The sequence below is a fragment of the Lynx rufus genome, unplaced genomic scaffold (assembly GCF_022079265.1).
Source record: "Lynx rufus isolate CCGP_SWC_20201006 ecotype Redwood Valley unplaced genomic scaffold, mLynRuf1.p SCAF_18, whole genome shotgun sequence".
Taxonomy (NCBI): Eukaryota; Metazoa; Chordata; class Mammalia; order Carnivora; family Felidae; genus Lynx; species Lynx rufus.
Window position 1 is genome coordinate 17,338,967 of NW_025814832.1, and position 288,358 is coordinate 17,627,324.

At 41.7% G+C, this 288,358-nt stretch overlaps 1 protein-coding gene across 1 annotated transcript; it reads right to left on the bottom strand.

Moving 5' to 3' along the window:
* Nucleotides 1-49,372: 49,372 nt before the first annotated feature.
* ANKFN1 (ankyrin repeat and fibronectin type III domain containing 1) lies at nt 49,373-200,018 on the bottom strand. Its single transcript, XM_047080382.1, has 18 exons — nt 199,891-200,018; nt 185,122-185,323; nt 181,861-182,071; nt 168,077-168,271; nt 166,013-166,126; nt 120,394-120,491; nt 117,987-118,077; nt 112,530-112,637; nt 104,353-104,452; nt 103,914-104,046; nt 103,334-103,450; nt 95,417-95,632; nt 86,056-86,222; nt 83,218-83,368; nt 81,516-81,684; nt 70,628-70,794; nt 64,271-64,484; nt 49,373-50,169 (listed from the first exon to the last, which is right to left on the bottom strand). Exons 2-18 carry the CDS (start codon nt 185,305-185,307, stop codon nt 49,373-49,375), a joined length of 3,234 nt encoding a protein of 1,077 aa, XP_046936338.1. The 5' UTR covers nt 185,308-185,323; nt 199,891-200,018.
* Between the last annotated feature and the right edge of the window lie 88,340 nt (nt 200,019-288,358).

The window sequence follows — 288,358 nt, forward strand, 5'->3', positions numbered from 1 at the left end:
TTGCTGCTTTCGAGCACCCTTTTTCAGAACAGGAGCTCAGTTGCAACTCTCTCTTTTGCTTGGCCCCAGGACAACTTTTCCACTGTCACCGCCCTGTAGCCTCAGCTGGCACAGAAATTCCAAAATAAATGAACGTGTTGTAAATTGGGAGAAAATATTGTGTCCTTGTGGTGTTGATGTTGATTGCAGCTCGGCGGCTCAGGCAGCAATGGCTACAGCTCAAGCTGCATATTTCTTTACCCAAACACGCAGAGGGCCTGCCGAGGCCAGGAGCTCTGCAGACGCCTCCATTCAGTATGCACTTCAGCTTCTAGAAGGTGTGCCTGCCGGGACTGACAAAGTGCCGTTGATCCGCAGCCCCCAGCCAGGCCAGGGGCCCAGCAGTCAAAGCCAGGCTGAGACCCGTCTTCCAGCCGCGAAGCATTTGGGAACAGAGGCCTGCCGATCACACTTTGGCAGGAGACAGCCCCGTGGAGCAGTGTGGTGCTGGCCTTCAGAATGGCCCTCGGGCCTGGCACAACACAGCCTGTAGCTAACTGAAGCCCTGTGGTAAGAGGCTTTTTGGGCTGAGGGTGGGACTGGGCTTGCTTGTTGGGGTCTGGCTAGAGGCTCTGAGGGGGGCTTGAAAGCTTGACCACCCAGCGTCATTTTGGTAGGAACTTAAGAGAGAAACAAAATCCCCTTTGAAGAAGGCTATGGGCAGGCGCAGGGAGAAAGTGATTTGTCACAAGGATATTTTCCCCCCTTAGCCCAAAGATTGGGCCTGAATTTTCCAGGAAGCAGTAGGGACTCTTATGCAGGTCAATTTCCAGAGAGTTTTGGAGAAGACGTCTGTTTTTCTGTCTGTCCAGTAACCCCCCCACATACCCACCCCCTTAAGATATTGCTCCCATTTCCCAATTATGTGATTCAGTGGTACTCCTATCACAGTGTCTCCTGCCCTTTGATGCAGGGCCGGGACATAGTCTTTTCTGCCAACCACAGAACTCCATTTCCTTCACAGGAATGGACATTTGACCCAATCTGGGCCAATCAGGATCCTTCCCTAGGGCTTTTTTGTTTTTCTTTCTTTCTCCCTGGAACTTTGGATTTGGTGGAGAAGGTGGCTTGCCTTTAGGTCAGAGGGCTAAAAGGATATGAATTGAGTATGACTGGTAGGCATCTTCTTAACAATTTGGGGAAGACCTATTTATAGAACAAGAGAGAATGAAGGTGACACACAGACAGTGCTAGTACCAAGTGATGGGGAAGAGAGTGGGAGAGAGGGGACTGTGGATCATACCTGAATTCTGGATCTAGGTATGCTTGAATCCAGGTTCATCCTCAGATTCCCTGGTTAAATGAGTCAGGAGTCTCCTCGTCCCTTCTTTTTAAATCTTAAACTGTTTTGGGTTGTTGCTAAAAATCGTGTCTAAAACAAAGGTAGTAGCTTGTGGCTTAGCCTTGGACAAATAAAAGCATATTCTGAGGGGGAGAAGATAGGAGCTAGGAAGGGAATTAAGGATGATCATTTTATGAACATTGCAAATACAGTGGTTTTGGGTCCCACCTCTGTTCATTCTCCTTTGTTTATTTCAACACATATTTATGGAATATCCATCATGTGCCAGGTCTGGGACTATGAAAATGAATGAGATAAAATCTCTTCCCTCAAGCAGCTCACAGTCTAGTTGGAAAAACAAATAAGCAGGCAATGAGGATACAGTGTGAAATAATACAGTACTGGGATTATAATATGGTGCAGGGATTGAAGACTGGAAGTTCCTAGTGCATGCTCTGGGAACATGGAGGAAGTTAACTAGCCCAGTAATGAATGGAGATCAGGCTAGACTTCACTTACCAAATGAGGCAGTGCCCAAGCTACAACAGATACTGCTGGGGTGGAGGTGAGCAGTAGGTTATCCCAGGTTTGGGGCTGGAAGCGACTGGGGATAAGACCAGCACAGAAATCATGGCAACCCATGACTAGGTGGTGAGGCTATGGGAGCCATAGCTGATGGCCAATCAGGAGCTATAGATGTTCATAGGAGGTTCAAATATTCTAATCAAGAGATGATCTTTCTAGGCCCAGCAATATTCATCTGCTCCATCCTGATTCCTCCCTACATTCTCTCCACTCATTTTGGCCACTGACTTTGCTCTGCTCTTTCCAATAGTGACTTTCAAATATTTTTGATTATTCATTCATCATTAAAATAATTTTGTAATTTTATATATCACCATATTTTATATTTATTTATATATTTAAATTACATATATATATATATACACACACACGTATAGCTGCTGTGCAAATGTATCACACTATTATAAAATATATTCAGAAGTAGTAAACTTAAGAATAAAAATAAGATGAATCGTGTTGTAAGTGTCTTGCTAATAGTGCTAGCTAAATATGCATTTGCCAATATGCCTTTGGGATGAAGTTCATTGTTTTTTTTTTAATTTTTAATATTTATTTTTGAGAGAGACAGACAGAGAGCAAGCAGAGGAGGGGCAGAGAGAGAAGGAGACACAGAATCTACAGCAGGTTGCAGGCTCCAAGCTGTCAGCACAGAGCCCAACATGGGGCTTGAACTCACAAACTGAGATCATGACCTGAGCCGAGGTCCAACGCGTAACCGACTGAGCCACCCAGGTTCCCAGAGGTGAAGTTCATTGTTAATGAAGGTGAATTTACAGCCGCTCATTTTACAAATAGTCTTCTTAATAATTTGACTATTGGACAACTTCCTGACATTTGATGATGCAGCTGATGGAGAGCTCCTACAAGAAATAGGCTAAGTGGGATCATTTCCCGTTTTCTGACTGTTCACTTGCACTGACTTGTCCTCCATCCACACCTTTGTGCAAGAGTTCTTTTAAGCCATTTGTCCATTTTGTGGAGATGAGTTTGGCTAGAATTAGATAAATGTCTTAGTCTGTTCAGGCTGCTATAACAAAATTCCACAAAGACTAGGTGGCAACAGGATAGACAACAGGATTTATCCCTCACCATTCTGGAAGCTGGAAGTCCAAGATGAGGGTGCCGGTGTGGTCGCGTTCTAACAACAGTTGTCTTTGGAGTTGCCCACTGCTGACTTCTTCCTGTGCCCTTACATGGTGGAAGGGGTGAGGGAGTTCTCTGGGGTCCTTTATCTGCCCTTATGACCTAATCATCTCTTGAGGTCCCACCTCCAAATACCATCACATTGGGGATTAAGATTTCAACATATGAATTTTGGCAGGGGTGGGTGGGGGTAGCGTGGACACAAACATTCAGCCTAGGCCAGCAATATAAAACATGAGTCTGTTTAATGGGGCACATGTAAACTGTAATACACAGAAATGCTCTGAAATCAATCAAACCAATGAGGTGATCACTGTCAGCATCTTGCTGTGGGAATCCCACACAACCCTCAGTGTGTCCTGTATGCTGTTTGTGCTGTGGTATCTGTGACATATGGACCACGGAATACTGCGAGTGACAATCTAGATATGAAATAGTCAGAGAAATTAATTTATGTTAAGAGAAAATAAACATGCATTGACATGCTGATATTTTCTTTCAATCCTGAGGATGATTGTATACATCTTCTGGAATGTGACAGCCACCTCTGGAGACTACTCACGTCACAGTTAGGTAGATTAAAGGCGGCTACAGACTCTTTGCTTCTTGAAAGCCGGTTCAGAGATAGTTAGAACCAGTCACAGATGAAACACAATAGCCAGTCAAGTTAATGGTAGAAAAGCCATTGTAATTATATACAGGAGCCCCACAAAGATAAGAAACTCCAAAAAGACAGCCAAGAAATTGAGCCTTATATACCATCCTGAGCTAAGGAAAGGGAGAAGGAGGTCTGGGGGCTTCAAACGGTAAGAAGGCAGATCACAGGAAGATGAGACAAGGAAATATTTGGTAAAGAAAATTTTCCCTGCCACACAGAGCTACTCCAGGAACAAATCAAAGCACACCTGGTGGAGGGTCCAAAATGTCACTATGAGTAGGGTAATAAAATAACCAAAGTCACAACAACAGAGAGCAAGTAACAATCTCTGGAAAAACACCTCCTGAAGGGCCAGGCCCTGGACAGTGTATGACCCTCCTTTACTGTAGCAGTGCTTGCAGGTGCAGAGCACACAACAAGCTTTTAAAATGCCTAAGGGACAGAAAACTAACCAAAATGATTAAACGGGAGAATTCTCCTCAAAAGAAATTCCAGGAAGTAGCGATAGCTAACGAATTGATGAAAACTGATTTAAGCAATATAATAGGACAAGAATTTAGAATAATAGTCATAAAATTAATTTTTGGGCTTGAAAAAAGCATAGAGGACAGCAGAGAATCTATTGCTACAGAGATTAAGGGACTAAAAAATAGTCATGATGAATTAAAAAATGCTATAAATAAGGTGCAAAGTAAAATGGAGGTGGCCACAGCACGGATTGAAGATGCAGAGGGGAGAATAGGTGAATTAGAAGATAAAATTATGGAAAAAGAGGAGGCTGAGATAAAGAGAGATACAAAAAATCCAGGAGTACAAGGGGAGAATTAGAGAACTAAGTGATGCAATCAAACGGAACAATATCCTTATCATAGGAATTCCAGAAGAAGGAGCAGAGAGAGAAAGGGGATGAAGGTGTACTTGAACAAATCATAGCTGAGAACTTCCCTGATCTGGGAAGGAAAAAGGCATTGAAATCCAAGAGGCACAGAGAACTCCCTTCAGATGTAACTTGAATCAATCTTCTGCATGACATATCATAGTGAAACTGGCAAAATACAAGGATAATGAGAGAATCCTAAAAGCAGCTAAGGATAAACGTGCCTTAAAATACACAAGTAGACACATAAGGGTAGTAGCAGACCTATCCACTGAAACTTGGCAGGCCAGAAAGGAATGGCAGGAAATCTTCAATGTGATGAACAGGAAAAATATGCAGCCAAGAATCCTTTACCCAGCAAGTCTGTCATTCAGAATAAGAGAGATAAAGGTTTTCCCAAACAAACAAAAACTGAAGGAATTCATCACCACTAAACCAGCCCTACAAGAGATCCTAAGGGGGATTCTGTGAGTGAAATGTTGCAAGGACCACAAAGTACCAGAGATACCACTACAAGCATGAAATCTACAGATATCACAATGACTCTAAATGCATATGTTTACTGAATGTAAATGGACTAAATGCTCCAACCAAAAGACATAGGGCATCAGAATGGATAAAAAAACCAAGACCCATCTATTTTCTGTCTTCAAGGACTCATTTTAGACCTGAGGACACCTTCAGATTGAAAGTGAGGGAGAGAGGGCCTGGTCGGTTAAGCGTCCGACTTCAGCCAGGTCACGATCTCGCGGTCCGTGGGTTCGAGCCCCGCGTCAGGCTCTGGGCTGATGGCTCAGAGCCTGGAGCCTGTTTCCGATTCTGTGTCTCCCTCTCTCTCTGCCCCTCCCCCATTCATGCTCTGTCTCTCTCTGTCCCAAAAATAAATAAACGTGGAAAAAAAAAAAGTGAGGGAGAACTATCTATCATGCTACTGGAAGTCAAAAGAAAGCTGGAGTAGCCATACTTATATCAGAGAAACTAGACTTTAGATTAAAGGTGGTAACAAGAGATGAAGAAGGGCATTATATAATAATTACAGGGTCTATCCATCAGGAAGAGCTAACAATTATAAATGTCTATGCACTGAATTTGGAAGCCCCCAAATATATAAAACAGTAAATCACAAACATAAGCAACTTTATTGATAAGAATGTGGTAATTGCAGGGGGCTTTAATACTCCACTTGCAACAATGGATAGATCATCTAGACAGAGAATCAATAAAGAAACAAGGGCCCTGAATGATACATTGGATCAGATGGACTTGACAGATATATTTAGAACTCTGCATCCCAAAGCAACAGAATATACTTTCTTCTCAAATGCACATGGAACATTCTCAAGATAAATCACATACTGGGTCACAAAACATCTCTTAATAAATATAAAAGAATGGAGATCATACCATGCACACTTTCATATCACAATGCTATGAAACTTGAAATCAACCACAGGAAAAGTCTGGAAAACCTCCAAAAGCATGGAGGTTAAAGAACATCCTACTAAAGAATGAATGGGCCAATCAGGAAATTAGAGAAGAGATTTAAAAATATATGGAAACAAATGAAAATGAAAATACAATAATCCAAATGCTTCAGAATACAGTGAAGGCAGTCCTGAGAGGAAAATACATTGCAATCCAGGCCTATCTCAAGAAACAAGAAAAATCCCAAATACAAAATCTAACAGCACACCTAAAGGAAGTAGCAGCAGAACAGCAAAGACACCCCAAACCCAGCAGAAGAAGAGAAATCATAAAGGTCAGAGCAGAAATAAACAATATAGAATCTAAAAAAACTGGAGCAGATCAATGAAACCAAGAGTTGGTTTTTTGAAAAAATAAACAAAATTGATAAACCTCTAGCCAGGCTTCTCAAAAAGAAAAGACAGAGGACCCAAATAGATAAAATCACGAATGAAAATGGAATTATTACAACCAATCCCTCAGAAATACAAGCAATTATCAGGGAATACTATGAAAAATTATATGCCAACCAACTGGACAGCCTGGAAGAAATGGAAAAATTCCTAAACACCCACACACTTCCAAAACTCAAATGGGAAGAAATAGAAAATTTGATCAGACCCATAACTAGTGAAGAAATTGAATCAGTTATCAAAAATCTCCCAACAAATAAGAGTCCAGGACCAGATGGCTTCCCTGGGGAATTCCAGCAGACATTTAAAGCAGAGATTATACCTATCCTTCTCAAGCTGTTCCAAAAAATAGAAAGGGAAGGAAAATTCTCAGACTCATTCTAAGAAGCCAGCATTACTTTGATTCCCAAACCAGAGACCCAGCAAAAAAAGAGAACTACAGGCCAATACCCTTGATGAATATGGATGCAAAAATTCTCAACAAGATACTAGCAAATTGAAATCAACAGCATATAAAGAGAATTATTCACCATGATCAAGTGGGATTCATTCCTGGGCTACAGGGCTGGTTCAATATTCACAAATCAATCCAATGTGATACATCACATTAATAAAAGAAAAGATAAGAACCATATGATCCTGTCAATCGATGCAGAAAAAGCATTTGACAAATACAGCATCCTTTCTTAATAAAAGCCCTCGAGAAAGTCAGGATAGAAGGAACATACTTAAACATCATAAAAACCATTTATGAAAAGCCCACAGCCAATATCATCCTCAATGGGGAAAAACTGAGAGCTTTCCCCCTGAGATCAGGAACACGACGGGGATGTCCACTCTCACTGCTGTTGTTTAACATAGTGTTGGAAGTGCTAGCATCAGCAATCAGACAACAAAAGGAAACCAAAGGCATCAAAATTGGCAAAGATGAAGTCAAGCTTTCACTTTTTGCAGATGACATGACATTATACATGGAAAATCCAATAGACTCCACCAAAAGTCTGCTAGAACTGATACATGAATTCAGCAAAGTTGCAGGATACAAAATTAATGTACAGAAATCAGTTGCATTTTTATACACCAATAATGAAGCAACAGAAAGACAAATAAAGAAACTGATCCCATTCACAATTGCACCAAGAATCATAAAATACCTAGGAATAAACCTAACCAAAGATGTAAAAGATCTGTATGCTGAAAACTATAGAAAGCTTATGAAGGAAATTGAAGAAGACACAAAGATATGGCAAAACATTCCGTGCTCATGGATTGGAAGAATAAATGTTAAAATGTCAATACTACCCAAAACAATCTACACATTCAATGCAATCCCAATCAAAATTGCACCAGCATTCTTCTCGAAGCTAGAACAAGTAATCCTAACATTTGTATGGAACCACAAAAAACCCTGAATAGCCAAATTAATATTGAAGAAGAAAACCAAAGCGGGAGGCATCACAATCCCAGACTTTAGCATCTACTACAAAGCTATGATCATCAGGACAGTATGGTATTGGCACAAAAACAGACACACAGACCAGTGGAATAGAATAGAGACTCCAGAATTGGACCCACAAATGTATAGCCAACTGATCTTTGACAAGCAGGAAAGAATATCCAATGGAAAAAAGACAGTCTCTTTAACAAATGGTGCTGGGAGAACTGGACAGCAACATGCAGAAAAATGAAACTAGACCACTTTCTTACACCACTCACAAAAATAAACTCAAAATGGATGAAGGGTCTGAATGTGAGATAGGAAACCATCAAAACACTAGAGGAGAAAGCAGGAAAAACCTCTCTGATCTCAGCCGCAGCAATTTCTTACTCGACACATCTCCAAAGGCAAGGGAATTAAGACGAAAAATGAACTATTAGGACCTCATCAAGATAAAAAGTTTCTGCACTGCAAAGGAAACAATCAATAAAACTAAAAGGCAACCGACGGAATGGGAAAAGATATTTGCAAATGACATAGCAGATAAAGGGCTAGTATCCAAAATCTATAAAGAACTGACCAAACTCCACACCTGAAAAACAAATAATCCAGTGAAGAAATGGGCAGAAAACATGAATAGACTCATCTCTAAAGAAGACACCCAGATGGCCAACAGGCACATGAAAAGATGCTCAACGTCACTCCTCATCAGGGAAATACAAGTCAAAACCACATGAGATATCACCTCACACGGGTCAGAGTGGCTAAAATGAACAAATCAGGAGACTATAGATGCTGGAGAGGATGTGGAGAAATGGGTATCCTCTTGCACTGTTGGTGGGAATGCAAACTGGTGCAGCCACTCTGGAAGACAGCGTGGAGGTTCCTCAAAAAATTAAAAATAGATCTACCCTATGACCCAGCAATAGCACTGTTAGGAATTTACCCAAAGGATACAGGAGTGCTGATGCATAGGGGCACTTGTACCCCAATGTTTATAGTAGCACTTTCAACAATAGCCAAATCATGGTAAGAGCCTAAATGTCCACCAACTGACAAATAGATAAAGAAGATGTGGTTTATATACTACTGGAATATAATGGAATACTACTTGGCAATGAGAAAGAATGAAATCTGGCCATTTGTAGCAATGTGGATGGAACTGGAGAGTATTATGCTAAGTGAAATAAGTCAGGCAGAGAAAGACATATATATGTTTTCACTCATATGTGGATCCCCAGAAACTTAACAGAAGTCCATGGGGGAGGGGAAGGGGGGAAAAGGTTACAGAGAGGGAAGGAGGCAAACTATAAGAGACTCTTAAATACTGAGAACAAACTTAGAGTTGATGGGGGTTGGGGGAGAGAGGAAAGTAGGTGATGGGCATTGAGGAGGGCACCTGTTGGGATGAGCACTGGGTGTTGTATGGAAACCAATTTGACAATAAATTGTATATATACAATATACACATATATATGAAAGCTGGTTCATATGAAGCCTTGAGGCTTTGGGCTTGCCCTCTTGGGACACTCTCTCTGGGAGCCCTGAGCTACTAATGCTTGATTACCCTGGTACTGCCATGCTAAATCTAGTCTGTTGGCAAACCTGGTGCAGGTGTTAGATCTGGAGATGAAGCTGTGGTCTGTCAGTCCAGCAGTTGAATACCACTGAGTGCCCATTATTGGCATCACATGAAATAGGATAACCAGCCAGCTGTGACTTGCCCCAAATCTTGACCCACAAAAATGTGAGATATAATAAGATTATATTGTGTTCACACATTGCATTTTGAAGTTGTTTGTTATGAAATCATGGAGAAACTGAGCATGTGACATCACCTTTTCAGTGAGATGAAAGTGTAGTCCCTCTTGGCTTTTTGTGATGAATTCCTTCCTATCCTCATTTTAATCTTTGAATATACTTCCCAGTGGCATTTATAGATTGTGATGACCCTCTCTGGGGGAGAAGGCATCACCAACAAAAGTCCAGATCTTCTCAGACTCAACAAAACTCAGATCTTCCTAGATATGGATCTGAGGCTGGATTGGATCTGTAGCCCCTGTTCTGGGTCCCATTCTGCTTGGTGATTCTCAATCCCAGGGCATTGTCTCCTCCTCAGAGTGCTGACCATGTGAGGAGGTTTTTCTGAGGTCATCAGCTAGTGGTCCCACTCTATTTTTTTCTTACCGATCCCCAGTCCCCTGATCTTGCTCTGGCATTGATGGAATTCTCTAGAATTGATGGAATTCTATCCTCATATCGAATTTGGCCTTTAGTCCATCTATGTTCTATAACCTGAAAGTTGTGCTCTTTTCTCCTTCCTCCAGAGTGATTTTCTTATGCCCCTAACATTTGACTTAGATCTGATTTGGGTTAAGGAAGGTCAGTCAGGACTAGACCCTTGGATTGTTGGTCCTTCCTTGAGGGAACAGCAACTTGTTCCCACCAAGGAGTCCTCCTCCCCCAGGTTCCTTTCCTCCCCAACCCCAAAGCCAGTCTGGCTGGGCACCTTTATTTCTTCCAATGAAAACCATTTAAGACACTGTGTCAGTTACCTATTGCCATAATTGTGCTGTGTAAATGGCCACAAAGCTCAGGGGGCTTAAGTGAATAAATAGTTATTATCTCATGAATCCAAGGTTTACCAGATGGTTCTTGCAGTCTCAGCTGGGCTCACTCATGTTGTGTAGTCAGCCTTGGATCTGGTAGGCGATTCTGCTGATCTTGGTCAAGTATTTTCCTATGTTAGAGCATTGGCTGGCTGAGGGTTGGTGTAAGAAGCCTTGGCTGGGAAGACTGGACTCTCCTTGTAATCCTCCAACAGGCTAAGCCAGTCATGGTGTGAGGCCATCACCATTTAATGATAAAAGTACAGAAGCAAAAAAGGAAGTAGAATCATCTAGTGTTTTTACTTAAGTTCCTGCTTTCCCACTAGCCAAAGCAGACTACGTGATCATGACCAGCATCTGAATAGGAGGCGACTATGAAGTTGCATGGCAAAAGATGGACACAGGGAGGTTCTTAACTGGGCCATTAATGCCATCAACCTAACAAAAATCCAGACTCTTCTATCAAATGATTTCTGAAATCTTAGCTGGAACAACAGAAAGGTAGTCACTTGGTAGGAGCTGTAGTCGTGAGGGATGCAATTATTAGCAGAACTGAAGTGGGGAGGAGCAGTGAAGAAATGTCCTACTCACTCTCTTTCCCTGACCTGCGTTCTCTTCCTGGTGCCTCCTAATGGCTAAACCCACCCTGAAGCCAGCCAGTGAAAGAGCCCAGAAGACAAAGGCCATAGGGGTCAGTCTCCCTGGGCACAGAGTAAGGCAGAGAAGAGTAGAGAGTGGATGTGGGCTTGTGTGTCTAGCAGGTTATCCTATCATAAGCCATACCTCTGGCAACAGAATGAGAAAGCTGCCTCATGATTCTAAGCTCAGGAACCTTGGGTTGGCCAGTTACAAACATAGCCATGCTCAGCATCCTCCCTCCCTCTCTCCTTTCCCGCCCCCCCCCCCCCACTTTGGCTAGGTTCTCTGAGATGTAGATTCTAAGATGATTTAGGTTTATGGGGAGGAAATACCTGTGAGGAAACAAAGAAGAGGAAGCCAGAGAGAAGGGAGACCATCTTAGGAGAGATGCTAGACCATGACGCAGGTCTCACACCTGTGAAGGAGGAGGAAGGAAGGTCAGATAGGTAGAGTCTTAGACTGTAAAGCAGTTCTAAAAATTTTTCAGCCAGGTCAATGGAGAGTCCTTGAACCAAAGTCCCCATCAGAAGAGTCCCACATTTTGCAGGAACTGCGTGCCTTGGTATTCTTGCCAAGCTTACTCTTTGTGAGCAGCCGTGGGATGCATGGTTTCACTGCACACAGTGATGCATTCAGAGCTCAGCAGCTGGAGCTATCAGTCAATTATGCATTTGGTAGCAAGAGATCTGAGAGCCATATTTCATGGCTTCTGCCCTCCTTCCTTTCCTTTTCTCCCTTTCTTCTTTCTTTTCTTTTTTCAGTTAAGATTTTTGGAGTGTTGTTTAGGTACCAGTCTTGGTATCAGGTACTGGTGATATACAGTGAAGAAGACAAACATATTATCGACCTTTATTGAACTTCATTATTTATTTTTCTTTATGATTTTTTTGTAGGAGTCTGCTAATGAACTCAACTGAAGGCAATTTGAGTGGGGGGAGGGGGATTTATCAAGCTCTATGCCTTCCCTCCCCACCTCCTTACCCCACAGAGCCAAGCCAATTGTCGGGTGTAGCATTAAGATGATCATATTTCTTAAATCCCAAACCAAGCCATTCGTACTTGTGAATTTATTTACAGAAAAAAATCATAAGGAAGTGTGAAAGTTAAATCATATTTTGTTATGATTTTAATGAATCTCCTTTCAAGATAGATAGGGGACAGATTTATGAAACTGGACTTATCCCAGGAAATGCAGTGAATATAGCCAGCAGATTGACACCAGGCTTGTTTGGGAGCAAAAACAGATTCATTCAAATTATTCGTAAGTTTGTCATGAGATTACATGTGCACGGGAGGTGAGGAAAAGCTATTCAGTTGATTTGGGGAAGATCTAGAATGTGGGCCACACAGAGACTGAAAATGGAATTGTAAGGTCATCTGGAATCCTGGGTGGTTCCAGGAATGTTGGCCTCAGGAGCTTATGGACCTTGACTCTGGTATTCCACTGTTTTCATGACTCATCTCTTCTCCATGGCTTGTTTTCCTCTTCCTACTGACTGATTTCCTCAACCTCTGTTGTTTATATTTTCTTGGCTTCTTAGTTTCTGACCCTCATAACTTCACCTTGGTCATGATGTAGCATCTCCCTCTGGCTTATTTCTGTCTTAAGGTTTTTTGTCTTCTGCTGCTAAATCCTTCACCCTCTTGGTTTTTCTCCATTCAAATTCTAAAGAGAAAGAAATCTGTTTGGCCCAGGTATTCTTTTATGACACTCTATAGTAATTGGTGCTGGACTGGGGGCTCCTGTTTAGAAGTCCCAACTGTAATCTAATCACTTGGGAAGGTTAGATGGATTTCATAGAATTTCACACATGCTCCTAAGGTTTTCTCTTCTCCTGAGGCAATCGGTGTACCAGTTTCCCTTAGGAGAGAACCATGACTTCATTGTTAAAGGTATAACATTTAAAAAGTCTCATTCTCAGTGTGCACCACAGTCATGGTGAATGAAATATTATCATACACCTGCCATATCCCAGTTTTTTTTTTTTTCATCTAAATGAATCCACTGTTCCTATTTCCCAGACTGAGGGAGGAGGGATGGATGTAAGATTTATCAGGTCCACACCATATGCCAAGAATTCTGCCAGATATTCTGCATTCATTATTTCTTTTGATGAGAACAAAACCCTGTGATGTAGGTACTGTCCAATGTCCACAGATGACAAAGCTGAGACACAGAGAGGTTATGTAACTTGCCAGAGGTCATAGAACTAGCAAGTAGTTGGCTCAGAATTCAAACCTATGTTTTTGGTTTCTTCTTCAGTTGGACCATTTCTTCTTCGATATCCTACTTCCCATGTCCTTCCAGATCTCCATTTATGCCTGGCTCAGACAGCACTCAAAACACTCTCGTCTCTGCCCTCCTTGGCCTGATGCAGAGGTTTCCTCAGGGTCCAGAGAACATGTGAGTGTACCTCTCTTTGTCTTTTACTTAGCTCAGGATCCCAGTGACCATCTAGTTCATGAGGATGGTGACCACATTCTATCTGCTCCCCTCTTCATGTTGTGTTGGCCCTGTCCCACATATCTATCTACGGGATAGCAAAAATAATTTTGGGTTAGGGGCTGTCAGAAGACTTGAGTTTGTCTTGTCTCTGCTACTGAGGTGGGTGAGTTTGGGCCAGTTTTTTTCAAGTGACAAATAAGAAGGGTATATAAGCCTCTTTCAGTCTTGAAAGGCCGTGCCCCAAACAAGGCATGGGTTCTTTCAGCTTCTATCCAATTCTGAAAGCTAATTGGTTTGGGCTCAGAGTCCCAAACCTCTGAAGACTCAGTCCTTCAAGGTAGATTAAGGTTCTTCCACAGTCTCCTAATGGTAGTAGCCACCATATGCAGTGTTTGGGAAACTGGAGGATGCTGGGTTGCAGCTAAAAAGGCTTGAAATTTTAGTAAATGCTACTTTCCATCTGATTTGGGGCCTTTCACGTGGAAGGAATGTGAAATAAAACTGAGTGGGAGAGAATAATTCTCCATAACCTGGATTTATTTTCTCCAGCTGTTTCCCAAGACCATGGTTTTGATTCATCAAAACCCCACAGTTTCACACTCATCATCCTAGCCTGCCTGGAGCCCCAGTCCAGGGATGCAAAAGTTTACCCAATGGGTCATCCATTACCATCATTTGCATTCATTAAATAATGAGTGCACCATATACTTCTAGGCACTAGGTTTACAATAGTGAACAAAAAAGAAATGGCTCCTTCTTGCCTATTGCTGACAATTGGGAAGGAACGATAGTCAAAAAACAAGTGATAAATATTAGATTCTAACTTAGTCAGTTTTTCTTTAGAAATTTCATGGTAAGTCATTAGAAGCTGATGCTCTGATGCAGCTGATAGACTTTGATAACCTCCTAAGAGTTATAGTCAGATTTGCTTGGTTCTATAGTCAGTCAGGCCTGTACTTAGATTCTCATTTCTCTGCTTATTAGCTGTGCTACCATGGGCAAATTACTTAACCTCTTCCAGCATATATGTACTGCTTATCAAATAGGCTTATTGTGTGGCTTTACAGGAGACAACAAGTCAAAATACGTGGCACATGGTAGGTGTTCATTAAAAATCAATTTTCAAGGGTGCCTGGGTGGCCCAGTCAGTTATGTTTCCAACTTCAGCTCAGGTCTTGATCTGATGGTTCATGGGTTTGAGCCCCGCATTGGGCTCTGTGCTGACAGCTTAGAGCCTGGAGCCTGCTTCAAATTCTGTCTCCCTCTTTCTCTGCCATTCCCCCTCTCACACTCTGCCTCTCTTTCTCTCAAAAAATAAACATTAAAAAAATTTTAAAAAAATCAATTTTCAATCCCTTCTCTAAGAGTGAATGAGTGATAAGATGGATCCTGAACTGAATAGTGAAAGAAGGAAACTGTTAGGCAGTTTTGACTAAGCCTGTCATTCCTTTCAATTATTAGAGAATTTTCCCACTTATTCCAATTATTCATTAAATAATCAAGGGGTTACTATGTTCCCGGGCTACTAGCTGTGTTAGGTTATGGGAGTACAACAAGAAGCAGGGCAATTGCCCCTTTGGGGCTGTTTGTAAATTTTTCTTTGCCTTTGTTTTCTTCTTTTCTCCCTCCCTCCCTCCTTCCCTTCCCTTCCCTTGATCCCTGCATTCTCTCCCTCCCTCCTTTCTTCTTACCATCCTTCCATTTTCCATCCTTCCTCTCTTCCTTCCTATTCTCTTTGTGTCTGTCTCTCTTTTTCCACTACTGGACTTTTCAAGTGGGTTCACATTTTATAGTAAGTAAGCATGATTAAGGTGATGTTTGAAATTGCAGAGGAAGTAGTGAACATAGAGACATGGAAAATGATTTCAACATTTGTTTTCTCTACTCTTTTTTTCTTGTGGGATGAAGAGCCATAATTGGGGTCCTACTGCTATAGAGAGTGACTCTTGCATAGAAAAGTATCCAGGGGCACCTGGTTGGCTCAGTTGGTTGAGCAACCGACTTTGGCTCAGGTCATGATCTCACAGTTTGTGAGTTTGAGCCCCACGTCGGGCTCTGTGCTGACAGCTCAGAGCCTGGAGCCTGCTTCTGATTCTGTGTCTCTCTCTCTCTCTCTCTCTCTCTCTGCCCCTCCCCCACTCATGCTGTGTCTCTCTCTGTCTCAGAAATAAATTAACATTAAAAAAAATTAAAAAAAAAAGAAAAGTATCCAGAGAGAGTATTTGGTATATAGAAGCATTCATTACAACCATGTGGGCCAACAGCCTGTTATGGAAACAATCCTGTTGTCTACATAGCTCTTTACAGCAGTGGGATGTGCCATCTTGAAAGCTGACCTGTGTAGTTTTCTGCAGGGATGCAGGCCAGTGACTATTTACATATCTATATATTCTAAGGCTGCTCCAAACAACTGGTAACTGAGGTGATGAAGGGGCAGGGGCTTTGCATAAATAGAAAAGCAAATGTATATTTGTCGGCATTGCTCTCTGCTCCTTTGTTTTATCCTCTTTCCAAAAATAAAGTGCATTGTTCCCGGGGAGTGGCATTTGAAGTGGCAGCTGTCTGCCTGGCTGACTCCTTCCCATAGAGCAGAGCCCAAGGAAGTGACTAGGGTTAACTTGAGTTTGTTCTATCCTCTACCAACACTGGGATTCAAGTTGCCAAAATAGCTGTGTTCACAGGGTGTGTCAGGCTGAGCCCCAAATGCCCATTGCTCACACATTTACAAGTGAAACACAAACTTTGCGGGTACCTATGTCCTTGGGTTCTACACAAGTGTGGCTCATTGGAAAGCTTGCCCCATATTAGTGCATTTATAAGGAATAGCATAGCATGCCTTCTGTCTTCCACTCTCTTAATAGTAAGATGTAGCCTGAAAATCACCTTACTTGGTTTGGGTCAACAATAATATGAATGAGGCTTGATTTTTATTATGCACCTGTTAACCTGAGGGGTCAGCCAAAATGGAAAGTGGATGTGGACATTGTGCTACGTTTGAAGGCTGGCTTTAAGAAAAACTCAAGATACAGTAGAGGAGGTAGTTTGCCCAAGAAAGGTAATATTTTATTTAGGAAAATCTGTGAGCAGAATTCAGATGCATATTCAAGGTTTCTGGAATTGAGTTAAGTTGACGTGACTTAATTCACACATTGACTCAACATTTTGGTGTAGTTAGTACACCAACATATCTGTGTAAAATAATCTATCCTCTCTTCAAATGGCTGTTGTGGTGTTTTATGTTAGCAGGGATATACTGAAGGGATAGTACGAGTGTGATCCCAGGAACATTGGTCTTTGGTGGTGGGAGAAAAGTTCCCAGGAGGTGATATTACAGATTGGGGAAACCATTCTCAGCCACATTTTGCTAGCAAGCACTATCTAAATGTGCTAAGGGTTGTGGGTAGTGGCAGAACCTCCATCCATCTACCCATCCATCCATCTATCCCTCTGTCTATCCATCCATCCATTCATCTATCCATCCATACGTCTATTCTCCATACTTGTATCCATCCATCCAGCCATCCCATTTTAAAAATTGACTAAATGCTAGGTGTTGGGGTAAATGGAAATAAGACATGTCTCTACCATAAGAAAGGTGTTTGCTGGGTTGAATAGACATATCTATCCAAAAGATATAGACATGTCCTGATCACCAGAACCTGTGAATATGACTATGACCTCATTTGGAGAAAGAATCTTTGCATATGTAATTGGGTTGAGGAACTCAAGATGATATCATTCTGGATTATGTGAGTGAGCCCCAAACCCAATGCCAAGTGCCTTATAAGAGACACACAGAGAGAAGAGGAAAAGTTCACATGAAGATGGAAGCAAGGACTAGAGCTATGCGGCCACGGCCATAAACCAAGGAAGCCAGCAGCCACCATAAGCTGGAAGAGATGAGTAAGGATTCTTATTTAGTGCCTTTGGAGGTAGCAGGACTCTGCTGATGCCTTGCATTTAGATGTCAGGCCTCCATGACAGTGAAGAAAAAAAATTTCTGCTGTTTTAAGCCACCAAGTTGGGGTAACTTGTTATGTCAGCCCTAGGAAATGAATACAGGGCATACTCTAGTAATTGTATTCTGGAAATCCACAGCTGGAAACCAGCTTATTCTGAGCTTTCAGAGGCTTTTCATTCATTCATTCATTCATTCATTCCCTCCCTCCACAAACACGCAGCTCAGGGCCACTGTGTGCTGGGCACTGTTCTTGGTGCTGAGTAAACAAAAGCAGGAAAGAGTCAGCTCAGCCCTGCAGGGAGCTCACAGATGCAGGCAAAGCAGGAACTGCCCAATGGAGCAAGGAAGCCCTCAGGGGTGTGCACTGCTGGGAGCACAGAGCAGGGCTGGCTGGCTGCATCTTTGCAGGGGGATGAGTAGTTTACTAAAACAGTGCCATATGCCCTAAGGCATGGATGTGTTCAAGACCAGGGGAAATCTGCTTTCATGGAGTGAGCTACAATTTCTCTACACCAACCTTAGACTCACTTAAAAAAAGAAAGGCTGTGGCTCATAATTTATGGGGGCCCATGAGGAGGAAAACAAAAGGGTCCTTTCTTGAGCAGGCTGGTGTGTGTGTAGTTTATGTGCAGAATTTTCCCAAACTCTGCCTTCTGAATCTTTTGAGCTGGACATGGTAAGTGTTGGTAGTGAGTAGGTGGGGGGAGAGACCGTGGTGGAGCAGAGAGAGGGGCCGTTCTGCCAGAGCAAAGGTATCCCCACCAAGAATCAGGCTATAGCTACATGTGTGGGGAGATTTCCCAAAGATGCTGTTTTGTCCCTTACCTTGTTCAAATACAGTCACTCATTCATTCATTTATGGGATGCTGATTTAACTCTTGTGAGATGAACAAGATGATTCTGTGCTGAGGGTCAAGATGGAATGGTAGTGGAAGGCAAGACAACTCTCTTAGGAGAGTCTCATGGGAGACAATGACATAGACCTCGACTCTGAAGAGCGAGATAAGGCCAGGTGCACTTAGGCCATAGTGTGAACTGCATAGACAGACATGGTAATGCTATAGGTGGTTAGAAAAAGTGGTCATTGAGGGTATGGCCAGGAAAGTCTTTCTGGAGAATGAGCAGCTCAAGGTGGGTATTAAAACATGGGTAGGATTTAGCCAGATGAAAACAAATAGAGGATGGGTAGATCTTCCTCCCTCCCTCATTCCCTTTCTTAAGCCCAGAGTTGGAAGAGAAGAGTGTGAGCAAATGTCTACCATCCAAAAGGATTGTCCTCCGGGAAAAAGGGCAAACTTGTGTTAGATGGGATATTGAATTCTGGTAAACAAACAAAATTTGAAAACAAAAAAAAGTATATAATTTTTTTAAGTGGAAATTTTATTCGTAGCCAGATGGTAGAAGCTTTGACTCTCCGTTAGGGCATTTGTATGTGATCCTAAAGGCAGTATGGAGCTGCTGTTTTTTTCTTTCTTGTTAGGAGATAAAATCCACTTTCTATCTTAAAAGTAGTAATACTCATTACAGGAAGTAGGAAGATTATGGAAAAGAAGAAAAACAAATTACCTGTAATCTCCCTTTAAAGAACTGATTATTGTCAGTATTTTTTTCTGCATGTAATTTTTAAAACAATTTCAGAAATCACATACATACTATTTTATATCCTGCTCTTTAATCTTTCCATTATAGCACAAGCATTACCTGATGTTATTTCAGTCCTTCAAGAACATAATTTTTAATGATCACATCTAGGAGATGTACGTTAATTTACTTAATCTTTCCCCTATGGCTTGATATTTGATTTACTGTCATTTTTCATTATTATAAATCATGCTGGGATGAACTTCTTCATGTAATACTCTTCTTCCATATTTATGATTATTTCCTTTGGCTAGATCCCTAGATGGGGAATCACTGAATCAAAGGGCATGAACATCTTAAAGGTTCTTTGAACATTCTGCCAAATTGCTTCCTTGGGGGTTGTTGAGCTTTGGAAGTACATGATGAAAGATGAGTCTCATAGCCGAGGACAAGCAGGGCCAGGCCAGAGAGAAAGAGCATTCCAAACATTCTAGCAGGAAGAGACATTCCAGAGTCACCGAAGCTGCGGCCCTGGTGATATGCTGTCCTGATATGAAAGCATTGCTGGTGGCCCTGCCATTTTTAGAAAGCCAGTTTTGAATTCTTCCCTATAAGGACAATAGTGCTCCAGACATGCTGGTCTCTTTTTTTTCTGTTCTTAGAGAACATCAAGCTCACTTCTACCACAGGGCCTTTGCATTTGCTGTGTTGCTATTCCTCTACTGGGAATGTCTCCCCTTGGAACTTATTGTGACCGGTGCCTTCATATTTATCTCAGTTCAAATATCAAATGCTCAGAGAGGTCATCTCTGATGACCTTCTCTAAAGAAGTCAGACATCCTCTGCCTTCAGCAGCTTCTTTCAAGTTGATTTTATCCATAGCACTTACTATTCCTGCCCATAGCTGATGTTCAATAGCTATTTGTAGAACGATTGAAGTCATTCACTCATTATTTCATCTACTAATATTTTCTGAAGGCCACATGGCAATATTCCCATTGTTGTTTAGATGAAGAACAAAATGTTTAACATAACCTGTAGAAGGGTTTCCAGAATTGGTACATACCCAATCTCTCCTGTCTTATCTTGATTCACATTCTGCCTTAGTCTCTGCATTTCAGCCATACGCACTTTCTTTAGGTACTTAAATGTGCCATTCTTCTTAAAACTGGCACAGGGTGTTTACACGTACTGTTTCCTCTGCTCTGGGTATTCATCTTGGCTTTACCTCATCAACTTCTACTCATGTAGATCTTACCATCAATGGCACTTCCTTGGGAATCTCTCCTGACCTCTTATACCAGGTCATGTTCTCCTATTACATACTCTTTGTGGGAGCTAGTCTCCAAAGATGGCCCCCCAGTGAGCCACACCTCCTAGTATTTGTGCTGTAAGTTCTCCCTCTTTGAACCTACTCTGCCCCTGTGACTCACTTCTTGATAGATGGAATGTGGCAGTGTTGTACGATTTCTGAAGCTAGGTCATAAGAAACCTTGCATCTTCTAACTTCGCCTCTTAGAATACTTGCTTTGGGAACACTACTCGCTCTAAGAATCCAGCTGCCATGCTGTGAGATGCCCAAGCTACATGGAGAGGCTGTGGGTAGGTGCTCTTCTCAGAAGGCTCTGTTGACAGACAGGGTCAACTGACAGTCATGTGAATGAGTTACCTTGGATGACTTAGTCCAGTTGAACCCTCACACAACTTCACCTAGCTATGACGTGATAGCACTCAAGTCAGGACTGCCTAGCTGCATGCAGTCAGTCCACAGAATCATGAGACACAAAAACAAATGTTTATGTTAAGTCATCAAGTTTCAGGGTTGTTTGTTATATAGCAATGGATAACTGAAGCACACTTCCAGAATTATATTCCTTTTGGCTTGTCATTCCTCTCTTTCACTGTATTCATCACAGCTGTGATTGCATCTTGTGCCTGATGATTTAATTAATGATTCTCTTCCTATAAGCTTTATGAGGGCAAAGACCATGGTGACCATTTTTTTTTTGTACATTTGTTTTATTTTTTTGGCTCGCCATTTGTAGTGGACAATTGGTATTTCATGGCCACCAAAAAATGGGGAAATGGCTATGGTGTGAATTTCAGGGAAGGCAGAGTTTTGCCTCCCAGCAAGAAAGTTAGAAAGTCCAAGTCCCCTGTTTGGTTCCTGACAGGGCACAGAATGTGCCCTCAGTGCAGCCAATTGAATGCTCCTGCCTGGGTCTTTGAATCTGCAGCTAGTAATGCAGAGAAGCAGGGATGGCTTAGAATTCATTCTAGTGGCTCTGTTAGGAGCATTTAGTGTCCAGTGGAGACAGTCTGGACCCCCTAACTGACTCCTCTCAGGTACAATTTAAGCTGTACTTTGGCTGCTCCTCTTCCCTTTTTTCCTGTCCATTCATTTTACCAGTTAGTTCTCCGAACTTGCTGGTGATTCTCTGAGCTACATGATATCCCTCCAGAAATTTTGTTTTTGTCTAAGTTAGCTAGAATTGCTTTTTGTTGTATGCAACCACGGATGACGACCAATTACATACTACCCAGCATGGTAACAAAGGCACAAAGGGTATTTAATAAGTATTGGTAAAGAAATGGATAAGTATGTGCCAGGGACCCAGGTAGACATCCAGGATTCCTGGATAAATAAATCTCTAATTCAGAGGAGCTTGTATTTTGCTGGGTTATACATAAACAAATACAGTGATTACAGGTAAGTGCTGTTAAGAATGGTAGGCACAAAATTATGGGAACTAACTATATCTAGAGGGAAGAGGGGAAGGGATCCCCTTGATTTATGTCAGTGACTGTAATTAGATAAACAGTAAATGTTTATTTATTGATGGAATGGATGAATAAATAAATGTAATGTTGAGGTAATGTACATGAAAAAGCTCATCAATTATAAAGTGTTATGTAAATGGAAAGTATTATTCTCAGATTAACACTTGGTTTCTGTATTAGGTAGGACTATTTATGTTGCATACATCAGAAAACCCAAGTCAAACTGGCTTAAATATAAGAAGATAGTTGAGTGACTTACATAACAGAAAAGGCCAGGGAATATAATAACTTCAGGGGCTCAAGTGTTATGATTAAGACTTTCTTCTCTTCAATCTTGTCTGCATTGGCTTTATTTTTAAGTTCTGTCTACATGGTGGTTCCCAGACATTCAAGGCTTCTCTCTCTCACATTCATGTTCAGAAAAAAACAAACATGAAACTCTTTCTGGTTCTTGGAGCATAACTCCTTGGGTTTGCATTGATTTGACAGGATTGGCTGGCATGGCTGAAATGTCTCTCTCTGAGATCTATATGATGCTTGGATTGTCCAGACCTCATTCATGGTCCTGTCCCTGGAGTTGGGGTAGCGGCCAGCCTTGCTGCAGCTACTTGTGGTTAGGACTACAGCACTGGATGCAGACTGCTTGGTTTTGTAAGTCTTGCCTCTGCCACATAAAAGAAAATATTTATTTCTATCTTCGATGACACATCTCTGAAATGGGGATAACAATAGCACCTACACCATAGAGTTTGTATAAAGATTAAATGAGTTAATGCATGCAAAACACTTACATCAGTGCCTGGCACATGGTGAGAGCTTAATGCACATTTGTTACCATTCTTAGCTATTATTACATGGACCAAGAATAGGGAAGCGATGGCTCCCGAAGGAAATTCACAGAACTGTTACCAGAAGAGGGTATGAATGAATGCCTGAAAGGCAAAAACAACAAACGTCCACTATACTTCATTCCCGAGTTCTAACCAACAAACCACTGGGGGTCAGCAGCCAATAAGCTCTTGGATGAAGCTCGCTGGGATTCACAGCTTCTTGTTGGTGTCAGTCCTGTGCCCCCAGAAGAAGTTCCAAAGCATAATCATGCCCACCTGATTAACACCCCCACAGGGCTGAATGTCTCCCTGGCAATTAGTCCTGATTTTTCCAGGCTTCTCCACCTTTGGGGCAGTCTTAGAAAATCCATGCCTTGGCCAGCCCACGTGCATATTAAACCATTTCAAAATGTTGGAAGAGGAAGTCTGCTTGTTTAATGTGTAATTTAGCTGAAAGACCTGGAACAACTTGCATTTTGGTATGTTCCTCATTTTGCAAATGAATGTTATTTTCATAATGGATGATAATGGCTCCTTCAGAGTTATTCTGATCTGTCATATTAATGTAGATTGTGGTGCTTTAATAAGAGTTGACTTTTGACTCCTTAGGCGTGCATCATGGTCGTTAGGCTGCACATACACTAAATCATCAGCCATTATTCTCCTTGTGAATTGATATTCAGTCCTTATTTCACTACTTCCATGGGATGAGCAAGAACATGAATAATACATCAACAGGCCCAAAGCTACATCAGTAGCTTTAAGTGACAAAAGACTGGGTTTTAAGTCCTTACAAAATTCCGGCTGAGGAAGCAGAGTGTCCATATTGTCTACTCTTGCCTGAGGTCTCTATGTACCCATCATTCTTCATGCCTCTCTGGAAACAGACTGGGGAGGTGGTCCAGACTTCCAATTCTCCCCAGTTCAATTTGTTTCAAGATGGGGGTGTTCACATTATGAAACAACAGGGCAAGAAGAATTCCTGGAGAGCACTTCTGGCAGAGAAGTGGTTTTGGGCTAGGTTCTTGGAAAGAAAATGTAAACTCTTCAAAGATTTTCTTACAGGAGTGTTGGAAAAACTGCAGACCCCTCTGTGTGAAGAAACTAACACCACCATTTGGGGACATATGGGTGGTGACTGTGACAGCCTGTAGCTGTAAAGCTCCTGTCACATGCCCTTGTTTCAGTCCAGAGCACAGCAAGACTCAAGCCTTCCTTTGATCTCTTTGTGTAGCATTCCATTGGTTCTGGGCTCACCTCGGGAAGGTTCCATCAGCTCCTCTGTCTCTCCAGTACCCAGATCTCCCTCCTCTCACTCTCCAATGGTTCATGTTTCCCCAAGTCCCATTCTACCTGACACATATCATCCCCTGCTTGTCCTGTCGCCTCCCACCTCTGCCTTAACCTCCCATAGGGCAACCACTCATTTTGCATATTTTGAGGCAGACCCAATATCAGATGTTACACAGCTTTGCTATAACTCATGTCAAGCTCTATATCAATTCTTGGTTTGTAATGTGGTAGTCACACAATTCTCCCCTCATCAGCCCTGTTACTGAACAGTCCTCAGTTGCTGCCCCATGGGGTGGTAGTAGATAGTAGAACATGGTCAGTGCACTCAAAGACACTTCAGTTCCCATCTCAGCTTGACAATCTCACTAGCTGTGCAACTGAGGCAGGTGACTTTACCTCTCTGAGTCCTCATCTGTAAAATGGGCACCATCATATCTATGCCAGAGGGCTTCTTGGGAAAAATTAAATTGAATCATGTCAGTACGCACTCTGTATACTGGTTGGGATACTGCAGACTCTCAGTAAATGGTTGCTCTTGTTGGCTTAGAAATCATTCTGGCAGACAGGCAGTGGATTTGTCTCATCTGTGGAGGACACTTGGTGCCTATTCTTCTCCCCCTTCTTTAAGCTCCCCTGGACACTCCCCTGTCTCCTCTTTTCCTTCCTTCCTCAGCCCTTTTTCAATCCCACCCACAACTTTGCGAGGATGGAAGAGGATAGAGTTGTTTATTTTGAAACTAAATTCAACATTGACCCTCAGAAAAAACAACCCCTGCAATATACTCTATTACCACATAAGCGCCACATTTAAACAAAGCCTTTCGGCCTGAACTGAAAATTACCGTCCCGCTGGGAGGCATAAACTGGAGGGGCTGCCTGTGTGAACGAGGGACGCTCAGCAGCTGGCAGGGCCATGTCTGTGGGAAGAAGCTTGGTTCCTTGCTTATGCACTGATTTTGCTTGGAAACTTGTGCTCCACTTTTCCTTCCACAGACGGGGAAGACAATAGCAATCTGTTAAAATGTTGGAGAACAGGAAAGCAACAACTAATAGATTGAAATCCATAAGAGCCCCATTCAGTTGCCAGCTAGAGAATTCTGTTGGGGCTTCAGATGATATAGTCTGAAAATGGTAGTATGTGGATAAGACTGCGAAAAACTTTCCAAAGAAAAAATAGAGACACTAATAAGCAAACAACAGTGGAGCTGAGGAATTTCCCTTTGTCTGGGTAATAATATTAATACTGATAAAAGCAAACATTTATTGAGCACTTATTATGTACCAGGCACAGAACCAAGTGGGAGTTCTACATATATGAATTCATCTAATCCTCACAACCAGCCTATGAATCAACTTTTCCCTTCCTTTCCCTCCCCTCCCCTCCCCTCCCCTCCCCTCCCCTTCCCTTCTCTCCCCCCTCTCCCCTTCCTTCCTCCTTTCTTCCTTTCTTCTCTTTCTTCCCTCTTTTCTTCTTTCTTTCTGACTTAAAACAATGAAGAAAATTCTTAATTGAAGTATAATTGACATGTAATATTAGTTTCAGGTGTAATACATAATGGTTTGTCAATTCTAAATTGTATTTTTTAATGTTTTATTTATTTGAGAGAGAAAAAGAGAGAGTGAGTATGAGTGGGGGAGGGGCAGGGGGAGAGGGAGACACAGAATCTGAAGCAGGCTCCAGGCTTTGAACTGTCAGCACAGAGCCTGATGTGGGGTTCGAACCCACAAACCGTAAGATCATGACCTGAGCCATAGTCAGACACTTAACTGACTGAGCTGCCCAGCACTCCAAGTGGTTTTCAATTCTATACATGCTTACCACTACACGTGTAGTCACCATACAACATTATTATAGTATTATTGACTGTATTTGCTATGCTATACTTTTCATCCCTGTGACTTACGTATTTTACAACTCAAAGTTAGTACCTTTTAATTCCTTTCTGCCTTTTTGTCCTTTTTAAAAAGTAGACACCATGCCCAGCATGGAACCCAATGCGGGACTCAAACTCATGACCCTGAGATCAAGACCTGAACTGAGATCAAGGGTTGGATGCTTAACCAACTGAGCCAGCCAGGCGCCCCTCCCCATCCTTTTTAAGAGCAGTTGTATGTTAACAGCAAATTCAAGTTATTACCAGCACCCTTCAGGTAGTATTTTTATCCTCGTTTTCATAGATGAGGAAACTGGGGCACAGAGAAGTTCAGTAACTTAACTAAAGTCACACAGTTTGAACTGTGTGGTTTGAACCCCAGCATTCTGGTTCCCAGATCCCTACTCTTTTTTTTTAATGTTTATTTATTTTTGAGAGAGAGAGAGAGAACACACAAGGGAGGGGCAGAGAGAGAGGGAGACACAGGATCCGAAGCAGGCTCCAGGCTCTGAGCTGTCAGCACAGAGCCCTAAATGCAGGGCTCGAACCATGAACTGTGAGATCATGACCTGAGCTGAAGTTGGAAGCTTAACTGACTGAGCCACCCAGGCGCCCCCAGATCCACACTCTTAATCCCCACCTTGTACTGCCTCATTTTGTACAAGATGCACCTGGCTGATGACACTGAATGAGCCTATGTGGCGCTGAATGGGTCTTGCCAGTGGACCTGCCACTATGTTGCCTTGTTACTTGCACGCTGTCTTGTCACCCCCTGGGAGACTGTAGGATCCTTGAGGATATTTCCACTTCAGTGTCCCTCACAGGCCTTCATGCTGTGCCTGGCACCTAGAAGGGGCTCAGTAAATGTTTGTTGGGCTCAGAACAGGCAGATGTTACACGGGGTGACACTGACTATAAAGGTGAAGTGGACATTCAGAGAAGATGAAGCTCAGCGAGGGACAGAGAGGCTGGAGAAAAGTCTGCGGAAGAGAAAGGAAGTGAGGTCGGCTTTGGAAATTTGAAAAGAGAGAGGGCTGAGGGAAGGACACTCAGGGTGGGAAACCACACAGGCAAAATACAGAGGTAGTGAGGAGAGTAGAGTGGTAGATGCTCATAAGGAGATCTGGTCAACCGGAGTGAGCACTTGAACTTGGTACAGTTGGCCATCAACTGGGCTGGTGGACAGGCTGGAGTTGGAAGAGACCATGAGCAAGGCAGTGCTTTTAGAAGCCCAGGGGGCCAGTTTGGCCCAATGGCTAGGTGCTTGGTGTCTTAGGGTCAAAGCCCGAGTTAGCCATTTTCCCAGGTGTGGGACCTTGTGCCACTCACCAGGCAAAGATACCTGTCAGGTGCTGCAAGGATGAAATGAGACCATGTGTGCATAGTGCCTAATGTTGTCTTACAGTAAACGGTGTCAACGGCCATTATTTGTCCAAAGCCTTGTGGTGGAGGATGACTGGAGTGAAGAGAGACTGAGCAAGGGGTGAGTTTGAGGTCTATGTCACAATAACAACAATAATAAATTCTGATATTTGTGGAGTTTTGCTCTCAGGCTCCTCATCATATAACCACCCAGGGAGGTGAGTGATTGTCCTGAGATTGCACCCTGGCTTCCAGGCCAATGGGCTTTCTCCCACCACATCCTGCTGATGAGGTTCAGGATGTGAAGGAGTTGGGATTTTACTGGTGGAAACATCTCTGGGCTACAAATTGGGGCTGTCAGATAACTCCTTTTAACTCCTGTCTTCTGGAGGCCTCTTTTAACTCCTGTATTTTGAGAAACACACAAGCCTGCCTACCCCCACCCCCAGAAGATACTGCCAAGGCCACCTGCCCTGCCCTTTTCCCTACATAGAGTGACCATCTTTTGTTTATATGCACTGAGAAGCATTGTGTCATACCCAACTTTCTATAGTTTGTTCGATATTTTGTTGTCATTTCCAAACAAATTCTTATTTTTAAATTTCTAGGACTAGAAGGTAAGCTCCATGAGCCCAGGGGATTTGTCTTATTCACCATTCTATCTTCTTCACCCAGAATAGTGCCTGGCACATAGCAGGGGCTCAAGAAACATTTGTTGAGTGAATGAATACACTTCTTCAAACTACACACCCATCCTTGGGAATTCTGATTTTCTGGCATCTATCTAGAAAATGGTAGCTATTATTATTATCACAATAAACTTGCTCATTTCCCTGCAGCCTCAGTTCAACAACTAGACTTGGCATCATTTAAACTCAGTGTCCTGGGGTCTTTAGGATCTTTATTTCTTCTGAGTTTTGTACGCGGCACTTCATGGAGCAAGTGTTCAGTCAATACGGAGAGACTGAGTTGTTGGCGTGGTGTTTATTTCTTTGTGCATGGATGTATGTGTGTGCACGCGCGCGCGTGTGTGTGTGTGTGTGTGTGTGCAGGTGGACACGGGTGTGGTTTCCATGCCAGCCCACCTTCTGTGGAGCTGAAGGATGTTTGCTGAAGTTAGTCAGAGTGGCTGGGACTCAGGACTCTTGGGTTCTCTTCCTATGATTCATGGGCATTCTGGGGAAGTCTATGAAGCCCTTAAAGCTGTGGTGAAAGCTGGTATTTAAAAAAAGAGGATGACTTCGTTCCTCATTCCCTTTTGTACATTTTTCCACTAGCACACAGGCTCCTCCAGGAAATTTTGGATCTTCAACCATCTTTATGACAAGTCATTTTATTATTATTTGTTCTCACTTTTTTTTTTTTTTGCATAAGCCGTCTCCTAACTAGGTATTTGTTCATAATATTTCATTGATTTCATCTGTTGTTTTTACTCTCACATACTCTGCTCCTACTGTGTGCCAGGTGCTGACTGGCACTGCAGACATAAAACACTCTTTTGCCCCTCACTTGCTCCTGGGTTGGGGAGACCAGCGAGGGGCTGGGTGAAAAGACCTGGTAGGGAGGTGTGTGAGGGTCGGGGAGGAGGAAGGTCAGGGGTTCAGGGAAGATTTCCAGAGGCGGGGCCCTCCCTGAATGAGAGCTCACAAGGTGCCAGGAATCATGCTAAGCACGTTGCAGACATTATCTCATTCACTCCTCACTGATTTATGAAGTAAGTGCTATAATCCCTGTTTTTTTGTGACCTTGGATGAATTACTTCACTTCTCTAAGACTCAATTTCCTCATCTGTAAAATGGGATCTGTAAAACCTCAGAGATTTGTGGTGACGATTACATGTTTAAGAACAGGTAGAAGGTACTAACCAACATGCTAAAGTGGAGTTAGTAGGTGGGCTCAGAAATGTTACCTACTGCTATTGTTACAACAAGAAGATGCAGCCTGGAGAGGAGGAATGACTTTCCCAGGTTCCCAGAGAGTACCAGATGTGAGATTTGGATCCTACGCTCATGAGGACAGGCCATACCGCCTTGTATATCTGGTTGGGAATTTGGAATGGGTTTGGAGAGTTTTTCCTGGATGGAAAAGTGTATTACTGAAAGATTTTCAGCAGAGGGTGGCCTACTCTGTAACCCCATTCATGGTAGCTACATTACCCTGGTCAACCTCTAAAATGGACATGGCCACCACCTTCCTTGGTCTCCAAACATGGTAGCTCCTGTTCTAAAGTCTCTCCTTTCTTATGCATTACTGGGCAGTTATCTAGTATGGAAACCATGAGGCCAGCAGAGGACCAAGGATTCTCACGATGAAACGCCTAGGTGACAAATAACAAAAATAAGTCATTCCTATAGGAGGAATGGGGCGGAGGTGGGGGGAGGAGAAAAGAAAAAAAAAATCCATCTCTGGCTCAGGTGCTGCTGACTGAAATAATTTTTATCCACTGTACAGAGTCACCACCCAGCTCTTCTTGGAGCCCCCCCCCCCCAGGGCAGTTGTAAGGACCGTGATAAAGATTTATGTGGTTTGTTTGCTTTCCCCAAGCCTTTGAAGACCCACAGAGGAGGTAATGTTTATGGTAGGTTGGCTGGTTAACCCTATAGCTCTCTGGAGTCTCCTTCTGCGACCCCTGGGCTGATTCTCTAGGTGGGAGGCAGCAGGCCATGGCTGCCCCATCTGGGGAACTGGCTGTCTAAAGGCCAGGGTTGGAGAGGATTTCAGACCCAATAGTTCTGGAGGCTTTGCTTACCGCAAACAGCGTCATCACAGCCGAACGCCCCCACCATCTTCGGAATAGAACCAATTCATCCCACAGGGGAGTGAACACTAGAAAATGAGCGCTAAGAAGAAAAAAAGAGGTTGGGGGTGATGTTTGTAAGGTTGGGCTAAGCAAGACATGAATAGATTTAACTCTGAAATTGTTAATTCTGGTCAGGTGAAGGCAGACTTGTCCAGGGTTCTTTGGTGTGAGGGACGTTATAGGAAGGCATGTATATATTTAAAAAGTAAATGAATCTCTGCTTTATTTTGTTAAACTCTAATATTTTCCTGGCACTGCTGGTTAGAATTACTTGTCTGGGTGTCCTGAACTCCATTTCTGAGCCCCAGCTGAAAACCGTGGACAGCTGGCGGGGAGTAGACACCTTGGAGCTCTGAGATATTTGGTATGCCTTTCCGACCTTATTAAAAACCAAATTCGTTTTTTTTTTTTCACATGTTCCTCCACATCCTAGGATAGCGACTGAAAGAACATTGGAAAAACATGTCTTTTTGGAGTTATGTTGGTCAACAGTTCCAGGGCCGAGAGGGCTTCAGTTCTTTGCCTCCTATAGGAAACTCTGTGGACTTGTAGCCCCCAATCTGCCATTTTTGGTCAGAAACCTGGGGGCTAGCAGTGGGCTTCATTGGGTTCTTTTGAGTAACAGTGGCATTCATTGGAGATGTTGAGTCTAGAAATGTTTATCCATGTTTGAATGCATCAGTTCACTCTTTCAGTCAATAAAGACTGGCGACGAGGTTCTCAATAAATGTGAAAGTCATCTCTAAGACCTCAGCTGACCTTTGACAGTCCTATTAAGGGCGGTCACCTCTCACTTTTTATGGCTGAGGACACTGAGACACAGTGAAATGAAATGGACCACACAACAGTTCTGACTCTTTTCTCCAGATTGCTTTCCCCAGACTCTAGAGCATGAGAATCATAAACTTGGAAGCCAGGAAGGCCTGAGCTCCAATCACGTGTCTTCTACTTATGTCAGGTGAGGCCTGGGGGTAAGTTCAAGCCTCAGTTTGTCACCTGTTGAATGCACAGCAAAGCAACAATCACAGCACCGCCAGGGTCCTGGTGGCAATGACACCAGACAAGGTGTTAAGAGCCCCATACTAATATGTTCTCCTCGTGGGATGAACGTTGGTGTTAGGAGGCCAAAGCTGCAACCCTTTGCTTTGGTCCTGGAGCCTGACAGGAGGGCCTCAACTTGACAGAGGGGTTTAACCGGCCTTTCAAAGGTGTGGCTCCTGCGTGGGGTGCTGTGCTGTCTGTGCTGGGCAGAGGTGGTCCCTGAGAGCAGTCAGCTTCGGTTTCTCCACCAGGAGGTAGAAATATTTAACACAACAAGGTGACCTCATCAGGGGCATACCAGATGCTATCATCCATAAGCAGCCGTTTATTCAAGCCGAGCAGGCCCCACATGCCACAGGTAAGCTGGGGAAAGAGAGATTGAATTGTTCAGCTGTGCAGAGTGGAGGTCGAACAGAGCAGTAACACAACCCTTACTCATAACTTCCAGTTGCTGCAAGTGTTTTTTGTTGTTGTTGTGTTTTTTTTTTGAAGCAGGTTAAACAGGTTTTCCATGGAAAGGTGTGTAACAGACCTAAAGCAGGACAATGACAAAATTTCCTTTTTCAAAGGACCGTCTTCCTCCCACCAGTCCCAAATCTCTACCCATCTCAACCCACCCTGCCCCCCCCACCCCCATTTCAGCACCGCTCCGGCTTCCCATCCCAGAAAAAATGTGCAAGGCACAAATTAGGCCAGCTCAACTGCATAAAGGCACTCTCTTCCCAAATGAGCAAAAATATTCCCACTTAAAAATGTATATAAAATGTTTATGAAATGAGGGAGGAGATTCAGAAGTTATTGTAGGAGCTGGCAAAACGCAGTGCCAAATGTATGTTAGAGCTCCTCTGATGGTTTTCTCTGCAATTGCCATTTAAAATATGTAGACGCGTTCTTGCTCCCTCCCGGGAAGGCCCCCTCCTCCCCACCCCCAGGCCCAGCTGCACGCGCATACAAGAACCCGCCTATACATACACGCACACTCTGACCGCGGACTGCAGCAAAACACGGAGCCGTTCTTTACAGGCCAGGGAGCTTGTTGTTTTAGTCTGTTGTTTTCATTTTGGTGCACCTGCACCCCTTGCCTAAGCCCCCGCCACACTGCCCCTGCCTTGCCCAACAACACCGGGATGTGTGTTTCTGAATAAGCCACACATTATTCAATTTGGTTTCCTCTGGAATTTGGTAGGAAAACTCTGGGTCCCAGTGAATTGGGCTTAATTGGATCCTTCAGGTCCTGAGCATGTTTCACCTGCCTTGTGTTTGTTCTCTGGGACTCCCTAGGCCCCATCCATCCCCTCCTCTCCTCCTTCCCCCCAGAAGCTATATGCATGCTGTGGCTGAGGTCTCTACCCTTAGCGGGGAAACCAGGCAGTGAGCTGGGTATGTGGGCGGTAAGGACAGCTTGGGCTGCCCGACATTCTGGTGGCTAAGGGGTGGGTGGAGAGGCTCCAGGTTGATGAAGAGCTATTCCGTGTATTTGACGTCCAGCCACTATGGAATTCTATTTGCAAATGCTAAGTGACCTAGTCAATATGGTACAAATTATCAGTAGCAGCAGGGGGAATGTTGGCTGCTGCAACTGGGCTTTGAAGAGATTACTGTACTCTTGGTGCAATCCAGGACCGATGATGTCTTAAATCCAATTTCCACTTGGTAGGTCTCTGAATCATGGCAGAGATGGCATCGTAAAAACAAAGCAATGGTTTCTTCCCGATGGAGACAAGCCAGTTGAGACCCAAATAAGACCTGGAGGAAAATCATCCCAGAGGTGCCTTGTACCTAGTATGAAGGTGACCTTGCTTTCTTAGCCAGAGAAGGGAGTAAAGGTCAGGAAATCAAGTGGCTGGCTGGAATATGAAGGGTAAAGATGAAGAAAGAAGAATCTGGGTTCTAAGCTCATCCTCAGGCACCCACTGTAAACATCACCTTTACAGTGTCCCTGAGAGGTGGTGGTCCCTCTGGTTCAACACAGGAAACTCACTGCTTCAACTTAAGGTGGCACATTCAGTCCACTGTTAGACAACTCTGATGATTTGAATCGTTTTCTGTTAAGATTAAATTGATCTCCTCGCCAGACTGATCTTTTGTTATTAGTTATACCAGTTATCTATCACTGCATAACAAATTGCTCCAAAATGTCGCAGCTCAAAGAGAGTCAACATTTATTATCTCCCAGTGTTTTCGAGGGTCAGGGATTTAGGAACAGCTTAGCTGGGTATTTGTGGCTCAGAGTATTTCATGAAGTTGAAGTCAATCCTTCAGGCAGGGCTGCAGTCCTCAGAGTTAACTGGGGGTTGGAAGGTGGGCTTGTAAGATGGCTCCATCACATGGCTGTTGGCAGAAGCTTTCATTGCTGACTCTTGCCAGGTAGACCTCTCCATAGGGTGTCCTCAGGACATGGCAGCTGGCTTCCCCCACAGCAAGTGGTCCGAGAGGGAGAGAGAGCAAGGTGGAATCCACAATGCCGGTCGTGACCTAGTCTTGGAAGTCACATATTGCCATTTCTGCCACATTCTTTTAGAAGTGAGTCACTATGCCCAGGCCACATTCCAGGTGAAAGAGCTTAGGCTCCACCTTTTCAAGGGAAAAGTATAGAAGCATTTGTGGACATATCTAAAAACTACCAGAGTCATAGTTCTCCTAAATGATACTGTAGAAAATCAGCCTATTTAATCATTACTGTCGTTCTCCAGATATTTGACTGACTGTAGCGATATCTTAACACCCCTGGCTAGATATCCTCAATTCCCTTGACTGCTCCATTCACGACTTGGTATATATCTTTCTACTATCCTTGTATAGTATGCTAATGAAGCTGAAACATGGCACCTTGGATTGTGCATAAGATTCAAAATATGAATACAGAAGACTATGTAATCATTAGAGCTCTATAACCCACGTGTATGGTACATAGTGCCTGGTACATAGTAGGTATTCCATTAATGTTTGCCAATGAAAGAATGAACAAGTGAATGACTAGATGGATGGACTTATTTCTATTCAAATACCTAGAGATCGCATTAGTTTACTTTTCTTTGGTCTTTTTGTTTTTAAGCAGCTTTTTATACTTTTGCCTAATTTGAGCTTTTTAAGTAAAATGTCTAAGTCAACTTTTTTACAATCCGTTGCCCACCTAAGATTCTCCCATTCTGTTTTTGGATTTTTTTAACCTAGATGCAAAACTTAAATCCCTATGGAATGACATCTGCTGGTCTAGATTGTTCTGAATCATGAGTCCATCACTTAGTATATTATCTCACCTAGATTTCTCTCTTCTAGTTTGTGGTCCAAAAATGTAATCTAGGGGGCGCCTGGTGGCTCAGTTAGTAAAGCGTCTGACTTCGGCTCAGGTCATGATCTGGCGGTTTGTGAGTTGGAGCCCTGCGTCAGGCTCTGTGCTGACAGCTCAGAGCCTGGAGCCTGCTTGGGATTCTGTGTCTCCTTCTTTCTCTGCCCCTCCCCCACTCGTGCTCTGTCTCTGTCTATCAAAAATAAATAAATCTAAAAAAAATTTTACAAAAATGTAATCTGGGAGTTGTGCTTACATGTAACTGATTAATTACAGCTCCATCAGGTTACCAAGTTATTTCATCTGTGTATATCTGCTCTGCCACAAGGGTTCCTGATTTCCTGTCTCTCCCTCTCCCTAAGCTCTGCATGCAATCAGCACTCCCCAAATGGCAAACCACCCATAACTAACTTGTTCTAACTGCACTTAAATCCAAGCCATCCTCCACAGATGTGGATCTCTCTTGGTAAAGACCTTTAGAAAGGAGATTCCACTGCTCCCACAGTCCCCCATTTCCAGAAGCCACCATCTGGAGGTTAGGGAGAAAAGGGGAGAATGATGTATTGGCAGAATAATTGGGGTGGAAAGCATTTATTCTTGGCCTTTTAAGCAGGGACCAAAGTCTTTTTTGGGTATGAGTGGGTGGAGGGAGATGTGGGGGTGGAGAGGACGTGTCTCAACTAAAGTTGGAACATCCCGCGGAGGTGGCCATTTTGAAAAACCAATGGAGAGAGTAGAGAGTAAAGTTGTTCCAAACAGATGTTGGTGTCTGGGGCCCATTAAGAGAGTGCATTTGGTCGAACTAAAGACGTAAGGGGAAGAATTTGAGTTCTCTTTGCTCAATTCAGACTTGGCAAAATTCTGGCCTTGTCTTATTTTTATCTTGATTACTTTATTATTATTTTTTAATTGCAGAAATAATATGTGCTTTTCTTTTTTTTATCAAGTCAAATAATTTAGAAGTGTGGAAAAATGTTAATAATCTCCCCCTTCTCTCCCGGTCCAGAGTCTGAAATCACAATCTATATTTCTTTCCATATTTATCTCTATGAGTATCTGTATGGTTATATGTGTACATTGATAGAGTTTTACAGAGTCACTTATAGCAGACTGGATCATAAACTACATTTTATCATTTCACACTCTTTCCCCCCTTTTCTTCCTTCCTTCCTTTTCAACTCTTCATGGAACTTTCCGGGTGAGTATAAATGGCTCTTACTCATCCTTTATGATAATAGTACTATAGAAATACTATAGATGCAGCATAATTTGTCCAAGTGTTTCTCTATTTGTGGTCACTCAGGTCATTCCCAGTTAGTTTTGCCATAATCTGCAAAGTTGCAATAAAGCATCTTGTACAAACATCCTTATCTACTGGTGCTTTTGTTTCTATGAGATAGATTTCCCAAAGTGGGATTTTGGTTACTTGGTAGCATGTCTTACATTCTTTTATGCTGGTTAATGGTATAATAAACAATGTCCTGTCTTCTATCCCTTAAACCAACTCTCTAAGCCATTATTCTATTTTGTTTATGCAGTAACTGATTTCCCAAGGTGGCAATGTGGCTGAAGTAAAACCCAGAAAATACATCTATTCACTGTTTGGATGGGGGTGTAGGGTGGGCTAATCTATAGGGACCCAGTTTTGAGGTTGGTCTACGTGTGTTGGTGAGTATGTGTGTAAATGTGTGTGTGTGTGTGTGTGTGTGTGTTAATTGACTTGGCTGAAATGCAAAGAGTAGCCATGTCTAGATACCATTCCATGTTCAATCAAATAAATGGATTGCACTGCTGAGGTGTGACACAGTATAGAGAGCACAGGATTTAAAGTCAGAAGACACGGGTCTGAATTTCCTGGTTCTCTCCCCACTAGCTGTGTTCTTTTAGAGTTGATGTCTTCAGAAGAAAAGTGGGCACCATCACAGTGCCCACCTTGCAGGTTGTGAGAATCAAAAGAGAAATCACATTGCAAACCACACGACTTTCCATTGTGCTTAACATTTATTTCATGCAAGCAAAACACTTTAGAGGAAGATACCGTTCTTTTTAACAAAAAGCAAACAAACAAATACATAGTGTCAGAAAGAGACAACTAGGACCCTATGCTGGAGGGGTCTACAGAAACTCAGGAGGGCAAATCCCAATGGCACCCATTGGAAAGGGGCTGGCTGGGTTGAGTGGAAGATTCCAGAGGCTTACAATCAAGGGTGTATTTTAAAACAGACACACGCAAAAAACTGCTCAAGCATTTTCTGCATTTGAGGACCCAAATATCCCCTGACTGATGAGGATTACTTTCTCTTGGAGAGCTGTCTGGTTTTGGCATTGGGTGTAAAGATTCTTTTTGATAGACTGAAGCTGTTGGCTGCAGTCCTTTGCTGAGGAGTGCTTGGATACTTCTCAGGTGTTTTCTTCTTTCCTCAAGGCAACCAGCTGAGTAGTGTGCCCGGAACTGTCTTAGTTTTAAAAAGGGAAGTCCAGGGTCCTCAGTTTTGGGCACACTAGATGGCGTTGCTCTCAGATCACTTGCAGTGGGGGAAGCCAGCTGCCATGCCCTGAGGACACTCAAGCAGCCCTATGGAGAGATACGGGGTGAGAAACTGAGGCTTCCTATATCATGATGGTTATTCTCAAATGGCTAAAGCTGTTTAAAGATAAGATGTGTCATGACCATGAAAGTTGCCCTCCGTCCTTCACTTTCTGGTGGTTCTCCTTCTCCTTTTTTTTCTCTCCTCCTTCTCCTTCTCCTTCTTCTTTACTTTGAGTATAGTTGACACACAATATTATATCAGCTTTAGGTATACAATAGTGATCTGACAAGTTTTTATATTATATATTGCTATGTTCACCACAAGGGTAGTTACCATCACTCACCATACATCACTATTACAATATCATTGACATATTCCTTATTCTTTGCATTTGATTCCCATGACTTATTCATTCCATAACTGGATCTCTCACTCCTTTCACCCATTTTGCCGATCCCTTTAAGAGATATTGATTCTCTAAGGCAGTTCTTAAACTTTGCTAATAGGGAATATTGCTGTTCTGTGAACTGGAAGGAGGAGCATTTCCATTAAAATTGAATAACAGCTACTTTGCCCAATTAGCAGGAAATAAACAATTAAGATGGTACTAGAATTTTATCAATTTTCAGACCCCTATCCAAATCAGATTTACTTCTTACCTCTTATCACTTGCCTACAACTTTATGATTTTCAGATACATAATAAAATTATGTTTTAAATGGTAATTTTATATATGAGTATTATGATACACTATAGAGGGCCATGACTCCCAATGGGCTTCATGATATAGAGTAAACTTTAGGACCATTTTTTAAAGGGATTATCTTGATGCAATGTTATGTACAGACCCTTCAGAACGTTATACAAAGTGGGGGTCATATGTCTCAGTTTTTCCAGGGATAGTTCCTGGTTGGCCAGCATCCCAGAGCCTGTCCATTCAGTGCCCACTCTCACTATCAAAAGTGTTCTGGTTTGAGTGATAAATTATATTTTCATCCTAGCTATGGGGGACCTGGTAGGCAGGAATTTATTTTGTTTTGTTTTTGATTAACATTTGCTAGATACATGCCAGGCATTGATTTGACCACTTTCTATGCATTTTCTCGTTTAACCCTTATGACTATTAGTAGATGCTGTTAAGAAATAAAGAAACTAAGGCCCAGACAGATTAATCTGCCCATGTTCAATAAGGTACTAAGTGGTAGAGTCAGGATTAAAACCCATGGCTGACACACTCCACAGCCTGTGTGCTTAGCTGATATATACTTGTCTTCCTCCTTCTGTGTTAGTGGCCTGAGATATTGGATTTGACTCCCAGCTGCCTAACGTCTTCAAGAATTCCAAGGGAGTAGATGTAACTCTCAAGTGGCCAGTGGAGCTTCCTTCTGGGGAATCTGCTCCTTGGGTAGGAAAATGAGGTGTCTGTACCCACTTGGGTATTTCGGATAACTCCAAAGGGGCGCCCTGTCCGTCCCTCATTAGTAGAACCTCCTGTTTACAGGCATGCTGAGATTTTTTTTTTCCAATTAAAAGTATAACAAATTTGCTAAGACTTGGTCCTACATAGCCCTGCCAGTTGGGTGTTTGGGGGTGGGGGTGGGGTGGCTACGAAGTATGAGTGCAGTGGCCTGCCCTGGGGTGAGGAGAGAAAAGAGCAGATCTGTATGTGTCCTAGCAGCCGGCTGTTCTCCCTCTGCTGTGGCCTGTTCTGGGACTGCGGGCCAAAGGAGCCTTGGAATTGCTTAGACCTGCCTCTGTGCCTTTAGCTGTCCGGGTAAAAACATCACCTCTCCGGAGGCCTATGCTGGAGCACAAACCCACGTATTGTCTGGCCCCTGGCAGGCTGGTCTGTGGAGGGGACACTCTAAGAGCTCTATTTTAATCTTTTGGAGCTGGGCCAGGGTAGGAATTCAGCTGCCAGCACCAGGCTCCCCACCCCCATGCTCTCGCCCCAGCCCCCATACCGCGACCCCCTCCTCCTGGTTTCATTTGCTCTGACCTCCCATCATGAGAGGTGCTGGTGTTCTTTTTTTCTCCCTTTCTCTTTTTTAAACTACCAGGGCTCTTTCATTGATTTGACCTCCCAAAGTGAGGCAGACCAGGGCTCCTCAGTGGGCTACTTGGGGCTCAGAGTTGGCACGAGGCCAACCCTTGAATCCTGAGATTTACCTCCAGATGTGTGTGCCTCTGTGCTTGTGCGGACTGGTGTGTTTGTGTTGTGTGTGTGAATGTGTGTGTGTGTGTGTGGGGGAATCTGAGCATGTTGGTGTGTCTATATGTGGGTTTTTTCTTTTTTTTTTTTGTATCTCTAGGACTTTTCTCTCCATGTGAAGAAAAATTGAGGGGAAAAGAGGATGGAAGGGAAAGGAAAGGATGGTCCAAGTCCATAAACGTCCTCTTCTCCCTCTACCAACAGTACACCCCTGCCTGGCTCCAAGCCAGATAATTTCAGTTGTCCCTCCAACTGGGTCTTCTTGTCCCTCCCCCGAGTCACTTGGGTCTGATTCTCTGGATAGGAATGAGTCTTATGGAGACAGCACATGGTGTAACAGGCACGGGACTCTTTGAATTCCAATCCCAGTTCTGCCACTTGCCGGCTGTAGGATTTGGGGTATGTGTTCCCCTTCCTTTGAGCCCCAGTTTCCCAATTTGCGGAATGTGGATGATAATGCTACCAACTGCCACAGAAAGTGGAAGATTAAAAGGCACTCAAAAGATAACCCATAATGTTAGCTGCTTTCCTGCCTACCTATCCCTCCTCAGGAATAAGCCCTGAAGGCAGCAGTGGGGCTTGGCCCCTGACCCCAGCAAAGAAGACCCCAGCTGGGAAGGAGGGGCTGTGTTCTTCCTGAAAGGGCGGGAGGGGGCAGAGGGTGTGGACCTCTCTCTCTCCCACCCGGAATCTCCCATTTTCTCTCACCCCCATCCTTTTGGCCTCTGCCAATGATGTGCATTTTCCCCTCTGCACCGGCCTCCCAAACTGACTCATTACCTCGACAGGGTAGCAACTTCCAAAACAAAACTTTTTCAACCAAGGAAAATATAACTATGGGGAGGAAAACATTTCAATATCACGCCTCCTGGGACCCAAGGAAATGTACTGAATGTTTGTCAGAGAATGATGCTGCCCTGGCTTCACGGACTTCTGTGAGAGCAGAGGGAGAACAATGATGGGCACTTGGCTCCAGCCAAACCAACATGGCCCAGTGAGGTCCGGGCTGGTGCCCCAGTTGCCCCAAACTTGAAAGAGTAAAGTGTGTGTCCACAGCAGGCCCCACGGTGGTATGATAAATACCCTACATAAAGGGAGGCCCCATGTCCCATCCTCTGCCTATCTCTCATCTTCCCTTCTCTCCCAAAAGGGATGCCAATTGCAAACTTGCTTTCTGGCAAAGGGTCTGCTTTCTTCATTCCTGGATTCTGCGAAATGGCCAATGGAGTACGCTCCACACTTATCAATGGTGCCCCCTGGAGTTGTGCAGTGTTTTGGCCCCTTCCAGGCCACTCCAAGGAAGGGATCTCAAGGTAGTGGTTGGGCAGAGTCTAAGAGAACGGCTGGTGAGTGGTGCTGTTGCCAAAGATATTCCAGACCCAATCTGCTGTGATTCCACAATGGCCTGGACAGCCAAGGATGCAGGCGCTGAAATGGATGGCACTGTTTTCTGAGAGACTGGGGTCGAGTGAGGCAGAAGGAGGGATTGTTGGGGTGTGGTGGTATTGGGAAGGGTTGCTGAGCACAGACTCCTCGGTTACTGTCCTTCTCCACTTTCCTTTAGCTACACTAGACTCTGTGCCGATGTATCTGCCACCACCTACCCTCCCCAACGAGACCGATGACAACACAAAACCGAAATTCTCTGAGGAGAACCCCTACTCATCCCTGATAGGTTCTCACTGTGACTATGTTAGATTCATGGAATTTCAAAGCTGAAAGAGACCCTACACATTTGAAAGATGTCTTCATTTGTAAGTTCAGAGAGGAAAAGTTTCTTGTTTGCAGTCCAGACTACCTGACTGAGCTAGAACACGGGCCTCACGGGAAAGGATCTGTGTGCTTTATTGTCATTATCTGTGTATGTCCCATGCATGTCTGTCTCTGCAGGGCTCTGTTGCAGAGCAGGAGCTTCCACTGGTCAATTTGGGCATTGTTTTTCCTTTCCCATATTTCCTAAGCCAATGGCATATGGCATACTGGAAAGTCGGGAGTCCTGGGACTTGGAGCTCACTTTGCTGAGCCCCAAGCCTCTTATTTGTAAAACAGAGATAAAACTGCTCTGATCACTTCACAGGGTTGTTTGTCAAGCTCAAATAGGATGGTGCTTGGGAAAGTGTTTTATAAACATATAGGACATTGCAGTTATCAAAAGCCTGATGGGGAAAATAGTGTGTGCAAAAGTTGGCCTTATTGGGCACTGGAATAAGAGTTTTTTGCAGGTTTTCTGGGTCCAGAAAACTCAGAGGGTTCAGCTGGGATAGGTGACCTTCCCAGTCATGGTGCTCAGTTGCCGTGCATGCTATCGCGACACTTAGGTGAGTGCTGGCTGTCTGGAAGTATGTGCTGTATGATAAGAAAAAGTGGATTTCTCCCCAGGCCCTTTGCTTGCTTCCTTCTGGGGTGTGCTGACCTCAATCAAAGCATTCTGGAGACGGTGTGTGGGATGGGGGGCGCAACTTCTCACGAAGTCCTAAAGAAATACTTTTGAGGCACCCTAAAGGAGAAACCGAGCCATTTTATTTTATGTTTTCAAAGGATTTTTAAAAGTTTATTTATTTTTTTTTGAGAGAGAGAGAGAGAGAAAGAGAGAGAGAGAGAGAGAGAGAGAGAGAGAGAGAGCATGAGCAGGGGAGGAGCAGAGAGAGAGAGAGAGGGAGAAAGAGAATCCCAAGCAGGCTCCACGCTTTCAGCACAGAGCCTGATTTGGGTCTTGATTTCACAAACCATGAGATCACAGCCTGAGCCAAAATCAAGACTTGGACACTTAGCCAACTGAGCCACCCAGGTGCCCCATCCGAGCCATTTTAGAGAGCCTCAGGCTGGCAATCATTTGGAAAGTCCTTTGAGTCCATTTATTTATGGAGTAATTAAACAATTTGTGGGGATTAACATGATTTTAAGAGATGTCTTCATCAGTTTATCACCCTTTCTGGGGTATTTGTGCCAGGAGCTGTGAAATGTGTTGAGGAGGTGATGAGCAAACAAAGAGGCAGTTGCCTTTGGCTTAGAGAATCTTACCTAGAGTAGAGTACAACTGGTGCCTAACTTCCTCTAGTCTGTATCTAACACCAGTCCCTTCTGTGGCCTCCACCTGAATTCAGTAATTGACATAACTATGACAAGATAAGGAACATTATCATTATTGCTTTTATTATTATTGACAGAAGAAAGAGCATTATGCAAATGTGAGAATGCCATAGGCTACTTGAAAAGGAAATGCAATCTCACAGTCAAGAAATCATTACAAAGATCTCACTTATTTGACAGATAATATTGGGCAAGAGAATTTCCTTAAGATTTTTTTCCCCGTCACTGTAAATTGATTAGAAACTCCCTTTACATTTGCCTAATTCCCTAACCTAATTTTTAAATTATTATTATAGAGAAGAAAGAGTTGTTTCTTGTTGGCAGATAGAAATACTAGGTGTTGTTGCCTGGCATAGCTCGTCAAAAGGCAAAGCGTTCAGGGAAGGCACACTTCTTACCTAGCAGCTTGAATCTGAAAGGCCTCCCCATTCTGCCCCTCCCCCAATGCCTCCCCAGGAGTGTTCATAGAGGAAAGAGGATATTAAAGAGCAATGTCATCTGTTTGGTTTGAAAAAGAAGGTAAACTTTTATTCAAAGACAGAATTAGGAAAAGAAAGTAATGGTTTGCTTAGAAAGATGACAATTTACATAGGGAAAACAGCACATTTGGCCAGGACAACAAAACAGCCCTCTGAGGCTGTCGGGAAAGCCGACCACAAACATGCCAATAAAGAGTTGAATTTGTGTGTGTGTTTGTGTGTGTGTGTGTGTGTGTGTGTGCGCGCGCGTGCACGTGCGTGCACATGCACGCCTGTGCATATTTAAAAGAATTCTGTAAAATAGCGTAAGACAAAAACATGGTCCAAAGCAGCACATTCCTGGCCTTGGGAATTCAGGAGAACCTTTGTGCAGGTTCCTGCAGTTCTTTGTAGTGTTCTCAGAAACAGAAGAAATCTCAAATCTCAGCCAGAGGGAGTAGGGGTAAGGGAGGAGCCTCGTGAGTTTGGAAATAAAGGGATAGAGAAATAGGAGGGCACATGCAGAAATGCACTGAAGACATTTAAACATGCATGCGGTGGAGGAAGGAGCAAGGTTCAGGTGTCCAAGCTCCTGGATGCAAGTAGGTGAGAGTATTTGCCATTGGCAGCCTGCTGCTGTATTTTCAATACTTGGCAATAACTAGGTATGCAAGAGAAATTGCCCAAAGGCTATTGATCAATCAAGGGCCAACTCGTCAGATTTTTCTGATAATTGTGAAAACGATGCCCCAAATAATAACTCTTCCAAAGTTTCAGCAAGAAGTTTTTAAAAGCTGAGGCTAAAAAATGTGTGTCTTCATTGAGACTTGGAAAAACCAGCAGGTAAGCCAATTGCTGACAATTCTATTAGTTTATTACTTAATTGACATTTCTCCACACTGAAGACAGAGGGCTTGGAACCTGTCCTTGAAACAGCAAACCATCTTATGAAGAATCAAAAATATTTTTGACTTCTCCTATGAACTATATTTCAAGAACATCAGGTTAGATATAAAGTATATTAGTATTATTTAATGCTTATGAAATAAAGTCATTCCCTCTGATAGCTAAGATTTCTTCTGTTGACAATTTTTCTTTCAAACACAATTAGGCATGTAGGAAATTATCAAAAATACTTGCCATTAGAAAAATTATCTTAATTCTTGTTAACCCTTGACCTCTTCTTATAAATTGGTAGGTTGAAGAGGCATGCATTTTACCAGTGTTGATTTTGATCGAGTGTACTGGCCATTTACAATATCCATTTAAAATGTTCAAATAGTTTGCAAAAGTACATACTACAAAATATTATTGTTTCAAGAGTAGAGGTCACGTTTAATACACCTTACATGATTCATCTGTACATTTACAGAGGTTTAAAGCACACAAAATTGTGCAGATAATGTACCGAAGTCTAAACTTTTACATACACTCAGTTGCATACGTAGCAACAAGATACATTAAGTTCTGAACAAATAACCAACGATCAGCCAAATCACTATGTACACATGAGGCAGGAAGCAGTTAAACACTGCCTAATAGAACGTCAAAAAATTACTTTTTCTATGAAACAGCCCTCCCCCACTACACACACACACACACACACACACACACACACACACACTCATATACACATCTTTTTTCTATCACAACCATTAAACTGATGCTTGTGGCCACGTAGATGGGATATCCCCAAACATCTGGTTGGTCACAGGGCAAGAAGTAACACAGCAACTCAGACAGACTTGAGAGAAAAATTTGCCAGATTTGGTTTTTATAAATCAGCTACCAGTTACTGTGAAAGCATATTCAGATTTTCATGTCGTGGACTGAAGGAAGAGGACCAAAGGGCATTAATTAATAGCTTGATAACATTTGCCACTAAGTTAAATATTGGCTTTTGCCAAAATAAAAAAAAAATGTGTATATCTGGAGGGGAAGGACCCTGGGGTGATATTTAAAACAACCACAACAAACCTCCTACATCCTTTATCAAAATAGAATATTTTCACAATAGACTGTGAAACCTATTTGATGGTTAAACAAAACCAACTGTCTTTTTGAATAACTATTTTACAAATTCATTAATAATGGAAATAGAAGAAATAATTGAAAAAACCCACAAATATAACCACTGGGTACAGATGTGGTGGAAAAACCAGAGACCCGAAATATGGCAAAATCAGTGCTTCATAAACAGTCAATGGATTTTTCTAAAAATACTTTTTGCTAATGGCAAAGTTCAACACCTCAGAAAAACTCTGAATTAGGATCTTAGAATAAGTTTCCAAACTGCGCAACATAGTTTCAAATACACTACCCTTGTTGTTTGTAAGGCCTTGTTGAAGTTTAGCTTAACAGTCATAAGCCATGTGTTTGAACATCTTATGAGAGGGGGCCGGCAAAGAAACAAGTTTTTCCCTTGTTCACTCTACTACCTATGAAGAGGTATCATTGCTTTCCAAACAGCTCCCTTAAATTTTTCCTTAAAGGTATGACCAGGAGGAAAAAAAAAGAAGTTTCAGGTTTGCGTCACTGAATCATCTGGGAAAATATTTAGACTTTTTAAAGTGATGATGTAGCCCTTTCAGTTCTCTGAGAGTGTTCTCTTGTTAATTGATAACTACCCTCTCTGATTGGTATGTTACAATTCAATAAACAAACATACCAAGAGATGCACACTCCCGGCTGTAGCTCTGCTACAGACAAACTGGAGAGAACCGTCAGGTAATGGCATCATCTTTCCAACAGTATCACTTTTAAGAAGCCAGTGACTTCTGTGTGCTGTTGACATAACTAGGGAACTTGAGTCCACTGCAGACCCCTTAACAGCTTGAGTTGATAGTTCTCCAAGAGAAAGTGAGTACGGCTTGGGTGGAGTGTGAGGAGCAGGCGGGGGGCAAGGGGTTGGGATTTTCTAGTATGCCTCTTTGTCTAAAGTTGCTGTCTTCAAGGGAAGAGGTGAGCAGTCCCCAGAGTGTACCTTTGTGTGGCAGGATAACAATAAATGAGAGGCCAGTCCTCTTTCCCACTTGTCTGGCACGATCTCCTGGCAAGGATAGGGTGGGTGCTTGCCAGGTGGCTCCCAGACAAGGTCTTTTTAGGGGAGTACAACAAGGCTTCAGTCATTGCTTTTCATAAAGTGCTTTGGGATCCTTCAGGAATGGGGGCTGGAGGAATATTATTACTAACTGGCTTCAACTTTCAAACCAAATGGAACCATTCTATCCAGTGTAATTATTGCTTTGAGCATTAGTGAATGTTCTTAAAATGGAATGGGTCTCATCTTTAAGTACCCACTTCTTAAAATACCCACTCCCTAGAGTAAATGTTTTTAATTACTGTCTCCCAGTTCCCCTCACCAATTAAGAGGATGTGACAGCCTTGTAAATGGTTGCGAAGCATATACATTGGAGACTTGCATTTTCCAGGCTGTCTTCCCTTCTCAATAGCCAGCAAGAGTGAAATCAATGATCTCTAGCCCAACATGCCCTATGTCAGCCTGGCTGAGGAGACAGGCTGTTGCCTTTTCTAAAACATCAAAGGGAAGATGTACAGTGAGGATGGCTACACTCCTATCAGATTGTGAGCTCCTTGTGGCCTGGGAGTATGTTTCATACTTTGTTCTTCTGTTCTCTGTGGGACTTAGAATAGAGACAGGGACATGTGAGAGGGCCCTGGTCAACAACTTTTGAGCGTTTTCACAAATGATGAGAGCTGGATAACACAAGTGAGAGTTAAGCATGGTAGAAAAATTATGGAAAAGAAGACCCGGGACAGGAATATTTCCTCCAGAGGCTCCCAGTCTGGACTTAAAAAAAAAAAAAAAAAGACAAAAAGTTCATCATATCCAAAACATAACAAAGCCATCAAGATAAAATAAAACAAATAAGCAAACAAAAAACTCCTCAGATGTTGTAAAGTGTCTGTAATGAGTGGCCTGGACAAATGAATAAAGGATTGTGAATTAGAGAACATAGTTGTCCCTCCCAGGAATCTAGAACAGGCTCACAAGATGTTGCAAAGTGGAGGTACAAGTGAAGGAAACCTGCTTGAACAAATGGCTAATTACTGAGGATATAACATCCACTTCTGTATAGGAATATTGCTAGGAAGATACATTTTCAAGTGGACTATGCCCATTGAAATGGAATGTGCATTATTCATTTCATGGGAATGCATCTCTTTTCTTTGTAGAAGGTGAAAAAATAAACCATGTTCCCAATATCAGTTAGTGGGTTTGGATTTAATGCAATTTTACTTCATGAGTCATTATTTGGTCCAATGTGCCAGAATCTGAGGGTCCAGAAGGGTGGGTTGGTCTCTGCTTTTGCTGCCTGCTGAATGCCTCCCATCTAATTCAGTCACAAATTTTGTTTCATGCCACCAGACAGGTCATGATCAGAGAATCACTTGGTTTCTTAGTTTTGGCAATTCCAGCATTCAACATATATAATCTTGTCCTATAATTAGAAATAAATAGAAATTGAGTGCAGGTGACTGTCATTCTTGTTATTAAAGGGGAGTCATGTGGTATGTAATTTTAAGTGACATTTCTCTAAATTTGCCTTTTAAGTAACTTAGCTTAGATGCCTGTTATGTGAAATTTGTATTTCCTGGCAACAAGGAGCTCTGTGATAATGGAAATTGTTAGGTAAAGGTTGAGAAAAGGAGTTGAATTTGGAATTAAAAGAGATAACCTACAAATTCAGTAAGTAGTCTACAGTCGATCAAAAGTTGACTAGGTGTGTACCAATTCCCAATGGGCCAACCTACTATAAAGGGAATGGTTCCGGGTTTTGACCCTAACTCTGAGACTAAAGTGGCTCTGTGACCTTGAGCAAGTCACTTAACCTCTCTCGGCTTTAATTGACTCATCTGTAAAGCACTTAGACTAATTTTATGGTACTTTCTAACTCTAATACTCCATATACATAGAGTTCACTCAGAACAGAAGAAAACTGCATTTTAAAATACTTGCAGGCATAGAAAAGAAGCCACAGTGATTCTGCTCAAGATTCTCTGCGGTGAGGGGGTGGGGGGATGGGGGGTGGTGGTTCACTGAGTATAAAATCTCTTAAAAAAATAAAGATTGAGCTCTGGGCCTTAGTTTTCTAATGACCATAGGCCATGGGCCAAATCTGTACCTTTCCACCAGGGTAATTATTTATGTTTAAATCAAATGTTTTAAAAATGGAAGGGATCGGAATAACATTGTGAACAGGGGACTTTGTATGAACTCCCATGAGGAGGAATGGTAGAACTGTGAGGACAGGGGTAGGGCCCATAAAGAGCAATATTTAACCAAAATGCCTGTGAAGCAGAAAAGGACCATTTAGAATATCAGTAAACTGAATGAGTCTTGGCTCCAGGAAATGAGAGAAGGCTCATGCCTTTTTGGAATATGCAGTGTGATTTCTCTTTGATTTGGGTTTCTCATTTGTGAGAAAGGCAGGTGGGAGGCATTGAGACCAAAACACTTTTTTCAGGTGTCTCTAAGCAGTTTTGGAACCATTGACAGGGACTTCTGTCCCTGAGGATTTTCCCTGAGGCCAATGGGCCAGCTGATCTCAGAGCAAAGTGGACTTTGGAAGGGGTGAACTGAAAAGGGGAAGCCAGCAACCCAAGCCCTGGGCAATCTGTCCCATGACCTGTGATGTAGGGGTGAGTAAATGTGCCAGTGTGTCTGTAAGGACTTCATCAGCTGCCTGGCCATATCTGAAGGGCACTTTCTCATTCAATGACAATTCCATCACCTAAGAATCTAAGCAGATCCACCATCATTTTCAGAGACAAAGCCCCATGGACTTACTTAGGATTGTAGAAAAAATGCATTTTTGCCCATCTTTCTCTCCCACTCTCTGTTTTGTCTTTAACTGAGCCTTTCACTTAATTCAGCTATCTCCTTGCACCCTGAATAATACAAGGACCATTTTCATGCTTGAACGAGAGCTGAGTGTGCAGGAAGTCCTTCTTCCTGCCCTGTTTTACCTTTGTAAGACAAAGCTAGAAGCAAAGTATCCTCTACTTTTGCTTCTGGTGATTTCCACACAGCACTAAATGAAGAAAAGATCTGTTTTAGGCCTACCATCAGTGCTGATGGATAAATTCGATTTGCTGACCAACTGAGAACCCTGCACTTTGGAATGACTTGGTTTAGCTGACTGGGAACCCAGGTCAAGTCCACTTGACTTTGTGCCCTGAAGACGCAACCTGGGCTTCTTTCCCTTAAACTCTTCTGAAGGTTTAGAACGGAAGGAAAAACAATGCTAATCTTACTTTCATCTCTAGAACTCCTCCCCATCAATCACAAATTCAAGAAAGAGCCCTAAACCCAAAGGTCAGATTACAGAGCCGGCTGCAGAACTGAGGTGGCTCTTTAGGCTGCCCTACTTCAGCCATGGGTGCCCCTAAATAGTCCAGGACTCCATGTTGACACAAAAGTTCTTGTATGCCCTGAACCGGGAACAACACTGGCAACTCTCACTTCCACCTAACTCTATCCTAAAAAAAAAAAAAAAAAAAAAAAAGAGGGACTTGAACCTGTAACCTTTGTAATTTTAACATTTCAGACCATTTGAAAAGGGTTGGGGACACAGTGGGGGCCGGGCTGGACGGAGAGTGATGGAGAATGCAGGGATTCGCTGTGGATCAGGACAGCCAGTTGCAGGACTCCCTAAAGCATGCTGCTGAGTATTTCCGACACGGGGGAAGTGGTGGGGCCTTCGGGGCTCATCTCCGGGCGGGTGGGGCTGGGTAGGGCCGAGTGGCCCCCGGGGGGCGGGCTCAAGGCAGCCCAGGGCTTTGCGTCCACCAGGGCCGCGCGGTAGGGCTCCACGTAGATGCGACGTACCGCAGACCTCGCATCCTGGAGGCTGCTCTTCCCCTCCTCAGGGAGGCTTGCGGCGTGGGCCAGAACCAGGCCCCGGGACCCAACGGGGGCAGGTCCCAGCCGCTCGGCCTCCGCGGGCTCCTGGGTCAGGGCGCAGGCCCGAGACACGTGCTGCGTGTAAACGCCATCGGAGAGCGAGAGCGATTGCGTCTCGCTGTGCATGCGCAGCCAGCGGTGGTGGCGGCTGAAGCCGCCGTGGTGCTGGTGCTTAGCCGGCTTCCGCTTTCCCAGGAAGCCCAGCGGCGGCCTGGCGCTCGGCGCCATCTTGGCGTGGTTCTTGGGAGTGAAGCCGGTGAGGGTCAGGCTGTGGAGGACTTCGGCGCACGAGTGGTCGGGATCCGGCCCCGGGGGCCGGCCTTGGGGGTCCTGGCCCGATCCCAGAGGACTCTTCATGTCGTGCACCTGCAGAACGTCGGGGGCGCTGCCACTTAGGCCGCTGAGAGCCTGCTGGGCGATATCCTGTGATGACAGGTAGACCAGGTCCAGGTCTCGGGGGCTCAGGGCATCACTGGAGTCGTAGTCGCTGTCAGTGGGGAGGAAGACTTCTGAGCAGCCTTCTTCATCAGAGCAGGGCTGTGAATCTACAGAGCCAGAGACCCAGGTTAGAAAAGAGAGAGAAACTCTTAGCTGGGGCCTGCTTCTTGGGCATAGTATCCATGTGGTTGAGCCCTCCCCACCCCTGTGCCTAGAAGGGTCCTGTGCTTTGTTAACGGTCTACCTCTTGAAGGTAGCAATCATTTTTGAACAAGGGACCCCACGCTTTGGTTTTGCACAGGGCTCTATAAATTATGTAATGAGTCCTGTGCTTAGCTTAAGGGAAAGGGAGAGGAACTCGGGACAGGTCCAACCTGGACAGCGGCAGAGCGGAACCTGCCCTTATTCTCCCTGTACGCTTTTATTATTTGCTGGGCTTGTACAGAGGATGAAACAGTTTAAAAAATTGCATGCTACTCATTTATTCATTTCCTATCATTATTTCAGAGATGAGCTTTGCATTCGATAAAGTAGCAGGAACTTAAAAGGGGGAGGGAAGAAGAGGTGGAACTATGGGGATTGAAGTCTGGGAAACAGTTTCAGATCTTAGCTGTCCTCCACCTACTTGTTCTGTGATCTTGGGAAGGTTACTTAACTTCTTTGAGGTTCAGTTTCTTTATCTGTAAAATGGGAATGATAATAGAACTTCTTACCTAGGATGACTAAGGTATAAATCAATTATGTTTATAAATATTTACCTATCAGGTGTTTAAAAAGGAAAACAAAAAGGCCAAAGAAAAAACAAAAACGGAAGTAAAATGACAGGCAGAAATCAGCCTCAAAGTGCATACTATAGTGACCATAAATGAGCCACAACTTTAATTCTAAAGATATTTATCATTTAATGCACTCAGTATTTATATCTGTTTCTCCCCCTCAATCAGATGGTATGTTACTGTGGAGCAAGGATGTCTTAAAAATGCTTTGAATTCCCACAGAACTCATCCCAACATAAGTAGTTGGTACATACATGCTAATTTAAAAACATGCAAGTTCTCTTAAAAAGAAAAACTGCTAATCTACAAATCAGGCAATCTCAATAAAAAAAAAAAAATCTCTGTAGGATTTTTGAAAGGAATTTAGTAAACTGATGTTTAAAGTCACCTGGAAGAGAAAATTTATGAGAACAGCTAGCTTTTTTTTTTAAGTTTATTTATTTTGAGAGAGAGAGAGAGAGTGAGCGAGCTTGTGAGTGCTCATGGGAATGGTATAGGGGCAGAGAGAGGGAGAGAGAGAATCTTGATCCCATGAATCGTGAGATCATGACCTGAGATGAAATCAAGAGTTGGAGGCCTGACTGAGCCACTCAGGTGCCCCCCACCCTTTTTAAAAGATACAATAGGGAGGAGCCTGATTTCTGATTTACCAGATATCAAAAAATACTACGGAGTTTTGACAACTAAAGCTTTGTAGTATTGGTGTACAAATGGGCAGATGGATTTATAGAACAGAAAAGTAAAGTCCAGAAATAGTTTTAATTCTGTGTGGTAATTTAACATATGGTAAAGATAATATTCCAAAGTAAGGGAGTAGATAGATAGATCTTCAGGATATAGTGTTGGGACAATTGGTTATCCCTTTAGTAAAATAATTAGAGAAAATCCTACCTTATAGCATATATAAAAATAAATTTCATGCAGCTTAAATGTAACAGGCAAACCCTTCAAGTAATAGAAGACAATATGTTTGTAATTTTGCGGTGGCAGGGTCTTTGTAAGCAAGACAAAATCCCAGAAGTCAGAGAATTGGCTGCTAAATTTGACTACATCAGAGTTTAATACTTTGTAAAACAAATGATACTATAAACAAAGTAAAAAGGTAAGGGATAGATTGGAAGAAAACTGTGATAATATGTATAACAAAAGATTAATAACCAGAATATATAAAGAACTTCTCTAAATCCATAAGAAGACCATCCAGATGGGCAGATGAGAACCCGTCCTTCAAAGAATAATTAATACAAATGGTCAATAAACATAATAAAGATGTTCAACCTAGATAGACTATAATTACTAACTAGGTGGTAGTTAGGGAAATGCAGGTTGAAACAACAAGGCATGTTTTTGCCTATCAGATTTGCTAAAAATGAAAAGAGGGATACTCTCATGTGTTGTTGATGTGTGGGAAGTCAGGGATGCTCATATAGTGATGGTGCGATCAACTAGTACCGTTCTGCCGATAGCATTTTTAAGTAGACTATATTAAAAATGTGCATATCCTTTGTCCCAGCAAGTTCTTTTTTAGATATCTATGTTTGAGAAATTGTCACTGTGTATACACGGAGGCATTTACAAGCTGTTTACTGCAGTGGGATTTATAATAGTGAAAATAAGAAATAATCCTGTGGCTGAGACTGCTGTGAGGGAAGACTTAGAGGCACCAAAGTATTAGGAAAAGAAAAATCACTTAAGAAAAATAGCTTACTTGCAAAGTTCTGTGAGGGAGTCCAACTTCAGGACTGGCTTGCTGATTAAAAAATACAACAGGTATTTAAAGTAAAAACCCACAGGAATACAAGGTTATAGTTACTTTGTTCATGGTGGGAAATCGGACATGGTTATCATAAGAATATTGCAGACTCCAGGGAAAAATTTTGTTTTGTAAGGGAATTAGTAATTTACACAAACAGGATTAAAGTTTCTTCTATTTTAGGAAGTAGAACCAGATGTAATCCTTTTCTTTCTTTCCTTCTTTCTTGGCTTGTTTGTTTATTTCAGGGTCAGGTTGTGAAGTGCTTCATTTTCTTTTCTTTCTCTTTTTCCTGACTATGGAAGATGATGTGTGTGCTTACTCATTGGCAGGGCAAGATTTCAGTTTTTCTCTCTAACTGCTGGCTGCTACCCAATATCTATTATCCTTTTTTGGTTACAAATCTTAAATTTCCTTTGAGACAGCAATGCACTCATGTGAAAGACTGAATTTTTCAGCTTCCCTTTCAGCTAGGTATGGCCATATAACTAAGTTATGGCCAATGATGTAGAACTGAAAGTATTGTGTGAAACTTCTGGAAGTCTGCAAAAAGGGAGCTGGCTTAGCTCTGAGGTAGGCCCCTTTTTTTTTCTCTTTCCTTTCAGTTGCCTGTAACAAGATGTGTTGGCTAGGCTCATAAGGCAACCTTGGGAAAAAAAGCCATATGCTAGTGTGGTGGAGGTGAAAAATGGAGCATGGAGTCTGAAGACCATGGAGTCCACATACCAACAATGAATTGTCTACGTGTGGGCTTCTTTCACACGAGAGAAACAAAGTATCTTGTGTGTATGACACTCCTTTTGGATTTTCCGTAACGTGGATCCAAACTTAATTCTAACTGATGCATACTAAATGTCTACTATCAGGAGAATAGGTTAAAACTTTGGGCACATCTTTATAGTGGAATATTATCCAGAAGCTACAAAGAATGAGATCAATCCATATACTGTTCTTAAATAATGTCTACCAAAAAGGACTCCCTTTTCTACTTTTCTGAGTTCTACTCATCTGTTCAAGGTTTCCCTCAAAAATAGCCTTCTTTAAGAAGCATTCCTCAACTGCCCCAGAAAAGATTGCTGCCTTCTCTGCACTTCTCTAACATTTCTTGCTTTTATTGTCCTTTGGCACTTAGCCTGTATAGACTTGTATTATTAGTTGTCTTTTTTAATGCAAATATAACATCCTGGATTCCTGGTTAAATCAGAGCCCTCTTAGGGCAAATATATTTAATTCGTCCATTCATTCAACAATGAAGATTCTGTTTTGCTTGAGCTCCTGCTATAACAGAAACAGTGTGCTTGGTGCCAGAGTGAATATGAAATTAATAAGAAATGATCTGTCTCCAGGGAGTTTACTGTTGTAATGGAAGTATAGGGCATATATGCATCTATGAGACTGGTAGAACATACATTTTATAAGAGAAGTTTAGCAAATATGATGCAGGTTTATAGGAAAGAGATCACATTTCAGTGGGACAGGATTGATAAAATACTCCATCATCTTTTATTTATTTTTTCCTTCATGTAAATAACTGTTTGTTTGTTCATTTATTTATTTAGGGGGACGGAGGGAGGGAGGGAGCAGAGAGAGAGGGAGAGAGAGAATTTCAAGTAGGGTCCATGCTCAGAAAGGAGCCCGACATGGGGCTCGATCTCATGACGGTGAGATAATGACTTGAGCTGATACCAAGAGTCAGATGCTCAACAAATAAGCCACTGAGGCACCCCATAAATTAATTTATTTCTTCATCCTCTTTGAAAAAGTGGTTTAGGCAGCTATTAATAATAAATATGCAAATGATGAGAGGATTAGAAACCAGAGAAGAAGAGGAAACAGTTCAAGTAGTCTTATTTGACTGTGATATGGGAACAGGAGGAATTTTGGAAAAGTGAGGCTACAAAAGTAAGATGCCAGCAGTTGCACTCTTGGGAATTTATCTTAGGAAAATTAAGACTATTTTCATGCAGGACTGTGTATGTGAGTGTTCATAGCAATTTTATTTGTATTATCCCTAAACTGGAAGCTACCCAAATGTCCTTAAGTGAATGAATTGTTAAATAAACTGTGGTACATCCATTATGTAACATTCATGAAATGATTATAGAGCTGAAGAATAGATAGTAGTAGCCAGGGGTAGGGATGGGAGGATGAGTAAGGGGGAACAGAAGGAGTTTTGTGGTGATGGTACAGTTGAATATTTTGGTTATGGTAGTGATTACCCAAGTACACATGTGATACAAGAGCTATACAAGGGAGCCTGAGTGCTTGTGTGCATCTGCATGCACACGGTTACACACATGCATGCACAAGTGTGTATACATAACTAGTGAAATCTGGATAAGCTGTATGGATTGTACCAGCTTCTTGGTTTTGATATTGTACAAGAGCTGTGTAAGTTGTTGATGTTGGAGAAGTTGGGGGAAGGGTACATGGGAATTCCTGTACATTTCTTTGCAACCTACTGTTTCTCTATTTCAAAATAAATGGCCAAAAGAGAGAATTTAATTTTTTAAAAGGTAGGGTGGAGCCAGAAGTGAGTAGTAAATCTTAGATAAGGATTGTACCTAATTTTGTACTCAGTGAGTAAGCTATTGAAGAATTTTGTACTCAATGAGTAGCTATTGAAGAATTTTGAAGAAGTAATTGACAAGAGGTGTGATTTAGGATAATTATGTAGCAGGTTGGATATAAGAGGAATTGGATGGAGAGGAAACAGACAGCAGGGAGGCCAATGAGAAGGCTGTGGTCCAAGCTATGTTTCTTTTAAATATTTATCTTTTTCAGGTTGTGGGGCTGTGTAAGAGTGGTGGTTATGTGGAGGAAAATAGAAATCCAGGAAAATTATTCAAAGATGTTTACCAGGCATGTATTTTGTGCTAGGCAGATATGGTATCTGCTTTTACACAGTGCATAGAGAAAGGATTAAATAAGTAAAAAAAAAAAAAAAACCCCACATAAGATTAATTTCAGGGGCGCCTGGGTGGCGCAGTCGGTTAGGCGTCCGACTTCAGCCAGGTCACGATCTCGCGGTCCGTGAGTTCGAGCCCCGCGTCGGGCTCTGGGCTGATGGCTCAGAGCCTGGAGCCTGTTTCTGATTCTGTGTCTCCCTCTCTCTCTGCCCCTCCCCCGTTCATGCTCTGTCTCTCTCTGTCCCAAAAATAAATAAACGTTGAAAGATTAATTTCAGATAGTGCAAAGTTCTGTGAAGAAAATGAAACTGGGTTTCAGCTAGAGAGTGACTTGGGAGGAAGGTTCTTTTGCTAACGTAGCTAAGGGAGGAATCCCTGTAGAAAAGGGAGTCTAGGTAAGATGTTAATGATTGGAAGGAACCAGCTATGTGAAAGGTTGAGGAAAAAGTGCTCCAGACAACTTGGAGAGGCAAGTGTAAAAGCCCTGCAGTGACTAGCAGGTTTCAAGGCTTAGTGTCTGAATGATAGTATCAGCATTAAACCAGAGGAGTTAAATTGCATCAGGGTTAGGCAGTAGATTTGGGTTGGGTTGGGCAGTAGAAGAGATGGTAAATTTAATTTGGGACAGATTAAGCTTGAGAGGTTGGCCAAGATATCCCTGGAGGAGATGGGATGGGAGCCTGATGCGTTGCAAGGTTGGGGGAAGATGTTTGTGGGTAGAGGAGGAACCACTGGAGAGGGAACTGTTAAAGATAGAAGAACGGTAGGTTAATGGACATAACAAGAAGTGGTCACTTGTGAGCACCAGTGCTGGCATTGGTTTTTGGTGAAAAAGTTGGAAGGACATGAGGTAGGGAAGAAGATAGATATAAAGAGATTTTCAAGTTAAAAGGAGTGAATTGGATAATGGCTTGGGCTGAACGGCTTTAATAATCTTAAAACAAGTTTTAGAGAGCACTTTTTCTCATCCTTTGTGAGAAAAATTGGGTACCGCCAGGAATAGGGTCTCGGAACTATCAGCTGTTTTTGATGATGACAGCAACAGGTGCCATCGTTGTGATGAAGAAGAGAGGTTAACTGAAGATTTGAAACTGGGCTGGAAATAAGATCCAAAGAATTGACTTTAGTTGAACTTCCTTCTCTATCTGGTCAGTATTGTCTACTCAGCTGTCCACATGTATTCATTTGTGTCTACAATAGTAATGACATTTTCTTAGTGCTTACTGTGGGCCAGCCATTATGCTAAGTATTCTAGGTGCTTTATCCTATTTAATGCTTATAACAATTCTAATTTTGCAGATAAGAATACATACTAAAGCTTAGGCTTATTAAATTTTCTAATTCATGTACAGTTGGTAAGTAGCAGGATAGAAACTCACCTGCAGATTTGTCTCCAAAGGCCTGCCATGCTCCTATGCACTTTAGCATTTTTTTTTTTAACGTTTATTTTTGAGACAGAAAGAGCGAGCACCTGGGCAAGGGGCAGACAGAGAAGGGGACAGAGGATCGAAAGTGGGCTCTGTGCTGACACTTAACCACCTGAGCCACTCAGGTGCCCCCACTGTAGCATTTTCATGGCTTTCCATGGAAGCTTCCTGAGGGCCGGGACCTCGTTACCTAATCTACTTTGTGTGGGACGCACACTGAGTTACATTAATTCAACTTTTAGTAAGAGCTTCTTGATATTGCTGCTGTTAGAGAAACATGTTAAGTTTTATATTAGTTTCCTGGGGCTGCTATAGCAAATCACCACACACTGGGTGGCTTAAAACAACAGAAATTTATTCTCTCACAGCCCTGGAAGCCAGAAGTCTGAAATCAAGGTGTCATTTGTGCTGGACTCCCTCCCTCTGGAGGCTCTAGGCAAGAGTGCTTTCTTGCCATTTCCAGCTGTTGGTGTTCTTTGTGGGGCATCACTCCCATATCTACTTCTGTCTTCATATAGACTCTTCTGTCTCTTGTAAGGACACTTGTCATGGGATTTAGGGCCCACCCTGATAATCCAGGATGATCTCAAGATCCTTAATTACATGTGTACCCAGACCCTTTTTCCAAATAAGGTCACATTCACAGGTTATGGGGGTTCGGACACGAACATAATCATTTTAGGGCCACCATTAAATCCACTAGAAGTCTGATAGTAAATATGACTGTAACTATAAGCAATTGCTGAGGAGTTTGTGGCACTTTCTTTCCCTTTCCAGCCCACAGTCAGGTAAAACACTCTGCAAGAGCAGTTTATACTTTGACCTCTCAGCATACAAATAGTGAACATTTATTGTTTGCAGGGGACTAAGGAGTATATGAAGGTGTGCTTCAAAGGTCTGACCTTCTAATTTTCAATGGGGAATCCTATTTTAAGACTCCCAGGAAGAGCCTGTGCTGATTCCTTCAGGTAAAGTTAGTTGCTCCATTCTCTTGGCTCTTATGGCATTTTATTTATATCTCTGTTACTGTATTTATCAAGGTTTATTATAAACTATTCATTTACATGTTTATCTCCATTATTGAACTATGAACTCCAGAAGGCATACACTATGTCTTATTTATTTCTGCTCAGTAAATGTTGAAGAAGTCAGGCAGTGAAGGAATGGACCAAAGAAGGAGTCAAGCAAAGGGGCATGCAGAATCTTCTGTATTTTCTAGATCATCTAATCTGAACATTGACATTTGAGCAGGCCATGAGGATCTCCTAACAAGACTGCAACTTAATTATCATTGTATTATTCGCTTCTTGTGCTATTTCTGTTGCATACAAAGCTTTCAGTAAAATGTTATGTTGAGTTGATTGAAACTAAAATAAATATTGAAATCTGGGAGCATAAAGAATTGTGAGATTTGATTGCCTCTTAAAAACAATACTGAAAGCAGCCTGGAAAGAGCTAATTTACGTAATCTGCCATAGAAATTCCTGAAAACAGTCACCTAAATTATTTTGTTTCATATTTGGTGATGCTTGACTTAAGGGTCAGCCTAGTTGTAGCAGAAGGAACAACTGTCTTAAAATCCGACAAACCTGGGCTGAAGTCCTATCTTGCTCCTTGACTGTGTATCTGATCTTGAGCAAATCACTTAGCCCCTCTGAACCTTTCTTCCTCTACAGCATGTCGGTATTATATTGCGTATCTTCACAGGTGCCAGGATGATTAAGTTAGATTGTTAGAAATACTTTAAGTGCCTTCCTACCCTTAAATACTGAGAAAATAACTAGAAAATGTTATCAAGAGGTGACTCATTAAAATATAGACCAGTAATCAGATAAACTTCAAGACTTTGCTGTGAGAATGCTGTTGATAATAAAGGAGAACAATAATCTCTTGTATGGTGTCTTGTGTTGGTGGTGATCTAGTTCAGTACTGTATTTCCTGACCTAGATTTAGCAGTGAATTTGTAAATGATATAACTAACTTCTTTACCATAGCTCCTAGGAGCAAGAGACATAGGAGATAAATTAAAAGAAGAGCTAGTTGTAACTGTCATAACCCAAGGAGAGGGAAAAAAGGCTTGGGTATGGAGTGGTAAATATTATCTTGTCGTTTCATGGACCCACAGTTGGGAAACACTGTTCTAGTAGGAATCTAAATATTTGACTTCCATGGTGGTTGTATTATTTATTATAAGACTTAGTGGAACCTATTGCTTAGAGTGGGATACCCCTCCCAGAACAAGCTGGGAAAATCTCCAGGATGCCAGCCAGGGCACTGAGGAGAGTTTCCAGGGACTTAGGCCACTGCCACTCCCTCCCTTCCTGGAAAAGAATGCAAAGTGCAGCTTCCATCCCCAGATCCAGGCCATATGCTCCATTAAGCATTGTAGGCACCTTGCCCAGTTGTTATTTTAATAAACCTGGTTGTGCTCCTCAATTTCCCTTACAGGGCCCACTGGGCAGGCTAGCATTGGTAGAACCTTGTGTTTCCCCTCTGACTGACCCAGGAGCTGTTTGATGAAAGTTCTGCCCATAGTATTAGTGCTGGCTTAGGAAGCTTGGCCTTTTTGCCATTGTAATGGGTGTTGCAATTCCTGGTCTCTGTGGCTCAGGCCAACAACAGCAGAGTAGAGTTGATGTGGATTTTGAGGGCGTTATGTAGAGATGACATTTCAGGAAAGAATAATTGATTTAAAGCTATTGCCTTTCTCTTAAAGGCAGGGGGCATGGCAGGACAGAAAGAAAGGAATAATAAGCAATATTTGCCCTAAAATCTATCTTCACATTTTTAATGTATCAGTGTCCAAATTTGTACTTTTTTGTGTGCTTCATTGAATCTGTTACCACTGTGTTTGAGTAGAATTTAAATAATTTATAAATGAAGAATTTAAATAAATGGGGAGAACCTCAGGGATTTGTTCACCTTCTAATTTACCAAGAGAAATAACATCTTCAGATTCCTGCTGATTTTCTGAACTGTTTAGTTTATACTGTAATGATCTTAAAATCATCTGGAAAAAGGTTACCAGATTGGAAGATCAGAATAATCTTCAAATGCATCTGAAGGAAACAACACCCCCCTCCCCTCTGTTGCCTCACCCATGTGTCACTAGGAGAAATAGCAGTATCGGAAAAAAAAATTGCTGCTGCCTGTGACCACTGTACCCACAGAAAAGGAGTGGGAGAGAAAATACACATGTGATGGACCAAATCATTCCACCCCCTGCCATGAGTTGCCTTTCTTAGGAGCCAACTTTCCCCCTTGGGTCCTTGGGAGATGCTTAATTTTAATTGACTCGGAGGAGTTCTACTTTGTGTTTGAAAACCACACAGAAATGGGAAGTTAAAGAGTTCCACTCCCTCCCCCCCCCCCCCACACAGATATACACAAACAAATCCAAGGTGCTCCACAGGCTTAAAACAGAATCTTGGGTTGGCAGGTTTGTGATAGGCTCTGTATTTCCAGCCAGCTCCTCAGAAGTTAGGTGAACCCTACCCACGCAGAACGGAATTGTATTGCAAAGTTTGCTCTCTGAGCAACCCACTGGAGATGTTTCTCTAAATTGGATTTTTTCCTCTTTGTAAATGGTTTCCAAATAAAAGTAGCCACACTAGTGCAGAGGCTAGAGTATGTAGGAGCAGATTTCATTGCTCTGAAATGCTTTTGCTTTTGTGAGGGGATCTGACCACTAAATGCTTCTCCAAGCTCTCAACTGTTTCCTTGTCACTGGGTTCCATTTTTTATTTGCTTCCCTCCACGTCTTTGTGTTTCACAGCCCATGGAATCTTGGCTTCAGAGAAATAAAGGGACCCAAGAGAGAGTTATATTTTAAGCAACAGAATGATGATCACTCACATTTTAGATTAATAATAAAATCCAAATGTAATTGGCCAGATCCTCCCAGTAGAGAGTGCGTGTAACCTGTCATCTGGCCAATATGAGAGTTTGGCACTTCTGTGGCACAGGAGAGGCCACCCTCATACAGCCAAGGGGGACCTTCTTAGGACCCCGTGGCCAAGAGAAGATAAAACTCTGGGAAAGTTGTGTGAGCAGAGGGCAGGTAAGGGCTATGAAGGTGGAAGTAGAATGGAAGAGCTGTTTGCAGATTTATGTAAATTGTCGAACAGCAGAGGGAATATCTATCCTGCCTTTTAAAAATGCGCTTTCAACCCCAGACCTCTCTAGCTACTGCCCTCCCTCACTCTTCTCTTCAACAGCCAAGATTTTGAAGAGTGTATCCTTACTGGTCCCATTCCTTTACCTCCCATTTACTTCCTGATCTACTTCTGTTCAGTTTATATCTCCTTCCCTTCACAAACTGCTGTCTCCAGATTACGGATGACTCCCTTGTTGAAAATAAAATAAACGACCCCAATAGAAGCTTTTCAGTTTTGTTTAAGCTCTCACTATTATTTGACATGCTTTAATTTCTGTGACACTACTCTCTGGGTTGTTGTTGTTGTTGTTGTTGTTGTTGTTGTTGTTTTATCTTCTTCTGATGGGTTCTTCCTGCTTTAAAAAGTCTTGATGTTCTTTCCACGGGGATCCTTTCAGACTCTCCTCTCCATACTCTAACTACTCTGTCTAGGGAATCCCAAGCATTTTTGTAGCTACATCATTCGTATGTCAACAATTCTTAAATCCATGTTATTAGTCCACTTCTCTTTCCTGAGCTCCAGATCCCATAATCCTTTTCTATTGCATGTTTCTTTTTGTGTGGAATGTCCTGAAACTAACTCAGATTCAACATGCCCAACTACCCAAGCTTGTTTCTCCTTTTTTTTTTTTTCGTAAATGGCATCATGATATCCAGAGACATTCAAGCCAGAAAACTTGGTATCCCTCTGTTGCTAGCTTTATAATTGATCTCCTTGATTCCAGTATTGCCCCACTATGGTCTCTTCGTACAAAAGCCAGATTTGATTTTAAAGAGTAATTCAGACCACATCAATCCTTGCTTAAAAGTTTCCAGTGGCTTTCCATCACAAGTGGAATAAAATCCAAACTTCTTATCTTGCCCCTGCCTGGTCTGGCCCCTGCCTTTTTCTCTACCTTCTCTCTCACCAGTAGCCCCTTTATTTGTTCTGCTCCAGTGACTTTGGCTTTCTTTCATCCCTGACCCACTTCAGGGCCTATTGCTGTTTTATTGCCTGGAATATTCCAACTCCAGATCTTTGCATTACTGGCTCCTTTTTCTGTGGTTGCTTCAAATGTAATCTTCACAGATAGGTCTCTGTTGATCATCTTAGTGAATTCAACACTCTCCCTTCTCCCTGCTCATCTCCCCTGCTCATCTTGATTCCTGTTTTGCATTATATATTGGAAGTTTTTCACTTTCTGAAATTATCTTGTTTGTTTACGTTTTCATTACCATTTTTTTCTAGAATGTAAGCTCTATGGAAGTGGAAACTTTACTTTATCACTATATCCCTCCCTATTACTTCAAGAGTACAAGAAGTACCTGAAGTTATTGGTGGATAACCAATAAGTATTTTTTTAATGAGAAAATAAAAAGGCTAAACAATGTTCTTGGATCCTGAGTTCAGCCAGACTGCGTACAGTTCCCTGAACTACAATACAGCTGCATACTCTGCTTCCTTTGCCCATAAGTGCTCTCCTCTTTCCTCTTTTTTGGCTCAACTCCTGCTTATCCTTCAGTATTTTGTCACCCCATCTCCCCTCCAGGAAGGTCTCTTTGATCTTATGGTTTATGGTTAACACATCCGATAGACTTCACAGCACCCTACACATTTCCTCATCATAGCATAAATGCAGTTACCATGAAATTTTGTTAATGTATCTGTCTCCCCCACTAAACTAGCTTATGGCAGGGATGGCATTTTATTTGTATGTCCAGCTAAGTGGGAATCTACAAAAGTCACTTGAGGAAATCTACTAACAGAGTTCTTTAAAAAATTATTGGGTAAATCATAGAATCCTTTGGGAATGTAAATTAGCTGTCTCTCAAGTTCTTCATTTGCCAAGTTTTGATTTTTAGGACACTGACGTTTTTAAAATATAGGAGCATACATAAGCTTACTTATAGAAAAAGTTTACATCCCCACTAAAGTTTTCTATAATAAGAGTAATAACATCAAATGTGATACCTACAATTTATTGTCTGGGATTTGAATCCAGGTCTCTGATTTCTTAGCCCAAGCTGTTTCAGCTACACCATGCTGCCCCCTATGGGACGAGCCCATATTTCAGAACTGTTTGTTAAAAATGTTAATTCTTGTTGTTGTAAAGCTTACAGAATTGGGAGCTTTTATAAGCTATAGAATCAAGAAAGATGCTTTGCCATTATTTTAATTGACTAGAAAATGGCACTAGTCTCAACATATCCTAAGAATTATATTGCCTTTGATTAGTATGCTTTCTATTTATAAGCCAGAGGTATTTTGTAGAACTCTGTGTTAACCCAGCCATGTTTTGTTCTCAGCATTTCCTTGTAAACTCCAAACTCCATTCCCAAGAGTAGAGGTGTTGTGCCAGGTGTCTCCTACAGCCTGCCTGAAAGTTGTCTCCTGCTTGTTTTATCCATGATGGGGCCAACCTACTTATTTGGCTTCAGGGTCAGGATGCTTTATTTTTTATTTATTTTTATTAAAAAAATTTTTTTTGTTTATTTTTGAGAGAGAAAGAGACAGAGCGCAAGCAGGGGATGGGCAGAGAGACACAGAATCTGAAGCAGGCTCCAGGCTCTGAGCTGTCAACACAGAGCCCGACGCAGGGCCTGAACACAGGAACCATGAGGTCATGACCTGAGCTGAAGTTGGACGCTTAACCGACTGAGCCACCCAGGCGCCCCAGGGGTCAGGATTCTATTTATCCAAGATTTCTTTCTTTCCCATCTTCCACCCCAGGACACTGGTGCTATGCTGGGTGAGTTCGCCCTGAACTTTTCTCCAGGCTGGGACCTACGTCCTGCCTCTTTATTGTCCAGTGTCTATTTACTAGAGGCTGGGCCTTATCTCCTTCCTTACTTGGTTTTGGTCAGATTCCCTTGGCTGACTTGGTCCACACTTGGCACCATATCAGTCCCCATTCTGCATTTCTGAGGCCCTATCCCTGCTCTGTGTCCTTTTATATCTGGGAAACTCAGGCTAGAACTGGACTAAAGCGTCTCCACTGCTGGATGGAGTTAATCTCAGGTTATTGCCCTAGTTTCCTATCCCTCCACGTTCTGATTTTGATCCCTCTCTGCTTTTAGACTCTTACCACTATATAGTGTTTCCTCCTGCTTACTGAGACCAATGCCTCACCATAAAAGAGCCTCATTAGTGGAGATAGGACCAAGAGTCTGGTGACTGAAATACGGGTCTTTAGATCTCATTGCTTACCACTCACAGCCTTTCTTCTGTGCATCTCTGGGGATGGGGATGGGGATGCAAGACAGTCGATATGTGAGGATGTAGAGTTGATCTTCTTGAGGTTCTGCCCATCTGAGGGGTCTATCAGCTTCGTGATGGGTAAGCCACAAACTGGCTGTTTGTATCTTGCATACTGTAGAGCATCCATGATCCATCTCATTTCGCGCCAAACTTCATCTATGTGCTTTGGAATGAAATTATAAAAGACTTTAAGTTTGTCAAACAGGTTTGAAAAAAGAGTAAGTTTCCCTGAGAATCCAAGATGATACATTTTCCACAGTACTGGTTTTGAGTAAAATATTTTCAACGTAGGTTTGCTAAGCCAGAAAATCCTGTTCTTTATCATCTCTTGTGCCTTGCATATTTTTACCTGAGAGGCTATATCATCTGGTGCAAGTCGTGGAAGATCTGAATTCCAGCTGGGACCCCCACTTTTAGCTCTGTAATAACCTTTGGCAAGTCACTAGGCCTCTTTCAGCCTCTGTTGCCTTATTTGTGAATGTAGACAAAACCTTTTTACGTATCTTTTTTTATATCTCATAGACTGCTATGATGATTGGGTGAAATGATGAATTTGTAAGTGCTTTGTACTGCAGAGTACATTTCTCACACATATGAAGTGTTATTAATTCTCAGCTTAAGATGAAATATTCCTCATTAGGGTATTGTGAGGAAGGGATATGATAAAGTCTAAATTTCAGAATATTTGAAGAAAGAAATGCAATTTTAGTTCTTCTATACGAAATAGAAAAGCACAGCATTACTGGAGTATTTTGCTAAGCAGAGATTCTTGGATCTATTTTAATAGAAAAGAAATAACTTTATATATTAAACTTATTACTTTCGTACATATAAAATAAGTGCTTCTGAAGTACAAAACAGTTTAAATAGCTTATTCCTAAGTAGTTAAAATATCCTTACATTTTTAGGGTAGTCCATTCTATGTTGTTACCATTTTGGTTTCAGGGTTATCAGAAAATTACCAAAGTAAATTCAACAATATTTTCATTATAGAGTACAATTGTCATTTTTCTGAAGCATATTAGTGTAAATAAAAGTCTGCCTCTGTGGATGACAGTCTCCCAGATCTTAATAGACACTGGCCATAAACTTGCTGGTTATTCTGACTTTCCAAGGAGGGGATGTTAGTTATACATTTTTTTCATGGGACCCTGGAGCTTGTGATAGGCTTTGTGTCTAATTTCACTTGGGTGCCTTTGGCAAGCCATTAACTTCTGGACCATTTACTGAACTGTAAAAAGAGGAGGTTGGACTAGATGATGCCTAAGGTCCCTTTTAGCTCTGACACTTTGTGATTTATTTTTGAAGGGCATTTGGAAAATTGGTGGCACTCAACTTCCAGGTAGAAGATGTTAATTGTATGAATACCGCAAGGTTAAGGGCTGATTATAGAAGTTTTAAAGATTAATCTGTACTTAAAGAATAGTCTTTAAGAATATCCACAACACAGAGTAGAGTCTGAAACTGTGATAGACTGCCATGTTCAGAGTGACAGGCAAGCTAGAGTGAACTAGTGTGGTCAAGAGCCATTGTCCGTTGCTTTCTATTCTGGATTTGGCAGAGTATTCAGGGCTGGTAATGAAAGCATCTGGTTGAGCTTCAGCCTTTGTTAGGCAGTGAGTTGGGCAGGAGAGTCAACAGTGGGCAGGTCGTGAGGACGCATGGAGCATTGTAAAGGGGGCGAACTGAAGTTCAGCAGGTAAAACCAAAGTGGGAATCCTAGAGGAGACTTGGACAGATTTTCTTGTTGGGATTGTTGCTCTCTCAGCTGGCTTCTACTGGTCCTACCTCATGTAGCACTCTTGTCTCAAAGTTATCTTAAAGGCACTACTGACTGTGGACAGCTTTTAGAGTGCCTTCTAAGGACAGGAACTGTGCATTTCTGTCTTTTGTTTTTGGCTGTGCAAAGAGTAGCTACTCAATAGTGATTGCTCAGTGAGTGAATGAATGAATGAATGGTTACCTAATTCTTTACATCTCTACCCCCCAACAGAGTTATTATGAGTATTAAGTAAGATAATGTAGATCGTGCACTGTATAAAGTATACATTGTTGTAAAGTTTTAAGTTGTTAAAATGACAATCATGATTATTGTATGAAGCTGAATGTGGCCTCCCCCAAGATATGCCCATGTCCTAATCCCTGGAATTTGTGAATATTGCCTTCTATGGTAGAAGAGTAAATATTACCTTGTCTACCAAACTGGGTGATTCAGTTAAGGATTTTGAGAAGGAAGTTTATCTTGGATTATTGGGCTGGACTCTATTTCAATGACAAATGTCCTCATAAAGACATTCTTACAAGAGTGAGGCAGAGTGAGATTGGCAGACAGAAGAGAAGGAGGCAGTGTGACCACAGAGCAAGAGATTGAAGTGATGTGGCCACAAGTCAAGGAATGGCAGCAGCCACCAGAAGCTGGCAGAAGCAGAGAACATGTTCTTCCCTAGAGCCTCCAGAGGGACTATGGCCTGACCAACACCTTGATTTCAGACTTCCAGTCTCCAGAACTGTGGAAGAATAAGTTTCTGTTGTTTTAAGTCACCTGGCTTGTGGTAATTTGTCTCAGCAGCCCTAAGAAACTAATACAATTATTAATAATCCACATACTCTCTTTGGATAAGATTATTTCAGCCTTATTGCTGAGGATGGATAGTGAGATTTAGCGTATAGATTTTAAAATTGTCTGTATAAACAATGTTTATTTGTTATTTTTTCTCGGTGATGAAGTGGAGAAGTATTAACTGAATAAAAATGTAAAACATTTGTACAGGGAGGCCCGTGGCCTGAGTTTAGCAGACTTAGCTAAGTAGCTCTAAAAGCAGTACAATTTTCACCCATTTTACCTTATACTGTTGATCTAAAAATAACTGACAACATAATCCCCCTGATTTTAAGGTCCAAATTCAGCTTCTAAAGACTTGCTGACACATTTTTAAAAAGAAAGACCATGAACTCCCTAGGTCTGTTGGTTAAAAGTTCTGCATCCATTTCTCACCCTGCCCTTTAAAATTTTTGGTTTTCATCCCATAAATTACACCCTTTCTCTGTGCTCAGGCAAGATAATATTTTTATTAAAATGTAAAGGTGATTGGTTTTCTCACAGCACAGTTACAAGGTGCTTGAGGGGATGATAGATTGGCTATATTTAATGAGCTGTGTTTCTATTACAGCTTAGGAGCATTTGAAGCATTACAGCGTATAAATTATAGCCTAATTGCCCTTTAGGCTTTAGCAGCTCAAAATATGCCAAGGTCCAAGTCTCTACACTGTGACATTTCTGCTGTGTGTGCTGTCTATAAAACCTGTATGCCTTATCTATGAGTTTCTACACCTCCCCTGGTCCAGGCCCTCCCCTTTTCTGGCTGCACTCTTTGGCTTCTTTTCCTCACCGTATTTACATAGACTCCCTTGCTCTTTACAGTGTTTGGTTTGTGTAGTGACTTCAACACTGTCTTAGATCTGGAATCATACAAATGCTCTCGTGGCTGGCGGTTGCCTCTGCAGGTTATGGTGTGTGGTGGGCTGAGCTGTGAATGCCAGCGGGTGAGTGGCTGCAGCTGGTTTTCATTCTGAGTGGGAGAGCGGATTGAGAAACCCAACGTAGATAAGGGGAGAGATGATACTGCATTATCTCTAGTCAGTGAAGTTATCTATGTTGGATGGAGCAAAGCAGCCCACTGAAGGCCTGGGTACAGGAGATGATCTGGGTTTACCCTGGCGTAGAAGTGATTTTTTGAACCCTTTGGGAATTGGCTTTTATCCAAGTCTACGTGTACCTGGCTGGCTGGAAGGAGAGTATGTAGAGGGGGCTCTCAAGTTACCTGTTTGGGAGACTAGAATGGGCTGCAATTTTGAAGAATTGCTGGCCGGGGCTGCCTTTATCCATCCCACTTAATGGTGTGATGAAAGGGAAAAGAGAAAGAGGCAATGGAGCCCTAAGCTAGGTGAAAAAGAATGGAGCAAGGAATAAGAGTGGGAGTAAGAGTAAGAATGGAGCCAGGAAGTCCTGAGGGGTCTGAGACTGAGAAAGACTGAAAAAAGTCAGCTTTCTTGTTGGATGAACACACTGGATTCAGGGAGGCTTAAGTGGAATAAAAGCAGAAACAGAACCTAAGGCATGGTTATAGAAGTGTTTCTCTAAAAATATTTATGGTTGTTAAAGAAGTCATGAAATATTAGGGCCAACCAGGCCCTTCAAAGTCATTCAGTCCAAATCTTTCATTTTACATACGAGAAAATTGGGGCCCTGGAGAGCAAACAAATTGTCCATTATTACTCCAAGGCCTATAGGTAGAACTCAGGACTAAAAATGTATGCTTATTGATTTCTGGTCATTGTTTTCTTCTGCTCCACGTCCATTATATTGGGTTCAAAAGATAAGCCGGTCTTTCCTATTCTCATGCCTCATTCTTCCCTTTCCCGCCCCTTCCCCATATCGATGTTCCACGTTTACTGGAAATGAAATAAATGCCATAAATGTTTGAATTTTTGAACACCACGTTCTCAGGTTAAGGAAACATGTGATTTATTAAAAGGTTTATTTCTTTAGTCTGAGAGGTCGTCTAAGGTATCTCATTTACAGAGCGGGAGAAGTAGAATAAGATTTGTCTGCTCACCACTTTGCGAGTGTATTATAATATCGTCTTCCTGAGTTCTCAGTAAATTCCAAATCAGAGCATTTTTCCTACTTATTAATGAATAAATGAATACATAGTTTACTGCGTACTTACTATGTGCAGGCAGTGTGCTCAGTGCTTTACATGTGCTATCTTTTAGAATTCTCTCAGTAACACTATGTGCTAGTGGTAGTATTACCTTCCCTATTTTACAGATTAGGAGGTTGGACACAGAGGACACAGCATTTCTCTCCTAAATGATTGTAATAGCTTCATATTTGATTTACCTACTTTTGGTCTTCCCCTTAAATCCAGGAATGATATGCAAATTATCTAGTGAGCATAGCCGATGAGAATGAGTGTTTACAAGAAATAACCAGTATGTCCATACCACTGCAAAGGACTATTCCTCACCTTGAATCTATCCTAAATAGCTATGAGGGCCTATAACTTACTTTCTCCAAGACTTTGGCTAGGGCCCTCTTACCTACAGAATAAAGTACAAATTTCTTACCATAGCCTTTAATAAAGCCCTGTGATCTGATCTCATTGCTCCTTTCATTCCTGCCTACTTTCTCACTACCTTCACTCAATTTATGCCCCAACCAAGTGACTACTCATTATTCCCAAAATACCATTTTTCTATTCTTCCTGCCTTATCTGTTTATACTTTTGCTTTGAATGCCTCTTACTGTAGTCCAACCTGTCCCTCCAGACCCAGCTTGGGTATCAGTTACATCTTCTATGGCAACTTTTCTTATACCCAAAAATATAAGTAAATTTTTACTTCTTTGTGTTGACAAAAAAAGATTTTTTTTGGTACTTTTCTTTTGGCACCTAACTCATTTTAAAAATAGTATTTATACACATTTCTCGTCTATCCTACTGGATTTTAAACTCCTTACAGTCAGGGACCATATCTTATTCAACTCGGTATCTCTCTTGCAGTGCCTGCCATCTGCATGTTCAACAAATATTTACCAAATTGAACTGAACATGTATCATAGTGATATTTATCATGGGATATTACTATTATACTCATTTTGTGACTTGGGTAATATAGGCAGAAAGATCATAAGATTTGTCCAAAGGACTTAGAGGCAATTTCAGGCGAGATTCAAATTGTCTTGATAATTAATTAGTGCCCCTGTCACAAGAACCTGAGGTGTCACTTAGACCATAGACAGGGAGCACATTTTCTGGCCCCTGTAGCCACACATTAAAGCGTCAGCTCTGCCAGAAAGAAGTCTAAACCATGGGGAATCTCAGGTCCAATTGGATTTGAGTTAACATAAACTGGTGGGTCATCTTCTCTGTTTTCTCTGGGTTATTGAGTTAATACAATTTTTCTTTCTGTTAGAATTATCAGTGGGCTCCCAGGTAAGAATACTAATCTGATCACTACTTCCTCTGGCAGTGGTTTTTCTCTCCAATATGGGAATCCACCTCTACCCACCATAGTGACTGATGCAGTCCTTAGTAACACTGTGATTTATATGTAGCTCTTTCTTAAGCCTTTGTTTAAAAACTCACATCTTCCTAAACTCCACATTTTAACCAAATCAACAGGCTCTTGCATACTGTTGTCTTTAAGTAAACCCAGATTGCTGTTCTTTCTCATGCTTGGTTCTCATTCCCTCCACCCTGCCACTTCTTCCTTCCTTCCACCTCAGAAGAAATAAACGATTACCTGAATGAAATCTAACACTTGCTGGTGTCTTTGTTTGGCAGCTGCAACCTCGCTGTCTGAGATGGCTTCCCTCAGGGACTGTTGGGTATTCAGAGAATCCAGCTCCACAACAGCAGAAAGGCGGCAATACAGACTAATAAATTTCTCCCTGTAGCTGCAAAAATGAACTGGAAAATGGACAAGCAAAATAAAACATGTTAAGATCTGGTATCAAAATAGAGAAATTCATACCTCAGAGAAAACAAGTTGAATGAAAACATGATTTATTAATCCTATCAGTGGAAAATATTAAGCCATAAATAAATTATAAATGTGCTCTTTAGGGGCCAGTTGTCTGGCTTTAGTCAGACAGTATTCCCTTTTAAGGTTTACCAAGTCCTGGTAAGGCATGGGGAAGTGGGGTTGGCTCAAGCTGCAGTTTATGTTCAGCTCCTAAAGTTGAGGCTGTGTGTAAGTATCTATATCTATATATATATCTATATCTATATCTATATCTCTATCTATATATATCCCTCTCTATGTATCTGTGTGTGTGAATATATATATATATATATATATATATATATATATATATTCATTTCTGAGAAAATAAATTTGCTTATCACTTTAAAGGGAAAAAAAAGTCAAGTAGCAATTTGCAACCTAGTTTTGGTTTCCATGTCTGATTTCCAGTAAGTATCTTATATGCTTCTTTTCAAGGCCAAAAGTCCCAGAAGATGCAAGGCATACTTCTCTCAGGCTATCTTTTGTCTGGCTGGAAAACTTCCCAGAGGACCTGGTATGATGGGTTTTGATCCTTCTCCTGCCTCTCTGCTTCCCAGCTGCCCTGGAAGGAGATAGACCATTTTTGTCTTTGGCAGACTTGGCCTTCCTCTCTCAAAAGATAATGGGCCAGAGGCCAGGGGAAATAGTCTAACATTTATCTCCATCTTGGAGGAGGGAGAGAGGAGTGTGGGACTCAGCCTCATGCAGGTACCCTGAGGTGATCAGATTTTCCATCCTTCTCTACCTGGCTCTGATCACATACCATAACATTAGATTCCAGTGAGCTGAGGAAAGCATCCTGAATCATAGTGTAGTACCAGTTTCTTCCTGGCCATTGTTGAATTTGCAGACTCACTTTCCAGGAACCTCATTTACTCTGTGTATCTCTGACTTTCCTAGTTTGTTCCATGCTTTGGAAATAGGGCTGTTACAACTCCAAAATTGGTGGAAACATTTCTATTCTGGCTTCTTTAGTGAAGAATTCTAGGAAGAACATCTAATTACTGCCCTTGGGCCTCTTTGCTATTGATTCCAAAGACCTAGACCTGGACATTTAGGGAAGCTAAAACCACACTACCTTAAAACGAGGCATCTTGTCATCTCCACACCTCAGTAGGAAGCCCTACTTCTCTGTAGAGTGAGAGATTTCTGTGCACCTTACAATTTCCATCTTACCGCTGCCTACTTGCTTGCTTGATTTCCTCCTAGGATGAATCTCTGGTGTGTGTAAGGATAATCTGCTCTGTTTGTGTTTCCTCATATGGAAGTAGAAGAGAAGAATGGAGTGAGGGCTTCTGTGGATCATCCTTATTCCAAGTGTGCACCATTTAAAGGAGGTGTTTCTCAGTTCTAGGCTTGGTTTTTCTCTCCGGTATCAGATCCTTCCTTCCCACTTCCTGTGCAGCACTTCTTTGCCTAACTAATTTCATAGAAGAACTAATTTCATGGAACCTCTCTGGAAACGACAAACTATTGAACTTCTCCCAAAACACCTACTTTTCATGCTATTTCCTGCTTAAAGACTTCTACAGAGCTCCTTCTTGACTTCAGGACAAAAATCAAACCTCTTTTTAAAACATTTTTTAATATTTATTTTTGAGAGAGAGAGAGAGAGAGTGCTAGCGAGCATGAGCGGGAGAGGGACAGAGATAGAGAGGGAGACACAGAATCCAGAGCAGGCTCCAGGCTCCAGGTTGTCAGCCCAGAGGCCCAACGCATGGCTCGAACCCACGAACCATGAGATCATGACCTGGGCTGAAGTCAGATGCTTAACTGACTGAGCCACCCATGCTCCCCAAACCTCTTACCACCATAAGGAAAGAACCTTGCAATATAGGATTTGAATATATCTTCAATCATATCTTCCTTCCATCATGCAGCCACCCTTTACCCTCCACTCGAGTTGATCCTAAACTTCGATCAGGCTGAATTTATTACAAGTCTTGTTACACTTCCATACTTTCGCACATGCCTTTTTCTTGTCCTCAAATACCCTTTCCTACCAGTGTCTTCAGGTCACACCAATATCCTCAGGTCAGCTTCTTCTGATACTCTAAGATCCAGTTTAAAACTGTGTCTTCTCTGCAGTGAAATCTTCACTGACACCTCTTCCTCTGCAGGTGGAATTAGTTTCTCTTTTGTGCTCCTGGAGCACTTGTTTCTAAATGTATCGGGACACTTACCCTGCTTTATTATAATTACGTGTTTACTTGAATGCCTTGGTATTAGACTGTGATTTCTGGGAGGGCAACAGTCATGTCTCCTATTTTTATTTCCTCAAAATCTGGAACATTATAACTTCTCAATTGATGTTTATTGATTGAATGAACAACAACAAAAAAATGCATATCCTGGTCGGAAGAGGGCAGACCCTTCCTCCAAAGTGTCCTCTTTCCCTCTGTTCTCTCTTCTCTCTGTGCTCTTGATTTTCCTGTTTTGAAAGGTGTATTTCAGGTCTGTGATATTTGCTGGCAGTTCTACAGGAAAGAGTCACCATTACTTCGTAGCTTACTCTTGACCCTTGTAACTCCCTGAATGTGTCTTTATGCCTTTCAAGGAGGGATTATATCCTGTTAGCACTTGACAGATGTCCTCTCTTGGCTAGAGAGTGAAGAGAGTGAAGTGTCTCACAGTCTGCCTTTCCAAACCAAGTTGGAAAAAAAAGAAAGGAAATAAAGAAAAAGAAAAAAAAATCCGTTTTTTCTCTTCTCTCTAAAATATGAAGATAGGGAGATTAGGGAGAGGCACTAAAGAATTTCTTTAAAAGAAACACTATCAGTCCCATATGAATTCTAAAACGCCAGGGTGTCCATAACTTTCTCTTGTTGTGTCTCCTTGTGGTAGGAGCCTTGGATCAGTGGGTGGTCTCACAGTGCCCACACCAACCCCTCCCACCCCGTGCCACTCACCACAGTGAGCTGTAAGGACCTTTCAACTACAGCGCCTCACTTTCCCGCACTAGTGGTTTTTATCCAGAGCCTTTAATGTTACTTTAACAAATGTTACTTTAACATAGTCTTTTGTGGTTTAGCAATGATACATTTGGTAGCCATCACAGAGGAGGGGAGGATAGACTGGAAGCTTCTAATTTTTTTCTAATGTGAATCACATGCATTTAACAGACAGAATGGTATAAGGGTACAACAATGCATTATCTGGACCACATGATTTGTTAGTAATTTATATACAATGTCTAATTTTCTGCGGTGTTTTTTCTCTCCCTCTTTTTTGCATATAAGATAGTGACAGACTAAAATGCATTCAGCACCAACACTAGAAGTTGGATTAGGAGTATCATAGAGTAGAAAGTACTTGTGTTTAGGTGTCAGACAGAATTGGGTTTGAATCATAGTTCTGTCAGTTCCTACCTGCGTGGCAGTGGGCATGTAATCTCTGGGAGCCTCAATTTTCCCACATCTAAGACTGATAGTAATGCCTGCTTATGATTAACTCATATCGTATACATACAGTGCCCAGCACAGCATGTAGCACATATCATAAGCAAAATAATTTTTTCTTCACACCCTTGCCCCAACCCTTTAGAAAGAATGAGGCATTTCGAGTTAGAATATTAGAACAGGATTGAGAGTAGAATATTCTTCTTAAGATCTTTAACTTAGTGAAATCCTAATAAGTTTGGGTCATGGAGCCTAGTTTAGAAGCTAAAAAATCAATACGGTTACCTCCTGGGGTGAATTTAGTTCCATGACTTCTTTGCCAAGGTGTCGGAAAGAACCCGGGCACAAGATGCCCCTCTAAAGATTCCTGGTAGTGAAGGAGTTGACAGTTGGAATTCAGGAATGGTATCCTAAATCATGAAAAATGGGCCTTAGGAATGAGGGTTGAGACTGTGCCATTTCTTGTAAGCCTGTGGCCTGGATTCCATTAGGCTCAATGCCTGGATATCCCACAGGCACCTCAAAACTCATCATTTGTCAAACTGAACTCATCATCTTTACCCTCCCCCAAACCTGTTCCTCCCCTCATCTTTCCTATTTTGGTAGATGGCAACATTATCCATCTCAGCACCCTATTCAGACTCTGTGGCTCCTTCACCTTGCTCTTCAACCACATTAGATCAATCACAAAGTCCTGTTGATTTTAACTCCTAAGTTCCTCTTGCCTCTGCTTTCTCTTCTACACCCCTCCTGTGGCAGTTTTGGTTCCGGCTCTTATCATTGCCACCTGGACCACTCTCTCAGCTGTCTCGTTGACTCTAGCCCCAGCACCCCCTGCCCTCGCTTTTGCTGTTCTGCAATCCATCTTCCACAGAGCTGCTAAAATCCAGTAAGACCATATTATTCCTTTTTAAAAAATCTTTTCATGACTTCCCATTGCCTACATGATAAAATCTAACTTCTTTAGGATGGCATAGGTAGCCCTTTGTGATTCTGACCTTTTTAATATTTAGTTTCATCTCCTGTCACTCTTCTCAGGTGCCTTAAGCATCTGGCATAATGAGCCACTAAGAGTGTACTTAATTGGACTGCATTTCCTCAGGTTTTTAAGCCTTTGTGCATGTTGTTCCTTCTGTTTAAACTGATTTTCCTTTTTAGCTCTGCCTTTTCTTTCCTTTTCTGAATGTTTCTTTTTTTCTAAATATATATATATTAAATTTTTTTTTTACATTTATTTATTTTTGAGAGGCAGAGGCAGACAGAGCACATGTGGGGGAGGGGCAGAGGGAGAATCAGACACAGAATCCGAAGCAGGTTCCAGGCTCTGAGCTGTCAGCACAGAGCCCGATGTGGGGCTTGAACTCACAAACCGTGAGATCATGACCTGAGCTGAAGTCAGACACTTAACCGACTGAGCCACCCAGGCGCCCTATCTAAGTGTGTGTGTGTGTGTGTGTGTGTGTATATATATATATATATATATATATATGTATATATATGTATATGTGTGTGCATATATATATATATATATATATTTAATGTTTATTATTTTTGAGAGAGACAGAGAGCAAGCAGGGAAGGAGCAGAGAGAGGGGGAGACACAGAATCCGAAGTAGGCTCCAGGCTCCGAGCTGTCCGCCCAGAGCCTGACGTGGGGCTCGAACTCACAGACCACGAGATCATGACCTGAGCTGTAGTCAGCCGCCCAACTGACTGAGCCACCCAGGCGCCCCTCACTATATTTTTTGAAGTTCATTTTTTTTGTTTACTTATTTATTTATTTATTTATTTAGAGGGAATGAGCGGGGGAGGGGCAGAGAGAGGGGGACAGAGGATTCAAAGTGGGCTCCATGCCGATAGTAGAGAGCCTGATGTGGGGCTTGAACTCAACGAATCGTGAGATCATGACCTGAGCCAAAGTTGGACCCTTAACTGACTGAGCCACCAAGGCACCCCCCCCCCTTTTTGGATGTTTCTTTCTAATTCAAGATCTAGCTCAAATATTATTTCTTTAAGGAAGGATCAGGTGTCTTTCCTTTGAAGTTCAATAGCCCGCCTTTTATAGCCAGGCTTTCATTATATTGGGACTTTTGGTATAGATTTCTGTATCCTCTACTGGGTTTTAGGCTTCTGGTGGGCAGACTTTGTCTTATTAACATCTGTATGTTCAGCCCCAGCACTGTACTTGGCAAACAGTGGAAACTAGGAAATGTTTGTTGAATGAAAAATGCAGCCAAGCACTTAAGTATGAAATATATACCAGGCTTCAAACTGTTTTTTAAAAATCCCCCAGTTTTATAATCTTGCTAGTCCAATCAGCTTGAGTCACAGAGCCAAGGAAATAAATAAATTCAACTTTTCTTATCATGGGCCTGCTGTCAACTGTGACTGCCCATAGGGTCAGGACAGGGCCACCTCCTCAGTGCAGGCGAGGCAAATCCTCAAGATGGCACATCATTAGACAGAATTTCTAAGAGCTCATGACACAGCTTTTTCCTTTTGTTTCTGGGAACAGTTTAAATAGTGACCCTTGTCAGTCCCCAGGCACATGCTTTGTTACTGCCGCTGAGTGCTATCCTGCTCCTATCCAAAGGATGGGATGGGCGGAGTGTCAGCTCTCAGGCTAAGCAGAGGGAGTAGACTGGACCTTGTACCACCTTGCCTTAGCTCCACCTTTCTCACAGAGATCTCACGACATCTCCGTGACAGTCTCCTTGTCCCCTACAAGTAATCCTGTGAGAGAATAGCCTATGGGTTTGCCCCAGTCTAGTGTTTACTCGAGGAGACAGAGGGCTAAGCTCCTTTATCATTTTGTCCTTACTAGATCTATTTAGTGCTAGAATAGGCGCGGACAGTTTTCCGTAGCTGGTTAGTAAGTTATCTGTGATCACTCAGGCTGCTGTCAGGAACGTGGTCACTTTGCCAAATCTCATATCCTTTTGTTGGGACAGGGGTGACTTGTACAAGTCAAACGGAAATACAGTGTAAACTTTTTTATAATTTACCTGGGCCAGTAACTTGCACCTTTTCAAGTTTCATTTAAAATTCCTGTGTTCTTACGATTTTCTGAGTTCTGATTGAATTTTCAGTAACGTTCTCTTTCTCAGAAGTGCTTAGTGTGTCTGTTGATCTTTTACTATGGACCTATCAATGGAAGACAGAAGTCCCTACTTGTAAAAAACAAGTAAAAATTGCTTAGCATCTTTCTCGGGGGCTTAGGCCCACTACATAGTAAGCTCTTAGAAGTTCCTATAGAAATTGTTATTAAATGCTTAGTGGGCTAAAGTCTAATGGAAGAAGTATGATAATTTTCTTGTGGAAAGCTTTGATTGCTTTTGGGGATAAGACAGAGTCTGTCATGGTTCTTACTAAGGCTGAGAAGTATTTTAAAAATTGTTGCTAGTGGTGCTGAAGTATAATAGACATTGTACTAGTGTGTGTTAATTTCCTGCTACTGGCAACATTTCCTCCTGATCTCTAGAAAAGACTAATAGAATTATGTATGTCAGTGGAACCAAGCCCAGTCAAGTGATCTTTTCTGGAAACTTACATTGTTCTCATTAATCAGTTGGATCACCAATGGTATGGTAATGAAGGAGGACCAGGAGAATATGAAGGTATATTTTATTCTAGGAAAAAAACATTTTAAAGTCAAGAACTATTGAGACCCAGGCTTTGATCTATGGCTTGGCTTTCATAGATGAAGAATAGTATCTTACAGTCATATTGTTTTTAGTATTAAGAAGAGGTAAGATATGTCAAAGAGATAGGTCCTCTTGGATTCTATGATACTATGATAACTACATCTCTAGTTCTGTAAATTCCTCAAATGTCTTTTTCTCTGTGTTCTAGGCAATACTACTTCAAGTGTGGTCCATGGATTGTATCAGCACAGTATCAGCGGAGAGCTTGTTAGAAAAACAAATTCTCTAGTCCCTGTCCCAGCATCTCTGGGGTGGGACTCCAGGTCTCTTTTCACATGCTCTCCAAGTGATTCTTACGCACATTAAAGTTTGGGAAGCAGTGGTCTAGAGCATCATATCCTAAAGTGTGTTTTCTTAGTTTTTTTGTAAGTGCCACACCAAAAATTGTTCCAATCATGGTCAATTTGGAAACTGCTGGGTTAAACAAAGTTAAGCTTTTTAGTTTCCATTATTATTATTATTATTAATTATTATTATTATTATTTTGTGGGGGGCTACCAGATTTTGCAGAGCTTCTAATATGTTACTCTGCTGTTCAAAATTCTCTTGTGGACTTCTAGCACACTTAAAGTACAATCCAGAGTTATCATGGATAATCCAAAGGTCTTATCATGGCCTGTAGGACCCTGCATGATCTAGCCATTGACTCTCTGATCTCATTTCCTGTCTTTGTTGCTCTTGCTTAGTACACTCCACCACCTACGCTGATCTTTTAGCCAAGCACACTCTTACTTTAAAGCCTTTGCACCTGTCCTTCCCACTGTATGGAAACCTCTGGTCCCTCCTCACATGTTTCTTCTATAGAGAGACCTTCCCAGGTCATCCTGTACAAAACCGTAGCTCCGGTCACTTCACTCAAGCCCCTTACCCTAATTTGTTTTTCATTATAGCCCTCACAACTGTCTGACATGTACAGTATTGATTGTTCAATTGTTTACTGTTTGTCTCCTCCACGAGAATGTCTGCTTCATGGGGAGTTTGTTCATCACAGATTCTTTGGTACCTGGACTAGTGCCTGACACATGGTAAGTTACTTAGTAAATATTTACTGAATTAATGAACAAATGAGTGGAGAGAGGATATTGTAGAGAGTCACAGCAGTAGGACAAAGTGTGGCTGCCCAGGAAAAGTGCTTGAGCCTCCCAGAAGGCAGGATAGAGAGGACACTTTGAGGGTCGATCCTCCAGGGTCTTGGGAGTCCTACACTATTATGAGTGATCTGAAATCATTGATTGTCACTGTGAAGACCAATGAGCGTTTTTGCTTGTAATCATGGAACAATGATGACCATTTCACACAGAATGGACACTCAGCTCTCCATTGAAGTATTTCCTTAGGTCTTTTCTCTGTCAATGATCTGTCCCTGGGAAATCATTAACTTTCATGGCATCAGCTGTTATTAATAGACACTGGCCAAATTTCTGTTTAGTACCCAACTTGCTCTCTTGCATTTTACTGCCAAATGGACATGTCCACTTGGATGAATTCACACTTCGCATTCAAGACAGAGCTAAAAGCATCATTTTCTTCCCTCAGCCATTTCCTCTCTGATTTCCTTACTGTGGATAATGGCAGCAGTATGCTCACAGTCTTTGAGGCTGAAAACCATGAGAGTACTAGAAGTCTGTAGATTTCACCTTTTCTCATTCAAACCTCAGTCTTGTGTATTACTCCTGATGTTTCTTAATCTGTATTTGTTTCCTTTTTGGGGGGTTTTGTTTCTACCCTACTATTGGACTATTATAATAACTCCTGAACTATCCACCAACCCTGCTCTCGATCCATTTTAAACAGATTCCTCAGCCTGATTCTTAAGATACTGCCCTATATGGCCATGACTTGCCCATACCTCTATGTCCACTATTTCCTCACATCATTTCTCTGATCTAGCCAAACCGGACCACTTGTTCCTTTCCTGACTCTTTCTGAGATCTTCTGTTCCATGTCTTTGCTCATTCTGCTCCCCCTGACAAGAAAGCTTTTCCTATTGTCCATGTTTATTAACATCTTGTCCATTCTTTAACACCCACGTCAGATATCCTGTCCTCCAAGGTGGCTTTCTGCTACAGTATTTGAGAAAAATGTGTTTTCTTTTCTTTTTTCAATATCACTTAATACTTACAATTTTGGCATATCCTACCTCATTTAATAGTAATTTGTATCCTTATTTTACTCCCTACCACTGTACTGAAAGCCCCTTGCAGGCAGAGCCTTTGTCCTACTCATCTCTGAATCTCCACAGTAGGTATCTAATATATATTTATTGACTTGAAATGAAATACCATGACCCAGACTATATTTTGTAACAGCAGTGCAGTCATGTCATGGACTAATAATGTTCTTTGGGTGGGGAACTCATTGGATGGGGTCATATTCACATCCAGGCCTCTTGAGAGTGGCATGGCCAATGTTATTAATCATTTGATAGAGAAAAGGTGCAGAAAGGTTAAGTGATTGCCAGTGTCACACAATAGGGGACCCAGGACTCTCAAGTCCCAGTCTGCAAATCAGATTCAGGCTTCTCTTAATAATTCTTCCTCTTCTGGAAAATAATAATTGCTATTTTAGCTTTTTGGCATCTGACCTGCTCAGAGCAAGGGAAACAGAGAGGCTTAATCCATTTATCCTCAAGGGATAAATTCAGATTCAGATGCCCAGGTCTCAGAATGGCAGTTGCCCTGTGTGCTGCTAAATCTGGTGGCTCGGGAGCAATCCAAAGTGTGTGTGCCTCCATTCTACCCATGCAGCCACTCACCCCCCACAAATCCTACAATTCATCTGAACTGACGGAATTCTTGCTAATTGCCTCTTATTGGTCTGTTATAAGATGAAGCATGGGGAAGAGACAAAGCCTCCCTATTCACATTCTCAGTGGGCAGCAGGGGTCTCTGTAAAACTAGAGAAACTGGGGCCCAGGCTATTCATTTCTGAAAGTCAGGATAAGATCTTCCATCATTCAGAATTCCACATTATAATCACAATATTGCATCCTGGGAGACCCTGTCAATTTTTTTTCAAATGGTCTGCTAGAAATTTAGAGCCTATTTAATATTAGAGTCTATTTAATAAATTAGCACTAATTGACTTTTTTTCCCTTCAGAGTGGTACACACTTTATATTTTAATTTCACCATTTTTTTCCCAGTTGGAGATGAGAGAGAGAGGGAGGGAGGGAGGGAAGGAGGGAGGCTCGGCAGTGCTTTTCATGAAAACATCAGTTCTTAATATTTATGTTTTAAGAAAGCAAAGGGAAGGCAAGAACTGCAGCCTGATAACTGAACACTCTGTTTAGAACCCCCTCCTCTCCAATGGGCCTTAGCTAGGTTTCAATAATTATTGCTCCGGCACATAGTCTTGGAGCTTTGCTCTCTCTCAGACTTGTACACAGTTCTAGGAAGGGTTGTTGCCAAAGCCATCATGTGATTTATTGACCCTCCACTGGGACAAGGGGAACAGATATAACTTTGTGATTTTATTATAAGGAGGCTGGGTTAATATTTCTAGGTGAAACAAGCTACTATACCAAGTTCAAACATCTGAAGAGGGAGGTTAAGAAACCCTGAGTGTGGGGTGTAAGGATTATTCTGTCCTGGGGCTGTACAGACGTCGTCTGAGGCAGGGAGCAGGAGAAGAAAGGACACATTGTGACCCATTTCCAACACCTCCTGTGTGTAGAGGCGGAAGTTCCTTGCCTGCAGAGGGACACGCGCGGAGGAAAAATAGGAGAGTTACAACATGGCACTTACATAAACAACACCAAACTGGCATAAAACATCTAACAAAATTACACGACTTCAAGCTTGGAATTTTTATACAACATAAATATTAGGGTTCAGCCCATTTAATAATGCTATATAAAATCAAGATTTAAGGCAGTAATGTTCCACATAAACTCTGAAAACAACATTTATGCTTCTTATAAAAGCAGAAAATGATTGCATTCTGTGGGCTTTTCAAAATGATGAATATAATTACATGAAGCAACAAAAATGGATTGAATTAAAAATCTACTAGTTTCAATTTAAGTTGGTTAAGGGGGAAAAATGTAGTTTCTGGCCAAGGGCTGAAAAAATTTTACAAGTATCCAAAAAAAAAAAAAAAAATGTTGTGTGCACTCTTAGGCAGTTAGGCAGCCCTCTCCCAACATGTGTATGTAGCCCAAGAGTCACCAATGAAATATGAGCTGCTTCGAACCTGCTAAGCTCAAGAAACCCTTTAATAGTATCTACTGTCACAAGTAGAGCTGGTATTTTTTTTTTTCCCCTCCTGAGTACACGGCCACCCCTGGAATAATCCAGTTGCTCCCCTAGTGCCTTTATAGCATCTTGTGCAATTTATTCTTCATCAGTGTTCGCTATTTTGAACTAACCTTGCAGTACTGACTTATAATCAGAGCAGTACCCCAATAGAACACTTGGAGTCTCTAATCTATGTCCCTGTGTCCATGGGTCGGAGGCCAAGTCTAGGTTGTTGCTCTGTTATTTAAGAGAGCCGGTCACTCCTGTGATGGTCTTCCTATTTTATAGGCTAAACATGGTTGGTGTGTGTGTGTGTGTGTGTGTGCGCACGCACACTGGGTAGGGGGTGATGGTGAACCTAGGCCAAAAAGAAAAAAAAGAGAAAAGAATTCAACCTAATGCTACATCATGTTAACTTACTAGACAGAGCCTAATAAACTTTTACTATTCTCTTCTGTGCCAACAGTTTTTTCTTGAAGTTGCTTATTAGTGAAGGTTAGATTTGCACATTTCAATTTGAATACGACAATAATTTTGACGGTACATTTTCTGTTTGTGAAAAGACAGCATGGCATACCCTTGCCATTGCTATTAGATTATACTACCACTAGTCTGATGTTCTTAGACAAATCATTTATACATCTAACTATGCACTTATTTACATGTTCTCCTTGACTTGTGCTATCCTGAAGCTGAGACTTGGTGTCTTTTCAAGGTGGGCTAGCCAGTGATTTTTCTTTGCTTGACCAGACCACAATAATGCTGGGTCCAGAGCCTTGGAAGAGGTCAATATGGAGGAGATACAGAAAAGGGGCAGAAGTACAGTGTGTGTCCACTTGTAGGCATCAAAGTGTGCAACATGTGCAAAGTGGTATTTAAATCAATGAAAACAAACATATCAGTTTTTTTTTTTAACCTCTTAGTTTTATACCACAATGCAGTTTCCATCAGCTATGAAAAGAAGATAAAAATGGTAAAGACTAGTACCTGGTGTAGAGGTATATTGATCTGCTTAAGGAGAGCTTTCACTGCCATCTGGAGCTCGTAGAAGAACAATTGCATGGGGCAGTCAGAAGTATGATCCACACTTTCCATAGATTCAGAGCCAGAAAGCTTTTGGACCCATTCCCACTCCTCTCTGTATGTTGAGTCAAGTTAAAATTAGAAATATAACAAAAGTTCAGAACACAGCTCAGAACATTTTTAGTGTATATGTCCAGAACCCAGATAACCAATTTTTGGTGGTTAAAACTCAATACAATTCATAAAATTTGAACTTTTTGCCACCCAAATGGAGTTTAAAATGAGCTTTTTTTCTAATATAAGCTTAGTTCACCTATCAAACCACAGATACCTCAGAACAGCAGGTCTAATTTGTATCAGTCAGTTTTTGAGATTGGAGCTTTGAGATACTTGCTAATAATTTCCTGACTGTCTTCATTTTTCTTTCCCTGAAGATCCTCTGTGAGTTCTAAGACCCTGCATTTTACCACAGGGGCATCTGCTGGTTAATTCAGCAGTTGGGTAACCACAGGACTCTGGTCCAACTCAGCCAACAAACCACATGGCACATTTCAACCCTGGCCTGTTGTAATCGTGGGGACTATTTTGGTTTCTTTCCCCTTCCAAGAGCTTGAGGAGAATCACAAACAGGAACACCAGACAATTCCAATAAAAGGAACCAGGGGACACACATCACTGGTTCCATCCTCCTTTCAAACTAGTCATCTGTGTCTTTATTCTGTGTGCTCTGTAATCCTTCCTAATGAACTTTTCCAAATGTCATGCAGAAGGGCAAGGAAAAGAATGATGGTGGGAGAAAACACATCTGGTTTGTCCCCCAAAGGCCGCTCTTCAAGAGGAGCTTGAAAAGATCAAGGTAAATGCCTCCTCGGAACATTGTTTCCACAGGTATTCCAGCACAAGTCTCTAAACACGTTCATTTGGCCCAGTTTCTCCTCTTTCTAACTCTGCAGGGAGCAGCAGTATGCACTCAGGAGCAGGCCAGAGAGGAAAGGAAAGCCCTCCTCTCTGGGGACAGAAAGAGAGGAGGTGCTAACATATGTTCCCACTCGTGTGAAAACCCTCTGAGGGCTCTCCCCAGTGGGTTTACCAGCCTGGGCTCCAATTGTGTGTCAGAAAATGAAATCGATTGTGACATGAGCTTTTCATCAGAAAACAATCTCTTTTAACCAACTATCCTCTTGGAAAAGTGTCTGTTTTCAAGATCTCTGTTTCATTTCAATTCCCACACTGGAAAATACTATGGAAACTCTACCGTATTGTCCCAATAAGAGAAACAAAATAAAAATTAAATCCTACTTCAATCTGGGCATGCAGTTGGCTCCACAAATAATTGAAATCTTTGAGAACCTGCTTGGGAGTTAATTTCTTTTCTCCCATCACTGATATTGAACTAAATGAGGGGGTTCTGACTGGCACAAACATTCACAAAACCTAAAGGAGCACATTGCTAAAATAGCATCTGTAATAAAATTAGAGAATAAATTACCAGTAGGAATACCATGAAACATCTACCACTAACTAAGCAGTTTAGTCTATAAGGATGAGAGAAATGGAACTGGCAAGAGTGAAGGCTACTGGAATCTTTTGTAAAAATTAAACTTGGATCCTTGTCAAGAAGAAATTAGTTGGTATAACCACTAAAAGATAGAGTCTAAACCTTTAAGACACAAATCTAGCAAATGGATGAAAGTAACCATTGCTGAGTCAACCCACAAATGAGCCATGTAACCTCTTGGGAGGGACTGATAAGATAACCAAAGTTGATTGTAGAAGTGACCACCAGATGGCAGACTTAAAGTCTAGGTGTGGTTGATAAGTGAAAGATGAGAATATGGCAGCTAGTGAGTTTTTGAAGAGATCATCATTATTTCCTTCACTGTCATCAAATAGTATTTAAAAAACATCATGAGACACTATAGTTAATAAGCTCTTGCCACCTTATGGACCAAATTTTAAATGACCCAAGTTAGGAATCTCTTTTGGTTAAGCAAATCCATAGGTATAACTAGAATCTGGGCATCTAATTTGTATTCTAAAGCCTAAGGATCCCTGGAGAGTTGTTTTTCTTATCTATTCTTTACTTTTTTTTTTTTTTTTTTTTTTTTTTTTTTTTTAGGTTGGGCACAATTCAGTTCATTATAGTAGACTTTCAGAGGCCTGCTGGAGGGCTAGTTGTAAATCTGAGCCAGATTACCAAGATTGGGCAACTTTCCGAAAGCTAACAGGGTAATTCACCATAATGCCAAACCATAGAGCAGTTTCCAGAAGCACAGGCCTTGTTACTTCTTTTCTTCTTTAGAGAACCATAAAGAGTACAGGAAACATACATAGTCCTAAGGCCAGAGGGCCAGGGATGGGGAGAATGAGGGCAGGGGGATTCTTTAAAGGGAAATCAATTGCTCTACCAGAACCCATTTCCACAATTGATATATATATATATTTTTAAAAAATGACTTATTAAGTTGTGAAGAAAAGATACTGGAAATAAAAATGTTGAAAGAAAAGGGCATCTATTCATTAACCAGTTGAGTGTCAGTGGTTGCACCATGAATAATATAGAGAGGAAAGTGAAAGGAGTTTGCCCCTCCTTCAATTGGGTCACTCCTTCCACCAACCAATACCACAAACCCTCCTTATCCTAATGTTAAAATACAGCTCTGCTTCTGCCCCGGTGTGCTGGCACCTGGGGACATCTCACTGCAGAAACTACACTGGGTCAGTTTTCTCCTCTGACACATCAAACCCATCATTTGAGCCATTGTTTCATCACAAGGAAAACCCAGACTCCTCACAACTTACTTGGAGATGTTACTGTTTTCACGGATCTTCACGTGGCAGAGAATGTTGGGCAACTTTTGGGTAACTAGGACTTTGATCTGATCCACAGAGCTACATAGCTTTAGGTAACCCAGATATAATCCAGGAGAGAGACGCTGATGACTCCTTTTGTGATAAGAGAGAATATCCTGTAGGGTGAAAAACAAAACAACACATAAAACACCTTGAAAAGGCAACCTCAAGGGGCACCTGGGTGGCTCAGTTCCTTAAGCGTCCGACCTCGGCTCAGGTCATGATCTCACAGCTCATGAGTTTGAGCCCCACATCAGGCTCTGTGCTGACAGCTCAGGGCCGGAAGCCTGTTTCAGATTATGTATCTCTCTCTCTCTCTCTCTCTGTCTCCCTCCCTTCCTCCCTCCCTCTCCCCCCCCCGCAAGAATAAACATTTATATATATATATATATATGTGTATATATATATATATATTTTTTTTTTTTTTTTTTTAAGAAATGGCAACCTCAAAACCTTTTCCTTTCATAGGTGCACCATGTCATAAATTAAAGGAGCTGTAGCTAAGTTATTAGGATAGAAGCCTTGGATACCACTGTGGATATTGGGGACATATTGGTGGTACAGCCAATCTTACCTTTAGGATTACCTTGGATTATCCTCCAAGTCAGGTAATTAGTCATTAATATAGCCTGCCTGCATGCTATTTCCTTATTTCCTGGGCTGGGCTAGGTGTGTGGGTTGTGATTGGGAACGGGTAACTAGAAAACTAGAATTCCTAATTTCTGTCCTCTCAGGGTTTGTTGTTTAGCAGTAGGAAAACAGAAATTTGCAAGTGTAGAAGCTGACAAAGCAGTACACGAAGCCTCATTATTTCAGAATAATTGGTATCTAGGAAAAGTCTCTTTTAAATGACACCATTTAAAATCGGACCAAAACTTTATATAGTAAGTAGAAAAACAAAGATTTGGTTGGTTCTTTATCTTGAAAAATGAAACAAAAAGCAATAGCCCCAGATTTATTTATCTTGTATTATTATCACTTAAGTTGTAGTTACAATTATTCATTAATTCATGAGGATGAAGGAAGAATCAAGTATTGATTCTTTTTTTTTTTCTTTGGCTTTATTTTTTAGACTAAATTGTATGATAGCTGAAATGCTATTCCTCATATGTGACTTTCACAATGTGATAATGAAGAGGGTATTTTTGCAAGAATATTTGAAGTCTTCATATTTTTCCCCCTGGCATTTAAAAAATGTGGATATTCAGGTCATTCTCATAAGTTCCTTTGTTTTGTGTTCTTCAATTGTTAACTGGCCCGCCCCTGCTAGATTCTTAATTGTCAACAGCTTTGGCTGTAATTTGATTAGATCTCCACATCATCTTCATCAGCTTCACGAAATTCTGCATCTTTTATAAGATTTTAAGATTCACCTTGTAATAGATTTGCCTTGAATTTGCATTGTATTTTCACATCACTTTATTCCACAGGCAGCAGAGACTGAAGTTTCTGGTGCAACAGCAAGTACCAGCCTGGTTAAGCACAGAAGGATGTTTGAATGCAGTCTTATTTTATATGTAGTCAACTCTCCAGTGAACTGTTTTGGTTGTGACTTTTGCTTCCCTATACAACTGCAGGAACTCGGATAATGAACAATTAGAAATATGTATCAGTAGGTAAGACCTTTTTAAGCATTTGGGCAGTGGGGAAACTGAAACACAGGAGTGGTGAGTCAGGGAAGAATTCCTATAGGCTAGAGTTTAGCTTTCTTTTCAAAGGGAGTGAAAAGAAGGAGCCAACCTTACCATGAAATGCAGGGAATATTAAAAGTAAGAGAAAACCAAGCATATAAACTTGTGCGGAATTCTATACGGAACAGAGAGGGCTTCTTTGACCTGTAGACTCTGAAGAAGTAATCCCTCCTCCGTAGAATTAACCATCTGCAACATCTAACATACAGTATTGTGTATTTTTTTTAAATGTTTGTTTATTTTTGAGAGGGAGAGAGACAGAACGTGAGTTGGGGAGGGGCAGAGAGAGAGGGAGACACAGAATCTAAAGTAGGCTCCAGGCTCTGAGCTGTTAGCATAGAGCCTGACACAGGGCTCAAACTCACGAACTGTGAGATCACGACCTGAGCCAAATTCGGATGCTTAACTGACTGAGCCACCCAGGCGCCCCTATACTATTGTGTTATTGTCTCCTCTGTATCATCCTTTATCAAACTTATTGAGTTCCAGGCACTGCAGGAGACAGGGGGGTGTCAGGGGAACATCATGTGATCTTTACTCTTGAAGAGGTTGAGAAAAACAGATGAGTAAACAAATGATCACAGTATTCTGAAATCAGTTTTACAATAGAAGCAATGGAGGCATACTGAGGAAGGAGTACTTATATTTTTTCTTCTTTTATGTTCTTTTCTTGAACCAGACTATGACTTTAATGGCAAGGCTATGTTTTTTATTGCTTTGTGTCCTTAGTACTCAGTGCTATTGCTGTATATAATAGATACACAGCACATGGAAGTCAAGACAGTTCCCTAAGCCAGAACATAGGAGAATAGCAGAAGAGGGACAAAATAAGAATGGTCACAATTGGGAGGAAGGCATAACTAGCAGGTACAGAAAAGCAAAGGCTAAGTAACTTTTATGGTATTTGGCAAAAAAAAAAAAAAAAAAAAGACTAGAAAATATTGGATTTTTGTGATCAAGAAAGAAGGAATTTTATTAATATCAAGAGATGGATTAGGCAGAACTTTTTGATGTCTTCTATCATATCTCTTTAGAAAAGATCACAGGTAGTTGACTGGAGGAAGTTCAGTCAAAGTGAAATTTTGAGAAATGAACAGGTAATCAGAGAGCAATGAGTGAGAGAAGGTAATGAGAGAAGGGAAAAATGGAAGTATTCAGATCAGTAGAATTTGATGATATGCACCCTAGGGATACTTGCTATACAAGCAGATGTGCCCAGCCTGGTCATTATTTTTGAGGTCATTATTTTTGAGAAGTGGCAGAGAAATAGAAAAGTCCCCAAAGACTAGAAAAGGGCAAATACGCCTGTCTTTGAAACAGAAAGGGGAAACACAAGATGACCTCAGTAATTAAAGACCCCCAACTTATTGATCTTTGGGGAAAATGAGAAAGAACCATCAAATAATCAATTTGCACTCACCCAGGAAATCCTGAGGCACTAAACAGGAGTCCGTGTGGTTTTGTGAAGGGCAAATCATACAGACAACTTTAATTTCTAACAGCAAAAGAACAGGATCCATAGACCAGGGAGAAGTCTCCAGTAATCTGTTTCACTAGATAATCTGGGAAAAGTAGAATCTTGACATTACTTTAATAAGCTGACTCTCTGGGTTGAAGATTTGTGGATGGAGATGGTGTGGGAATGGTAGACATATTGAGTGATGGCCCAGTAGAGACTGGTCCTGAGGGCCCATCTCTTTAGCTTATTTATTGATGTTCCAGACCAAGAAACGAAGAATGTGTGCATCAAAATTGCAGGTCCCAAATTTGTTATGGTTTTGAGTTTCAAGAAAATAGTAATAAAGCTTTGAATGAGCCTATGCATTGGAAAAATAATTAGGGTTGAAACTTAATAAGAAAATGTGCTTGTAAAGACCCAAACCCAAAAGTACAAATATAGGATGTGTATAAGAAGAGTTTTCTCTTATACACATGTGGGGGTGAGCACTAACCACAAATAGAATGAGAGCTAGGAACATACTGTGGTTATGTAAAAACTACCACCATTCTTAGGTGGTGTAATTTACTCTTTCATTCATTGTTTTAAAAGACGATTACTGAGCATCTACTATTGAGCATCTGTTTTCCTGCCTTTACTAGTCATTTATCCTTCATTAGAATGTTTTTAGAGCCTGAGAAATGTATGGGAAGAGAAAGAAATTGTCCCATTCGCATAATTAGAAAGCTTTCTAAACCAAATCAAATGCCTGTGGGCTTGTATATTAGCTGATTTTACTTCTAACTTGTATTTCTAGCCTTTACTTCCATTATAGTCCTTTTGTGTCTCTTATATCCAGCCGAAAGGGATTGCTTTTTCCTCTCTCCAACATGTCCTAATTGCTGTTCTTTGGTTCTTTGTTGGTTCATGAGTTCACTAATTCTACCAACTTTTATTGGGCACCTACTATGTGTCAGGTATCATGCTAGAATATTAATGACATCAGGATGAATAAGATGTGATCCTTCCCTTCATGGAACTCAAATGTCAGTGTGTGAGAAAGACATGTAGCAAGTTTTTCTAACTCTGTATGATCACGTTGTATAAGGTCCATTGTGGACCCAAGGGAGGGTTAGATCTCCTTTTCTACCTTCAGCCTCATTTCTTTACCATGCCCTCTATTTAATTTAAATCTCTCTTTGAGTTCTTCCTTCCTCCTTCCTTCTTCTCTCTCTCCCTTGCTACTTCCCTCTCTTTTTCTCTCCCTCCTCTTCTTCTCCCTCCTTCTCTCCTCCTTCCTCCCTACCCTCTCTTTCTCTTTTTTTTCTCCACCTGGTGAACTTAATTTACCCTTCATGGCTTAGCCAAATGTCACCTCTTCTACAACGCCTTCCCTGATATTTCCAGGGAGAATTAATAGCTGCTTTGTCTGTGCTCCCATAGTACGCTGTTTGTACTGCTATCAGGCTCTGGTTTAATTCTGCCTTGTATTACCTTGATTTGTTTACAAGTCTGTCTCCCTCCCTTGACTGAACTCCTTGAGAGCAGGGACCTTGACTTATTCATTTGTTTTTCCTATAGCACCTAGAAGAGTTCCTGGCACCTAGTTGGTGCTGAAAAAATGTTTATTAAATATGAAGTGAGAGGCCCAGAGGTAGTGGAGTGTGGAGCTGGGCCTCAGGGAGAGAATATGCTGTGCTGGTTCAGTGACCAGGAAGGGTATATCCAATTGCCCTCCATTGACCAGGTGTCCTAAGAGTTTGTTAGAGGAATGACCTGCTTTTCCAGTAACCACAGGGCTTTAGTTTTGCACAGGGGATGGAAACTGAATTGACCAGGGACAGCAAAGGTCAGAAAATGGTGGCCCAGGTATTTGTGGGCCCAAGATTATAGGGTTTGCAAAGAATTTAAATTTTCTAAATTATTTCCTAACTTTTAAAAATAAGGATATTTTATCCAAAACTCTAGATTTTTAACTTCTCTTTAAAAATGGGAAAACATTCAACATTGGGACCACTTTTTTCCACTGCAGTTGGCTGTGGCTGAATGGGCTGTTCTTTACATGGCACAAGGGCCCTCCAGATTATTGTAGTCTCTGTTACTTCCACTTGCTCCTTTTTTTAAAATTGAGATTCACCCTTTTAAAGTGTGAGATTCTGTGTTTTTTTTCCTATGTTCACAAGCTTGTGCTGCTCTCAGCACTACCTAATTCCCGATCATTTTCATCACTCCATCACTTGCATTCATTAGCTGTCATCCCTCCTCCCTCTACCCCTAGAACCACTCATCTACTTTTCTGTCTTTGTGGATTTGCATATTCTGGGCATTTCATATAAATGGAATCATACAATATGTGGCATTTTGTGTCTGGCTTCTTTCACTTAGCATGATGTTTGATCTCAAGGTTCATCCACTTTGCAGCATGGATCAGTACTTCACTCATTTTTATGGCGGAATAATATTCCATTATATGGATATCACTTTTGTTATCCATTCATCAGTCATTACATTTGGTTGTTTCCACTCTTTTTCTGTTATGAGCACTGATATAAACAAGTTTTTGTGTGAACCTAATTGTTTCTCATGTGCAGCTCAATTGGCTCATTTTCATTCATCTTCCTGATTCCTGTAGTTTTTGATCCCCATGTTAGGGGCTGCTTGGGGGTAGAAAGAGCAGGAATGTACTGGAAAAAAGAAACAACAACAGAAAAGGGCAGAAGAAGTAGTAGGTCCTGGGTATTGCAGGTGTGAGAAGACACAGGGTGACAGGAATGCCGAAGGAGAAGGAGAAGGAAAGCAGAGCTGGGAGGGGCCAGAAGGCAAACTTTAGCACATCCTCTCTAGGATGACACTTTTTTTTTTTTTTTTTTTGAAGGATACAGAGAAAAGGAGGGGGAGGGCATGTAAAGCGGCTTGGGAAAATGGGAAAGGTACCTGACCAGGTGTCAGAAGATTTGGGCCCTAGTTTCTCCTATGCTGCTTTTTTGCTAATATGACCCTAAGGAATTATTTCCCTGAAATCCATAGCTTCATCTGTGAATGAGACACAATGAAATTACCCACTCAATCTCACTGGGTTTTCATGAAGATCAAATGATATTATAGATGTAACAGAGTGTTATAAACTTGAAAATGTAGTGCAAATGTGAAAGATTAAGCTTCAAAGAAAAGTTCACCTGTGAAGTTTCCAGTTATTAAGGTGACCCTGGAGGTCAATGTCTGGGTAACTCAGCACCTGAGAGGGTCCTCCCTATTGGAAGTACTCTCACTGCCAATTAGTTTGCTCAGAGGGACTCTAATTTGTCCATAGTAACTCTCTTATCCTTCCCAGACAGGTGTGTGAAGGATTTCTCTCTTTCTTCTAGATATGAGAAAGGCCCATAATGAAGGTCTGGGACTTGAGAGGGTCAAGAATTTGAGAGGGTTAGACCCTGGAGTTTCCCTGGGGCCCTAGGGATTAGTAGATTAGTTATAGACCCAGAGTTTCTTAAAGCCCTTACCTGTTTTGAAAATCGCATTGCAGACCATACAGTTTTTATACAACTTTTCCTTAGTTCTTATGAAAGGTAGAGGTGGTGGTGCAATGCCCCACTGGATGATTGAGCCAGTACCAGGGTCTTATGGGAAGTAGGGATGGGAGGAGATGGCCTAGATACCTCCCGAGGAGGCCTAGAATTGTTTGTATTTTTCCGAGTAGAGGAATAATAACAATCACTAACGTTTATTGAGTGCTCACTTTGTGCCACTCTCTAATGCTTTACATATTAACTCATTTAATCTTCCTTGGAACCCTATGAAGTAGGGTTTCTTGCTGAAGGAAGAAGGGGAGGAAACACAAGAGGTCAGAAATGAAGTATCTTGCCTTAGTCACATCACTAGACAAGGTGGAGTCAGGAAGCACACCCTCGTGTGCTATATTCCAAACTGGTGCCTCAATATGTGTTGTGATTTAACAGAAAGAAGCCCCAAGCCTAGTGGTCATCACTCAACTGACCATGAGAAAAGAGAGTGGTTTGTGGCCCAGAATTGTGGGAAGTACCCCGCCTGCTTTGGGCAAACACCAAGACTTGTCACTACTTTCATGTTGAGTTGCTGGGGCCAACTCCTGACATAATTAAAGTCCAGGAGTGACTGGATACCAGCCCTAGTAGTTTTATCCCCTATTTCCTCTCTAGTGTAAGACCTGATTGGGAAGGAGGGGAGAGAGAAGAAGTAGGAGGAGGAGAAGGAGAGTGGGGGTGGGTGGGAATGACATCAAGCAGAAATGTGCCAGTCAGCGGGGGTAAATTTTCCACTTGGATCTGTGTGGAAACCTGATCTTGCCTCTATTTTTGGTCTCCTTTTCTAACAACCTTTTGCCAGATTGGAATTTTTCTGCACCTGTAACACATTTTTAATGTAATAAGTCTAGGAGAAACCAGGTATTATATCATGCTGGGGCCTGTGCTGTGTTTCTAGGAGCAAAGGTAGCCCAGACCCCAGTTTATCCCTATAGGGGATTAGTGTATTAGTCACCCTGTAAAAGCTCAATTTATTGTGACTTTTTTTAAATGTTTCTTTTAGCACTTGCTTATAAAGGGTGAAGAGGGGAGCCACGAATAGTGTCTATGTTCCCTGCCCCCACCTCCTACATACACACCCACACCCACACCCACACACACACACACACACACGCATGCACACACACACACCCTCTATCAATTTCATATGAACCCAAATTCCATAAAATCAAAGCCAGAGGTATTGGCTTTGACCAATTAGCTTACCTTTGCTACACTGGACTCCATTCTGGTTTGGGTTAGTGCAAGGAATGGAGAGGTGAGATTATTCTATCAACCACTCCTCAGTGGGGAACTAAAGTAAGTTAGTGGGCTGGTGGCTTAGTTTTTTAGGGTGATCATGAGCGGCTACTGGCATCAAGGGTTGGGTTTGGCTTGTTTATGTGGGACTGAGCCCTTTCTTTCCCATTACTCTGGACTGGCTGTCTTGTGGATATATGCCAGACCTCAATTTAAGGTAGGTGTTTCTGCCAGCTTGTCTGCCTAACTGGAGAGTACTATCAAACTCATCCCCATGACTGGGTTTAAAAAAGGAAAGGAAAGGGAAGGAAGAAGGGAAGGAAGGAAGGAGGGAAGGGAAACAGCGTGAAGCCCATGCTCACATAAGAACACCTGAGGAGTGTGGTGGTGTGGAGAGAGTGCTGGACTCAGGAGCAAAAGATGTACTTTGTATCCCAGTTATGCCATCCAGCCTGAGTCTTGATCAGAGCTGCCTGAATTTTGCATTTTGGTGGCTATTCAGTTCTCAGGCGAATCTTTCATCCTTTATTTGATCTCCAATCCCTCATGACTAAAATCCTAACTCCTGCCCCAGGATGTGACAGAATGTAGCAGAAAGAAGCCTGATTCCAGCCAGAAGATCTGAGTTTGAGTTTCAGTCCTGCCACTTTCTAGCTGTATGCCCAGGAGCAAACCAAAGTTTTGTGGGGACTAAAGCGAATACAATTTTCTGTGCCTTCTTTAACGAGAAGAATACAAAACTGTGGATATGAAGTTGTTAGGATCCCTGCCAGGGCACTGATAGGGGCTAATGCAAGTGAAGAGCTGAATATGCTGAGGCTACATTAGCTTCACTAGACCTGCCTCTCTGTGTGGTCGTTATGTCATAGAATCTCTTTGAGCCTCGGTTATTTCATTCCTAAAATGGATTTAATCATGCCTGCCTGACCCAGAGGAATATTAGAAGGAACACACAAGTAAGTGTGTGTAAGAGTGTTTTTGTTCATAGTGTTTTATACACACACACACACACACACACACACATGGTCTAGCAATGTATTATTATTATAGTCCCTTTAGGTGTTAATGTTTTGATTATATTATCTGTAGACCCCCTACTCAAACATTTGTCTCAATGTTTCTCATTGGCTTATTGGTCAGGGCCATTTTCAGGGTGCTCACTGCACTTGTATTGCATGGCCAATTACATATCTGGAGAGTGATAAATAAAAAATAAGCTTCTGAACCTTTCCTGTGTGTGGAATACAAACAGTGAAATGCCTCTGGACCCTCTCTATTCCATCACTGCATTTGTAAATGGGTCTTAGTACATTTCACTAACCCCTCAATAAATGTGTTTGAACTTTAAATATACAGTATTAGAAAACTGAAAGACTGCATACCTGGATGGTTATCAGTAAAATGTCTAAGGCTGTAGGCTCCTCAGGTGTTGACAAAGACTTCCTCTGGCTTTGTAGTTTTGAGATTTGCATCCATTTGCCATTAAAAAATGAATAGAGTGTCTCCACTTCTCTGATGGTGACTATGAGGATGTTTCCATGCCGGTCTTTAATGGGCTCATAGTAAACTCTTCCCAAGTTGTGTGTTCCAAGTAAATTCTAGAAACAAATAGATTTCTGGTAGTTTGGATGATATTGTGCAAACAAAGCAACATAATTGGAACAAAAGACACTGAATATCAATTATCTGATGTTTCTGAGAAGTTTTTTTTTTTTAAAGCAAACTTAAAACTGGAATATGTGGCACCATAGAAAATGTACTTAACAGAAGCTCCAAGAAAATCTCTTCACCATAAGCTTGCAAAGATTATAGCAAGAGGCACAAAAATGATGTTTTTTTAAGCAAATTCAGTATCTGTAAATATCTCTTACCCACATAGACACACCAGCACATAGACCTCAGTTACCAGCACTTGAAGAGAATCCCAGATGTTTTAAAGAAAAATGCCTGATATTTCAAGTATGCCACTGGTGGAGTTTTCAAGAGATCTACAGTAAGCTGGTATGAAGTGGGGTTGTTTAAAATGAAGAAGTGAATTGACAATGTAGTACATTGTACAGGTCTCCAAATGACTGAACATTCCTTTCAAGATACTTTAATTGGGAGATTGGCCTGGTTTGACTTATCTGCATTTCAGGGGGTTCTATTTATTTAAAATTACGTTAAAATTGTTTGTAAGCTAGATCACCTGAGGCAGACAATACTTTTAGAAAGGTAGGAAAATAAAGATGCTGCATCAAATGTGGAGGGACCCAGGAAGATGTTACTAAAATAAACAGTTTTAAAAATATGCAGGGTTTGAAGATTTCTAACCTAGAATGTTGGATGAGGAGGATAAAATATCCTTTTATTTTGAATATCTGTGATTTTTCAAAAGTATAAATAAAAGATCTCAGAGCTCCTAGCGGTTATTTGCAAGCTCAGATAAATGCTGATGACCTGTTTGCAGGAGAGCCAAAGTAGAACTGGAACTTATAAAAGTGACACAGATGACCTAAAAATGAATGAGCCAGCGGGTCAATATCTACAGATATGAAAACACTGGAATGATCCTTCCAGGTAGAGACTGTGTCTTATGTCTTTTATTTTTCCTCATTAGAACTGGGCATATAAGTAAGCAATTTCATAAATAATTATTGACACATAAAAATTCATTTGGTGGGATCATTATTTTTAAAACAACCTGATCAGTCAGATTATTCCTTTCAAATTATTGACTTCTAAATCATAGAGAAGTAATTGGGTAAGGCTTTCAATCCTGTCCTCTGTAGTATTACAGTTTTATATATAGGCAGCTTGCTGCAAAGTAATACTGGTAAATAAACTAGTAAACTGGCTGTCACAAAAAAGAAGGCCTGATTTATAGCATATGCCAATTTCTGTGGTGTAAATGCTCCCACTGATGCTGGCCAATTTAAAGCTTCCAAGAGTTTGACAACAGGTTTTCAGAATTCCTGAATCTTTAACAGTTGGCTGTCCCGAGCCAGTACAAGTTGGCTCCAGCAAGCTACTGCTGCTGAGCCTTCAGTTACACGGGTGTTAGGTTTCAGGGCAGCCTGCTGTTCATTAACTCTCAGACTCCTGAAGAATTATTTACCCTCTTGGCCCTGAGTTTCATCATCTAAAATTAGGAGTCACCCCTTATGCTAATCCTTACCTTAGGGATTGTCTGGGGGATTAAGTCAAACAATGCCTGACAAAGTATTTTGCAAACTCCCAAGCTTCATACAAGTTAGGGTATGGGTTTTCTTTACTCCTCTAATTGGAATCTCACCCTGACTTATACTTACTCATTTTCAAGACTCCACCAAGGTTTTATTTTTTCTGGGAGAACTTTCCCAAATCTCTCAGAATTTACGATCCCTTCTTTTGTCTCCTATTGCTTCCCATACAAACTTATGTCTTAGCGTGACTCTAGCTTTCCTGCTTTCCTGCATATTGACTTCACGTCATGAAATAATGGTTGTTTCATTTGTGTGTCTCTGGGTTCCTTGCACAGTGCCTGGCACATAGTAATAGCTTGATAACTCTTTGTTGAATGAATTAACATTTTATCATTAGGATATTGGAAAATATTGTTTATTTTGGACCATAGCTGGTGGGGATTCATTGATTGAGGGAGTTATTTCATTTAAGCAGAGTTATCATCAGTGTTTCACCATCAGCTTTGGATATGCTGACCAATAGTTTGAATAAGAAAGCACTAAAAGTCTTTCTGAAATTCTTTATTGACATCAAATTGGGTTGGATGGCTAGCTGGGGAGAGCCCAATTTCAAAGCAGAATATCCTTGTGAAAATAAATAAATCTGTGTTCCACAAGGGCAAATTTGGGATTCTTTAGGACCTAAAGGAAAACCAAATCATCTTAATACCTTTGATGCTATGCAGTCAAGATTGGGAGATCTGGGAACCCTGAGATTCCTACAAGTTAACGAGGAATAAAAACCACCTGATGGCCCATAGGAATGCATCTAGGTTATAACCAGAACACATTACAGGACTATCAGTAAGCCTTAGACAGATGCATACTATTTAGAGAACTTTATTCAGCTTCGGGTGACATGGGAAGTTGAAGGAAATCCAGAGTAGAGATATGAAGGCCTGGAAAAGGAGAGTAAAATTATGGGGAAAGCTTTATCCCCCTCCTTGAAAAATGAAAAAGACATGGTATTCATAAGTTGTTACCTGGCTTTTACTCACTAGTACTCATTTCTAAAGGCTACGGAGGAAGAAAGTTTAATGTAACCCAATCTATAGTGTCAGATGATTACTGTATTTTGAGGATAAGTAGTTTGGATACCCCTCAATGTAAGAGCAATGTAAACTTCTGCCTCTTGGGGACTCTGTCATTTTCCTAAGGGTGGGAAAAACAGTGTGGGGTGTTGGCCACTTACAGGTCTTCTCATCTTTTTTTTTTTTTTTTTTTAAATCCAAACGCTGACAGATAATTGTCTTTCCTCCTGCTTAGGTAATATTAATCAGTTAATTACTTTACTTCCTTTCAAATAAAATCTAAGACCACTTCTCCTAAATAGGCTCCAAATGATACAGAATAGACTACTTTTTCTTTTTAAACTATAATGTGGATAATTTCTTCTATTTAAACTTTTTGTCTGCTTTTTGTAAATGAACACATAATAAGATGATGAAGTATTGGAAAGAATGTAGGCTTTAGAGTTATACAGATCTGGATTTGTATCCAGACTCTGCTACTTCCTATTAGTGCAACCTTAGGCAAGTTGTTTAACCCTTCTAGGGCTCAGTTTTACCATCTGTCAAATGAATATCAATAATACTACATTCTTGGGCCACCTGCATGGCTCAGTTGGTTAAGTGTCCGATTCTTGGGTTCGGCTCAGGTCATGGTCTCACAGTTTTGTGAGTTTGAGCCCTGTGTTGGACTCTGAACTGGAACTTGCTTAATTCTCTCTCTCTCCCTCTCTCTCTGCTCCTCCCCAACTCACACTGTCTCTGTCTCTCAACTAAATAAATAAACTTAAAAAATATACTACATTCTCATTAGGGTGTGGTATAGATTAAATGAGATATAGTTTGTAAAGCACTTATCACAGTGGCTGGCATGTATTCTGTGAAATAAATGAAAGTTGTTGTTTCATGATTATTGCCTATTATTACGTATTAAAGGACTTCACTATAGGGAAGAAATTGGAACACAAGGCACCTGGTGCACAGTGTTTGGTATGCCCTGTGATAAAGGTAAGTCAGTATGCTGTGGAAATAGGAGGGAAGGGAAGATGGCAACAAAGGCCTTTGTGTGCCGTGATAAAATGTCTGAACCACTCTTGAAAGAGTATGAGTCAGGCCAGAATCTTTTATTGGCTACCCTGGCAGAAGTGTGGAGGATGGATTGGAGAGTATTAACACTGGAAGCTGGAGCATAGCTTTGGAGGCTTTTGATATAACTGGAGTAATCAGGCAGTGGCTGTGATGCTGGAAAGGGGAGGACAGCACAGTGAAATAAACCAGAGGTAGGACCACAGGATTTATGTATGGCTGATGCCAATCAAGCTGTTTTTAAAAGTTTTTATTTTATTTTTTTGAGAGATAGTGTGAGCAGGGAAGGGGCAGAGAGAGGGAAGGGGCAGAGAGAGAGAGAGAGGCAGAGAGAGAATCCCAAGCAGTCTCCGCACTCTTAGAGCAGAGCCCAACATGGGGCTTCAGTTCATGAACCACAAGACCCAAGACCTGAATGGAGAGCAAGAGTCGGACGCTTAACCAATTTAGCCACCCAGGTGCCCCACACTTTTTTACTTTCCTCATAACATTGTAAAAAATGTTAGATTAGCAAAGAGACCTAAAATATTAAGTAGCAGTTTTCCCACATTCAGTTTTCTTCCTCTTCTGAAATGTTTCTCTGCCTTGTTACTCCCTCCCCACTGCCTAAAAATAAAAAGTGATTTCACTATTTTCAGACATTTTCATCCTAAAGATCAGCAAATAGTTTGGGCAAGAGGTCCTACAAAAAGAAAAAATAAAAAAGATGACAGTGACCCCAGTTGAATAACCAGGCAAATAGAAATGTGAAGAGAAGGGAATGCATAGCAGTATAGCAGTGCTCTGGCCTTCTGGCTTTTGATGGGTGCTGTAAAGGGTAACTATTTACTGAGTACTATTTACTGGTCACTATGCAGGGCTGGTGAATTATTCAGGTGATAACTATGGCATGAGATACGTTTCTGTTATTTCCTTTTTCTTTCTGGTAAAATAGAATACCCCCAAGTGTGATCTTTGGAGTCCAGGGGTTGGAGAGACAAATACATTTATTTATCCAACCAGTACTTTTGTAATAGGAGGGATGAAAGAGAAAGTGGGGTTAATGCCAGGAGGCTTTTCAACTTGCTGGTAGGAAAAGAATTCCCATTTATTTTTTTCTTAATGAATTATACAGTGAAATCATCACCTGATATGGGGATGGAGATTATAGGGAAGGGATAGGGGTGCAAGAAAAAGCAGGTTTTTAAATAGTTCCCTTATAGTTGGTGAAAGTGCAATTAGTAGAGAAACAGAATATGATCACTAGTTATATGTGAGAATTGCAGCCATGAATTTAATTAAAAAACCAGTCAGCCCCCCCCTTTTTAAATTTATTAAAATATTTTTTAAATGTTTATTTTTGAGAGAGAGAGCGCACAAGTGGGTGAGGGGCAGAGAGAGAGGAAGACAAAGAATCAGAAGCAGGCCCCAGGCTCTGAGCTGTCAGCACAGAGCCTGATGCAGGGCTCAAACTCACAAACCGTGAGATCATGACCTGAACTGAAGTCGGATGCTCAACCGACTGAGCCACCCAGGCGCCCCTCAGTCAGCCCCCTTTTATGGTGACTTTTATGCAGCAATGTGCAAGTACTCCAGTGTAGGCTTGTTGGATTCATCCAGGCTTGGATTTTTCCAAATAAATAATACAGGGGAGACAGTGGCCAGAAATTTAGAGTATTTTCAAGGGAATAATTAGGATGGGCCAAGGAATCTAAGCTGGACAAAACAGGAAATGATATCAGAAGGGGGTTGATGAATTATAAAATATATATATCGGGGGACCAGGGAAATCCAAGAGCCATTTCAATGAGACTAATTGAGTAGGGGCACACTGGTCATCATGGCTTCTCTCTAGCCCTTTAGCATCTAGCTGCATTGGCTATGACAGCCATATCCTTCTCATGTTACTGATACCAGATGAATGTGTTCTAGGAATGAAGAACCCTATTTGAAAAGTTGTTCAGTCTGTGATCCAAGCATGTCTGGGCTATATGGTGGGTTAATAGAGAGTCCATTGAGGTGTCTGAATCTCCTGAGAAAGAACTTGACTGATACCAAGGAGACTCCTGGGAATGAGCTTTATCCTAAGAAAAGAACAGTTTCAGGTACAGTGGCTTGTTCTCACTCAAGCTGGTCAGTGATGAAGGTGAGCTTTTTTTAAAAAAGGTCTTGGGGCGCCTGGGTGGCACAGTCGGTTAAGCGTCCGACTTCAGCCAGGTCACGATCTCGCAGTCTGTGAGTTCGAGCCCCGCGTCGGGCTCTGGGCTGATGGCTCAGAGCCTGGAGCCTGTTTCCGATTCTGTGTCTCCCTCTCTCTCTGCCCCTCCCCCGTTCATGCTCTGTCTCTCTCTGTCCCAAAAATAAATAAACGTTGAAAAAAAAAAAATTAAAAAAAAAAAAAAAAAAAAAGGTCTTGGGGCGCCTGGGTGGCTCAGCTGGTTAAGCACCCAACTTTGGCTTAGGTCATGATCTCGTGGTCCGTGAGTTCGAGCCCTGCATCGGGCCCTGTGCTGACAGCTCAGAGCCTAGAGCCTGTTTTGGATTCTGTGTCTCCCTCTCTCTCTGACCCTCCCCTGTTCATGTTCTGTCTTTCTCTGTCTCAAAAATAAATAAACGTTTTTTCTTTTTTAAGTCTTTATTATTATTTTTTAATGTTTATTTATTTTTGAGAGAGAGATACAGGGTGTGAGTGGGGGCGGGGCAGAGACAGACACAGGATCCGAAGCAGGCCCCAGGCTTCACACTGTCAGCACAGAGCCTGATGTGAGCTTGAACTCACGAACTGAGAGATCATGACCTGAGCTGAAGTCGGACACTTAACCGACTGAGCCACTCAGGTGCCCCAGGAAGGGGAGCTTTGAATTCGGTACAGTCATCATGGCCCAGCTCCAAGAACTTCCCCTTGGGTTGAAGAAGATTTTGAAGTCAAGAGTGTGTTGAAGTTGAGAACACTGCTAAAATCTCTGAGGCTGCTGAACACACAAGATAATAACCTGCCTCTGCAGTGGAGTATAGCACAGAAAGAGTAAGAGTTGCCTTTCAGAATTATAATAGCAACACAGTAATTATTACTATTTCAGGTGGTTGAATTGTTAGTATTGTGTGGGTCAAGAAATGAAGTTCCTGTAATTGCTGGTGGGGGTGGAGCCACAGAAATATTTTTTTGTTGTTATGATCCTATTTTTATGCCTTGGCTAGTATGGCCTGGCCAAACACAGCTTACATAGATTCCTGTTATGTGTATTTCTGGGGTTTATGTAACTGACAGTTTTGTAGGGAAATACCGATCACTGCTAAAGGCTCAGTGATCTCTTAAAGACTCCAATTCCATGTAGCTAAGAACCACAAATTCAGCTAATACCAGAAGACAATGAAAGGAAATCCCATAAGACCGTGGTTAAAATTCAGTGTAATTTCTAGGAGAGGCTCTGTAGCCTACAAATAATTCTTGCAGGGCTTGGGGACCTGGTCTGATTGGGTTAATAATATGGAAGGATGAATAAATTCAGAATTAAAGTTAAGCTTCTAAGAGTTTTCTTTCTTCTTATTTTTTTTAAAGTAAGCAAAAATGTATGCAAATTCCTGTGCTTTAACAGAAGATCAAGCCAAGAAACTCCTCAAAGTATCTTTTGGTCTCTTTTTCCATCTCTATGCACTAACAGAGCAGCAAGCGTTTGTCAGGTGATCCAGTCAAACTCCTCTTATTTTGCAAGTGATAAAACTGAGGCTCAGAAAGGAGAAATGATTAATATCAAACCCAGAAGTCAAGTCTCACATCTTGTTTAGGGGGGTCACTCCTAGACTCTTCAGGAGAGACCCTTGCCCCTCGTCCAGAAAATTGCCAAAGGCACAGATTCCCTACATGAGCCGAGTGCATCTCAGACTGCCTCAGAAGCCTTCATATGCTTAGGGATCTAGAGGAGAAAGGAGCCCATCCTTTTCCTTTCCAGGTGGGCCTGGTACCTGAACTGGTCGAGTTTTTCTAAGATTTCCTTGCAGTATGAGTTGAAACCTGGCCTCTCACCTGTAGCTGGGCTGTTGCTGCGAGCATCTTCTGCCGAGCTTGCAGCACTGTGGATGAGGACATGGAGATGGGTACGCTTTGCCTCAACCACCTTATATCTTCCCACATACAAGACAGCTGCAAAAGAAGTCACGAGGTCATATCATCATCCAAGCCAGTACATGATTTAGGTTGTGGCATCAAAGCAAAAAGCAGGGAAAAGGAAACCTGACCCCTGATGTTTGTTCTGCAGTCCATTTTCAGATACATGCAAAACAACTTTTTGATCTCTGTCCAATTGGAAAAAGATCTGAATGTTAATGAAATAGTCAGATCCACAATTTAGTCTTTGCCAAATGATCCTATAACTCAGAATAGTGGAGACACAATCTGACAGAATGCAAGCTTCTTTGCTTTGAAAATGTAATGTAGATGCTACTTTGGCATTTTTTATGGCATAGGGCATATCAGGGCAGAAAGAAGACCTTTGAGATAATTTCCTCCCACCCCAATACTTTGATCACTGGAGACTCCCCAACAAAGTTTTCAGAGATTTATGCACAGAAACATTGGTGCAAAATGAAGTCAGAACTCAGTATACCTTTGTGAACCACAGAAAATCCTGTGTAATGGAACTGGTGTGAGAGTCATCAATTTCAACAATCGGTATTTGATCTTCATTGGTGACTAACATATTGTCTTTGTAATAAAATATAACAGCTATGTAGAGTCCTCTAAAAAGAAAAAGCAAAATAAAAAAATTGTCTTCAAGAGTCTCCTCTACCAAGCTTGAATCATGGAAACATATATTTTTGCATGTGATAAAAGATCATTTAATATAACTATGAGCACAGTCTTGCTAGGTATGACATGGTCACAGACTAGTACTCACAGAAGTTACTATCTTGCCCAAATTCTCAGGAGAAAGTGAATCTCCTTTTCATAACAAAAAGGAAGTTTCTACCGAGTTTATACTTAGAACCCAAACCAGCCGATTCCTGCGAAGTTAAGACTTCCTGGAAAACCTGCATAGGACCCACCGTTTTAAGGTCTTCACAAACTTATTTGAGGAATGGAATAGGTGTTTCAGGCTCCTTGAGACTGACTGCTTGCGGCCTGTGGTTTGTAATTTTGAAGTTTCTGAAACACCGAAAAAAAAAAAAATAGAGTATAAACTCCATTGGCAGAGTAATAACACTCCCAGTATCTTCTTCCCTCCGTCCTGCCTTCCTCTCCCCTGTCCCCTCAGTGTTGCTTATCCTCAGTTTCATGTGGATCCAACTCATTCATTCTTACAAAAAGCTTTTATATCTTGAGTTGCTAGTGGTTAACTCAATTAATGATCAGCTCCTCAAAAACGTTGGAGATGAGTAACATTTATAACTCGAGGGGCACCCCTTCGGCATTTTGCTTATATTTTCCTGATGAGCAATTGATTATAATGTGGGATAAAAAGAAATGGAGTCAAACCCTTTGCCTCCTCCCATTGCCTTTAATATCCACACGTTTTCTCAATGCTGGCAAAGCTCTTCTTGTTAGTTCACACATTTCATTACATTTTTTTTTCACTGTACAATTAATACAAAAAGTTTGGAGAATAGATAAAAAAAACAAAACTCTACCCATATCATGTTGCCATTTTAGTACAACCACTGCTAGCATTCTGGGGCAATCTTCCCCAGTGTATATATGTTGGCTCACACTACTAGTTGTAGGCATAGGTTATGATTATCATCAGTACTATTCAGAAGAAGAAACAGAGACTAAGAGGGTTAAAATAGGTTGCCCAAGATAAAAGAGCCAGTGCCGAGAAAAACTGAGATGTTAATTTACTGAACAAATATTTGTTAGTACCCTACTACATACAGGGCTCTGTGGCTACATTTGGTGAGCAAATTATCCATTGCTGCTTCTGGTCACCCCTTCTACTTAGAACCTGGAGATTTCACTGATAAAACTTGCAGACTTCTCCTAGTAGTCTTTACAAATAGTACTGCGTGGAGCTGAGCGAAAAGATCACTGATTTCAGTCCTCGTGTTCTGTGTAATGGGGGGAAGCTGAGGTTGTTGGGGTCATCACCAAACTTCTGACAGACATGTGACTGGGGTAAGAATATCATCTACATCACTGCTGTTAGGCATGGAAACCTGGGTGGATGGCCCACGGCTGAGGCCCAGTGTGGCTCTGCTTACGATCCTATAGGAACAGCTGGGAATAAGTGGACTGACAGACATTCATGCCAGCTTCAAGCTAGTGCTGGTAATGGTTATTCCTGGCAGAACAAAGCAAAACATTTTTTTTTTTCTGACTTAAACATGAATTTGGCTGGTCATAGCGTGCTTGAAAATGCTGCTGCTGGGACTTCCGGTTATAGGCAGCATATTGAACATACTCATCACATGCTACTCTCTCCTAAAATCTCACTAAAACCAGAGTGAAGAGATTAAAAAATAAAAAGGAAACTCCATAAATCTATAGAGACAAAGAGATGGAAAAGGAAAGAAAAGCAAGTGAACTTGGTAGCTGGAAAGCAGATGGACAGATGGATTTAGCAGACTTGAGAAAGATGAGTCCTAAGCCAGCAGTGGAGGAGGCTGAGAAGTAACCTGATTCACCCCTTGGGCACCACATACTGCTGGAAGTTGGGGATAAGTGTGGAGCTAAAATCAGAGGGATTTGTTGAAGTCTATTTAAAAAGCAGTTGGACTTCTAGATCTCCTCTAACTTGCATAGCTGGACAAATACCCCTTCCCCACTCTAGAAAAAAGCTCTAGTGGCTTATTCTCTGAAAAGCATAAAATTTGGTTTCTAGAGTGGGAGACATGGGGTACAGTTAAAAATGGGGGTGGGAGAATAGTACTGTATCCAAAACAAGTGATTAAATGAACATTTCCATACAGATGATTTTCCCATTGGGCTCTCAGAACCCTGGTGTTCAAACTTACACCCTCCAGGAAGGACACTGGAGGAAACTTTCTGGAGACTCTGACCAGACTAAGAGAATCCACTTAAAGCTTCCGACACTGCTTTCAATGGTTTCCTAAAGAAAAGCCCATGCCAGGCACCTGGGTGGCTCAGTCCGCTAAGCGTCTGACTTTGGCTCAGGTCACGATCTCGCGGTTTTTGAGTTCAAGCCCTGCATCAGGCTCTGTGCTGACAGCTTGGAGCCTGGAGCCTGCTTCGGATTCTGTGTCTCCCTCTCTCTCTCTGCCACTCCACTGCTCGCTCTCTCTCTCTCTCTCAAAAAAAAAAAAAAACATTAAATAAAAATTTTTTTAAAAAAGGCCATGCCAGATCACTCTACAGTGAAGCCTATAAATAAAGAACTTTATCCATGTACTCAGAGCTTCCTAACAGCTACTGAGCTCTCTTCTCTTAAGTCTCAGTAAACATCCAAGGATCACCAGGCAGTTGTGAAAAGCATCTAACGGGAAAAACAGAGGCCCAAACCAAAGAAATAAAAGGGCAATTCAGAGGAGAGACTATGCTGAGAGAAGAAAATACAAAATGAAACAAAGCCTATTATTAGTAGCCTTAAAGATAAGCAGAGGCATTGCAGCCTTATAAAAAGGATAGAAGTTTCTAAGAGAAACATTCAGAGAATAAAAGAGAGCACTGGAAATTAAAAACATACTATCAAAAACTGAAAAACCCAATGGAAGGCTTAGAAAATGAGGTTGCAGAAATCTCTGAGAAAGAGCAAAAGGCCATGGGGATGTAAAAGTAAAAGAGAAAAAGAAATATTAACAGGATAACCTAGAAGGTTCAACACCAGACTAAGAGTTCTAGTAGGAGGGAGCAGAGAAAAAAGGGGGAGAAATAATTAAGAACAGGCCCCATAATTGAAGGGGGTAACTTTCCACATTGAAAGGGCCAGCCCGACAGACTACAATACATCCACACTAAGGTATTTTTTATATTTTTATATTATTTTTTTATATTATTAAATATATTACGAGGATGAGGGGTAGCAATTGTAATGTGCAATTAAGAGCAGGGAGGGAACAAAAAGAGAAATCATCCTTCCTTAGGTAATGCCTCAACTAAAAAAAAAAATCAAGAATTACAATATAAACATGTGACATGGAGACATGAAGAAAACATAAAAACAGATTTTAGAGTACTGAAGATAAAAAGAAATTTAAAATCTTCCAGAGAAGAAAAACAACAACATCGGTACCCTATAAAACCTCTGGAGTCAGAATGACATCAGACTTCTCAGCACTGAAAGCTAGAAAAGAACAAAGCAACACCTTCAAAACCTGAAAGAAAATTATTTCAACCAACAATTCTATCCTTGGGGCCCCTGGGTGGCTCAGTCGGTTGAGCGTCCAACTTCGGCTCAGGTCATTATCTCCTGGTTCATGGGTTTGAGCCCCCGGAATTGGGGTCTGTGCTGACAGCTCAGAGCCTGGAGCCTGCTTCGGATGCTGTGTCTCCCTCTCTCTGTCCCTCCCCCACTGGTGCTCTGTCTGTCTCTGTCTCTCAAAAATAAATAAACATTAAAAAAAAAATAAAAGAATTCTATCCTTAAGTGAGTGGTAAGTAGAACAAATGCATTTTTAGACACGGAGTGTATCTAAAATTTAGTTCCCAAGAATCCTCTCAGGAAATGACTAGAGTAAGGGCTCCACCAAAATGAAGGGCTAAGAAAAAGTTAAGACATGGGATACAGAAAGAAGCAATCCAGTATTGGAGGGTGGCCAGAAGACTCCTCAATATGGTGGTGAAAGGACCTCCCAGGGTGCCAGCTGTGCACTGGACACAGGCAGCCAGCAACCAGTCTAGATTGGAGCAGTTCAGAGGGCTCTAGGAGAGGTTTCTTTAAGAAGATGCAGTTGAAACAGTACTAATATATTTGATTGTATTGAGAGAAAATTGATACAATTGGAGAAAAGCTTGGGGATTAACTAGTTGTGACCACATAGAAAAGCAAGCAAACATACAATGAAAGAGGACTCTTTTAATGACAGGGAAAACAAAAAGTTATCCAGGAAAGGGAAACAGTCATTGAGTTAAGTGATCATTATAATGTGAGCAATAAATACTGATCTTACTAAAATTACAATAGAAATATGTTAGGAGGATGAAGGGTAGGAGGATGAATGTGTAAGAGGGGGGAAGGAAAAAAATCATCTTCGTGAGCTAATGCCTCAAATTAAAAACACATCAAGAATCAGCAATATAAATGTTACTTAGAGATATGAAGAAAATATCAAAAGAACTGGCTAAAAGAATGGAGTCTTTGGGAAATAGAAAATGGAGAATGGGAGGAATTGCTTTTTTTTAAGTAATAAAGCTCTTAAGTGCTTTACTTACTTAAAGTCATTCAATCCTTAAACAGTGGCTGGCAAGTATGTATAATTCTTACTGCATTTTACAGGTGAGCAAAAATGAGGTCTAGAGAGGTTAGGTAACTTGCTCAAGGTCACACAGCTAGTAAATGTCTAGTCTGAATTTGAACCCCGCTAATCCATGATCTTAGCTGTTTATGCTAAGATAACTCTCACATTATAGTCATACATAATGTAAATTAAAATGAAGATTAGACTGAAAAAGGAAGAAGAAAACTGAGAAATGCTCCTACTATCTGGGAAAGGGGCCCATGCAAATGTTAAGTATTCCAGGTCTCCTCACTCTGGGACATGACAGAATTTCACTTTTTGGAACCCTTGTGGTTGGGTGTGGCCATGTGGCCAATTCTGGCCGATGAGTTTTGAGTGTAAGTGACATACATAAAGTCCTGTCCATATGAGACATTCAAGTGTTCCTTTTCCTTCTCCCAGGGTGCAGACAAATATTTCTAGAGAAAGGATGATGACAACACAGAAGGACAGCCCTCAGCTGACCAGTGGTAGACATACAGCTTGGGTGAGAAATAAATATTTGGGGGGGGGGTCGTTTGGTTATTGCAGCATATTATAGCTCATCTTGACTGATTCAGGGTCTATACTGACACACTGAGTCACTGATAGAGTGGCTTCTACTCTGGCTTCTGGCTCTGTGTAGCTCAGGACTCTGGAACAGTGTTCAGTTTTCTGACTCCGAATGCATTAGTTCTTTAGCTTTTAAGTGCTTGGAACATAGGGAGTTTATTTTATTCATACTGATATGTCTAGCACCTGACACATAGTAGGCAGTGTTTCAATTAGTGTGTGCCACTTGAAAAATTGGATAACTGAAATTCACTCCCACAGGGTATTGCTATGATGAACACAACTGGCTTCTTTATAACTCATTATGCCAGGGCATAAACTGTGTGAATAATAAAGGCTGCTCAACATCTCCACTGAATTTGCATCCCAGTCCTGAACATGCAGATTAACTGCAGCCACTTTAGCCAAAATACAGAAATCAATGTGGGTTTTGGTATCTCCCATGTGAGGCTTTGGTAGGAGAAGGGTTGTTTTATTATTAATTCCACATTTGGAATATGCTGTGTACTTACTGAGTACTCCAGGCTCATTACAGTGGAGTCAGTGATTACATGTTAGTTCTAGGATTTATCAATAAAGAGATAAAGAGAGACTCCATTCTTCATCTGGAAGAGCAACGGAAGGAAAACAAGCTAGGGTTTGCAGAGTGCCTGTACTATGTCAGGCGAGTTTAGTACATTATTTAACTTAATCCCCATAACAATCCTGAAAGATAAATACTGTCATCCTGATTTTTCTGATGGGGAAGCTATGGCTCAGAGAGATCCAATGCTTTTCTCAGGGATACAGAGCTCGTAAGTAGTAGAAATGGGATTTGAACTAATTATTTTTTCTAACTATAAATTTGACATGCACTCAACCACACAGATCTCAATGTGGTTGAGTATTTTATTGTTTATTTATTTATTTTGAGAGAGAGAGAGAGAGAGCAAGCGAGCATGAGCAGGGGAGGGGCAGAGGGAGAGGGAGACAGAGAATCCCAAGGAGGCTCTGCATTGTCAGCATAGCCCAACATGGGGTTCGAACTCACAAACCATGAGATCATGACCTGAGGCGAAATCCAGAGTCAGATGCTTAACTGACTGAGCCACCCAAGGAGCCCTGTAGTTGAATATTTTAAATAACAGTTTTGTAGTTTTCTGTATGTAATACCTAATTATCCTTGGTCTATCCTTCTAGGCTTAGAGTAATGTTAAATTATCTTAAAATCATTCCTTTTTTGTGGGTGAGGTAATTTCCTTTATCTTAACATATTGTAGGTCAGCATTTTCCAAAGTCCATGTCTTGGAATACTAACTCTGTGAAAAAAGTTATACAATGACTTTGCAAATAAGTTTGGAAAATGCTTGGTTAACCAAATTCAAAATGTCTCTTTATTAGAGTCTTTACTATTGTAATATCGATTTTACATTTCCAGGAAAGGGATGTATAATGCAACATTTTCCAAACTTACTGACCAGAGACTTTTTCAGCTGAGCATCTTATACAACCACTGTTCTTTGGAATACTTTGGGTACTGTTTAAGTGTCTACAGTACATTTCAATATAAAAAATATTTTTTCCTTTTTGGGAAGTTCTGTTTATGCCTTACTTAAATTTTTCCTGACATTGTCTGCATATTTACATCCCTGTGGGGGAAAAGCATATACATGCTGAAAGTTAAATGGAAACTATTGAAATAATTGGGCTGTCTAGATAATTTATTTCTTGATTATTAGATAGTTACCCAACAGTAATGGGGAGAGCATCTAAATCCTCAGATAATATTAAAAAAAAAAAAAAAACAAAAAACCAAAAAAAACTACCTCTCATTCTCGTGAGTAGTTTTAGCTTTCTTCCCCTGGTAAAGACTAAACACAAAGTGGCTTATGAATTGCAAAGAATCATCTATCCAGTTGCTTTATTACCTTCGCCTGCCATACAAGAACCAATGGGCAGGGGAATGATGGAGAGAGAGGCAGAAGAGAGAAAGGAACCTAAATGATGCCTGGCCTGGTTAAATGAGCTCTGAGAACTGAGTGTACTTTGGTCAGTGTGGAATCTTTAAGGCCATGGTCTGGGTAAAGTTTTCCTTCAGATCTGGGAACGAAACTCATTTGAGTTTCCTTCTCAAACATGCATATTTACATTTTCTAATGAACCACTCATTAAAAGAATATTATTTTCTTACAAACACTTGTCCTCATTGCTAGCTAAAGCCAACATTTCTGAAGAGCTCTGTTGTTACACAGTAATTGGGACTCACTTTTTGCTAATGCTAAGTATGATTTTTTATACCTAGTCCAAACTCAGTTGCATCTCTTAGTTTCAGCCATGGATTTCTTACCTAGCTGGCCCAGCAGTGCCCTGAATCTGGAGAGTGCAATGCAGTTGGGATCTGATGGGTGAAGGAGCATGGAAAACGAAAACTTTATGGAGGCTTTAATTCTCCAAATAAAACTAAGTGCCTGCTCCACGAATCATTACACAGATCAGAAACCTGACCCTGTCCCATTTGAATAGCCCAAATAGGAGAGAAGTTTTTAAAAGCTTCTGAGAGATTTTCTGTGTGTAGTTGGCCAGGTCTGGAGATGTGTGCTCAATTTTCTCCTAAGTAGTAGTACAGGGGACGATTAAAATTCAGGGTGAGATCAATCAACATCAGTGCCCAGTCCTAAAGGTAAAGGTGGGGGACACAAATGAGGTATGGCAAGAAGATTGCACTTAGAGACAGAAAAGCTAGGTCAGAATCTTGATTCTGTCTTTTCCTGGCAGTGTGACCTTGGTCAAGTCACTTAGCTTTAGTGGTAACTGCCAGCATGAGGATGAAAAAGAGACCGTGGATGTGAAATTACATTGTAAGCTTTATTACAAATATACACGAAGGTTTCTTGTTGCTGTTAAAAATTGGCTAAATTTCCTCAGGGATGCTCATGGAGTTTTCCTGGGGACTGAAAAGTTTGAGGGTGAATATCTCAAAGACCTGGGACACTGAGGAGTTTTGTGAAGGGACAACTCAAAGGGAAGGGAACTGGTGGCAGCTGCTGTTTTTCTTGTGCTTTTTTTCAAACTATTTGCACAGAGAGAGGGTAAGACAGAAAGAAAGGAAGGGAATGAAGGAGAGGGAAGTCTCTTCTGAAGGGTTAAAGCAAGATAGTGCTGTAAAGTGATTCCAGATGTACAAATATTAATATCTCTCTCTCCCTGATGAATGAGAAGGTATGACCCAGTTAGGAAACTGCTAAAATTACCGGCGCCACCGAGACCTCAGTCGATGGCCCAGCGCAGATTTTTATCCTTACCCCGGCAACTATAATGCTGATGAAGGGCTCGGACCTGCTGCAGCAGACCTTCCAAAACTTCACTCTGTCCCTTGTGTCTGGGCTCTCTGTCGTCATAGTCTTTCCAGTCTATTGAACAAAAGAAACAAACAGAATGAAATTTTAAAGCAAGGAGGCCTCTCCCCGGAGGCGCTGCCTCAGGAGCTGGGCTCTGCTCACACTTCCCCTAGACTCTGGATGAGCACCTGGCACTCGCACAGCTGGCAGTCAGTGCCAAGGGTTTGCAGCTGCCATTGTTCAGGGCCCTGTGCAAAACAGTAATTGTGGTTGGGTTTTGTGTGTGTGTGTGTTGGGCAGTTTTAGGGCAAGAGAAAATGGTGACTGAAAGCCAAAAGAAAACAGGGAATCTGGGAGTCCGGTTTCTCCTCCCCAGCTCCTTACCCTCCTTTCAGCATCCCGGGTCCTAATCAGTTCCCCTGCCACCTCTCCACTCAGCACCCCAAATGGCACCTGGATCTCCACGGTAGGAAAGAAAGGGGTGGGAATGTGCAGACTAGACGAAATCCACAGTCCCAATGCTTTTATTGTAGGTTTCACACTTTTGGCCAAATTGACATTTCTTTCCAAGGAAAGAGCCCATGTCAGATGCCAAGAAATGGAAATCTACATTTCGCTCTAATGAATGTCTGCTTTGGTTAGCTGGCACAGCAGCCCCTGTACATACTCTGAGCCACCAACCACCCTGTCTGCTCAGTCTCTAAATATACAGTATTAGCTTACATGGCAAATTTAAATTGCAATACCCACTGAGATTTTTCTCCCCCTTCTATTTTCATTCCATTTGGCTATAATGATATCAAGAGTAATAACCCGTACGGGACTAATGTCAAGATTGTAATTCTGCTGTCTCCGACTCTGATTTTTTTTTTTTTTTTCAGCAGGTCTGTCATTTCATAGTCCATCCCATCTTCTCACTATCCACTCAGTTTTACTTTCTGAACCTTTTAAAAGCAACAACTTAAAGCACTTCTTGGTTGAAATACTTTCTCTAAAAATGCTAGTCATTCTTTTCTAGTAAGGCCAGTTAGTTCATAAGTGTATCTGAGGCTTCAATTCTAATTGAATGCATTTCAAATTCTCTCCCCCCAGGTTTATTTTAAAATATGGAGTCTGCCTTGTTCAGAAAGTTAAGCAGATGTCCTGATGGTCAAAGTTAGATAACCATTGGTCCATCCACGGCCTAGTAGTACAGCACAGTTGGAAAGAACACAGGTTCTGGAGTCAGAAAAACCTGCGTGTGACTCCTGGCTCTTTGGACTCCTGGTTCAGTATCTGTAGGGCACATTACTTATGCTGACAAGGCCTCTACTCTGTAATGTGAAAAATGAACATAGCACCTACCTTACAGGACTTTTTGTGAGGACTAAATGAGAGGTTTATTAGGTACCCAGTACAATGCCTGTTAATGGCATTATGTCAGTCATAACTAATCATAACTTAGAAAGAAGGGAATTCTCTGAGGAAGAGTTAACTCCCTGAGTAGCGAGTATGGAAACATAATTTCTCACCCTATCACATGATTCTCTGTGAAGAAGGAGACCTCAGACATTTTTGAATCCTTCCTGCTTCCTACCCTTCCCCATGTGTCCTTCTCCATTTTACCTCTCAGAAGACGGAGGCCTGGAGAGAACCATTCCAATTCTATGTTACTCAGCTTATCTGGGGGCGTAGCCAGGCCCATAACGTAGTTACATGGCCCTCCATATAGTGCTCCTTTCCTTATGCTGTGGACACGTTTTCTTTTGTTTTGTTTTGTTTCTTTTGGGAAGGAGGGTCAGAGCTTGGTTGGAGTTTGTGTGGTGTGGCTTAGTTGTGGTCAACTCTGGAGACAGGGAATTGGCATAGGTGCCTTCTGTAGACTCTGTTCCTTGTGGGCAGAAACCGTGACTTAATTTCTCTTTGCCTCAGGTTTCTTCTCTGCAAAGTGAGTTTTTGAATATTTTTTAAAGGTTGTTTGAGGTTTAGAAAACCAACGTATGTAAAACACCATTATGGGCACATTAGGGACACTCGTTAGGTGTTGGTGAGGCATTGTGAACAGAAGGATGGTGTTCAGGTAGACTGGGCTGGGGAAGGTGCTTTTACTGGTAAATTTGGAAATGTTTGAGGAAGTGAACTCCCAGTGATCCTCCGCCTTATTTGCAGTATCCCTGGTAGTAGGGCACAGTGATAATAGATGCTGCTGTCATGGATTCCCAACGGCCATTCTGAGTTTGTTCCCGCCGTTGAAAAAATGCATCTGTAGTGCTCATAAGATGAGTAATGTTGTTTGCTTGAGTAAGACTCCTGGGTGGCTGAGTTATTATGTGGCCCTGCACTTAGCAATACGTTCTAATGTGTGTTAATACTGCCATCGATGCAGGGGGAGCTGACATGGAGCTGGCTCTTTCCGCCGAGCCCCATTACATCAGAGGCGAGCTCAAGCTCGAAGATTGCTAATGCTAAATTGCAGCCCAAGTGAGCACTGGACATGATGCCAAGGTTTTTGGAAAGAATGAGTTTTTCTCAGAGATGTTTGGAAGGTTCTGATGACTACATAAAATAGGAGACTTTAGGGATGAGGGAGAAAATTGAAAATATATTAAGAAATCAGGAACCTGACAGGAATAAACTTAGTGTGGGAGGAAAAGAGCAGATTGTGCCACATAATACAGTTCAGTGTTCTGGTAATGAGACACTTCAATTGCAACACAATGCAGAGCTTACATTCACTGGCGATATCAGGGCTTTCCTGATCGTAACTCAGACAAGCCTGTCTGGGTCCTTTTCTCTTATTATGTACCATACCATATAACATAAGTCTATAAAAACACATTAAGGCCTTTTGTAAAAATATAAAAAAAGTTTTATAGCTTACTGGAACATATTACCAAATTTCCAATTACTCTGTCATGTTAGAATACATTGTCCTCTAGTAAATATCTGAATACTGATATCTGTTGCATCACAATGTCATAGTCTGTTTATAAATAGAAGCAGAGTCTTATATTGTTCTTTTCCAAGTGATATGGCATGTCTGCAGCAACTATAACGGCATGTTTGGATTTTAGTTCTTTGCCAGATACCCTTACTAGTCAAATGGGCCATTTTAGAGAGCGTTGCCATTTGCTATGTTAATTAGCAATAAGTGACTCTTCCCAGTCCTGGACAACTGTCCTAGTCACTCTGGAGAAAGCCCTGAAGGGCTTTGAGGGAGAGTGAACAGAATTTGAAGTTTATAGAACTGGAACATCTGATGCTTATAAGTAAATGCATCCATATGCAGATCAGAATTTGTATTTGGCGTAGGTTTTCCCATGTCCCACCTTCAGGTCAATCAACACTATCATTTTTTTTTTTTTCATTTTCTGTTCCTTCTATCCCTTTATCTACAATAATAAATATATTCTTTTTTTTTTTTCCTAGAATGAGATTGGTTCCCTTAGTATCTTAATCTTGCAGCATTCCCAGTTTGTGTTTCTGATGTCTACAATAAGAAAGATGTCCAGATAAGACTGGAATAATTAAATCATTGAATGCCTACGGGACTCAGAGAGGGGCCTTAGAGAGCTCTGGTGTCAGTGGTCCAAGGCCCTGTATGACCTGGCGTCACTCCCGGAGTGACAGTCAGGAATGGTTGGCTGGCTGGCTCTTAGTCTGCTTGTCTGCCTGATGATGGGGCACTAGTTCCCACAGCATAGGAGATGTGGTATGGGTCCAGTCAGTTCAGGCCTGAATCCTGGCTCAGCCACATATGAGTTGTGACCTCGGACAAGGCAGCATCCTCTCTGAATCCCAATTTCCTTATTAATAGAAGAGGAGGACAGCACGGTGGTTAAGAACAAGGGCCACTGGGTTTGGACCTGACTTCAGTGCTTGCTAATTTTGTGGTGTTGGGCTCTATGCCTGTACCTCTACGTTAGTAGGTCCCTCCCCGGTAAAATGAGACTACTAATAAAACCACCTCAATAGGTCTGTTATGAAGATTGAATGAGTAGATCCCTGTAAAGCTCTTAATGTCCAGCATATAATGAGTCTAAGGACCGTTGGCTCTGATGTTCAGAGTGATGCAGAAGATGATGACAGTGCTTATCCACAAGACAGGAACAGTGGTGAAGGACTGAGGTGAGGGTTTAGTGAGACACTGACGAAAGCCCATAACATGCCACCTGATTCGTGCTTGGCCCTAGGTAAAGGGTTGTTCTAAAACATGAAAAGCACATAAATACATAAAAAAGAAAACTAAAGAGTCTATAATCTTATACCCCAAATACCCACTGCCAAATATTGATAGTTATGTGCAGACGTGCCTTCCTAGTAATAAACTCACAGCTTAAATATGTGCTAGAAAATTTTGCATTATGTTTTTATATAAAACTTACAAAGTAAGAGTTTCTTCCACACAATGAAGTTTTTTTTAAACACCATTTTTAGTGGCTGCCTTTTGTTTTATAATATGGATATGTAAATACCATACTTTATTTAACCATTGAATTGATATTGGATATTTGTTCTCCCTACCATACACAATATTTCACTATATCAATATATTGCTATAGTGCACATATTTGTTCATAATTGTCTGTCTGCATTTGTTTTCTTGGCTTCGATTCCTAGATATGTAATTATGGGGTAAAAAGGAACGAATGTTTTTATTATGACAAATTGTGTCTCACAAAGGATGTAGCAGTCTGCACTCTCACAAGAAGCATACGATACCATTTTGAACTATCACATTCATGGAGATTTTTTAAAAAATGAAAACACAGTTCAGAGCAATAGGCTCATTATACAGAAAAATCTATCATATGATATATTTAGAGATGCTTCTTCTGGTTAATAGAGAGTTACCAAATATACCAGACATAAGTTACTAATCTTTAAATAACTAGAAGTGGCTTTTGTTGGGGTTTTCAGCTCCCACTATAAATATTATATATTTATAGCAGAGGGTAGCAGAGTGCCTGTTACTAAGAAAGATTCTTTTTCTGACATTGTGTCAGAAGAATATCTCATTCTCTTATCAATTGGATGTGGGTGAGGGAGTGAGGAGGAGAGGAGAGCTCGAACAGGCTGGCCACTCCCTCTGCTGTCATTCCCCACATCCCCACGAAAGTCTTGGGAAAGGTCAGATTGGGCTCCTACAGATTTGGAGAGGTTAAGGAACTTTTGAAGGCCACGCGGCTAATAAAATGTATCATGGGTACTGAATTTGGTCTTGCCGGTTCCAAATTCCCTCTCCTCTCATTCCACCGAGTTGCCTCCCAAGGGAACATTTCTGCAGAGGAATCCTTCATTATGTGGCCCAGAGGCTACTCTGAGGAGGTTTTGTTAGTCCCCAGCAGTGGGGAGACGGAAAGGCAGTGGTGTCCGGAGGATGGATGGAGGGGGAGTTGGAGCCTGTTGCCAGGCTTGAGAGAGTTCACAGCCACCACCTACTGGAAGGCGAGGCACATGCCGGAGTCGTGGTCTGAGCAGGTCCCCATCCCTTCATGTTATAAGCCGAGACTTGAACAAAATACTGTTGGCCCTGAAAAGTATCGAAATAGAGAGAATGATGCATTAGGAATTTTACTGAATCACTTTAGTCTAGAGTCCTGTGTCCAATGAACAACTTGATCCCTTGGGAAATCCACTAGCCATACGTTAGCTTTCTAGATTTTATTGACTATCACATTTATTTATGTGTAATGATAAACATTTTGGGGTGCTCTCAGTTTCTATGAGCTTCCCCCCCCAAATTATACACTAATTATTAAAAGTCAAGTTTTACCAAAAACAGCAATTCCTCACCTCTTTCTCTTTATTTTCCCCTCCCCAGAGGCAGTCACCATCATTTTTATTAGCTGATTGACTTGCTTTTAAAATTAAGAAGTTACAATGCACGTATTTTCATAATAGTACATCAGAGATGTGGTTCATTCATTTAGGGGCTGCATAGTAAGTACTTCACTGTGGGCAAATATTGTCATTTATGTAACCAGTCCCCTACCAATGAACATTAAGATTGTTTCTACATTTTATGCCATATTAAATAATGCTTTGCTTCTTTGATTTTACTTCAAGTTTAAAACCATTATTAAAACAATGGTTATATTCTTTAATGTCTTATGACACTAAAAATTTAGGAGTTGTTTTGTTTACTTGTAAACTTCAGATGTTTTGTATAGTTTTACATTTTTCCTTTGAGTTTTTTTTCTTTACCCGGTGAACCCAAAGAGGCATTTTTGAAGCCAGCATTTGATAAAACATCCCTTGCAAAAATTGTAAAATAATGTTTGAAGTAAAAAAACAAAAAAACACAACCCAAAAACCAAAAAACAAAACAAAAAAACCCCACATCTTCGTAGAGCCTTTGCTAGAAATTTTAATAATGTTGGCCTTACCACATTATAAGGTTAATTTTTTTAACATTAAAAATAGGTTTCTACGTACTTCAAGGTTATAGAGATTCCGCAGAAGTGTAAATCTACTTCTAGGCTTTTATGTGATTAGGATAGTGTCTGAATTGCTCTCATTGGACGACCAAGTGGAAAAACTTAATCCCTATAAAAATTAGTTCAAATATTAGAGAAACTCTCTGTGGAGAGTTTTCCATTTTTATCACAATATCACTTTTTCTTTTAAGCAAAGGAAATTCCCTAGGGTTCTCTTCTGGCCCTTTTCCATCATGTGAGCTATAGGGTTGGGAATCAGTCTTCTGCCGATAGCATCTCTGGGGGCCACCCACTCAGGGGTTTGTTTGTTCTGGTAATCCACAGTTTTGGCCCCTGGTGTAGACGTGTGATTAGGACTAAAAGTCAAGATTCTGTGGTGGTGACCCAACCACCAAGAATTCTGTTAGAATAGCTGGTTCAAACTTGAAGAGATGCAACCTAATGCAGCTTTTTCATGCTGGGTTTCAGGAGTACACTTTACACATAACTGGTTTAAAGGAGTGATCTTTTTGAAAAACAACAAGACCAAGAAAATTCTCCCCCTACCTCTTGCATAGAAAGGTCCTAAGATAATTAAGGATTCTAATTGGAGTAAAAAAAATAAAAACAAAAAACAAAACAAAACAAAAAAACCCCGACAGGTTTGATAAGTATACTTTAAAAACTTTACTAAAAAATATTCTGATGATTCAGTTTTGTTTGCATTTTAATTACTTGAGGAGATACAGGGTTTGTTTCAGTATGAACTGATGTGCCAGGTGTTTTTATTTTTTGCATTTCATATGCTCCTATGGTGTATAGTTGTATAAATAATTAACGTTTGAGTTTAGATTGATTAAACAAATAAGCTCAGCTTGTTCCAGTTTTTCATTCACAGTTTAAATTGGTTCAGGTTACTGCGAAATGTAGTGCCACCATATATAGTTTCTTTTCTGTGAAAGCAGATTTAGACACATTTTTTTTAATCAAGGGAAAAGGATTTCTCTCAGGAAATTGTATGACTCCAATAGATGACTGATCTCAACCAAGGCTATGGGGGTGAGGGTTAGAGGAGGCTGTTATTTTTACCATCAGACAGGGAGTCAAAATTGGATCTCTCCGAGCCTTTGATCCCCCCTAAAGATTAGACTGTGATCCAGAAAGCAGCAGCTTTCAAGGCTTGCATGAGGCCAGTCTTTTTCTGATCTCTGTAGAACATGGCAGCTTACAAAGTGGTTCATGCTGTCTGCTCAGTCCTTTGTGGAGTTCAGATTATGGATACCAGACATATCACACTTAACGAGTGGCAGTTGTTGCCAGAGGGCTGGGTGTTGGCTGTCGCTTCCAGAGTAGGCATTTGCTACCCGAATCCCAGCACAAACATCAGGAGCAGGGGAATGGGAAGCCTAATGGGAGGATTTGGCATTTACCGTTGTCAGTCCTGTGATTGTGCATCTCAGGGTCTGCAAGTTTTCCATGATGATCTCTCCAGCCAAAGGACGAAAGTCTTTAGACATGCTCCATTCCACTGGAAGGAGAGAAAGAAAAAGAGAACGAAATCCACTCACATATCAAGAAACATCACAGAAACTCTAGCAAAAGTCCCTCTCAAAAACGGTACATTTATATTCTTTTCCCTATATTTGCACATCTAACAATTTGCCTCAGGACAGCAATTCGGTTTCCAAGTCTCAATTATTTTTTAAAACAAGAGAGGAAGACAATTAACCATTCAGCAGTGATTAATACACCTTTAAGTGTGCATATGTGTATGTATCTGTGTATACATGTACATAGACACATGCATCCTCAGGCACATTATACATAACAGTTCAGTGTAGGTAGAAGGTAAGTTATTTATTGCATGTAAGAAGTGAAGGGTACACTAGGACATTGCCTTCTGTTCGCTGCCCATATCTGATCTGGGCTTCAGCAATCTCCTGAAAGTGCTATTTCAAGGTCCCAGGGACGTTCTCATCCCAAACAAAGAAGCCTCCTTTCATTTCCTGCTGGGTCATTTGACACCTTCTTCTGGAAGCATTCTCTTCCTTTAGTGTCTCACACACTGCTCCCCAGGCTCTCCTTCTCCTCCCTGGTCCTGTCCTCCAGGCTTTTTCATTGGCTTCTCTTCAGCCTGAGGATTTGGGGTTTGTGGCTGACCTCTTCAGTGCTCCCCCTCAACCTGACATCCCCAGAATGGGTATTCATTCACAGTTAAAGCTAACACCCAAATTCTAACACCCCATCTTACCCAGAGACCATTTTCTTTCATATCATAGCATTTTCCACGGGTTCAAAAAACCATGGCCAGGAAAGATCAATTGTGCCTCATCAGTAAAAAGTAGAGTAAAAAGTGACAGCTTACCCATGGCAGGATTTAAGGCAATCCTGAATGAAGCAGGAGCTTAAGTCACAGGGAAGACAAGGCCTGCATGTTTTAAACCTCATAATGGCAAGCTATCGGTTTTAAGATTTAAATTACATTCTCTGTGACACTTAAGTACTTCAAAATTAAGCTGAACTATCCCTAAAGCCTGCTGCTTCTCGAGTCACACAATCCCTGTGCTTTAGGGCTGCTGCCCCTGTACCCCCGGCTCTGTCTCTGTATGTTCCTAGGAATCTGCCTTGTTCTCCTCACTCTCTAGAAATTGCTTTCCTAAACTTCCTAGTGCTTTAATTATCTGCAGCAGCCTCTTCTGGGAAATCCTGCCACTCTGGCCTCCCTTAGTTTTTGCAGCCTTCTTCCCCTCCGTTTTGGTTGCACCCTTTCTTCCTACCTCCTGACCCCTCTTTCTGGGCTCTCCTTGGTTCCTCTTTTCCCTCTTCCTTTGCTGTAATGTTCCTTGGAGGCGTGGTTTTGGCTCTTTTCTCACTTTGCACGCTTGTCCCAAGCAGTGACCCTTTTCACTGTTATGGCTCCAATGATGGCTCTCAAAACTGTAACTCTAGGTCCGCCCTCTCTCTGGACTCGGACTTCCTCTTGCAGGTCTCCACATGAGTGCCCACTAGTACTTCTCTTTGCCAAAACAGGTGTCTCCTCTTGTTTTCTCAGTTGTAGCTCATGGCATTGTCACACACCCAATCACCCAACCCCAAATCTCAGAGCATCCTTGCCTCCTCTCTTTCCCTAATTCCTCACAATCAGTTGATTACTAAATGCAGTAGGTTCTGCTTTAAAATGTCTCCCGTAAGTCTCCCTCTCCCCTGCACACTGAAACTATTCTAGAACAGGACTTTATAATCATGCACATCAACTCGCAATTCATTTTTTTAGAAGGAGGTATACCCCTGATTGATTAACTGATTAACTCTCTTAATTGATTTTTCTGTTCATATTCTCACTCTTATGTACAATTCTCTTACAACAGCCTGAATTATAGTTTAAAAATTCAGATCTCATGATTTCATTCATCTTTTTACAGTGTCCAGTTGCTTTCAAAATAAAATGAAATGTTAACAGGGCATTCAAGGACCTTCATGATCTAGTCCCAGCCATACTCTCCTGTCTTCACTTTCTGCCACGTCTCACAGTGAAGTCCTTGCTCTGTAAGTTCCCGTTACCTGATTATTCTGTGTACTTTTCTGCCTCGGTGTCTTTTGCTCACCTTCCAACCACTGCTTGGTGAAACTCTACTCATCCTTTTAAGAGCTGGCAAAGTTGGGGCCATGTCTAGCTCTTGATTTTGGCTCAGGTCATGATCTCATGTTTCATGGGTTTGAGCCCCACGTCAGGCTCAGTGCTGAGCACTGACAGTGCAGAGTCTGCTTAGGATTCTCTCTCTCTCTGTATCTCTCTCTCTCTCTCTCAAAATAAATAAACTTAAAAAAATATTTAGCAAAGTTAACTCAAAATTCCTCAGGAATAATCAATTAAATACACCTGTTCCTGTGTTCCCGAAGCCCTCTATTCATATAAAAACAAGATTTACTATACACATATTATGCTTAATTTTATGTATCTCTTTTTCTTGTTAGATTGTGATAGGTTTGAGGATAGGAGAATAGGAGAAATAGCTTTCTCTTTTTCCTCTTTAGTACATGGATTTGTGTTTTTGGTGGATAGAAGGTGCTTCCTAAATATTTTACAAATCAAATATATACAGTTTGATTGTATGCATGCATACACACATACACACACACACACACACACACACACACACACACACACACAGAATAGACTGGTTTTTCCAACATGGAGATATTTTTCTTCCTGTGAGTTTTTTCACTCTTCAGTTCTTTGCCCTTTGAAACTCTTAGGCATGTTGTAAATGTAATTAGAATCAAATGATTAAGATTGGATGTTAAATCTCAAATCAGGCCTATACTTCCTTACAAATAGATATTCTAGAAGATATAATTTAAAATATACATTATATATTATATATTATATAAAATACATATATATATATGTATTTTTTCCAAAATGTTTCATTATGCTTATGAGCTACTAGCTCTTGAAGAAGCCAAGTCTCTGAAAGTCAACTTGGAGAGGGTTTGTAATCAGAGAATAATGTTGCATATAACTAGCCAAAGGAAAAAAAAAAGGAAATCATTGAGGAAATTATCACAAACAAAACAAAATGAAAATCAGTAACAAATGTGGAAGGATATCTAGAAAAAGCAAGGAACACAGGAAAATTCTGGAAACAGAAATTTCTTTGGTTGCCACTGAGACATGCATCATTGACTGATGTGGGGAACTCCAAGTGGAAGGATGAGAATCAAGGGTTTCCGATTCCAGGCTAAGGATTCAGGGAGACTTCCTAAAAGAAGAGCTAAGGATTAGTGGGATTGCCACCAGATGATCTGGCAAGTGGTTAATGAGAAGTTGTTCAAAGATACAATCTTTAAAATTTTGGAAGAAATGATTTATTTTTGAATAATAACTGTTCATGTTCTATTGAAATATGTTTTATAAAATGTTTCAGGTGGAAAAGAAGACCTGGCTTCTTGAGAAACAAAACAAAATACAAGGAGAAGCAGCCTTGTAAGGAGATGTGGTGCAGCTTTGGGAGTTAATAGAAAGTTTTAAGCATTGGGGCGCCTGGCTGGCTCAGTCGGTTGAGCGTCCGACTTCGGCTCAGGTCATGATCTCGTGGTTTGTGAGGTCCAGCCCCACGTCGGGCTCTGTGCTGACAGCTCGGAGCCTGGAGCCTGCTTCGGATTCTGTGTCTCCTCCTCTCTCTGCCCCTCCCCTGCTCATGCTCTGTCTCTCTCTGTCTCTCAATAATAAATAAACGTTAAAAAAAAAAAAAAACAAACTTGTAAGCATTTAAGTCTAATTAGATCTTGGAACATGAAAGAGAAGATTCACATGGAAGGAAAAAAATCCTCCATATTGGAATGGACAGTCTATTCCGAGGGCAACCAACAGTCTTTTTCCTCTATGTACTTCATTGGTTTGGTGGACTCGTTTGACATAAAAGAAAGGAGCTTCTGGTCACTTAAAAAATGAGGGAGGGAAACAGAGTCAGCAGGAATCACTTTGAGAGCCCACTGGGAATTCTAGGAAGGCAACTTAGCATGGTCTCTCTGGAAAGTTATGTGTAGGTAGTTTAAAGACTTAATATTAAAGCCACAAGAAAATCACTTATAAGCCTGTTCTAAATCCCTGAAGGGCTGGAGCCATGTATATGAAGTTTAAAACTGTATAAGACTTATAATTTTAAGATAAAGATCAGGGCAACTGTTTCTACTTAGGTCTGGGAAACAGAAGCAGGGTTTAATCATGCAATGGCTCATAGCAGTTGAACATTAGCAAGAAAGGTACCAGACCAAACCAAGGTGTTAGTACGTCTGAAAATTTGGCTCTGGCTCAAACTGTGATTCACTATATTTGTATCAAATACCTATGAATATTTTAGATATGATGCTTTATTATTTTAACAGATATTTTTATCTAAGTTTTAGAAATGTAGAGTCATTTTGGAAGGAGAGTTCTAGCTGAACACCTCTATTTACTGGATGGCAGCTACATAAAATGCAGCCTGAAAGGTTAAGAAGGAAAAGAGCTCCTGAAGGTCTGGCCTTGTCACCTGAAGCCTATAATGTAAGGAGAAAAGTCACAGAATCAATGCAAGAGTAGAAAATTCATGACTGGAAGCATTAGGATGCACAAAGAGGACCAAATCTAAAGCTCAGGTAAGTTTCCAGCCTCTTGGTGTGAACTATGTGAATAATCCACCCTGTTTCAGCCGGTAACACTTTTTAAGTTTTCAGGCCAGTTTCTTGAGAGGGTGGACACTATGCAAAAATCAAGGCATAAGGAGATAACATTACAGCAATGTCTAGTAAATTTCTATTTAGTTGATAAAACATCTAAAACCTGCTGTTGTCCAAGAGTCTCCCTCAAGTCTGAAACCCATGAAAGCCCAGAGCTGTCCTGCGCTCATGCCAGGAGGAGTAACTGGTGGGTTCTACTCCTGCTTCATGCCCAGGCCCTGCTGGAACCCTTCACTTTAGCCATATGTCACTTGACCTCAGACTGATTGTCTTTATGTTTTTTTTCTCTTCTGGTATGCTCTCCTCTTCCCCCAAATTGTCTTCCCCTTTATTCAAATTTTTTTTTTTTTTTGAACGTTTATTTATTTTTGGGACAGAGAGAGACAGAGCATGAACGGGGGAGGGGCAGAGAGAGAGGGAGACACAGAATCGGAAACAGGCTCCAGGCTCTGAGCCATCAGCCCAGAGCCCGACGCGGGGCTCGAACTCACGGACCGCGAGATCGTGACCTGGCTGAAGTCGGACGCTTAACCGACTGCGCCACCCAGGCGCCCCCCCCTTTATTCAAACAGGAGCGGTTCAAAGTCCCTTCCTTTCCACAGCTTCCCATGGCTTTCCAACGGAAGCTCCTTTGCCATTTTGCCATAGTAACTTTAATATGTCTCTCACACTTCCACTTGCTTTGTTTGTTTTGTGTTTATTTTCTAAGAGATCTGCCTCCTCTGTAGTCTGTACTTTCTTTGAGGGCAGGGACCATGTTGGATTAATACCAGTTTACGAAGCGCCTGTCATGGCACCTAGCACAGCATAGGTGGCTTAGTAAACCGTGAGTGAATTGATTCCTTGATTCCTGACTTTGGAATGTTTAAAGTCTAAGGTAGACAGAAATCTGATGCCAGTACATAAAGAATAAGAAAACAGTGTCAGAATAGAAAAAAACAGTCAGAAAGAGAACAGAAGTTGCTTGAGCTGCCCAGTAAGTGGTTGGGTTGGAGATTAATTCCTGGCCTCCAGATTCCCAGCATCGCAGACTCTTCACTTGTCCATACTGCTGCTCAGGAACCAAAAAAATAAAAGTTTATTTCCTGTTCCCTATCAGCACTTCAGTGGAACCAAAACGGCATTCTTACTGGCCACACTCACCCCGGCGCCTTAGCTAATGAACGGAATTTGGCTAGACTGCCCAGCCCATCACCAGAACATTATGAAATCCTCCCCGGTTCATCCAATTGTGCAGTTTCTAACCTTTGAGGCCAACCATAGCACAAGAGAAAGAAAAAGGGAGTGAGGGACGTGCCGAGAAACCAGGAAGAGATCAAATACAGTTGTTTCTAGAGATGAGAAGATGTGTCTTGCTGAAGCATGAACCCACTCAACACTTGTGGGTTTGAAATTGGGAACTGACGCGAAAACTCTGGATCTGGGAATTCTGTTTAGCTCTGGCAGAATACGAGGTCAGAGCTGCTCGCGTTTTTTATTTTAAATTCCCTTGGTAGTCCTAGGAGTGGGGGCATGCATTACTTTCAAACAAGAATCTTTATTGTTTGCACAGCACACAGTCTTCCAGTTAATTAGAAAAACATTTTTTTCCCCCAAATTAAATTTCCCTAGAAAAACAATGATTTAAATTAAGGGCAAAAGGCTTTTTTTTTTTTTTTTTTTGACAGTAGTAAAGCCTTCTTGCACCCACTACTTCTAGAAGATTAAAAGCAAAGTTGGAATCAGAGGGCTATTTCATTTACTTATGGTCAGATTCTGCAACCACAAAAATGGTATGTCCCTATCTGTCTACGTTGTGTACTGTCATAGTTTTGCCTGCTATATGACAGAGCAGCACACGGATACAGACCAGAAGCAGGGATGTCTAAAATTCAGGGTTTTGAAAAGTACAAGTAACCACAGTCCAATCCACCTGCGTCCTTATTTCCCTCCTAATAGTTCACCTGATTATGGCTATTATCTAATTGTATTCTTTCTCTTGATCCCCTTGGCTTTCTAAATGAAAGGTGTTATCATTTGTGTGATTCTTACTATCGCTAGTAGCTTTCTCTCTTTTTCCAAGCCTAGCACAAAGTGCCTGTTGAATGAATCCCAGTCTTCCAGATGACCTAGGTGCCAGCCTTCACCTTTTCAGAGAACTTCACCTTTCATGTACTTCTTTGGACACTTCACCAGGCATGCCTCCAAACAAAACTTCTCTCAGTAATTTCTGCAGTTTTGGGCTCAGAAAGTCTGAATCAGTGGCACCATTAGGGTTACTGGAAGCGTAAGTAACCCTCAAGCCCTAGCTCGTGTAGAAATCACTTTTATCTTTTCGTTTATAGGCTGTCTTTCCTTGGCATATTCACCTCCTGGTTTTCCCAGAACATTTAAGAGTTGGGAAGGTCACAGATTTATCAGGGTGCAGAATCCACCCATCGTGGTGCATCTAAGGTGGGGTGGTGTGATAAGGTGGCTTTGAGAGGCGGCTCAAACGGAGCCGGGGCAAGTCAGGGCTTGGTCCTCAACCGTGTGTGCATGGGATAAACACAGCAGGGCACCGGGGTTGAGCCACATAGCTTGTGAGAATGGACTGTTGAGATCTCAGGAGTTTTATGAGCTAGTGGTTAAACACAGCCATCATTAAAAATTAAATCATACAAAGTTAAAGTTAAATAAATTAAAAACAAAGACAGTAAGTATTTAAAACTTGTTACTCCCTGTTTTACTGCACTTTGCTGTTATTTATGCTCCCAAGGTTACTGATATCTCTTGCACCTGAACAGTGGAAACATGTATGATGGTGCACCGGGGCACATCGCTTCCCAGTCATTTTCATGATATTATGTCGGCAGCTTGGAAGTGGCCATGGTGGGAATAGTTACACCATAAAAATCGGAAGCCAGGTCTTGATTTTTTTCTTCTGTGAACTGTTTAGATCAGGTATTGGCAAACTACAGTTCCGTGAGCTAAATCCAGCCTCAATCTGGTTTTGTGTGGCCCAGGAGCTAAGGAGGGTTTTAGTTTTTATGTTTTTAAAGAATTGTAAAACCCACTCCACCCCCCCACCCCCCAACACACACACACGGAAGAATATGTGACAGAGACCATATGTGGCCCACAAAGCCTAATATAGTTACTCTCTGGCCCTTTACAGGAGAAATTTGCTGATCACTAGTCTAGACTTAAGAAAGCGATGAAGAAAATGTTAATAATGCAGGTTAAAATCTCTGTGGCTGTTTCATTGTGAATAGCACAAAAAAACCTGAGGAAATATCCTTCCAGTACTCAAAAACTATTACTTGATTTGATAAAGAAGTTGCTTATGCCACTGATCAACAAGTGATGTCCCACGATAAGCCTGCGTTGTTTCATCTTGTTTTGCTTCCTTAAAGTACACGAATATATCAACCAACACTTAAATGGCAATTATACTCATCCATTAGTTACAGCTACAGGTTGGTTTACAGACTCAAGGGTTTGATAAAAACAAACAAAAAGCATTTTGGGTGAATCAACAGGCTAGAAGAAATTTACAAAAAAGAGTGTTGTATATTTTATTATTATGATTTTAAATTGTGTGCTACATATCCTATCAGTAAAACTTACAATAGACTTATGTGAAGGTATACACACATACACACACACACACACACACACTTTTCCCCCCAGAGAGCCAGTTGTTAAACACCATCATACCAGTGAATAAATGCTAGGTGATTGCTTAGATAGACTCTAAGGGTGGATGTATCCTGACCACCAGGGTAGAATGTCGGGGGGAGATAGATTTCTCAGGCATAATTTAGGTAACATTCTGTTACCAGGAGGCAAGAATGAGGTATATAAACTCCTTTAGGAGGCAGGAGTGGTACAGTGAGGGAATCTGGGGCAAAAGTTCAGTTACCAAGCAGTCACCACTGGGGAGGTCTGCCCAGTGGTCAGGCCCCAGGCACTGGGCAGTACAGGTGCCCAGGCCTCCTGCACCAGTTCTTCCAGCCCAAGCCAGGGTGGCCCAGAAACTGGTGGAGCACACAGCCTGCAGGGTGGGCATCCATGGACTTGACTGCAACCAGGGGGACAGTGTCAGGGGCTGCCCAGAAGAAACCTACATATCGATTGTGGGTATGACAAGATGTACCAGTCCAGTACTCCTGATGGCGTGAAAGAGCTCCGTTCCTAACCTGGATTATCTGGGCTTCATAATTATTATATTCTTTATTATATTCTATTATACATTGATATTATATTTTATTTCATGATTATCTGGGCTATATGTATGGGCACTTTTTTTTAATGTTTTTATTTATTTTTGAAGGAGAGAGAGAGAGACAGAGCATGAGTGGGGGAGGAGCAGAGGGAGAGGGAGACCCAGAATTCGAAGCAGGCTCCAGGCTCTAAGCTGTCAGCACAGAGCCCAACGTGGGGCTCGAACTCACAAACTGTGAGATCATGACCTGAACCAAAGTCAGACACTTAACCGACTGAGCCACCCAGGCGCCCCTGTATGGGCACTTTTAATACACTCTGGACTGAAAATAGTCACACAGGTCATTGATTCAGATACTTTTGGCTTTTCCTTTTTCCCTGGAACACTGCTATATCCTTGAGTTATAGGATGTCCAGACAGATTTTTTCGAAAACAGCTTGTTTTCGAGTCCTTTTAATAGTGTCCAGATAATGATTTTATTAACAAGTATAGGCTTTTTAAAGGCTGCAGTGGATGTAGCTGAACAATAGCAGGGACTCAAAACCAAGTGGCAGAGAGCTGAAGGCTGGGACTCTGAGAATAGGCAGCATCTGATGCCTCTTCCACAGGGGAAGGGCCTTCTCCTGGCTGAGCTTCCTGGGATGCTGAGATTCTGTTTTGTTTTATTCCCAGCAGAGAGATGCCCTTCTTGCCTGCAGGGAGAGAGGTCTGGCAAGCTGCTTTATGTTTCCAAAGGGCACAAAGCAGAGAAACGTAGTGGCAGCTGTCTGACTTCTACACACAAGATCCAAGATATGTGGCCAATTTCCAGATTTCTGAATCCTTTTGGGTCCTCATGGAATTAAAATAAGCAGCCACAGGGGCAAAAACAACAACAGTCCAACTCTCCGGCCAGACAAGGAGCTTTCATTGGGAGGACGGCACTGTTTGGCTGTTCGTTCATCCTACTGCACCCATTTCACACCCCACGCTCCTCTTTATAACTTTACATAATTAAACCCTTGAAGGCAGGACCCTGCCCTACTGATCTCTGGACACCCACCCCACCCTCTGTCATAGAAGTATGGAGTCTCAGATGGAGCTGGTCTGGCTTCTATAGGAGACAGTCCTCGTTGTTCCATTGGGCTTCCTGCAAACTACAAGATAAGGACTCCTTCACCAGGCATTTAACCTATTTCTGAGTTTGCACTACTCCCTGCATTTGTCCTGTGAGCCAAGGGAGGAAGACTATCACTTAATGAAAACCTACTGGATTCTCATACAGAAAATCTCATTTATTTCTTACAACAGTCCTCCAAGATGGACTAAGGCACTCGTTCAGTCTTTCTACCGATCTGACAAGTGGCAGAGCTGGGAATTAAAGGCCAGGCTGTGTGAACCCAAAATGCCCCTACAACTTCCTCTTGAGCCTGGGCCCTGGATGACCTGGCCTTCTCCACCCACTAGCCACGGTCCACTGCGCCCACTTGTTCTCTTCTCTCTGATTTTTAGATCTTCAACATGTCAGGCTTCTTCCTCTCACACACACTGTTCATTTTGCCAGAAATGTTCTTCCTCCTTCTTTCTGACTTTCATTTCACTAAATATCCCTTCCTTTTCCCTCAGCAATCAATGTAAATATCACTCCTGCTCATAAGCCTTCTCTGGTCCCAAGATAACACAAAGTCCCCGTTGCATCTCTTGGACCACCGGATAGTGTCCCTGTGTAGCATTATTAGTTCAGTTCTCTTTAGTCCTATAACCTCTGCGAGGACATTAACTATGTGTATATATATGTTGCTAGCATATGCCATAGCATAGAGTAGGTCAGAAAAGACTTACTGAATCGATGTTAAGATTATTGACCAGCTAGGTTGTAGGGATATGGAAAGGCAAATAACATGGTCCCTGGCCTCAAGAAGCTTACAGTTTAATGAGTTTGCAGATGAGGATGGGAGGTTTGGAGAGATCAAGTGTACCTCAGAACAGAGTTCCTTCCCCATCACCAGTCGGACCATCTTTCCAGCCTGATGTCTCTCCCATCCCCTCTTGTCAAAGACCTACCCATGTGAGAGAGGCTCAGGCTCCTTCAACACCAGCTTACTGTCTCTGGTTTCTGACAGTAATTGTATCTGTCTGGCTTGAGTCCTGTCTACTTTGTATTATAATGATTCAGGCACTTGTGTTTTCAACTCTACCTGCACAGCGCATTTCAAATCAGCCTCCTTTTAATTTCTTTTAATTCCATGCTTGTTACTCTTGTCCACATCACCGCTGTTTCACATTGGTACTCTGTGACAGTTTCAGAGCTCAACTGGTCTTTCTGCCTGTGCACATACCCCTCACCAGTCCACAGAAGCCAGAACGATCTCTTCAGAGCATAGACCATATCACAATACTTTCCTTCATTGAAATCTCATAGGTACCCTTGGAATAAAATCCAAACTCCTTAACGTACTGTACAACGGGGGTGTACAACGGGGGCAAACTGTACAAAAATCCAGCCTACCGCCTGTTTTTGTCCAGCCTGTGAGCTAAGAATGGTCTCTACACTGAGGAAAAAAAATATTTTGTAACATGTGAAAATTATGTGAAATTCCAATCTCGGCGTCCATAACTAAAAGTTTATTGGAACACAACCCCAGTCATAATTTTGCATGTTGTCTCAATGGCGGAATTGAATAGTTGTAATACAGACCACATGGCCCACAAAGCCAAACATGTTTACTTACTGTCTGACACTTGGTAGGACGAGTTTACAGACCCCTAGTCTACAAAGAGTCATGTCTGACTCCTGTCCACTTCTCTGAAACTCCATTTCCTGTTATTCTACCCATCTTCCTTCATGGGCACTTTCTGTCTCTGACTTCCCAAGTCATTTCTACCAAGGTCATCCTGCACCTCACTCCAATACATTATCCTCTATTCTTTTGTTTTTAGCATTTATCACAATCTGAAGCTATTTGTTAATTTACTTGCTTACCCAAGAAAATATGAACTACATGAGCTTGGTCTGTTTTTCCTCACTGTATCTCCAGGGCCTACAAGAGGATATGCACATTGCAGGCATTCCAAAAAGTGTGCAAAACGAACATTTTATCTTCCCTATAAGTTCTTCAGGGAAGATACAGTGTCTGACTCATTTCTGCATCCCCCACAGTGGCCAATATTGTGCCTTGTATGGAGTAATAGTTCCAAAAATAGCTACTGACCAGATAAAATGCCAGTCACTTTCTCTTCCTCCTGGGACAAAGTGAGAAAACACCTGCTGTCAGCAAGACCCCAAGAAACAAAAAAATGTGTACAGTGTCTTTTTCACCTCATCTACACTCCACTGTTTGAGAGCACATTTTAAGGAGGGGCCATGGATTTCAGCATATTCCTCAGAGAACTGTGGCTATGGGTACATCAAGTGTCCCAGTGAAGGGTGTTTCCAATTGATGTGGAAGCTAGGCTAGGTGTTTTCTGATTATGGGAAAGAACCACTGGCAAAGGGTGGAGTTGGCAGTTTTTCCTAAGAAAATTGGTCTAGTCATTTTTTTTTTAAAGATAGTAGATTACCTTTTAAAATTATGTGTAAAATGTTACAAAAAATAAACATAAAAAGAAAATCCTGAATTAAACAAAAACAGATAATGGTTTATAGGAAGCTAAGGTTTAGGGATCTTTGGAGGATTCTGGGAAGACATCTATTAATATTTATTGGGGAACTGTGCTTTACTAAATAAACAATTAGCCAAAAGCCACAGAGCCTATCCATGCAGAGTCTGGATTTGAACTCCTGTCTATTTTGTCTGCTTGCCAAGCCCATATGAGGAGAAAGTGATAAATGGACTAACAGCCATATTAAGGTCTTTTAAGCTAGAGAAAGCAGCAACTATGAAAAGCTTGCAGAAAGTATTTGCAATATTTGACTTCTACTAAGGGAACTGAAGGCAGGGGCTCCTGGTTGGCGCCTCTGTCCCTTTTCCCCAAGGGCCCACGTTGTCTCTAGTACTGTGATTTCCTTGTTGTGGTTTCAAGAGGGAGAGAGGGTTGGGGGGAAGAACAGGGGATTGTACGGATACTGGGCGACCGTGAGTCTCATGAAGGTGTTCTGTATTTTCATGTCAGCTACATGTGGCCGTGGTGGCCAAGATAAGTACTGATTTCAAAAAATAAATAAATAAACAGCAGTGTAAACAGTCACAGAAGACTCATGTAAATTGCTGGCTTATAATTTGAGCCTGGTTCATGTTCTGTAACATCCCCGGTGCCCAATCTTCCTCCCTCTCCTTCCGCGGTAGTGTATTCCGGCCTTCCCCAATCGTGTTTCCCCTCTGGCTAGAGACACTTAGGCTGAGGTGAGGGACAGGATGGATGACCTGGGAACGGACCAACTCCAGAGCAGGAGTGGTTCCCCAGGATCCAGAGGAATGTGTGGGAGAACGGAAATAAATAAGAATGAACCAGACCACCTTGGGAGCAGTCAGCCAGAGCCCTCCTCCCTTTGTCTCACCAGGGGAGTGTGCTGTTTGGCATGCTTCCCTCCTGTATTTGTTTTCACATTCTACTGTAAATTACTCAACAAGGTGCCTTATTGACCCTGAAAAATCCAATCTTTAGATTTCTCTCATCAAGGCAAGAATAAGCCTTCCAGAGCTCCCCAGGGAGACAAAGAGCCCTGTCTTCCATTCCCAGACCCAGCTTCTGTTTCTGTGTGGATGATCAGAATGGCTGATGTTGAGGGCACAGACCTCGACATGCTCGTTTGGGAGTTGTTTACTTGGGGGCCCAAGAATTCCAAATGGGCTCCAGGGGATCAAAGAAAACCCTTCATACTGTACGCAACGTAGGTGTATCTGAGGGATCCCCTTCAGATCCCCGTGAAAGACTACACATCATCATGTACAATGTATATCCCAGCTGGAGCTATTTACAGGGCCTAATTACTTTTCTTGGGGGGAGTGCCATGGTTATCTTAATTTTGTTTGTGGCCTTTGGGTTCTACATTTCTTCTTATATGAGGGGACGTATCTAATGAGTCAGTAGCCTGGACCTACAATGTATAACGCTGAGTATTTTTCAGCTATTTTGTTTAATGGGCAGATTCACCCATGCCTCTTATCTTGGTCCATGGGAGCAGCTGGCACGTAGTAGGTTCCTAATGAAAATGTCTTAAATGAGTAGATGCAATAAGTAACAAAGAAGACTCTGTCCCATTCGCAGTTACAGAGGAAGAACAGGACTGCTGCCACTTTGCAAACATTTCAAGAGGTCACCCTCTGTGGGGAGGATGAAGGTAAGGAGCTCTTCGGACTTTGAAAAATCTGTTACCTATTCTAAGATAACAAGGTGGGTTAGGAAAGTCATTGGCAGTATTTCAATCTTGGGGGTAAGGTACTGTCCCATAGACAGCGAGAGAAAGAATTATGTGGACTTACTGGAGTGAAATACACATGATAGAGTCTCTATCGGCCTAGATCCAACACCACACTAATTGCTGGCATGTTTGGGATAAGAAGTCATACCCAGCTTTCAGTCTCGTGCCATTTGGTGGATTGACTTACCACACTTTTACTGACGGTCCAGTAGGGACCAGATTATGTAAAGTTCTGGGGATGGGATTATGAATTAAATCTGATCCTCGCCCTCAAGACAATGGCAGTCCAATGGGGGCAATGGACAACTCACTACAAGGTTCGAATGCAATATGATGAGTCTATGAGAGAGGCAGGCTCAGAGGGGGGCACCCTCAGCAGCCTGAGGAGAGGGTGGGTAGGGACAGCTTTCTGGACAAGCTGACTCCTGACAGAGTCCTGAAGAGTGTGCAGGTCTGCCAAGGGAAGAGAGTGGTCAGAGACATTCCAGGTAGAGGTTGCTGTGAGAGCAAAGGCCCAGAATCATGGTGTGGTCAGGGAACTGCAGGGCAATCACCGGGGACAGAAGAGGTGAGGTGGGATGGGAGTGTGACTTGAATCAGAGCAGAGATTGGACCACGAGGCAAGAGCTCATCCTGCTAACATATTTTGAAGGCATTTTGGAGCTATTGATAGATTAGGCCATTATATGATCAGATTTGCATTTTAGAAAGATCACTCTTGTAGCTTGTTGGAGAAAAACTGGAGGGGATAAGGCTACAGTCTGGGAGACCAGAAGTATTCGTGTGCCGTGATCCCTGTGAGGTGGAACACCAGTTCAGCACTGGCGTCTCACCCTCTGAAGAGGGTGAAGAGGAAAAAATTGCTTGACTTTCGTTACCCGCCAAGAGACAGATTTTCCTATTCGTTAAGGCATCTGTGAGCCAAATTTCATGTAAACCTAAATACTTGGCATCTCAAGCTCTTATAGGAAATGGCGAATCCTGGAGTTCAACTACTTCTTTTTTTTTTTTTTAAACTAAGAGCTATTGGCAACACTGTATGTTTTAAATTTCCAAATCAAATATCGTGGTTATATCAAAACCCATGCTGCCTCTGCAGGTGTACCAAACTGGTCTCAGCTTCGTTCAGAGTCCCACTGCACACAGTAATGAAAACACTGACATCTCACTGCTCGTTTAATATTTATGCAGTGGTTGTCATCTCAGTTTTACACGTGCAAAACAGAGTTGGTTGGATTTGAGGTGAGTTGGAATCTCCTTTGACAGTAGTTTTTTGGGGAGATGCTTTCATCCTCAATTAACTTTCAAAACAACACTCAGTGGCAAGAGATCAAAGAAATGCTGTTACCATGGGGGCTCCTGACTCTATTATGTTCCCCCAAAAGTTGTCCCTTAGATGAGCCTTATTAGATTTGGAGCAAACACTCCTCTACACAGAAACAGACCAATGAGATGTACTTTCGCAGTGTGAAAGGAGAGAGAAAAGGAGGAAGTAACAAAGGAAAGTAAGCCTGTGGCTGGTACTTGTCTACCTCTCATCACAGAAAGAACATCTTACAGTTTCCTAGCATTTTCAGGGTGCGATACTCCCTTCCACATCTGTCGCACTTGGTTTCCTTGTTAGGCACTTTTCCTGTTTTAGACGTGACGTCACAGGCTCTGCAAGCCTGCGTGTGCTAGCCAAGCCGCACGCTGGGAATGAACACAGGCTCAAGTTTTGAATCCAGGTCGGTCTGGGCTCAGAATCCAGCGCCTCTTTCCCTCATAGTTAAATGTCACTTCAGAATGTATGAAAGGCGAGGAAAACAGTTGCTGGGAAGAAGGAATCCTGGAGGCACACAGGTTTGTAAGTTTTGATTTGGAGAAAGTCTGACAGGTGATCCTTCCGAATCTTCAGTTAGCTATCAGGTGAAGGTGCAGTTCCACAGACCAGCTTTGGGTAGGGCATTACGCCTTGGTGCCCCAAGGGGCTCACCCCCAGTGTGCCCGCCCACTTCCCTGCAGGGCCCCGGAAGAACACGTAGCATTTAGATGTAGAAGGGTTTGATACTCATTCCTTTAAGTGCAAATCTCGGGACCGATTCTTGCTGCTCCGTCCTTCACCTTCATTAATGATAATACTACACTTAAATGACACTTTCCAGCTTAAGAACACCTTCATGAGTTCACATTTCCACATAGGAGCCAACACTTTTGCGAGCACCTTTAAGATTGCAAGGCACAGCGCTGGGTAACAGGGATGTAAACTAGAATAAGACATCATCCTTGAATTGGGGCTCACAGCCCAGCAGGCAGATGGATAAAGATACAGGCAATTACAGTAGGCACAATGCTCCCCGTCGCAGGCAGGTGAACAAGGTGTTGTTCACGTTCTAAGGACCAACAAACTTTGGGAGGGGGACTGGGTAAGGGAAGGTGACGTCTGGTCTGGGTTTCAAAGACTGAATAGGATTTTACCACCCAGAGAAGGGCATTCTGGGGAGAGAGACCAAGGGTTGAGAGGATGGGCATGATAAGGTAAAGGAGGGATGGTTTGAAGCAGAGGGAAGCAGGAGGTGGGGGCTGGGGGCTGGGCTGATATGTGAAAGTCCTTGAATGCAATGCTGAGAGTTGGTTTTTACCTCGTGGGAGCCAGTGAAGGCTCATGAGCAGCAGAATGACATGATCGATTCGTGTTTTAATCTGATGACCGGTGTTGATGTAAGGAGGCTCATGGGAGACATTTAAACCTCACTAGCTCTGCCAACTTTGTTCTTATTCTTGTATTTCAAGTAAGGGAGCTGATTCTTAGAGTGTCCAGTGACTTCCTGAGAGCTGGTTGGTGTAGGTATCACAACCCAGCTGTACCATTTCTGACTTTAATTCCTATAGATTCCGCATGCCTGTGTGACACATGGCCCTAAACCTCTTTGTTTTCTGTGGAGCCCACGGTTTCTTACATCTGGGGTGGTCTGGCCAGCTCATTCACCACCAACACTGTGCACAGTAACTTAGATTTCCTGTGAAGGTCTGCCGTACCTGAGAACAGTCACCTTTCCGCATGATTCTTTTCCTTTTTTTTCCTTACTTCCACTCAGTCAACAAGATGAATCTCCTCAGAGTAATTGCTGGATAGTGTTGACGAACGCTTGAATCACGTCATCGGACTGCAGCTGTACTGACAGCGGACCCCGAGCTGTCCTGCATACTGTTGCTTTCGCCCTCCTAGGACGTGGCCAGGCCCCTGGAGACCTGGACAGCTGAAGCCGTAGACCCAGAACATGGTCTCTCCCACAGCAGAAAACCTGGTTGTGGGCTCTGCTTTGAAATTCCCTCTTGGAACACCAGACCCGCCACTGAGCACCAGCCGTAAATGAAAGCAAAAGCTAGAGTTCAGGCGGAAGCTAAAAGTAATTACACGGCCTTGGCTGACCCTTTCAGGGATAGATTCTTCCATTTATAACAGAGACTAAAACAGAAAAAAACCCACTGGAGGTGGTCAGGGCTGAAACAGTGTTTCTAGCGTCTTCCGGGTCACCACTCAGTAACTTATTTCAAATCGTTTTGAATGGTGAGTTCTCACATCCAGGTGTTCCTCTGCCTCACCTGTTTACAAATGTCCTTACCAGTTTTTATTCCATTAGACCTCAGCATAGAAAAGTAACAAGCATCTCAGGCTTCAGGGTTTTGATTTTTAAAACGAACAAAATAAAAAAGAGGCCAACAAAAAAACCCAGACTCTTAAATGCAGAGAACAGGCTGGTGGTTGCCAGAGAGTAGGTGGGGGGGGGGGGGGGCGGGGATGGGTGAAGTAGGTGAAGGGGATTAAGAGCACACTTGTCAGCACACTTGTCGGGACCAGCACTGAGAAATGTATTGAATTGTTGAATCACTGTATCACACACCTGAAACTAATACAACACTGGATGTTAACTACACTTCAACTTAAAAAAAAAAAAAAAAAGCATTTGCAAACATTGGATACTGATTATTTAGTTACCTAAAGGTTTTGGTAGCATACAAGGAGAAGAAACAGTTGAAAATGTGTGTGTAGGTCAGGGAGGAGGCTAAATGCTAAATGCTGCCTGGGACTGGAGAATGAAGACGCAAAGGCTTATTTTAGTATTTATCAAAAAATCTGGCATTAAACCACACAATCCTGGGGTGCCTGTTAAGCGTCTGACTCTCGATCTGGGCTCGTGTTATGATCTCACAGTTCATGAGATTGAGCCCTGCATCGGGCTCTGTGCTGACAGCACGGAGCCTGCTTGGGATTCTCTCTCCCTTCCTCTCCCTCTCTCTGCCCTCCCCTGCTCATTCTCTCTCAAAATAAATAAACTTTAAAAAGCAAAACAAAATCTGCACAATCCAATAATTCTACTGAAAACCAATTTACAAGTAAAAGGCCAAGAAGACCCAATAAAACATATAATTATTATAAGTACTATATATTTGCAAGATGCAGTCTCATCATGCTGCAATGGAAATTTACTTTTAAAATGTATAATTTATCCATAAATTATCTGACTAGTATGAGGAGATAATTGACATGGGAATTTGCATAAAAAAGATTTCATTTTTCAGAAGACATTGGAAATCTCTGACTTTTCTAAGTGTACCCATCATTTCACCTATTTAAAGGGATAAAAATACAGGTTTGAAAGTAGCAGATCAGATCTCTCTCTTTAAAAACAAAACAAAATAAAACAAACTAGTGGCATCATACATGGAAAAAGTACAAATACTACCAAAGGTTATATTCCCTCTTAGCTTGCTTCCCACAGGCCACCACTGATACCTGTTCTTGACTCCCCTTCCAGATATTTTCCATACAGACAAAATAGAGAATAGAATAGACTGTGACCTACCAGGAGGACATTCTGTTTTCTCATGCGTAAAATGAGAGAGTACCTGGCTAATTGGGTTGTTCCAAGAATGATATGCAAAGTACTTGACAGACTTTGGAAGGGTCTGCAAATATTAACTGATCATGGGGTCCTTAACCTGGAGTTCACAGACCTCTGCAAAATCTAAGGCTTAGCTTTGGAGTGTTTACAAAGGCCTTGACATTTAGACCTGTGTTTTTACTGGGCAGGCAGAGCCACTGTGCTACGAACTTTTCAAAGGGAGAATGATACCAAAGTGGTTTAGGAGCAGCATTCTAGAGCCTGAGTGCCATTTTCTTGGGGTTGTGCCCCATTCACTGAATGTGCATCAAATGAAGGAGAGGATGGAGACTGTAAGGCAGGATAGAGTTGCCCTTCAGGCTTGCTACCTCTTTCTGGGTCTCTCTCCTGTTCTGGCCTTCCCCCAGAACTGTGTCTACATGCTCCTCCTGGGCCGTGCATTTCTCTCAATGAGCCAACTTGCCTGCACCACTGTGCCAGCCTTCCAGAATTGCCTCCCTGCATTCTCCCATTATCAAAACTCTGGACCCAGATGCCACACAGGAAAGTTGAACCTCTACTTAAAAATTAAAGACACATCTCATGATCAATGACTTTACAGCAAAGTATGAGTGATGGCTAAGCCCTGAGACTATTTATTTTCATTTATGTATTTTAGTTATTTTTTCTCCCAAAGCACTTTCATGTTAAACAGAGGAAGTCAGAAGACAACACAGAATACCTATTTCTGCTAGAGAGTTCCCAAGCTTGTTTCCTCCACTACAAACGTCATGGGTGAAGGCTTCCCATACATGCCACACTCCCACTGGTGTATCCGTGGTATTGCACAATTACCTGGCACCCTGGGCATAATTTCACCTCTCCCCTGCTCAAGAAATGCAAGTGAGTGAGAGTTAACACCATATCAATAACCTTGATTTCCTCATGACATTAAAAAAAGGATTTTTTTTTTTTTTTTTTTTTTTTTTTTTTTTTTTGGCTAACTTCACTACTCTAGCTTCGGCATCATAACCATTATTTAAACTATTTCCTATACACTTCATAGCGGATAATCACAATACTGGTGTGAGGCTACTCAGATAGTAGAGGCTTAATTTTCAGTTGTTGAATGGGAGCTGGAGCCAGTTTGAGATGGCAGGTTTTTCTAAGGCTCCTCAAATTATATTCCCTCACTCCCTCATTCATTTTCCATCCACTCCCTCATCCATCCAGCCATCCGTTTGTTCAGGCTCGATGTTGGAAGGAGATGAAAGGGAAACAACATGTGCGAGGGCATGAGGCATGGGATTGTGAGATGAGTCCCAGGTAAGGTGAGCTGCCGTGTGGTTTTAGCCCTGGCATGGAGAGCGACAGGTGGTGGGAAATGAAGCTGGGAGTGTTAGGGCCAGGTTGTGTAGAGACCGTGTGCCTTTTAAGGAGTATGGACCATGTAGTCATCACCACATAAAGCTGGTCATGCTCAGATGGAACTCGTAGAAATAGCAAAACCAGATTCTCAGATTTATGTTCCTTAAAATCGTGGCATAGTCCTGGAGAGCGGGGGCCAGTGGGCCGCTCCCATGCACTGACTGGCGGTTGGCCAACTGTCGAGATTCCTACCTGACGTATTGCTAGAAATGCAGGGATAAAAACAGACATGCAGGGATCTGGGGGCTGAGGTGTGAGCCTCTGATGCCAGCACAAGTAGCAAGGGTCCGAGGGCCCTCGGCAGGTTACTCCGGTCCCGGGGACGTCAGAATTGAAGGAGCTCCCCTTGTTGACCATCCTCAGCTTCTGCAAACTCCAGAAATCTCACCAGGGTCCTATGAATTGCTCAGATTATGGGCGAGGCGCTTTAACCCCTGAGGTCCTCAGCCTGGACTTCAGGTCTCTCTGGTGAGTTTTACTAAATGCTGTCGGGGACAGAATAGTGAACTGGGAGCAGGGATCTAGGAATTTTACCTCAGCTCTGTGACCTCAAGCGAGTCCATTTACCTTTCTGGGACTCAGTTTCCTTAGTTTTAAAAGAATAGGTTGGGCAGATGATCTCTGCTTTTCCTTGGTTGGTAAACTCTAAAACTCTGGTGGGTTTTTTTTTTTTTAATGTTAAACATATTTCATGGCTGTTTGTGATTTATGGTTTTATTCTTGCTTTTTAGAGCTCACTACATCATTTTATGTAAAACCCTTTCTAAACCTGATTTTACATATTTTAATTTTTAATGCCTTTTGTTTTTTAATTTTTTATCACTGTTTTACTATTAATGCTTTAAAACAAATGGCCATCTCTTAAGACCATTAAAATTTTTTTTTAATGTTTATTTATTTGTGAGAGACACAGCATGAGCGGGGGAGGGGCAGACAGAGAGGGAGCCACGGAATCAAAGCATAGAACCCAATGCATGGCCCAAACTCATGAACCGAATAGAATGTGACTTCTCTCCCTAATTTCTCTTTTTCTTACAGCACTTACCATGGTCTACCCTACATTATAGTTATTATTTTTTTAGTCTTTATTTATTTTTGAGAGAGAGAGAGAGAGAGAGAGGCAGAGCATGAGAAGGGGAGGGACAGAGAGAGAGGGAGACACAGAATCTGAAGCAGGCTCCAGGCTCTGAGCTGTCAGCACAGAGCCCGACACAGGGCTCGAACTCACAAGCTGTGAGATCACGACCTGAGCCTAAGTCAGATGCTTAACCGACTGAGCCACCCAGGCACCCCTAAGACCATTTTATTAAAAATACCAATTAATTTGTTAACTTTTCCTGGATTTTGATTTTCTAGAAGTAGATCACACAACAAGAGCAGATCTGTAAAGTTAAACTTTTTCCTCCAATCTCAACATCAAACCAACACAAACACATTCTTTTATCCTTGTTAATTCCTTACCAAATAACAAAGAATTTACCACCACAGTGTCAGATAAGTTTAACTGCTGAAACACGGAAGGATAAAATGATGAGAAAAGAAGGTCAGTTTAAAAGCATACCTCTAGACACTACTTAACAATGACCAAATAAATTCATTTGGAAATTTTGGGGAAGTTTTGGCGAACTATTTCTATTAAGTAGCTAGAACTATCCAAGTGAAAATAACTCAAGTAGAATTTGCAAGAAATTAGAGTCCCTCTTCCCGACTAACAAAGCAAACAGAATATATCCTCATTCACAGAAACAGTCATTAGGAAAGGTGAAGCCTCCAAGAAGTGTTCTTCCTCCTGTACGGACAAAACCGTGTTAACATCTAGCTCTTTGGAGAAAGAAAAGAATATAGACTTTGGAGAATTCTAGTAGGTTCCCAGGAATAACAAGAAGATGTTATTCTCAGGGCAAAGAAAATGGGAAGTCTGTCATTTGGGGCTTCAACTCTCAAAACTGGCCTGGCTTTTCTCCTGCCTATTGTACTGTCAGTCCTTGTTTTTTAATTATATATTATTTAAGTAACTGTGGCTCCATTTTATGACTCTGAAAATAGCAGAAACACTGCCTTCCTATTTTAGGGAAGAAACTGAGGCCAGAGGGGTTAAGTCCTTGTTCAAGTTCACACAGCTAATAAGTAGACGGACGTGGAAAAAAAATAAACGAGGAGGGAATTGTAACTTCTTGTGTTTCAAAAAATAGTGCCTGTTCTTCCCTTATTAAACTCATGTTTTAGGAAAAAAATAGGCGTAATAAGAGTATTAATATCATGACTTTGTTAACTGGGGATAACTTGGAGGAGTAAGGCTGTTTGAGTCTCATTGAAAGAGATGCTGATGAACTTGTGTAAGGCTCTCCTCATTATGGGGCAGTTAGTGATCAGGATTTATTCAGATGCCATGAGGACAAAGCTTCTGAGCATGTGCAACTTTAAAATGAACTCTTTGAAACAAAACAAGCAAAAGAAGAAAAGATAGACAAACTCAGAAACAGACTCAACTACAGTGAACAAACTGATGGTGACCAGAGAGGAGGTGGTTGGAGGTGGGTGTGTGAAACAGGTGATGGGGATTCAGGGGTGCACTTGTCTGCGATGAGCAACGGGTGTTGTATGTACGTGTTGAATCACTATATTGCACACCTGAAGACCATTTATTTATTTATGTCTTTTAGAGACAGAGCGTGAGTGGGTGAGAGGGGCAGAGGGAGAGAGAGAGAGAAGGAGAGAGAGAGGATATTAAGCTATGCTCAGCACAAAGCCCAACTCGGGGCTCAATCCCATGACCCTGGAATCAAGACCTGAGTCAAAATCAAGAGTTGGACGCTCAACTGACTGAGTCACCCATCCATCCCCACCTGAAGTTAATATAACGCTGTTAACGATACTGGAATTAAAACATATATGGGGCGCCTGGGTGGCGCAGTCGGTTAAGCGTCCGACTTCAGCCAGGTCACGATCTCGCGGTCCATGAGTTCGAGCCCCGCGTCAGGCTCTGGGCTGATGGCTCAGAGCCTGGAGCCTGTTTCTGATTCTGTGTCTCCCTCTCTCTCTGCCCCTCCCCCGTTCATGCTCTGTCTCTCTCTGTCCCAAAAATAAATAAACGTTGAAAAAAAAAATTAAAAAAAAAATAATAAAACATATATATATATACGTGTATGTATGTGTGTATATATATATGTCTATGTATGTGTAAATATATGCCTATGTATATATAAATGAATTCTTCCAATGGAAACCTCTAAAATTTTTGGCATTTCCAAAGCAGTTTCATAATCATTGCTTGTGGAAATCAACCCCCTTTTTTTTTTTTTGGCAGAAATTTGAAGGAAATATTTATTTTTAAAATAATGTACATAACACTAACAGAAACAAAAATAAAGCAAAATGTTTGCTAGCGATCACTAATACTAACAAATTAAATATTCTTTTCTTTTTTCTTTTCCCTTCCACATTTAAGTCCATGAACCAAGTTGCATCAGTTTTTGTACAAGGTTTGGAACTTAGGGTAAAGGTGTTTTTTGTTTTGTTTTGTTTTGTTGTTTTTGTTTTACCTCGAGATATCCAAATGCTGCAACACCATTTGTTGAAAAGGTTATCTGTTGGCAACAGGATTGCTTTTGCACCTTTGTGAAAAAGAAGTTTGGTGCATGTGTGTGGCTCAAATTCTGGGATCTCTTCTGTTCCACTGATCTTTGTGTCTGTCCTTCCGGCAATGCCCCAATGTCTTGATCACACAGCTCTGCAATAAAGTCTGGGATCTGGGTAGACTGATTCCACTCCCCTCCCCCTGCCCCCCTCTATTCTGCTTTTTCAGAATTATTGTAGCTAGTTTAGTTCCTCTGCCTCTCAAAAAAACATTTTATAAAGCCTTGTCTGTATCTACAAAAAAAATCTTGCTCGCACTTTGATAGGTTATTCTGCAGGGCATAGCGTTCTGGGCTGACAATTCTCTTCTTGAAGTGCTGGCAAAATATTGTTCTGCTTCTGGCTGAACTCCACGGTTTCTGATGAGAAATCCGCTATCATTTGAACTGTTTTTCCCCTGTGGTTCAGGTGTTGTTTTTCTCTTGTGTTCCAGATTCTTCTTGTCTTCAGTGTTTAGAAACTTGACCATTTTGTGTCTTGGTGTGGATTTTTTTGGTTGGATCCGGCTTGGGGCGTGCTCAGCTATTTGAATCTGTAGGTTTTTGTCATTTGCCAAAACTGGCAAGTTTTCAGCCATCATTTCTTTAAGTACTTTTCTAGTACTGCCCTTCTCTAGTACTCCCCTCTTTCTGCTGCTCTAATGACATGGATGTTAGATCTTTTGTTATCATCCCTCTGGTGTCTTAATGCTCCGTCTATTTTCTCCCAGTCTGTTTTCTCTTTCTTCTTCACACTGGTAATTTCTACTTTTCCATCTTCCAGCTCACTGATTTTTTCCCCACTGCCCCTTCCATTCTGCTGTGGGGCATACCCACTGAGGCTGGTATTTCGCCTACTGCATTTTTCAGTTGTACTGTCTGCATTTAGTTTTTCTTTCCACTTGGCATTTCTTTGCTAAGACTTTCTGTTACTCTGCTTGGGCTTTTTATTTTTTCATTTGTTCTGAGCATGGATGTAATTGCCTATTGAGACATTTGTATCATGGCTGTGGACTTTTGTCATAAAACCCTAACATCCCTGTTATTCTGCGGTTGGTCTTTGTTGATTGTCTTCTTTCATTCAGTTTGAGACCATCCTGGTTCTCCCACTTTGGGAGTGATTTTCAATTGAAGGCCAGACAATGTATTTTTTTGCGAGACCCGGGCTGTTTCATAAAACCTCTGTTTTTGAGCTGGCCTTTTCTAACAGCACCTCAGTGTTTTTCACTGTATTTTGTAGGAAGAATAGGGAAAATTCTGTCTCCTCCATCTTCTGGTAAATTCTGGTTGTGTCTGAGTGAGATTTTGAGATTACTGCAATGCAGCTGGGTCCTTGGAATCTCATAGGATGGGGACACAAATTCTAAGATGTAGACTTAAAAAAAGTTCTTAACAGCATTTACCTTTCTGTGTTTCCAAGCAGCATGATCTCGTGAGTTCCTCCCATCCCCAGCTATTAGTCAGTGTTAATTCCTGTGGTCAAACCTAGTCCAAAGGGGGAGTGGAAACTTTTTTGTATCAATTTAGCCATCTCCACAGAATCCACTATGCTAATCGCTCAGGGGCTGGTTACCTTTATAACCAGGAAGGATACCAATACCATAGACTACCTCACAATTTAGTTCCCTCTTCATTTTTTACCTGGCATAAATATTTTTGAAATAGGTAACAGAAATGAAACCTTTTACTAATCCAATAACCTAACCTTGGTATCTCTGATCCTCTCTTCTGTTTCTTTCCCACAAAATCTGTGAGTTGAATATAGTTTTGGAGATAAAGAATCTGATTGCTCTCTTCCTCCACTGCTAGGATAATACGAGAGCATATTCCTGGTGGGTCCGTGTAAGAGCTCCCATCATTTTCACGGGTGCCTTTATCCTAATCCACTAGGAATTTACAGCTCAGCTAATGCATAATAGGCACCCAGGCTTAACCAGATGTCTTGAAGAAAAGAAACGGAGGGAATAAAGTTAACAAATATGTATGTAGGGAGGTAAAAATCTTATAAACACCTACAGCAATTTTCAGAAAGACACCCAGAATGTTGTGATGGGCCAAACAATATATGTGGCTATTTATTCTTAATAAAATGCTCTTCTAGAAAGTTCATTTTGAAAATATAGTTTCTGTCATTGCAATCACTGAAAAGGGTCTCTGGACGCTTTGCTGAACTCCAGCTCTGATATTATTCCAGCCTAAATTGTGTCTGACATAGGCACAGGAGGGTCAAAATAGCCTATAGTTACTATAGCCAATAATTCTTGTGAAAGTGTTCTAAATTATTTCCTATCTTACATTTATTCCTCTGATACTTTGATAGTTCTGAGCTGGAAGAGATTGGACTCCCCCTTTTTAAAAAGATTTTTTTAATGTTTATTTATTTTTTGAGAGACAGAGAGAGACAGAGCGTGAGCAGGGGAGGGGCAGAGAGAGAGGGAGACACAGAATCTTAAGTAGGCTCCAGGCTCTGAGCTGTCAGGACAGCTCAGAGCCTCACGTGGGGCTTGAACTCACAAACCGTGAGATCATGACCTGAGCTGCAGTCAGATGCTTAACCGACTAAGCCACCCAGGCGCCCCGAGATTGGATTCCCCTTAATTTGAGTCCACGGGTTTAGAAGTCACAAAGAATCTATTGATCATAAGTAAGCTTTGACCCACAACTGTAGAACAACAAAAGCCTGAATATGTCTTAATATAAGCGGAGGTTTAGTATGATGTTATGCGTATAACTTTCGAGGAATATGTGCCCTGGCTTCATCACTTACTAGCTGTGTAACTTGGTCAACTTCTTAATTTTCCTCATCTAAAAACTGAGGATAGATCCTGCCTCATAAAGATAAGATTGTTGAGAATATTAAATGAGAAAATGTACACAAAATGTACATTAGCTTGGGCGTATAAGAGCTCAGTAAATACTTCTGACTATTACTGCTGCCACTTCTCCTACATTTCTCACATAAAACAGTCTAAGAACAGCTCTGTTCAAAATGCCGTGTTTGGTAGACTGTTTTTATCAGATACAAATTTTCCTTACCCTAATAGAATAATTAAACCTGTTCCAGATTTCATGCCCATGACCGGGTTTGAAGGCAGATACTATTAGACACTTTTAACCCATCAAATGTTTATTTCTGGAATCCCTGAGCTAGGGAGTCATCCACATTTCCTCCTCCCCTGCCTTTTTTCCCTCGCCATGTTTATTTGGTCCTATGCCAGAAACTTCTTGGGGGTAATTCAAATTAGCATCCATTACAGATCAATCTAGAAAAGGTTGGTTATTTATTGTCAGGCGGATACATGAACCTTGGCAGTTTTAGAAACCAGAGCTAAAACGATCTTATAAAGTTCCAGTTAAATCAACACAGTGATGTGCTAGGTCTCATGATGACTTTCATGAAATTACCTCTGAAATGCTAAGTATTTTCTCACTCAGAACCTCATTCTAACTCTATAACTTATACCAAAGATCACACTGTACCTGCTCTTAGCCTTATAAGTCTTACAAAAGCCCTTGGCCAAAAGCAATAAAATTTGACCTGACCTAATCCGGGAGTTGCAATGGATAATGTGTGTATTTTTCATTCAATAATTTAATGTGGAAATTCACTGCATGTGTCACATATTCCCCATCTTAAAGAGAGAGCTTTTATGGTTCTAATGTTACGCAGAAATTACATACGTAAACACTCTTGTCATGTAAGACTCCTCACTTTCCTGATAGCTTCAGTAAGCGCTACAAAAGACTCCTTTGGAGAAAGTTGCTATTTCATATAGTGTGGGAGCCTGCTGCGTGAAATTCACCCACTAGAGTCACAGAAATGATGGCAACAGATATTTTTTTCCCTGGTCCCTGGAAGATCTGAAATAATTGGCCCACTTGGGCTTACTGCATTATTCTGTCCTATTTGTCAATACAGGAAAAACACTGTGGACATCGACAGACAAGTTTTGTTCTCTTCCTCTCTTAGGTGTACCCTGGAGCTTTTCTTCTCCTGTGCGTGGCATGCTACGTGTCTCTCGACCTGGCCTTTTTCCTTAAAGGGCATCCCTTCGGAGCACTCTTCTGTCTGACAGCTCTCTTTCCTTCGCTTTTTCTTCTCTTGACTCACGGTTTCCCCCTGTGTCCCATGAAATTTATTTTTTTTCTTTTGATCCTTTTATTACATTTGTTTTGAGTAGATCCACACGGTTCAAAAATCAAAAGGTAGAATTGGTGATACAGCACTAAGTGTCCGTAAGTCCTCTCTGCCATCTGCCCACAACCCTCATCTGCTCTCTCCCCGCAGACATCCACTGTTCTTGGTGTCTTCTGTATCTTTCAGAGTTTCTTTGTTCACACTCAAACAAGTTTGAATGTAGATTCTCCTCACCCACCATTTTAATGTAACAGGAAGCCCACTATATGTATTCTTCCAACCCTTTTTAAATGAATTAATTAATGTGTTTATTATTTTAAAAAAATTTTAGTGTTTATTTTTGAGAGAGAGAGAGAGAGACAGGGAGAGAGAGAGACAGAGAGTGTGAGTGGGGGAGGGGCAGAGAGGGAGGGAGACACAGAATCCAATGCAGGGTCCAGGCTCTGAGCTGTCAGCACAGAGCCTGACGTGGGTCTTGAACCCACGAACCGTGAGATCATGACCAGAGCCAAAGTCAGACACTCAACCAACTAAGCTACCCAGGTTCCCCAACCTTTTTTTTTTTTAAACTTATCTTGGAGATCTTTCCATATAAATGCGTAATGAGATTCCACATTCTTTCCTATAGCTTCTGTATGTGGATGTGTATGACAATTTAACTAGTCCTCCATTGATGGAGTTTCTGTATTTTATACTGCATGTGATGCAATTTACTCTTACAAACAATGCTGATATGAATAACCTTGTGCATATTTCATTTTAGAAATCTCTAAGCATATCTGTAGGATAAATACTCCTAATAAGGATTGCTGGGTCAAAAGTTGTTTGCAGTTGTAATTTTGATAGATATTGCCAAACTGCCCTCCATAAAGGTCAGAAAAATGTATTCTTCCATTAGCATTATGTGAAAGTGACAGTTTCCTGGACCCTGATCTACAGAGTGTGTATTAAAACTTTTGAATTTTTGCCGTCCTGAAAGGTGAAAATTGATACCTCAGGTTCGTTTTAAACTGCATTTCTTTTATAATGGGAGAATCTGAACTTCTTTTTATATGCCATCTGTGTTTCTTTCTCTATGAACTGTCTTTCCCTCATTTTTTTCTTATAGACTTCAAAAGCTATTTATATATCAGAAAGATGAGCCTCTGCCTCTTGTACGAAATGGTGTCTTTTTTGTGTTGCTTGTAGTCGTTTCTGCTGAAGACAGTTTTTTAAAATGAGGTTGAATTTACTCTAGATCTCGAATCATGGTAATAAAGGCCTCTCCTTACTCTAGTTATAATGGATTTCTCCCAGTTTGTTTTTCAGAACAGTTACGATTTCATTTCATTTTATTTTTACATTGAAGTCTCTGATCCCTTTACAATTTATGCCGCAAGACACTATGAGACATGGATCCAATCACATTTTATTTTCTCCGTTAAGTAACCTTCTTGTTGGATTCTACATCTTTCCCCTACATACTTGCGATACTACTTTTATCCTATAGTAAATTCCTGCATTTAGAGCTACCTATGGAATTTCTCTTCTAATCCACTGGCATATTATGTACCAGTGCGGCACTGTGGAGTTATTTTGGCTTTATAATGTGTTAGTATCATGACCTTTATGGTGACCTCATCGTAATGATGATAGCATCATCTTAACGTACACTATACATACATGTAAACAGCACATTATACCGTACAAAGCATGTTCACTTACACTTTCTCATTTGTTTTGATCCTTATAACATCACATGGGGCAGCTGGAACTGGTACTTCTGTCCTGATTTCATACATAAAGAATCTGAAGCCCAGGGATGCCTGGGTGGCTCAGTCGGTTGAGCGTCCGACTTCGGCTCAGGTCACGATCTCACGGTCCGTGAGTTCAAGCCCCGCGTCGGGCTCTGGGCTGACGGCTCAGAGCCTGGAGCCTGTTTCGGATTCTGTGTCTCCCTCTCTCTCTGCCCCTCCCCCACTCATGCTCTGTCTCTCACTCTCAAAAATAAATAAACATTAAAAAAATAATAATAATCTGAAGCCCAGAGGAGACAGAATGTTTGCCCAGGATCACAAACAAAGCTAGCAGGTGGCAGCGTGACAACTCGCCTCTTCGATCCGACTTTGCCAATCCATGGTTCCGCTCCTTGGAATATCTAAGATCCTCTCTGAGTATCTACCAGAGAGCGTGTTCATTCCCATAGATTCACTCTGTGCTGCTGAGCTCTAAGCCTGGGCCGGATCTTCAGCTTTACCTAATCTTCCTGGGATTGAGGAAGACACAATCATGAAATCATAGAACGCTGAAGCAGAGGGAGACCTGAGAGGTCACAGACTAACCTAGTCATTTTATAAAAGAAAGGAAACCAAAGCTCAGAGAAGTTGTGAGCTTTGTTCCCAAGAGCATTTGGTTTGTAAGAAGTCAGGGCTAAGCCCGAACTCAAAGATAGTTCTTTTCACATGGTTTAATGAGGAACAGGAGGAGGTAAATGTAGTATGTACTTTACTGAAACTAATCACCTCCATGTGTACAAGCACCTTCAGGGCCAGAAATGACAGTCATGAATTCATTCATTCATTCATTCATTCGACAATCATGTACCATGTGCCAGGCACTGGGCTTGTCATTGGGTTTATAATGGTGAACCAAGCACAGTCCCTGCCTTCAAGGAGAATACAGTCTAGAAAGAGAAACAGACATCAAGCATATAATATACGGATGAAGATGTAATTACAAACTGGGAGCAAGACTATAAGGGAAACTTAACATGGTGCTCTGAAAGAATACAACAGGAAGACCTAATTATTTATACTGCAGAGTCTGGGAGACTTCCCACTGCTCCCCCCCCACCCAACCCAATTCCAGCCTGATTTGTGGTCCCTGATACATCTCTGTGGAGACCTAAGATTTCACGGATCAGGACTGAAGTTCAAAGAGGAGATGTGACTTACCCAGAAAGGTCGCTTAGCTCTAGTTAGAGTAGAAGCAGAGGACAACAACCTCCTGACTTTCTGGCTAGGGCTTTTGTATAAATGCCATCTTAAACTTTAAAAAAAGGTTGTGTTTTTTTTTAATGTTTTACTTATTTTTGAGAGAGAGAGAGGGTGAGTGGGACAGACATGGAGAGAGAGAGAGGGACACAAAGATTCCGAAGCAGGCTCCAGGCTCTGAGCTGTCAGCACAGAGCCTGACTTGGGGCTCGAACTCACGAACCACAAGATCATGACCTGAGCTGAAGTCCAGTGCTTGACCTCCTGAGCCACCCAGGTGCCGCTATAAATGCCCTTACTGCAGACCCATGCTCCACTACCAAAGTTCAGAGTGACATCACCCTTCACAACTCACAGGCTCCCAGGAGACTGGCACTTTGACCTAGTCTATACCATGCCATAATCAGCACACTGCATAGAACAGACAAACCAAGATTTTGACAAACGCTTGCCAATGAAGCTAGGTTTTTTCTAGAAAATAGTTTGTCTCATCTTCCTTGAGTGGTTCATCAGTTATTGTACTGAAGAATAAGCTGGACTTCCCTAAGCTGAGGGCACATTTTTATTTAGAGCTTAAAATACTTTGTAGTATAGCCTCAATTCTTTCTTTGTAAATGGGCAACTTTTCTTTGGCAGTGAACAGTGTGACCTCACTTCTCTTGACAAATTGTTTCTATCTGTTAATGTAATGCTTAGCACACACGTCATCGGAAGGAGAAATGGTTGATTAGAATAGAAGAGACACAATCCCATTTATTTAGATTTGTCACACTCTCTGGGTTTTATGCACCCATTGCTCGTGGATGTGTCCCCATTTAACACCTTGGGCAGTGGGATTAGATAGGAGTGATGGATGCCATTTCTCATTAAAATTAAGAGTTCCTTGACTCATTATGCTTTTCTCCACTTAACTTTATTTTTCTTTTCCTTGGGGATGAGTGGAGTGATAGAATTGGAGACTTTTTAATATTATTTCCATATCCACATTTAGCTATTTACAACTATGTGACTTGAAGTGATGGAACAGTCAAGACTGGTTTTAAAATGGGGAAAAATTTTAATAGAACTCTCCTTTAAAGAAACATTCCAAACTGTAGGAAATGCTCTAAATACAGAGATGTTCGTGGCAGCAGCACTTCTAATAGTGAAGCAACTGGAAGAAACTTGAACAGCCAAGGATCAAAAAAACCAAAAAATACACACTGATGACTTCCATGCCATATGAATGGATTAAAACAATGCTTCAGAACAAAAGTCATAACATGGGGATGTGAAGTAGAAGAGAAGAAGGCCAGTACAGCATAGTTGTCAATAACAGTAGAGGTGGGGAGCGGCACCTGGGTGGCTCAGTCGGTTAAGCGTCCAACTTCGGCTCAGGTCATGATCTCACAGCTTGTGAGTTCAAGCCCCATGTTGGGCTCTGCACTGACAGCTGGGAGCCTGGAGGTGCCTCGGATTCTGTGTCTCCCTCTCTCTCTCTGCGCCTCCCCCGCTCATGCTCTATCTCTCTCTCCTTCAAAAATAAATAAACATTAAGAAAAAAAAATTTTAAGAGTAGAGGTGGGGTGCCTGGGTGGCTCAGTAGGTTAAGCGTCCAACTACGGCTCAGGTCATGATCTCGTGGCTCACGAGTTCGAGCCCCGAGTTGGGCTCTGTGCTGACAGCTTGGAGCCTGGAGCCTGTTTTGGATTCTGTGTCTCCCTCTCTGTCTGTCTCTCCCTCAAAAATAAATAAACGTTAAAAAAAAAAGAGTAGAGGCTCTGGGATGAAAAACTGGACTCTTGCATGGCTGTAGAACCTCAGCACGTTCCTCTGTTTGCTTTAGGGTTCCTCATTCATGAGGAGAGAATAATGATTGTACGTATTCCATAGGGCTGTGTGAGGGATAGAAGAAGCAACGTTTCTAAAGCCTTGACTCCACACCTGGCATGTGCTATGGGCTTGACAAATGTTCACTATTGTTGTTAAATTTATGATCTCAACTTATTATGGGGTCCAAAATTACCAAAAGTTCCTCCAAGGAGTAGATTTCTTTGGGTTGTAGGACTGAGGGTAACTGATTTGTTTCTTTGTTTATATTCTGTTCTTTGCAGCGTTCTATAATTATGACACTGTTTTTTCCATTTGTCCCCAACCCTCTTTTCACCAGAAAAAAAACTTTGACCTTTACTGACCTGCTCTGTGTCTCCAGGAGCCTGATTCTTACACACAGCGTCCCTTCAGGTGGCAGCTCCTGGTGGTGTCCCCGTCCCAGCGCTCCCCCATCTCCCTCTGAGTGTAGGGGTGATAAAGGCTTCCCCATCCAGCTAGTCCTGGGTGCCTTGCTATCCCTTGTCCATTCACGAACCCTGCCCACTTCTCTGTAAATAATCCCTTCATTAAAATTACTTCAGACTTCAAGCTGACTGTACTTCTGTTTCTGCTGGGACTCTGGCTGATAGAAGGAGCATACATTATTTTTTATAATTGGAAAAATTTTATTTGAGAAGCGCAAAGGACCACCCCTGCCTCCCACCTCCCAAAAGGAAGCACTCCTCACGGCGTGGAGAGGCCCCTCAGCTTCCAGACTTGAGGGTGATTATTTTTGTTTCATTTTTGAGCCCTCACATGAAATTAGGCTTCAGGCTAGAACACCTATTTCTTAGAAAAACACACTTTCTCCCGGAGAGAAATTCTAGAAAGCAGTCGCGGACTATTGACAAACTATAATGCTGCAAAGGGATCTGGCCAAAAAGGGATCAAGAGAAAATCTCCAAGGGGACAAGGTGGCCCGGAAGCGGCTCATCACCTGCAGTGCCAGCTGTGTGCCCAGTGGGGCCATCGTGGACAGAGCTGTGCCTTGAGTGGAGACCTGCCTCTGTGGCCACTGGAAACTCACCAGCCCCTGTGGCGTCTGGGCTCAGCAACGGCCAGGCTCCCAGGGGGTAAGTGATACAGTTTGTTCAGTCCGGGGGTGGTGATGGGGCTGGTTGGGGGGGCTGAGGGGGGAGGCTTGGCACGTCACCGAGCACTGCTCCGCCGTTAAATCTCCACTGGCAGGCTGACTTTTCCCCAGGAGGAAGCGTGGGGAGGAATCTCACAGTTGCATGGCAATAAAGAGCTGCCTGGTGGGCCTCCCTCTCGGCCAAGAGGCTTCATGGCTCCAAAGTTCTGGAGGGGTGTGTGAGGGGGAGGAGGAGAAATAAGCCACTCGACTCAGTACTGATGCAATCACCTTTGCGGAGACTTTCCGGTGGCAACCGCGTTGAAGACAGCGAGCTTGGGGGAGCCAGCAGGGTGCAGAAGGATGAAACTGAAGGTGGTGGGGGGAGGGGAGGGGATGGGGGTGGGGGGAGAGGAGAGGGAGGTGGAGGTGGGTGGCGTCCAAGAAGAACTGTGGAGTTGTGAAGGAAAGGGGTGAGCGGTGAGGCTCAGTAAACGACAGTGTTGGACAAAGCCAGTTAAAAACTCCAGCCTCAGTGGGCCTTACTCTCTTTATACTGCAAAGTGAATTCTTATATTGGTGAGCCTTCTTTCCCCACATAAGCCCTCTAAGCCCTACAAAGAGGGGGTCTGCGTTTATCACGTTCATTGTGACTCACAATGAATTCACTGAATAGCTAACTATGTAATATATATGTTAAGCCCTGTGCCAAGTTCTAGGAATACAGAGATGAACAAGACATCGCTGTTTACATAAGGCTTCCAGTCTGATGGGAGAGACCCATGTTGAAGACATGACCACACATGCACAGCCTGGTTGCACATTAGAATGACCTAGCAACTCTTGAAGGGTATCTGTGCTCGGGTCTCTGCCCTGCAAAGACTCAGATTTGATTGGTCTTGGAAGAGGCCCTGGCATGGACCCGAAGGTGATTCTAATGGGCAGCTTTGTTGGAGAATTCCTGTTCTAGATATACTCAGGGTTCCCATGAACTTCCAATGACGGTCAAATGAAATTTGGCCAATAATTTACTGGATGTATTAGATACTAGAGGCTCTAAAAAGTTCTATAATAAAGAATCCTATTTAAACTTAAAAATATACTGCAAAAATAAATAGATGTTTGTGATTTGTGAACATTATTTTGAAAGGCATGATAGAACTCATTAGGCATGATTTATATGAAATACTTAGAAATGCCTCTCTGAAGAAATGACCTTAAAATTTTTTTTAACATTTATTTATTTTTAAGAGACAAAGACAGAGCATTAGTGGGGAAGGGGCAGAGAGAGAGAGGGGGACACAGAATCCAAAGCAGGCTCCAGGCTCTGAGCTGTCAGCACAGAGCCCGATGTGGGGCTTGAACTCACAGGTGGCAAGATCATGACCTGAGCCGAAGTCACATGCTCAACTGACTGAGCCACCCAGGCACCCCAAGAAATGACTTTTAATAGAGATCTGAACAATCAATGGTCAGGGAATGGGAGGATCAGTTCCAGGCAGAGGGATCATCATGTGCAAAGGTCCTGTGGTAGGGGAAAACTGCTTTAAGAACAGAAAGGTGGTCAATGCTACCGTACTGTAGGAGGTGAGGGGAAAAAAAGACACGATTTGTGCCTTCAAGGAACTCATCATACCTTAGTAAAAAACTCAAATATTCCAAAAACTTCTATTACTCTATGGGTCTATGATTTTCCAAATAAAACAGGAAGAAGAAGAAATCAGTGTCAAGAATAATCCTTCACCAGCTGATATAAAAACCCATTTCATGTTTGTCCCTAGGTAACTTACATAATTTTTGGAAACAGCAGATATGCTTTCATAATGTTGGCTTAGGGTAATATTAGTATTAGGTCATGTTTACTAAGCATAGTCTGGGTAATAGGGAGAAGTGACCTGGAGATTGAATCAAAATGCCAAATGGCACCTATGCCTGCCTATCATTTTTCTCTTCAAATCCTTCAAAAGGGAAACAAGGTACAGTATTTAAAAATATATCCATTAGCCAGAAAACAAAGTGAGCCTACATGCCCATTTTCCACCTCCTTGTTTCCTCCTTGATCCTTAGCAGCCACTAACCTGTTGTATATTTCTATAGTTTTGTTATTTCAAGAGTGTTCTATACATGGAACAATATACTATGTAGCCTTTATTCACTGGCATTTTCACTCAACATAATCCTCTAGAGATTCATCCAGGCCATTGTGTGTCCTGATACTCTCTGTTCCTTTTCATTGCTGAATATTATTCCATGGTACAGACATACCACATTTAGTTTAACCATTCACCAAATTGGATTGCTTCCAGTTTTTGATTATTACAGATAAAGCTACTATAAACAGTTGTGAACAGGTTTTTATATGAACACAAGTTTTCATTTTTCTGGAATAAATGCCTACCAGTTTGTGGGATGTATGGTACTTGCATGCTTCTTTTTTTAAAAAAAGATTGTCAAACTGCTTTTCAGAGTGCCTGTATCATTTTACATTCCCACCAGCAATGGATGAGTGATCCCATGTCTCTGCATCCTTGCCATGTGGTGTTGTCAACTATTTTCAAATTTTTTTGCTGCTCTGATTGGCATATGGCAATATTTCATGGTGGTTTTGATTTGCGTGTCCTTAATGCAAACCCAGTGAGTTATTATTATAAAGTGGAACTTAAGTAGATGGCACTTGAGGAGGGAAAATAGGTGCTACTCTTGGGAAAATAGGTCCTACACTCTGAAAGGATCATTTGAAACAAATTTTGAATATGATAATGGCAAGTAGGGTAGGAAAGAGAAAAGAGGCTATTAGAGATTTGAGGAAAATACATAGGTAAGGAAATCATAGTACACTATCTGACTTTGCAATGTCAAAACTTACACATTCAGTGTAGACTGCACATAGTGACTTCCTTCCAAAAAAACAGGATGGAAGAAGTAACTTTACAGTGGAGAAACCAGACAGACACATCTCAGCCAGGCGATCAAGGCCAACATCAACAGTGATGAGTCCTGTTGGGAGCATGTACTCTTGATATGATGGGTTGAAAATGGCTAGCTAAAACTTTATCTCTGTGGTCTTCTGCCCCCAAACCCATATCCCTAGTCTAATCATGAAGAAAGATATCAGTCATGTCCAATAGAGGCACATTCTACAAAATACCTGACCAGTCTTCCTCAAAATTATCAAGATCATCAAAAACAAGGACAGTCTGAGAAACTGTCGGCCAAAGGAGCCCAAGGTGGTATGATGTGTAAATGTCATGTAAGGTCTTAGATGGGGTCCTGGGACCAAAAAGAGACATCAGGTGAAAACTAAGGTTACTGAAAGAGAGTAAGGACTTTAGCTAAAAACAACAACAACCAAAACAAAAAACAAAAAAAAAAAACGAACCAAAAGTGTGCGCACTCATAATAGTATAAACCTTGTTGACTTAACTAAAAATAGAAATATAATTACGTTGAGAGAATCAGGGACTGTAGATGAGGGTGGTATTATGAGAGAGTTAAATTCTTTTCTGTTATAGTTATAATTGCACATATAAGACCTGCAATTGATGTATCAAGTAATAGCCATAGAAGCATATTAATTAAAGTAGACAGGTAATTATGAGAACTAGAGGAATTAAAGCTGGCTGGCTCTGAAGAGTAGGGTAGGAATAATGGGGCAAATAACTTTTTTTTTTGTATTATAAACCCTTCAGTGCAAATTTGTTTTTTAATCCCATTCTTAGATCACTTTAGACAAAAATAAAAATAAAAAGTATACACAAAAAGAGACAGACCTTCCGTTCGAGTAAATAAATATAACTATATACTCTTTATGAGAGATAAATGTATCTGAAATGTCATGGAAAGGATGCACATAAAAAGATGGAAAGACAGCAGGCAAATGGGAAGAGAGAAGGCACAGTTAATCACAAACAAAATAGTTGAAGCAAACAGCGTTAAGCAAGACAAATAAAGCAGCTTCTCAGAGATCAAAGATCAAAGGGACAAACACTTTGGAAAAAGACGGGGATTTAAACAACATCTACACATTCACACTATATACCCAATGGAGTTCACACATTCTTTTCAAACACCAAATCCAGTGCATATACACGGATTGATTGGCTAGCTACAAATAAGAGTTTTAGAATATTTCAACAGTATACAGAGCACATTAAAATTTTCTCTTAAATAATAAAATTAGAAATTAATAAAAATATAGCAAAATATATGGTCATTTAGAAGTTTAAAATGGCTTGCCTAAAAACTCTGCTTAAAGTGGGAATTACAAATTGTTTAGAAATAAATGATTATGGCACCTTGCTTTAAACTTTCTGGATATGAACAAGATAGGGGAAAATTTATAGCCTTAAATACATGGATTGGAAAACAAGTAAAATAAAGGAACAAGTAAATGAACTTTTCAAATTAAAAAAAAAAAACAGGAAAGAAAGAATAAAGTAAACCAACAGAAAGCATCAGGAACTGGCAAAGCTAAAGCCAGAAATTAATGAATTAGAAAATAAACAAGAAATAGGTTTTATGAATTAAGAATGTTAATTCTTCAAACAAACCAATAAAATAACAAAAGTTCAACAATTGTAAAAGAAAGGGCACATATACGTGACTTTTGAAATACTAAAGGGACCATAATCACAGAGGAGATTTAAAAATTATGTTCAATGCTATATCAATAATCATAATCCAAATTCCTTAATTTGGTAAAGGCTGTCTACCAGAAACCTCTCCTAGAGATCATACGTAATGGTAAAATATTAGGCGTGCCTGGGTGGTTCTGTTGGTTAAGTGTCTGACTCTTGATTTTGGCTCAGGTTATGATCTCGTGGTTCGTGGGTTTGAGCCCTATGTCTGCATTGATGGTGTGGAGCCTTCTTGGGATTTTCTCTTCCTCCCTCTCTCTCTGCCCCTCCCCTCCCCTGCTCCTGCACTCTCTGTCTCTCTCAAAATAAATAAATAAACTTAAAAAGATGGTAAAATACTAGATGCGCATTGACAAAAGCAGGTAGGAGAGAAGGATAGCTACTGTCCCACTTACTGCACACAATGTATTGGGAATCAGAAATCACATTGATTCTCGTTAATGAAGTGAGATCCAGGAAAGAATGAAAAGTACTGGAAAGGACAAAATGATCCTTACTTGAAGATGATATAGCAAAAAAAGCGTAAGATGCAAGACAATCTACTGAAGAAAAAAAGTTACTAACAGAGCTCAGCAAAGCAACCAACTAAAGATTTCTTTTGAACTAGCACTAGCTCTTCTATTGTCCTACAATAGCCAATTAGAGAATATCTTGAAAAGAGAGTTGATTCATAATAGTCATGAAACCTGTAAAATATATGCGGCATGAAACTTAATGGGAAATGTAGAAGGCCCATATAAAGAAAATTATTAAACCTTCCTGAATACGTAAAATTCAACTTGATTAGGAAGACATGTCATGGATGGAAAGGCTTTCTGCAAATGAACTTAGGAATATGATGCTACTCCAATAAGATTTTTTCACTTAAACTTGACAAGCCAATTCTAAAATTCGTTTGGAAGGGAACATGTGTGCAACTAACTGAGACATTTTGAAAAAGATTACCCTGGGGAGGGACTCGCCCTACCAGATGTTAAAATATACTGTAAAGTTCCTATATGGTGTGAAAATTAATAAAAGGAAATGCCGTTTAAAGTGGATTGGGGAGGCCAGAAGGGGGAGCTCTCACACCCTACTACTCATTGTCAATTACAAACCCAACAGGAAGTCTCTCGTACTTCAGCTACTGCTTTACTACCCCAGCAGGAGGAAGAAAGGTTTTTCTCTTGCCCCAGCAACAGCTCAGCCAATGAGAGACCTCACAACTCAGCCAATGAAAAGCCGCTATACTTCAAACTCCCAGTTTACTCCAGTGGATTTTTGGTTTATAACAGCTCCTCTCAGCTTCCCTCACTTTCCTCTTTGAAGAGTGTTCCTCTGCTTTGCTCTTTGGACTTGTTGTAGCTTGCTTATCCCGAGTTGCAACCCTCTACTTTCGCTAAATGAACCCAGTTTTGCTGGTGAAGTAACTGGCAGTTTTATTTTTAAGGTTAACAATGGGTGTAGATTAAAAAAACAAACAAACAACGGGCGTAGATAGGTGAGTGAGACTATAACATCATATAATAGAAAAAAAATGGACACAACCTATGGCTATCAGTGGAAGAGTAATTAGATAAATTATAGCACTTCTAGCCAGGGAATAGGAATACTATACAATTGTTAAAAAGAATGAAGGGGTGCCTGGGTGGCTCAGTCCGTTAAGTGTCCGACTTTGGCTCAGGTCATGATTTCGCAGTCTGTGAGTTTGAACCCCATGTCAGGCTCTGTACGGACAGCTTAGAGCCTGGAGCCTGCTTGGGATTCTGTGTCTCCCTCTCTCTCTGTCCCTACCCCACTCATGCTTTGCCTCTCTCTGTCTCTGAAAGATGAATAAACCTTGAAAAAAAAATTTTTCTTAAAAGAATGAAGATCCAAACACACTGACACAGAAAGATAGATTGATATGTATGCTACATTGTTGAATTAAAAATAAATGTAGTTGTAAGATTACACGGTGTGATAATTTTATATTAGAGCACACAAACAAAACCATACATCTGTGTGCTTATACATGCATGTACATACATCAAGAAAAGATTTATAAGGACATACACGGACTCGTAACAGAGATTAATTTAGTGATAGGGGTGTCACATTGGAGGAAAGAGTAAATTGTTTTACTTTGTCTTTTATATAACCTGTACTTCCTTGTTTGCAGGTTAAAAACCTAAGTGAGGAAAATGCAAAAAGACTATGTTTTACAACATATATTATTATAGTGTTGCTGTTCCCTCCCTCTCATTGGACCTGCTGTTTTTCCTCCTCATACATTTAGCTGCTGAACTTATTTACACATTTTCACTTGCATGCAAAAAATGGTAATCCGCTGAGTTTCATGTCCTTCAGACGTAACATCTTCAGCCTCTCCTAGGTGCTCTCATCTGCAAACCTCTGGCCTCACCCCTGCCCAAACGGGCTAACTAAAATGATAAATCCTTTTGTTTTGTGGAATTTAATCCCTTCAATCTAGTAATGAGGGTAGCCTCCTCATATTACGATCAGATTAATTCTTCAATTAATTAAACATGGACAATAATTCTAGTCCTTAGAGCAATGAATTTTGTTGGTAGGCAAAATATCTTTCTAATTATAAGGTGGAGGGAAAAAATAATAGAAGGGGTAAAAATAGTATAAATACCAAGCAATGTGCACCTAAGTCCCAGGAGGTCAGGTTTTTCTTAAGTCTTGTGAAGAGATGGCCCCAATGATCAAATCATGGTCAAGTTCACACTATTATTATAAATTATCAACCCCTAGGGTTTTCATGTACAAATGGTGGACTCTCTTTCCTAGAAGCTACAGTGCTCCCAGACATCTCTCTGGAATTCTCTAACTTCCTTTCTTTCTGGCAAAGAAGTTGGAGGTAGTGGTTGGCAGAAACACCGGCCTGGGCTTTGCTGGAGTGGATATAATACCAGGTCCTGGCAATCTCTGCAAGGAGAAATTTTTTTTCATTTAATTTAATTTAATTTTTTTTTTTTTTTTGTGGAAAATGTCATCAAAGGCAGAGCAGTTAAATGGTTTGCTATTACAAGCCTTTGTAGGAAGGAATTAGGGTGGTGTTTCTAATCTGCTGGATGACACGGTGAGAAAAGATGGGGAAGGGCCCCAACCAAACCAGTGTCCTGCCCACACCCACTGGAACAGCTACTGTAGCGTCTCATCATTGGCAAACCCCAAAGGGTGCCACGTCAGGCCCTGCTCTAAAAAACACACAACAACAACAACAACAACAACAAACATAGAAAAGAATTCATCCTATGGATGGAAAACAGATGCTGCACTGCACCTGTTAGAGGTTACCTTCCTTTCCATTCCTAACCCAGCAAAGAGCAGCAAAATCACTTTTGCAAATGTTCTCTGCTTTGGGGCTGCAGAGAAATGACACATCCTGTGCAAATGAGAGCTTCAGACAGGTTACCCAACACAGCGAGGAGAAAATGTGAAATGAGGTCCTGGCAATTGTCCAAAGCATCAGAGCATTTGAAATAACTCTAGTCTGGCTCTGTAAACCATGAAAATTGGTGAGATGGGACCAAAAGATGCAAGAGCTCTTTGAATCCAAGAAGGAAACACCTAGAAACAGACAAGTCATTCCCTTAGCCTCATTTTCCTGCATTTAGGGGAGAGGCAGGCGGAAAACTCCAGTGGGTCTTACTCAGAACTGTTTCCATGGTTTTAAACTGAAATTGATGCCTTTAATGTCCAAGTTGTGATGACAATCGGCCTGGTTGCATGGCCCCTTTCATCGCCAGGGCCTGCACGGGGCTTGTAAAGAGATGCTCTTAAAAAGATTTCTGGATGTCAACAAACTCTTAAAAAAACAACAACAACAACCCCAAATATGTTGATGAGTTGAGCATATGCAAGTGAGGAACCAAAGGATTCATATTTTCTTTCAAACACAGGCTCAAGTATGAAGGGGAGGACATCCGGTTGTCAAAATAGGCTTGAGGTTTTGTGAACCCAGAAATTCTAGAGAGCAGGGTGAGATTTGTTCCAAACCCTAAATACTGCAGGGTTAAGTCTTCCCTCTAAACAATTAGATAACTGACATCTCATTCCGTGGATTTCTCCCTTGTTTCTTTTCTTTTTTTTTTTTTTTTTTTAAATTTTTTTTTTCAACGTTTATTTATTTTTGGGACAGAGAGAGACAGAGCATGAATGGGCGAGGGGCAGAGAGAGAGGGAGACACAGAATCGGAAACAGGCTCCAGGCTCTGAGCCATCAGCCCAGAGCCTGACGCGGGGCTCGAACTCACGGACCGCGAGATCGTGACCTGGCTGAAGTCGTACGCTTAACCGACTGCGCCACCCAGGCGCCCCTGTTTCTTCTTTTCTAAAGCAAACAAAATAACTTGCCTTGTTTCAGGGTAATTTTGCTAATATTTCCATAATTAAATAATTACTTCAACTCCTGAATTAAAAACTGTCCCGTCTCCGGGTACAGGAGGCTGCCAGCTGTTTTAAATAACCCTTGAGAGTGGTCAGGTTAAGGACTCAATTTATGACCTTATAAATTAACACAAGGAAACCTACTCCATAATGCAACAGACAATTCTATTTATAATGCTTAATTAATCCCCTCCAGTCACCAGCAGAACCCACTTGTGGCTTTCATTTCAACCTCACCCAAACGCAAGTCTCCTGAGATGAGACGTGTTAATATGTGAATGCTGATAGAGTTTGCAGGCCTCATGGGCGAGCATTAAATAGCGGACGGTCTGGATGAATCAGCTTCCGATTGTTCACTAATCAAATGTAAGAAGAAAATGGCAAGTTTGGCAGCACTGACGAAACCCTTCATCAAAAAACCTGAGCTGGAGCGAGGTAGAAAGAGAGGAAAATGCCCAAGTCTGACACTGCCCGCAAACACTAGCTCTAGACTTCAGGAAATCTCCGCAGAGCAGAGACCCCGACAAAGTGTCAGAATTGTATCAAAGGATGGCTGTAGGAGGCTGTCCTGGGTGGCTTCATTTGTCTGGTGTCACCCGTACCCCGAGGCTGCTCTCTTTTTGATAAGAAAACTCAAAGTGGTAACCAATTCTATGCTGCCTTACCTAAGGTATTACAGAGTGGAGTCATCTGGAAAATCCCAAGTATCTCAGAAGGCTACAGGGTGTGGGCAGAGTCATTTCTGCAGACAAAGAAGATTCTCCTGGGACTAGGCCCTGGGCGGGAGAAAGGAATCACCGCTTGGACAGGAATTCTGCCTCGTGGCCTGGCCTCTTGGAATATGCACGGACGGCTTTATCAGGTTTTAGGACTGTGCAGGGTATAATCAGGAAAATGACTTTCTCCCTTTTTTGTCCACCGTGTTCAAGAATCAACATAACGTGATATGTGCAGCTCCCAAGCTCCTTAACCTTGCCGCCTCGGGTTCCTCATCCACAAAGTAGAAGTGCTAACACTGCCCATCTCCAGGGTTCTTGTGAGATTACACAGAGCTAATACACATGGAGGTTTTAAACAGTGCCTCCGCAGCCTCCACTGTTCTTATCGCAGCCTCACTCTGCTGCTTTCTCCTCTGGACTCCCTGTCTTCCCTCCAGGTGCTGCTGTAGCAGCTACGTCTGGCTGCCAGCAGCTCTCCCGAATAGCTTCCTAACTCACTTCCTCATTCCAGGTCCACACCTCTTCCAATGCGTCAGACACAGTACTGCCACCTAAGTCTTTCATAGTCTACCTCCCATCCTGTCCCCCTCTTATTCAGGGGTCTGCAGAGTTCATCATCTAATGTCGAAACTCCTTAATCTTGAATTCAAGTGTCATTGTACCCCTGCCTCCTGCCCTAGTTTCTCTCTCTGCTCTTACATTTCACGGGACCTTCTTGTGAGCCCTCACCTCCCCTGGAGCTATGATCTGTTCCCCTGCTCTCCTCTGCCTGTTCTAGCATGTTCTTGCTCTTCAACTGTGCTCCCAGTTTTCTCCACTTGGAGGCTACCTCCCCCTCCCACCAGCACCTTCTTTTTTTAAAACATTTTTAAAAATGTATTTATTTACTTTGAGAGAGAGAGAGAGCTGGGGAGGTGCAGAGAGAGAGAGAGAGAAAGACTCAGAGAGAGAGAGAATCTCAAGCATGCTCCACACTGCCAGCATGGAGCCCGATGTGGGGCTCGAACTCACGAACTGCAAGATCATGACCTGAGTCAAAACGTGGAGTTGGACGCCTAACTGACTGAGCCACCCAGATGCCCCTCCCCCAGCATCTTCTGGTCCAAATCCTAGACATCCTTGAAAACCGAATGCCACCTCGACCTTGGAACTTTTCTGATCCTATCATGTTACTTTCCTCTTTCTTTTCTGACTCCCAACATCTTTATCTGTTTTTCTTTTAAATCCTCAACCCTAGTTACCTGCTATTACAGATATCAATGCATATGCCTCTTAGTATGTTCCATTTCCCACCCTCTGAGCTCCTTGGATTGAGACTGATTCTTCAGTGTGTCTTACTCAGTCTTGTCTCCATCGCTATGCTATGCACAAAACAGGCCCTCTGCAAACAAGAATGGAATTATTAATATTTTGGACAGGTTTGGAATAGTGACAGCCTGATCCTGCAGTTCATGCTTCCTGTGACTTATTCTCAGTAACCCCTTGCTCTGTACGGGAGTGCCTATGCAAATATGTCAACTCAAAAAGTAAATGGGATTAAAAAATCCTATCAGCAGCAGAAAAAAAACAATGGATTGTTTTTTAAGAAGAAGCAATGGGGAAAAAAAAAGAAATCTGGAGTCCAGTACCTTTATATCTGGTCACTACAGCTGCGTTGACACTAAGAGGCTCTTGAAAGCTGACAGTGAGTGATGTGCTGCTGGTCACCATAAGAGAGGCGTTGGTTGGCACCTCGGGGGCTCCTGGGACAGAAGGAAAAACATAAGGATCTTAACATCGCAAATCCTTTTCAAACAACGTTCCCGCCTCTTCAAAGGATACCCTGAAACACACACTATGGAAACATTTGTTTGTAGAGCCTAATAGCTTTTGCTTTTGAACATTTTCATTAGAAGTCTCAATGGCCTTTATTTGTTGCTATTGTGATCTTATTTGAGCATTAGAACATCTTCTGAAGGGGTAAATAATACCAGTTAAGCCTTCCCAAAGTATCCTGGAAACACAACAGGAGATTGACCTGGACCAGTGGAGAGGAGGCCAGAAAGTGTTAGCAGGAACTGTTGATAGAGACTGGTACATTTCATGAAGTATTTTCATGTAAATCATTGAACTGGAGCCTTTTTGCAACCCTGTTGGGTAGAAAGGGCAAGTAACAGCGTGTGCACGTTTAGGAGGAAGAAACCACGTCTGAAGAGACCACACTAACTTGTTCAAGGACGCAGTGAAGACACAGCTAAGACCAAAGCCCGTGGCTTCGGATGCCCCGTTCTGGGCTCCTCCCTGTGTGGAATGCTCAGGGCCTGGCTCTCATGCTGCCTCCTATTACATCAAGTAACATTTTCTGAGAAAGAATTCATGGACGAATGTCATGCCCATTAACCTCGGGTTTTAAAGGACTCCTGATAGTTTTAGGTGTTCCTTAACACCCAGAAGGTGTTTTGTGATTTAGAAAATTACCCCCCAAATGGCTGTAAGTCTAAAACTATAATTACTTCTAGTATTAATCTGTGTCCTAAATGAGGCACAATAGCAAATGCATTTATTAAAACTATTGCTGAATGTCTTTTTTTTAATGCTAAAGTATTTATTTTACAATAAGATTCTGTAAAAAAATCTTTATTTAAGCAAGTTATTCTATTAGTTAAAACAAAGCAAAGGTAGTAAGTTTGAAAGCAAATTAGTATGTATTTTTTATGAATGTCTTTTTTTTAATTAAAAAAACACGTATCGGCATTGCTGAAGAGATTGTTAATATTGAAAACAAACTTCCATGAATGTTGCTTAAGCTATTTGCTTTAAGAGAAAGGATTAGGGTATGGTTCGATACTTAGCACTGCTTTAGAAAGCCAGATTTTCACTACTTTTTGTCTTTATCTATAGCACAAAGCAGAGGCAGATATTTCCAAACTAATGAACTGATCTTTCTCTTATATTCAAATTCTCCAGTCACTGTGTGTCTGGAGTGTCACAACAACCACACTTGTTGTTGTGGTTTAAATAAGATCTACTTTTAGAATAAGATTTTAGTATTTCCCAAGTGTTTGACTTTTATATATTTTTATAGTAGGGGCTGCTCTAAGCATTACCTTCCAGTGCTAATGAGTATTATCCAGAAACAACGCTTTTTCTTAAACTAACGGAAAGAATTGATGATGAGAACAGAAGTACAGATAAAGCACAGTTCAGTGACTGACTGTCCTCTGTCGCCTGTAGTAACTGAAGATTGGTTTATATAAGTAAGCTCCCTATAAAAAAAAAAATGCAAGAGAGAGTTGAAAACAACTTAAACTTGGGTTGAAGGCAGAAACTGGACAAATAGGCAAACAAATATTTTCCACCTCCACATCCCAAAATATAGCCACTTAGGGTATCAAACCATCCAGGTTATTAGGCAGTAGGGCGTATCGGGTGGAAAGCTCTAGATGAGTGTGAGATGGTGGAGACAGGCCAGCAGCACCGAAGCCTCATGGCTGTGGTCAGAGAACCTATCGGGAGCCAGAAAATCAAGCGAGACAAAAGATCCTTTTACAGTCGCCCAGAGCCCTCACTCCAAATAGGCTGACAACGGCCATCCATGACCCTGTAGCAGAACTGCCAAAAAAAAAAAAAAAAAAAGTCAGTAAAAGAAGGCCTGGCTGTCTCCAGCCAACCTGGTTTCTAGTTAAATGCAGAAGTCCTCTGCTTATACTCACTGGCGTGCTCGAAGCCTGTTCTCATGCGTCTGTAGAGCCGACACCTCCACTCCCAAGCTTTCAGCTGTTTCTCTTTCTCGGTGTTGTCCAGACTGGGTCCTTCATTCTCCACCTGGGCGGACAGCTCGCTCACCCTCTGCTGGGCCTCCTGCACCAGCGTGGCAAGGTGCATCGCTCGGCTTTCCAGGCTGACAACTGGAGGGAAAGACATGGCTGACTCCTTTCTCCTTCTGGGGGAATGCCGCTTCATTGGTGGGGTAGTTAAGAGTCTACTGTGGACTTAAAAAAACGCCCGGGCTAAGTGGGATCCGTGTTCCTCATTACCCGACTGACTCCAGTACGTCGAAGTAGTGGTAAATCCATCCATTTAAGATCTCTCATTGCTCTGTGGCCCTCTTGTCACAGGCACCCCAAGTAGCTGCCTAGCACGGTTCACTAGAACTCCACTATCAAGTACCCATGAGGACCACTTCTAACCCAGATCGCACACATTTGTTTCCATGATCTTTAGAAAGACAAACAGGGCCAAAAGCTCTGTAGGGCTAGGAAGGCCTTAGGAAAAGTCATCCACAAGGCAAGTTGCATACTATTAAAGTTGGCTGGTCATTTTTTCCCTTCCTTTTTTCTTTCTTTCTTCTTCTTCTTTTTTTTTTTTTTTTGGTAGCATCGGATTCGAATTTTCTGCTCTTATCACATTGTGCCAATCTCATAGACGTTTTTGTATATACGTCTCAGTGGTGTAATATTTACCTATTTATTTATTTAAAATATTTTTTAATGTTTATTTTTGAGAGAGAGAGAGACATATAGACGGAGTGTGAGCGGGCAAGGGACGGAGAGAGAGGGAGACCCAGAATCCGAAGCAGGCTCCAGGCTCCAAGCTGTCAGCACAGAGCTGGATGCAGGGCTTGAACTCACGAACCGTGAGATCCTGACCTGAGCTGAAGTCGGACACTTAACTGACTGAGCCACCCAGACGCCCCACCAATTTATTTATTGCTAACGAAGTGCCCGCTGCCACGGTAGGGCTGCACGTTCTGACACTGGGTGTCATTAGACAATGATCTTCTATCAATTCGATCTCTGATCATGATCTCAGGGAAGGAATGGTTTCTGGAGATGCCTATGCCTGACAGCAAGTTCGACTACTCTTTTTACGGAGAGGGATTATACAGCTTGATATTTCTGTTTTACTCAATACATGATATCTCAGCTAAATTCACATGATGGCGTTTACCCAACTGGCCCTTGTGTGAGTGAATGTTCAGGACAACAACAGAATGCATCGCATTCTTGTGTCAGACTGGGAAGCTGCTTCTTGGCCTTTGCTCCTGGCTCTCACGAACGTGAGGGCTGCCTCAGCGGTCACTTGGTCACTCTGCAGGAGCCCCCCTCTCCCCGGTTAGTGGTAAGGAGGAGGCAGCCTCCGCGTGGTCTTGTGGAAGGGAACCATGCAAATACTGAAACAGACCAGAATCAAGTTCTGCTGCTCTGTCGCCAACATGTTTGACCCTCTCTGTGACCAAAACAATATTTCCCCCTGGTGGGTGAGAAAGAAATCCAACCATTCCATTCTTCTAATTAAGGGGGGGGAAATATGATGAAGATAACTCAAGTGAAAACTTGTTAGGTGTATTTTGAAATGGAAATTAGGTGGTTATAGATTCATCTTCTCTGCGTTCATAGGCATGTTTGCATTAATTACAGGAAATGAATAATAATTTATTATTGCCCCTGCTCACCATCAGTCTCAATTTATTTACAGATGAGGTCAATGAAAAATTAGTTGAGTCTTTTTTTCTTTTCCTTTCTTTCTTCTTTCTTTTTAAAGTTGCTGTTTAGAACACTCAGGACTGTGTTTTGCTGCCGATTTGTCATGGTTAATGAATGTTGCTGTAGCAGTCAATCATGTACTCTGAATACCGTCACACTTTTTTTTTTTTTCTAAAGCCTCAGTCGTGAGCCATGACAGAAAAATAAACAAATAAATATAAAGCTAAAAAACTCTTTCACTGAGCAGCTACACTACGCAGAATCCCCCGGGAAGGCTAAAGGGGGCCAGAATAAATGATAATATAAGTGCTGTGGACGCAGGGAGGCAATGATGGTGTATGAATGTGGAGGCTTTGGCAAAAAAAAAAAAAAAAAAAAATACACACACACACACACACACACACACACACACACACACGGGCGCACACTCCAGTGGAAAAATTGGCAATATTAGTAGCCTCAAGGTGCAATTTCCTGAAGCAGTGAGATTGACAAGTCAGTACTAAATGCTGTTAATTTAACTAACTTCAGATTAATGGTAGAGTCTGCTATGACTGAAGGCCTCAAACACAGTCTCATTATAGCCTTGCTGGGAAGGTCCTAAATATAGGCATTGACAGTTTAAAACAAATTCGTATACATTTGTGTATTTTTAGACATAGGTTAGGCGTCAGGGTTTGTGTCACAGTTTTCAGGTTGATTAATTGACCCAGTAACTGCACCCTCTACCCACCACCCCCCTCCTTCTTCCACTCCAAATTATAGAGAAAATGGGGGAATTGTCCTTGCTAAGTCATTCTGTGAGCTTTTTATTGTAAGCCTGATGTTTGAATTGCATGCATGCATCAACACTTGGGTGATAGACACATGATTTATAAAAATAAATTTTTCTAATACTATGAAATCCCCCCTATTAATTTTTATATCCACAACAGTTATTACTGGTGTGAATTCCAGGTGGCATTTCAGATGGACAGCTTCTCTTGAGCTATGCTTGGCTCCCCCTGAAATTTTTCCTGCTTTCCTCAGCACAACACGCTTTGTTTCTAGACTTTCCCTTTCCTCCTCGGCTGTGGCCTTGATGCTGTTTGAGTTGTAGTGGCAAAGGGATTCTACATGTCTAAGGTAAAGCCTTTTGCCTCTTCATAGGCTAAAGGAAAATCCATTCGGTTTTACAGCCAGGTGAATTTTCCAAGATCCTCTAGATCCCTGTGCTTCTCAAATTGGGCTACCTAAACACCAACACAATGTGGTGGTGCTGGTGGGGCCGCAGTGGGCATCTCTGGAGCCACAGAATGAATATGTGTGTCTTCCCAGGGCATCAATTTTTCCATACAGATTTTGGTAAAAGCATATTATTTAGAAATTAAAACAAACACTTCTGGAGGAGAATGGAAAGATATCCCCAAAATTGAAGGCTTAAAAAGGAACTTTATAGAAATCTCTCCCACCGTTTTTCTTCCAGGCACCCCTGAGAATGCACTCACTTGCCTCTGTAGTTAGAGGTAATTCCGTGGGCGAGTAGAAGGGGCACCAACCGAGCCAGTGGTTTCCAACCATGTCACCCAGCAAAACTTTTATTATTTTTTTTTCCTATGGAGTTTTTTAATAGCTTAATAAAACACTTCTCTTTTGAAAGATTTTCCTTATTGACTACCAAATCAGCTGACTTACAAAGTAATCATTTTCTCCTTATTATTAATGACCTAATGAAGTGGGTTTATATGTTTTAAGCAGAGGTAATATGATAATCATATTAGGCCGTGCAGTTTTATCTTGAGTAATGGTGCCATAGTTTAGGCTTTTTGACACCTGGCAAATGACTCTGAGAGTCCCCTTCCTATTTTGGCCAGATTGAGAACATTTTAACCGCTTTATTTTATTGTTATTTTTTTAACTTCCTTATTTTGAAAATGAAGAAACCCAGCCCAAGGAGGTGAGATGGTTCACCGAGATTTTCGTAAAAACCTTAAAGGGGCGCCTGGGTGCCTCAGTCGGTTGGGCGTCTGACTTCGGCTCAGGTCATGATCTCACTGCTCATGAGTTCCAGCCCCGTGTCAGGCTCTGTGCTGACAGCTCAGAGCCTGGAGCCTGCTTCAGATTCTGTCTCCTTCTCTCGCTGCCCCTCCCTGCTTGCTCTCTGTCTCTGTCTCTCTCTAATATAAAAAATAAAACAAAAAATTAAAAAGAAACAACAACCTTAAAGAACCCAGTGAACTTCCTCTATGGCAAAAGGAATGCAAATTAACCTAGTACTTACATATCACACATTCTAACTGCTATAGATTTGGCATGAGGCTAGTGAACTCCTTTTGGTTGGTCAGTTGGACACAGAAACGAGAAAGGCTATGTCTATCATATGATTTGTTCTCCTGCCCATCCACTTCTCTTTTCCTTGGATCCGTTTCCCTTTTACTTCCACACTCTGGACATTTTTCCCTGGAGTCCAGAATTCCCAATCTACTTGCAAGGTTTGGTCTTTTCTCTCTCATTGTAGTCGGTTCCTTCTCCAGCCAAGCAACTATCCCTCTGAGCAGGCATAGCCAGCACAATAGAGGGTCTGTGAGTGTGTGGTGAGCCGGCCGGCCGGCTGGGGCAAGACCACTCCGCTGCTCCTGAAATAGGCCCCACGCTATTGTGGTGTTTAATTATCAACAGCATTTCTACCACCCAGTGTCTGAGTGGGTATTTGTTCTAAGACCTGCCCAGCTAATTAACTAGAGGTGGGGGTGGGGGTGGGGTGGGAACTTGGTGTTCAAAGAATACAATTACGGTTACTGTTTAAATCCTGAGATAAATAATGATCAGACTGAATGTTTTTTCCTCACCATCAGAGTCTAACCTATGGATCGCCAAGTACACACTACTTCTTAATTTCGTCTTGCCCTGCAATTGATGAGTTTTGGCCTGGTTGATAATTGCTTAGAGCAATATAACGAGGGTAAAATGTAAACTAATTTCAATTTTTAACTGAAGGTGTTAGGGAATGATTCATTTGATTTGCTTGAAAAAATGAATACATGTGCCCATTACTAAATGATATGACATTCTACAACTTAGCAACAACTTTTCTATTGTCACTAGCATTTTTCTTTTCTCTTTTTTTTAATTGATGAGAAAAGGAGGCACAAAGACAATCACTTAGTCTCAGTATCCGAAAGAGCCTCAGAACCAGCCTTAGGTGCCTCTTCTTATAGTACCCGTGGCCCAGGAGGGGAACTCACTGCTCACTAAGGTGGCCCTGTCCATTCTCACTGTCGGTTTTAATTTTAAAAGAGTTTAATTTAGGGGCGCCTGGGTGGCTTGGTCGGTTGGGCGTCCGACTTCGGCTCGGGTCATGATCTCACGGTCCGTGAGTTCGAGCCCCGCGTCGGGCTCTGTGCTGACAGCTCAGAGCCTGGAGCCTGCTTTGGATTCTGTGTCTCCCTCTCTCTCTGCTCCTCCCCTGTTCATGCTCTGTCTCTCTCTGTCTCAAAAATACATAAACATTAAAAAAATTAAAAAAAAAAAGAGTTTAATTTAATTTTAAAGAGTTTCCTCATCCTGAGCTGAAATCTGCTTTCCTCTTATTTCCAAAGTAGAGGCAAAGTGATACAAGGGCTTTGGGTCATAGATCTGGATCAAGCACTGCCCGTTACAAATGTGTGATCCTAACCAGTTATGCTACCATCTGAAACCCCAGTGTCTCATCTGAAAACTGGCATAGTAATAGTACCTGTCTCATAAGTTGTGATCAATTATTGATAATCTTTACATAGATGGCTCTCAAATAGTGCAGTTTTGTATTATCATTATTATATTCATTGGGCTGTGTTATATGTTTTAGAGGCACACAAAACTAAATCAAATACTTGTTTTATAAAATAGCTCTGTTCTTCCATCAAAAAAAAAAAAAAATCTCTGACCGCAGTTAAAAATTTTCTGCCCCAACTACTATTCAGAAATATATTATATACTACATGGTGTCAATTTTAACCCTATCTGTTATTTCAAAGAAGGAAACAAGGTCACTTAGGTATAAACCTTGAATCGTAAGCCAGTATCCTCTGGGCAACCAAGAACGGCAGTTCATAAAACGACAACCTTCTAACAACCTCACAACTGACTTGTTTTCAGGTAGGAACTCAAAGGAAATACTATAGAGGGGTCCAATAATCCAATGTTTTTTAATTAAAAAGCTCTCATAGCAGAAAAGCTCAAAACCTCAGTTTCAATTTACCTGTCTTGCTAAGGTTAAGGACTCAGAATTCACTTTGGCTTCACTTAGGTCTTGACCTAAGTCTTCTTTTCAAGTCTTGACCTTGAAGTCTTATTTTCAGGTTTTCCCAAGGACTTTTAGAATGTGGTTCCAAAATGTTTTAGAGATTTGGAGATTAAGTGTTTCATTTTAATTACTATGGCACTTTCTCCTCTTAAAACTCATTACGCCCTGGACATGGGGCTCTGGAATGCTCTTCCCTGCTACTTTCCAGCAGAATGTGGATTCACAAAGTCCGTATTATACAGCTTAAGTTGTAATTGTGGTTCTTTAAGAGACAATGACCCAGAGAGAGACTTCTGTTCCAGCTCTCCCAAACTCCAATGGATAAATGGACATCTCTAAAACAAGCATACAAAACACCTGAGGAAATTATTTAGAAAATCCAAAGCAGATCACTGAATGATGTCATAGCTTAACTGTGAAATAAGATAACCATATCTTTTGCCAATACTTTCAAGTACTGTCCAATAGAAATATAGTGTAAGCCAAATCATTTAAAATTTCCATAAAAAAGAAAAAAGTGATATCAACTTTAATAACCTATTTTAGTTTACTCAGTAGATCCAGACTATTATCACTTCAACATGTAATCCGTGTAGAATTATTAATGACATAGTATAGATATTATATATACAATATATATAAGTGTTAAGAAGTGTTTGTATTGGGCAGTGTTTTCAAAACACAAACTATACAACAGATGCATAAAATATTTCAACTCTTCACCAGAAACTCTTGGGTTGTTTTATATTGTTTTTGATATTTATATTGGCTAACTAACTGTCCCGTAATAGCCATACCCTTCTGCACTGTACTTCTGAGCTGGGGCTGTGTGACCAATCACATTCAGCAGGAAATGATAATATGTCATTCCTGAGATTAGGTTATAAAAGACACTGTTGCTTCTACCTTGGTTTGTCTGTCTCTCTGTCTGTCTGTCTCTCTCATCATTTGCACTGGGGGAAGCTAACTGTCATGTCAGGGAGCAGCCCTATGGAGAGGCCCATGCAGGAAGGAACATAAGTGTCTTGCCAACAGTTATTCTGAGTAAGGTTGGAAGTGGATCCTCTACCTCAATCAAGCCTTAAGAGGATAGTAACGGTTATGTTGGGAGAATTTAGGGACGCGGACCTAGGTTGTGAGCATGTGCATGTGCACATGTATGGATTGAGTGGGTTGTCAAAGGTATCCTTAAACTTTATCTGTCACATTTTAAGTTTTTACAAGGAGAATGTAGTCTCTGTTGCATGTACATTTAAAAAATCAAAAACAAAAGAATGAGGGACAATTAACCGCTAAAGAGCAGGTGAACAGACCTTAGGTTGTGGCCACCGGATGTCTAAATAATTACTCGGAAATATGAAAAAAGGTCAATTCACTCAGTATTTAGTAAAATCATTCCCTTCAAAAATAAACAAGATATTCACACCTTTCAAAAGAAGTGGCCTTGGGATTCATTCAATTCAATGAAGCACATATTTACTGAATGCCTACTGTTTCCTGGGGATGCCGAAATGAATGAGACAGACGGGTTCTGCTCTTATGGAGTTTACATACTAATGCAGGAGAGACAGTAAATAAGCAAAGGAAATGGAAAAATACATATACAGTGATAAGTACTATGTAGAAAATTTAAGTGATGTGATTAGAACGTGACTTTAGACATTGGACTTGGTGGCCAAAGAAATCCTCACTTGAAGATTTGACAGTTAAGTGGAAATGTTAGGAAGGAGTTGGTCAGGCAGCGATCAAGATGAAAAGCAGCCAAGCACTCCAAGCGTAGGGAACAGCTAGGACAGAGGCCCTCAGGTAAGACAGTGGGGTGTGTTCACGGGATGGAAGGGAGGCTGGTGGGGCTAGTGTATCACGGGTGAGGGGTGAGCAGTGTGAGATGAAGCTTGAGAAGCAGGTCTGTAAGTCCGGGTGAGGATTTGTACACCTATTTTAATGAAGCAAATAAAAATATCTGGGGACTCATTCTAGAGACCTGCCCAAAGCTTGTTCTTTACATATTCTAATGGTTGCAAATCTTTGTCCTTTGAGGGTGGATTTGATTTCAGGAAACCACTCTAAATCATCTGAAGCCAAGTCTGGTGAACATGGAGGGTGATGACGCGGGGCGATGCTGTTTTGGAACAAAAATCAGGTGTGACTGTAAGCAACGAGTCAGATTTTCTCATAAACTGGCTCTGAGGACAAATCCAGAAGTGTTTGGAGCAATGGCCGCTCTGTTGGAACAAGTGTGGGGTCTCCCGTGAGGACCGTGTTAAAGGATAACATTTGTTTGGCTTGTAGACTTTCTGGTGTGTTTGTTTACATAAAGCCAGCCTCATTAGTTTATAGTCACACCTCTTAGACGTGCCCTGAACCAGTCCCAGCACCGGCACGGACCCTCGACTGCTGCAGAAACTTGTGGCGCATCCTGACGTTGTCTGTCAAAATTGTAACATCTGTGTCCGCGCCATACTCGCGTGACAGCTTACTGGGCAATTGCGTTTTATGAAGTCATTGAACATAACTAATTCTGGGCGACATCTCCCAGTTCCACGGGCAATACCTGAGGGAAAGTGAGAGAGATCACAGAGAAATGCAGAGAGGGCCTGCCGAGAAGGGAGAACACAGCTGCAAGGAAGGGCAGAAAGACTGAAGATGAAGTGCATCCCACCATCCTTCCTGGTCCGCATCATTCAACAGTGTAAAGCTGAAAACAGTCAGGCTCCCTCTACGGCCAAATTCTACAACAGTACCTGGAAAAATAACAATGCAACAATAGCAAAAGATACTCCCGAGCGTAAATTGCTGGAAGACTTACAGGTATTTTCCATACTCTGTGTAATGCGCTCTGCACGTAACTCATGTGCGTGTGTATGTGCATAAATTCAATACCTGTAATTCCCAGCAGTGGGAGACAGGGTTCAAAATTTCAACTGAAGATTTCTGAGCACCTACTCTGTGCCGGGTACTGGGGTCGCAAGACAGACAAAATCCATGTGAGTGACCAGATTTGTACATGGTAGGTATCCAAAAAGAACTCATTTCTTTATGATTACTAGACGATGTGAAATAAATAGCAGTCTCAGAAAGGCAAGGACCCCACTGATGATTTGGCAAATTCCTTCTAGAGGCTGCTGAACTGGGATTTCAGAATGGGGGCAGGATATGAGTTAGTCAGAATGAGGCAAAGGCTTAGACTGGGGACTTTCACTTATAGAGACAAGTGTTTCTTGGATAGCGTTTGTTCAGTTGAGCAGGTGTCATGGCGACTGGGATACTGAGTGGATGAACAACCAAAGGCACAGTCCCTGGGTGTCGTGAGGTGCTTCTCTACATTAGCTGTCCTAGTTCCAGTCCTTTCTAGTCTGTGCCTGTTTCCTGAGCTCAGCACACCAGTCCACCTGGAAGTATTTGGGATTCTACTTTAATCAAGACTGATATTAGAAGGAATGGATATTACTTTGCTGCTTGCTTAAAGATGGGAAGAATGGGAAAAGTCACCGAATAAGGATACTAGATTGATCTAATGAGTAGGCCGGGTTCTGCATGTATTTAACATGGGGGTGGTGTGCAAGTTTGGGTGGCTACTTCTGGGACTTTCCCAATAAAGAAGGAAATGTACATGGTTGAGTTTCAAGCCACGTTTGTAAAGAACACCTTGCTATGGTGTTGTGATTCAGGAGCTAAAGACTGAAAAGCATGCCTGACCAATAATTTAGAGTTAGGTCCCTAAACTCAGCTGTGTCTTTGTGATTCCTGCAATGAGCTGGGGAGAATCACAGAGGATTGCTTCAGAGTTGTGCTGGGATCCTTGGTTGCAGAGTGGAAAGCACATCGGGCTGGCTTTCAGAAGGGAACACACAGGAAACAGAAGACAGAAAATTAACCCTCATAGAGACTCTGTACTCTGCTTTGGAATACCTGACTGGCATTAGAAGAGGAGCTGACAGAGAGTCAGGGAAGGAAAGAATTGAGGTGTGATAGTGAGTGTGCTGATGCTTTTACACAAATACCAAAGCATTTAATATAGAGGAATTGGGTTTAAATCCTACTTCTGCCATCTACTAGCTTTGTAGCATTGGGTGAATTATTTTGACTTTCCTTTTTTTAATGTTTATTTACTTTGTTTCGAGACAGAGAGACAGAGAGAGAGAGAGAGAGAGAGAGAGAGAGAGAGAGGCAGCAGGAGAGGAGCATAGATAGAGGGAAAGAGAAAATCCCAAGCAGGCTCCATGCTGTCAGTGCAGAGCCTGACCCAGGGCTCAATCTCATAAACCGTGAGATCATGGTCTGAGCTGAAATCAAGAGGCAGATGCTTAACCAACTCAGCCTCCCAGGCACCCTTGACTTTTCTTATTCTAGTTTCCTCATTGAGCAAAAGGATGAAAGAGACTCCCATCTCATAAGCCAGTTGTGAGGACCGAATGAGGTGATGCAAGCAAAAGAAGTTTTACAATGTGTAAAACACTCGAAGAAATTAAGACCTCATTGTTATTTTTCTTCTTTTACTTCCTGCCTCTGCAACTTCTGGGGAACAATTCGCAGCAGGTGTTTGCTTATCTGGTTCTGGCTGGCGAACCCTGGTGTTTCTCATGGGCTGGCTCACACTCATCCACAGAAGCAATTCTGTGTCTTTTGTACTTGATATATAAAGTGAATTAAAAATCCCTGAAAACAGATTGTGCTTTTCTATCATGCCTCTCTCCAACAGGAAAGGCACCTTAGGGTATAGGACAGAACAAAACAATATACTGTAGGATTTTAGCAAATGGCACAAAGGGAAAGATTCAGGGCCCCAGTCCTCCATATTGATTATTTGGAAAAGCAGCAAGTTTGCATAGGAGGATCCCAGGCATGGGTGTCCCACAGAGTTGGGTTTGAGTCATTGACATCCCTATTCACCTGCCAGATGTGTGACCTTTGGTTAGTCACGTAACCCCCTCAGAGTCTGTGCTACCATGAAAACTCATGTATATGGAGACTTCATAGCTACCCAATCGATATTCCTTTGCCATTTTTACACATGTGGGAGTCTAACAGGGAACTATCTCTTTGACTTTTTGTGTGGCCAAGGTGACTTAGGTGTCCTAGTTCCTGGAGGCTAAAACCTAGGTTTATCTCTCACCTTCCTTTACAACTTTGTGATGATGGTTCTGGTTATCATCCCAGAGGGAATGAGAAAAACCAGGGACCTTTTGAATGAAATTGTTTTTGGTTTAACTAGATATTTAGTACGTGGGTTCTTTTATGGAGATTTAATTATGCACAAGAGGACTTGGGGAGATTGGGAGTCTCACTGGTTTCACGGAAAATGCAGAATTCTTTGTAGTGTCTCAGGTAAGTGGGACTGATGTTTCATCCAGCCCAGTGCAGGCAACATCTGCATGAATGGTTCCCTTGTTCCTACAGAATGGGGCTCAGTCCACATTCTCTATGTTCAGACCCTCTGCTCCTCTCTCCACCGCTCTCTCACTGGATCTTTGGGATAGACGTTATTGCAACATAAATTAGAAGGTAGCAAAGAGGGCTTTCGATTTCTTCCATCTCTATTTGCCCACCCCTACCCCTCCAAGCCCCCCGCTCCACTAGAAAGAAGTGACACTTTGACGAAAGAGCTCTTACTGAGAAGCCCCGATCCTACGGACCCCAAATCCTCACTCTGTGTGACAGGGATGTGGTGAGCCCAGCATTTTTAAAATAAAGAGTTTTCTGATACAAGGATCTGCCTCTGTACGTAGTCTTTGGGTGGTGGGGGTTTATGAAACTTACGAGCAGAGATGTGGCCTCTAATTATATATTTGCTTGCTTCTCTGGGTCTCACCGCTTGGAAGTAAGTGAATCAGTATTAGTGAAAGTAACAGTTTGATGGGTTTACTTTTTTCTTTTAGGAAACATAAAAACTGTGGCTTGGAGCCATTGTGGTCATTGGGTCAGAGAGTTTGCACCAGGGGAATGTGAGTGCCCACCTCGGAATGTTGCTGTAGGGTTTAAAGGAGTGAATGCATGTAAAGTGCTCAGAATAGTGCCTGGCGCAGGGCAAGGGCTGTGCGACTTTGTCCTGTCCGCTCCCGGCGGGCTCTGCCACGGGCCCCAGAGCAGCTCCCTTTGGCAAGTACTCTCAGCTCTACTTCAAAACACATCCGGAAAGCAGCCGGTCCCGAAAGACCATGCGTTATCGGATTCCATTTACGTGAAATGTCCTGACTGGGCAAATCTATACAGAAAGACAAGGTAGCTTAGTGTCTGCCTAGGACTGGGAAGAGTGGGGAGGTCGGGCAGTGGTAGCTAAAAGGTGAGGTGTGAGTGAAGAAAAGGGTCTAAACCTGATTGTGGTGATGGTTGCACAACCGTGCATTTACCAAAAACCACTGAACTGTACATGTGAAATGGGTGAATCGCATGCATGTGAATTGTATCTCAAGCTGTTCAAAGGCGCATCCAGAATTCCGCACCAGCCCCCCACCAAGCACCTGCATCTGTCTCCTGGACCCCTAACCAGTCTTCCCAATTTCGCAGTGGCCCCGCCACTGTCTTATCTCCCGCAGAGCCCTGCAGTGATCGTCTCAAATGTAAACCAGAACACATTATTCAGCTGCTTAAACTGCTCTGCTGTCTCCCCATCACATTTACAATCAAAGTGAAACACCTTACCGTGGTCTGCAAGAGCCTGAATGGTCTTCCTCCACCATCACTCTCCCCTTGGTTTATCTGCTGTAGCCACACTGGCCTCGTTCTTCAAACAGGGCAACTCACTCCTACCTGCCTTGGCAGCTTTCTATTTGCTATTCACTCTGCCTAGAATGTGACCCCACATGTCCTCACTTGGCTCATTCCTTGATATCCTCTAGGACCAGGCTCAAATGTCACTGCATCAGAGAGGCTTTTCTTGCCCAACCCTATTTAGAATAGTCCCCACTCTGTCAGTCTCTAGCCACTCACTTATTTTCTTCATCACATTTGTCACTATTTGCGTTTACAACTTAATTGATCTATTTACTTGCTTATTGGAAGTCTCCTCCACTAGTGTGTAAGTTCTATGACAATAGGGATTTTGTCTTGTTCACCATGGTGAGGTGAGCCTAGGTACCTAGAACAGTGCTCTGTCCTCAGTGTTTGTTTGTTGTTGTTTTTTTAACATTTATTTTTGAGACAGAGAGAGACACAGCATGAACAGGGGAGGGTCAGAGAGAGAGGGAGACACAGAATCTGAAACAGGCTCCAGGCTCTGAGCTGTCAGCACAGAGCCCGACGCGGGGTTCAAACTCACGCGGGGATCACGAGATCATGACCTGAGCCGAAGTCGGACGCCCAACCGACTGAGCCACCCAGGCGCCCCTGTCCTCAGTATTTGCCGAATGAATGAATGAATGAATGAATGAAGCAAGCCACCATATTGACTGTGGACCCAAGACACTAACCCACATACACACTTAAACCTTTTCTATGTATACTTCCTATTCTATAGCCTCACTTGGAGTGTTTCATTTATTTTAAAACTTGGGTTAAATTCTTAGGAGGAAGTTCTTTCAAGGATCCCTTTCAATTCCACTTGGTGTATTCTATGTAGCACATAACTTGATGCCTTCACTGGTAAAATTCTATAGGTATTTGCATGAAAGTCCGTGAAAACATGTAAAGGAATTCTGAGCCTATCTTCATCAACTGTTCATGCTGTAAATGTCAGTCATGCTATTTCGGTGGCACGAAGCTGGATCTAGCCTTAATAATACATGTTTTTATCCCCAGGTTTACTTACAGTGCGGGCTTTCTCTGGCCCCTGTCCTCAGAAGAATCCTGGCAATGGGCACGTTGTTGGTCATGATGGCGATATCCAGGGGCGTCAGCCCCTCACTGTTAGGGGTGTTGAGATCTAGCTCCTCTGGTGTATATTGATACAGGAGGATCTGCACAGCATCCATGTCCTGTTGTTCGACTGCTTCAAACATGGCTTCGTTGCCCTGGAAGTTCTGGAGGACAAGCACACACACAGGTGAGCACACTTTCATAGACCGGCTTGCCTCGCAGCTTAGCTGTTTTAACTTCAGTGACTGCATCCCCACTCATAACTGCAATTGATCCCAACAAACACGACTTGTTAAACACAGCTGGATCCTCCCTCCCTCTTGTCTAATGGCCATTGAATGGATCTGTACATTTAGATGCATTGAGACCATACAGTAGGGCATGGCTAGTCTACAGGTAAGGGCAAACACTGGCTTTTCTCGAAACCAGTCTTCTGTGCGAAACCATCTGATAGGTCATTAGAAGGTGTCCCATGAGGAACGTGGCCTGCAGTCATATCAATCTGGTACACACTGGATTCGTCTAGGTTACCACACTATTTTACTATAAGACCCGTCAGGGCCTTTGATAATTCTAACATGCAGTTATGCCTCTCTGATAGGTGAGAAATATGACCTATTTTAAATATTTGTGCAGAGAACATATTTTTCATTGCATTTGTTTTAACTGCCCCCGGAATAGCATTCTACAGAACACAGTTCGGGAAGTGCTGGCATAGCTAACGCAGTACAGGTCATTTAAATTACGACTGGCTTGGAGTTGAGAGCACGATCTCCCCTCCGCTCATCCCCTCTCTCCCCATCCCCACGTCCCTTCTCTTCTATCACCCAGACCCAGACACTGTCATCCCTTGCCTGGACGATGGCAATGACCTGCCCATTGCTGGTTCTTGTCTCCTCCAGCCCATGTTTCATATTGAGATGAGAGTAGTCTCTCTAAAACTGATGTTACATACCCCTTCCTTTCTGCAGCTCCCAAATAGCTCTCACTGCCTGCAGGCTGGCTCCCCAGCTCCTAGACTCCTCTGTACTAACTAACGTCTGCACCTTCTCAGCCCCGAGGCCTCAACCACCGAACACCTGGCATTGCTGAGCCCCTGAGGGAAGGGCTCAAGAGGTGGTGTCCAGGGAGAGCTTTGGTGGTTGGGTGGCCACCTGTGCTGAGAGGACCAAAAGTTGAATGTTCACAGGATTCAAATCACCTATAGAAAAAAAAGTAGCTAACGACAATACGATTCCACTGAAAAGTTCTACCAGAGATTAATAGTAAACAAAGGACAAAAGGTCTGGAATTCTCTCATACGTATTTCTGTAGCTCATGGGAGAAGAGCAACACATACACTATTTCTACATCTGTTTGGGATCTTCTCTAAGTGTTGTTTGCTCTTTAAAGAATGTTGAAATACCATCGGTCCTGACACAGCTTAGGACCTGGTCGAACATATTTATGGTTGCAGGTTTGCCTGATCGAACATATTTATGGTTGGCAGGTTTAATTTTAGTACCATCAAAAATCAATTCTCTCCATCAAAGGTAGCAGGTCAGCTTAAGTGAGTACAGGACACATGGTTGAAATCTGAGGGAAATACAATGCTATTATGCAAATACTTGTTTTGACAGTGGGGTCCCAAGGGATAGAACTATTTTGGTGTGCAGCTCTCTTTGCTACAGGACAATCTACTGAATGCAAAGGTGTTTTGTCTCCAATCTGCCAAACTGAAGAGCCTCTGATGCTTAGGCCTTAAGTCAGCCACAACCAAGCCCTCCCAGAAGATGAGCTTGAAATGAGACAACAAATGGGAAAACAGAACAAAGTCAACATGCTGCCCTGTCCACAGTTGTGTATTTGGTTGTCATTCTTACTATGCCTCATTTCTCATGCACCGTATTTGCTCTCACTCTGAAGTCCTTTCCTCCTCCATGCTTTCGTTGGCAAACTCTAGCATGTTTCTCTTGGGAAAGCCTAGGGCTCATTTCTGTTTGAAGCTCCAACAAATGGTGTTATTGCCCCCTGCAGAAATGCCCTTGCTGAGCATGTTGATATATTATGCCCTCAGCTTTTACTGATGGTAGTATCAGAAACTACTCTATGAGAGAGTCTATAACATCACCAATACAGACCTTTGTACTCTATTACAGAATTCACTGTGACGTCATATAAAGGCCCAGAGGACTATAAACAGGAAAATACTCGTTTCTCCTGGTAGACTGATATACTTTCAGTTATCAGCTAATGGAATGCTATAACCACTTGGGCTTCCCTTTTTGCTTTGACTGACGAGGAGCTCAGAGATAAATGTAATGATAAATTTTAGGTACTATATTTGCCGAGGCTTTTAGTATATCTGTTTCTATTTCTATCTTCATCATTTTCTAGTTTTTTTTTTTTTAAAGAATTTTTTTTTTAACATTTACTCATTTTTTTGAGAGACAGAGACAGAGCATGAGCGGGGGAGGGTCAGAGAGATGAGAAGGGGAGGGGCAGAGAGAGAGAGACACAGAATTCGAAGCAAGCTCCATGCTCTGAACTGACAGCATAGAGCCCAACACGGGGCTCAAACTCACAAACCGTGGGATCATGACCTGAGCCGAAGTTGGACACCCAACTGACTGAGCCACCCAGGTGCCCCCTTTTCTACCTTTTTTCTTTTTCACTCTTTCCTTCCTTCCCTTCCTTCCCTTCCCTTCCCTTCCCTTCCCTTCCCTTCCCTTCCCTTCCTCTCTCCCTCTCTCCCTCTATCACTTTAGTTATTTCCCATTATATAATACATACACTTTTTTTTTTTTTGGCCTGGATTCTGTTTTGAATGCCTCTGGAATACATATGGGCTGCACATTACAAATAAGTAAATGAAATATTCATTGTTTATTTGATACTTGAATGAATACTGAAGCTTTCAGAAAGCCTATATCATTCATGCTCCACAGTTATCAAACTGCTATTTTGTTTGTTTGTTTCTCTGATATATTGGAGAAAGAAAAACTAAGAGAAAAGAAGGGGCAAGAAATTAAGAAAAAGAAAGGGAAACTCCTGCAATCACTCAAGCTTTGGCTTCAGCACAGACACGTGTGGTTCCTGCCTTATCTGACTCTTGGCACTTGTAGACCTGCAAACACCAGGTTCTGAAGTAAACGTGGAACATCTTAGCATCTCCTTAAACCCAAACACAACTCCACAAAGCAAGCAGAGACAAGAATCTAAAGCATGTTATTACCACTGAGGTCTTCCTGAGGCTCAGCCGGTCGGTTCTTGTTCTGAAATAGGCCTCATCGAACGAAGAGTGGCTTCCCTTCAGCTTCTCAGAGAGGTTTCTGTACAGGCGTTTGGCAGCGTTGGGAGACGATGGGGCACTATGTTTTTTCGACTGAGAAAGATGCAGATTCTGCATTTGTTGGGTCATTTTCACAAAGCAGTTCCTGAGAAGAGGAAAACCTGATGTTGTATCATTTACACAACGTAATTATAAGTTGACAAAGAATTTTATCATCACCAGTAACCATCTGGAATCCTAATAAAATACTGTAGCTGGAGGCGACCTTCAAGATGAGGGCCAGCTTTTTCATGTTATCGACGAGAAGGCTGAAACTCAGGGAGGGAAACAGCTTGTTTACAGCCACGTAGCTAATTGGGGACAAGAATGTAATGACTATATCCATTTACTATCTACACATATACACTTATATACACACATGTATACGACATGAGCCTTGACTCAAGTCTTTTGGTCTCTGTCCCACTGAGGGGAAGTGTCTCAAATCTATAACCAGGAGTTCTGTTCAGTTCCCCTTGGGTATATGTAATTGGGACCTTTCTACTTACCTCCTTTTAGATGCTGCCCTCTGTTGGGTATGGTTGTTCCCTGCAGATACCCCTTCTCTTGAGGTGTTAAATTGTGCGTCTTGTCTGAGATTTGGTGAGCTACCCCAGTGCCCAGAAGTTTGGGGGATTTGTATCCATAGCTCCATCCCTGCTTACCCCAGATACTCCAGATAGTGTCCTCTGGGGGGACTCACTACTGGTATTCTCCAAGTAGTACTTGACTGTTGTTCCACAAACCTCTAAACAGGTCCTCACCAATGTCACACCTGGAGTCAGTTTCCAGGAGATCAGCCATGCCATTTCAAAAGCCATCCACTATTAAGTTGGGTACTGCTACTGACATATTGATGCTGCTGAGGCAACGGCTGCCTGGCATGCATATGTGTACTGGATGAGCAAATGCATGAGTGAAACAACTGGCCAAGGCAATTGTGTACCACGGCTTCACCCCGGGGAAGCCTCTAGTACACTGGGCCCAGATCTCTCTGGAGCACACTGCTGCGTTCTCACCACCTTCCCTTGAATCTCCGATGGAGTCTTCCATTTGTAATGCTGCCATTGTTACATAGCTGTGGCCCTTGGACGTCATTTCCAGTCTTTGAATTGTCATAGTTTTATGGATCTCATGATACCATATCATGTAAGAATCTCTTTTATTAACCCAACTCATCATGGGACTGACTTTGATGATTCCCCAATTTCTATAGGATAAACTCTAAGTTCTTTGGCCTCACATACCAGTTCTTACCTCTCCAGCCTCATTGCCTACTATACCTCTATGTTTTATGTTTCTGTCTTTCTGATCTCCTTAGAGTTTCCTAAATAGTTCAAACTCTTTCCTGCATCTGGGTGCTTGTTTGCACTGCTTTTGCCTGTATTGGAATCCCACCTGTGACTTCACCACCCAGGAAACAATTGCTGAGCCTTAAGGTCTATGCTCAAGGGGTCTCTGACAGTCTGAGGCAAACTTGTGTATTTCTTTACTCATTCGCTTGGTATATGCTTCTTACAGAAAATATTTTATTGTATTGCAACTCTTTGGCTTTCTGTCTCCTAGCTAGTCTATGTGTTTCTCAAGAACAAGGAATGCCAAGTATGAATTTTTATATCCCCAGCACCAAAAATGTACCTGCCTCAAAGTGAAAGAAACATGATACAGATTAGGCTATGGATTGCTCCTCTTCCAGCTACTGACTATGTGATCTTGGGTGAGTTATTTAACACACCTGAATCTTATTTTTCTCGTTTATAAAATAGAGATAATACTAATAGCACATTATGGTTATGAATGGTGAGATAATGCATGTAAAGAGCTTAGAGTATAGAAAACTCATGGAAGCTATCATTTTTTGTTACAGAAGATGCTCAGTAAATACTTTAGAATAAAGGAATGTTCATATGAGAGTCTATTACAAGTAATATTCTAAGGAACTACTCAGAAAGCTCATTTTCTGCTCATACTTCTGAACTGGGTTCCATGTCCATTGGCCCCAACTAACCTTGACTTACTTGCACATTAACAAATGGAGATCTATCCTCATTACATTGTTGAATGTCTTTAGGCACCTTTTAAGTGTTGCTTGCAATTTCCTCCAACACAAAAAGCCTTCCCAGTACCTTCCAACATGGTCAGATCTATTCAGGGTGAGTCACGTGTATCAGGCCCCACCCAGTCTTTGCTGAATGGTCATATTTACATTTGGGAGGATGACTTAATGCACTCTCTGTAGTGTGTATGTACATATGGGTGTGTTTTCATAAATCTTTAATAATCTCTTCATTTACCTAAATGCAGAAATAGAGTAGGTGATTTGGCATCTTCCTCCTTCCATCTACACATCCTTTAACTTTGATTCAATAGCAATTATAGCGTTTCCTCTATATCTTGCCATTCCCACAAAAAATCCAGATTGATATGCAAGCTGGCTCACATGGAGATTGCCTTAACCTCTTTCTCTCTGCCTTCTGTCTCTAGCCTTTTCCTTCAGCGTTAATGCCCCAGTTCAAGCCATCTGTCTTGTCTACATCATTATCATTCCCAAAATAACTCTACATTCTTTTGTATCTCACACAGTGCCCAGGAGTCCAGTAAATAAATTCTTGTCGATTGATCAAATTCCAGTCACTTGCCCTCTAACCGATGACACCTGCCCACATGGCCCCTTTTGTCTTTGCTCATTTCCCATCTGTTCCCTTCAGTCAAAATAGGTTGACTCTCTCTGTCTCTCTGACTTCCTTCTCATGCTGCCCCAGCTGCCCCTTCCTTCCTGGCCATCTTTCAGCATGTTTCTATTCTTCTAGATTTCATCTATCATTATATTTTCTTTTCCCCCTCTATATTTAAAATGTTGTCTGATGAGAGAGACTGAGAAAGACAACTCCGTGTTATTTTTTCTCATAAACGTGCACACCCCTCCCAACTAACTACACTCTTAAGGTTTTACCCTTATAGAAACGGCTGAGTCCTTGAGAAGCATTGTAGCCTTGGATTTGGAATTTGGCAGACCCGAGCTTGGATCATGATGTTGTTATCTATAATCTATGTGACTCCAGGAACTTTATTGAAATTCTTGGAGTTCATTTCATCATCTGTAACAAGAGTTCCTCCAGAGTTATGAAGATGAAATGAATTAACAAATGAAAGCACGCATCCTGTGCAATGCTTACAGCAGCCACTCAATAAATAGCAGAAATTATTAAGATTACCTCAATCTTCCCAAACCAGAGACTCCAAAGTACATCGTAATAATTTAAATAGTTTTTTTTGTTGGTTTTAAACATTGCTTTAATAGATGACTTTGCATGCTTATTACACTGTTTAGTTTTTATTTTGATAGAAAAATACAAGTTTAGATATTTTAATATGTGTGTTTACAGGAACTTGTAGTCAAACAGAAAGCTGAACTTCAAACTATGAGTCGAAGGAGAGGAATAAAGATAACTCTAAAGAAAAATTTAAAAAATAAAAAGAAACAAAATAAGAAAACATAATAAGTAGAAATGTAAAATGATGCAGCAGGGCTAACACTGAAAATATCTGTGAGTACAATATACTCAAATAGTTTACTTTTCCTAATGAAAGAGAAAACTCTCCAACTGGGATTTTTAAAAAGTGATTTACAAGTGGTATGCCTAAATAAACATTTTACAGAAAGATTAAAAACGGAAGAATAATAGGACAGTGGGAATGGCAGAGTAATGGCCTCCAAAACTCGTCTCCTCCACAAAAGCAATAAGAACATAGCAGGAAATGTCAAAATTAACTTCCTCAGGACCCTGGAAATTAACCAAAGTTTGCAGCAATCCAGGAAGTGTTTATTTGAGAAAAGTGGCTGATTTGATAAGAACAGGGAGCTATGTGGCATTTTTAATGTACTCAGTTTCTAGCTTCCCCGGCTCTGTGGTAGCCCTGAAAGCCAGCAGTGTATATTCATGATAAAAAAAACAGTAGCTTGGCAGCCACTGGATGTACAAAATGGTGACGCAGCCTCTTTCAAGACCCCATTTTGAGAGAACTGTCTTTTGACCTTCCTGGTGGTTCCCTAGAAGGCCCCACTCCCAAGACTTTTCTTGATTTGACCCGCCTCAGGGTTCACAAGTGCAAATAACCTTTTCCTCTAAGGCATCTTGCCAAAAACAAACATCAGCAATTGTTTAATCATCACAGCTGCCTGAGGGGGTGGATAAAAGTTGGGGCAAACAATAGACTAATCAAAAAGCTTAAAGGGAAGTGCTGGGGAATGCCTGTCCATAGAGGACTTTGGAAAACTGACGAGTGGCTAAGGTATCTAGCAGACCACAGGTATGCCCAGGGCTGGAAGCCTTCTCATAAAATACCTGAGAAGCTCTTAAGCTCTTCTCTCTGTCTGATGCTGGGGCTGTGTGCAAGCAGGAAGCGAAGGGTCAGGCAGAGCTGTCAGCTGTCTGGAGAATACTGAAAGTGTGCCCCAATGTGTGCACAGAGCCCTTCTGTTAGGACTGGAAGACTTACTGGTTTCAGGCATTTAAGGAAATTTGTGTTCAGTCATTAGTTGACCACTAAGCTAACCAAGCAGAGACATCAGTGGTCACATGTGACAAAGAATACAGATGTCACAGATTTAATTCTGAAAAATCACTAAACAATAAACCCTGAGGAGGTGGGATTATGGGATAATCTGATTTCTAGAGTTACCATATTATAATATTTAAGATGCCTAGTTCTTAACACGAAAAATATGAGCCATACACAAAACAAACAAAAGTATGTCCCGTTCACAGGAAATAAAGCAGTCAATAAACATTGCCCATGAAGAAGTCTAAATGTTACTTATTAGGCAAAAACTTTAAATATGTTCAAGGAACAAAAGGAAACCATATCTAAAGAAATAAAGAAAATTGTGAGGATGATATCTCATCAAACAGAGAGTATCACTAAAGAGGTAGAATTTATAAAACAAATCCAGAACCAAATAGATATTACGAAGTTGAAAGGTAAAAGAATGGAAATGAATAATTTACTAGAGGGGTTCAACATCAAATTTGAGTAGGCAGAAGAAGGAATCAGCAAACTTGAAGATCGATGTACTGAGGTTATCCAGTTTTAAAAACAAAAAGAGAAAGAAATGAAGAAAAATGAACAGAGTCTCAGAGAAGTGTGGAACACCATCAAGTGTACCAACATATATATAATAGGAGTCTAAGAAGGAAAAGAAGGAAGGGGGAGAACATATTTGAAGAAATTATGGTCAAAAACTTCCCCAGATTAGTGAAAAGCATTAACCTACACATCCAAGAAGCTCAATGAACACCAAGCAGGATAAATTCAAAGATATCCCACCTAAATACATCATAATGAAACAGTCAAAAGCTAAAAACAGAGAGAAAATCCTGAAAACAACAAGAAATAACTTCTTACATACAAGGAATCCTCAAAAAGATATACAGCTGATTTTTTTCACCAGAAAACCATAGAGGACAGAAGGAAGTGGGATGACATATTCCAGATGCTGAAAGAAAAAGACTGTCTCTATCCAGCATAATGACCCTTAAAAAATGAAGGTGATATTAAGACATGCATGGCTAAACAAACACCAAGAGAATTTAACAGCAGACCTTCCCTACAAGAAATAGTAAAGGGACTCCTTCAGGGTACTAGACAGTGACTCAAATTCACACAAGGAGAGATAAAGCATTGGTAAAGAAACTATGGAGGTAAATATAAAAGGTAATATACATATAAGGCAATATAAGTCTACCTTTTGTTTGTAAGTCTGTTATTCTACTTTCTGATTTAACACAATGAAATGAAAACAAAATTAAGAGAACACAATTGCATTTACAATAGCATGACATTAACAAGATTCAAATACTGACAAATTTAACAAAAGAAGTACAAAATGTATTAACCTTTCCTCAGTTACTCTATTTTCATGTGCCATATGATTCCCGTTGGGGATTTTACTGATATATCATGCAACCCCTACAGCACCCAACAAAGTGTCTTGAAAATGATAGTAACACTACTCTGCATTTTCGCATTAAATTGAACTGGGGAAGAAGAGAAGACTCAAATGACGAATGAAATACCTGATGGGTAAAATAGATACAGAATCCTGGAGGAGAACTGGTAGGTAAATTGTTTTTGTCATGTTAGGTCTGGGATATCACTCTTCAGAGGGCATTCCTTGTTAGCCATTTTCACTGAAACACTCAACAGGTTGAGAGCTATAGTTACATTTTATTCCATTCTTCAACTGCAAGATAATCATGGTGATTTTATTTATTAATTTTTTTTTTAATTTTTTTTTTAACGTTTATTTATTCTTGAGACAGAGAGAGCCAGAGCATGAACGGGGGAGGGGCAGAGAGAGAGGGAGACACAGAATCGGAAGCAGGCTCCAGGCTCTGAGCCATCAGCCCAGAGCCTGACGCGGGGCTCGAACTCACAGACCGCGAGATCGTGACCTGGCTGAAGTCGGACGCTCAACCGACTGAGCCACCCAGGCGCCCCAATCATGGTGATTTTAAACACAGTATTAAAAGTAGGGACTTCGATATCAGGCTGATCTAACTTTGGATTTTGACTCTTCTACCTATTAACTGCAAGACACTGGGCAAGTTTATTTACCTTCCCTAAGCTTCAGTTGCCTTATCATTAACAGTATTCTTTATCTCAATTAAAAAAGTCACGTCTAAAAAGGATATTAGCATTTTAAATGAGATGATACCTATCAGTAGTTTAGCAAAGTGCCTGAATGCCTGAAATAACTAGACGTTCAAATATTTTTTCATGTAATCAAATAAATTAAAAAATATTTGGACGTCTATTTATTTCAGGCCTATTGTTCCCAGGCAACCACTCATCTGCTTTCTGACACTACAGATTGTTTTTTTCCCCTCCCCCCAGGATTTCTTAAAATGGAATAATCACTATTCTCTGTCTCTTTAAAATATGGCTTCTTTAACTCAGCTTAATTATTTTGAGATTTATCCACACTGTTCTATTAGTAGTTCTTCACTTTTTCTTGCTGAGTAGTATTCAGTTGGATGGGCATACCACTATTAATCAGTTTTTAGGCATTATTTTCATAAGAAAAAACTCTTGGTGCTCTCTCTAAGGAAAGAAGATGTATCTTTGTTTTCTCCAAAGAGAAGGTCAAACAAGATCTGTTGAGTGAAGGTGGGCTGGTCTCTGCAACATAGTTTTAGACCAGAATTTAGGAGATGTGATGAAATCCTGCATGAGAAAGCTAGTTTCTAGTTTTATACTTTCTTTTTCCATTCTAATAGTTTCTTTGCCCCCACAATATTTGATAAAGGTCATGTTAAATGTTACAGTCTGCAGACATTTAAGGGGAAAAAAAAAACCCGATTCTACACAAAACTCTTCCAAAAATTTGGTTTCATTTTTGAGGTCAGCATTGCCCTGATACCAAAACCAGAAAAAAGGCATTATAAGAAAGGAAAGCTATTGCTCAATGTCTCTCGTGAACATAGAAGCCAAAAAGTTCAACAAAATGTTAGCAAATAAAATCCAGCAATATACATAAAGGATAATATATCATGATCAAGTAGGGTATATTCCAGGAAAGCAGGATAACATTCAACCACTCATTGATGTAATTTATTGCATTAACAGAATAAAAGAAAAAAATGATATGGTCACTTAACAGATGCAGAAAAAGAAGCATTTGACATTATTCGACATCCATTCATCATCATCATCATCACAATAATAATAATAATAATAATAATAATGATAATAATAATAAAGCTTTCAGGAATATAAGGGAACTTCCTGAACCTCATAAAGATTCTCTACAAAAATCTACAGCCAGCATTATACTTAATGGTTAAAGACCAAGTGCTTCCTCCTAGGATCAGAAACAAGGCATGAATGATCACTCCTATCTCTTCCGTTACACCGGGCATTCTAGTCAGTGTAGCAAGGCAAGAAAAATAAAGGCATAAAGACTGGAAAGAAAGAAGCAAGACAGTCTTCATTTGCAGATGACATGAACATTTTGTAGAAGGGTCTAATAAATCTACAAAAATCTACTCAGCAATAAAAGTAACAAATGTATGCAAAACTTGTATACTTGCAACTACATGACATTACTGAGTGAAATTAAAGAAAACTTAAGTAATAGAGACATATACCTTCTTCATGGATCGGATCAGAAGAAATCAGTATTGTTACAATGCCAGTTCTTCCTAACTGAGCTCTAGATTCAGCACAATCCCAGTATAGCAGGGTTGTTGGGTTTTGTTTGTTTGTTTGTTTGGTTTTGAGAAATCGAAAACCTGATTCTAAAATTTTTATAAAAATGTAAAGGATTTAAAATAGTCAAAATAACTTTGAAAAAGAAGAACAAAGTTGGAAGACTTACACTACCTGATTTCAAGAATTGCCTCAAGGCCACAGTAATCAAGATCTGTGGTACTGGTTTAAGGATAGCTCTCCAGATAAAGACTGTGGCCCAAAGATAAGACATATAAATTTCATGAAACAGAATAGAGAGACCAGAAATAGCATGCACATACATGATCAATGGAGTTTTTAAAAGTTTACTTATTTTAGAGAGAGAGAGAGAGAAAGAGAGGGGGTGGGCAGAGAGAGGAGACAGAGAATCCCAAGCAAGCTCTGTGTTGTCAGCACAGAGCCTGATGCGGGCTTGAACCTATGAACCGTGAGGTAATGACCTGAGCTGAAATCAAGAGCCGCCCGGGTGCCCCTGATCAATTGATTTTTGACAAAGGTATCAAAGTAATCCAATAGGGAAAAATATGTTTTCCAACAAATAGTGCTGGAACAATGAGATATCCATATGCAAAACGAAAACAAAACCTCAACCCCTACCTCATATCATAGATAGAAAGTAACTTCAAATGAAATCAATTATAGACCTAACTGCAAAAGAGAACACTGTAAAACTTCCAGAAGAAAATAGGAGATAGTCTTTGTGAACTTGCATGAGGTGATCATTTCTTAGAAGAGGCACAGAAAACAGAAACCATAAAATAAATTGATGAATTACACTTTATGAAACTTAAAAACTTCTGCTGTTTATTTCAGCTTATCCCAGCTACATTTTTGGAGGGCCTGTAAATATATCTGGAGCCCACCGTAAGGAAACAGTGACAGTAGCCTGGAGAGTCCAGATCCAAAATGGCAAGAATAATCTGTGGAGAGTGGAGCCTCCCCAGATTTACTTTAAAACCACCTGTTCCCTGGGTTTTGGCTACTTGCTCCACTCGAGAGCCTTGGCTGCCACCATTATCCTGTCTTCTAACACCAGCTGCGTCGCGCGAAGGGCGGGTCCTGGCACGGCCCCCACCATGCTTGCTGTGACAGTAGCTGCAGCAGTTCTGACCCAACCAGACCCATGAGGGAGGCTCCAGCTTTACTAATGGCTACCCTGAGGGACTGGGTCACGCTACCTGGAAATGTGAAAAACCGGACCAATGAGAGGCAAGAGACCGGAAGCAGCCCGCAGATGATTTCTTCTCCATTCCTCCCTTGCGGATTGCTCTGAGGGCTTCTTGGAAGCAATCACATACAAACAAACCACCAGATGTGTTTTCTTGTGAAGCTTGGTTAGGTCAGTTACAAACCACCTATATTTGTTTTTTCTCCTTCCTTGACTCATTTCCCTTTTTTCCTTGATGGCTTGACTCTTGATTGCCTGAGGTTGTGTCTCCCAATACCCAACAGAACATTCATGATTGGTTTTTGCCTCAGGTTTTGGTTTCACAAGCTAAGACAAAATGTAATAATAACCCTAGGAGAAAGTTGGTACTATTATATCATCACTTTGCAAATAAGGAAACTGAGGCCCAGAGAGGTTAGTAACAGGTCCAAGATCCTACAGCTCGTAAATGAATTCTGACTCCAAAGTCCATGCTTTTAGCCACTCTGCTATTATTCTGCCTGAGGGAGCTTGGTCTGGCTGCCTGTCAGTTTCTTCCGAGACCTTGATTCTGAAGAGATCTTGCCTTTGTTATGAGTTCTGGCACGTCCAGAGTCCCTGTCTCACAGGAGCTTGGTTGTGGGACTTTCTCATCATATTTGTACTGTGAAAAAAGATCTGGGCCAGTTTGGATGAGGAGCAGTTGTAAGACAAAGCATATTAGAAACGGGAGCTCCAGCCATTCTTGACAGCTGGGTAGACAGATACATTCAGCGAAGGGAACATTTCTGACTGAGACAAGATTGCTCTTCAGGCTGTGATGTGAACTGGGGACCTTCACACTTCAACCTGCCTGTCATTAGACAGAAAAGAAAGTGTGACCCTTCTCCTATTCCCCACTTGCTATTAACATGACAGGTATGTCTCTGATTGCTGTAGAGTGGGCAATTCCATTACATTGATAATATATAGCAGGGTGGAAATAACCTTTCGAGTTCCTGTGCATTTAAAAAAATATATTTGGTTATTCAGTGGTAAGTTTTGAAAAGTCAGTGGTGACTTCACAGCAGGAAGAAGACTATATTTGAAGTTTTAAAAGAGTGTTTATGAAGAAGGAGGAAAGAATCAATTTTGATTCTGTAGTCCAATAAATATTTAAGGGTGATCTACTTTGTAGTCTGTGTATCCTGCGATAGACCCTGGGAAGTCAAAGGTAAAGAAGACACCCTCAGAGGTTAACCAACTGTCTTGGTTTGCCTAGGACTGAGGGGGTTCCTTGGAGGTAGGACTTTCAGTGCTAAAACTGGGAAAATCCCAGGCAAACTGAAACAAGTTGATTATTTCACCAACACCAAGGGGTTCACAGGCTAACAAGGAAGACAGTCACACAAGTGTATGTAGGTATGAAATAGTGTAATATGTGAAATTATGGAATAATGATAATAGCTTTTACTTCTTTAGCACGTTCTGAGTCAGGCCCTACTTAAAATAAGGCCTTTGCGGGGCGCCTGGGTGGCTCAGTTGGTTGAGTGACCAACTTTAGCTCAGGCCATGATCTCACGATTCGGGAGTGTGAGCCCTGCATTGGGCTCTGTGCTGACAGCTTGGAGCCTGGAGCCTGCTTTGGATTCTATGTCTCTTTCTTGCCTCTCCCCGACTCTCTCTCTCTCTCTCTCTCTCTCTCTCTCACATACACACACACACACAATAAGTAAACTAAACTAAACTAAACTAAACTAAACTAAACTAAAATCATGCCTTTGGGGCACTTGGGTGGGTCAGTTGGTTAAGCCTCCAACTCCTGATCTCGGCTCAGGTCATGATCTCACAGTTCACGGGATCGAGCCCTGCATTGGGTTCTGCACTGGCAGCGTGGAGCCTGCTTGGGATTATCTCTCTCTCTCCCTCTCTCACTGCCCCTCCCCTGCTCTCTCTCTCCCTCTCTCTCAAAATAAATAAATAAATAAATAATAAAAAATAAATAAAGTAATGCCTTTATATGTATCAGCTCTTTGACTCCCATAATAGCCTTGTGAAGTAAGGACTATTATTAGTCCCACTTTATGTAGTAAGAAATTGAAGTACTAATAAGGGGACAGACCTGGGATTCAAACCCAGGCAATATGATTCTAGATCTGAGAGCTTAGCCTCTTAACACTGCTCTCAAATGTTTAAGGCAGTAAGTAGCACAGAGGGCTGAGTGGCAGGAGGTGTCATGGCAGAAGAAGGTATGGGGAAATGGGTTAGAGACAGTGATGCCTGAGCAAGATTTTGAACAACGAATGAGGAATCAACCAGCAGGAAGGAAATGGAAGGGCATTCCAGGTATAATAGCTCAGGTTAGGACATGTCATAGTGTTCCTGGTAGGTTGATGCTCACAGGGGCCCAATGGAATTCTTTTGGGTTCTGACACTTCCAAAGGTACATTTCATCCACCATGCTAGCACCTTGGGAAAGAAGCCTGGAGAGATAGCAGGGCTAGACCATCAAGAGCTTTCATGCCATGTTGAGGGACAATAGATTTCAACCTGTTCACAACAGGGAAGCACTAGAGAAAGGCTGAGATTTGCATTTTTAGAGAACCACTCTGGTAGTATCTAGAGGGTGGTTTGAAGGGGAGGGAGTGTGGTGGGACCAGTGACAGGGGACAACAAAGTATAAGCTCTTGAAAAAGTCCCCATGAGAGCTGGTGACTTCAACTATAGCATGTGACAATGGGGATGGAGAGGGCTGGGCAGATTAAAATGAAGGAAGCAAAATGGACCAAACTTGGTTAGTGATTGGATGGAGGGGCCCAAGGAATCAGGAAGCCTGATGATAGCTTCTATTAGCTCTGCTTGACTGATTAGGTGCAGAATGGTTCCACCAATAATTAAAAAAAAAAAAGGAATACGGGAGGAAGAGTGGATTTAAAAGGGGGAAAGATAATGAGTTCAGCTTTCCACTTGTGACTCTCGATGGCCTAGAGGAAATCTAGATGGTATCGTCTAATCCAAGCATCCCATAAAAAGAAGGCAATAGCTTGTTCTAAAGTCTCCTTAGTTTTCTGATCACGAGTGAAGTGATAATTACAAAAGAAGTGCCTGGAGACAGGTATGAAGTAAATAGAAAGCAGAAGAATTAATATAATATTAATGCAATATCCTTTGGGTTTCCCCTGAGGGAGAAAAAATTTAATGCATTCATTTATGATAGGCTATGAGTGTCTTAATTTGTTATTCCTCCTAAGAATATTTGCATTTTATAAAAGACAGCAATATTTAATTGAATCCCTGATAAAAGCATTTCAGGCACCTTAATCCTAGAAATGGGACAATTCTTTGGCCAATGGGTCTTCTGGAATTCCTCAAATAAATCATAGCACATTTGTAGCTGCTAATTCCATGTGCATGGGTATGGGGGTAATTTGTACATAAATTATATACATGGGTTCTCCTCATCCTTGAACTAACTCCTCCAAAAGGTTCATTTCAAAACACTTAAGATCTTTACTATTTTGGCATCGTAAGTATAGAAAAGCAGTTATTCCTGATCAATACTAAAAAATATTATTTACATCACCTATTTATTTGAAGTTGTTCTTTTAAATGCCATTTTTCAGCTCTATTTTCCCCTTCTAATTCTGTGAGTGTTATCATGCTTCCTTCAGAGTGCTCTATATGCCTTAGATGGAGAAGGGGTATGTATGTCCTCATCCCCACATAAACCCTCATCTGTGGGTTTCTGATGCATGGTCGCTGGATTAAAGCGTATGAACAATGATCTTGATTACCTACCGATCCTTTCACAGGAAAGCTTTAAGTAGTATCTCATGGATAAATTAATTGAGCTTAGCATGCCTTCTTTGAAACAATCAAGAATGGAAAGAATGGAAGAATGGAGATCTGGGGAAAGTAAGGGAATTCCTAAAGATACACAGTCTAGGAATTAGCAAAAGTGCCCTACTATCCTGACATTTTCTAACCACTCGGCAATTCCATCTCCTTTCTGTTGGAATGCCATCCTTTGTGGAACAGCCACATCACAGGGGAGAATGACCCTACTCTTGCGATTGGGGGGCCTGGGATACTTTCTACTCTGCAAAACCTCACCCATCTCTCAGATTTCCTAACTCTGGTCTTTATTTAGAGAAGCATGCTGCTCACTGTTCTGCCAGCATCCATCTTTGTCAGCACCCAAGACCACAACTTCATCTGAACACCCAGTGATCTACTGCAGACAGAGCCCACCAAAGATATTAGACTCGGTATGACATTTATATGGATTCCGAACCCACCAGAAATGGACTGATGCTGCCGTAAAGCCTTGCCATGGCCAGGCAAACAAAAGACTAAGAAGACGTGGTGGTGGGGGTAACAGCAATAGCTTTCTCCATTCGCCTTCCCCCTCTGCAGGGATTGCCTTGCATCTTATTTAGGAAATGAAGAAATCAAGTGAGTATAGGGATTTCTGTGGCCCGGCAGAGAAGCAAAGCCAGACTTGATTATCAGTGGTACTTCCAGTGGCCTTGGCGAGGCCAAAGACCAGCATGGATAATAAGACACAGTATCCCACTTTGAACCTAGTGCACCCTACCAAGCATGCATCTTCACGGAAGAAAAAAGGGCGGGAGGCATACAGGTATGAAAGCAGCAGTGGCTCAAGTGAGGGTCTGCATGCATGCCCACTGTGTGCCCTCAGTGGGCATCCTCAACATCACAGTCAGGATGTTACTTAGGGGCACGCTCATCCAGGATGGACAGAATGCTGGCACCCCACCCTGCATGTCCAACCTCTAAACTGGATTAAAGACATGCCTGGGTGTATATTCAGGATTGTCAGCATTGATGGGATGCATCTTTACCCAATCCAACAGGTATTTTGTAGGTACTCAAGAGCCCGATTGGAAAATGATCTTATACAACAAAAAGTATTTTATTTTTCATAGCTCTTGCTAATCAATTAGGTGAGCACGTAATGTCCTCAAGCTTGCTGCAAACAAAATGCCTAATTATCAGAAGCGGGGCTTCCCCACACCCCCATTCTTGCCTCTGCACATGGATATGTATGTGCTGTCGTAGACCATTGTGTATGTGCTTGTATGCATTCTTCATGGACTGCCTGCAGCTAACTTTGGAAGATGCAGATTTTTTTAATATCATTTAAACCGCAGCAACACACACACACACACACACACACACACACACACACACACACACATATTTAAAACATAATCAGTGAATGAGACAGCCCCACACTCATAAGAAGAAAGACAACAGTAAATTTTACTCACCAGTTCAGGTTGTTCGAGGCAGCAGAGGAACAAGTTGTTGGTAATTGTCCAGTGCTTTCATTCAGTAAATCACATTGGCTTTGCTTTCTCCTGTGGCTCAGCCTCTGCGCAAAGCAAGCGAACCTCCTTCCTATTCTGTGTAAAGAATAAAATGCGAACAGGATCACTACAGGCAAGAGCCGAAGTCCATGATCACTGAGCTACTCTTGATGCCAAATAAAAAGAGCAAATGATGCACAGGGAGGGACGGGGAAAGGGAAACAGCTTGGCTCAGAATCTAGGTGTGTTTTCAGGACTGTCGCCCCGAGGAGGCTTGATTTCTCAATCTCTTGTATGTGTAGTCAAAGGATGCCATGACTTCAGTGTGTCTTTAGCCTATTGTATCCGTGAGGTCCATCAGGAACGGCATGCAGGGACAACAAGCTTCATGGCAAACGAGACCGAATGTCACTCAAGGATGAGCAGAGGGGCAGCAAAGGCAGCCAGTTAGCATTGCACTATCTCAACTGCAGGGAAAGAAATCTTGTCTGGCATCCAGGAGCCCACCCAGCAATCTGTGACTGCAAGCGACCTATGGCTCTCCTGGGGCCAGGCACCCCCCTATGCCCACAGCTTCATGGGACCAGAAGCACACAGGTGACCGCCACATCCCTGCACCTAAGGGCATCTGTGCAATCCTTTCCAAGTTCCCAGCAGGAGCTAAGAAAGCTCCCAATCCAGCAAGGACTGCGCAAGCATTGCTAGAGGTTTTGTCTGAGCAGGTTCTGAGGAAGTAGTCAGCCGATCTGGGTCATAGGCCACCAAGAGGCTCAGTGTTGGGAGGAAGATTCCAGTGTTTCTTTCATGCCGGCTACATATGGGTGCACCTGGCTCCTTTCATGACGTTATGCTTTACATGACTAATGAAACACACAGAATGAATTTCCTAGAAAGCTGCTTATTTAGGCATTTTTAATGCTTCTCTCTGAAATAAAATGGCAAGTGACCTTCACAGGCTGCTTATTATGTTAGAGAGACATTGCTGATTGAGAGGACATATTAAACCCCGCCTCCTCCACCCCTCCCCCACTCCGTACAGAGATACACACACACCGACGTCCCTAGCAACAGCATTAAGAATCTTTCTAAGGATCTCTTCAAATTCTCTCTCTGCCGAATGAAAGCTTAGCTGTTATGATGACTTCAGAAATAGTTTTGGACCCTTCTCCTGGGCACTGACTCTGGTATGTTATTTATACCTGGACCCAAATCAACTCCCAAATTTTGAATGTGACTCTGCAGCAAATCAGGAGAAAGTCTCTGGTTATAAATAAGAGGGTGTTATGTTAATCTTTGGCCTTGTAATGAATTAGAATCCTCAGAATGACCTCTTGTATTCCTGAAAATCTCCCCCTTTCTAGAGACAGCATCTCACTGTGGTGGCTGATGGGTCTCTGACACATGGCAGCTCTGGGGATGGGATCCAAGGCGAGGCTCAGTAACTCCTAAAACCTTCCAAAGGAGGGGCTCAGGTTAGCTTTTCACAATTGTCTTAACTTTTTCTTTTCTCACTTAGAAGGTAAAATCTCTCTGAAACAACTTCTTCTTCTTCTTCTTCTTCTTCTTCTTCTTCTTCTCTCTCTCTCTCTCTCTCTCCTCAGATTTATTTGCCCATGGAAGCACTGCTATGAATAATCTAATTTGGTAATATTCATGCCCAGAAGGCTATTTTTTTCATCAAGGATTAAGAAAAGAGTCAGGCTTTTGTAGCTTAAGCCTAAACTAGTGCCAGGTAAAACTTTACCCTTATCTCTAAAAAGACTTTGACTTTAATGCAGATTTACTTCAATTCCATGTGCTGGGGAAAGCCAGGTGACTGGGTAATTCTACCAAGGTTAGTAGCTGCCTGAGAGGGGTCATGAGTTCAGCTGGACATGCAAACCTAAGGAGATGATGCCTTAGTAATAGCGGCCTTGCTTCCAGGAGCGAATGCTCCAGACGGAGTCATTATCATGCACCCATGTCCATTGCATGGATTCATCCATTCATTCCTCAATCCACTCTTCAACAGATGTGTATTATTAAGTACTTAGTAGCTGTGCCACTGTGGCACACTGTGCCAAATACTTTAATGTCACCAAAAAGCTTATCAATGAAGTATAAACTCCTTCCCACACCTTTAGCAAAATACTCCATAGTGTGGCTCTGCCTGCCTCTGTAGACTCATTTCTTGACCCCTCCCTACTCACCCCCCATGCTGTGGCCCGTTTAAATGTCTTTCAGTTCTGTGGACCTGCTGTTCTGTCTCTCAACTCGAGAATTCTGCATAGGATATTCTTCCATTTGAACACTTAAGTCCCTTTTATCTGGCTAACTCATGCACAGCGCTACAGCCTTGGCTTAAACATCATCTCCCAGGGATACTCTTCAAGGTCTGGGGCTGTTAGGGTCCCCACACCGTGGTCCTAGAGCACCTTATACTTGCCCATCGTGACATCTATCACATTTTGTTGCACTAACTTGCTTTCCAACAGCCATTCCCATTTTACTGTAGGAGTTAAGTGCAAAGCCTTTTATTCACTGCTCTATTTCCAGTCTGGCAGAGTTCCTGGCACATAGAAGGCATTCAATAAATATTTAGCGAGTGTTTTGTTGAAGTGCTTAGCATGTGTTTGTTGAATGAATGAATAAACCATTTCAAAGAATAACAGGGGTCTGAGAATTGAAAGGAACCCTAAAGTTCACTTAGTACATCTCATTTTTCTTGCCAGGTGGCAATCCACTGAAGTCTCCCCTCCTTTGATTATCCTTTCTTGATCATCTCAGCCCATAGTGATCACATACTTAGTTTGTCCCCCGCCTGCACCCAGCACTTTTAAGCACGTTCTTGCTTTCTGTTCTCCAGTTGTTTCCCAGACTTTGTCTCATCTCTACAAACGTATTCTCCATCACGCCCAGCATAAGCCTGAAATTATTTGATGCTTGATTCATTCAATAGCAAACATTTGAACAGGGAGTTGAATGATTGGAGTCTTGTTTTAGGAAGATTAGTCTGGGGTTGGGGGAAGGATGGGTTGCATTGGCCAGACCTAGACAGGACTCTAATAATGACCACAGCACAGAGATACAATTTGAAAACAGCTTTGCGTTTTCTTTCCCTCCCTCTCCCATACCCCCAACCCATATCATAATACCTAAACACTGAGCATGTTTGTTCCCTACTCAGCACTACCCCTCCACCCAATTCTACCCCCACTGTTAGTTCACTTGCTTAGGTTATTTGTGAACATGTCTCACTGATGGAAGCTCCTTTGAAGACAGGGATTACATTAAAAAAAATTTTTTTTTACATTTATTTATTTTTTGAGAGACATAGACAGAGCACAAGTTGGGAAGGGGCAAAGAGAGAAGGAGACACAGAATCTGAAGCAGGCTCCAGGCTCCAAGCTGTCAGCACAGAGCCCGAAGTGGGGCTCAAACGCACAAACCGTGAGATCATGACCTGAGCCAAAGTCGGACGCTTAACCGACTGAGCCACCCAGGTGCCCCGAAGACAGGGATTACATTTTAATTCACTTGTATTTTCCTCCTCTAGCCCTTATACCCCCTGCCCAGGCTGGTGTTTAGCAGGTACTGAGTGCTCAGTAAATATGAAGAAAAACACCTTATTTATGCAAAGCACTGGATGAAGCACTATGGTGAGGTGGGGAACAAAGATGATGAGGTATCTTTTCAAAGATAAAGGGGATTGAGTTAGTGAGAGAGAATGAGTAGTTCCTTATGGGATGCTTAGGGAAGATTCACAGAGAGGTTTGCATTTGCACTGGATCTGGCAGAATGAAGACCTCTAGAGGTTGAAAAGAAGAGAGGGAAATGGAGTCAATGCACAGAATTCCTAGCATGTTTAGGGAACAACCAGTAATCCAGTTGGGCTGGAGTAAATGTGGATGGGAAGATCTAATGGAATGTGGGCTGCAGAAAGAGGTCAGGGCTAAACTGGGGTGTGCGTGGATGTTCTGTCTGAGTTTGGGCTTTTTCCTACAGGAGACAGGGATTTGAGCAGGAGAATGTCAGGGATGAGGGTTAAGATCCCTCTGTTCTAGCCATCATGGACCCGGGACCAAAGCACTGAGAACCTGGAAGCAGGAAGACATTGATGGCGAGGGTCTATGGTAAAGGAGATTGGGAGCTGAAAGTCGGGTGCACTCTGGAAGAAGAACTTACAGGACTTGTCCGTGGTGTAGCTAAGAGCAGAGGAAGATGTGAGCGTAAGAAAGAAGCTGAGGTTGACCTTTCAAGTTTCAACCTACATGATGGCAGATGATGGCGACAATCCATCAATGCCAGTGCACAAACACAGAGATAATATAGGTATTCAAGTCATGGTCTATGCACATTTTGAAGATAGAGAAAAGAGCAGGAGGCCGAATCCTGGGAGCCATGTGGAATGCTCCCCATGCTCCCCATGTGGGTGCCTGGACTGCTCTGAAGAAGCCATTCAACATCTGTAAAAGTAGTTAGTTCAGGCTGTGACAGATGGGCCAGCGACACATAGGGCCATGTGCAGGGGAACAGGTACAGAGTTTCCCCAGGAAGAGGACTTCCCCATGACATGGTTCCCATCTCAGAGTTGTTGAGCCTGGTGGAGCGAACTCCAGTTCGGGATGAGGAGTATTGAGCTTGAGTCCCCAGGCTGCTTCTCACCAGCTGGGTGACCTTGAGTGACCTTGGGCGAGTTACTTTCTCTCCACCAGGTCTCAGTTTTCCCACTTGGAAAATGAGGGAGCAGAGCCAGTTAAATTCAAAGGTTCCTTTTTAGTGGACTCTTCCCTGATTTGTGAAGTGCAACGTTGAGAATTTCAGAATACTTGTGAAACTAGGCCAAGGCCCACCAACATCAGAAGCTAGCAATGTCCACTCTCTCCTGCAAATTCATGCCCATATTTTGAGAACGTCCATATATCACTGCAAATGCATGTCTGCCCTGCGGTTAGTTCTGTGTGGTTTGTTTGGAAGACATAAATTTAAATTGATCACTTTTTGATGACCTTTTTCTAACGATTTTTCACTCTTTTTTTTTCAGCAAAGATTTTTTTTTTTTTAGGGGTGCCTTTTCATTGGAGTCTCAAAATTAAATTATGGGAAGAAAGCAGCAATCCCTTACTGTGGTCAGCAAAGAGTCTGGCCAGCCTACTTCCGCTCCCTAATCTCCTGACCTTCCTTAGGGCGAGGCCGCTCAGTAACGATTCTTTTTTCAAAAATAAAATGTGCTACTTATCAAAAGCTGCTAAAAAGCAGACAAAAAAAAAAATAGGAAAAGAAAACTAACACCCCAGGGTGTATCTGAACATGCTTATTATGTGCGAAGTTGTTAGTAATGAATGTAAAACTCTTCCTCCTCCTCCCTTGCAATTACTAAGCCCCAAAGAAAAAAGGAAACAGGGGTGGGGGAAGGCAGGAGCTATTCAGTCCCAAGCAGACCTTTTCAAAAGGTGCAGACTGCTCATAGGCATGCTATTTCTTGATTATTTTGTTTTAAGCACTAGTTGACCTTTCAGATTAAAAGTAAAGGCCCCAAAATATCCTGAGAAACTCTTTTTTTTTTTTTCTCTAAGTCTTGGAGACCAGACTCATGACATTCAGAAAAGACTCTCCAAAAAGAGATGGGCCGTGTGACTTCTGCCGTGATTTGATGACAGAGTGTTTATCGGAACTAATCATGTGAGATTTTCCAGTGTTGCATTTTTGAGAAATGGGATTCTCTTAAGGAGGTTACAAACACTTCACTGAAAGCTTTCCAAGAACAGCTTCATGCCGCCTCTCGCCAGCCTCTCGCCAGCCGGAGCACCGATGTGATAATCAGGGTCCGAGCTTCTGAAAAGTCTTCTTGTTCTGGCTGCCACCCTCCTTTCAGCCGTCATTAGAATTCTCAAGCTATGAATCCCCTATTGTCTGTGTGAGCCCGGGATCCCCCACACCACGCCGAGGAAGGAATGTGAAACTTCTAGGTCTGGTCCTAAGCCTCAACCCTATCCAGCAGGTCACAAAGCCCCATTTATACTTGGCTCCAAAGTTTTATCATAATTCTTTATCTGCTCAGCCCCATAGATCCTCTAGGGCAGTCAGGAGACGTTTGGTAATGAAGCCCATTTATCCTCATTTTCTCAATTGGCACACTTAAAGTTCTAATATTTATGTTCACACTGTCCTAATTTTGAATGTCAAAGATACTATGCGAGACAAGGAGCATTGCCAAAGGATAATTGAACCGCACCGAAGAGTTCACCAGAGTCTGATGCCTGATGTGGTTTGTCATATTACCAGTCATTGCATCACAAATAGTTAACTTCAATAGCTTGGTGGAAACATAGTAACAAACGCTGCCATTTATCAAACACCTCTTCCTGTGTGGCATGCAGTGACGTCACTGAATTCTCACACTTTACGAAGAGGATTATCCACTTTTTCTTGAAACTAAGGTTCAGAGAGATTAATTAACCTGTTTCTGTGCATTCAGAGGCTGAGCTTAGACTCAAACCCAGATCTCTGACTGCAAAGCTCACGGCATTTGTACCTCACTCCTTTGCCTCTTACCAGAAATACAATTTGTGAGTCGTTTTAAATTAGCATAACACAGTTATTTTTCATCACAGATAAGCAAAGAATTTTAAGTTTAGGGCTGTTAAAAAGGTTTTGGCCAACTGAGTAATGAGATCTCTTCTGATAAGTATTAGCATGCTGTCAGGTCAGAGTAGGAATTTGTGGCATATATTTCACCTATCAATAGGTGGCAGTATTCACCTAAATCTCTCCAAGAGGAATTAGCACAGGTCACTTACAACCATCCCCAAGGCCATCTACATTTTTTGATGCACTGGGTGTTATCATGAAGAGTAGCATTTACAATAATTGGGCTACTAACTGGATCTTCATCATGCCTTCGGAGAGTGAGATTTGGACTCCAGTGGGTTGTTCGGGAGGGGGATGCGCCATCACAGAGACCTTGGGACCCCTCTCCATTCGCAACATTCATTTTGGCCATTTCCTCGAGGGAGGTCTTTGTTTGCAACTGGAAGCCAAAGATGATTTGGGGGTCTTCGTTTACTTTAAGAATGTTCAGCAGAATTTTCAAATAATTTAAAAATGAAATTATTAATACCCTAAGATTTGATAATTCATACATTCATAATTCAGAGAAAGTTTGCTCAGATCAGGACAATAAAGCAACCGGCAGACCTCATGGTTTCAAAGTGGTTTCAAGACCTATGTGCATGTATACTCGCCCATCAAAACATATGAGTCTTCACCAGGATGCATGAAAACTGGAGTCCATAAAGTAAGTGCTCAATACACAAGTCAAAGTGGACAAGTTGATGAGGCCAAGTACCAAAGGATAAATGACCTCTGGGTTTTAGGCAGACTCTTCCTCTTTCTCTTATTCCTCTGTAACCTCCCCTTCTTCCTTCTCCTTTTTCCATAAAAAAAATATCTTAATATCAAAAATATCTTTAGTTAAAAGTATTAGCACAGAATCTGTCTCTATCTGCTGGCTGCTAATAAAAGTCTGCCTGGTAGGATACAGTTTTACAAAGTCAGGAAAACAGGTATGGTCGTGGATAAAAGGATAAGCTGAGAAATTCTCAGGCCTGTTTTTATGTTGACCCCCCCCCCCTTTTCATGTGGGATACTTGGAACTGATCATCATAAATGATGGACCAAGAAGCACTGAGAAATTACATAAGATGAGGAGTCCTGACTCTCAGAAATTAAGAAGTTGACTCAAGTTAAGATTCTCAGGAGACTGGATTCTCTCGAAAGAATTCAGATTGGCTGGTGGATGAAGGCAGAAGTCTTCAGAGATGGCATCTTAACTTTTTTTTACGTTCCCAAAAGGAATGAATATCTTTCTCTGTGCTCACTGTGGCATTTGGAACCATGTTAGCGCTCACGGCATAGCCTACCTTCGTTAGAGTTACTTGTGGCCCCACTTTCCTGGACCGAGACCTCCAGGAGGGCAAGACTCATACCATCCTAACTTTTGAATTGGCTTCTCAGCTCAATGACCTGGGCCTTGTGTATGCTAGATGATGTTCAATACATATATACGTTTAGCAGAACTGAATTAAAGAGAATTCATATGAACGCATTTTATATTTCTGCCCGTAGGTTAGAAGAGAAATTGCAGCTTGGGTGTTGGAAACCTTGCACAGGTCACATTTCTTGTTTGTCATACGGTTCTTCCATTTTAGGGCCGCATTGGTAAGCGACTGTAGGCATATCATGCCAAAGCCGACACCACCCCCGGAACTATTAGTTAACTCATTTTATATCCTGGGCAAGGCCATCTTATTTTTGTAGGATGCCCCGGCCACATGAAGGTTAAATGCAGAGGCAGGCAAAAAAGCCATTATAAGGGACGTTAAGTGACCCACATTTAGTGTATCATGCCAATCACTAATGTTTCCTGCTTTTGTGGTTCAGAGACCCAACCTGCACTAAAAAGTCGAACACTACAATGCTGTTTCCTAACGGTAGCTCTCATTGTTTCCCATATTAGGGCATAGCTAAGCACAAGGGGAGACATTCATCTTCAAAAGCTTACAAAATTACATTCAACCCATTAGGCATATCAGGAGCTATTGCCACGCTCGGGAAATGAATTACCCAGCTGAATATCACGGGCATAATGAAGTTGTCAGCAGCAACAGTGCGGCTGTAGATTGTCTGATTATGTGTTGGCTGTGCTGGCCATTCAGGGACACACCAGGAAGGAAGTCATTGTCATACCGTCCACAACATTCTCAGCCCTGTCCCCAGCCACGGTAATAAACCTGATATCCTGAGAAGCACATGGAAAACAACAATAACAGCAACAAACGACAAAAAGCATGCCCTTATTCCTGGCATGGCTGGAGTGTGTCCCTTCCTGGGGCTCCCATCTGTCATCTTCTTTAAAAAAAATGACCATGACAAGGAGTGCAAGTTTAGATTCTGGCCCTCCAAACAAACATTTCACAATGGGCTTCCTTAGCCTTTGTTAACCTCAAAATAAACAGCAGTCCAGCAAGAGAGCTTTAACTACGTGGGTGGGATTTACACCTCTCCTGTGAGTCAAAGATGGAGGCAGCCTGAGTTGTTCTTTTCTGCAGAAGGATCTGCCAAAGCAGGGTGATATAGGTAGTGTCTCTTGACATCAACCGGAATCTTCTCAGAGATTCTCTTGGCTTTTTTTTTAAACCCAAACCACAAAAAACCCATAACAAAACATAACAAAACAAAACAGAAGCCAAACAACTTGAAGCTTTCTCCTCTCTTAATTGAGCAGGTTAAACTAGATGACCTTGAAGCAACTCCGAGCTCTAATATTCTATGATATCAAAAGGCCACTAGAGCACATAGCACATAAAAGAACACCTGCCACAAAGACAAAATGCTTTATTTCTACCCAGCTTCTCAGTTTGTATCGGAAATAGGTTCTCATGCTTTAGAACCAACATGCATGAACTTTCTTTTCCTCTAGTGCAATGAAATCTGCTTTAAGCAGGTGTTATTAAGAGTGCTTGCTTTAAAAATAAAGAACGTTGGTGTATTTCACTCACTAACAGAATCCTATATCTATTCATGTTTTCTTTGGATAAAACCAACAAGATGTTGCTGTTGGTGGGACTGGTTCTCTTCATGCACTCACCACATTGCACGTGAGCACTGGACCCTTTGATTACCTGAGGTGGCCCCGCTCAGTGGGGAGTGATTTGCATGAGTAATCTGGGTAGTTCTGGTGGTCAGGCAAGCTGTAGAGCAAATTCTTCTCTCTCCACCCTCATTTGTTTTTGTCTCCTGGGCGCCGGCCACAATAGGTTTTCATAAACTCATCCGGGGAAACTTTTTTTGGAGTTTGAGTTCAGGTTTCAATTGGATTCTAGACCCCTAGACCGAATGTCAGAGAGGATGCTCTGGCCCTTGGTTAGCTGATAAATAAATCTCAAGAGGTCCTCCCTCTTTTCCAGGTTTTCTTTCTCTATTTACTCTAGCCCGAGAGTTCCTTAGATGATCCCCATGTGTCTGGCTTGGGATCCAGTCTCCTGCCAACCTGCTCACCTGCCCAGCCCCACCAGAAATACCCCACCAATTTGACAAATGATTTATCTCCATGACTTCATGACACCAAATCTTAGTAGAGAAGAGAGAATTCTTTGTCATTAATCATGTTGAGAATTCAAAATACTGAGGTAAAGGAGAAGTGAGGATGTTCATCATCTTTGCACATCCAAACATAGTCATGAAGACCTATGCTGGGTTGTAAGACCCAGCAATTATAAAGGGAGTCTACAATGTCACTTAAACGCTGGACCACAAGAGGCACTTCATCCATTCAAATTACTCTCTGATGAAAGGGAAAACTTCTTCCCCTTTCTCCTAACAATGTCAGATCAGGTTTGCCATACAAATTCCAGAAGCATCTGACCTAAAGCACACAGCAGCAAAAAGGCATTTAATGAACTAGAGAAGAAAGAAAAACAGAGGAAGAATCAAAAGGAAAGTTAAAGAGGTTGTAATAATAGTACTTTTAAAGAAGGCTTTAAAGATTCACCCCGTTAACTTTTAGCCCCATTTCTATTATTCCTGTCTTCCCTTGCAGACATTGGCACAGCCCCTTTCTTTCTGGCCTACTTCTTCTGTCTCCAGACTTCTGTCCCACTTCCCTTTCTTCTCTCCGTCCCAGAGTCTGAACCCCCATGACAGCAGGCCCATGAAGGGCTGAATGGGGTGCTCCGGTCACTTTGTAAGATGGCTCAGTGCAGAGCTTTTTCAAGGACCGCATATGCCAAGTACTCAAAGTAATTCTTCTATGGCATTGTCAGACTTGCCGGATGCACCTCGCAGGAGAGGGAGGCATTGAATGGATTTAGAGGCTCAATGGCTTATTCACTTCATTCAGCATTTGGGGGAAAATCCAAGACTTTGCTCAGAGAGGATTAAAAGGACTGCAACGGGCACTCTCCATCAGTGCTGCCTGCCTAGCTAGGTCAGCCTCCTCCTGGTTTGAAAGGAGGTCACAAAACCTTGCTGATGTCTCCGTTCCTCAACGTTCGAACTCAGTGTATCAAACACAACCAGAGCTAGTTATTCTAAGTGATTTACCTGCAACATCAAGGAAATGTAGGGATTTTTCTGTAACAGTCCCACTCTAAAATGCATTTCCTTCTCAAATGAACACACGTGCGCACACACACACACACACACACACACACACACACACAACACTTGCTACATAGTCACCATCTCTTCCAGATATGTAAGTGAGAAAATCAAGTGCTTAGGAGCATTTACACTTTGTCAACCAAGTATTAATTTAGTGCAATGTGGCATATGGACAGGAGAAATTGTGGCTATTTTAACTGACTGAAACAAAACCACACAGGCTGAAGAGAGTGACATGTAACCTAGTGAAACACACTTGTCCTTGAACAAGAAGAGTTTATTTTGAGCTTGGCAGGACTGAGTGGTTGAGACAGAGTAGATTCCTGCGTGAGAAGGCATCAGGCGTCACACAAAGACCCCAGGCTTAGACAGAAGTGGTTTTGAGCTCTGCCTGAAAAAGAATCACTGCTGCTTTCCATTAACCTGAAATCATTCCCCTCTTCCTTTCTCTACACCAGTACCTTTATCTGCAGCACCCCTGCCTGGTAGGCCCTGAGGTTCAAGGTGCTGTCGAAAGTGGCAGATAAGGAAGGTGAACTCTGGGGTCCACTGCAGGAAAAAGTCTAGGATATCGGAAATGAAATGCCAGTGAGGGTCAGGAGATGCGGATAAAAGGCTTGGGTTTGCTACTTGTCAGCGGTGAAGCTCTGGCAAGTCACCTGACTTCTGAGTCTCAATTTTCTCATGTAAAAAATGGAATTAATAGTAGTCACCCTGCAAAAGGCCTGAATAGATACATCACAACAGAAGGTTTACAAATGGCCAGTAAGCACACGAAAAGGTGCTCAACTTGAATAGTCATCAGAGAATTGCAGAATAAAACTACCATGAGATACCAGTGTGTGCCCACGAGAATGGCGGACATCCAATGTCGGTGGGGGTGTGGAACAGCTGGAACGCACATAGATGGTTGATGGGAGTGTGAAACGGTATAATAACCTTAGAGAACTGTCTGGCAAGTTTTTACAAAATTAAATACCACGTGCCTTATGATTCAGCAATTCTGCTTTGGGTTTTACCCAAAAGAGAGGAAAAGAAATACCCACAGAAAGAATTGTACAAGAATATTTATAGCAGCTTTGGTCAAAATTGCCAATCTGGAAACAGTTGGAATGTCATCAATAGAATAACAGATGCACAAACTGTGCTATACTTATTCTATGGAATATTACTCAATAATAAAAAGGAATGAACTATGGAGCCACATAACAATGTGACTGAATGAATCACAAAAAAAAAAAAAAAAAAAAAAAACCACCAACACCACAACAACATTATGTTGAGCAAAAGAAGCCAGACACAATAGAATACTTACAACATGATGGCATGTCTGTGAAGATATTTGGCAAACTGATCACAATAGGGATAGAAATCAAAACAGTGGTTGCCTAGGCCTGGGGAATGGGAATAGCTGACTGGATGGTAGTAGAAGGAAACCACCGGGCAAGTTGGAAATGTTCTATATTTGATTGAGGTTGTCAGGAGGGTGTATTCAATTATTGAAACATATCTAACCAAACACTTAAAAGCTATTCATTTTATTGTATGTAAATTTAAAGCAATAAATGTCTGCTCTAGCTACCTTACAGAGATGTTGGAAGACTGAATGAGAAACAAGGTGAATAGAAATGCCATGTAAATCTGCATTGTTGTTGTTCGATAGATAAAACCAAGCACAGACCGTATTATGGACAGGCATATGGAAGCCAGGTGCAGATCCCAGGATGTGAACCCAGGCTCCAGCCCAAGGACCAAGCCCATGCTACTAGCCCATGTGATGTCTTTGTGAGAATAAGAAAAGCAAAGCTCTTCTTTTCCCCCTCACTGTGACCCACTGCTTAGAGAGCAGAGATTGGCTGAATGTCACCAACATTTTACCCACTAGGCCAGGCCTGTTTGTACCAGGAACAATCTGCATGGCTCTATACAAGGGCTCTCCTCAAGGCCTTTGTACATACTGTTCCATCTGCCCAAAACATTTGTCTGTGTCACAAGACTGGCTCTCTTTGATACTTCAGATCTTGGTTTAAATGCCATTTCCTTATGGAGGAAATATTCTGCCCTCAACCCCATGAGTCTTTATCTCAACACCTTTGGGCCTAGAAGCACCAGCCATAATTTGTAATTAGTATTTCCTTTCCTGGTCTTTCTCTGTCTCCTCCTTCTAGACTATGTTTTCCATAGGGGCAGGGAGCCCACCTCTTGGTGAACAAGAGGTATAACACCCCAGGGTATAGAATAGTGCCTAGCACATGGCAGATGATTTACAAATGTTTGTTGAGTGACACGGTCTGATAGAAGTTTGGGGAGGTAGGAAGTTGAAAGCTAGTGACTTTCCCAGTGTGTGATCAGGTAGGGATACACTTGGCTATATAACTGGAGACCCGCAGGGAAACAGGTTTCAGGGAGGACCATGGGAGGCCAGAGACCTGGCAGCTAGGATGGCTGGGATTAGGAGTAAGACACCGAGAATGGGTAATAACATCAATGTACAAAAAACACAATATTTTGGTGTCAAATTTTTATATTTTACAATAATAACATTTTGCTAACGTGCTCTTGATTGGCCATAAGATTTTTCTAGCTTGCTTTTCTGGAAACTCATTTTTTTTGGTCATCAAGATTTATAATTTTAGTAACTTTATTTTCAGTTGATATAACTGAAAGCAAATCAGTTATTTAGCTTATTCTTAGCAAATGCAAGATCATAGATACTTTTTGATAATTTTTGATTTTGAGAGGATCTTTCTGTTGATACAGTTATTACTGGACCTGTTAAGAGTATTTTAGAAGTATAATAATAATTAGATAAATTTTTTATAATTTTGAAATATCCTTTTTAGTATATCTACAGCTGATGATTCTTGCAGAACCATTTTTCTGAAGATTTGGCTCTTTAAACAAGTTCATTTTGAATAAATCTAAACTCAATTTTGAATGTAAATGTATACAGTGACCTTTTAATATTTCCTCTGACATTTCCTGAAACTTGTGTAGGTCATATAAGAAACGAAAGCTGGGGCTTGGGTGCCTGGGTGGCTCAGTCGGTTGAGTGTCCGACTTTGGCTCAGGTCATGATCTCACAGCTTGTGAGTTCAAACCCCACGTCAGGCTCTGTGCTGACAGCTCAGAGCCTGGAGCCTGCTTCGGATTCTGTATTTCCCTCTCTCTCTGCCCCAACCCACTCACATTCTGTCCCTGTCTCTCTCAAAAATAAATAAACATTAAAAAAAAAAAAGAAACTAAAAGTGGGGCTATCATTACAGATATTTAAAAGAATAATAAGGAAATGCAATGAATAATTCTACAAATAGAAATTTTACAACTTAGATGAAATAGACCACTTTTTCAAAAAACCCAGACTACTGCAACTGCCAATATGAAACAAGTCACTTGAATAGTCCTTTAATTGTTAGGGAAATTCAATTCATAATTTTAAAACACCCAAAAAAGAAATCTCCAGGCCCAGATGGTTTCGCTGGAGAATTTTACCAAATATTTAAAGGAAAATTAACACCAATTTTACACAATCTCTTGCAGAACATAGAAGAGGGGAGAATGCATCCCAATTCATCTTATGAAACTAATATTTACCCTGGCAGAGAAAACAAAGACAGTGCCAAAAATAAGACCACACACTACTATTCCTCATAAATATTGCAAAAATCATTAACCAAATATTACCAATAGAATCCAACAATATATAAAAGAATTGATTATACACCATGACCAAGTGGCATGTATTCAAGGCATGCAAGGCTGGTTCAATATTTGAAAATCAATCAATGTAATTCATCATATCAACAGACTAAAGAAAAAAAACCCTCACATTATCATTTCAATTGATGCAGAAAAAGTGTTAGGCAACATTCAACACTCATTCATGATTATTACTCTAAGAAAGATAGTATTCGAGGGAGAATCCTCAGCTTGATAAAGAATATCTACCAAGAAATCTATGTCTAACATGATAGTAAATGTTGAAAGACTGAATGCTTTTCCCCTGAGATCAGGGGCACATCATGGATGTCAGCTCTCACTGCTCCTCGTACTGGGATTCTTTTTTTTTTTTTTAACTTTTTTAAAGGTTTATTTATTTATTTTGAGAGGTGGAGAGGGGCAGAGAGAGGGAGAGAGAGAGACTCTCAAGCACGCTACGCACTGTCAGTGCAAAGCCCAACATGGGGCTCAAACCCATGAACCATGATATCATAACCTAAGCTGAAATTAAGAGTCGGATGTTTAACTGACTGAGCCACCCAGGTGCCCCAGTACTGGGAGTTCTTGTAGTATGAAGTGTAGTAAAGCAAGGAGAGAAAATAAAAGACATACAGATACAAAAGGAAGAACTGAAAGTGTCCTTATTTGCAGACAAAATGATTATCTACATAGACAGTGCCAAGGAATCTACAAAAGATTCCTAGCACTAGTAAGTGAATTCAACAAAGACACAGGATACGAAATGAACACACAAAACTTAATTGTATTTCTGTATACTCGCAATAAATGTATAGACACTGAATTTAAAACTGCAATACCATTTACAGTTTGCCCTAGAAATGAAATCTTAGGTATAAGTCTAAAAATCGTGTACAGGATTTGTATGCTGACTATAAAACACTGATGTAAAAAATCAAAGATCTTAATAAATGGAGAGACATAACACATCCATGGATTAGAAGATACAACATAGTCAAGATGCCAATTCTCCACAAGTTGACATCTAGTTTTAATACAATTCCTACCAAAATCCCAGCAAGAATTTTTGTAGGTAGAAGGCAGATTTTTCTAAAACATAGGTAGGAGGCAAAGGAATTAGGGTACCTTCAACAATTCTGAAAAAGGAAACTAAGCTGGGAAGAGCCAGTCTACTCAATTTCAAGATTTATTATCTAATTGCAGTGATGAAAACTGTGTGGTACTGGCAGAGGGAGAGGCGCATAGATCGATGGGACAGAATAAATAAATTAGAAACTAACCTACACAAATATGCCCAACTGGGTTCCTCTGACAAAGTTGCAAAAGTAACCAACAGAGGGAGGATAGCCTTTCAACAAGTTGTGCTGAAGCAGATAAACATCTATAGAAAAAAAAAAAAAAAGGAAAGAAGGAAAAAAGAAAAAAAAGAAAAGAAACTTGACCTAAGCCTCACACTTGATACAATCATGAGCTAAAATGTAACGTGTAAACCATAACCCTCTAGAAACAGAGGAGAAAGTCTTCAGGATCTAGGACTCGGCAAAGAGTTCTTAGACTTGATGCCAAAAGCACACTCCATAAAATGAAAAACTGATAAACTGGGCTTCATCCAAATGAAATTTTGCTTTGTGAAAGGATGAAAAGACAAGCTGCAGAATGGGGAAAGAGATTTCCCAGCCGCGTATCTGACAAGGAACTGGTATCTAGAATACACAAAGAATTCTCAAATGGGCAAAAGATATAAAGAGACATTTTACCAAAGGGGATATTCAGATGGCAAATAAGCCATAAACACATGATATTATACTCACCATCATTAGCCATTAGGGGAACACACAATGAGAGGCCACTACAAACCTAGCAGAATGGCTAAAATAAAAAAATAGTGACAACACCAAATGGTGGCAAGGATGCAGAGAAAGTGGATCACTCATGGTGCCAGTGGGGACGTAAAATGGTATCGTCACTCTGGAAAACTGGGAATTTCTTTTTTTTTTTTTTTTTTAATTTTTTTTTCAACATTTATTTATTTTTGGGACAGAGAGAGACAGAGCATGAACGGGGGAGGGGCAGAGAGAGAGGGAGACACAGAATCGGAAACAGGCTCCAGGCTCTGAGCCATCAGCCCAGAGCCCGACGCGGGGCTCGAACTCACGGACCGCGAGATCGTGACCTGGCTGAAGTCGGACGCTTAACCGACTGCGCCACCCAGGCGCCCCAGAACTGGGAATTTCTTAAAGCGCTAACCATGCAAATGACCTATGTCCCAGCAATTGCACTACTTAGGCATTTATCTTAGAGAGATGAAGACTAGTTTTGGCACATGTACACGAACGTCTATAGCAGCTGTATTTATAATAGCCCCAAACTAGGAATAAACTAGATATTCTTCAATGGAAAGATGGTTAAACAAATAGCCATAATATGGAATACTACTCAGCAATAATAAGGAGCAGACTTCTGGGGCGCCTGGATGGCTCAGTCCGTTGAGCGTCCAGCTTCGGCTCAGGTCTTGATCTCCTGGTTTGCGAGTTGGAGCCCCGCATCGGGCTCTGTGCTGACAGCTCGGAGCCTTGAGCCTGCTTCTGATTCTGTGTCTCCTACTCTCTCTGCCCCTCCGCCGCTCATGCTCTGTCTCTCTCTCTCTCTCTCTCTCTCTCAATAATAAATGTAAAAAAAAAATTAAAATAAGGAACAGACTTTGGATACACATGACAACCTAGGTAAATTTCTAAAGAATTATGCTGAGTAAAAAAAGTCAGTCTTAAATGGTTACATACTGTATTATTCCATTTATAGAACATTCTTGAAATGCAAAAATATTAAAATGGAGAAGAGATTAGTAGTTGTCAGGGGTTAAGGAGGGAGTGGGTGTGGTTATAAAACTAAAGGGCAATGGCAAGGATCTTTGTGGTGACAGAAGTGTTGTGGTTTTTTTTTTAAATTTTTTGAATGTTTATTTATTTTTGACAGAGAGAGAGAGAGAGAGAGAGAGAGAGAGCATGAGTAGAGGAGGGGCAGAGACAGAAGGAGACCCAGAATTTGAAGCAGGATCCAGGCCCTGAGCTGTCAGCACAGAGCCTGACGTGGCACTCAAACTCACAAACTGTAAGATCATGACCTGAGCCGAAGTCAGATGCTCAACCGACTGAGCCACCCAGGCGCCCCAGAAATGTTCTGTTTCTTGACTGTGTCAATATCAGTATCCTGATACTGATATTGTTGTCATAAGATGCAAGATGTTATAATCAGAGAAAACTTTGGGATCTCCTTGTGTTATTTCTTACAACAGCATCTGAAACTATGGTTATTTCAAAATTAAAAGTTTAATTTTTTTTTTAATGTTTATTTATTTTGAGAGAGAGAGAGACAGAATGCGAGTGGGTCAGGGGCAGAGAGAGAGGGAGACACAGAAGCTGAAGCAGGCCCCAGGCTCTGAGCTGTCAGCACAGAGCCCCATGCAGGGCTCGAACTCACAAACTGTGAGATCATGACCTGAGCCGAAGTCGGACGCTCAACCAACTGAGCCACCCAGGCGCCCCCCAAATTAAAAGTTTAGTTAGGGGCGCCTGGGCGGTTCAGTTGGTTAAGCTAGTGACTCTTGATTTCGGCTCAATTCATGATCTCACGGTTGTGAGATCAAGCCCCACACTGGGCTCTGCACCGGGCACGGAGCCTGCTTGAGATTCTCTCTCTCCCTTCCCCTCTGCCCATTTCCCCTGCTTGCATTCTCTCTCTCTCTCTCTCTTAAAAATAATATTTATGATTAAAAAGTTGATCAGCTGTGAAAATAGTCTGCTTCAGTTGTCTGATATTTAACCTCCATCAGTGCTTCTGTGGTATGAAAGCAGACGCGAGCACAGAGGACCGGTCTGGTAACACCATGCCTATGTCTACCTGGAGGGCAGCAAGCTGGTGCAGAAGGGCAGAGAGATTTTGTACAAACAAGTTTTCTAGTGGTGTGAGGGTATGTTACCTGACATACTGCTTACCCAGGATCTAGTGCAGGGCTTTGCACAAAATTAAAAATCAGTAAGTAGCTACTGAAGGTAATATTGAATAAAAGGATACTTTCAGAAATCTGCTGTTCTGCCTCAGAGTTGGACTGTGTTGCTTGTTCCTCAAATCTAATGGAATTGTTGGCCCTCAGATTCCCTAGCAGTGACAAGGCGAAGATAAAGTTACTTGTCTGAAAATTTGGTATGCAACTCACTCAGAAATCAAAGGAACTAGAAAGCCAAAGGAAGCCAAAGCGAGCCAAAGCAAGTGGCCTTGTAGAGTAGACAGAGCATGGGTTGTGAATTCTTTCACCCAACAAATCCATTCCGGAGACATTATCCTGCAGTTATCCGTCCGCAAATGTGCAATTGCATATAAACAGTGCACATTTCATTGCAGTAGTGCTTCTGGTTGCCAAAAGTTGGAAAAAAAAATATTCAATAGATTTAAATATACCATGACAATCCTTATAATGAAATACCATGCAACTATTAAAAAGGATCTGGTGCATAGGTATTATTGACACAGAAAGATACTCAAGTAAAAAATTTTAAAGCAAGTTCTAGAACAGTTCTAATTTTTTTGTATAAAAAATGTATACGTATGTCTCTAGGTTTAGTAGTATACACTAAAAAAATAGGAAAAAAATGTACTCTGTGCTATGAACATGGTTATCTTGGGAGAAAGTAGGATTATGAGGGACTTTAACTCAGTTCTCTATTTCTGTATGTTTGAATAGGTTATACTGATATCGATAACTTCTGTAAATCACACAAAGGTGTTTTCTTTCCAATTTTTTTTTAATGTTTATTATTGAGAGACAGAGAGAGACAGAGCATGAGCAGGGGAGGGGCAGAGAGAGAGGGAGACACAGGATCCGAAGCAGGCTCCAGGCTCTGAGTTGTCAGCACAGAGCCTGATGCAGGGCTGGAACTCGTCAACTGTGAGATCGTGACCTGAGCCGAAGTCGGATGCTCAGCCTACTGAATCACCCAGGGGCCCCCAAAGGTGTTTTTCTTTTAATGATGGAGGATGGCCCTTGGAGTTTGAAAGACTTGTGTTTCAAATTCAACACTTCCATTAACTATGAATTTGGACAACTTACTTCACCTCTCCAATAAGTATGTTTAGGGGCCCCACTTTCCTTGTCTGTAAAATGGGGATAATGCTACTTACCTTATAAAGTTATCATGTGAATTCAGTGAAGGAAAACAAACATTTGATCTGCGGCCTGGCTCAAAGCAGTTAATTTATAAAATACATTTGTATGCATTTGCCACTGCCTAGGCTGTGGGAGAGTGCCAGATTTCTGATTAGGGCCCTTGTCTACAACTTCTCAACTGTAGAAAATATTTATAGCCATAAGGCCTGTTGACTCATTGAATTTCCAAGACTGGCTACTTCCTGTCGGGTGTTTCCTGTTCTCATCCAAAACCCAAAATAAAAGCAATATGCAGTTTCAATACCCAGGTTTGGTGTTCGTGGTCTGTAGACAATGCCCTTCCTTCACCCTTCATTCAGCCACCCAGATCCAGGATTTCACTGTCCCACATCTACTGCAAGCTATCTCAGTGTAGACAGAAGTCCTTCAAAGCTCTGAATCTTCATCATCTAACGAGCTCAGCTCTTCTGCACTGATGGCAAAGCTATCAGGGCATTGCTTGATGGGACTTCTTACCTGTAACTTTGAGAGATGAGAAAAGTCCGCACGAGAAAGCCTCAGGTTGGGCCATTAATTATATTACCCACTTCTAATGCCATATGGTGAAAGTGGGATGAGGTAAGCCGGCATTTCAGGGCATTTTGAATTAAACTGAGCCATTATGATCGTGTCCTACACTATTATATGCTGTGTACTGGGAGACTCTGTGATCCTTCGTGTCCAGAAAGAGGCACTCCACTCCAGCAGTGAGCAGGCTGCCAGAAAGGAGCCGGACCAGAGTTTAACTCAAGCTGATTGGTAGAAGAGGCGACAAATCTGGATCTGACAAATCTTGGTCAAACAAGCCTAGATAGTCCCTCTCATGGCCGAGGTGCGACACTAATGCATGGCTCATTTCTGCCTGTGCTGTGGATGTCTGGGGATTATGTGAGCCCTTTTGATGACAGCAAACCCACTGACTCTGGAGGAATGCCATCTTTACGAAACTTTGTGAGAACACTTCATATGGCTGTTGATACATGCCACTGGCTCCTGTTTTCTCTCTCTCGGGATGATGCGGAAAACTAGATTAGAAAACAATTACCGTGTTTTAGAATTAGTGGTTTCAATTCTTTCAGACTGCTTGTGTGCATGAGCTTCCGGTGCTGAACTCTGGGATCTGATTAAGGTGGAGGGACCCAAAATCTGAGGAGCAGACCTCCCAATTCGGAAGTACGGATAGGGGGCTCTCAGCCCGATGGACAAACAGTCAGATATCTGAGGACTCTGTCACAACACCCTGCCGATTATTGCCATCTGCCTGTGAAACTGATCCTTCTCTTGCCCTCAGAGCCCTGCAGGAACAGCAAGGGAAGATGTCATTTTTGCAAACGCATAGCTTCTCGAGCTTGGTATCTGACCCATCAATACTGACCTTGGGACTTGCAGTTTGATTCATTTTCTTAAAAACAAAAAAAAAACGCAATTTCCTGTGTCTAAGGAGGGGGGAAAGGTTAAAAAATATCATTATAAAGGCTCCAAAGATTTTTAGGACATCAAATTGCTCTGACAAACCATTTTTATGAGTTAAGTGTAAAGGAAACAGAAACATACGGATTAAATTTCCCTTAAAATACACATGGGCTTAAAAATTAAGGGGGAAAGAAGGACTTGGCAATGTGGGTTTCAGACTTTGCCAAACCCCAACTCCTGAGAAATAACTTGAGATGCTTGACGAACCCAAAAAGCAGCTGGGTTTGCCCTGTGCCCTCACTGAGCGACATCTAGAGTCCCATGTGATTGGAAGCTGTGTAACTGAAATATGCTAATTTATAAAGTCATGCTCTGATTCTTCAAACTCCCCCAAATAGTCCCTGTTCATAAAATTTCTCCCTGAAGGCCTCGTCCTCCTCCGGGTTCTCCTTGTATCCAGGCAAAATCACAGATCAGCATTATAATTCCCATTTCATGGATGAAAACATCCGAGCTCGATGAGGTTTAAATGAGATGGTTGGTGGCAGCTTTCTCAAGACAGAAAATTTACCCATATGCACCCCACACCTGCCTTGGGAATAAAAGAAAGTCACTGGTTCATTTAGTTCTATAATGGATTCATAGACAGATGGCCAGTATAAACCCCCCATCGAGCACTGAGAATTCAGAGCAGTGTGTATGAATTTGTATAGTATTCATTCATTCGTACATTCCATAAACAAATGCTTATGGAACACAAATGCACTACTGGGATCACAAAAGAGAACAGGAGAAGGAGCAGCTAACAGTTATTGGGGTTTACTATGTGCGGGAGATTGTGATAGCCCCTTACCGTAAGTGCAGTGTCCTATTTAATGCTCACTTGAACATTCAGAGGTCTGTACTATGACTATCCCTGTTTTACAGAAGAGGAGGGAGACACAGTGGGATTTAGTTAATTTGCCTAAGATTGGCTAGAAAGGGCAGATCTAGGATTCAAAGCCAAGATGGGTGTTAAAGACACATGGATTCTGCCTTCAAGGAAACCTAGCACCTTCTGGGCAAGCTAAGACATACATATTCAAATGTAAATATAATAAAGAGTGATAAATGTCCCAGAGACATTCAGAGCACAGAAGCATTAGCTTGTACTGAGATCAGGAAGGCTTTGTGTAGAAGGCAGCACTTGCATAAGATTTTAAAAGATGGGTAAGATCCGAATACCAGGGGAGAGGTCAGAGTCATTCCTGCCTGGAGAACATCTGAGAGAGACAAGGGAAGAGCGAAGGAAGCCTAGGGCACAACAGGAGGTCCTGCAGAGATGCACAGAAATCATACCAGACGCACCTTTGACTCGGCAAGTGCAATTATGTACCATCAACCGAAACAAAAGAAAACAAACCCTCCAAAATAAATTGCTCGGGCCATTTCATCTGTCATTGCCTAGAAAAATGAGAAGACAGGAGGAAAAGCCTGTTACTTCCTCAGTTGGTTCTGACTCTGAGAACCTGTCGTGATGTGAGCATCTCACAGCGAAGTGATTCTGGAGAAGAAAGGTGGACATATTTGCACAACAGAGCCCCTAACCATGTTAGCTAGTACTCAGGTGATTAGCTAAGTTCCAGGGCTTAACAGTCTATGCTACTGTTACTGACAGGGAGCGATTTTGGTCATCTGTGACATTTAATTGCTGATTTTAGAACTTAAACCCCCTGTATAAAATGCAAATCCACTATATGTGCTTACTTTGTAAATTGTAAATGAACCCTTGAAATTAGAAGGGTCAAGTTGTTTAAAAAAATTAATCCAAATGAAATGTAAATTGTGCATAAAAATATATTAACCTCTAAATAGATACAAGAAATATCCTCCTTCAAAGACCCCAACAATTTGCTCACTTATGACAAAACAGGCATAGAAACTTTGGACAGTTTCCGAAATGCTATTTATTATTAATAGCAGGGGCTTCAAGACCTAAGGGTGGGAAAGTCAGTAAATAGGCAGCAGGGCTGAGAAAGTTTATCAAAGAAAATACAGGGAGGTTGATTTGTCAGAATAAGAAATTAAAGAACAGTGAAGAAAATGCTAATATGGTATGAGTTGACATGATACACATGTGACAAATATCTGATAACTTCGCTCCTTTTTTCTCCAAATACAAAAGGTATGCCCATTTTAGAAAAAGTAGGATATATATTTTTCAAAAATGCAAAAGATAAATAGGGGAAAGCAAAAAGCACCCATAATCCTATCAGAGAGAAAACCGTTGTATCTTTTTGTGTATTTTCTATCCACGTATATATCTTCTACATATTTATGTGAATCCATGCTCTGTATCAGTGGTTCTCAAACTTTAACTTATATCAATTTCACCTGGCTACTAAGACATGCACTGGTGTGGGCTCACTTCCCAAGTCTCTGATAGAGCAGGTCTGGGCGGGGCCGGGGAATGTGCATTTCTACCAGGTTTATAGATGTCGCTGCAGCCGGCTGCCTGTGGGCTGGGACCACACTCCGAGTGAGAGCCGTAGCTCTGTGAGCTTTTGATTCTTGCTCTTTTCACTTCATATTAGAAAATACCTTTTCTCAAGGCTGTATAATATTTTATTACATGATTTGTTAACTGTGCCCTATTGTTGAACCCACTGATTGGAGGAGGTCATATTTTTAAGAAACAATGCTAAGGTGAGTAAGATGTACCTGTAGCCTTGAGACCGAGGAGGGAGCACATCTAAGGCTGTGGGAGACAAAGAAACGTTGACACTCTTACGGTTACTTTGGATTTTAGAGCATCATGAATGCGCACACCACCGAAAGGAAGGGTCCTGAGTGAATCATTTCAGGTGCGCAGCAAGGACCTCACAGGCCTCGGGGGGCTGCGTCTTCTGAGACGGGCCCATCGGTTCGTCTGAAATATGCAGAAGGAGAGAAGCAAGACAAGAGCCTAAGAGGCCGACGTCTGATCTGCAACCGGCTAAAAATCTAGCTCCAGGGGCAGCCTGATAAGCTCAGGGTTCCGCAGGGACCTCTGACGGGCGCCCCCAGCGAGCAGGCTCTTAGCACCAATAGCAGCGCCGTGGGGCGCGCTCTGGCCCTCCTGCCTCCTCCTCCTCGGCACCAGCAACACAAACAGTTAAACCGCCAGCGGCTCCCAAACAGTGGTTTCCGCCCTCAGCGACTGCCAGCCCCTGCAGGCTCACCGCACACAGCCTCGGAGGTCTGGCTCCCAGCGCCTATCTGCCCGACGCCAGAACAATGAGAGAGGGAACTGCGGCCGCCGCAGAGCTGCGGGGCCCTCGGTCCGCTGCGGCCTCCCCGGCCCACGGGTGCCCCTCGCCCCGCGCCTCCGCCTGGCTTCTCACCCCGGGACGTCCCCCGGACGCTCGCGGGCGTCCCCGTTCTCTTGTTGGCTCATCGTCTCGTACTGTCCCCGAGGAAGAATGCTAATCACGGTGACTGGTGGTACTAATCACTGCGGGTGAACCCAGGAAAATAAGAGTCACGGTGGGACCCATTGTTGCTTGAACGGTGGTATTTACCAAGCACGCTGTAGATGCTATATTATCTAATCTAATCCTCACATTGGCCCTAGGAGCTCAGCACTATCACTCTTCCCGTTTGTACCAACAAACAAATAAATGGAGGACCAGAGAGGTTGAACCACTTGCCCAATGCCGCTCAGCAGACAAGGGATGGAGGTGGACTTAAAGCCAAATCTATCGGACTCAAAAGTCCATGTTCCTTATCACCACTCTAATCAGCTTTTAAAAGGAAGGTATCTAATATTTGTTTAATCTTCTCTTCATCAGATTCATATAAATGCCAGAGAAGGCCAAGCATTTTACTTTTTTAGAGCATCTTCAATGGGAGTATAGATTGAGTATAGATTGCTCATAGCTTATTTAAAAAAAATTTTTTTTTCAACGTTTATTTATTTTTGGGACAGAGAGAGACAGAGCATGAACGGGGGAGGGGCAGAGAGAGAGGGAGACACAGAATCGGAAACAGGCTCCAGGCTCTGAGCCATCAGCCCAGAGCCTGACGCGGGGCTCGAACTCACGGACCGCGAGATCGTGACCTGGCTGAAGTCGGACGCTTAACCGACTGCGCCACCCAGGCGCCCCTCATAGCTTATTTTAAATTTTTGTTTTTTTTATTTTTATTAGAGAGTGTGTGTGTGTGTGTGTGTGTGTGTGTGTGTGTGTGTGTGTGTGTAAGAGCAGGGGAGGGGTAGAGGGAGAGAGAGAATCTTAAGTAGGCTCCACACTCAGAGTGGAGCCCGTCATGGGACTCAAACCTGCAACTCTGGGATCATGACCGGAGCTGAAATCAAGAGTTCGACACTCAGCTGACTGAACCGCCCAGGTGTGCCCTAATAGCTTATTTTAAATCAGCCAGGAGAAAGTCCCCTGATTTCCTGGGTTATTGGTTTACCACCCATGGTACTGAGATCATAGGAAGGGTGTGGACGTAGTGTACAAGGGACTCTGAGTTATCCCATCAGTTAGAGGTTTCAAGAGAAGTTTCTATCCTATTAAGATAAACTGAATTTTTTAAATCTATAATTTTAGTATTGATATATATATGATATATGATATGATATATAATAGTATCGATATTAGTATTGATACATATGTCATATATGTATATGGTAGTACTAAGGACTAATATATACATGTATATACTTAACATATATACATATATGTGTACATATAACTAAATATACAGTATGTGTCTATGTTACTAAATATACATTACTAAATACATAATGTGTATCGATTACTAAATATATACGTTAATAAATGTATAAAGAGAGCTATCTTTATATCATGGTGGGACCCACATTTCTTCATGGAGCATAGAATAGTGGTTCTCAAACATTTGTGTGCATTGGAATCACCTGGAGGGTCTGTTAAACCAGACCAGTGAGGGGGGGGGTGGGTACCTGGGTGGCTCAGTCGGTTAAGCATCCGACTTCACCTTGGGTCATGATCTCGCAGTTCGTGGGTTCAAGCCCAGTGTCAGGCTCTGTGCTGACAGCTCGCAGCCTGGAGCCTGCTTTGGATTCTGTGCCTCCCCCTGTCTCTGCCTCTCCCCACTCACCCTCTGTCTGTCTCTCTCAAAAATAAACATTAAAAAAAATTTAAAACAAACAAACAAAACACTAAACCAGTGGGCCCCACCCCCCCGTTTCTGAGTCAGGAATTCTGAGTAGGGCCCGGGGAGCTGCATTTCTAACAGGTTCCCAGGCGATGCTGATATTGCCTGTCCGGGAGCACCCCTGAGAATGGCTGGAGAGGAGGATATGCTGCAGCTCGGCCTTACGGAGAAAGAAGCCTCTGCAACGTTGTTTCAAAGGGGTTTGCATGCCACACTGCCTTCTGCTAAAATGATGGATTAGAGATGTGACCAGAGAGACGGTCACCTGGAGGACCGGGCCCACGTCAAACTGGGTCTTCCACATCATGATACAGGGGGCTTCCCAAGGAACGGCTGTGGCACTTGAAGCCCCAGGGGTGATCGTTAACAGATAAAAGCCAGAGGAAGCCTGGTGTTTTCTGATAGTCTCCTCTCTATCAATAAGGGGAAAATACATGGGCTTCTTTGTTACTTGATGTGATTTTAGAGATGGTTGCAAACAAACAGTCATTTTCTGCAGCTGTCCTAGGAATTGGAGTTCGCTCCTGCGGCTGGAAAGATTATGTGCCCTTGCTAAAACTGTGATTGCTTTCCCAGATTCACCCATCAAAATGCCCTGTGAAAGATGACCCTGCCCCCCTGATGGCTCAGGCTTGTCCAATGTGCATTGCTTCCGGAAGTTTCTTAGCATATTGGAGTAGAGGGAGTTTAAAATCAGTGTTCACTCAGTAACATTTTCATCTAAATTGATGGGTTTAGCTCTGTGGCAGAAAATTCCTGCCAGACTTGGGCTGTCCCTGAATGACACGGCCATATACAAGCAGGTCAGGCCCTTGCTCCCGTCTGAAATTTTTTGGGTCTTGCTTTGTGTCTTTTCTGTAGCAAAACAGCATACACAATGCTGTACTAGGCTACACAGTCTTTATTTCCGAAGAATCAAATCCTCAAACCTCTACTATCTCTCCCTAGGATAGAGAAAGCCAGGCTAACTTCCAACCTCGAATTCTGAGAGCAAACCAGAGGGCCAGAAAATGTCAGTCTGTTTTCTTCTTTGATAAGCTTCCTTGGCAAAGTGGGACGACCTGAATTACGGTGTGGCCCTCGGCCCAAGAATCTTGAAGTCGGCTTCTGGCTTCCCCTGTCTCTAGCCTCTCTTCAGGCAGTGATGTGTGGCCCACAGTGCTGTAGATCAATCACTCGGTTTCCAGAGGCAATCATGCAGTCTCTTTATGATTACGGGTGCTCCCAGAGGAAGGGAAACAGCCACAGATAACCCCAAACAGAGCTGACCCAGAGCTGTGTGCTTTGGGAAGGCATTATTCGGTTTCTTTATATAGCTATTTTGCCTTTCTAGCTGATAACAAATTTTTGCTCCCTGAGTACATAAGGCCTCAGGGCGGGGAGGTAGACCAGCAATTTGCTAATTAGAGAAGAAAACAAAGCCTGGAGTTTCAGGAAAAGACAACTGACTATGTCTATTAAGGATGTTCCCCTTGCTGGGAGAATCTGCCAGGTGGCTAAACCACCGGAAGATGTTTCTGCCTGGAATGTTAAAAAGGGAGCTTGGGGGCCTCCAGTACAAAGGCCTTCAGTCCGTTCCCTGGAGCCCTGGAGAGGGCTGGAGGCTCCGGGACTACAAAGGATGAATAAGGCCCAGCTCTTACCCCCAAGGAGCTCAAGGGCCAACACATTGACTCACTCATCTGCCAAATATTTACTGAATTCTTAGAATGTACCAGGGAGATTGTTTTGGTAATAAAATCTCAGAGTAGGGACAGACTCTAGATCAGGGATCAGAAGTCTTGTGGGGAGCAGTGTCTTTTCTGTGCTGCCCTTGTCAGATCGTCGCCTGACCTCTGACCACATCTTGGGGTGGGAGGCTGTTGCTGCGTGGCAGGTGATCCCACTGCTCCACGGTCATCGTGGCTCAAAGGCTCGCTCTGTGCTGTACTGAATTCCTTATCTGCCTTCTTCTGTCTTAGCCCAGATGAGACCAATGTCTACTTGGAAGAATACTGTAGGACTCATTAACCCTGCCTGCCCACCTGAAGCCCACTCTCCCCTTCCCTTAAAATAACCACACACACAAATCCACACATGCCAAACCCCAAACGCTGCTGGCTTTGTTTTTGCATCTGTGCTTGGCAGAGCTGCTGGTGGTATAAGTGTGATACACTGAGTTTAAAAGAGAGTACAGAAGAAGATGGGGGGTGTGTACGTTTGGCTCCGTGCCTAACACTGGACCTGGCATGCGGTAGGTCTTCAGCACCTGTGCATCAAAGGAACAATCAACGGATGAGTGAGCAGGTGACTGACACGAGTGTGAGTTACTAACTAGACTATCCCTTCTTTTATGTTGTGGACCGTGTTTCATACATCATCACATGTCCAGTACCTGAGACAGTACTTGGGCCACCAGTCAGGGTTCAAACATAAGTACTTTATACATAAGTGGATGGGCAGATGAAATTGAAAACCACTGGCATATTCAGTGCGAGCTGAATAAGTGTGTGAACGAACAAAGGAATGAGTGAATGTGCGAATGAATGAAGGTGCACACCATGGGGAGAAGCCTCCCTAGGGATTGTTATTCTACTTCCACTGGAGGACATCACAGTTGCAGCGAGTGGGTGAGAGAAGTATGACCCTGTTTAATAGGGCTGCTGGTTGCCTTCTCAGCATGAGAGGCTCTTTCCTACGGTTGACTCAGCAGCCCAGGCCGTGTGCCTTGGTCCTGTGGTCTCTTCTAACACGCTAGGGTTAGCTAGGTGAGATTTTGTTTTGTTGTGTTTTGTGTTTTAATCAAACTCTGCTTTGCTTAGAGATTCTACATTTATTTGGTTTGCTTTCCAGTTGCTTAAGGGAATATGGATGTTAGCTAGACATGGTTACAGATGCTAACAGGGAAACTGTGTGGTTTGGTGAACAGAGGAAAGAAAGGTCTGGAGGAAATAAACAATGCATACTGATGTCTACACTCTTGTCCTCCCAGGACCACCTGGAGACCCACCGCAAACACAGAATAAGAGTGGACACTCCCTTTCCCCCAAAAGGTCTGAATCTGGCACACTCTGGCAGAGCAAGTCTGTTTCCCCCAGGCGTGGTCCTTAGCTTCTCAGAGCCACAATCTATATAGATGAGACCGCATGTTGCTTTTGATCACATTACCTCTGTTCCCTGGAAGGTAGCCCTAAGATGGTACAGGATCAAGAGTACTTAAATTTGGTTTGTTTTTCCTCCTGTGATTATTAGATCCTCAGCCTCTGAGTCAGTTCAGCTGTACTCCCCAGGAAACCAAATTTTACTTTGTCCTAGCAAGAATCTGACTCAGCCTCTGCCTCTTTGGAAGGCACTGTGATTTCCATGCCAGTGATGAAAAGGAAAACCAGGGAGGTACAGATGATGCCCACTACTTAGCAACGTATGTTCTCAGCAACATGCTCCTTCTGAGATGCCACCTGGTCGGCTCTCCTGCATTCTGCTGAGATGAAGGAAAAAATACTGACAGCAGCTCTAAAAGAGATAAAGAACTAGTCACAAACTTAGGAGAATTCCATGTGGTTTAGTGGATTAGGAGCCCTCCTCTTAAGTTAATTAGCTGTTGGTTCTTTGTTAAATTAGGGTCATTTGCCAGTTAATTTTCAAGGCAAGTATTTGGCACTAAAAAGGTACTTCAGAGAAATAGATGAACAGACCAGAGAAGTTCAACAGTTGCCTCTGACCATGTGTCAGAAGCTACATCCCATCCTTGCTTCGAAAGAGCCCTGGAGAACTTCTGGATGGTCCATGGGAAGAGCCAGTAGCATGCTGGGTGGCAAAGCTGTCTGCTGGCCCTGCTATTAAGTTCCAAGCCCTGCAGCAAAGGATTATAGGCCAAGTTGGGCAAGAAGTGAAGGCTACCCAAGGCCACTGTAACAGGCAGCTGTCCAGTGTTCAGGTCAGCCCAGCTAGATGAAGCCAAGGTTCAGTTAGCTGGAATAACATCAGGCTTTGGACTAACCGTGCTCTGGGCTAGCACATATCTGGGCTTCAGAAGGTCAGTTCTATACAATAGGATATCCCACATCCGTTGACATGGTCTTCACCTGAGTTGGTCTGCTCTAGTTGAACATTACTAGTCACGTCAAGCAGGCACTCCCCAATCATATGAGTTTCTTCCAATGTTATGAGAGTGAATATGCCCCAAATAGAAAAATCTCGTATGTTCAGTCAATTAATGGGTTAAAAAAATCCATCCAAGGCCCTTACAGAGGAAAAACCAGACAGGCAATTTAGGAAGACCAAGAACAGATTCTGAAGAGACATGGACATGGAACCAAATTACACATAGACCCTTAAAATGCTCCATTGACAGTCTTCTGGAAACATTTTGCCTCTCAGAAATTATCGACTGTCTGTACAGGGTTTGCTTGGTTCTGGTCATTTCTCAGGACGGGATTGGTCTGTAAGGATCCAGACTCTTATGTGCAAACTGGAAATGCTGCTTTTAAGAGGCGAGGGGCATAGTTTTGAAAGATTACCTTCTTTTGCTTCTCTAATTAAGTTGGAAGTATTCAACTCCTTCTATCAAGTCAGTGTTCTCCAAACATTATAGACTTCACAGTTTGGACACTGGAGACAGGCACTCATGAAAGCTTGTCTCCACGTCATTACCTTTCACAGGAGGGAGGAAATGAGATCAGACACTGTTCAAAGAGCAATTTTGATATCAGATATTCCTCCAAGCATCTGCAAATCAATAGAAATTGAGGTGAGAGGGGCTATCAGGAGGCACTAGTACAACGACTAATGAGACCAGCTACCATCTGCGTAAGCTGGACTGCGGACAGAAAATTTCATACATGTGCTTTGATATTGCTGAGATATCCTTCTGTAGAGTACTGGACAGACTCAGCTCTTCCCCAGACTTCTGGAAAATTTGGTTTCTATCTCTCCCCAGGTCGAAAAGGGTGGTGGGGTGAGAGAGCTCCGGGTTTGGCTACAACGCAAATGTGCCAATCGAACATAATTCCAAATTCTAAAAAGAGGAAGTAAAAATGTCTACATGAAGGCGTACCTAAATTTGATCTGAAGAGACAGATGCTGGATGTATGTGGCTCCTACATCAATATTTCTTTGGGCACTTCTGGCTTTTAAGAACCCTTTCAACTCTGTCATCTTGTAGTTATCCACATAGCATCCTGATTTCATAGATGGAAAAAATGAGCCCTGGAGAGGCAACGAGATTTCTCCTGAGAGCTTTCAAGTTCCTGTTTCAATTGTGGGGCTAACAGGGAAGGTGGTGGTGTAATTCTATAGTGTTCATCGTCCTGCCTAAAATCTTTGTTGGAACAAGAGAGCTGAGGAAAGAGGGGGGAGGCAGGTTGAGAGAGGGAAAGGAGGGAAAAAGAAGTGTGTGTGTGGGGGGAACAGGTTATGAGAAGGGGGAAAGAAGCAGAAAAGGTGCAAGGAAGAGAAAAGAAAACACCCAGCTATAGTGGGGGCACCATGCAGTAGGCAGGGGGTGGGGGTTAGGTCCTGGCCCAACTCATCAGCTGCATGATCGAACTGACTCTCAGACTTCTCATCTGTGAAATGGGACCAGCTACCTCTGCTGAGCCTTCCTCACAGGGTTTGCCAGACCACAGGAGACCAAGCACACGAAGGAGCTTCGGAAAATACAGAGGGCTGTTCAACTCTAAGGCAGCACAGTGGCAGAAAGTCAGTTGCTCCGGTAGGGAATTCAGGGTTTTGGTTACCCTGGAGGATCACTTAAGACGTTTAAATTCCCCATTGCTACTGAGTGACAACAGGGCCAATGTGGGCTTCGTTTGTAAACAGTGAGGATTCCAAAGCAACCCCACAGGGAGGAGGGTGAGCTGCCCTGAAGCGCGGGCTCCAGGCGCCAGAAGAAATGGAGCTGTCTCCCTGCTTTTTGATGCCAAGACATCAACACTTAAAGCAGCCACAGGGCAAGTTTGATGGGAACCAGGGAAGCAGAGAAAGAACTCGATTGAGATGCCCTGCCCCATAGGCAGGCTTCCCACTGACATGAATGAGAACTGTGCTCGGTAAGGAGCTGAGGACTGGCTCGTAAATTCTAAGGATCCCCTGGGCTTTCCTATGAGCGAATCTGCTGTCCTCTTGGCCTTGGATGCCTTGGAGGCCATAAGGCTGGGCCCAAGTGACGGAACAGAAGAGACAGGAAAACTATTTCTGAGCTCTAACAAAATGCCTTTTGCTCAAGGTCTAGGAAGCATCTTCTAGGACTGTAATGTGAGACTTGTCTCCTGTCCCCATGGCGTAATTCTCAGGTACTACAATACTAATGAGTTTGGTCCTTTGCTTGTCTCTCATTAATGACAACTATTCGGGAACCCTTGCCAGTAGAACGCTCTGTCCTCCTGAAACAGTAAAAGCAAAATGCGGGGCCTTTTAATGACTCAGGGTCCACCTTCACAGACATGGATATGACACAGAGTTACATTGAAACACCATCCCAGGGTAACTTGCTGAAAGCCTCTCCACTGAGTTAACCCTGCACTCAGCCACCAAGGCTGGCCCTCCAAGATCATTCCTCAGTAGCCTTTTGAGTTGGAGATTTCATTATTAGCCTGTATCCTGTTCAATGATATTTGCACAGATGAGTTTGAGAATCAGTTGCCCTTTGTAAGGTTTCTTCTAATTGCTGAAAAACTGACTTGCAGGAGTGATCTGAGGATGGTCTCCCATCTATCTACACTCAGATGTAGAGCATCTCCTGTCTGTCGTGGCTAGGATCAGTGCTTACTTCCTTGAGGGCAGGCTTGAAATAGGTTGTGTCACACACCTCATGGTTAAAATGGACTTCTCAGCTACTGTTTGGGTGCCAAAGACATGTGAGGCGCTGTCCTAGTCTCTTCGCAAATATTATCTAGTTCCACAGCAGGAACTCAACACATGAGGTGGGTCTTATTGCCTTCGTTCGAAGGGCAAGGAAATAGAAACTCGGGGTGGGTAAGCTGTTTGTTCAAAGGCACCAAGCTGTAGAACTAGGACCCCAAAGCAGGCTTGTCTGGTACAAAGCCCAGGCTCAGACCCCAGGGCTGTGCTGCTCTCTCATTAGCAGAGAGGTGAGGTGGTAGTGGAAAGAAATCTGATTCCCCATCAGACTGACCGCACCGAAACCCACTCTGTGACTTTGGGTAAACTATTTACACATATTATGTGCTTCCTTCTCTCTTGAGAAGTGGGGAGAGTGAGGCCTGTGCTCTCTACCTCACAGGGTTGGGAGGATCAAATGGAAAGATGTGGGTAACTCTGACAAGCCTCACAGCTATAAGGGATTAGGGTAGTATTACCAATTCGAACATTAATCACTCCGTATCATAATAGCAATGGACTCACCCTGGGAAATTTTTGCTAGAAGGAGTTAGTAAGGATAGTGACATTTTGCCTATGATTGGTGGGGTGCTTGGAAGAAGTGGCTGGTTACTTTTCCACAAGTTATCTACTAACCTACCTACCTGTATAGCTATCCATCCACCCATCTATCCATCTATCATCTCCCATCCCACGTGATTTCCTTACAATATGACTACATTTCTCCTGCTGAGAGGGGTGGAGGTCCAGTCCTTTGCCCTCGAATCTTGGCAGTGGCTTTCAACCTCCCTGATCAGTGGAGCACAGTGGAGGGATGCCCTGTGACTTGGTGTTCAGTGGCCCTGTGTCATAAAAGGGATCAGCTTCCACCTGGCTCAGGCACTTGTCCTTCAACCCTGCCACCATGTGGGAAACCCCAGTCACGTGGAAAGGCCACGTGTGAGTGTTCCCGAAAACAGACACAACCAGGCCTCAGCTGACAGCCAGCATCAATGTGTAAGTGAATGAGCCTCTGCATAACTTCAGCCCTCAACCCCTGAACATGCCAGCTGAGGCCCCAGACGTCATGCGGCAGAGACAAGCTGCCCAAAATATGTACCATCTGAATTCCTGAGCCACAGAAACCGTGAGGGATAATAAATGATAATTATTGTTTTAAGTCATTAAGTTGGGGAGGGCTGTTAAGCAGGAAAAGATGAGGAGACGTTAACGCAGGGTCACACAGACCCCAAGAGACTATCTCAGTTTTCTCTAAGGTTCATCTGGTGAGGGGAGCTTTCCATTCTGGAAGTTCAAGATCATGCTGGGAGGCAGGAGATGTTGTCTGGGTCGATCTGTAACTGTAGACCTAAGGGATGGACCCAGGGAAGGCCACAGGAAGACACCCAGCCAAGCAGACCCAGCACAGGGTTGGGTAAGTGACTTTCCACACTGAAATGCTTTTGAAAATGAAATGGGGTATTATTATGAATTACTCTGGTTCACCAGGTATAGGTGGGGATGTCCTGGGTACACTGGGACTTAGAGACTAGTGTGACACCAGCCAGTCAGTAGGAGGTGCTGAGGGTTGTGGCAAGCTGGCCCACGACAGCTGGGGGAAGTTTAGGAAGAACGGTTCGAAGACCCGGACGGGGATGTCTGTGCTTGCAGCAGTTACACATGAAGTCACAAGGAAGGTGCAAAGGAAGGATGTGAGTCCTGAGTGGGGAGAGAGAGGCTCCGTGTCCATGACAGAAAAGCTAAGAGGGAAGACACCATCAGCATCATATTGCTACAACTCTGAGACCTCTCTTAACCAAGAGGGTGAATTTCAACCATCCATTTGGTTTGGAGAAGCTCCTTCACCAGAATAAAGATGGAGAGGGGGCTTATAGGAGTCATCTGGAGTGTGTGCATGTATGAAGTGTGTGCATGCTTGTGGAGGGAGACAAGGCAGGGAAATAAGGAAAGGGGTAGAAGTGAGTTCTGGAGGAAGGATGTTTTGAAGCAGACTTGGCCTGGGATGCTGATAGCTTGTGACCCAAAGACCTCAAAGATTTCAGTGAGGGTGGGATGCTGGGATGCTTATTCCCTCAGCAGCTTGAGGGAATAAGCCTTTAGCAGCCTGTCCAGTCTCTGCCTCACACTCTTTAAAGAATAGGAATTTGTTTGCAAGGGAAAGACCACACACAGTCCCCAACCACACCCCTGCTGTCACCCTAAATGACATTGGCATGGCTCAGTTAAAACTCTGTGAGAAGGGAACAGATTAGAAGGACATGGTAGTTGCAGATTTCTCCATGAGGTGACTCGGTGAAGTAGTCACAGATTCCCTTCTATCAAAAAATAGTGCAATATTTATGTAGTCGCAGAATACACAGAACCCTGACTTGTGCTTTGTGTTTTACGTAGCTCGTTCTAGGTAATTTGGGTTCTTTCTGACACGTTTCCGACAATTATGGCAACTGTTTCGCCTTGGGGAAGTTGAGAGGGATTTGTCTGCCTCTCTTCCCTCATCTCACAAAGCTTGTCTCAATGAACTAAACAAAATCTCTCTTCAGGTTGCCTGGAAATTCCCTGTTTGTGTTGGAACCTTTTGCATTTCTATACATTGGCACACCTAAATCCCTGTTCTTTTACCAGATTTGGACTTTCTCACCTTGGTTATGGCCTGGGCACTTTGTGCTGTTACACAGAGCAGTGGCCTTCAGATTTCTTTGACCATGATTTACATTAAGAAACATTTTTTTTTTTTTTACAGTGTGACCCAGGAAACACACACACATTGCATATATAAAACTGAAACAAAAATCTCACAAAATGTTAATCTTCCCAAAGCACCCTGCGTTTTGTATTCTGTTGGGTTCCATCCCTTTCCATTCTAAAGTCTACTTTCCTATGGTGGGCTATTCCAACAGATGAAGTGATATTCAATCAAGATAAAGTGGAAATCATTAGCCCTGATTGGATTCCTTTTAGACTTAAGAAGACTGACAGTATGTTTATTTGTGAAGAAAAGGGGAAAATAAAAGATCTTATGAGTATTTTTTTAATGTTAATTTATTTTTGAGAGAGACAGAGAGAGAGCACAGCAGGGAAGTGGCAGAGAGAGAGAGAGAGAGAGAAAATGAATGAATGAAAGAATGAATCTGAAGCAGGCTCCAGGCTCCGAGCTGTCAGCACAGAGCCTGATGTGGGACTCAAATCCATGGACCATGAGATCATGACCTGAACCAATGACCTGAGCTGAAGTCAGATGCTTAAATGACTGAGCCACTCAGGAGCCCTGATCTTACAGTGGTTTTTTTTTTTTAATGTTTATTTATTTTTGAGAGAGAGAGAGAGACAGAGTACCAGTGGGAGAGGGGCAGATATATATATATATATATATATATATATATATATATAGAGAGAGAGAGAGAGAGAGAGAGAGAGAGAGAGATACACAGAATCAGAAGCAGGATCCAGGCTCTGAGCTGCCAGCACAGAGCCTGACGTGGGGCTCAAACCCATGAACTGTGAGATCATGACCTGAGCCTAAGTCGAATTCTTATCCAACTGAGCCACCCAGGTGCCCCTTACAATATCTTTGACATTATACCTTCTAAGACAACTTCAAAAAGGTGAATTATGACTGGAAATTTTATAGTGCTTTTTTGTATTCTAGAAAAGGAATTTATAATATTTAAGTCCATTACTAGAATTTCACAAATCAGTCTCTCTCTCATACACAAACATGTACATGTACATTGAAGCATACTACACACAGAGATACACACAGAATTTCCAGATCTCTCTGGGGACTCTTATCAAGTATCAGGGTAGAGGGTATTTAGTTTCCCAATCAGAAGTGTCTAAAGTTCACTGCTGGGTGAGGAAATATATAAACCATGATGTGACGTGGTACCAGTCTTTTGATAGCTGTAAATAATTACTTCCTATTTTCCAAAGGGGTTGGGTTGTGGTGGTTAAAATGAAGAAGATCTAGTATTCAAATAGGAGGAAAGAGTTCTCTGAAGGAGGAAAAATCTTTGTAAAGAGAAAGGGAAAAAGGAGCTGAAGTTCAACCTAAGCATTAGGTGCTCTGCTAATACTTCAAATATGTTACTTCATTGATTCGTTACAATGGCGCCTTGAGGTCAGTATTCATTCACTGAGCTGCATGGTCTACAAAACACATGCGGCACCTGCTATATTTTAGGTACTGGGATTAATAGTGAGCAAAGCCCCCAGTGAGCTTACCCTCTACCAAGAGATGCACCTTTACGTTGAGTTAAGTTCTTTGAAAGAGAGGCTCCTTGATTTGTGTATGAGACCATCTCATCGGTAGACCTGATGCTAGGTTGGGGCTTCCCTGACAGAATGACTGTGTGTGAGGAGCACTCTAGGCTTAGCACCTAGCACAGGCGACCTCCCTACACCGTATTCAAAGCCCTTAAAAAGGCTGGTATTGTTAGGGCAAGCCCTGTCAGCTTCACAACTTTGTGTAGAACAGCCTTTTACCTGAATGTACATGTGGTTAGAAAGAAGGTGGGCAATGAGGGGTTCTGTCCTGGGCACCTGGTTCAGTGTTCCCACTGCTCTTGGGACTTGCCTACAGATGAGTGCCACTCTTGGTGCTTTATGGAAGGTGTATAGATGTGTGTGTGTGCGCGCGCGTGTGTGTGTGTATGTGTGTGTGTGTGTGTGTGTGTGTGTGTGTGTGTGCTTTCAAAAGGGAGGTTGGACTTTGTTCCTAGAGAATTTCTCAGTTGAGATCTTGTTGTAAAATAATATTGAAATCAGTTTTTACCTTTTCAGCAGCATGCACATACTTTTGTATTGTTCTTTGGTCATTAATAGAATTTGCTTTACAGAATGTAATTTCCAGTGTCACATGTCTTAAACTTCTATTTTTTTCCCACTTCAATATAAAGGTAAAATTACTAAATCACTAAAAAAGAAAATCACTAAAAAGTCATCAAAATCACCAGCCATTGCGTTACCTAAGTGAACGTGCCAACACTTTGTCAGAGTCCAATATCCTGTATACTGATGTATAGTATAGTTTGGTCTTGGTACTGGGTCTTTTTTCTTTCTTAACTGCTAGCTAGAGTAGTTAGGAGGCAATGTTCATTTTCTAAGTTATGAAACAAACTCATGGAGCGAATCACATCAAACATCCAAATGAAAATGGGATACGTGGTGCCTTATGATTATTGAACATCTGTTTGGCACTGAAGCCATCTCAAACGCATCTTTTTCTTGGAAGATTTTCAAAATTAAAACACTTCCTAGTACTTGTATAACACTTTAAAGTTTACAAAGGGGATTTTTTTTTTGTATTTTAATTTTGAGGTGTCATTTACGTATAGATCTCAAGTATACGGTCTGATGAGTTTTAGCAAATGTTTGGCAAACATATACACCCATGTAACCCACGCTGCAATCAAGATAGAACATTTCCAACACCCCAGAGAGTTCTCGTGTATTGCACACCTTCCCATCTTACACACACAGAGACAACCATTGTTCTGATTTTATCATAATATAAATGCAATCATATTGTATGCATTCTTTTGTGTCTGGCTTCTTTCACACAACATGTTTTTGAGATTCATCCATGCTATTATTTATATGAGTAGTTTACTCTTTACTCTTGCTGAATGAATATACATTTTATCCATGCATCCCATTGGTGGACACTTGGGTTATCTCAATTTTGGGGGTATTATGAATAAGGCTCCAATGAACATTCATGTATAAGTTTTTGTATGGCCATCTGTTTTCATTTCTGTTAGGTTAATAGGGGTGGAATTTTTGGGTCATAGGGTGGATATATGTTTAACTTTATAAGCAGCTGCCAAACAATTTTCTAAAGTAATTGTACCATTTACCCTCCTATGACCAATATATATGGATTCCAGTTGATCTACACCCTTGTCAGCATTTGGTGTTGTTAGTCTTTCTAAATTTAGCCATTCTAATATAAGAGAGCAGTTTTCATTTTCATTTCATTGTAAATTCCATTTGCATCTCCATGATGTTTAATGAATTTGGAAGTTTTCCTATGTGCTTACTGATTAATTTTGTGCCTTTTATAAAGTGTTCAAGTATTTTGCCCATTTTTCAACTGGGTTGCTTTTTGTTACTGAGTTTTAGGAGCTCTTATATATTCTGAATCTAAGTCCTACATAATGTATTTTTTTCTCAGTCTGTGGCTTGTCTATTCATATTTTTTAATGGCGTCTTCTGAATTTTTAATTTATCATTTTTATTTTTTTTTTTAATTTTTTTTTCAACGTTTATTTATTTTTGGGACAGAGAGAGACAGAGCATGAACGGGGGAGGGGCAGAGAGAGAGGGAGACACAGAATCGGAAACAGGCTCCAGGCTCCGAGCCATCAGCCCAGAGCCTGACGCGGGGCTCGAACTCACAGACCGCAAGATCGTGACCTGGCTGAAGTCGGACGCTTAACCGACTGCGCCACCCAGGCGCCCCTAATTTATCATTTTTAATGGCAAGTATTTTTGGTGTCCTGTTTAGGAAGTCTTTACAAATATTTTATCCTATGTTTTCTTTTAGAAGCTTTACACCATAGTTTTAGCTTATACATTTAGTTCTGTGATTCATATAAAACTTATTTTTATATTTGATGTAAGGTAGGGATTAAGATTCATTTCTCTTACAAATTATTATCTGGTTGTTGCAGTGTTATGCACTGAAAAGATTTTTCTCTCCTGTTTGACACCTTTGTTTAAAATCAACTGATGGTGCAAATGAGGGTCAAGTGTTGGACCGTCTGTTCTGTTCCATTGATCTATTTGCCTATTTCCTCACACTAATACCACATGTCTGAATTACCATAGTTTGACAATCTTGAGGCCTTCAGCTGTTCTTTTACAATATTGCTTTGACTTTTTTAGATACTTTGCATTTCCATAAACATTTTAGAATCAGTTGGTCAAGTTCCAAAAAAAAAAAAAAAAGCCCACTGAGATTTTGTTTGTGTTTATGGAAGCTATAGGTAAGTTGTTAATAACCTGAGCCTCATGATAGAGATGAGAACACTGAAGGTCAGAGAGTCACGGAAATTAGAATACTAGAGCTGGAAAAGACATGGGATAAATCACAGTTTTCTGCAATGGTTACACACTGGAACCATCTGGGGATCTTTAAACCACACAGATGTGGCTCCTGCCCTGGGATGTTCTGATTTAATTGGTCTGGCATACAACCTGGGCATCAGGATTTTTAAAAACTCTCCTGATGTTTCTAATGGGCAGCAAAGTTTGGGGAACCACTGGTTCAGTGCTCAAATTTATAGACGTGGAAATTGAGGCTCAGAAGTTACAAGTGAGTTGCCTGAATGTACAAAACTTACGAACTGACTCACTCTAAACCCACTGTTCTTCAAACAACGTCGTATGGGTGGTCAAAAAAACTGATGTCAACCTTATTAAACACCCACTGCCGCAGCTCCCAACCCAGACAAAATAGCTGCCACTTTCTTGCCAGCAGAGAACGTGATCTAGCTCTTTGTGTCATACTGAGCAAAATTCTAAATATGCATTTCCCCTGGGAAGTAACAAAGAGAAGCAATCTAGAGGGGGAAGATGGAAAGAAATAACATAGGCATTAGGACCAGGTGTGTTATCCCACCCCTGGATACCAAGTCAATAGCTGTCTTCGTGATGTCAATTTCCAAGCTAAAAAAACAAAAGGCTATTTGCAGAAACACTATGAAGCCTGAAGTTCTTATGTTTCTCGGGTAAAAACACCGAATATCTGATAATATTACTGACTTCAATATTAGCAATTTCTATCTAAATTTCATTTAAGGAAAATTGCTTTTAAACATCACAGGAAAAAGAACATTGCTCAGCATGCACATTTATTTTCTCTCTCTCTGGGATTCAACGTCCTTCTATTTGGAAAGTAGAAATTGTAGGACAATAGATAGGAAAACTGATGGCATGCAATTATTAGTACTTTAAATTGAGTATATTAGAATCTGTAATGCCTCTTTCTCCAGCATAAGATTTTTTAAGCTCCCAGAGGACAGAAACCATGCTTGCCTTCCTTGGTGTTCGTTCTCTCATTAGCACAGGGAATGGCACATAAAGGGTGGTCAGTGAGGGTTAAACAGAACTACTCTGCTAAAGAAATACTAAGAGCTCCATTAAAATGCCTGTAGCCAAAGTCCTGTAGCTTTTGCTGTAACAACCAGGCACTACTCATTTCAAAGCTTTAAAACAATCCATGTTAAATGGATCTTTCACCTTTAAGCTTCATATTGAACATCTTTCAAAAAAAAATGGGGGCACCTGGGTGGCTCATTTGGTTGAGCGCCCGACTCTTGGTTTCAGCTCAGGTCATGATCTCGTAGTTCGTGGGTTCAAGCCCCATGTCATGCTCTGTGCTAACAGTGCAGAGCCTGCTTGGGATTCTCTCTCTCTCCCTCTCTCTCTGCCCCTTCTCCAATCTCTCCCTCTCCCTCTCCCTCTGTCTCTCTCTCTCTCTCTCCATAAATAAATAAACAAATAAATAAATAAATAAATAAATGTCATAGTTTTACATTTTTCCTCATTTCAAGGCAGTTCAAGACAAATGAAGATGCCTCTAGTGTACCTGTTCAGTGAGGAGTTGTGGGCTCTTATAAATCATTTATGATTATTTCTGTTTTGTCAGAAGCCATCTTTCAAGTTGTCTTTCAAGCTGCCTGTGGGTCATCAACTCTCAGAATTACTTTTGCCAATAAATAATCCTATTCTCTAGTTTTTGACATAGAATGGGTTAAAAAAAAAATACCGGTGATGTGCCAAAAGCACATTCAGAATCAGTCTGAATATTCCTGAAGTGATAGTAATTTTTCTCAACTGGAGCTGTCTGTGGGGTCCGCCCTCAAAGCTGTCCTGTTTGGACCGGGCCCAAGGAAGAAAGAGGAGGCATGAGATCAGCAGCATTCTGAAGTTTACTTTGGGGACCGTGGAGGATAAAATGAGACTACAAACAGACATTTCTTTCTGTTATTTTTATCTCCCAGATTAGAGGAGAAAATCGTGATAGAATAAACATGTACTTAATACCTAATTTGGGGATTTTGGAAAACTTAGATCCAAGGGGACCGCTGAAAGAAGGGGTAGCTGAGGGTGGCGGATAGGACAGCAGGGAAGGAAAGGGTCCTCGGGAGCTGTCTTTCCAGGACCCAAATTGTATTTCACTGTGGTTATCATTGAGAATTCTAGAGAGGTTGGCAAAGAAGCATCTAGACGAGAAAAGGCTTTAGCATGACATATAAGCTGCTTTGATCATTTTGATATTGCTGTGGATGGGTAATTCAAAGTGGCTTTTGTTGGAAGTTGCTTTCAAAAGCCATTGATTGGTAATGAAGAACCAGCTTATCCCTTGACGTTTGTCCAATAAATGATTACTTTCCTAAGGGAGCAAGTGTTTTTCAAACTTGTGTTATTGGACAGGCTGACCCACAGATGGGGTATCGTCCCTTGTCCTTGTTGGCAGAGTGGTGTATTGAACAGAGTGAAGACATCAGTGACAGGAACACCATCGTCTCCATCATGGAAACACTACAGATCAGGTGACACGGTGCTCTCCTCCATAAACATTTACCTACACTGCTAGTTTTCAGGTTTTCATCAAACCACTCTGTCACTTCCTTGGATCTACCATTTGGGCTAAATATACGATTCTATGGCAGTGTGCCAGATTTCTAAACCTCAAACTTTGAAGGACTGCAAACTCAGTTCTAAAGCAGTGTTGGCTTTGGAGTTAGCCATATTTGGGTTTGATTCTGGTGCTGTCACTTATTGTCATACAAAATTATTTGGACCTAATTTTTTGAACTCTGATGTCATCTTTTGTAAATGGAGATATGAATACTTAATTCACAGGGTTACTGTGAGGAATGCATAAGAAAATGTACGCGTAGTATCCAGGATAGTGCCTGGCACATAGTAGGCCCTCAATACACCAGAGCTACTACTATTTATTATTATATCATCATTATAATTATCACAATTATTTTACTACTATAGGACAACTCTGTAGGTGAGTAAATGAAAAAAGAAGTGGTCTTTTTAAAAATTAGTTTAGTAAAAAAATTTTTTTGACATTTATTTTTGAGAGAGAGAGAGAGAGAGACAGAGTGCGAGCAGGGAAGTGGGGGGTGGGGCGGCAAAGAGAGACAGAGACACAGAATCTGAAGCAAGCTCCAGGCTCTGAGCTGTCAGCACAGAACCCGATGTGGGGCTCAAACTCAAGGACTGTGACATCATGACCTGAGCTGAAGTCGGACACTTAACCGACTGAGGCACCCAGGCACCCCAGAAAAGAAGTGGTCTTAAGTAAAAACAAAGAACTTACAAGACTGACATCTTGCAAGCCAAATTTGTAAAATTTGTCATTGTAAATTCCTATACTTGGCATTACTGAACTGTGTCTACAAAGTGCTCAGTTATCACTTAATAACAAAATGAAAATTACTTTAATTATTGCCATTCAAACAGGCATTTTACTACTCACTATTGTAGGACACTATGCAATTCAATACTGTATGACAATTGGGACAAAGTAAAAAATATGACCTTTTGATTTTTAGGAATAAAAAAAATTCCTGGAATTGACTCCTGAATTTAGATTTGTTCCTAGAGAATTTCAAGAAGAGAACTGACAGCTGTTCACGGATAAATCTCTAAACAAAAAGTGTACTACCAAACAGCTACTGGTTGGTGGTCATTCCTTTACAGGGCAGTGGAGATTGGTCTGGATGGCTCTTGGATTCTGTATCATTTCTACAGCTGGGATTTCAGGAGTTCAGGTGTGATGGTCCATTTTATGTGTCAACGTGATTGGGCTAAGGAGTGCCCAGATTGCTGGTAAAACATTATTTCTGGGTGTGTCTGAGGGCACGCTTCTGGAAGAGATTTAGCAAATGAAATAGTAGACTGAGTAAGGATGATCACCCTCACCAGTGTGGGGGGCATCCTCTAATCTTTAAGAATTTTTACAGAACCAAAAGGGGGAGTCCAGGCAAGTTTGCTCCATGCTTTTAGCTGGAACATTTATCTTCTCCTGCCCTAGGACACTGGTGATTCTGGTTCTCAGGCCTTCTGTTTTGGATTAAAACTATATCACCAGCTTTCCTGGGCCTCCTACTTGAAGACAGCAGATCCGTGGGGCTTCTCAGCCTCCATAATTGTGTGAGCCAACCTTCATAATCTCTGTCTCTGTCTCTGTCTCTCTCTCTCTCTCCCCACCTCTCCTCCCAACCCCTGCCACTGGTTCTGTTTCTTTGCAGAACCCTGACCAACAGGAGGGTTAACCCCCAAACATTACTACCATGGTGCTCAGAGTGCAATTTTTTAGAGTAGCCTCCTTTCCCTGAAATAAACCTTGAAAGTGAACTTGCCACAATTCAAGAAAAACGGAGTGAAGCTGGGGTCCCTGTCAGCAAAAAAAAAAAAAAAAAAAAGAAAAAAAAGTCTTCACCTGAAGCATGTAAACATCCAATGTAAGTCAGAATATATAATGAATAAGAAAGAAGTCGAAGGGGGGAGATAAGCTTTTAAGAGTAAGTAGAATAAAATTTTTGTGAGTTAAGAAAGAAGCATAAACTCTTCTTTGTAACATTCACCTCCTTATTAATCAGCAAAATTCCAATTGGAAGGAGAGGTTAAATCCTCTGCTAACAAAAGAATGCTCTTTCTTGGTTTAGTTGTCTCCCTATCATGCATTATACTCAACTTTAGACGACAGATTTGAAATTATAAGTGACCTTTCCTGAAGATGGGAAGTAATGGCACAGAAGGAGGTGGTGACAATGCCTTTTGTGCCCCAAGATGGCTGATCACCACTGGGTACCAACGAGGAGCAGAGACGTGGCTCTCAACAGCTTGCGAGCACAAGTGCACTTAAGTCTCACAACAACCATATGAAGCAGAGACTATGATTTACTCCACGTAAATAGTCTCACGGCACATTTTTCAGAGGCAAGATTGAACCCAAGGCTGCCTGACCTCCAAGTCCCATGTTATTAACTGCGAGCTCATTAAACCAGAGGCAAGAGTCAGTGGAAGTCTCTTCACAGGGCTGACTGAATGAATGCATTCAGTCTGAATGAATGCAATTATGTGGAGACCCAGAGCTGAAAGAGGAACCAGGCAAACTGCCAGCCCCAAAGGGACTAGAATGAGGTTGTGCCTGGGTCAGAGATCGGGGGCTCTGTCAAGCTCTTCAGCGTTTCTGCTAGGGCCAGATAAAAGGGAGACTGTATGGATCGCTCTCTGCCACATACCAGCTGTGTGATCTTGGAGCAGCCATCTAAGCTCTCTGAGCCTCAGTCTCTTATATGCAAAACTGTGGTTCATAAGAGTCTGTGCCTCTAGTAGAGTTACTTTTGCTGCTCAGGGTCCATCGACACTTCTCGTCAAAGGGTCCCGAATTTTCTTTTAGGGTGCTGCCCTCAAGCCTATTCATGGCTCATGTGCTTTGGGTGCTACTGCACGTGAGTAAAATCTAGCCAATGAGAGTGCTGTATTACCAGAGTCCTATAAACGTGGCCTGGAGAGTTGATGAAATGCAGTAAGACCTAGGCCCAGGCTCTTGGACAACCATTCACTTCTGAGAATGTAGCAAACATAGAGGAAGGCAGAGTCAAGAAATAGAAAAAGTATCATTTGGGATCCTGAATCAAGCTCTACCTGAAGCCAAACTTATCACAGTGTTTTTCAATTAAATGAGTCTGTTGCTTAGGGTATTATAGTTGAAAATGTCCTAACCATATGATATAGTTGTTGTGAGGATAAAAGATGGTTTTATGTAAACAGTTAACACAGTTTGTGACACATATTAAATATACGATATTAGGTACTTTAATTTTTCTCAGAGTCTAAGCCTACACTTTGGGAACTTAATTATTTTTATGCTTTTAGTTTTTTTCCATTATATATTTTTGATTGCCTTTAGGTTTTTGGTAACATTCCTTATTTAACCATCTAGTGTTGTAGTTAACAAACATGAAACAATTCAGCCTAGTTTAGTAATCATATATGCAAATGAAAATAAGGTAGATTATTTGGTTATAGTATATAATAGTCTTGTACTCTTTTTTTAATTTTTTTTTCAACGTTTATTTATTTTTGGGACAGAGAGAGACAGAGCATGAACGGGGGAGGGGCAGAGAGAGAGGGAGACACAGAATCGGAAACAGGCTCCAGGCTCTGAGCCATCAGCCCAGAGCCTGACGCGGGGCTCGAACTCACGGACCGCGAGATCGTGACCTGGCTAAAGTCGGACGCTTAACCGACTGCGCCACCCAGGCGCCCCAATAGTCTTGTACTCTTGAAATCAATTTAGCAATACTATAAAAGTCCTCAAAAATGTCCACTTTTTTTAATCCAAAAATTCACTTCTGCCATCTTCTCTTCTCTTATGAAAACTACATAAAATTCAGGCAAAGATTTATGTATCACAATAGTATACATAATAGTGAAAAACTGGAAGGAAAAGCCTAAGTATTGAGCAATGGATGAATGGCTCAGAAAAGTATGAGCCAGTCACAGAAATGAATATTTTGTATCCATTAAATAAAGACATTTACGGAGAGTTGTTTATAACAAGGCGAATGAACATGCCATAATATTAAATGAAAAGGGGATATTGAAATATACACATATTAAGAATTTAGTCATGTAAAATATTTTAGGTATATCGTAGCATATATATGAGGGGAAAAAATGAAGGAAAATACCAAAGTATTTGCCAGAGAGATTCACAGTGCCAGAGTTGTGCACCGTGTCCTGTAGGAGTTAGAATTTGCTGCCTTCTGTGTCAAAGTGACAATTCAGGCTGTTAAGATACATTAACAGCTATATCTAGGAAAAATATTTGGGCTGTTGAACCAGGGGCCCAATCCAGGCATCATCTATCAGCTTTCTCTGGCAGGGATTTAAAGGAAACAAACTGAAGAACATTTTCCCAGACAGTCCGGGTGAAGTGTGGAATTAGGATCCCTTCTGCACCGTGTTGCACTCAGCCCTGGCATTTCCCTGCTTCAGCCTCCAGTTAGAAATGTAACTGTTGGGTTAGTGGGTGGAAACGCAAACCCAGTTTGCTCTGCTTTGGGGAACTACCTGTCCTAATGTCCTAACAAAACCATGTTTCTCTAGTTTATCATCAGAATTCTTGCTCCTCAGTTCCTCCACTTAGCAATAGCTACCGTTCCTTAACACACTTCTGTTTTTTTTAATTAAAAAGATTTTTTAATGGTTATTTATTTTTGAGAGAGAGACAGAGACAGACAGACAGACAGACAGAGTGTGAGTGGGGGAGAGGCAGAGAGAGAGAGAGAGAGAGAGAATCGGAAGCAGGCTCAGAGCCTGCCTGACGCGGGGCTCGAAGTCGTGAACCGCGAGATCATGACCTGAGCTGAAGTCGGCCGCTCAACTGACGGAGCCACCCAGGCGCCCCAGCATGCTTCTTATATCAGATCCAGTGTTTGGTACTTGACGCATTTTACATTACTTGACATAATACCGCACTCCCTGAGGTAGATGTTATTATTCTCGTTTTTCAAAAGAGGAAATGGGCTCAGGGAGGGTAAATACTTGCCCAAAGTCCTTGGCCAGTGAGCATCAGGGGTGGGACGTGGGCTCTGTTCATCTGTTCTGGCTACACCTCCATGAGCTGCTCTGCTCCCTAGCAGGTGTCAGGGCTCAACTTGGCTTCTACAGCACCCAGCCCTCCCACCCTCCAGAGCTTCACCAGCAGTTGTTTCTACAGTCGTCTGTTTTAGTCTCCCTGCCTTTCCTGGTCACTGTCACAGCATTAGCCCCAATGGACAGATGCTTGAGAGCAATGGGTTGATGTTGCCTTATCCGAGACAGAGGCAAGGCTCTTGTAGGTCTGCTTGCTCCTGCTGCTCAGGGGCTGGGAGGTTTCTTGAGGCTATAGTGACTCTGGGTTAAAAGTACCTGTTAAAGGTGGCTCAGTCGGTTGGGCGCTGACTTCGGCTCAGCTCATGATCTCACGGTTCATGAGTTCGAGCCCCGCACCGGGCTCTGTGCTGACAGCTCAGAGCCCGGAGCCTGCTTCAGATTCTGTGTCTCCCTCTCTCTCTCCCCCTCCCCCACTCACGCTCTGTCTCTGTCTCTCTCTCTCTCAAAAATAAATAAACATTAAAAAAAAAAAGTACCTGTTAAGGACATTCATTCATTCAATAAATAATGACTGAGACACTACCCTATGTCAGGTACTGTTCTAGGCACAAGAGTGAGTGAGTTAGGAAGAGTAACTTCAGAAGGGAGTCAGGAAGAATGGTCCCTGACCTCCTGGAGCTTACACTCTGGTGAGGATCAGCGGAAATAATCAGATGAATGAAGACACAATTAAGACAATTTGGGGCGGTGGTAAGTACCAAGCAAACAATGGAACATTAAAGAGTGAGCTAAGTAGAAGCATCACTGTAGCAGAAGTGAGAAGGACAGAGGTGACTGAGAGAAGAGACCCATAATGGGAGGGAACCGGTGATATGATCACCTGAAGGAAGAACCATCCAGGCTGAGGGACAGCAGGTGCAAATATCCTGAGGTTGAATCGAGCCTCACAGGTTCAAGTCAGAGAACAGCATCTGTCTGGCTGGAGTGGAGTGAATGGGGACAAAGAACAGCTGAGGTTGGAGGGGCCCTAATGAATATTCCAGTTATGGCAAGGAATGTGGATTTTATCCAAAGTGCTCCAGGAAGTAGGTGGCTCAGTCAGTGATTTTGGCTCAGGTCGTGATCTCACGGTCAGGAGATCAAGTCCCACTTGAGATTCTCTCTCTCTCTCTCTCTCTCTCTCTCTCTCTCTCTCTCTCTTTGCCCTTCCCCTGCCCTCTCTTTCTTTAAAAACAAAAAATTAAAAAAACCAACGTGCTCTAAGGAGTCACTGGAAGTTTCTAAGCCAAAGAGGGGTGAGCCCTGATTTCTGTTTTAAATGATTACTTTGGTTTCTCCAGAGTGAAACCTGGGCTGTACAGGGTCAGGAGTGGAAGAAGCAGGCCACCAGCCAGGAAGCTGTTGCAGGGGTCCAGGGAAGGGATGATGGTTAGGACCACCTGCTTGGTGAGAACTCTCCCTGGGGTGACCAGCTCCTCTGCGCTAGGAATTCTGTAGTGTTCCCTCCTTCTCGTATCTCTGGAGACTGGACAGGACAGGGAAAATCTCCCCTGAGTCTACAGCCCTGTCTGTTTCTTGCTGGTCCTTGTGGCAACTACGTGGGCCCGGCTCTGGACAAATCGCCCTGCCTCCAGCCTCTTCAGGCTCCCTCAATGGAGCCCCCTTGCCGTGGAGGCCAGGGGACTCTGCTAACCAGTATTGTCCATCTTGGTCTCTAAGCAGACAGGGCCTGTGTGCCCACTAGCTTCTTCAGGTGCCTATTTTGTTTACATGTGCTCAACTCAAGCAGGGTCATGCTGGTAAAAAGGCTTTCAATGGCTTATTCAAAGGAGGGGCAGAGGGAAAGACTCCAGAAGATTTTTGGACCCCAGATAGCTCTTGCTAAACAGAGCTTGATAAGTTAAGTGTAAATGAATCAGAAACATGTGCATACTGGGTTTCTCTTTGCAGGCACTTTGGTTTAAAAATGAAAGGCAGGGTTTAGGGGAATGTGGGAGAGCATGTCCCTGAGCTTTGCAGGGACCTGAGTGAGAACTTCACAGAATGGAGGGCCCCAAACATGGTGACATTTTCCCCTGTTCTAATTTCTTTCATCCCAGGCTGTGAGAGCTGCTTGATATATGTGGCATTCTGCCGCGTTTTCCTTGCAGACACTATGCTGCTGGTATTCCTTGCTTCCTTGCCAAAGACCTTATTATGCTGTGGGTTAAAAGTATGCTTCACCAAAGCCCTTTTGACTTAAACATCTTAAGAAGTTCACAGACTTTGTTCTCACGGGATCCAGGCTTTTGACAGCAAGCACTAAGTCACTCTTTTAGCGTGTGCGGCAGCCTTGTGTAGCTGAGAGAGGACACTGTCTGGGCCTCGTTCAGAAACCCATACCAGCTCCATGACCTTGTGCAAGATGGTAGTTACACTATCTCAACCTTAGGGTCCTCATCTGTAAAATGGGGACAACGCCTTATCTGCTTCCAAGAGCTGTTCGGGAGGGCTGCCTAAATTGTGGAGTGCATATAAATAAAACGGCTAGTGGTAATGAATGTGCCAGAAGGTTGTGAAGGGTTTTAAAATGGTACATCTCATTTATCTGAAAGTGATATGTGGTGGAGGGGGCAGGGAAATAAACATGTGTTCCCTTATCTTTTATGCTAAGGGAGGGTCAGGATATAATCTAAGTTGGAAGGAGACAATTAGGGATGAGTTCAAAAAAAGCATCTCTTCCTGCCCTTATTCTGTGACTGTCCGTGATTAAGAATCCTAGGATTTCAGAGCTTGGAGAGCTTCTTGTTAATCTGTTTATTTCACACTCAAGGAATCTGAAGCACCAAGGGGGAATGACTGTCTTGTGGTGACATAATTACCTCACTGAAAATGCTATGATGCCAGTGGTTGAGAGAATAAGGTCCGTCTTAGCAGTGAGAATGTCACAAGAAATGGGGTTCAGTTATCTGTAAAGCGTTTTCCGAGCATCTTGTATTTTTCTTTATTTATATTAAAAAAATTTCTTTGAATGTTTATTTTTGAGAGACAGAAGGGGGGGGGAGGGGCAGAGAGAGACAGAGACACAGAATCCAAAACAGTCTCCAGGCTCTGAGCTATCAGCACAGAGCCTGACGTGAGGTCTGAACCCACAAATCCCATGAGATCATGACCTTAGCCAAAGTCAGACGTTCAACCGACTAAGCCACCCAGGCGCCCCTTTATTTGTTTATGTTTAATTTCTAGGGCTTAGTAGAGTTCCTTGCATGCAACAGGCACTCAACAGAATTTTGCAGAATGAGTAAAGAGTACTAGGTAGGAGAGGGAGCAACAGGAAATGAAAAGAAAGCATGATTTCAGACCTGAAGGAGCTTACAGTCTAGCTGTGGAGACAAGGTGTTTATGAAAAAAACCCAGAGCAGTGTAAGTAATTGTAAGTACAATGAAACAGGACTTTTTTCCTTAAGAAAAACAATTTTTATTTTTTATTTATTAAAAAGTTTTTTTTAACGTCTATTTATTTTTGAAAGACAGAGAGAGACAGAGCACAAGTCGGGAAGGGGCAGAGAGAGAAACACAGAATCTGAAACAGGCTCCAGGCTTTGAGCTGTCAGCACAGAGCCTGACACAGGGCTCGAACCCACAAACCAGAGATCATGACCCAAGGCAAAGTTGGATGCTTAACCGACTAAGCCACCCAGGCACCCCCCAATTTTTTTTAATGTTTATTTTTGAGACAGAGAGAGAGAGAGAGAGAGAGAGAGAGAGCGCACACGAGCAGGGGAGGGGCAGAAAGAGAGGGAGACACAGAATCTGAAGCAGGCTCCAGGCTCTGAGTTGTCAGCACAGAGCCCGACACAGGGCTCAAACCGGCGAACCGTGAGATCATGACCTGAGCCGAAGTCAGAGGCTTACCCAACTGAGCCACCAGGCACCCCAAGAGAAACAGATTTTAAACAAAATGGGGTAATTTGGGTCCGTAAACAAGCAAGACATCTAATGTTGGCATTTGCGCGGTGAACCTGTCATTAAGCCATCCTGCACAAGGGGGCTCATGGCTGAAGCTGGGCAGTTGCCCCAGGGCAACACTCTGATTTCAGCCCTTGATACAGGGATGAGCATGTGACCTTGTACACGGGGCCAGCCACAGCGCTTCCTTGCCCTTTGGTATATGATCAATAGAGAGAGGAGGTCTTTCTTCCTTTTGGATTGTTAGTCCACAGAACGCACACTTGGAAGTGGCCAGTGGCCTTTCCTGACAGGCAGGAAGATACTAAGAATGATGTCATTGGGCAGTCCGGAGAGGAGCCAAGAGATGGAGAAAGAAGCAGATATGATGACTTATTTGAAATCCCTAGATCCAGCCATGACTTAATGTCCACCTTTGGACTTCTAGTTACATGAAATAAATACAATAAATTCTTTTTCTCCGAAAGTGTTCCTGTCCCTTTTATTAAAAAAAAAAAAAAAAAAAAAAAAAAGGAATACAATTGGAAAGGTACCCTGAAGGTCTATTAGCATTGGGTGGGGAAGCTATGTGGGTTGATGAAGATAAATGGATCATTTATGGAAGCCAGTGGTGTTTGAAAAGGCTCAGTACCGGGGGAAGGGGGCTAATGCTGAGTGCTGAGTCATGAAGGAGAGTGGGAAGTTACCTCTGGTCTTCTCTGGGAAGCAGGAAAGTCCATCCCTCCATCTGACCCCATATACCTCTACTCACTGGCCCCAGGTCCTAAAAGATCCGCCAATGGAATCCACTATTTGGATTAAGTCAGACATTCTTAAAATGTGTTCTTCTGAGTACCCAATGTAAACAGACTGTAGTCAAATACAGTAAAACCTTGGATCGCAAGTAACTTGTTCTATGAGTGTTCTGCAAGATGAGCAAACATTTTTAATAAATTTTAACTTGATAAATGAGCGATGTCTTGTTTTTTTTTATTATTATTTTTTTTTTATTTATTTTTGGGACAGAGAGAGACAGAGCATGAACGGGGGAGGGGCAGAGAGAGAGGGAGACACAGAATCGGAAACAGGCTCCAGGCTCTGAGCCGTCAGCCCAGAGCCTGACGCGGGGCTCGAACTCACGGACCGCGAGATCGTGACCTGGCTGAAGTCGGACGCTTAACCGACTGTGCCACCCAGGCGCCCGAGCGATGTCTTGTAATATGAGTAGTGTGTGACACCAAACAGCACATGATCACAACTGAGCTAATTGTTCTTCTCTGTCTGTCTGTCTCTGTCTCTCTCTCGCTGTTGGATTGTGGGTGATCATCTCCCATGCTCAGATGCTCAGTCTCAGGCCGTGGTGTCTGGCGGATATCAGTGATTTTTCAGAACATTGGAAGGTGCCCACAACTGGCACTAGTGCATTTTTTTTTTTTTTTTTTTTTTTTTTTGTCTCTTCAAAGCACCTATGGACAGTCCTTTGCTTTTCCAGACAACAGGAAGTTTGGGAACGCTTTGCTTTACTCTAGGTCAGGCTGCCTGCAGATAGAGACCCTTTCCTCTGCTGCCTTCTTGCCAGTTACACTAAATACAGTATACAACAAGAGTTTATCAATACTGTACTGTAGTCAACATCTGTGAAAGTGTATAAAATCGACCCCACACAGAAAAAGATTCCACTGAGCCAATAGATAGCAGTGATTCCATTAGTGATAGTGAAAGTTGTCCTACACGATAGCCCTCCTCTCCCTTGCCTCCTTCACACCAGCCATAAAGGTTTTCCAAGGTAAGTACAGGTTAATTTGTTTATTTTTCTTTATATTTTGTATTTTATTTATTATTTTGTATTATATTACAGTAATGTAATCATTTTTATATGAATATTTTTGGGTTGTGGAATGAATCTTCTGAGTATCCACGATTTCTTAGGGAGAAATTCGCCTTGATATACAACCGCTTTGGATTACAAACATGTTTCCAGAATGAATTATGCTCACAAACCAAGGTTTAACTTCAGGACTTCTTAGATTTAACTCTGCTATTCTTCTAGAACCCCCATGAGGCAGCTAGAGTATATATTTCTTAACTTTTTGGTTCAAAGAACTCTTTGTTTTGTTTTCTTTTGTTTGGAGGAGCCTCTCGTAAGAACATTTCTTTTTGATAGGCACTGGGTTCAAGTGTCCTTTCCCTAGAAGGACCCCTGCAAAGCACCATATTGTTTGGGGGAAATAACGTGTTATTTTAACCTGTCTTCTTTCCACAAAGTATTGGAGATACAGAGGTGAGCGGAGCAGGGAATGTGCGGCTAGCAGACCAAGAACAGACTACTAAAAAGAGTATGGCAGGGAGAGTGTTGGACCAGCTCAGGAACCAGGACAAGAGCAGCAATAACAACTGTGTGGAAGACAAGGCTCTGAACTCCTCTGTAACCAAGGCAGAAAGAAGAAGAAATCATGAGTCCCTTTCCTAAATTAATGAAACAATCCTCTAATATTCTTGAGTTTTACAGCTGAATTACCTCCTAAAATACAAGCAAAATAGTTAATCGGGAGAGGCAAAGAATTTTTTTCCTTTTTAGCACTGAACCCTTGGAAAAAATTGATCACATAGCTCCTTGTGTAGGGGGTATTGAATAACATAATGGATGGTCTTCAACAGCAAACTAGGCAAAGACGCAGAAACATCCCCCATAGGGCTGTTTCATCTATTAAAATTCAATGAAAGCCAAGGACAATTACAGCTCTTTGTAGGAATGTCTATAGTGAGCTAAGGGCATGCAGTCTGACACATTACTTAGGTGACTTCAATTCATACCGGATCGATAGGGCTTAGGGATATAGACATAGCAGCTAATAGGTCAACCTGGTGGAAACCACCAATGTGCACCGAGTAGATTACTGGCTTAGTTAACTAGTGGAGAAAGCTGAGAACTGGGTTCTGAGTGAAAGGTATGTAGACTAGGGCCATTTTGAAGGTGGGAAGAGGAACCGGTAAGGAGAGGGAGAGAAAGGGAAGGCAGCAGGGGAAGGCTCAGGTGGAAGCAGCAGTCAGACTCATGATGGTTCAACAAGCAGGTGACTTGGAGGATGCAGAATTAGATTCAAACATGGGTGAAATCCTCACAGAGTAGATGGCCTAAGACAGTGCTGGTACAATGAGGCCAAGCTCTGAGGCCCCAAATCAGAAACTGAAGGAATATATAGCCCAAGGTTCAAAATGATTATATTTCCAAATGGTAGAGAATCCCAACACTCAAGATACATAATAGTGTTATTTACAAATGACTCAAGCACAACTGAAAAGTGTCAAGAAAACCAAATTTCACTGTTCACTGATTTTAAAAGTTCTCCAGTCTGGGGGCACCCGTGGCTCAGTCAGTTAACGTCTGAAGCTCTTGAGGTTGTCTCAGGTTATGATTTTGCAATTCCTCGAGTTTGAGCCCCCACGTCAGGCTCTCTGCTGTCAGTTTGGAGACAATTCAGATCCTCTGTCTTCCTCTCTCTGCCCTTCCCCAGCTCGCATGCTCTCTCTCTCTCAGAAATAAACAAAAAAAAAATTTTTTTTTTTTAAGTTCTATAGTCTGGTTGTCCCAGAGATAAGCCAATAACTGACTCCTCATGGTTACATCTATTTTTGTGTGTCCCTCCCTCATCACATAACAAGGCCCTCTGGTTACTTTACATATACAGTCCCACACCTGGACTCCAGGCTGTGCTGGTCCTAAGTCAGTTTCCCTACCTCCCTAACCACAGCCTTAAAACTTTCCATTAAAAAAAAAAGTTTATTTATTTTTGTGGGGGAGAGAGAGAGAGAGAGGAACCTCAAGCAAGTTCCACACTGTCAGTGCAGAGCCTGATGCAGAGCTTGAACTCACGAACTGTGAGATTATGATCTGAGCTGAAATCAAGAGTCAGATGCTTAACAGACTGAGCCACCAGGTGCCCCCAAACTTCCCATTTAAGCATTACACAGTTTGCTCAAATCTTGGTTTTTTTTTTCTAAAAATATCAGGGACTCTTTAATTCCCATAAAACCCATGAGCTATACCAACATTTATTATTTTTTAAAAAGAATATAAGCTAGCATGGAAAGGGAGATGCAGAGCAGAGAAGGAGGCAATAGAAACTGCTTGGAGTGGCTACAATTTGATGGGAATATCATAGAAAACCTCTAGAAAGTATGTGATGGTAGTAGGGTCAGAGCTTAAGGACTAGGGGAAGGGTTCTGAGGAGGGCAATGCTGTTTCCTCCCCAAAACAAAGTCTTTGTAGTGGGGAGAGGAGGGTACTAAGTAGGTTTTATGGGTCCCGAACAAAAGGAACCATGGAAAACAGACTATGAGTCATGAAAGGGAATTTTGAGGTCATCTCATTAACTGCCCAGGGTGGTTGACTTATAAAAGAGAAAACGGAAGCCCAGGTAGACTGTCATTTCTCTAAGGTCAGACAGCAGCAGAGCTAAGGTTAGGGTCTAAACTTTGAGATGCCCAGCTCTGAGTTCTATTTGCCACACTATGCTGAGGGGCTACAAGTGTAGGAGAGAGCTGTCTTGCTATCTTATCCTGAGAATGGGTGCCTTTGAGGGGGCAGGAGAGCGCTGGAGAGATTGGACACACATAGGGAATTTACCCAGAACAACAGAAAAGGAAGGGACGAGTGTGTATCTAGACTGAAAACTTTAAAAACCTGCTCCTGGTGTCCTAATGAGCTCCTGACACTTCAGAGTTGCAGGAAAATACCAAGAGTCGTCTAAGTTTAGGAGATCTGAGAGGCAAAAGAGGCTCTGAAAAGTGCCCACACTGGGCCAAGCAGGCATGCAGCCAACAGACCCAGCTGTTTGTTTCAGGAAAAGGGCAATCGATGGAATCCTTCTGCAGAGGAAGAGGGGCTCCACATAGTGAGTAAGTCACACGGTTCAGCCTCTTCACAGACAACGCAAATCCGCTGTGGTCACTTGACCTCACTCTGTGGCTTTCTCCTCATGGGTTTGACCCACATGTACCAACACTCTCACAGAGGAGATGCTCTCGTCCCAGGGTGCCCCAGCATCTTTCCATTGCTATGATTTGTGGCCAGCTCTTCCAGGAATCTGGGTCCCTCTCACCATCTTTAGTGAGACTCCAGTATCGCCTGACTGGACGGAGGGTGGGGGAAATCCCCACAAAACCTTTCCCTGCCTCTCTTCCTTTCCCTCTTTGATCTTTTGACAAAGTGAAATGTCACACAACGGCGGCCTCGGAGGTCAGACCTTCATTGTTGGTTGGTCCCACCGAGGAGTCTTAAAGTTTAGAATGAACCGTTGGAAGCCCTTCGGGATGGAGGCTAAGGTACAACAGCAGGTATCGGAGGACTGTGACAAATGAGAATAGTGTCAAGAGAGACTGTTCAAATAAACAGTCGGATGCTTGGAAGCACAGCCTGAAGACCTCAGATCTTTCTCTCCCCTCTGTTTTTTCTCCCCCCCAAAACAGAAGATTAAGTTTGCTGTGAACATGAGCTGATGAAAAGAATTCAAATAGTGCTTTGAATAGGACCCCAGTCAGACCCACAGGAGAGCTACAAATTGCTTTTGGAGACACCAGTCTCCCTTTACAGAAAGTTAGCATAAAGCCCACATATCTTCTTTCTATAAGGTACTAACTTGTAAATTAACCTTTAATGGTGTATAAATGATGTTCTGAAAGAACTGCTTATGCAGCTATATTTATGATCTAGAAAATTGCAAATATTTACAAGATTATAGGTGTTAATGGTCTGTCAAAAATGTTTGTATATTGTACATACATTAAATCCCGGTTTCAGACCACCCTGGTATAAAAGACCACCACTCTCTAGTCCCATATAGTGTTTCACTTTGATTCCATATATGCCAATCCCTATAATTAGCCTGTTCCCTAATATAGATCAAGTCCACTTTATAGGGAATTCTCCCAATAGTTTTCATTTAATTTAAATCCAGTGCCTGGACCCGTCTATGTAAACTGTTTGGTAAATGGCTCAGGATGGCCAATCGATCTTATGTCAGTCCTTTGGAGGTTCCTGGGCCATGGCCTGCGAACCTGTCTGTCTTGTTTCTGAGTGGGCCCCACTGCAGGGTCCCGGTTTGACTGCTTTCCTAAAATAAAACTAAGTATATATGCGTGCTCCCATGACTCGGCCTCTGTGTTGAGGTTTGGTCCTTTGAGCACGAAATGTACATAAGCCACAGACATAATTCATTTCAAAGAGCAGCTCATTGTTACGACTGCACCTTGACTCTGGTGCTGGACAACGGGAAAGGATCCTGGAACAGGGGGACAATCTCTTTTTTTCCTGTGTTTGCTAATCCTATTGTGGCTCCTCTCTCTGAATAACCTGTGTCACTGTTCCATGAGGGGGTGCAGCAGGAAGAAAACAGAAAGGGTCACAGGTTGTTCTGAAATGGTTCTTCCATCCTGGTTTATTACCTCCTTTGCACACTTTCATTAACGTCAAACTGTTTCCACGGCTATCTCAGGATGATTGGTCTCTGGAGGCATCTGCCGGGGCTGTGTCTGCCTCATTGGGAATGGGGAGATCAAGCTTATTTCCCAACGTTATGAAAAGAACTGCCTTCCCGCCCATTCCGTCTGATAAAAACACGTAGGAATCTGTTTGCCCAAGTCCCGACGAGAAAAGATTAACTTTTGAATTTTTATACAAATCTTCAAATAATCACTCCCTCCCACTCCACTCCCCCACCCCACCCTCAAAAAACAGCAGGGAAATAATGAAATCAGTTTTCTCTTAAGCTCTTTAACGATTGCTGACGACACACGCTTAATTCTCTTGAAAATAAAATAGGTGTTTGGGTGGCTGCAACAGATTGAAACCATTGAAGTCTCTGCAGAGGTCTTAAATGGGGCTGGCCGGATGACTTCAGGCCCCAAATGAAGAGCAGCATGCCTCCAGAGCTAAGGGGACAGGCTCGTGACCATGCTAAGAAATCAGAAACTCGGCTGGGGAGACAGTGGCCCCACCAGTCCTCGACAGCCTCTCCCTGAGAGGATTCTCCAAGCTACCAAGTCTTTCAACCTGCCTAGTATGGGGGAAAGATTCATTAAAATGATAGTAGGATGCCTGGGAGACTTAGATATAGAGGGTTCCATCGGAGCTGTTTTGGAAATCTCTCCACGTCAAAATGCCTGTCAGACTCATTAGACTAATAATTCCCTCTTGGATCCTGGCCCCTTTGGGGACCCAGGCAGGTAGAAAGGAGGTTCTCTGAGATATTCCCAGCATGCCAGAAACACTCAGTGGAGTTGTAGAGCTAACTGGGTTCAGACACAAGGAACAACTCACATGTATTTCTTCTAACTCAGATTCTACCAATTCAACACGTTTATGTTGGTTATCTTATGATGGCAGTTTTTGTTTATGAACAAAATGAGAAAATTATTTCTCAGTTAATTGAGTCTGGCATATAGACCTTATCATTCTAACTGTGGAATCTGGGAGGAGAGGAAGATTATAAGTTCCCTGGAGGTGAAAAGTCAGGAGCCACTGGTTTGGGGGGGGCTCTGTGCAGGATATGGAGCACCAGGTCACCGCATGTTTTATTCATGTGCCGAAAAGCGAACACAAAATGCAGATCTCAGTCGGGGGCAGATTCCAGTATCTGTTCACTTGCCTTTTATGTTTATCCAGGAAAGCCGAAAGTACTATTATCTGAACAGCCAAATGTACTATAGCCACATGCTCTCAAAAGGAGGGAAGGAGCTCGCCTTCTCTCCTACTCGGGAAGTGATCCTTTTTAGAGTGGAAGCTTAAAATTAGGATGCGACCCAGGCACCACACAGGTAAGGCTGGATCCTGGCTATTCCGTAGTGTTGTCTAAGAGGGAGGGGCCTGGAATAGTTGCACAAACAGCCCAGTGTCCACTCCTCCTGGGGAGGTTGGCAAAGCCTGAGAGGGATTCAGGGATTCATCAATTGTTTCAAACTCTTTTTTTTTTTTTTTTTTAAACATTCTGGGTTTGGCAAAACCCCAGACATACTTTACCAAGTACTGTTTCCTTCATTTTTTAATCCCATGTGTATTTCAAATGCAATCCGTATGTTACTGATTCATTTACACTTAACTCATCAAAAATGCTGGTTGGGATGAATTAGTTGATGCCCAAGGAGAAGTATGGGCCCCTTTTAAAGATGATGTTAGGAACCTTTCCCCCATCCCCCTGCCTTCATTTGCCAAATGTAGTTCAAAGTGAATCAGCACCCTAGCCCCACCCTACCACCACCACCAATTTTTAATAGCATTAGAAAAGGCAATCCCAAGGAGCACTAAATTTGGGGAAATTTCTTTATTCCACTCTCCCTCATTTAAAAATCCTTGTGTATTTTAAGGGAAATCTAATCCATATGCTTCTGATTCATTTACACTTAAATCATTAAAATGTTGTTTTGAACAAGCCACTTGGTGAGCAGAAATGAGTATGAGCCTTCCTTTAATATTATTTCTTCAAGCTCTTTTCTGCAAAACAGGAAGTCACATTGGGGAAGCTGAATACCCAAAAGTTAAAATTTGGTGTGATAATTCTTAGGCCACCATGGTTTAGATAAATCTATTTTTGGCAATCCTCACACAAAATGCAGTGCAGTGCTCTGTTTGGATGGCAGACGTATGCTCATAATTGCACATAATCAGCTAAATTGCATCTGTAAGTTACTTCCTTTAATTTGAACGGTGTGTGTGTGCACACGTGTGTGAGTGTTGCCAAATCTTTTGGATCCTAAGCACACCTGGCAAAATGGCACTACAAAAGGAATCACATGCTGAGAAAAAGGAGAGAATCTAACAGTTTATGCATTGGCCACAAGCATTAATCAGGAACATAAGGGATACCTTCTTTAACTAGCCCTAGTTAAAGACTAGTTAAAGTCACTGAACCGGTGTCATCATGCTCACTGACAAACTAGAGGGGCAAACTGTTACCATCTCCTTTTCTCTCTCACCTGTGATAACAGATGCTGGTGGACTTTCTCTCTCCCTCTCTCTCTCTCTCTCTTTCTCTCCTTTTTGTCTCCCTTCCCTGAATCTCAATGATATAAATGATACTGGGAACACTTAACTTATTCCAACATTTTCATTTAACAGAGGAAGAAACAGAAGACCAAGAGTTGGTGACAGAACTAAAACAAGGATATAGAACACGTGACTACTCAAGTCACATTGTAGCACAGTGATTAAAAATGAAGATCTGTGATGTGCGTCGGAATACTGACTCTACCATTCAGTAGTGGGGGATTCGGTATTAGCAGTCCTGTTACAGAACTTGATTCCCTCAGAATGATTCCCTCACGATTCCCTCAGTTGATTGAGATGATTCCTCAGAATGAATCCCTCATGATTCCCTCAGTTGATTCCCTCAGAAATGGAGATAATAATAGTAGTTACACTGTAGAGCTGTTGGGAAGCTTACATAAGATACACCACCTAACAGTGTCGAGATATAATAAGCACCCAACAAATCATAGCTGATGTTCTTTCTACTCCTCTATATAGTTACTCTGTATCTCTAATACTTGGGAAATTTCATCAGGGCAAAGGAACGTGCCCATCATTTTATGAATAATGAGACCAGTGGTAGCTGCCATGGGCCGGACAAGTTGTGTATGTTCTGAAGTCCTCTTTCTCCACCAGTCCTTTATTCTGAATTCTGCACCATGGTGGGCAGACTCCACGCTCCACACAGAAAGCACATGGGTTCCTTCCCCTGAACAAAACCCTGTCATACTGTGGGAATGAGAAAGCAAAATGGAGCCAGTTTAGAGGGAAAAAATAGCATGGCAGCAATAATTTATTAATATTGCTATAATTTTCATGTCTATGGCCCAATATTATCTTTAAAATATTACATTTAAGCCATAGTAGGGCAATATCATTTCTAGTTCAGGCCACAGGTCATGAAAGTTCCTCAAAGCTCACCTGTCAGGTAAAGCCATCTGAATCCCGTCTGAACTATGAGATGGGGGTTTCATGGAAAATAAAAACACCGTGTTATTGTAATAAAATCATCACGTACAAGTGAACACAGAGGCAAGAAAGAGTTAAATTTATAAACCCTTCCCTTGGCTCTTACTTTGGCTAAAATTTTAGACTTCTAGAAGAGACTTTTAGGAGCAGCAGCATCAATCTGCTACAGAAGCTGGTGATAGGGTCTCGATTTTTTCATATGTTAGGTTGAGGAATCGTAGTGAGGTTTTCAGGGTGGCATTAGAAGAGGAACAGGACAAGTAGCTGAAAAAGTGCTCTTGGGAGGGGTGAGGGCATGGTGGGAGCAAGAAGACAGGTAAGATAGCCAGTGCATGTTTCCTCTCGGATTCCAAAGTCCCCACTGGAGCGTCCAATGCTGCTTAAGAAAGCCCATGGTAACCTCTTTTCTAGACCTGGGGTGACACATCCTTTAATATTAATGCCTTAAATTGTCCAAAGGAAACTGTGGCTATGCCTGTTTCCAACAGTGCCAAACATCTGGAAGGAGGATGCAGGGAGGGAGTCCCCTGAATAGTCCTCATGTCCTCATTTGCTTGTGGCCTGGAGGGTTGGTGACTGTGAGAAAATTGGCAAGGTTTCTCAACAGGGCATCATCCTGGGAGCGAAGCTAAGAGTCTAAGTGGAGGGTTTTACACACTGTTGGAAAATGCTCCCACCATGTCATCTGGGTGTCTGCAGGGCTTGAGCTGTGGGATTTACCCTCTTTTTCCAGAGTCATGAGCAAAAGAGAAACTGTTAGTGTTTAAAGGCCTGCGAATAAATTAGTTGTGTAGCACATCACAATTGATGTAGCCCTGGTGTTTGCATCTCCATCTGTAGCCAGAGGCAGGGAACAGATAAATCCCAAAGGTCTTTATCAGCTCCAGGATTCAAGGGTCTCTGGCCATTATCACAGCTTTCCAGGGCCAGCTTTCCCTAGCAGAGAAATGGCATCTCCACCTGCAGGACCACGGCACTATCATCTTCGTCATCACGACTACCATCAGCATAAAGCTAGTGAGTGCTTACAATATCCAGGTGCCAAACCAAAGGCTAGAAGGTATTGAATCCACAAGAGCCCTTTGAACAACCCATCACAATCTCCTATTGATAAATCAGGAACCCAAAGTTAAGTGAGTTGACCAAGGCACCAAGGTGGCAAGTGACATGTCTAGGACTTGACCTTGAAGCCTGTAATGTTGATCAGTATGCAGTTGGGTAATCTAGCTAGGTCTAACTTGAATGAATGAATGAATGAATGAATGAAGAATGAATGCATGAACAAATGATTACAAAGGCCCATTCTGACTTAAGTTATTTTGGTGACTCTTGATAATCTTAGAAGATAATACTGGTTTGGTAAAAGAACTAGATTTAGGATTGAATTCCTGATTTGTCACTTTCTACATGTGTGGTCTTAGGTAGCTAATTATGTCTTTGAGCTTGATTTTGTATCTGTAAAATAGGGATAATACCAACCACTCTTTGGTCATTATTAACGCTCTTATGTATAGTATATAATGTGCCTGGTTCATAGTGGGCCCTTAATATGTGTTACATATTATTTTTAAACACTTAAAATTTTTATATTAATTGACCATTGCATGTGGCCTAAACCATCCACTATGAAAAGCAAACCATGGGCAGGTGGTAGTCAAGGGAAGCTGGCTGCATTTTCTGCTCTCTTACTCCTAACATTCTTAAACCTTCAGAATGCAAACTTCCCTTTCTCTATTCTTAACTCCAAGTTCTCAGTCCCAAATAATTCTCCACCATGAAAAAGCAAGCAAACACCATGAATCCAAGCCTGGAGGGTTGGTGACTGTGAGAAAATTGGCAAGGTTTCTCAACAGGGCATCATCCTGGGAGCAAAGCTAAGAGTCTAAGTGGAGGGTTTTACACACTGTTGGAAAATGCTCCCACCATGTCATCTGGGTGTCTGTAGGGCTTGAGCTGTGGGATTTACCCTTTCATAAGGCAGGAGAACTGGAGGAGGCAAGGCTTGTGTCTGCCGAGAGGAAAATGCTTGGATTTTGAAAGACTAAAAGAAATAATCACATTTTTTTAATTTTGTAATTTGCAAATAAGTATTTCCTTCTAAGCTGACAAATAATAGATTAAAACCAATACTTCTCTGCTCCCCAATAAAATGGCTTGACTTGAGTCTTTGAAAGTGTTTTCATTAATCTTTTCTAAGCCCTACCTGTGAGCCCTGCTCACAGACTCACTCTGGCACTGGCGATTTACATAGCTGGACAATGAAGGACTTCAGGATGGGAACAGGTACTCTTTGGGGCAGGTCTCAGCTCATGACACATTCTTTCTTCAGGCAGAATTATCATCTACTAATTTTTCTCCATAGTGCACTTGCAGTTCTTACATAAATTCTTATTATTAGAATATGGAGGCTTAACCAGTAATGAGAAAATATAACCAAAGTACTCAAATGTTTTAGACTTGATTGTCTTGAATGTCTAAAATTTAACAAGCTTGCGTAAAAGCTGTGTGATATACAACAGTCCAGTGAAAAGTTGACCCGTTTACAAAGCATGATTGGATTACACTTACCATACTGACCTTCTTGGTTTGTAAACAGACTACTTTTTCATGGGGGTAACATGCAGATTAAGTTTCCATTAAAAATTAGCCACTTCTAAATTTATATGATTAATTTTGACTTCTTTGGGGGGCCAAGGAAAAGGTGGAAATGTACTCTTTTCTTTTTATAAGTCTGAGTCTCATACGGAGTATCCCCTTCCACACTGCCCAAGCCTAAAGGGCAGAGTGAGTGTCCTTTTCTGAGTCAAATGTCTGTGCCTGGTGTATTGCACTGGCAGAGAGAGCTGAATCCTATAGTACAGGAGTTTGGAGCTGTGCTATGACCCAAAAACAGGAAACCTGAGAAGAGCTAGACTTAACTCCTACCTTCTCTACCTTCTCTGTACCCGAAGGCGCTAATGTTCTTTCTAGTATATTCTATAGCTCCAATCTCAAGAACTCTGGCGACACAACCATCAGTTGTGACCAGCTGTCTCCAATCAAACATCATTAGTGCAGGATTGGCAAAAAAGAGCATTACTGAATCAAATGGTCATGGTCAAAGGTAGGCTAGAACCCAGGAGTCACTTTCCCTGCCTCCTTTTTCACAATATCCCCATATTGCCTTTTGCTGTTCCCTCTTCCTTTCCTGGCCCTCTCTGACAGTGGTCACTTCAACCTTAATGTTGATGGATTTCAGAGGCAGGACTGGTCTGGCTTGAGGCAGCATGTACAGAAAGTGGTAACAGAGCAGGGTCCTTTGTGTCTAAGTGATGCCATATATTTGCAGTCAGAGCCACAGGATGGGAGGGATTGGACTCCCCTGCCCTGCTGCCAGGCACGGGTCCCTGACTCCTTTAGTGGTCTCCTTCCTCACCGTCTCTCCTCCCACTTCCTGAATACCAGGGATCCAGGGCTCACGTTCTCAATGTCCTCTCTTTATCTCTGTCTTATGCGGGTTCCACACCAGAGGGTCTGAAATCGGTGGTTTGGGGAGCAGCCTAGATGGGGGGCATTTTCAAAGCCCCCCTGGTGGTTCTGATGTGCGGCAGGGTTGAGAAGCTCTGCCATGGAGAAACTCAGACTGCATGCAGTCCACAGAGAAGAAGATACTGGAGACATAACCAAGGGAAAAGAACTACCTGAGGGTCCTGGCTGTGGAGAAGGAGTGTAGTCACTGTTTGAGCTAACAAACAGGCTCAACTAACTACCCTTAGCACACTGGTCCACCCAGACACTGGTCCACACAAACACTGGTCCACATAGACACTGGTCCACACAGACATTGGTCCACACAGACACTGGTCCACATAGACACTGGTCCACACAGACACTGGTCCACACAGACACTGGTCCACATAGACACTGGTCTACACAGACACTGGTCCATACAGACACTGGTCCATACAGACAGTGTAGTGAGAGCACATTTGGTGTAACTTTCATTTGGTAAAAAAACTCACTTTGGTTTGTTGATGCTCAGGCTCCTATTGGCCACATAGCATTGTCTCATAGCCTAACTTTCAAATCAGTGAAAGCATTCATACCTTGCATTGTCTCAGGTACTAGAATGCTTTGAATACTAATAAGTTACTAATTATGGATGGGGCAGTGGTTCAGGAATCCCAAAACGCTGAAGAATTGTGATTTTTGTCTTTATTTCCCTGAACATTTTCTGGCACATGTTCTGGTGAAATGCTTTAATTTTCACAGAAGACTACTGGTTCAGTATTAGAAAAATTTTCAGCAACAGTGAACATCTATCTCCAAATACTTGACAGAATATATGACCTTTGTAACCCTGAATGTTCCATTGCTCAGTCCTTATTAAAAATTCAGCTCTCTACTCATAGTTTTGGGACTTTGAAATGGTAAAATTCATGGTGTGTAAAAAAGCTTGATACATAACTAGGATCTTAATTACATTAAAATGGTCAGTTGTGTAGATACATGGGACCTAGAAGTCAAACTGTAAACTGCTTGTGATTATGGATGACGTTGTTCTTCGCTTCTTGTGTTATTCAGTTTCCTTTTATGCACATGTTAACTTTAAAAAATTTTTTTAAATTTAAAACCTAAAAAAAAAAAATCAGCTTTAAGAAATAATATTCCATGAGGCTTGCCCAGGAAGATAGCATGTAAATGTTCAGAACAGTCTGGGCACATAGTGACAGCCCAAGCAAGGCAGACTTTTCTTTATTCCTCTAGGTGGTCTAAATATTATCCCTGGATGAAGCCAGACCCTCAGTGAGCTATGTGCTTGAACTGCGGTATTCTGGCCTCGTATCCAGATGCTTCCACTATCCTGGGCATTGCATTCCTCCTGGCCTCTCTGAAGAATGGCTCAAGAACCAGCCTGTTGAAATTTACTGTTGAATCATAGCAGCAATGCATTTTCTAGGAACCCACAGGAGAAATTTCATTGAGGCCTCAAGGCTAGGAGCAGTTGTATTTCTCCCGAAAATCTAGATTTTTTTTTAATATGAAGATTTTAATTTTTTAAGAATAGTTTTAAGTTCATATCAAAATTGAGACAAAGTTAAAGAGATTTCCCACACAACCTTGCCCTCACATATGCACAGACTCCATTACTGATATCCCCACCAGAGTGGTACATAGGTTAGAATAGGTGAACCTACACGGACACATATTAATCACCCAAGTCCATAGTTGACATTTAGGCTCATTCTTGTGGTGTACATGGGTTTGGATGAATGTATAACGATACTTATCCATCATTATACTATCAGAGTATTTTTACTGCCCTACAAATCCTCTGGGCTTCAACAATAGTTGAATCCCTTCCTTTCTCCCTAGCTCTTGGCCACCACTGATGTTTTGACTATCTACATATGTGCCTTTTCCAGAATGTCATATAGTTGGAAACATAGAGGATATTAATTTTTTTCAGGTTTAGATTGTTTTTATCTGATGCCTGCTATGAATTGCTGCTAGAAGTTCAGCATTAATTGGTGACCCATTGTTAGTAACCAGGTAGAACCTTATGGGTGCATTTAGTCTGCTGAAGTAATCTCTTATTTCACCTAATTTTTCTCACCTCCTCTTTCTTACTCCAGATTCCCTCTATTGTTATTTTTATCTTATAACAGTGTATGTATTTCAAATAAAAAAAAACAAAACATTTGAAGATGTGGGAGGAAACTAAACAAGCAAAGTTGGCCTAGGAATACATTTAAATAATTATTTTTACAGATTTACTGCCCTAGTTTTTTCTTTAGTTAAAAGCGCATAATAACAAGGGTTCCAGTCTCAGTCCCATCACTGGTTAAGCTGTGGAACTTTACAAAACTTATCCTGCAGGCCTTACTGTATATCAGTAGGGTTAAGAAGTGGAAATAACATGATTTCTAAAGTCCTGTTCAGTGGTGGCAACCTTGGATTTATAAAGAAGTTTACATTCTCTTAGCATACATGATCAACCCGCAGAGGTACCACACGGCAGATGGAAGCTAGCTTGTGAGCCTGTGTTCTGTGATTATGCCACAGAGCACAAAATTCACAACAAAATACTGACCAGCTGAAATTGCCTTGAGCCAACTTGCTACTTTCCCTCATGGAATTTACAATCTACAGGATATCCCTGAAATTCAGTCTCAATAGAGTGGGCATATAGTAAGCATATGGAGGGAAGAATGAATCCATCAATATGTTCTTGAATGGCTTCTCAACTTTTGGATTTTTTTCCTTTTAGATATACTTATTTCATTTATTAAAACATAGCATCTATATATGCAAAGATTGCTAATGCATACAAGAGTTATTATTTATTCAATACATATTTCTTGATGTGCATATGGATTTCCAGTCCCCTTGCTATAACTCTGTAGTATTAACTCTCTTCTCAACCCCCAAGCCCAGAAGTAGGTAAATACTTCTAAAGATTTATGATGATATTTTGGGAAAAAATATCTCCAGTTATTTTTCCTAATTAGCGCCCAAACATCTATTTGTGTTATTATAGTTCAAATTAAGTTGTTATGGAAATGTTACGATGTAAAAAAAAAAACCCTATTATTTTTTACTGACAGCAGCTTTTTGATAAATCATTCTTTTTTGTTTCTGAGGGAATGCTTCAGATTCTTTATTATCCCTTCAAAGAGGTCCATCGCTCAATACAAAAGAACACAAACTACTGATTCAGAGACAGATGTGTAACTCAGCTCTAGCGTCTGAATAGGACTTCCTGGCATTTGTTTTATAAGCTATCCTCACCCTTTGTTTCATTTTTCTCTTTTTAGTTTTTTGCTGGTTTTTTTGTTGTTTTGTTTTTTAGAGAGCGAGAATGAATGAGGGAGAAGGGAAGAGGGAGACAGAACCTTAAGCGCGTGGAGCCCGACGTGGGGCTTGATCCCTCGAACCATAAGATCATGACCTGAACTGAAATCAAGAGTCGGACGTTCAACTGACTGAGCCACCCAGGGACTCCTCTTTTTAGTTTCTTAACGCTCATAGTTCAGGAATCTTTTGTATGGACTCACAAGAGTTCTTCCTACAGAAGTTAGGAGTACTGGTTACTATTTTTTTTTCCTTTTAATTCTCCTGTTAGAACATACATTTTTGTGTTCACATTCAAGCCTCATCTGGGGTGGGGCCGCAACAAATGAGAGGAGGTCAGGTGGGTGGTCTTGTAGCAACAAAACAGTAAGTGGAAATGAAACTGGGTGGTTGTGAGATGGATGTCTCATCTAGAAACGTGGACCTCAGAGAGAAAACCTTTGGGGCAGGAGGAGATTTACATTCTTTGCTAACTGCATTACAAAAGTCTTCCCTGATATAAGTGCAACTAAGTCAAATTTTGGCTTAACTAGAATGAAAACCGCTCTAGAAACAGAAGCTTCATTTTTAAAAAATCCCCCTGCCCCAACTTTTGTGAGATTGCCTTTATTACTTTATTCCCTGCATCACAGGTCATGCTTTTGGGAGCACGTATTTATTCTAAGTTAGAGTTGAAACATGATTTTTATACCACTGCAAAGTTATACAAAGGTCCCATGTTAAAGGAGACCAATGAAAAAGATATTAACTAAACACAATTTGGCTTCCTTTGGGAAAAAATGACCAACCTTCCTTGTTTTATTAACAAGACTATCTTTTTTTGATTCACACAATTGTATATGGCTCTTGTTTTAGGCAGCTTCAAAATTTTTTTTGAAAGAGATGAAGTATAAGTATATTCAGTAAGTAAAATGATGCATTGAGATTAGCTTGCCCTCTAACTTCCCTGCATGGGAGAATTTGTTAAAATTTTTCAAAAGTAATAAGTTTTGAAGTGATTATAAATGATGGCTATACTAGATACATGATCAGATATAATTGTCGGTTGTATTTAGAAGGGAAACCCTGGCTGAATACCATATTCCCTAATTAGTTGCTGGCTTGATGAAACCAAATAACTTAACTCTTGAGGGTATGCCTTCCCCCTTTCACTTGAAAAGAGCTAAAAAACATGATGTATACATCTAGTTTGTGTGGCATATCCCAACCGGATGTTTTAAGAAAAAAATCCTTTGTGGGCAGAATTGGTATTTATTTATTTGAATAATAATACCAAGCTCCCTAGATTAATGATGTAAAAATTAGGTTTATACTTCTGGATAGAAACCTGTCAAATTAAAGAATAATAAATTTTTGGCCAGTGTGCTGTCACTATCTGCTACTGTGCCCATAGCAGACATTACTAATCAACCTTGCCATTCTTTTTTATGAGTTCATACTCAGATGAAGAGCATTTGAACTACTGTTTCATCAGACTGTACTTCACAGTGAGATGAAACTTATTTGTCTTGCATTTTGAAGCAGGTAAAATACAGGAGAGGATCTATGGAATGTTGTACCTAGGTATATCTCAACACTGCCTAGATTCTAAACTGGGTGTTTTGAACCCTAAATTCTCAAAGGAAATAAAGAATGGAGGATCCTTGGGTTATGTTGTATTTTCTGCTTCATTTATTTATTTATTTTTAATGAGAAAATGGGCCTTCTGTTCTTATAGAGATACTGGGATTGGGGGTGGGGATTGTTGAGGGGACACCAAGCCAGTGGAGCTCCAATGTTTCAACCACTGGATAAACATATACAATAAAACTATTTTACAGAAGCTTTTTCTTTTTTCCTTAGAAAAAGTGCTAATGATGGTGTAGCACAAAATCCAGAAGCACTGGAATCTGCCCCAGTGATTAAATCTCAAAAAGTACAATGGGATTATTGGCTTTCCATATGGAAAAAAGTAAAATTCCTCTTCTAATTTATCCCCAAATGAAAAGCCAACAGACCCATGGTACTTACAAAGCAGTCTACGCTTCCCCACTGGATATCTCATGACTTGTTTTTTATTGACCGGGGCCTTCTACAGATCCTTTTTTTTGGGGGATGTCTGTCTTCTTCTAGAATCTATTTGTCTATCTGTTTATCTGTGATAATACATGCTATCTTAATGACTGAAACTTTATAAGTCTAGCCATCCATGCATGGCAAGTTTGCTCAACCTTTGACCCTTTCCAGAATGGTCTTGCCTATTCTAACAAAAGCCCCTATTCTATCCTTTTGTTCTTCCATACAGAGTTTAGAACCCTATTTGTCAAGTTCTGTGAATAATCCTATTGGTATTTTGATTGGATTTCCTTTGAATTTACAAATTAGAAGAGAATTTACATTTTTATAATGTGACTTTCTGTGCATGAACATTATGTATCTGGCCACTCATCAGATCTACTCTTTCTTATGTCTTCCAACAACTTTTGCTTGTGAAAATCTCCAAGGTTAGGATGATCTTAGCTACTTGCTTAATAACACCCTGAGCTGTTCTAGAGAGACTGTCACATGACTTGGGAATTTTCAGCCCCATTCCATGCTGTTCCCATCGGGTGGGCTCTCCTCACTGTCTCCCTGTCTCCCTTGGTCCTAGCTCCCATTGTCCGCAGCGTTAACTTGCTTGAAGGCACCTTTTTGCCTTCACTTCTGTGACTCACTTCCTCGCTCTGTTACTCATGTTTCCTGCAATTGCCTCCTAATAAACCACATGTACTTTCATCCTTGCCTCAGGGTCTGCTTCAGGGGAATCCTTGACAAGTATTAAGTAGATTTCCATGCCAAATGTAATAAAATCTAATTCTCAGAACCTAAAAGAAAAAAAAAAAACACCAAAAAACAAAACAAAAAAATCCCCCCAAAACTCCACCCTTGGTAACCTCCTGGTAGGGTCATTCGAGGGAAGAGTATGAGCTTTGTGGCCTGATAGTTGCTTAATTTCAGCTCCCCGATTTTTTCACTGTATGGCCTCAATAAACCTCTGTCTTTCAGCTACATGAAAACAGTAACTTAAGCCTCATAATATTGTTCTGATTATTAAATGACATATTAAATCTTACATTCATTCGACAAATATTTATTTCTTCAGGCATAACTTATGCAAGGAACATAGTTAAGGAGCTGGCACAGGCTGGGTGTACAATAAATGGAAACTATGGTTATTGCTGCACACTGACAAATGAGTGGCAAAACAGATCTTGAAGAACTTGTGACAAACAGTGATACTGGACAGTAGTGCATGAATCGTTCATAGGTGTTATACACCAGGGCTCTGTACACTCTGCACCATGGGGTGGACTTTTGAAGGCACACAGACATGGGTTCAAATACCCAGTGTATTAGCCAAATGCCCTTGTTAACTTCTCCGGGTTTCTCTCGGATGGGGATCATGATGGATATCATACCTAAAACACTGTGATGCAGAGCCAGTGAAATAATGGACACAAAAGTCAGGCCCTTGGCTATGATGCATTTCTTAATCTTATTTTAATTAATTTATTTATTTTGAGAGAGAGAGAGAAAGCACGAGAGATAGCAGGGGAGGGGCAGAGAGAGAGAGAGAAGGAGAGAGAGAGAATCTCAAGCAGGTTCCACACTGTCAACGCAGAGCCCAACATGGGGCTTGAATTCACGAACAGTGAGATCAAGATCTAAGCTGAAATCAAGAGTCAGACACTTAACCAACTGAGCCACCCAGGCACTCCCTTAATCTCTCTTTCTGAAGACCTCCTGGTTGCTGTTTACTGAGTACACTATATCTCCTTCTCCTACATAATAAATATGGTACATCCAAAGGCATTCAGACAAGTCCAATTAGTGGACATCATTCTGTCTACTTCTCTAGAATTAAGAGTAGTTAAAACAGGATATTGCTTTGTATACATTTAATACAGGCAACAGACAGGGCCTACCATCCATTATCTATAAAGTTTTCTAGAATGTGGCTTGAGAGAAGACATACGGAGTCCATGTTGGAAGCCAGGAAGGAATGTAACGATTCTATTCAATCTCAGTGAACTATCTTAAGAACAGTACAATTAAGTGTGGAAAAAAAAGAGCATGGGTTGTGGAGTAATTTTAATTCTAGTTCTGCCATTTTCTAGTTACATGTGGTCCTAGGTAGAATACTTCATATCTGACCATCAGTTTCTTCAGTGAAAGGCTGACACAATCCCATTTTGCCATATTAACAGGATTCAATCAGGTTATTTTGGGGGGGGGGAAACCAAAAAACAGGTGTATAAGATGTCCAGTTAGTGCCTGGCACATAACAACCACTCTGTAACAGTAAATGGTAATAACTGCTATTATGTAGCTAGTATATAACTCTGAAATACCTCATTTAGTGTTTTCTTACCTAACGTTGCTAGTCTAGCATATGGAATATTTGTGGCAAATCTGTGTCTTACTTCCAATACATGCGGTGCTCAACTTTTAGAAGTTTAACTTTCAAATAAACTGCATTTTTTGTATCCCATACAATTAAAATCCCTAAATGTCCTTCCCTGTAGCAAATTCAAACTTGTACCTCAGTTTATCAAAGGGGCATATCAAATGCTCCTCATGTAGCACTGCTTGCCAAGTTTTAGCAGCGATGCCACCATTGTCTGCAAAGCCACGTTTATTGCCAACTGAGTAGTTCACTGCAGCTTCTCCTGTCATTTTATAAATATGAAGGGAAAATGGAAAAATTCTAGATACTATTTTAGTGACAGGCATAGATTTAAGAAGAAAACCATCCTACGTGCTGAAACAGAAGACCTTTAACTTTGGCTTGATGTTCTATTGACTTATGCTGCATAACTACGTGTTCCAAGGTGAAGAAAATTAAAGAGAACTCTAGGATGAGTAACTGATACTTGAAGCCCGTCCCTAAAAAGCAAGATAGAGGTAGGGATTGAAAATACTCGTTAAATTCTCTGCATAGAAGCTCCCTTATAAAATGTATTAGACTTTAGCATAATGTTTAGTGATGAATTATATACACCAATAGGAAACTGTTTCTATTTCTAAAAAAAGTCTAATTGAAAATGGGAAGTTCTTGTTTTGTTTTGTTTCCTTACGAAATTATAACAACTCACATGGTAACCCTGAACACGTCAGCTAAATCAAAGCTCTGATTGGTAATTTCCCATTGTGATTCATAACAATTGCAACATTTATCATTAATTAACTATTTGTTCAGTAGGCTAAGTTCTTCAAAGCATGAGCTCTACTAGGGGACAAATACAAAAGGGGCTTGTAAAGAAAATAATAAGAAAAGGATGGAAACCAATGGGTCCAACAAACATAGCTGTGCACTTTGTAACATGAACTACAGCCATTAACTTGAACTACAGAGATGGGTCAGAGGCTGACAGATGTTATTGTCTCTGTAAGGAGTTGATCTCATTGAGATTGGTTCCGTGGAGACAGAACAGATAAAAAGTCTCAGTTTAGTCGCCACCGAAGCCTCTGCCCATGATGCTATAAATGCGGTGGGTTTGCTTCAAACACACAAATTAGGAAGCAAACCCCTATCTGGGTAGTCGGTCTATATCCCAAATTATATTCCCAGTAGAGTTTGGAATCACTTTGCAACCACTAGTGACTTTTTCCCTCATCTGATTAGAGGTGGTGGTGGTATTGTGGAATATAGAAAAGAGCAACATTGATTATGGATGCCTCTTTTTTGGTCAAATAATATATTCTGCAAAAAGATGCTATCTTGACAGGCAGGACCATTTTAACCTGATTCAGGGGAAGAGACCCATCTGCTTTTTTCTCTCTGACCTTTTAGTAGGTTGATGCTGCCTGTCTTCTCTTTTAATAAATTGCAACACAGCTTGCCTATTAAAAGAATCCATAAAACATGACTTAGTACTGTAGCAAAACTACAGAAACCAATTACTAGCACAGATCCTGCAGGCTCATTTTGAAAGTTCAGAATAAAAGTAGGGTCCTTCAGTTTCCTAAGCATTGCTTTTCTGTTGATAGTGTCTCTTAGTCCTCACTTCTATTTAGTCTCCATTTTAATGACATAATTAAAAGGGACTTGAATATGTTCTCCACTAAAACATTGTAAGTAAAATTATCTCTCTTGTACTTGGATGAATCAGTATTACTTTAAGGGTTTGCTCTCAGCTTTAAAATGTAACTGACAAAATTTAAGAATCACAATGGAAAAAAAAAATGAATCACAATGGAGTCACAGGGTGTAAGAGATTTGGATCTTAAGGTTGATATGTAAAAGCTGCCAATTGTCAAAGTTACCAGTGAGACTTCATGAAGTCACCCATAAACTACACTATGGGACCATCTTTCAAAGAGTCAGTGTGGCAGGAGACATCACTGTAGGATACTAAGTCAAGTTGTTATCTTGTGTTGAGATGCCATGATGGTTTTGTTTTTGTTTTTGTTTTGTTTTTCTTAAAGCATCATGAAACACTAGAATCACTCTCCATTTGGTGGAACCTTCACTCATTGAGAGTCATAAAGCATACAATGGGGTGTTGGGTGGCTCAGTCAGTTAATTCTTAGTTTCAGCTCAGGTCATGATCTCACGATTCGTGAATTTGAGCCCCACATTAGGCTCTGAGCTGAGTGCATAGAATCAGCTTGGGATTCTCTCTCTCCTCTCTCTGCCCCTTCCCTGCTCACTTTCTCTCTCTCTCTCTCTCAAAATAAATAAACTTAAAAAAAAAGCTTGGGGTGCCTGGGTGCCTCGGTCAGTTAAGCATCTGACTTCCTCTCAGGTTATGATCTCACAGTTCATGGGTTTGAGCCCCACGTCAGGCTCTGTGCTGACAGCTCAGAGCCTGGAACCTGCTTCAGATTCTGTGTCTCCCTCTCTCTCTGCCCCTCCCCTGCTCATGCTCTGTCTCTCAAAAATAAATAAACATTAAAAAAAAAAAAGCTCATGAAATGAGTGATCTTGAGAAACCAGAAGCTTTAGGCCTCCCTGTGACTCTTGTGCCTGGCAAAGGACCACTGAGTTTCTGGGAAGGTAGGCAACATTTCTAGCTCGGGTTAAGTGGTCTTGATTTTTTTCTTTGTGATGAATATTACCTAGTTAAATTTTGCAGATTGCAAAAAAAAAAAAAAATGGACTGTTGAATATCAGAATTTAAAATACAAATTGTGCCATTTGGATATCTACCCAGCAAATTTCAAGAGGCTACAGACAAGTAAACAATTAGCAAGTGTTTGGTAATTCAAATATTCATACTGTTAAAGCCTTTTTTTTTAAATTGCAATTAGAAAAACATAATTACTATGATAAGGAAGTATACTGAAATTTTAATGGAACAAAAAGTTGGCCATCTGACTGATCCTTCCCTAAATAAAAAACTGTCACCAACGTAAAGCTGTGGCTTACATGGTCTCTTGCATTGAGGGATAAGTTGGGACAAGCTTCTGAAGGCCATGGTGGGGATTCTAGAAAGCCTGATCTCTTTACTAGCCCTTCCCCAGCCAGAACTCATGTTAGAATTGCAGATACAGCCATTCTGCTAAGGTCCTCCAGATCTAGTGATGCTTAGCCCAATGCTGCTGGCTGCATGTGGTCTGCCTGCATTCAGGAAATGACTGGGCATCTAACTTCAGGTGGACAAATCCCAAACAGTGTTAAAGATGAGTGGTGACATTGCTCACTCATCCAGCTTTCTCATCACTTGGTGTTGAGAAAGCATCTTGGAGCTGAGCAATTCCATTTCTCCCTTAGGCTGCTGGGCTCTGAAGGCTGAGGTTCAGGAAATGTTGTGAGACAGTCAATTTTGAGTAACTAAGAGAGTCAACTCTGGGCAAGTGGCTTTGGGTACCAAGCACACAGGCAAGGAGTCTAAGAAATCTTGAAGAAGATACTGATTCAGGAAAAATTGTTAAAATAATATGATAAATAAAATGATAAAATCATTAAAATCATTAAAAAATGATCCTATTTGGGGCAAATGTTGCAGAAGGAGGTATTCCCTTCGAGTTATTCTGCCCTATTTTCACCTTGACACCTCCACTGGTGTCACACAGGTATTGATTGTCTGTCTTTAGCCATGAATTATATCTTTACTTAGTATACCTAGCACAGTGTCTGACAAATAGTACATGCTTACTAACATTTTAAAAACTAACATGTTGAGGGGCACCTGGGTGGCTCAGTCGGTTAAGCGTCTGACTTCGGCTCGGGTCATGATCTCATGGTTCATGGGTTCGAACCCTGTGTCGGGCTCTGTGCTGACAGCTCAGAGCCTGAAGCCTGCTTCAGATTCTGTGTCTTCCTCTCTCTCTCTGCCCCTCCCCCACTCATGTTCTCTCTCTCCCGCTCTCTCTCTCTCTCTCTCTCAAAAATAAACATCAAAAAAATAATAATGTGCTGAATTTTATAGGTTATGAGTAGAGAAGAAGAGCCAGTCATATACACAGGACTTTAAGTCACCACTCCCTTCTTGCTTCACCACCATATTCCATATGTGCCACTTACAACTTCCCTCCAAGTAGCATGTTGTCCCCCCTTCCTGCTTATGATCCCTGATATTTCATAATTGTCTATGGCTGAACTCTGGGGCCAACTGGCTTCCCCACCATGGTACAATGAAGTTTCATTAAACTGAAAATGTATTCAAAGGCACAGAATTACAGAGCATGGTAACTATGTTTTAAATTTTAATATGAAAAAACATTTTTCAAATATCCCTTAATGTAACTGGAGGTTGAAAATATAATTCCATATTTAAGATGTATATATGTATGTACAATTTTAATAAATTCAGCCCTTTAAATATTTTTCCTGAGTTGGTTCTCATGATGAGAAGGTGGCTCACGACCATCCTAATCTCTTAACTGTAACAGTCAGTCTACCTGAGAGCTTCTTGGGATCTCCGTAGAGTTTTAAGTAAGCTAGTCCTGTTTCTGGCTTCCCTATCACACCACTCCTTCTAGTATTTGGCTTCAGATCTGAATGTGCCCCTATTTTGCCACTGTCATGGTCCTTCTCACAAGTATAAGATCCTCTTTCTTTCCTGTCTTTGGGCAGTGGAGTACCCAAATGGTGACATTAACTCGCTGCATGATCCCTTCTGATCTGGATTTTCTTATTGGCCCTCAACTGCTTTGCTCAAGCTTTACTTCTTGTTTGCTGTATTCCTATTGCCACAAAGTATCTGGCTAGGACTTGGCTTCATTCATCGGACATGTGGCATTCATGTCCTGTCCTAGCTCACTGACCTCTTAGTTTTGAAGCTCTGTCTTATAGTCAGTCTTTCCAAACACTTATTTTATACGATGACCACTTGAATCTGCTCCATCTAATGCTGACATGGTAGCATTTGGGGAAGAAAAGATAAAATGGATAAGGTTCAACTGATTACAATCCACCAAAATTTAGATTAGGTATAGTTGCAAAACTCCCAAAATGAGTTCATGATGATTATCAATTACATTAGCACTTCCTTTCCATTGTTTGGTTTCCCTCATTCAATATTTTTTGTGAGATTTACTCATGTAGTTGCATGTAGTTGTAGATGGTATATTCTCATTGCTGTATAGTATTTCATTTTCTAAATATACCACATGCATTTCTGTTGGGTTTATATATCAGGATGGAGTTGCTAAATTATAGGGTATGCATATGTCCATTTTTAGAAGATAATACCAATTTCCCATTGGTGGTTGTTCCAAATGTCTCGTCTACCAGCAGTGTATGAGAATGCCAACTGTCCTACTTCCTCACCAGCGCTTGGTATTTTCCATCTCCTCTTATAGCTATTTGGTGGGGGTCAGCTTATTATCTTTTATTTTAGTAAATCTGGATTTTATGCTAGAAGTTCCTTGGAGGTACTTTAAACTGGTATCTATTCATGATCTGGGTAGTTAGTTTTTACAGTATCTTAAAATACAACATTGAATCTTTCTTTTAAAAAAGAAAAAAAATTTTAAAGATTTTAAAAGAAAGAGATTTGGTCTGTCTCTGTCCTTTTAAAAGACACAGTGCTCACAAATCTGGAGTAAAGTTACTTTAGCCATTAAAATTAAATTAACATGGAGATGCAATAATATGGTGATTTTTTTGAAATTAACTCTAATAGTTTTATGCTAAACCATATTCTAACTCTCAGACTTTAAAGATTATACTGTACCAACAAATTGTCCTATAACTTCTATAATGCCTATTGATGAAAGGCAATAATAGCTAAACTTAAAACAATCTCTCTGTGTGCTTCGGTGCCTTGAAATCTGTTGTAACTCCATTGGAGGATAAAGACTATTCTATTCTACGTGCAAAATGATCTCTGGTTCCACGTGTTAAATCGTGGACACAAATAAGAGAAATAGAGAATATCTTTTGGTCTTTCAGAACTAGGAAAACATGATTAACCTATATGTAAAAATTATAATGGAAGTCAGTATGTAATCAATTGTTAAGTAGGATGCTCTAATTGTAAGTGCTATAGCATTAGTATTTCTATTATACTGTATTGTAAGTTTTTGTTTCCCATACTAGGTATAATTCTATGAAGACAGGAAGCTGCCCATATCCTTTATTACTGTATTCTTAGTACTAATATAGTGCCTAATATATTACAGCACCCAATAAATATTTATGAGATTAAATTGAAGGAATACAACACACAATTTAGAGTAAGTAGCCAGGTGAAGATGATTCAGATTTAGGTGGAAAAGGAAAGAGGGGCTTTTCCAGGCAGAGGGCATACATCAGCTTTACACTAGTGTTTCCTTTTGTTGTTGTTATCTCTTATATTTAAAACAAAATCATTATTATCTCAATTCATTCCCCCAGAAAACTATATAATTTTATGGGACTCGACTTCATAAGTAAATCAAGTATTAAAAAGATATAGCCTTATCAAAAACAAAGTCCATAACTTTGCAGGTGACAAAACAGAAAAATGAAGAAATTAAGTAGAGAGGTAAAGCCCTCTATCTGAGCTTCAGTCTGGAAGCAGGACAAGGAAGGGCTAGAATCAGGGAGGACTGGGAACTCAGCCCCTGGAGTTGACCGGGGTTTACAAATGCTTTATGTCAAATGGGAATCTGGAGCTAGGTTCACTGCCTGAAACCAGGAGGTAATGTGGGTCTTTTCAACTTGTCGAAAGAGAAGGAAAAAGGTTGATGTCACCTGTTGCTTGGGACTGCAGTTTTGGCCTAAGGAGGCTGCAGAATACAGACTCAGTTTTATAACAGTAACTGAGCCAAATGTCACTAGCTTGGGGGCTCAGATCTTGGATATTCTCAATATCACCATGGGGTAAGAGCATAAATCCCTATTAAAGATTTGTTTGGACTGGGGTTCCTAGGTAGGAGCTAAGTGGAGATAATAGCAAAACCTTTAGATAAGGAGGAATGAGGAATGTAGGATAGAGGAAGGGAAAGAGGCAAGTTTCAAAGAAAGCAAGATATATATGCAACATTTTTAAAGCACAAAGAAACTCACTGCTAGGTAAAATGTAAATACTACAATGAAAAGAAGGAAGAATGGAAGGAAGGAAGGAGGGGAAAAGAGAACTATACAGCATTCTCATAAGTGAACATAAATGAAAATATTTAAATAGAACACTTGTAAATTGTATATCAATATAGTTTTAAAGACCACTACTGAGTAGAGTATGCCTAGAATTGAACATCAGAAAATCTATGAATATAATCTACCACATGAATTAATTAAAAGAAAAAAAACTGTATTATTTTCTCAATAGATGTAGGAAAATACTTGATAAATTTCAACCCACAATCCTTATTAAAAAAATTTGTTTTTGTAAACGAGAATGAGAAAGATCTTTCTCAATTGAAAGGAAATCATTTAACCAAAACATACAGCAAATATTTTTCTTAATAGTGTAATTTTAAATACTTTTTTATTAAGGTCAGAAACATGTCAAGGATGGCTGTCATCACCCTGGTATTCAGAATAATTGGAAACCCACAAAAAATAATAAAAACAAACAAAAAATCAAAGGCACAAAAATGAGAAAGAATGACATCAAATTACTCATATTTGCAGAATATATGATTGTCTGTAGGAAATCCTTAGATAATCTACAGAGATACCATTAAAACCTTTGGGGAAGATTAACAGGGTTGTTGGATTAAAAACCAAACCTTAAAATCAACTGTAGTTATAAACAACATCAACAACCATTTAGAAAAGGTAACAGAAAAAAGATCAATCACATAGCAATGAACTGTAATGAGTAATAAATATACCAGAAGTAACCATTATAAAGGAAAAACAAATAAAGGTTCATAAAAACATCAAATACTCTGCACAGCATATCATGCTCATGGATGGGAAACTGTTAACTCTCCTGATTGATCTATACATTCAATGCGATTGCAATAAAATTTCTAATAGAGACTTTTGTGGAAAATGACAAACTGATCTCAAAATTCACTTGAAAAAGTAAAAGGCAAAGAATACCCTACACAATACTGAAGAAAAAGATCAAGGTATAATACCTTGCCCTCAAGTACTATGAGTTAACAGAAAGCTAGAATATTTAAGATAATGTGTTTCAGGTGAAAAGACAGACCAACAGACTACTGGACAGACTTAGATTCCTTAGATTTATGGAAGCCAAGTTTAATACAGAGATGGTATAACAATTCAATGGAGGAAATCAGGACTATTTATGAGAGTACCACTAGTTTCCCATAGAGAAAAATTTAAATTTGGATCTCTACCTCACACCATATGTAATGTAAATTCCATATGAATCAAAAACATAAAGTGGAAATCAAAACTTTATAACTTTTAAAACAAAATATAGAAGAATAAGTTTACAACATTAGAATAGGGAAGAAATAAAACCCAAGTGAAATGTTCAATCACTTAGATGCCATAAAATGTAAATATCTCCATAATAAAAATTAGTACATGTAAGTAAAAAGTAGGTCAATGCCTAGGAAAAGACATTTACACATAACACACAAAAGTTTATTATCAGAATAGATAAAAAACTTCTACAAATCCATAAAAATAGAACAGCAACTAGCTTAAAGATAGTAAAGGATGTGAAGAGGCAATTCACAAAAGAGGAAAACTGAATGACCTATAAACATATAAAAAATGTTTAGCTTCACTAGAAATTAGGGAATTGAAAATTAGAAAAATTAAGATACCATTTACACCCTTTGGGTTGAAAAAGTTTGACGTCTGAAAATAACATGTTGGCAAAGATTTGGGAAGCAGGAACTCACATGAACTGCACATGGGATTACAAGCCAGTCAACCATTGGGAGAGCAATTTGGCATTATCTAGTCATTATCTAGTAATGTTTATGAGGTACATACCTTATAACCTAACAATATCCCAGGTAAGTACCCTGGAAAAAAAAATCTACTCAGGGGCATAAAGCTACCAGAATAATCACTGAAGCACTGTTTTGTTTTGTTTTGTTTGTTTTAATAGCAAAAATTGGCAATAGCCTAATTGTTCATCAGTAGAACAAATTAATAAACAGTACTGTATTTATACAAAGGACTATTATCTAGATTTCAAGCAAATAATCAGAGTCATGTGTCCACTTGGCTAAATCTCAAGAACATAATGTTGACTGAAAAAAATATGCAGAATGGCACATCATTTATGAAAACTTAAAAGACTGTGGATATCACTCATCAATAGATAAACATGGATAAACACACAGGGTTGTATCTTTCTCTGTGGAGAAATGATACAGCAGAATAGGATCAGGAAAGGGAGCACATGAAAATGTAATAATATTTGTAACATTTTTTTTTTCAAATCCATAAAAATGTGGACGAAATATTGGAAAATTAATTGTGAGTGATACTACATGGGTATTCCTTATATTTGTTTCCTGTTTACTTGAAATATTTTATAACACTTTGTCTTTAAAAAAAATTTTTTTTTTCAACGTTTATTTATTTTTGGGACAGAGAGAGACAGAGCATGAACGGGGGAGGGGCAGAGAGAGAGGGAGACACAGAATCGGAAACAGGCTCCAGGCTCTGAGCCATCAGCCCAGAGCCTGACGCGGGGCTCGAACTCACGGACCGCGAGATCGTGACCTGGCTGAAGTCGGACGCTTAACCGACTGCGCCACCCAGGCGCCCCACACTTTGTCTTTTTAATGAAGGGGTTTGTGGATACTGCACTAAAAACGTGAATCATTGTGTCTGCCTGTTCATAGCACTATACTGTAGCTGCTATCCTTGCCCACACTCTTTGTTTATCTTGTCCTGTACCTTCTCACAACTCTGCTGGAGCCACAGCTAATGGAACTAGGGATGTTTCAACTGACAAATCCCACTCATTCTGGCCAGTGTCCTACTGAGGAACAAAGATCTGAACCACATGATTTCTTTCCTTGACTTCTGGAATTGATGTGTATTCCCCCAGTGGGACGCAGAAATAAAATGTCCTCTCCTTGATGTCTGCGCCTGTCATTTTGGGCCACGTGCAATCTGAGGAGGAAGTAGATGAACCTGGTCTACAGAAGTAGGCGAGACCACAAAGAGAAGCCTGGTTCTTGATAACTTGTTTCTTATGGAGCTCTCCAATTCAGGTTAGTGTAAAGTCAAATCAAATTTTGTTTTCTGTTTGCAGATTTCATTAAATATTTATATTCCCACAATTATCTCCTCCTCACTCCCTTTTAATCTGAGCTTTTGGTTTTGTAGCCTAAAAATTGTTTAGAAAAGACAGAATAATAGCTTCTTTAAGTCAATAATCAATACTAAAGGTGAAAACATATTTTAACAGTGAGGGAGGTCAAAAGTGGCTTCTGTACTTGGGAGATAACTTCTGGTCTTCGGTAAAACTCTAAAATATATATTTTTTAAAGCTAATAATTTATCACTTGGGAAAAATTATACTTGTCAATATTCAAAGTTATATCTTACCACTTCCACCTATTTCCTATCCCCAGTGCTGTTTAAAGACAAAGAGTACTAGAAACGGCCTGGCCAGTACGCAAGCGGCATTTGTTAGACTTTTGGGAATTTGTGAGCTGATTGTTAAACATGGCCATTCTTAAAAACTGAATTATAAAAAATTATAATAAAATTACTTGTATTAAAGACAAAGGAAATATATCAAATAAAAAGCTTCTGCACAGTAAAGGAGGCCACCAACAAAATGAAAAGGCAACCCACCGAATGGGAGAAAATAGTTGCAAATCATGCAACTGATAAGGAATTAATATCCAAAATATATAAAGAACTCTTAGAACTCAATGCAACAAAACAAAACAAAAAACAACCAAACACTTGAAAAATGGGCAGAGGGTCTGAATAGACATTTTTCCGAAGAAGACATTCAGATGGCCAACAGGTATATGACAAGCTGCTCAACATCGCTAAATATCAGGGAAATGCACATCAAAACCACAGGAAGATGTCACCCTTGTGTATTCTTGGTGGGAATGTAAATAGGTGAAGCCATTGTGTAAAACAGTATGGAGGTTCTTCAGAAAATTAAAAATAGAACTATAATATGATGCAATAATTCCATTTCTGGGTATTTATCCAAAGAAAACAAAAACCTAACTTGAAAGGATATACGTACCCCCACATTCATTGCACCATTATTTGCAACAGACAACATATGGAAACAACCTAAGTGTCCATTGGTAGATGAATGGATAAAGAACATGCAAGATGTCTGTCAGTCTGTCTGTCTATCTATCTATCTATCTAATGGAATATAATTCAGCTCTGAAAAAGTGTGAAATCTTGCCATTTATAACAACATAGATGGATCTTGAAAGCATTATGCTAAGTGAAATAAGTCAGACAGAGAAAGACAAATACCATATGATCTCACTTACATGTGAAATCTAAAAAACAGACAAAAACCAAAAGCAGAGTTCACAGGTACGAAGAACAGACTGGTGGCTGCCAGAGGCAGGGGTTGGGGGTGGTGGGTGAAATAGGGGAAGGGGATCAAAAAGTACAAACTCTCAGTTGTAAAATAAATACGTCATGGGAAGGCAAAGCACAGTGTGGCGACTATACTTAATAATACTATACTGCACATGTGAAAGTTGCTAAGAGAGTAAATCTTAGAAGTTCTCATCACAAGGAAAATATTCTGTAAATATGTATGGTCATGGACGTCAACTAGACTTTTATAGTGATCGTTTTGTAATACACACAAATATCAGATCATTCTGCTGTGTGCCTAAAACTCCTGTAATGTTGCATGTCAATCACACCTCAATAATAAAAAAAAGGAAATACTCAAAACTCATCACTTCCTGATTTTTGAGGAAACAGTCTACAGTATTCAAAAACTATTACCCAATATGGTAAAGAAGTTGCTCACATTAGTAATCCACATTTATATGTAAACTACATTAATTCATCAATTGCAGCCATAGGCTGGCTACAGATATGACTTCAGCAAAAATCAGTGAAAGCATTCTGTGAGAATCAGTTGGCTACATGGAATTTACAATAAAGTGTATTAAATATTTTATTTTATTTGTAAATTGTGTGCTACACATCCATTATGTCAGTAAATATAGACACACACATACATATATGTATGTATACACACACACATATACATATATATGTATGGACACATGTGTGTGTGCCTGTGTATATAATTTATTCCAGGAGCAGCCTAGAAGGGCAACATTGAAATTTCATAAGAAATGGAATTGTTGGAGACAGAAAACAATAGATAAGCAATTTATTAATCCCTGGAATTGGGCATTTTTGAAAGAGAAGAGGCAAGTAAGGAAAAAAGCAACACAAACTTTCATTAAAAATTTTTTGAAGTTTTATTTATTTAAGTAATCTCTATACCCAATATGGGGCTCAAACTCACAACCCCATGATCAAGAGTCACATGCTCTTCCCACTGAGCCAGCTAGGCAATGCACTAGTATTTTGCTATAGAGAGCAGTAGGGAGAGGAAGAAGTGAGATTTTTGAGCAGCTACTATGAGGAATTTGGATAAAGGTCTTTAGGATATTTTTCTGTGGAATGTGATATAATTCTGCTTTAAAGGACTTTAATAAAAATTTACATTGTTTTCATCTGTTTAGATTTTTGTGTTTCCTTTGAATACATACCTAAACTTAGGGGCCATGAAGCATTTGAGTTATAGTTAGGTTACACAACATTTTGATCATAAAACTATTATTTGGAGTCAATATGGGTTCACTATGAATAAACTGCCAAATTGCCTTTGTTCTTCTAATGATAGCATGGTTATACTAGCATAGCTTGACAATAACAACAAAAATGACAACAATACAACTATTACCATCACTAATTATTGTTTTTAATTATTGATAGCTGTTCTATATTCTTTACACAGATTAATTTGCTTAAATATCACAACAACCTTATGAGGCAGATAAAATAATGTCATTATTTTACAAATCAGGATGTGGACCTAGAAAGGTAGAGTAACTTGCTCCCAAGCTCATAGCTAGCAAAATCTAGTAAGGTTAGAATCCAGGCAATCTAGCCCTGAAGATCATACCATTAGTGAACTATATAATGCTACAATATTTCCCAACATTAGCAGTGTAGCGTGAAATTCATCTTACTCTTCATTTCTAAAGAGCACCGATAACAACCTAAAGTAGCTGTCAGGGTGCTGGAAAGCTGCCTGCATCAGATATTGTTGGGTGATTTCATGAAAGCACTTTCTGAGCCTCTGCTTGTTTAACAGAATGTTACAGACATTTCAGGAGAGACAAAGATGAAAATGAATAAAACATGATTCTGCCTCCGAAAAGCTTAAAATCCAGGTATACACCATTTTTGTCAATCTCTTGAATGAAGTCAAGAGGCAAATCAAGTATGTCCCAAAACTGAAATAGGGTTTAAAGTAATTCAAATTCAAAAAGCTTCTAAGAATCTCCACTAGTATTCTGAAATTAATAAGTGTCACAGGAATAAAGGTACAAGTTTGTTGTAGTATTCAAAACCAAGTGCATAAATATAGGACTGGAAAAAATCCATTTTTATAGCAGCTTTTATACAGCATATCTAGAGGTTTTAGGATTAACCTCAAGACTAAAGTGCTATTAAAATTTCTGATGTACTCTTAGGTTATAGTAATAGAAATAACATGTCCAGAACAAGAACTTTTTTTTGTTTTCTTGGAGCTCTGCAATGGTCAGCCATCTTGGCAGTGATTTTTTTTTTTTTTTTTTTTTTTTTTCAGTTCAGGACATAATATTTTAAGAGGGACATTGAAAAATGTGACTGGAGCAAATGGAAAAGGATAACTAAACCAAGTCATATGAAGGATGGCTAAAGCAACCGGGGATGTTTAGCCTGGACCAGGAAGGCTCAGAGAGTGTATGGGATCGGATTCCAAAATATTTGGAGGGTTGTCATGTGGAAGAAGGAGTCAACTTCTGAGCTGCTCCAGAAGGCAAAACTAGCACAAGCCACCTGAAGGTTATCTCAGGTTAGTAAAAGAAAGTTTGAAGTGTTGAGCTATTAAAAATGATTGCACCTCCATGGGCTAGAGAAAGGGGTCCTAGAGAGGATGTTGTGAGGAAGACGGCTTGGGGTGGGCTGTTGAACTGCATCGTGTTGAACCATCTTCCCAAATTAAAATCCCATGATTTATAATGGCATAGCACAAACAATTCCCTAAACTTTTAAATTCTTTTTTTAATGTTTATTTATTTTTGAGAGAGAGAAAGAGAGAGAGAGAGCGAGCACGCACAAGCTGGGGAGGGGCAGAGAGAGAGGGAGACACAGAATACGAAGCAGGCCCAGGCTCTGAGCTGTCAGCACAGAGTCCAAGGAGGGGCTTGAACCCACGAATTGAACCGTGAGATCATGACCTGAGCTGAAGTCAGATGCTCAACTGACTGAGCCACCCAGGTGTCCCAATTCCTTAAGCTTTTAGAATGCATACACAGGAAAATATTATTTTCCCCAAATACACAAAAACTACAATTAACATATGAGTAGCAATTATCCCTCCTAGAAGCAAAAGAAGCAGTGACATTTGGGTCATGAGAAGAGACGAAGCAAACAGCCTGTGCAATTGCCTCTGTGCAGAGAAAGCCTGGGAACTACAGGCATAAGCCCTGGCCGGGAATCTGCTCTGTGGAGAACAGGGGGCTGTTTTCATACAAGGAAGGGAACAGAGAAGGAATACAAGGTTAACGCTGGATGTGGCTTTAAATCCTTCAGCACAGTGCCTAGCGGTCATAAAAAAAGCAAACCCAAGTCAGCAAAACCTTTGCAGAGGTGATGAATAGAAATAGAACATATTACTCTGGTCTAGATAAACGCAACATGTTACATCCCTGCACTGCCTCTGCAGCACCGGCCACAGACCTTCCTCTGTAAAGAGCATTTCAGGCCTGGGGAAGAAGAAAATGCAACCAGAACACAGGCGAAAATTCTGGCACATGGATCTTCAGGTAAATCACACAAACCAAATTAACACAATTGGCAAGTGGGCACCTAGAGATGGGGTTTTGAAAGGGAATCCCACCAGAGACAGGAGGAGTGAAAGGGAGCTGCCAGAAGGGACTGCTGTAGGCTGGTTGAATACAGGACAAAGTAAGAGAAAAAATGGAGATTGTCATCCAGACAAAGCTCAGTGGAGAGCTTGACTCCAGAAGAGTCAAGG

Bases quoted from the DNA above. Each gene is read 5' to 3' on its own strand.
- ANKFN1 (XM_047080382.1), bottom strand. From the start codon at position 185,307: ATGACCCAACAAATGCAGAATCTGCATCTTTCTCAGTCGAAAAAACAT. The intron at 182,072-185,121 runs GTAATAACATGC...CTTGTCCTCCAG, and splicing joins GCCTCAGGAAGACCTCAGTG to AACTTCCAGGGCAACGAAGC. The intron at 83,369-86,055 runs GTAAGTTGTGAG...CTCAACATACAG, and splicing joins GAAAACAGTAACATCTCCAA to AGAGGAGTGGGAATGGGTCC.